This window comes from Cynocephalus volans, chromosome 7 (assembly GCF_027409185.1).
Source record: "Cynocephalus volans isolate mCynVol1 chromosome 7, mCynVol1.pri, whole genome shotgun sequence".
NCBI classification, from domain to species: Eukaryota; Metazoa; Chordata; class Mammalia; order Dermoptera; family Cynocephalidae; genus Cynocephalus; species Cynocephalus volans.
Window position 1 is genome coordinate 90,711,577 of NC_084466.1, and position 284,004 is coordinate 90,995,580.

A 284,004-nucleotide genomic window follows, 5' to 3' on the forward strand; every position below is an offset into this window, starting at 1 on the left:
AGACACCTGAGACTGGAGCAGCCAGGGCTCCAAGGACATCTCTCACTTTCTGTGTGGTCTCCCCATGTGGTCCTTCCACACGCGAACATTGCACAAGTTAGCAAGCTGGACTTCACACATGTGGCTGGAGGTGGACAGATCTATAAAAAACATTCGCATTTCTCCATTTCATGCAAACTTGACCTTCTCCTGACAGTAACCCTTACTTCTAGTTTAGAGCACTCCCACTGCTCCCAGCTCTGAACTGCATTGCAAAGCATCTCTTCCATTAACCTGACAATGGCGATGAATGGCGTCCTGCCCGGATCATGTCACTGTGATGCCTTGGTTTCTGCCCAGATGATAGAGCTGGTGGGGAGACATCTCAGTTTGAACACACACACACACACACACACACACACACACACACACACTCACACACTCACACACTCACACACACACACTCACACACATTCTTACACACACTCTCACACACACACACACACACACACACACTAGACCTTTATCATGTCTGACCTTTCAGAATTCTCCTCCTTCCTAACAATAATCTGCCTTCATTTGGAGGAAATCTTTCTTCCTCTATGTCTTCTGTCTTCCTGGATCAATGTTTCCAGCTGCCTGAGCCCTACTGTGTAAGCCAGGGGTCTTCAAACTTTTTCTTAAAGGACCAGATAGTTGTTTTGAGCCCGGAGTCTACAAGTCCTCAGGTGGACCCCAGGCAACTTGCCCCTCTTTTGGGGTGGGACAGTATAGCTGGGAGAAGGGATGGCTGGCAGTAGCCCTGCCCAGGTCCATCTCTGTCTCCCAGCCCTTTCATGAATCTGTCCTGTGCCTGTCCATGCAGCAGCTGTACCTGAGGCTTAGACCAACCAAACAAGGGGATGCATTTGTCAGACTGTTTTGCAATGGCTGAAGCAGTGCCTGGCAGAGACCCAGGTCAAATGATCTTAGAGAAAAGGGGACCCACTGGCCCGTGTAACTGAGGAAGACATAAGTGTGCCTGGGAAGTGCTAGAACCAGGGTCTCTGTGCTACCAGTTCTCTCTATCACTCACTCTTCTCTCTGCTCTTCGTGTGGCAGCCCTGTGGCCTCCTGCTGCAGGCTTCCTTCTCCACATGACCTGAGACCCCTGGCCTAGTGATTGTGGACTTGAGGGTAGGGTTGTGCCAGCTGCCACAGGACTGTGTGGCAGAAACTGGCTGCAGTAGGTTGCAATTGTCTGCCCTGCAATTTTCCTCCCTCTGTTCACACCTCTTCACAGTGTAAGGTTGAAGCTCCCCCATCAAGAGGTGGAGTCTATGTCCCAATGCCTTGGATCTGGGCTGGGCTTGGGACTTGTTTCAGCCAATGCAATGAGGTAGAAGTGACACTGCAGCACCAGTTCGGAGCTTTAGGAAGCCTGGTGCACTTCATTTCTCAGAACCTGCCGCCACCACTTGAATAAACCCAGGCTGGCCTGATGGATACCGAGAGACATATTGCTGGTTACCCCATCACTCCCATTGACTACAAGCCAACTACCAAACATGTGAGTGGGGAATACCAGTGCAACCCACCTGCTGACTGCAGACGTGTGTGAGGCCAACTGAGGTTGGCTTAGCCTGGCCCGGATCAGTAGGACTGCTCACTCGACCCACAGACTCAGAGGCAAATGTAAACGGATAAATGGTTGTTTTAGCTCATTAATAATAAATAGTTGTTTGTTATGCAGCAAAACCTAACTGGCAGACTCGCTAGATGTTCATCAGTCCACAGGAGCTGGCACAACTCTGTCCTCTACCCCACAATGACTGGTCCAGGGAGTGGGTACCTGCTCGACCAGTCGGAATCCTTCCCTGGGATTTTCTCTTCTTTCTAGGCACAAAGCTAGACTACAGTGCCCTGGATCTTTGCCTTCTCTCTGAATTCCTTCTGTGGTACCTTTGCACTTAGGTGTAGCCATGTGATTGAGCTCTAGCTAACAAAATGTGGCCTGGCCCATCAACTCACTCCCTATGGGTGTCTTTCTCTGCATCCACATCTGCCAGCTGGATGCAGAGAATTTCAGGATATAGAGGAGGGCAGAGCTACAAGATGAGAAGAACCTGAGTCCATGAGCTACTGCGCAGATAGGACCCAGCCAGGGACACCCACATTGAGCAGTGACAGGAGCACTGTGTTGAGTCATGGACAGCTCAGCGTTAGCAGCACAGCACAGCTCACATAGCAGAGAGGGGCAGAGCGATTCCCAAAAGGAAGGCAGTCCTATTCTCAGAGGAAGGGAGGGGTGCTGGGCAGGCAGGACATAAATGTCCACTCCAGAAGCCAGGAGCCACCTCGAGTGTCAGGCTGCAAAACCAACTCAAAAAGAGAGTCTGGGGACCGCCAAGGGCAGTGCCTGCAGTCTCTGCTGCCTCGCGGGCTTTCCTGCTCTTGGGAGGACACTAGGTCCTGGACGCTGAGCAGCAGTAACAGGAAGAGAAGGCTCAATCAGAAAATTCATAAAAAGGAAAAGGGAAATCGAGCAGTTTGGAGGGAAGGGAAGAAGTCAAGGACAAAAATGGAGGCTAGAAACAGACCATCAAGAGCAGGGAAAGAGTGCAGAGAGCAGACCAGGCTTCAAACCACTTAAGCCAGCATGTGGCCCTAGGTCAGAAGTCAGGGACTGGCCACCATTAAGGCAGATGCAGCCCACATCTGTGCTTTCTTTGAGCCACACAGTGTCTGTGCATATTTTTGTTTGCTTGTTTGCAGCATTTTGTTTAAAAATGCGGATTTCTAGGTTCCCTTGGAAAATAGAAAATCTAGGATCAGCTGGGCCTGCATTCCTACCTAGCAATGAACTCCTAGAGAAGCAGCTGCCCCTTGGGCACAGCCCATGCTCTCTAGTTGTCCACAGGCTCCACCTCTCCCATCTGTCTACCCAACATTGATGCCCTTGTAGCTTTCGGTTCTGTTTCATTATAGCAGAGAGATAATTTTTTGTATACATGTGTGGTGGGCAGAATAATGGCCTCACAAAGATGTCCACACCCTAATCCCTGGAGCCTGGGAATATGTTATGGCACATGGCTGAGGACAATTAAGGTTGCAGATGGAATTGTTTGCTAATCAGCTGACTTTAAAATGAGGAGATTATCTTGGTCATGTGTAATCACAAGAGTCCTTAAATGTGGAAGAGGGAGGCAGAAGAGTCAGCATGAGAGTGAGGAGATGTGAGAGACTCCACCAGTCATTGCCGGCTTTGAAGTAGGAAGGGGCCATGAGCCAAGGATTGCAGCCAGCCCTGAGAAGCTGGAAAAGGCGAGAAAGTGGATTATCTCCTGGAGCCTCCAGAAAGGAACACGGTGCTGCTGATACCTTGAGTTTTAGCCCAGTGAAACCCATTTTGGACTTCTGACCTTCGGAAATATAAGATAATAAATTCATGTTGTTTTATGCCATTAAGTTTGTGTCTTATTTTATTTTATTATCATGTCTCTTATCAAAATGAACAGTAAACCAAGAAGGTGATGTCTTTTGGGAAAAAGGAGAGAAAGCATATGTCTTCCTGAAAACGAGAATATTTCTGTTTCTGTGTACGTGATCTGTGCACAGACTGTATGTGTCACACCTGGCTTCTTTCACTGACTACGTTTCTCTGTCTGGTGCTGTAGACATTTGGGTTTGGAACTTCCTCCTTCAGTGAATTGCTTAACCTCTCTATTCCTCATTTCTCTCTTCTGTAAAATGGTATCTGCCTTGTGGTTTTGTTTTAATGAATAAACAAAATTAAGCAAGTCAAGCAATTCATATAGCACCTCACACGTAGTGAGTGTTCATGGGATGGCCGTGTGATGAGCAGGAGCTAGACGTGGGAGGATGGGAATGCTAGTCGGAATCGGCCAGGCTTTGCTGCAGCGACAGACAGGCTCTCAACATCGCCGGCTTCATGTAACCAAAAAGTCTTTTTTATTCAAGCTGCATTTCCAGCATAGATCAGTGGGAGGCTCAGCTCCACAAATCACCCAGGGACCCAGGCTGACAGCCTCCTTGTCACAATGGCAGGGGAAGGGCCTTATGATGGCCATTGAATGCTTTGGCCCAGAAGGGACACACATTATTTAGCTCACAACTGACTTTCTAGAACTATTCACAGGGGCCCACCTGCAAGGACATGGAGAGGTATAATACTGCCAAGTGCTGGGAAGATTAGGAAAACCAAATATGAGTGAGCGACAGAAATCCCTGCCCCAGTGGATCTGGGGAGAAGGATGGGGCCGAGAGACGAGCTGGGAAGCTGAGAAGTCATGCAGATGAGAACTGACGGTGGCCTTGAATTCTGGCAACAGCATCGGGCATGGAGAGAAGATGGCAGATGGAAGAGGCATTTAGGGAGTCATCAGAACTTCATGGTTAAGGTCATAGGAGGGTCGAGATGCACAGGGAGAGACCGTGATCTGAGAAAAGGGTCCAAGACGGTCACTGAGAGACTGCAAGAAAGAAGAGCTACTGTCTTAGGTAGGGTTCTCTAGAAGTGGAGCCTGAGATGGCGGTTCTTGGGGAGATGGCTTTCGAGGCACAGCTGTTCAGAAACTACCCTGTAAGAGTGAGAGAAGCTTGGAAGAGAGGAACTGTGGCAGGGCTCAGGGAGAGGCAGCCTTTGGCAGGATCACAGAGCAAGGGCATTGGAGCATAAATCCGACCACGGCGTAGACTCTCTTTAAGGCAGGAGGCCGGCATGTCACACTCCGGATTAGTAGTTGTTTGTCATTATTTGTGGGCCTCCCCAAAGAGTGCAATTTCCCAGGCAGGCAGCTCTTGTCACCTCAGAATGGGGACTGTGAGCTGTGAAGAGCCAGCACTTATAGCAGCTGGGGGTGCGTGCATCAGGCAGTGGGGGTGGGGGTGGGGCAGGTTGGCAGAGACCCAGGGTCTACTACAGTTCACCCCTTGCATGGCTCAGATCCACTTGCTTCTCGTATTAAGTGTATTCCATCTGCCTGTTGATAGACATATAATGGCCATTGAGTTAGAGTGTATACTGTGGATAACAGCCCATATCCTTCACCCTTGCAAGGTGTCATCTCCAAGGTGCTACCTCAGCTGCATCTTTCAGAGGCCTTTCTACCCTCAGTAGGCTGGCGGCTTCTGGATGGTGTGACATGTGGTAGGACCAGTGGATCTTGTGATCATGTGCCCTCTGCCACACCGCCCTTGCTGGTCTGCAGTGACGTTGTATGAGAGCCTACGTCAGTGAATTAGACCCTCTGTGAGCCCTCAGATCGTGGGGAAGGCCTAAGGCTCCATCAGAGGGGGACGCAAACCCGTACTGGGAATATGTATCAACCCTGGCCAGAGCACCCCGCTGCCCTTCCCGTGATCGAAGGGGTCCTGCCTAGTAAACTTGCTACCAAGTGGCTCGTTGGTCTTCTCAGGGATGTCGTATCGGGGGCTCAGCTTTCGTTTCTGTTGATGATGGGTTGGACATTCAGCTGTGGTTGTAGATCAGCCTGAGCGAGAGGGAGTCAAGGCTGTTGGGTTATGCATGACCTTGTCATTGTCACCATAATATTCTGCTCATGAGCCCACAATATGCAAGAACTATATGGAGGGTAGGGGGCAAGGACAGAGACTGACTGACATCCACTGGCTGAGTCATCCGGCTTACTTGGTTTAGTGGCTCTTCTTCAATGGATGCTCGCTGGCTCATGTGAAGTGTGGCGCATGCTCTGCTCACTTCTTGTGCACTCCCATAGGCCCACAGGCCTCTTTCCCAGTCTCCTTGTCTCTCCGATAGTCCAGTCTTGCTCTTCCCAGGCCTCTGACCAATAGCTAAGCCATTCATCACTGTCCACAAGTACGTGTGTATTCTTATCTCAGTCCCTTCTCTTGTGATGCAAATGACCAGGTGCACTGTCCCAATCCCTTCCTAGTGGAGTGACTTCCTCTCACCACAGTCTTTGAGGGTCTCCCTTGAGTGGGTTCTAGTGCAGGCTCAGTCCAGCTTTGGCTTGCACCCACATACCAAGTTGACCCATCTGTGAACCAAGCTCAGGAATTTTTCTTCTCTGCAGCTGGTCCTATAAACCCTCTGTGTGGCAATATAAGTATGTGTGCCAATGGAGAGGCATTGGTGCTACAGTCCCCATCCTCAGTCTTGGGGGTCTCACTCATTCCCTGCTAAGGACCTGAGCTCTGAGTAAAGGAGACCTGCCTCAACTGAGAATACAGCCTTTTCTCAAGCTCTGCTGCTCTTGCAATGAAGTCCTCTGGCAGAAGGTCATTCCGTCTGTCCTCTGGCTGCAGTAGGTAAGTGTTTTTCAGTGCTTCCTGCCAAGAAGTTTCCTCTGACTCTCACACTTTAAATCACTGAGTAAGAGATCTGCGACTGTAATTGCCTTTCCTCAATGAACCAGTGACAATTAGCAATAGCCACACAAATCCGCAGTCTTAGTAGTGATTCTTTGCCCCTATCTCTCAGATGCCACAGACATTGCACCACCTGGTGCCGCACCTATGTCACATCTCATTTCACCTCAGGTGACGCACTGCCACCCCATGCCCAGGACATCAATCTCCACCTGCCACAAGTGAGGGGTTCCTCATTGCCATATGGTCAGTGGCTCCCGTTCAGCATCCGACCCTCAGAACCTGCCTCCCAGGCACCTGCTCTCTTACGTCTGGTTCCCCAGGAGCAGAGCCTGAGACAGGCATGCAGATTCCTGTGATTTATTGAGGGAGGGGTCTCAGGAGAAACCTATAAAGGAGGGGTGAGGCAGAACAAGGGAGGGGAGACAGCTGAGTAAGCATATGGCATCAGGTAAAATCTAGCCCTGCCGGACTCACGGGGAGGACTTGGGAGCACTAACTACCCCTCAGCAAAGAGACTGAGCTTTTATTCCTTTTAGGTCAGTTTTTGGCTCTGGCCTGCCTGGCAGGGATGCATGTGTGGGGGTGAGGGGTCAGGTAAACTCCCAGGCAAGGAGGTCCCTGTCTGCTGAGGGTGATTCTCTGGTGAAGGGGGGATGCTGTGGGCTACTGGCAGTCAGCACCCATAGCAGAGGAGGAAGGTGGGCCAGTCGGTAACAGAGGTAATTACGAAGCAGCCCAAGTACATAGTTATTGCAGGAGCCCATGACCAAGGCAAAGAAGGTATGGCCAGAGGGACTCGAGGAGAATAGAAGAACCAAAAGAGGGAATTGTCACAGAACCCAAGAGGAGAGAGTTTCAAGGAAGCAAGGAAGAAACAGCAACTGTCAAGTGCAGCCGTGAGGTCCGGTCTCCGAAAGCAGCGTGGATCTTAGCAACCGAGAGGCCACTGGTGAACTTGCAAGAGAAGAGGTGGGCACAAACCAGGTGTATGATGGGTGACAGAGGAAAGAGAGTGAGCCAGGCTGAGAAGCCTGTGTGAGAAGGAGCAGAGAGTCTGGACGGCGAGGGGTGGAGGTGAGCCCAGGTTAGACCTCTTGATGCCAGGGCCCAAACCTGGGCTAGGGGAGAGGTGGGAGGTGCAGGAAAGGGGCTGGCTGTGGTGAAGTCCCTCACAGAAGAGAAGGGGGTGATGTCAAGACTGGGGGCAGGATGGAGGTGGGCCTGTGGTCAGTGGTGGATGGTTGGTAGGGACCTGCCTGAGGGTTGGAGCAGAGGACAAGGGAGGGTGGGTGGGAGCCATTAAAGGTAGGATGGATGCAATGAGGACTAAGTGAGGCTGGAGATCCCCATGTGTCCTGGCATTAACCTGTGGGGTGGAATGGCTTTCCTCAAGAGCAACCTGTGGCACAGTCAGTGGTCAGAGTGCAGGCAGTTTTAATTTAAGATCTTTAAGACAGAGAGCACCCCTCCAAGGATTAGGAGAGACACACAATGGAAATAAAGATTCTATTAATTCCAGGCCCTGGTGGTGCATGGCATACCAGAGACCCCACACACGTAGGTCAGGGAGTGCGGGCAAGGAGCCAGAGGGACCCATGGGCCAATGCCTCTATTGGGACCAGGGCGTTACCCAAACAGGAGTTTTAACTGGTGGGTTTAAAGCAAGCTGAGAGGTGACTGAGAGGTGACTGAGAGGTGATCACTGTGGCCTAACTGCACAGCCCATGTGCGGTGTGGGGGTCAGCGGGGTGAGTCGAGCAGGCCGTGTGCAGCTGCCCATAGGGAAGCGGTCTAAGGCAGACGTCTGGATCGGCCTCGCTGAGGACATGGGGTGGGGGTGGGGGTTGGGGGAGAAATGAAAACTGAGTCAAGTGTGCCAGCCTGCTTCTGGTATGAGAAAGTCAAATCCACATTTATTTTATTTATTTATTTTTTTCTTTTTCGTGACCGGCACTCAGCCAGTGAGTGCACCGGCCATTCCTATATAGGATCCGAACCCGCGGTGGCAGCGTCACCGCGCTCCCAGCGCCGCACTCTCCCGAGTGCGCCACGGGCTCGGCCCCAAATCCACATTTGGAATGGATGCCGAGGCAATGTAACATAAGCAGTCACTACACTGGCCTCGCAGGGTGGGCTGGGGAAGAACAGAGACCAAGATGTCCCACGAGGTGTGGCCCAGGTGTAGGAAGGCAGCCATCAGGGAAGGCTGAGCTCCGAGCTGCCCTGCACCAGGCCCTCCACTGGACCTTTCTGGTGGCCTTTTCTCATCCCAGGGTTAGGCCCACTGAAGGAAGTGGCCCTTTTCTGGAGGAGCTGGCTGGGGCGTGGCCGGCAGGTCTCCCTTCTGTGCTGTGTGGTAGCCACAGGCCTGCGTACGGCTGTGTTCCTGGTGTCAGGGTCTTGAGCTAAGATGTCAGGAAAGTCTGCTCTTCATCGTGAAGTTAGGGGAGCTCGCTGCCCGCCCTCCCCCTGCCCACTTCCTGCCTTTAAGGCAATGACATTCAAAGTTTATGTTTTTAACCACAACCCGCCAGTAAAAATTGACTTCATGACTCAGCTTGCAAATGTGTGTACAAATGCACACATACCCCCTGCAACAAAAGTTTCTTGATGCAAACCTTCCCCTTGCTTTGTTGGGTATACTTCTGGTGTTTTCTACTTTATTCTCATCTATTTCACTGAGTGCTGGTCACACCCCCACGCTGTCGCTCGAGGGGTCAGGATGAGGGACAGGGAGCTGGTGCTCCCTGCGGGAGGCTCTCCCGAGACTTCCTGACCACCGCCCTCGGGAAGGAGTGTCTGTTCTCAGATAAAAACAGCACCTGGCCTGGCAGTGCTGGCAGAAGGCAGCACCCCAGCTTAGCAGTGATCAGGATTCCAATTTTAGTGTAGATTCCTCTCCCTGTCACCTTCCACCTCCCACCAGAAAGGGAGACTCAAGGTGGCTCCAGGGTGGCCTCCCCTGCTTGCTCCTGCACAGGCACACCCCTCACACCCTCCTGACACACGTCCCACAGCCACTCTGGATATACCAGAGTGGATGTACTGGGGGTGCCTGCCCAGCCCCCAGCCCCGTCTGTGGACAGTACCTGCCCAGGGAGGCCCTGGTGGCCAAACTTGCCACATTTGTTCTCTCCCTCCGGCCCAGTGGTCAGGCCAGGCGGGGGAAGAGTGGCGACTGGCCACTGGGCTCTGCAATCAGATTTGCTTCCCCCAAACTTAAACCGAAGATGCAGGAGGTGCAGGCAGCGTGTGCGGGGCTGGGGCTGTAAGGATGGTAGAGCCGCGGGCTGCGTGGGGCCGCAGCGAGAACGCCCCAGGTAGAAGCGCAGTCACGAAAGCTCCCCTCTGAGGGCAGCGGGGCAGTGTGCTGAGACGCAGACGCGTGCGGCAGCCCCAGGGACAGTGGCTGCCGCTGACGTCCTGCTCTAAGAAGCCTGGCTGTGCTCACACGTCTTCATTCCTGAATGCTTCAAACAGTGCCTGCTGTGGCTTAACAGGAACCCAGAACAGTTCACAAGGAACTACCAGAGACTGGACACTGTGGGTCATCTGGAGTCACATCCCAACTGAGACTCCAGCACCTGGTAAAGACCCAGTCCCCCACCCACCCCCATTCAGCCCCTGGCTGCTGTGCAGTCTACTTGCCCCACGTGCAGGTGCCACTGCTGGGAGCAGAGCCTGCTGGAGACAGGGGTCCCGCCGGAAGCAGGTGAAGGCACAGGGCTCTGAACACTGTCACCTGCCCCCAGGTTCCAGGGCCTCCTGCAGGGATGCCAGGGGCAGAGGCTCTTCCAGCCCAACACCCACAGCACACAACTGTTTGTGTGTGTGCAGGGTGACAGGGCAGGGTGGTGGTTTAAAAACAAAAGCAGAAACACCCAAAGCACTCCTTAATGTCCACAAAATAGCTAATTCGCCAAACCTTCGTTTTTGTCAATTTATTTAGAAAAAAATTAACATGGGCAAATGAGATACCTCAGTGTTACAACAGAGTATAGAAATGTCTAGCAATAGTCAAATAATTTGATCTTTAAATACAAAATAACCACATGGACACCTAATATACAGGTTTCATCTGAATACATATTTATTAGATAAATATTAGAGGTTGTCACATCATCTGACTACATACAGCTTTGCAAGACTAGAAATCACAATGAGTTGTCTGACCAGTTGAAAGTATGAAATGATTGCATCGTGCGTACGATGTACGAAGACGATGACGGTTCCTGTGGGTTACTCAGGCTGCACGTGGGCGTGTGTGCGTGTGCACGTGGATCACCTGCGATCATGATATCAAAAATTATACAAAGTATGAATCTGGTTACAATTTTCTTCTGAAATCCCCATTTCTTTTCATTATTTCCATAGCACCCTAAAAATACACAGGTGGCAGGACTAGTACACTGAAGCTAAATAGTACATGTAGGTAAAATAAAAACAAAACAGAACAAAAATTCCTTTCCACACAGGGTCAGAGTATATTACATGAGTGAGACAAATGTGGGGAACTCACAAACGCTAACAAACAATCTAGTTTTTCCACGTAAGATGGAGTTCCAAGCCTTTTTTTTTTTTTTTTTGTCGTTTCATAAAATAAAAACAATACACATTCCGAGAGAAATGAATGCATCTGGTGACATGTCTCTATTTCTCATTTACATATGTACACATGTCCCTTGAGTTGCTGCTGCTGGCACTACCCTGTCTGGACGGGTCAGGCCCGAGGCCCGTCGGGGGCAGACCTGTAGCTCTCTGTGGGAGGGTTAGGGCTTCCATTAGGGAGAAAGTATTAGAAGTTTCTTAAAGAATAAAATGGCTACAGGGAACATGAGACATGGATAAAGCTTCAAACCAAGAAGACGGGGGTGATTGCCTGTACCTGGCCCTTCCCACCTGCCCGGTGGCTCCCTGTCCGTCTTGTGGAGTGGCAGCAGAGACATGCCTATGGGCTGCGTGGATGCTTGTCACGTAAAAGTGGCTTGGAGGCCTCGTTTTTGCTGAGGTTACTTATGGCTCCAAATAGTCATCTCAAAGGAGCAGGGAAGTTAACTTTCCAGAGCTCAGGACGGCCCCTGCTTAAGGATATTGCCTTTACGTGCATCTGTCACTATGTGGGGCTTGCTCCTGCCCTGGATGCCTTTGTATCGCCCTCACACCCTGGCCTGGCTCCAAAATCACTCTAGAAGGACGTCCCCAGAGTGTGGGCTTCAGGCACCACGGTTCAGGGCCAGCTGGAAGGAAAGCTCTTTGAACTTGCTGGTGGAGGCTTGCTTGGGAGGGAACCCAGGAAACCAGCCTCAGGTACTGAGCCCAGAGATGGCTGGGGGAGGATCCTGGGCCGCAGGGAGCATCGAGACCCCATGTATTAGAAAGCTGTGTGTAGCCTGTGAGCAGAGTCTGGGCACTCCCTGATAAGAACCACAGTAGATCCCAGGCCTTTCTGGGCAAAATATCATGGCAGGAAGCAGGAACTCCTAAGGAAGGCATCGTAAGTCTGTCTGGAGCTAAACGTTCCCAGATGGTCCGACACAGAGCGTGGCCGCCTGCGAGGCAACAGGCACTGTGTGAGGACAGCTCACATGCTACCTGGCATTGTCTTGTCACCCCCAGCCGACTGGGGGACGGCTCTACAGTGAGCTGCCTGGTCTTCCAACTTCCAGTACAGCCACCCATACAGTTTGTCCCTTCATCTGTACAAATAGCCCTGGTTGCTTTTTTTTGTTTTTGTTTTTTAAAAAAAAGGATTCGGTCTTTGTTGTTGAGTCAAGGTATTTTAAAAACACCAGCAAAGGCTATAACCAGGTCATGAAAATGTTGAATATTATCAAAGACGATACTAAAATATTCACAAAGATATTTACAAAAGCGATTCATTAAAATAATTGATTTGCATACTGAACAACACACTGTTCGCAAAAAACTTGACAACAGGACAAAGGAAAAAAAAGGGTGGGGAGGAATGGCAGCTTTCCTACAGAAAACCTTGTGCCATCTGGTACAATGGCTGGAAGTCAACAGCAGGGGCCACCTTTCTGGTAAAATCCACACAGGAGTGCTGGGGACCACCCACCAAAGGGGAGACGGGGAGAGAGACTGCCATAGAGATCACCGATGTGGACGAGAGAGCAGGCCAGGGTGCCGGGCAGCAGCAGGGAAGGGCGCAAAGGACTTAGACGGGACCCAAGTGAGCAGACAACCCAGCATCACCACAGGCCATGCGGCTTAGGGGGGCAGAGATGGGCCTCAAACGAAACAGACGCACAAGCTCCTAGGAAGACCCTGGGGAGCACTAAGCTAGATGGAGTGAAGCAGTGGAGCGGGGCCAGAGGCTGCTTTTGCTTGGGTGAGGCAGGAGTGTGGGAGGAGCTTTTGCTGGTGGGGACCCAGAGGGTAGGGGAGGCAGCCAAAGAAACACCACGTGGTGCCTGCAAGCACGTCCTGGCACGTGTGGTGAAAGCCTGGGTTGCAGCCAGCCGGCACAGCCTTGAGCACAAGGACAGACAGAGACTGGACACATGGCAGCCCTTGGCTCCTGCTGCTGAGCACCCCACCCCCTTCCAAGTGCCCCCTGCCTGTCTGGCTGGACACACAAGAACCAGGACACAGAGGGAAGCGGGTGTCCCATGGAACAGTCTTGGAGAGGCAGAAGGGAGCACGAGGAAGGAACAGACACATGGAGAGAAATGGTTTCCTTGCTGTCCGAGTGCAACGTTCCTTTTCTCCACGTGACTTCATAGCTTTAAATTGTTGTTTAAAAACAGGGAGTGGCTTGGAGCAGCTGTAAGTTGCTGCTCCTGTTCGACTCGGCCCGGCACCCCCTGCCCCTACTGAGGGCACGATCATCTTGGCTGGGCGCACGCTCGTGCTCTTCTCTTGCTGCCGTCAAGGCTGGGCCCTGGTCTGAGCCTGAAGGTTGCAGAGCCATCCGAGGTGTCGTCCTGGCTCTGGGAGGCCCTGACCCCCTCTTTCCACCAGTCTCCCAGAGGGAATGGCATACCCTCTCTCAAACACAGGATCTTGTCCTTTTCCTCTGCTTTCCGAGAGAGCATTAACAGGGTATCTTGGTTTAGAGGTCAAGGGTCAAAATGGCGACCCTTGGACCAAGAGATGTTCTCTCCCAGAGGTTTGTGCTTTTCTGTGGTGGGTGGTGGGCAGGCGGGCTTCACCACCACCAACTGCCACTGCTCCTCCAAGGTTTGGGGCCCACCTGGGTTTGAGGGGGCCCTCTCTCAGGCTCCACAGTCACTTGAAGGAGGCTCTCGGCAGGAGGCAGGGCTACAGTTTAGAAAATGGAAGAACCTTGGGGGCACTGGAAGGCTGTCTGGAATCAACATACGCGGAGGGACCGGGAGCCACCAACAGTGCGTGCCCTCTCACTGGGCCATTCCCCTCAGGAGGGTCGTCTTCAGGGCCTGTTCTGAGCCTGGGCCCAAGCCCAGAGTGCACGAGCGGGACGCAGGCCCCCTCCCTGCCCCCTCTGCTCTGAGAAGGCTGCAGCAGGGGAAGGCTTCCTACCCCCTGAGCCTGGGGTTCCAGGTGAGGGGTGGTCTGAGGGCACAGGCTCCCTGGTGGAAAAGTGTGTGGGGCAGTAGGGCAGGAGGCAGAGTGGGAGGGATGGCCCCGACGGAGGGTGGCGTTCAGTTGTTCTCAAATAGAGACAGGAGGTCATCATTACTATTGCTCGGCAGGTCAGGGGGGTCCAGGTATGAGAGGAGCTCATCAGGATTTGTGAGTTCCGGGAGGAGCTGGAAAAGAAGCATGGGAGTCCAGATGAGGCGTCAGCCAAGAGGCCAGCGCAGGCGACAGATGCATGAGCACACCCCCCACCCTCCCACTTCCGCTCCACCTGCCACCTGGGGTCCTCGCCAGAAGAGGGGAACTAACAGTGTTGAGCGTGGGCCTGCTGGCTGTCCCCAAACACACCCAGACCACACGCCCAGTCTGCAGCCAGCCATGTGCACTTCAAGCCTGGGGGAGTGGCTGAGACTTGAGCTGGACTGACCCTTCTCAGGAAGGGACTTCAGCCCTGCACACAACCAGGGAGGCCTCTTGGTGGGTCAAGGAGCTTCCTCTTGACCAGAGTGTTCCTTTGTCCCCTCAGACACTGCCCGAAGGCTCTGGGGGTCACACCGGCCTCCCAGCAGTGATCACATGGTTTCCCATGAAAGCACAAGGGGGTGGGCTGGTGGAAAGACCAGGTGGTCCTTGGACCTCTCCCAAGAGCTCGCTGCTTCTTGGTGAGCCTGTAGCATCTGGCAGAGGCTACCAAGTGTCCCTTCTCTCTACTGTGACAGATTGGGAGTCTTCCTATCGCTTGGGGCAGCCTCATGAGTCTAAAAGTGTCTCTACTAGCCTGGTCTGGGGAGGAGAGTTGGGTGAGATCCCATCTGCCACGAAGCCTCTGATGCTGCCGGGACAGTGGTGACAGAGTGGGGCTGGGGGTAAGGGACGAGAGCGGCTGGGCACTGGGCGGGCCTCCTCTGGGGAGTCTAGCGCCGAGGGGTGTGGGCCGAGCATAGTCCTTGGCTCCCACAGGCGGGGATGGGCAGGCCACATGTTCTGTGCCATCCAGGCCAGCCCTGTTCATCTGCGCAGTCATTCAGTGTCCTGCTCCGCCATCCAGACCAGTCAGGCCTCGAGGTGGGAGACCCCTACCCCTGAACCTCAGCCCCACTCTGACCTGCTGCCCTCCAGCTGTGACCCGAGGCTGATCCTGCTGTCCCCCACCTTCTGTGTCACCCCACACAGGGGCCTCTCGGAGTAAGCGATGGAGCAAGCAGAAGCAGGGCATGGACAACACATGACAAGAAGACTGGAGACAGACAGACACCCGACAGACAGACAGAGGGGCCCTGGCACTCCAGGTCCCCTGCCCCCAACCCCCACCTCGAGCCAGAGTGTGGCAGACACAGAAACAGCAAGCTCGACATGGGGAAGGGTGGGAAGGGCAGGGACTCTCCAGTGCTGCCTCCAAACCCCTGGCCCCAGGGATCCTAAGAGGGCCTGGGTGGAGGGTGGGAAAGGACTTGGGTACAGGGCTGTGGCTAAGGGTGCTGAGGGCAGGGGCTGGCAGGGTCGAGGAGGGGACCCTCAGTGACAATTCCCCATTGTGGGGCTTCCTGGTTCTGGAGCCAGGAGAAATTGGCTGGGGCCCACCCCCCGCCTCCCCCCAGGGCCTGAGCCCTCAACACCCACCCCTTCTCTGCGGCAAGTCCTGGTGCCAGGCCCAGCCCCAGGCCAAGGCGAGTGGTCACCCCAACTTACATCCAGCGAAGGCTCCGGCATGTCGGACGCTCCCTGCGCTCCGGCCTGACCCTCTAAGGCTGAGGAGGGGTTAAAGGTCAGGTCGCTGTGTGGATGGCTGCTGGGAGCGGCCTGTGGCGGCGGCCGGGGAGGCTGGGAAGGAGGAGGAGGAGGAGCCCCACTGTGATGTAATGGAGGCCCTGACTGGCTGCTGGGGTGTGGTACGTGCAAACCTTGTTGTATGGAGGGATGGGGCTGGTCAGAGCTGCCAGCGTGTGGCATCTGTGGAGGAGGAGAGAGTGGGAGAAAAGAAAGGTGAGGTGACGAGGCACAGCGACGAGATGCCTGGAGAAAATGAAAACCAAACGAAACCAGGGAAATAAACCCCAAACACAGCCGCCCTCTGCAAAGCTGAGTGGTGGTTTGTGCTGGGCAGGAAACGAGAATGTCTTCCCACGAGACTGCCAATCAGGAGGCCATGGAGAGGAAGGCGGGACAGGGGCCTCGGTCCCCACCCCAACAGTGTCACCACGCAGACAACAGCGAGGGCGGCATGGAGAAGCAATGGGCATGTGTCCGGGAGCAGGAGGCGAGGGTGCTGCCGGCAGTGCGGTGCAGGCCCCGAGGGCCGGCGGCGAGAGCAGACACGGACAGACAGCGGCGGCAGGCATACGGCTTGGACCTGGGTCTGCGCCCCCGCGGGAGCCTGGGCAGGGGCAGCACTAGGCACACAGTGCCTCCGACAGCCCCAGGTGTGCAGCGGCCGGGGATGGCACCAGCCCTGCCTGCGGCCCGGGTAGATTCTGCTGACGTCAAGAGGACAGGGTAGGGCGGGCACCTGGGGGCCAGCTGCATTGCAGCACACTTCCTCCTGGCCACCCCAGCCGGTCAGCAGCAGGCCTCCAGCACAGGCCTCCTGGGACACGGGGGACTCCATGTGACAGTGCACTGACTGGGGCCTTGCTGGGGATGGGGAAAGCAGTGCTTCTCTAAGATACACTAGGGGACTCCCATCCCTCAGTGCATATGCACTGAAAGCTGGGCTGTCTGTGGGCAGGTGGGCGAGCGAGATGCAAACATTCCTCTGGCCAGTCTGTTTAATGTCCCAGGCAGGCCCTTCTTTCAGAGTGAAAGGCCTGGGGAATCCTCTGGAGGCCGAGCCCAAGCCCCCACCCCCAGTCTGAGCATCCGTGACAGGCTCCCAGCCCCACTTTCACTGGTGGCGCAGCGGGGAGGTGGTCACTGATGCACCAGGCCACTCAGTCAGAACAGGCAGCATGGTGACCAAATGCTTCCTTGGTCTTTTCAGTCCGCCTCACCCTCACTGCATCTTCTGGGCCTTCGTGAGTTTGGGAATAGCAACCACCCATCCCTGGTCTTCCCCAGATCCCTGGTTCCACCTCCTATTTCTCCTAAACGCTGCTCTCCAGGCCTCGCTGTGGGTGGGCCCCTGCCCACGGTCCAGGCAGCACTTCTTCTTGGGGTGTAGGGCCCCACACCTGTGTGTCCCTAGGCAGCACAGTGCCCTTCCAACCCAGCCCCAAGAAGAGCAGATGACTGCACAAGTGGGGGGCTTGGAACCCTAGGACACCTACATGTGGGTTATAACATGAGGAAGGGGCTGGAGGAAAGACCATCACAACTGTCAATGAGAGGCCAGCTGACGTCTCCTGCCCGTGCCTGGGAACACCTGGTCCACCCCTCTGAATTACCCACGGTGCCCATCCGGGGGGTCACGGAGGGTTCCACACTCCTGTGAACACCCCAGCTCAGGACAGACAGTCCCTGGATCTTCTGATGCAGTTTTCTCCCGCTTGGCCCTGACACAGGCTGGAACATCTCAGGGCCTGGAGGGGGCAGATGCTTTCTGAGCCCCCTGAGACACAGGTGCTCCTGTGTCTGCCAAGGGAGAGTCCTTGGGCACGTTAGTGCCTGGCGGGAGCCCCCCGGCTGGTCCGTGTGCAGGGGAGTCCTCCCCAGCTGCCTCCGGCTGGGCTGCCCACCCCACCTCGCACAGCTGCACTTCTGGGTCCAGTCACCCTCCAGTGAGAGCTCAGAAACAGGGAAGAACAGGGCCATCCAGGAGGCATGTTGGGGGGCTCAGGTGCCTCTGCACAGAACGCAGGCAGCAGGCCTCACAGAAGACAGGAGAAAGCCTGGGTGACAGGAGGAAGTACACGGTGTTCCCACCGCCATTTTCAGTGCTAGTAACTGTGAGGGCTTGGGTGTGTGGTGTGCGTGCGAGTGTGATCTGGGCGTGGGATGCCGAGGTCCTGGGGAGCAGGCCCAAGGAAAGGGAGCCAGGAGAAAAGTCCCGAGAAGTCGGAAGCCCCACGGTGCAGAGTGACTTTTGAAAACTTGGCAAAAGTTCCACAAAGCAGCTATTTCCGACTTGGTATCCAGGGGTCCTGAGGGAAAGTTGCACGTTGCTTCTCACGTTGTGGTTAATATTCTCTTGCTAACAGTCAGGGATGGCTCTGGCCCACAGGGCAGCCCCCCGCCCAGTGGCAGAGCCAATTCCTTGTCAGGTGTATACAATCCAGAGGACCCTTCCTAACAGGCCCACGCAATGGAGGGTGACAGGCCTGGAGGGGTGCCTTCTGGTGTAGGCCCACCCGACCCTGCTGCCAGGCACTGGTGAGACCCCTGGACACTCCCTCTGGTTGGTGTGGCCCAGGAACTGCTGCCAGGGCCTCAGCAACTGTCCCTCCCCCACAAGGTGAGAGACCAGAATGACTGAGGCCTCAGACAAGCCACTTCAGTCCTCAGGCCTCAGTCTCCCCAAAACACCAACTGTTCTTCTTCTGCCCAGGCACTGCCAGAAGGTGTGCCCCATTAGCATGAGGCCCCCGTCTATCTTGTTTACACCTGGCACGAGGCCTGGTCAGAGCTCAGCTCAGGAAATGTTTGCCAAATTGAGCGGAATCACCCAGCACTCACTAGATGAGGACTCTGGGGATGGATGGCCGCCTGCTGCTGTCGCTGTTGGGGTCACAGGAAGGGACAGCCTGTGGACAGCACAGGACACCTTACCTGATAAGAGGCTTTCTAAGCAACACAGTGTATGTTAATAAATGTGAAACAGAACAAGAAGGAATATTTTCAGGATAATTACACTTCCTAGCATTTCTTATTGCAGGAGGTGGAAATACCTGGAAGATTCAGACCCTCAGGGAATAAGTGCCTGCATTTGGGACAAAATTCTAGGTGGCTGGAACCACAATAAGCCAGTGTAAGTATGTAAGTGGAGGGGGGAGGGAGGGAGGGAGGGAGAGAGATGTGTGCATGTGTATACATGTGTGCACGTGTATATGTGTGCACGTGTATGTGTGTGTGCATGTGTGTGCGTGTGCATGTGTATACATGTGTGCACGTGTATATGTGTGCACGTGTATGTGTGTGTGCATGTGTGTGCGTGTGCATGTGTATGCACAGAGTATGTGTTCAGGGAGGAGCCCGAAGCTTCTTCCCCCATCTCCAGAGTATCCGAAGTCCTGGGTCATAGGCTATGACCCAGCCCCTTACTACCTTCTGAGCCCCCAGACCCAATTCTTAGTCCTCCCCTTTGCCTGGGGGGAAGCAGGGTATCCACATCAGAAAGGTCCCAATGGAGAGCTCTCTGCCTCTACCAGGCCCAGACAGAGGCTGGGGAGTGGGTGGGGATAAGTGGAGGACAGGTGGAGGTACTCACAGTTTCCTGCATGGGGTGACTGAGGGGCTTCTCGAGGGCTGCCATGTTGTTGGGCATGTCTGGGGGGTGGGAGAGCTGGGGGGGCCCATGCATGAAGTCGTTCATGGACGTCCCACCTGGGTTTCCGTGGGGGAAGTCAAAGTTGCCATGGCCCTGGTAGTTGTTGCCTGTGGAGGAAATGAGATGGGGAAAGGGGGACGGTCACCCAAAGGGACAGTGGCCACCCCTGGGAGTGGGGAGGGAGTGTATAGAAGCACAAGCCAAGCCCTGTTCCTCTTCGAGGCTGGAGTTGGCTCCTGCAGTCTCAGACTTCCTGCTGCACCGTGGAGCCATGAGGCAGCCTCGTCCTGGGCACCACGCACCCGGGGGCGTGTGCTGCTCGACTGCCACAGAAGAAGGGCAGGGTGGGAGGAAGGAAGGGGTGCACCAGGCTCCTGGTGGGAGGGGGTGAGGACATGGAACAAGGACCAAGCCTGAGCCTTTAACAGGATCTGCTCATCTATTCACCCTCATGACCACATTTCATACCTGGGAAGACACAGGCCCAGAGGGAGTGGTAACAAAGGAAGCTACACCAGTCTCGAGGACACCATTAGAAACCAGCGGTCTGGCCTCTCCAGCCACTGTGCCCCGTACCATGTGGCGATCTGGGAGGCTGGGGCCCATGGCCTGTTGTAGGAGCCTGGCTGGGTGGGCTAACCTCTATGGGCCTCTGATCACCCAGGAGCCCTAGAGACTTAAGATCAGGGATCCTGGCAGGGGAGCTGCCACACTCTTTGTTTGAAGGTGGGGTATTTTCCAGGAACCAAAGGGCAGTAAGGGGTAAGGCTTTGTCTGGGCAGCAGGAAGAGTGAGAACCAGTGACAGTGACCTTGGTGGCCAAAGGCTGGGATTCCAGGTGCCTGGATTCTGTCCCCAGGAGGCCTGGAGGAAGAGCTGAGAACTCCAGGTGGGAGTGTTCTGTTAGTGGCCACAGTAAAACTGGCTGGAGAAGAGCTGGCAGTTGTATACCCACTTCAAATCCAGTGCTTTGGGGATTATTTTTGGGGGGTGTGTTACCTCTTCACCACCCCCCTTCTGCCCGTCGTTAGTTAGCACAGAAATCCTGTGCCCCCGCTAGACCTGTGGCTGCCTCCTCTTCCCCCGTTGGCACCACTCACCTTGGCTGCTGTAGTCACTGGAGTTGGTGCCCCCAGGTGGAGGTGGGAGCGGGTAGGGGGATGGGCCGGGGCCCAGGGCTGCGATCATCTCCATGACATTGGGCATGATCATCTGGCTGGGACTCATGGTCTTGAAACGCTTGGAGGGGATGCCGTCGGGGTCATCCTTAATGTGTAGGTCCGACTTGATGGGCACTGGCCGCCAGCTGCACGTGGGGTCGATGGTGACCTCTTCAAACTCGGAGCTGGGGGAGCAACAGGGCAGAGCTGAGGCTCTGGGGGACCAAGCTTTGGACACGAAAGCCTCTAGCTCAGACAGACACTGAGGTGTCGTTGCTGAGGCCACCTGCCCCCACTGTCAACACTGCACAAGACAGAAAGCCTGGTGGGGATTTTACATCTGTTTGAGATGGGGAGACTGAGGCTTGGAAGAGCAAATGGCTGGGCAGGGGGCAGCTGGCCTCAGGGCCTCCCACCCAGGGAGCAGCAGTGGGGCCCTATCAGCTCCCTGCTCTGGCTGAGTTTCATCCCCTCTGGAGTTTTCATTTGTCCCCAGATCCAGAAGCCCCTGAGGTCAAGTCACAGGAGGTGAGGGGTGTGGGTAAGACCTGCCGGTCTGTGCAGGGGGTTCAGGACTGTGCACATGCTCATCTCTCTCCAATCTAGGCTGCATTCCCACCCCCTCTCCCACCTGCCCCTAGCTGGGGGCCCCACTTACTGTTGGATGGCATTCAGGATCCCCCACATGTACTGATCCACCTCTAGGCCCTCCAGCAGAGCGGTTTTACTGGAAAAGGAGAAGGCAGGCTTGGCCTTTGCTCCTGGACCTCAGGAGGCAGGGGCATAGCCTACCCCTCCCCACTGGGTCAAGGAGATGCTGCCGCAGATGCTGGTGAGTATTAGAGGCACAGGAGAGGGTGCCTCTGACAGCTTCACACAAAAGGTCAGCCAGAGCCCTTGTAATGTGAGCCCCACTGCCGTTTGTGTTCTCTCTTTTGCTTCTAGGGCAGGTGGACATGGCTAGAGCCTGAAGAGCAGGGCCAGAGCATAGCCAAAGGAGCTCCGTCCCTCCACAGTTGGGGGAAAGCCCCTCAGGGGCATCACTCACTTGCACACAGGACACCTCCAGGTCCCTCTCTCACAATTCAGCTGCAGGTATGACTCCAGGTCAAAGCACTGCAGAGGCCAGACACAGACAAATAGACAGACAGGTGAGACCAGGGCTGTCAGAAACCCTTGAGACTTCCCTGTCAAGGAGGGAGACAGGCAGTGGGAGCGAACGGGGATGCGGCTGGGTGGAGCAAAAGCCAAGCTACCTTTCTGCTGCTCACAGCATGAACCAGCCATGTTGCACCCCCAGAATCCCTCACCCACCTCCCCACGCCCCAGATCTATGTCTTCTGAGAAGCCTTCCTGGTCCCCCCCGCTGCTGACTCTCACTGTCTTTGCCCTGCGACAGCGCCTCTCCCTGAGGCCAGGGGCCTGCACTCTGGCCACCCCTTCAGTCCAGCCCAGGCACCGGGGACCAATCAGATAAAGTTTATCAATCTGTGTCAAATAAAGTGACCAGAGTGTCCATTGTGCTCACAACACTCTCTCCTGGAGGGAGGGAGGATCCTGCCCCATGATGAAGTCCTCAGTACCAGCTGTGGGTGACGGGGTGTGCTGAGGGAGCCAGCCCTGGGCCCCTTTACATGCTCATACCCAGGTTCTTGCAGAGGGGCTCCTTGTACCCCTCTTCTCGGAGACCCTCCCTGAGTAGCCTCTACTGGTGAATGTCCCGCAGCCTGGGCTGCCCACATTTTGCACAAGGCTGTCGCAGCCTGCTCGGACTGTGACAATCCTTCCTTCCACAGCCACTTCCTGAGAACCTGCTCCAGGCAAGGCCCTGACACGACAGCAAACCAGGCAAAGGTGCCCCTGTTCCGGGTCCCGAGCCCACTGTGACCATATGTGCAGGACTTCCAGCTGGCATCTGTGACTTATCAGGGCAGAGCCTATCTAAACCCATTTCTGTAGCCCCCTGGAACCCAACCCTGAGCACAGAGAAGATGCTCAAAGGACAGATGATGTCTGAAATGCATGAGTGGGGCCCACTGCTGATCTCATGACGTCCTTTGGGAGGACCATTACATGGGCCCTGTCATCCCCCCTGCCTCTCCCTCGCCATCCCAGCCAGACTCCAGGTGGCTCGTCCTGAAGTGTACTTCCCGGGCCGCTCACCTGGACGTGTTTGCAATCGTGGCCTCGGGCAGGGAGCTGGATGCGCCGGAATGTGATGGGGCATTTCAGAGACACCTTGATAGCCGTCTGCTCCACGCCGTCCTCCCCGTTGAGGGTTGTGTTGCCTGACGAGGCAGCCACACTGCTGAAGTTCCGCTTGACTGTGGGCGGGAGGCACAGGTGGGTGAGGAGGTGGCAGGTCTGCACGAGCTCCCCACTCTCTGGTGCAGCTGGAACTCACCCTGGTTCTCTCCCCAACCCTCACCAAACACTGGGAAGGTCCAAAGTGGAGTGGTCAGACTGCCGGGTGCCCCAGGGCTGCCTAGCACTCTGAAATAGCAGCCTCCTTGTGTGACCCATGTGGCATGCATGTGCCTGAGGAGGTGGCTGCAGCAGCTCCACTATCTGTAGAACAGGCCCCGCCTTCACTAGCAATGGGGGACTTTCTGCAAAGCTCACAGAAACCCAGCCTGGCACATTGTTTTACTGAGTCGGTGAAAGCCCCAGGCGCTTTTGCACTTAATGGACAACCGCCTGGTGGAATTCTAGGGCTCCAGGAGGTAACGTGAAGAAGCACCCTCAAAGGGAAGAAGAGCGGCAGTGTCCCCACATGGTGTTCCCAAGAGATGGCACCCTGGGCATCTCCACCAAAGAAGTGGACTCTAGGCCTAGTCCTTCCCTCTAGAGCTGCTGAGGTGGGCAGGCCAGTCTGGAATCCACCCCCCATAGCTTTCACCCAGTGAAGATGCCCCTTCTCTAAATCTGCCTGTCCTTCAAGGCCTGCCCTGGCCATCACCTCCTCCAGGAAGCACACCTAGACTGTCATAACCATGGCCTTTAGTGTTAACCTGCCTCATGTCCTGTGCTGTTGCTGTATGTGTCTGTCCTGGCTCCTGAGCTGGGCAGCTGGCCCTTCTCCACACAGGGCAGGTCACAGAATTCCCACTTGGTCTTACAGTACCTGGCTCAACTGATATCACAACAGCTCCAGAAGGAGAGCACAAGCCAAGGTGGGGACTGCTCAGGAACACCCAGGGCCCAGTGGCGATAGGCATGGAGCCAAAGGTCAGTACTGGGTGAACAGTGACCACTTCTCAGCCCCAAACTCAGGCAGGGCTGGGGTCTGGCTCTCACTCTGTCCCCAACCCCGACTTACTTTTCGTGATACAGTGCTCTGCGGGCAGGAGGCGCTTCTTGAGGAGGCCTTGCAGCACGGAGCGGACGGACGGCCGGTGCACCAGCTGCAGCACGAAGAGGTGGGACTGCCGAGAGAGAGTGGACCCTCAGTCCCCACCCACAGTCCCCATGCCTACCCCACCTGCAGCCTCCACAGCCCTAGGCTGCCCCCAAGATCCCACAGCGATACCATCCTGGGAGAGGATCCTCCTGGACCTGTGAGAGAGAACCCTAGAGGCCCAGGATGTGTCCTGGGACCTGACATCCAGGGTACCAGGCTGGGGTCACCACTCTGGACAGCTGCCTCTACTCCAGGCTAACAAGGTGGACTTTGACACTGAAACACCTCCTGGATGAGGTTATGGGACACATGGCACCAGGACTGGAGCCCATCTTGCTTCCTAAACCCCCCCCCCACTGCCTCCCATCAAGTGTCCTTTGCCATTCCTGCCGGAGGGCCCATCTCTGGCTTCATTCCTCCAGGAAGCCTTCCAGGACTGCACACCCCAACCTTTCCCCACCAGGCTCCTCCCTCTGACAGCTGTGCAGCCCCACACGGCATCCCTGGTCCTGTGACTCCTATCTCTGTGTGGCCTCAGTGCCCTTATGCTGGCAAGGGCAGGATCTGAATGTTTCATTCTCCTGTGTCCCCTAGAAAGGCCAGCAGAGCACAGCAGGTAATTTATGTCCAGGAAGTTCCTGAGTAAGGCCTGTGTGCTAGCCTGATCTCTGGGGACACAAGAGTGGCTCAGACGTGGTCCCAGAGCAACAAGTCATGGGTTGGAGGGACACACACAAACATACACACAACTCTAAGACAATAGGATCAGGAGTTAACTCCAGGTTTGGTGGAGTTGAATCTGGGGGAGAAGGTGCTGAGATTATAAAAATTTGTGAATGAGGTAAAGGCAGAACACAGCTTTGAGGGACACCAACGGAAGATGGGGAGGAGATGCCCAGCAGGAGGGGCCTGCAGCAGGGGAGTAGAGGTGCATGCACGATGGACGGAGGCTGAGTGTGCGAGGGAAGCAGGCCACGTCTGACCCAGAGCACGGCGGCCTTCAAGGCCACCAGAGTCTGAAGTTCATTCTACGGGCCCTGGCCATGGGGGGTCCTGCAAGTGTGTGGAGGTGTCTTTCTGAAAGATCACTTTGGCAGCTGTGGGGATGGGAGACGGTGACCCAAGGACAAGGCTGAGTAGCAGAGAGGGGCCGAGTATCTCATGCTCCTACGATGTGCCTGTTTGTGTCCTGTGCTGTCCTGCCACCTGCAGAGTGGGCAGACGGCCCTGGGCCCCCAACCCACTCACGCAGCAGCAGGCTGTGACGGTGATCTGGATGGTGTTGCGGCCCGGCTGGCACACGTGCTTCAGGTGCAGGGGCTTGTGTGAGGTCTTGTTGTCGCCGCGCTCGATGGTGAGGGGCGTGGCGTTCACGCTGACCTGCACCGAGGCCGGCCAGTTGGTGTTCATCTGCCTGTCCTCATGGTGGTAGCACTTGAACTGCAGCTCCAGGTCAGACCTGGAGAGGGGCCAGGGTGGGGCTCAGGTAGGCTCTGCGAGGGGGCCTGCCCGTGGTCTCAGTGACCCTGAGCCAGAATGCGTACCTCGAAAGGCACCCCACTGAGTCCTTCAGGACCCCATCACTGGCCACGACTGTTCCCCCAGATCACTGAGTTTTCCTCTCACCCTGGATATCCCCCTTCTCATACAGCAATCAAAACCCATCCCAGCATTCCCGGAGCTCCGGCTACATCCCCCTGGTTTCCCTCCCTGTAAGGTGATGCCCGTTCCCCCAGGACACAGAAGGAGGGAGAGAAGAACACAAATTCGACCAGTTGCAAGGCTGGTTATGCCCATCTCCAGACCCCTGCAGGGAGCACCCCTCCGGGGCCAGGGCTGTTTCTGGCTCAACCCCACCCAAGGTGGGCCCTAGGGATGCAGCACTGACGGAGTTGCAGGAGCCCCACAATGACCGTGCATTCGTGACAACCAAGCAGGGAGCAGGAGCCTCCCAGGCGAGGGAACTCACAGCTAAGAAGTGGGGAGAGGGAGCAGATCCCCAGTCCAGGCAGGCTGCACAGGGGTCTGTCCCTATGTGGGAGTCTTGGCCCTCCTGCATGAGTGTCCCAGTTCCCGTGTCCTGAACATCCACACCAGCTGTCTCTGGCAGCCTCACTACGGCCTTCCCAGCATGGCAAGGGGAGTGTGGGGAGTGTGTGTGTGTGTGTGTGTGTGTGTGTGTGTGTGTGCGCGCCCACCCAGCACAGAGACCCATCTGTGTGTGAGTGTGTGTGTGTGTGTGTGTGCGCCCACCCAGCACAGAGACCCATCTGTGTGAGTGTGTGTGTGTGTGTGCCCACCCAGCACAGAGACCCATCTGTGAGTGTGTGTGTGTGTGTGTGTGTGCCCACCCAGCACAGAGACCCATCTGTGTGTGTGTGCGTGTGTACCCACCCAGCACAGAGACCATCTGTGTGTGTGTGTGTGTGTGTGTGTACCCACCCAGCAGAGACCCATCTGTGTGTGTGTGTGTGTACCCACCTAGCACAGAGACCATCTGTGTGTGTGTGTGTGTGTGTACCCACCCAGCAGAGACCATCTGTGTGTGTGTGTGTACCCACCCAGCAGAGACCCATCTGTGTGTGTGTGTATGTGTGTGTACCCACCCAGCACAGAGACCCATCTGTGTATGTGTGTGTGTGTGTGTGTGTACCCAGCCAGCACAGAGACCATCTGTGTGTGTGTGTGTGTGTGTACCCACCCAGCAGAGACCCATCTGTGTGTGTGTGTGTGTGTGTGTACCCACCCAGCACAGAGACCCATCTGTGTGTGTGTGTGTGTGTGTGTGTGTGTGTGTGTACCCACCCAGCACAGAGACCCATCTGTGTGTGTGTGTGTGTGTGTGTGTATGTGTGTGTGTGTGTGTGTATGTGTGTGTGTGTGTGTACCCACCCAGCACAGAGACCCATCTGTGTGTGTGTGCCCACCCAGCACAGAGACCCATCTCCTGACCTCAAGATATTCACTGGGCAGCCGAGAGGGCTCAGTCACAGGCACGGTGAGACAGTGTGTACCTTGCGTGAGGGTGACGGATTGAGGGGTGGAGATACCGTGGTTTGGTTCTACATCCAAGACCCAGGCCCACGTCTCAGCTCTGCCCCTTGCTAGCTGTGAGAACTCACACAAGATAGCTCATTTCTCTGGCCTCAGTTTCCTCAACTATCAAAGGGGAAGGCACTGCCCACTGCACACAGACCTTGTGTGAAAGGTGCTGAGCACAGGGCCTGGCCCAGCCTGGACCTCCTGACCCTGCACCTAAGTGCATCCCTGTGTTTGAGCAGCAGCCCCCCAGTGGGCAGCCCCTGCAATCCGCAGGCCTTGAGAGCCTGCCTGACCCAGCCCTGCCTTCCGCACCAGCCTCAACTCCTGCATTCCCGGCTCTGGCCACACGAGCTACATTCAAATTCCTGGCTGCTGCTCCCCCTTGCCAACTCAGAGACACCCTCCTTGTCAGCCTTTGGTCTGAGCTGGCCACCTTTTCCTCTGGGAAGTCTCCCAACACTCTATGAGGACGGTGGTGAGAGACAGCTGCTCCCTGCCCTTGGGCCACTTGCTGTGGCTGCTTGTCCATTTCATGCCCGTGGTTCCCAGTGACATCCCCAGGGCCTTACACAGGGCAAGGCCCAAGCAATGACACCAAAAGGTGAAGGCGGCAAGAAACGCTGCTACCGCCTATCCAAGGCCACGCCCGGGCCCAGGGCCACAGCCAGGCGCCTTCTTCACCCCACGTGGACCGGCGCGCTCCTTGACACTCACCTCCACATCAGCGTCTGGTGAACCGTGGGTCGCAGGTGAAACACGTGGTTGCTGACAGCCAGGTTGTGCTCTAGGCGGAATGGCTCCAGCACCACACCGTCCCGCACGGGGAACGTGAGCCGCAGCTCGTCGCTGTGGTTGGCTGGGGCAGGGAAAGGAGCCTGTAAGCCACGTGCCCCTGGCCACGACAGGCACACACAAGTGGGGCTCCGGGGCCTTGGGAGGGGCACGCTCAGAGGAACACAGAAGCGGGCTGTGCGCGAGGGCACAGCAGGGCCCACCCCAGCCACGCCGCCCCTCTTCTCCAGCCGCCTCCCTGCTCTGGTGGCCCCAGGTTCTGCCTCCATCTTTCCATAGCAGGGAGGCAGGCGGTGAGGGCGGCTGTGGGCAGCTCAGCCCCCACCTCCAACATCCCTCTGGGTGGGGCTTACCTGCTCCCAAGCCCTCCTGTCCTTTCCACACGCCCACCCACAAAGGCACCCTGACTTCCAAGCCCCCTGCTTCGGGCCCGAGGGGGCCTCGGGGTGCAGCTGCCGGAGGAGGAGGGAGAGAGGGCCCTCACCTGGGGGTGGCGGCAGAGTGCTCATATTTGGTTTGATGTCAGGCGGGAAGGGTGGCTTGACGTCTTGGCTGGGAGATAGGTAAGGGGGGATGCTGCTCCCAGGGGTCATGGGAGGTGTGGGATTCCCTGGAACAGGTGAGTGAGGGTAATTTGCCACAGGAACCGGCCTGGGAGGCTGCAGTGAAAGACAAACAACACATAGGTTATGAGGTCACAGGGATGGAAGGGATATGGCTGTGGACATACACCTGGCTTTCCCTAGGGTCCTAGGGCTATGCCCCCCACTCCAAGGGAGGAGAACCTCCCCTAGGGAACCCCTCCCTCCCACAGGCCTCTGTCCCCCACGGAAGACGGGTGGTCCTGGGAAGGGCCTCCCCACCTTTCATCTGAGTCTCGACCGCTGAGCTCTCCAGTTTCAGGTGGATGCAGAATCCTCCACCCATTTGACAAATGGGGACATTGAGGCTCAGGGTGGTGGGGCATGTCTAATACCACCCCGGGAGGAGAGCAGAGGTGCGAACAAGCCCACACCTCCTGCTGCCCAGCCAGGCAGGCTTCCCATAGTATGACTCCAGCCCATCCAGATGAGTCAGGGCCTGCAGGGTCAGGGGCCCAGGTTCCCCAGGACGCCCCCTGCCCTGCCCTGTCCTCGCCTTGATTTATTTCAGGACTAGCCAGGCCCACATTTTCCCCTGGTTCAATACCCAGAGAGATGGATTCTCAGTCCTGGCCACCTCTGTGCCTCAGAGCAGATGACCAGGAAAGGCACCCCACCCATGGCCCCCACTAATGCCCAGAGAGGCTGGGGCAGGAACAGTGAGGACCCTTAGATTCAACGACTGCTTGTGGGCAGAATTCCCAAAATTAAAATCAGAACATACCCTAGTGACGTTTCCTTGGCTGTAGTTACTGTAGCTGCTTCCCGAGAAGGTGTTATTTTGTCCATTAAACTGTTCTGGCTGTTGAAACAAGATAAACTATGCTATGAGTGGAAGGCGGGAAAGCTCTGAGCAGCCCCCACTCCATCCTGATAGTCCGGTCTGCCAGGAGGCCAGCGGTTCGAGAGAGACTCCTCCGGTGCTGGGCAGGGAGTGGACAGGCAGAGCTGGACACTCCTTGGGGACAGCGATTTGTTTTTCTCTGCCCATAGCTATTAGTTTAGCAAAAGAGTTTACAGAAACAGTAACACCTAGTGCACTGAAGTTGGAGCAAAAATAGTCAACCCACATGGAAGACGGTCATATAAGCTGGCATGGTTCTTTGGCAAATAAATGTAAAATAGCGAAGGGTCTTCACTCCTGAGAATTATAAAATAATCCCAAAGATGGAAAAGGCCATAAACCTGAAGATATTCATCATAGTATTATTTCAAAAATGAAAAATCAGAAACAACCCAAATATCTATCAGAGAAGGAACAATAAAACAAGGCGAGGGTGTCTCAGTGGAACACCAGGCAGCCATCAAAAGTGACAACCACGGGGACTCTGTAGCAATAAGTAACATGCTTATGATTTCATGTCAAGTAAAAGGAACAGATTCAAAGTTACAGCTGTAACAACGATTCTGTAACATGTTGTAACATGTATGATTTCATACATGCCCACCCACATGTAGAGACAATGTTCAGAATGAAATGTTAATATAGTCAGGGTGTGTGCTTTTCCTTTAACAAATGTATTTCCTTTATTATCTTGTGTGTGCCATAAATAAGAAAAAGAGAAAGAAACCATCATCCAAGCCCCATGAGAATAGGAGACAAGGAAAGCCAATCTCACTTTCTGGTCCCTTAGCTGTGACTACAGGGAACATCCGGAAATCTCCATCTCCTTGGTGGGTTAGAGGTGTGACATGGTAAGGAGGGAAGGGGCCCGAAGGGGTGGTGTGGGCACCCGAGGGTGTGTCTCACCTTGTAATACTGTCCCATGTTGACCGTGGGTGGTGGGTACTGCCCGGTGCTCGGCTGGCTTGGCATCCTTTGCCCGGGGTAGTTGGGAGAGGTGAGTGGCCTCGGGGGATTGGGGGTGGGGTACTGGCCTGGCTGGGTGGGGAACTGGCTGTTTGGTCCATATTGCTGGTTTCCATAGTTGGGCTGTGGTGCCAGAGAACAAACAGGGGAAAGGTTGTCAATGTCACTTAGCCAAGCCACTCACCTGAATGCCAGGACTGGGCCCACCATTACTTTACCCCTTCTGTTTTCCACTCATAAAATGCCCTCCCCACCTGTGAAGGGGAGAGGTTGAACCAGATGATGTCTGAGGTCCCTTGTTGCCCAGACATCCAGGGATATGACACTCTGCCTGAACAGTTCACATCCACCTCCCCCCAAAGCTCTTCTCCCTGGAGCACCTGCCCTCTGAACTCCAGGGATACTTTCAGAGCATCTCATTCATGCCAGCTTGAGGGGGACCAATTCTAAAGCCTCCCTCTGTGTCTCTCCTAGTGCTTGGTTCAGAGCCGTGTTCTCCAGTGTGACTGGAGAATGCAGACAACAGGATGCACTTCTAGAAAGGTGAGCCCCCTGCATTCTGAGGCTGAATCTGGGTGGCACTGTACCTGAACCTCACACTGAGCAGAATGCACTCCCAGTGATCAGTTCCAGGCCACTGACAACATGCCACCTGTGCAGAAGTCGGGAGAACCAGGTCTGTGAGGGGACAAGACAAGGCAATCCCTCCTGGGAGAGGCAATTTAGAGAGAAGAGGAGACATCTCCACCCTCCAACCACCTTTCCCATCTAGAAAATCAGATATCCAAACACGACGTCCTGTGGAGTCAGTGGCTTCGTGTTCTCTGTTGAGACGCCCTGTCTAAGTGTCTCTCTTGTCCTCTAGGCCCAGATGTCCAGCTGGTGGTTGTGCCCCCAGACCTGGCAAAGGGCAGGCCCTTAATACTTGCTCACCCAATGAATGAAGGGCCTGGGTGTAAGCATCAGGGTGTGTCAGTGTCAAAGACCTTTCTACACCTCCCACTGCTGTGATACAAGGCTGCCCTGAGGCTCCCATCCCCTGAGGCATCCCATCCCCCATCAGGCCAAGAAAGAGTCCTGTACAGGACCAGGGGACCTGACTCCAGCCCCACCCTAAGGTTCTAGCAACTTAAACACTGCAGGAGCCTGCCACAGCGAGGTGGAGGCCAGTCTTCCCAGACAGGGTCAGGCCACGCAGGTGGGGACCACCCAGTGTCACAATCCAGCATCAGGCACTTTGTAGCTGGGGAGCAGTGGTGTTCTATGAAGAGGATGATTAATTTAGCAAAAAACGGAGGGCCTTTTGTGGGCTCTCTTATGGCAGGCAAGCAGGGCAGGGGAGGTGGGGTACGACACTAGTGCAGGTAGGTGCAGGTTGCTGCTAATGACCAGGAATCCTGCTGCAGCTGTACCCCTGATGGCCTCCTTGGTGCCGGCAGCCCCAAGGCCCTCTTTGAGCACAGAGGGTGCTGAGAAGAGGACTCAGTAACTGTGGGGGGCTGTGTGCTGGGAGTGAGGCCAGCAGTTTGAGGTCCCCCCTGAGGACAGCCAGGACCTGGGGAACCAAGGCTTGACTCAGCCTCCTGGATGTTTGAGGAAGCCCTTGATCTCCCTCTGTCCCCTCCTGGACTCAGGCCTGTGCTAGGATGGATGACGAGGGGAACTGCACAGACCTTCAAGGAACTTAAGGTTTTTAGGACCTAAACCCACTGTAAGCCCAAGCTGAAGGCCACAGTTCTGAGACCAGATAGGAGGAGGAAGCTGTTCTGAGAACAAGTGCGCAAGCAGGGAGCTGGGGGCCCCACGCTCAGGAAGGGGTTTAGTCCGTGTGAGCAGTCAAGGCAGGCTTCGCGAGGGGTGTCTGCTGGGTCAGGATTCTGGGGAACTTGCGTCTTGTGCGGGTGAACTGAATCCTTACACAGGTACCAGTTGGGCCAGTTCTGCCAACTTGTTTTCTGAGTGCTCAATGGAGCCCTGTGACGCCTCCTCCAGGAAGTCTGCCTTCTCTGACTACACATTGAGTTCCATACAGCCTGCTGAGCCTCGCTCCTTGCGGGCAGGAGGTGTGGGTTTTACTTCCCTAACTCTTCCCAACACCGCGGCTGAGCTGGCTGGGCAGCCCAAGAGGCGGTGCTACTCATGACACAGTGACTGGCCGTTCATGGAGAGGAGCCTGAAGAAACACGCGGCCTGCCTCCGGGCCATGTCCCCCTGCCGTGCACAGCCTTTATGTATTTAAAGCATTTTGTCTCAGCACTCACTCTTAGAGGAAAGTTCAGGAAGCCTTCACGTAGGCATGAGGCACCAAACCCAAGGAGGTTTAGTTCCTTACCCAAAGTCACCCCGTTAGCACCTGAGCCAGGACGGAGGGGAACAGTAACAGTGGCTACTGCTCTCTAAGTGGATCTACTTGCCGGCCCGGGCGAAGCACGTCCCGTCCATCCCTCATGCACGTCCCCTAGGCAGCCCTAGGAGGTGGACTGGATTGTCACTGCCATTCTCAAGTGAAAAACTGAGACTCAGGGAGGTGGCATGACTTGCTTGGCCATCCAGCTGGGGACCGGCAGCACCAGGGCTCAAACCTGGAAGCACGCCTCCCGAGGCCCTGCCTTTGGGTACAGGTCTCCAGAGGCCAAGCCACACCCTTCCCAAGGCTCTGCCCACTACCTGAGCCTTCAAGCCCAGTCGTCAGCTGTCGCCCTGCCCACCCCGTCACACTGCTGTCACACTCACCTCTCCAGGGTAGGGCCTCTTTATGCTCTGAATGGGAAGGGACTGGGGCCGGGGGCCCGGGTAGGTCTGCTGGGGCATCCGCTGCCCGTGTGTGCCGAAGGGGCTGATGCCGGGCGGCCGGGGCTGGCTCATGCCCATGGGCGGGCCACTCATCCCCGAGGGCGTCATGCCAGCCGCCATGCTTGCAGGGTTCATGCCGGCCCCCATGGAGGCAGGCCCCCGCGGCCCGGGCTGGTTCATGAACTGGCTGTTATACGCCTGGGTGGGACCCATCTGGAAAGAGGAACAGACCTTCAACAGGAGAAGAAGAAAAAAAAAGAATAAAATGCCACATGCATTGAAAGTGCAGGGAAGGAAGGGTGGGGGAGGTGGGGGGCATATTCCTGTGGGGGTGAGGCTGGTGACAGGCCCCAAGGGACTGCTGTCCTCTGGGACTCACTGCTGCCCTCTGCAGGCCACACAGGAAAGATGCAGCTGGGGGTGTTATGGGGGTGGGTGGGGCAGTCACTCCGATGCACAGGCAGCATTTCCAGGAAGGCAGGCAGGGACAGGGGAGAGAGTGCAGGAACAAAGGGGAGGGGCACAGGAGGGTGGAGGTGGATGAGGATGGAGGCGGGAGCCCGAGGGAGGCGGAAGCCCCTTTCCCGGAAGCCCTGGTCCTGGCAATGGAGACACTCGCTCCATCCACAAAGTCTGACTAGATCCCAGATTCCACTTCTGCACAACCGCCCCGCAGTCCCCACCTCCACGCTTCCTGCCCTGCATTCCTCTGGGGCTCCCCCATCCCCCACACTCCACCCCATCCTTCTGAAGGTCAGGGGAGCAGTGCTGGGGCCTGGGCAGAACCCACAGATGGGTTGACTAGACCACTGGCCTCAGAAAGCATCTGGGGACAGACTGGTAATAAGCCTATTTTTAGACAATAAGGCCACTCTTTGGGGGTTCCAGAGAGCAATATGGAACCTCCTTCCTCATATGCAGGCACACATGAGCCACCAACCCACGCAGAACAAACACAAGCTCTCAAACAGCCTTCTGACACCCCCACATCCTAACACATACCCCTCCACGCGCACCCTGACACCATCAGCTGCCCCAGCACACACAGGCCCACGAGCACCAAGACCCCAACTCTCATTTCCAGAGTCGTCTGCCTGGCTGGGTGAGGCTGGACCAGGACAAGTGGGACTCTTACCGGTCCATACTGGTTTATATCCTTGTTCTGCGTCTCCTGCAAGGCTGCCACAGTGGCTGTGGCTGTGGCTGTGGCTGTGGCTGCTGCCGCCGCCACTGCAGCTGCTGCGGCAGCGGCTGCCGGCTGAGTGAAGTCAGCAGGTGGCCTGGTGTGCGGAGGGATGCCCATGCCTGCGGGAGCATTAGGACCGCCAGGGTAACTGCAGGGGAGAGAAGGATGGAAGAGTGAGATATTGCCTGAATCCAAAGAGGAACCCATGATAACCCTCAGACTGGGGGTGGGGAGAGAACGGGGCTGGGCCCAGGCCGTCCCTGCCCTTGGCTCAGAAGTGGGTGACGCACCTAGGCTCAGAGCCCAGAGGGGACAAGGGCCTCCTAGGGTTGGCAGCCATTGATGCCCTACCACGCTGCCGTGTCCTGCAGCCCTTGCTGGGTGGCGTTGTACCCTCATGGCTGCAGCTTCAGGTGTGTCTGACACCTGCATGATACCAGCAGGCCGTAATGCTCTGCCAACCCTGGGCCGGAAACCCAGCAGGGCTGCAGTCAGTCCTAGGAGCTGGGGAGAGGTGAGGCCAAGGTGGGGGTCTTGGACAGGGCAGGGCAGCAAGAAGAGGATGGGCACCTCTGCTTGTCTGCATCTGTCCCACGCATGTCTCCAGAGTTTCCTCCTGACCTGAGGAACTCCCAGTCTCTGTACAGTCTGCCTCCGTGAGTCAGCAAGGCAGAGCGGATTTTCCTGGACACCTCGCATAGCTGCTCTTAATTCTCCCAGCCCAGCTCTCTCACCATCTTCCAATTTAGAAAGATACGAGGCAGAGAAGGATCGTTCTGAGGTTAGGAGCGTAGGCCTTCTGCTGCAGTGTCTGATCTACAGGCCAGCCCGAGGACCAGGGATGACTGCGCCCCTTCCATTGACGGGGCAGCCAAGGACAAGACAAGTGGCAGTTCGCCCGCGCTTCTCAGGCCAGGGGTTTACACCGGACCCTCCCACCTGGATGGGGAGCCCCACTCACCTGGCCCCGAAGCCCCCGCTGCCGGGGTAGTTGGGCCGGCCATACATATTCTGCTGGATGTAGGGCTGAGCGGGGCCGGCCTTGGCCGAGAACTGCTGCTGCTGCCCAGCGAACTGCGGGGAGCTGAGGCCGGGGTTGCTGGTGGTCATGCCCGAGGCCATGGGGTTGCCGCCTGGATTCATGGGGTTGCTGGCATTGGCCATAGGGTTCCCGAGGACCTGTGCACAGAGAGAGGGGTTGTCACCCCAGCCAGTACCCCAGGGGCGTGAAGAGGAAGAGGGAGAAAAAGGGAGGGAGGAGGGAGAATGAAACAGGAGAGGACAGCAAAGCAGGAGGAAAAATGGGGTGTCACTAACTGTCCCCAGAGAACACAAACGACTAGAAGGGGGTGGGCCTGGGGAGCAGGTGGTGCAGGGATGAGAGCTTCAGCACTGGGATGGGATGAGGGGAGGGTACAACCGAGGCTCACAAGGCCAGCTCCTGTGGTCCCGAGGGCCTGGGCAGCTCCGTGGGAGGGAGCTGAGACTGGTCCTGCACCAGGTGGCAGGTGGGGATCACACAGGACTGCTCAGCCTCCTGCCCCACTAAGGGGCCTGGATGCCCTGAGGGTGGGCCACTCACAGGCCCTGAGCTGCTGCTTTGGGAGGGCCAAGAGAAGCCCAACTTGCTAGCTCTGGAGGCAGCAGGATACTGGCCAAGGGCCCCTGTGGCCTGAGACCAGAGGGAAGCCAAAGTGTCCCTTCAAGGCGGCAACCAGTCCCGAGCCTTTCACGTCACCACAGCCAAGGCTGGCAGGGGTCAAGAGAACCTCCATGGGGACAGAGGAGGAGTAAAGCAAAGAGGAGAGAGGAAGGAACAGGAGTGGGAGGCAGCTTGACTAGGGGGTTTTGCTGGGGGTTTGTCACAAGCTCAAGGCACAACATTTTGCTGAAATCTAACCCAGGCATCCAGGGTCAAAGACCCCATACTTTGGAGCCCTGAGGACAGTAACACACAGGAAGTGCTCCTGCTTATCCAACCTTGCCATTTGTCAGATGAAAGCCATTCCCCCAAAAGCCCTACGATGGAAGCAGTCCACAGGGGCCCAGATGCTGCCCTCCTAAGGTGGGTGTGGTCCCTTTCTGGATGGAGATGTGTCCACAATCAGGTGTGCCCTGAAAACTGGTCTTCCCAGCTGGGAAGATCCTGGCAGGAGGGCTGGTGTGTCATGGTGACCTGAGGGCCCCAAGGGTTGAGGGATGCTCCTGTCTGAAAGGAGCTGGAGGTAGGATAGTCTCTTACCTGGCTCTGGGATGTGTTGGTCACTCCCCAAACCGTGGTGACCACGGAGAGGGAGCCGGGAGGCTGGTTGGTGTTCTGCTGCCAAGGGACAGAGTCATAGGGGAACGACCCATCACTGTAGAGGGAGACAGACGGAGACCCTCAGGGGCTGGGGCAATAGGCTCAGACGGAGCTGCTACCACCACCCCAGACCACACTGCCGCAGCTCCCAACCAGCCCTAGGTGACCCTCATCCCAGTCAGGCCTGGACTCCAGGGGCCTGTCATGGTGCCCAATGCAGAATGGGTGGGCCTTGCACAGTGACAGGATGTGGAGAAGTGACCACCTCTCCGAACACCGCTGGGGGCCACCCCCACGGCCATCAGTCTCACCTTAGCCCAAAGTCCACAGGCCATGCAATGGAGGAAGTGGCGTGACCTGAGGCTCCACCTAAGCTCCTGTGCTCTGGCTCCAAGTGGCCTTCCCAGAAGAGCCTGGGGCCCCCCACACCACCTTCCCCTTGGAACTGCCCGGTCCCCTCAGTGAAGGCTGCAAGGGCCCGAGTCTGAGGGTCTCAGCTCATCCCCCTGCCTCCTGAGCCCTCATAGTGGGTTGGCTGCCCAGCTCGGCTGACTTGGCCTTTGAAACACACCCCTCCTTCCCGACCCTAGACAACAGACAACACGGGCAGAGGCCTACCTGCTGGGCACTGAGCTCATCTCAAACACCTAAGACACTCAACACAGTCAAAGGCCTTCTGTGGCTTCCAGTGTTTACAAGGCGAAGTCCAAAGTCACATTCAAGAATGATTTACCCCTTGGCTGATCCCACTCTACCCTGCACCCTGCTTCGGCCGACCTCTCTCAGAGCTGCCCCCTGCATGTCCACTTCTTCCCCACCCACCGCTGCCGCGTCTCCCATCCCCTTGGTAGGCCCAGCAATACCTGCCTGATCTGAGCCCCCCACACCAGAAGCAAGGACTTTGCCTTCGGCCCCTAGGTCTACAGCGAATGTTCAATATGGCCTTCCTAGTGATTGCCCAGGTCCAGCAGATTCTGGGGACAGGGGCAGGCGGGGTCACAGCATGAAGACGTGCCAGGGACCAGGAGTGCGGGCTGAGGCTGTCTCTCCCCCAAAGCCTGCACAGGCTCTCCAGTACTAGCAAGGGTCACAAAACCCCAGATGTGGACCTTAGAAGAGTGGAAAAGCAGAGCACCCACATCTGGGGCACCACCTCTACCCTGGGGCATCTCCGTGGGGGGTGAGGCCTGCAGTGCAGAGCTGTCTGGTACTCCGTGTGTGCGCATGTGTTTGGGGAAGGAGCTCTGAAGGTGGGTGGGAGGTAGGAAGGCACCTCAGGCCTCTGCATGGGAGTCTGCAGAAGGTGAAGGAGAACCTGTGCCCCAGCCAAGAGGCCAGCCCAGCCCTCGAGGCCCAGGCAAGTGGGGTGGAGGTGCTGGGGAGGCACTGACGTAGGGAGTCCAGCCGGGCCTGCAGGCAGGGAGCCAGGGGGGCTGCATCTCGTGCCCTCCACTTGCACAGTGGGGTCCTGAGCAGTGCTGGTCAAGTCGAATGGGCTCCTGCAGATGGACCAGCCTGCAGGGCAGGGCTGTGTTCCAGCCACTCACACTTGCCTCCCCGCCTGCAACCCCCTCCCTTCGATTTCTCTCTGCCCAGTGGCCTCTTGCTTCCTCCCTGTTGCTCAGACATCACCTCGTTGGAGGGGCTCGTTCCCCCTCCTGGAATGAGAGCAACTCCCACCTCACGCTCCCTCTCCCTCTTACCCGGGCTTTTGAATTTTTTTCATAACATCCCACCTCTGTCATAACTATAGATTTATTTGATTATTATCCAACAGCCACTAGCACGGAAGCTCCGTGAGAGCAGGGACTTTTGTTTTGTTCAAGCCTCCGACTCAGTACCTAGGAGTGTGCCATACCCATTGTGAACGTGAGGGACTGTGTGGCTTGCAAATGTCCTAGCACCCTGGCCAGGTCCTGAAAGGGAGCCCCTCCACTCCAGGAAGCACCAGCCTTCCTGCAGCAAGTCACACTGCACTTTCTAGGCCAAAGGGACCGAGTCCTAGGGGTTTCTGGCCTTCCCCTCCATGGAGTCCCAGAGCAACTCAGCCTCACTCTGTTCCAGGCTGGGTGGCTGTCACCCCAGGTACAGGTCAGGACCCGCCCTCACTTGCTCAGGGCCCTGGTGCAAGTTCCTGGACTCAGTCTCCTCATTTATAGAATGGGTGTAAGAATGACACCCTGCTCTACTCTGTGTTTTCCAACTGCAAGTCACAGAACATGAGGGGGTGATGACATTGAACCAGCACGAGGGGAAAAAGAGGCAGCAAAATATAATCAAATGTGTACACACAGGAAGGGTATTATTCCTTGAACTTACATCTTGGTTTTATATACAAACATACGTGTGCAGGGCTGGCCTGTGGCTCACCCGGGAGAGTGTGGTGCTGATAACACCAAGGCCATGGGTTCAGATCCCATGTAGGGATGGCCAGTTCGCTCACTGGGTGAGCGTGGTGCTGACAACACCAAGTCAAGGGTTAAGATCCCCTTACCGAGAAAAGTTTGCCCTGGGCCATGGTGTAATATGCATATTTACATATCTACTGTGGGTCTCAGTCAAATAAGTTTGAATGCAGGCCTGGGTAGCCCAAGTCTGATGAGGCTCAAAGAAGAGAATGCAGTCAGAAAGGCTCTGTCGACCGGAGAGGGCCAGAATGCAGCACCACTCATGACTTCTGGGGAAAAGAGTAGGACTAGAGCTTGGAGGAGAAGGCTGCACTCAGGCTCTGGGCTGGCAGACAGACTCTGCACCTGAGCTGGCTGAATGGGGACTGGGAGCCCAGAGATATGGGGTGAGCGGGGTAGGAAATGCAAGAAAGTAGGCAAGGTGCCTGCTCCTCAGGGGTCCTGAGGTCCTGGGGTCCAGGGCTGTCACCCAGAGTCTCACAGGAAGGCCCTGTAGGCTCCGGTTTTGAAAAACAACGAGAACCGTGGACACCTGCTCTCCCACAAGGCTCCCTCCCATCCTGGTGTGCTGGGTGAACACAGGATCCCCCAGCAGCTTAAAGCACAAGCTGGAGTCTGTCCTCCCTCCCCAGAACGCCTGCCCAAGTTCCCACCAGCCCTCCAGGCTGACATCCGGTTTAGAACAGGTTCCTGTCCTTTTAGAATGTGCCCAGACAGGCTCAGGAAGTAAAGCCCCCTGGGATTCCCCGGAGCCCAGCAGGGCCCCGCCTGAGCCCAGGGAGCCAGCAGCTGCTGTCTCACCGGGGACAGCGCACAGGCCCCCAGACAAGTTCCCACTGCCCTGCACCTCGTGCGTGGGCCTCGTGTGTGGAAACCAGCTCCTTCCTGTTTTGCGCCCTCCACCCCAAACTTGGTGAGAAGCAAAGTTAACCAGCTTTCCCAAACTGGGCATCCTGCCGTCTGGCTGGAAGGCTGGCTGCCTCACAGCAAAGGTGCACACCCGGCACACACGGGCCCGCGGGGACACATACGTGCACGCGCTCACGGAGCCCGGTGCTATGCCGCGGCACACGCTGGGGAAGAGACAGGCACAGCACGCGGTGGCCTCGGGACCAGCGTGCCTCCACACGCACCTGCCGGAGAAGCAGGAGTGGCAGCCGCACCGACGCGGCTGACTCATCCCGTTCTGGGGGACATGGCTCTTGCTGGTTGTCGCAGTGGAGGCTCTCACCCCTGCAGGCCCACCACAGCAGACAGCCTTGCTGACGCGACGTCTCTGCCTGGACTCAGACACCCCCGCCAGAGGGCTGCCTGGTCCCTGTCCCCGAGGATCAAGGACAAGCCAAGCTCCTGGGTTGCTACCAGGGAGGCAGGGCCTGAATGGAATGAGAGGGGGACCTGGGGTGACCTGTGGGGGGGTCTTGACATACCTTCCCCCACTGACAAGCACTATTTAACTTGCAGACATGCTCAGACCAGGTCAGAGGTACTTGGCATTTCTTAGTAATTTTGTCCTACTCTGTACACCCCTAATCCAGCATGGCCAGGTCTCATGCTACAAGTTGCCCCCGCCACAGCCCTTTCCAGCCAAAACTACCCCAACAATCCTGTTCCACCCAGAGGCAGCAGAGCCTAAAGCCGTTTGGAATTTCAGCAGCGTTTTGCCTGCCAAGCACTTCCTAACACAGAGGCAGCTGCCTTCTCATCTCCGTGTCTCTTCTCAGCCTGGGATGCTCTGTCGCACCCTGAAAATGCCATTTATTCTTTCCAGGCTCCTCCAAAGATCACCTCCTCCAAGAAGCTCTGGTACATCAGCCTGAGCTGCACTGGCTCCTTACACTCCTGGGGCACGAGTGAGAGCCCTCTTGCCTTTTCCCATCTGCCCCAGTAGCCATCGCCCCAAGTTCACAGGCTCCCTGTGCCTGGCATGAAGTCTTCACACACCGATAGGGCTCAGGAAGCCTTAGCCAAACAAAAAAAGTGCCAAAGAGAAACACCACCTCCCTGTGCTCACTGTTGATGCTGAGAACGAATGAATGTGTCCATTTGTTAAGCCTGACTGCTGACCACCTAGTATGCCTGTGACCATGCAGGCTGGTACTGGGGTCCAGGAAGTGAGACAGAGGTCCCGGCTCTCCAGGGAGAGGGTCAGAGAAGGAAGCAGTGACCCGCTGCTCAGTCCCATTATGCCTCAGCGTCTTCATCTCAAATGGGATGATTACAGCCCCTTCCTCAGGAGGCTGCCGTGAGGATTAAGTGTAAGTGCCTAACACGTGTGCAGCACAAAGAACAGGGGCCAGCACACCTTGGGCACCCTAGAACCTCTGGCTGCTGTTATTGTTATGATTTACCAAGTGTTGGGCCAGCCCGTGGCTCACTCGGGAGAGTGCGGTGCTGAGAACACCAAGGCCACGGGTTTGGATCCCATATACGGATGGCCGGTTCGCTCACTGGCTGAGCGTAGTGCTCACAACACCAAGTCAAGGGTTAAGATCCCCTTACCGGTCATCTTTTAAAAAAAAAAAAAAAAAAAAATGATTTACCAAGTGCCTTCTGGATGCAAAGAATCATGTGAATTTGCTTGCACCTAAGAACTCATTTAATCTCATTAAGTGGATTCAACAGGCGCATTTCTTAAGAGCAGAGGCTCACAGGGTAGCAGAGCCAGTCAAGGGTAAGGCCACCAGGTCACCTGACCACACTGGGCACACCATCTCAGGGAACTTATGGTGCAGTAAGGCAGAGCTCCCCATATAGAGACAGTGAGAGCACAAGGGCACATGTACTACTAGAGTGACCTAGAAGTCCACAAGAGTGCCACGAAGGGGGTTCGCAGGGAAGTTGCCTTTGGGAAGTCACCCAGCATGAAGGGACAGAGGAGATGTAACATTGGGCTTCAAAGGTCAGCTGCAGAGAAAATCCAAATAGTGCCTCAGGAAAAAAATTTCTTTATATACCAAATCACCTGCTTTAGCCTGAACTGGGTATGTTGGCAAGATTCAGGGACTCTGACTAAATATTTTTGAGGCTAATATTCAAATGAATGAGGGAAGCCTTGCAGGAGAGGTTGCCTATGTGGGCTCTGGAGTTGGGCTCTTTGGGGTCGAAGCCTGGTTCTGCCACTGCCAATATCTGTGACCTTTGATATGTTTTTCTAAGTCAGCCTCAAATTCCTCATCTGTAAAGTGGGACTAACACTCTTGTAGGAGGAAACATGAGAATACAAGTAATGCTTAGCACATGCTTGGTAGGGAGACCCTGCTCAACTGTACTTATACCTCTCTTGCCAATTTTCCAGCCCAGCCACCACATGGTACCAGTATGTACTTGACACAATGAAGGTGCTTATAAGTTTTGCAAATATGCTACCAATGGGAGGGACTGTTATCACTCCTGCCTGCCAACTAGAAGGAACGTGCTTCCCAAGCCTCTGAGGCTTCCTTAGCGTTCTTCTGCCTTCCCTTCTCTCGCTAGTGAACTCCTACCAGCACTTCAAAGCCCAGTCTGCATACTCCCTTTTATGACTCTCCTAGGCAGAAGCCAGGGCATCTTCCTCTGTCCCCTCAACACTTTCATATATTCTATAGAGGGCTCTTCATGCGGTTTCAGCAGATGGTTTACATGTCTGAGAACCAGCTCCACAGACACTGAAGGAGGTTTGCTGCATGAGAGAAAATGAGCAGGCCTGGGATGAGAAAGTGATGATTCCTGGCTCCTGGGCACCCCTGTGGCAGCAGCATCTACACAGACATTCCTGGAAGGAAGAGGTGGGGAGGGCTGGGCTCTCTCTTCCCTTGCACTTGTAACAGCCGCTTTATTTGGAAGAAATAACCAATTCTCATTAAGGGTATTGTCAGACCCTAATTAATTTCCCTGATCTGGCTATACTGATCCTGTCTCTGTGCAAAGCTGTAGTGTTACCACTAATGAAACGCCAAGCCGGTGAGGAGCTGGAGCTCCCACCCTCTTTAATTTAGGGAACCATTAACAGCGTTCTCCATCATCACAATTACTGGGGCCTCCTTCCTTCCTTCCCTGCGGTGAAACTTAGAGAGAAACTTGTCCAGCTAACTGCATGTTAGAGGGTGTTATAATTTTTCAATAGGAAGGAGGAAAGAAGAAAGATCCTTGCATCTTTGCAATCTGGAACTAATGGAGCAGGGATTTATGGGTCTTTCAATTCTCCCTTTCGCTGCTTTTTTTTCCCTTTCTTTCTTTATTTTCTGGGGGCAAGAAGGGCCTACTACAAACTGCACTTTTGTACAGCTATGCAAAAAAGAGCTAAAAATGACAGCTGTGAAGATGACGTGAAGTGAGCAAGGATTGGAGAGGCCTGGGGGTCACTTCTGATGGGCCCCTTCTTGTGGTTGGCCATGAGTGAGCACAACAGTCTGATGGCACCAGCTGAGGGTTGGGGAAATAACCATAGGTCCGTGGGGCTCCCTGTGTGCCAGGCATGGCGACAAACACGTAAGCCCTGCCACAGCTGTTAGTCCCCTTCTTGAGGAGAAAACTAAGGCACAGAGAGGTTAAGTCGCTGCACAAAAGTCACTCAGCTGGAAGATAGCAGAGCCGAAACTTGGGTTCTGGCAGCCTGGATCCCGGGCCTGTGCCCCATCTGCTACACCTGGGGGACACTAGGGAATCCCTCCTGCCCAGGAACATTTCCTCTGGGGGCTGCAAATCTTGCACCCAGAAGAGGAAGGGTGGCACCCCTCGATCTGGAGTCTTTCCCAGTTCTAGCCAGCTTTGATTGTAGTCAAATTAACAGCATAAACAAGATTTATTAGGCTCTTAATTACCTTTGTTACACTGATTTGTATACGGACAATGTGCTAATCACAAATTGCTTTTTTAAGCACTCATTAAAAATCTGGGAAAAGAAGGCAGAAATACTTAGCTGGCATCAAGTCCAGGTCACTACAGGGACCTGGAAAGTGTTCCACTGATCGGCCCCTGGCCTGGGACCTCACCAGGCCTCCCTGCTCTTGTGTGGTTTTCTGGACACCTTCTGTAAGTACAGAGGACGGCACTGCTTATGGCCAGGGGTGAGGACAAAACATGGTGTGAGTGTAAAGGCTTTGACAAACTGTGGATAATCACTGCTTTACCAGTTACCCTCAGAAACAGCAGTGGGCTATGATAGCCTGACCCTTCTCTGACATCCTGCTCCTGGTACTGAGCATCATTACGTCCCCATTGGCAGGGAACCACCATGGGGCTCAGCGAGGTCACAGGCCTTGTTTGGAGGCACAGCCCTGGATGGAAGAACTCAGGCTCCGACTCGCAGCCTCATGCTGTGGCACCAAACCTCCCTGGCCCGCAGTGGGCGTGACTGATGTCCAAGCTACAGAAATGCTGACCAGGATGGATTCAAACAGCTTCCTAACTGAAAATTCTCGACTTTCTCTTCCATTTTCTTTCCTTCTGGTTCGGGGAATTACATTAGGGACTTAAAAGATGATGGAGCCCACTGGAGTTTCCCTGGAAATGAGGGATTTCTCCCTTGGAGAAATTCAGGAAGATTGCAAGGAGAGACCAGCTAACTTATAATCATTCAGCTACACTGTGTCCTTGGAACAGCCCTGGGTGTAGGGAAGGGACATAGACACCGACCCTCCTTCAACCTATGATGCTTCTTTCGGGTCTCAACTGTCCCACTATAAAAATGGGAAACTGGGTAAACTATGGGTCAGAACGGGGGATGACCCTCTTCCAAAAAGACCCTCCAGATCGGGTTAACAACCAGACACCACCTCACTGATCTCGAAAAGCAGCAGGGTGGACACCAGAGCACTGTGCATTGTTTAACGCCCCCCTGTGCCCCTTATTGGCTGTGTTCTTGGGCAAGTCACTTTCCCACTCTGGACCTTTTCCCTCACAGTTCTGCCATTCCCAGTGCAGGGAACGTGGTACTACCCAGAAAGCCCGCCACCTCACTGTGCTCTTGGTGGCGGGGCCTCGTTCCATGCAACTGATCGGTTGTCCACCTATACTTAGAAAGTCTTCCAGCTCACACAGCTCGCCCTTTTCTGACAGACCACCTAAGGCCCAAAGAATAAATGCCAGACTGGCTTTCAAGCCTCAGACCACCTGCTTGGCATTCACTCATTTTCTGGCTCTACAGGGAGCTGACCCATGGCAGTGGCAGACGTAGGAGGGCACTGGCTGCTGACCAGTGGCTCTTTGGGCCACAGCATTTCTTAGGAAAGCCAGTTTGAACTCACAGAACACACATGCCCACTCTTAACCTAAGTCCTTCAGGGTCAAGATCCCTCCTCCTCTGGGCAGCCTCCCCATCCTCCTCCTTCTGAACCCCACAGCGCGGTGACCTGTCAGCTAACCCTAACACTGCCTTGTCTTATTTCCCCAACTAGTTGGATTCAGCTCCTGGGGCACAGACAACCCTCATTGCTGCTCAACCTTAGGACCGAACAATCCTGTGCCTTCGCTCAACTCAGCGAAGACCTGGCAAAGGGCTGCCTGTGGTCCAGATCAGTGGTGCTCAGTGGCTCGAATGATCTCGGTCAAGCAGGTCTGCAGCAGGTCTCTAGTGGGGAGCCGCAGGGCTCTGGCCTGTCATCAGCAACAACTTTACTGAAATGGTTTGGAAGACAGAAGACTGGGAAGAGCATAACCAGGGGGATGATGGGAGGCAGGACAATTCTGGAGGGATGGATGGCTGGGCCAGAATTAATGAGCTCAAATTTCATAAAGGCAACTGCAAAGTATGTCACTTAAGTTAAATTCAGCTACAGCCTGTGCTCGGCGGCTGGGTTCAGGTGAAGATGACCTGAGGCTTTCAGCTGAACCAAGAGTAAAGGGTGGAAGGCAGGAGGAGGCAGGTTTTGCCTCCAGTGCAGTGGTACTCAACTAAGAATGACACCCCTGAAACCCCTCCCCAAAAGGTGAGGGTGCTTTTGCTGCTACAATGTTTGGTGGGGTGAGGGCAGTCATTTAAAGAACAGAGTGGGCAGAGACCAAGATTCTACATGCCCTGCAAAGTCCTGCACCATGAAAGGTTATCCTGTGCAAATGCCAAGCCCCCTGAGAAACATGCCACAAAAGGGAGGCATGTGAAGCTGTCAGCCACCAGACCCAGGGTCCAGGGAGGTAGTAACCCTGGGAGGTGGTGGGTTTGCTGTGGCACACAGTGCTTCTGACCGAGGCAGGCAACCACATGTCAGGGGCAATCCTGCCCAGGCAGGGCACTGGACTTGATGAGTGCTAAGGTCCTTTCTGGTTCCAAGAGTCAACAAGCCTTTAATTCAATTTATACAGCGTGGTTGACACCCATGTTCCCGGCAGTGCCTTGGTGTGACTTGGGTCTGCCTGCAGCGTGCTCTGGACTGCGGGCCCCTCAGTCAGGCTGGATAATGAGAGCTGAGCTCTGACTACAAATGCCTCTCCTGGTCATTAGCGAGGACACGCACAGGGAGGCCAGACAGCATGACAGGCCCTGCTGTTCCAGGGTCAGCCTGCTGAGCACTTGGAGAGAGCATCCCCAGCTCAGCAAGGGACTCGCGAGATAATTAACTGAGGGAATTGCCAGTCCTGACCACATGCTCCTCCTGAGGCTGGCACAGGGCAGACTGGCCGATGTCTTGGTATCTGGCTGTCCCCAGCAAGCCCAGTCCTTCCTGTACCCCTGGGCTTCTGGAGGACCTAGCCCAGCCTCACTGGCTCCAGCTTCAGTTGGAGGTGGGACCACCAGCCCTGTGGCCCTCATGAGATCCTGTCAGCCACTAGGTTCCCTAGGTTTGCCAAGACCCTGCTCAGGAAAGAGAGAAGGCCCCGAGTTTGGGATTTCTTTTTCTTTTTCTTTTTTCTTTAAAAGATGACCGGTTAGGGGATCTTAACCCTTGGCTTGGTGTTGTCAGCACCACTCTCAGCCAGTGAGCGAACCGGCCATCCCTCTATAGGATCCGAACCCGTGGCCTTAGTGTTATCAGCACCACACTCTCCCGAGTGAGCCACGGGCTGGCCGGCCGAGTTCAGGATTTCTAACTTTCCACCAGAAGCCTAGAACCTGACATAGAAACAGCTCCCCACCAAATGGACAAAGCCGTCAGGTTGCATAAACCCGGTGCTGTCAACATGTTTAGATGGGGAAGAAACAGTGTTCACCATGAGGATTTAAAAACAACTGCATTTTAGAAAATGTAATATCCTTATGGCTGCTTAGAGGCCTCCACCCCAGTTCTCCCACCTCAGGGGCGCTTCCCAGGAGATATGAGGGCCCACGGAGTGGCTGCTCAGTGCCCACCCAAGCAGCCCCGACCTGCCCCCTGGAGGCATGTGCCCACTCACCTGTGCGACAGAGTGGGTTTCATGGAGCTCATGGAGTTGAGGGGGGGCTGCATGGGGAGTTTCCCAGGGGGGTCGTTCTGGCGGCTCTTCTGATGTCGGAGCAGCAGCAGGCGGCCGAGCTCCTCACACCAGGAGGACAGCAGGGCTGCAACGAGAAGGGCACGGTCAGTGGGCGCCTCGGACACCGCGCCCTGCCACACTCGGCCCCCACCTCACCCTCCCTGGACTGGACGCTACTGATGCCGGCTTTGCTCCCCAGATCACGCAGTGCCGGGACACTCACTAAGCCTCCTCAACAGGCCTCACTGTTCTCAACTGTGAAATGGGCAAACACTCCCAAAAGAGAACTCTAAAGATCTTGCTGTTAAGAGTAGGTCAGAGGAGGGCCACTTTTAACGGCCATCACGCTAAGGAGTCGCAGCCAAGAGGAGAGCGTCAGGACAATGAAGGGATGGCAGGGATGGTGTCAAGGGGAGACCAGAGGGCAAGGGGGGCCTAACACAGACCCTGTGCCAGGGTGAGATGAGAAACTGCCAGCTGCCCCCAGACTTCTCAGTGAAGCCCACCCCTCGCCCTTTGAACAGTTAGCTCAACGTGGCTTCTCCCTGTGGTGAGGGTCACACCCACAGCTGGACCCTGGACAGCTGGGCACAAATACTTGGAAAGACAAACAATTTCCAGAGCAGAAGGGGTCTGGCGTGGTGGGGACGAAGCCAGAGACTGCCAGGGGCACCAAACGCAGGAGCAGGTGACAGCTGTCCACACCTAGACTCAGAGAGCCTCAGACCAACCGAGTGCTGGGAGAAGAGCCCTTTTATTTTATCCTTCACTGTCCCAATGTGGGCACCAGCGCCCAAAAGCACCCTCAAGGTCAGTGTGTCTCGACCTGGGCTCCAGGCTGGCCAGTCCTTCCAAAGTGCATGACAGAGCTGAGGTTTGGGGGTGAGTCAGGAAGGCTGGGCTCAGTTACCACCTTGCTGTGTGACTCTGAGGAGCTCACGGACCCTCTGTGGGCTTCAGTTTGCTTGCAGGTGATGAGGGGTAATGACTCTTGCCCTGCCTTCCTCCTGGGCTGTGGGGAGGGGTGGATGGGAGAACTGTGGAGACTGTGCAGCAGCACCAAAGTGACCACACCACAGCCAGCATCCCACTCCTGCTGTGACCACTGCAGCCTCACTGCTCTGGAAGGAGCCAACCCAGTCACAGTGGCAAGACCTGTTCAGCCACTGACTGGATGCAAAGCCCACCACTTCATTTCAAGGGTCCCCCTATGGACACAGCACAGCATGCTTCTGCATCCTTTCTTGCATCTACCCTGCACAATCCAGGACACTAGTTGTTATTATTCCCATTCTACAGACGAGCAGACTGATGCTCAGGCAGGTGAAGTCACTCGCTCACAGTAACCACAGCCTGAGAGTGGCAGAAACGAAGACAGTGCTCTTGCCCCTGGCCCCATGCTCTGGTGATGGAGCCTGAGGCTGGCCCAGAAGGTGGGGGAGGAGATGAACCGTAAGTGACCATGGTCTCCCAGCCCCTCTGACCTCTTCTGAGTCACCCCCTTCATCACGTTTGGCGGGCACTGTGGGAAGATGCCCAGATGCTGAACGTCAGCCCAAAGCCCCAAGGGGTCATGCATGACTACTGGATATATTTGCTTGGCTCATGTGGGGCACAAAGATGCCCAACCAAGGAGGCAAGCAGGGCTGTCACCCCCAAGAGGGCACCTGTTTCTCCCTCCAGGAGGGAGCCAGTGGATGGGCTGAGTCTTGAAAGGTGCATCTTGCCCCTCTCTGTGGAGTCACCCTGCCACACCCATAATGGGAAGAGGGTGTGGGAGAGTAGTGGCCCTCCCTTCGCATGTGTCTGCCCAGACACTGGCAAACACCCTGCAGTGGGTGCCCAGCATATATCTGCTGTGGCTGGAGGGCAGCAGCCTATTCCGAGAGGCTGGAACAAACAGAAATGAGTTTCCAGATCACTCCACTCTTCTCCCAGGCCCCTAGTTACTGCTTCTTGTGCGGGGGAACTGGGCATCTGGAAACTCATTTGCATGCCAGGCACGAGGCCCGCGGATTGCAGTGACGGAGGGATGGCTTGGCTGCCAGCACAAAGGACAGCCGCAGATGGTGCTGCCTGCTGCCCGCCCTTCCTCTCCTCTCCCCTCCCCTCCCAGCCCTAGCTCCTCTGGGGGCCGGCTGTGCAGTGCAGCAGGGTGGGGGCACCACGGGGATGGGATTTGGGGCTTTCCTCCAATGTCATGGGCCACCCCTGCTCGGCCAAGGACAGCCCTCGCTTTCCTACCACTAGTGGAGTGGTTCTCTGTGAAGGGAATAAGAGAAGGCCGGCTGCGTGGTGGGCCTACCTGTGGGCGTGGTGTGTGCTGAGCAGGTATAACATGTGCATTAGGCATCAGGCAGTCAGGACACAGATGCCTGGAAGGCCACATTGCCACCACTAAGAGGGAAGGCGGAGAGGCACAGAGGCCTGAGCAGCCACTTAGCCCTGGCTCAGCCCCTTGCACGGATGTGGTGCATCTTATCGTGGGCATCTCATCACGGTGCAGACCAGCCCTAGTTGTTCTGAAGCACACGCCGGTTCATGACAACATAATGGAATCTGCAGCCAAAAATGGAGTCTGGCCGCTGTCAGGACCAGGAGGCCGACGGGGACAGACGGAGGCAGGCGGGGATTATGGAAGGACAGACAGTGACACCAGCTGGGTGGTGTCTGCGTGTGCCTGGATCGTGGCCATCACACACTGGCCAAGCTGGGAAGGCCTGCCTGCTCTGATCAGGCGTCCTCCTGCACGCCTCTTTGACCCGCATGCCTTTGGCCTGTGTACTCACTGGGTGGAGCATAAGCAGTCCCAGGATGGGGTAAGAGGGACGGGAAGGCCTGGAATGGTGTGTGCAGAGTGCACCTGGCAATGGGAGGGCAGTTTCAGACCCAACCTGGGCCCTCCTCTGCAGCAGGCAGGGTCAGGAGTGCCCCTTCACAGCCTGGGCAGCCAACGAGGCCAGCCTGCTCTCTGTCCTTTAAGCCCCACTCACTGGGGGTAACAAGGCTGGTCCCAAAGCCCCCATTTTGCACAGAGAACTCCAATTTTCAGATAAAAACAGCAGCTAGGATCCCGTGTTTCCTTCCCCCTTTACAAAGCTCAGCTCCCTTGGCCTCAGGACAGCCTTGGGGAGTGCATGTGTCTCTTTCCTAGACAGAGGACAGTCGGCCTTCCACCTGCTGCTCCTGTGGCAGCAGCTCTGTGTACGCTTCACTTGCACAGCTGTCATCAAGTGCCTTTCAGACCCACGGCCACCCTCTGCGGGGCTGGGCATTCTGACTCCTGGCTCTGTTGCTTCTTTCCTTACAGAACTCATACTTCTTCAAGGCTCGTCTCTAACGATGCTTCCTTCAGGATGCCTTCCCAGTCCCCTGACAAAAGTATTGACAAAGCCCACCAGGGCGCCAGTGCCTGCACCACACCCAGGAAAGGCGGGAGATGGCGGACAGGCTGTGACCCAAGGATGTTATGGCTTAGGCGGCAAGAATACAGGCTGCCCACGGCTGCCCATCTGAAACAGAAATGGGAACGAGCGAACGCCGGGTGAGGATCAGGGGACACAGGATGCAGGTCTGAGGGAGGGCACTGAGGAATAGCCACATTTCCAACATTTGCTCCCCGAGATCCTTCCAGCAACTCCCGCTGCAGCCAGCAGCAGCCACACTGTCCTTCAGGGAAAAGAAAAATGAAACCAGATGTAAGGGAGAGGCAGGCCTGGAGTGAAGTACCCTGGATGGTTTAGTCCTGGCCTGCCCCAGACATGCCCTCCCTGGGGGCAATGACAGGCCCTGTATTTGCCTCTGTACCTGCAGCTCCCAGCAGAACAGAGGCCCAGGACGGTTAGCCTAACCACATGGGAGGAGACAGAAGGCAGAAGCTGCATGGCCCTTATATGGGAAGTGCCTGGTGCCAGGGAGGGAGGAAGGAGCTGTATGTTCCAGACCAGCAAGTGGCCAGCCTTTGTTAGCTGACGACGCTGCGGTCCGGTCTGGGTGGAGGGGAGGCAGAGGCTGGGTTGGGAGTTGGAGCACCAGAGGGAGCAGACGCGCTCACCTGGGCACACGGGACTCGGGCTTGAGGAGGAGCAGAAACCAGAGGCAGCCACGGTGGCCAATGGGAAGAAGGCGTTCCCGGGAGCCGAGCAGGGGAAGTCTGCACAGGGAAGGCCTGGGATGCTCATTCCCAGTAGCATCTGGGAATCAGGAGGGGATAAGAGCAGCGGTGGAGGCACGGAGGGAGGCTGGAGAGGGAAGAAAGGCAGCCTGGAGTAGGGCGCGGAGGCATGGACGCGAGGGCCGAGCAGGAATTATCAGACGTGCTGCAGGCTGGGGCAGCCCCGCGCAAAATGAAACAAATCCGTGTGTGCGCGCGCGCGCGTGCGTGCATGTGCATGCGCGTGTGTGTGCGTGTTTGTGGGCATGCGTGTGTGTAGTGTGAAGGGGGACAAGCTTCTGAGACCGAGGGATGGGGCAGGACTCCGAGGTACCCAGGGATGGGGGAAGAGGCCTGAGAGGCAGAAGCGGCGGCATGTTGAGCCTCTAGGCCTCTCACCTTCAAACCACGCCCGGGGGAGGTGGGGTAGGAAAAGTCGGGCACAGTGAGGCGGTGGTCCCACTCCCCCACGGGGAAGGCAGGGAACGGGAGTGGGGGGCCTCAGCCTGCAGTCAGGGGCAGGAGAGCCAGCCCTGCCTCCCCTCCTCTCCCTAACACGGTCCAAACTCCTGTTCCCTCATCGGCCTGAATCCCCGGGAGCAGCCCAAGCCACCTCAGGAGGCCGGGCCCCAACTCTGCCCCGCCCTGGCCACTGCGTCGGGATTATCTTTGCAGTCTGCTCCCTTTGCTCCTAGCCTACTCCAATCCAATCACCTTCTGCAGCTTTGCTGGTTCTCCCTGAATCAGGACAAGAGTCCTGTCATTTCTCTCAGTCTCCAAACCTGCCTCCTGCCAACCAGCCTCTGCAAGGCAGTCAGGGGAATTTTTCCACAAATGCATTCTGATCACCTCTTTCCAACCTGTGTCCCCAGAGGCTGCGCAGGGACTAGGAGACAGTAGATGCTCAGTGGATGCAGATACGAGCAGAGAGCGGGGCTACCCAGGCTAATGATGATGTGTTCTGCAGTGAGAGCAAGAGCCCCACAGACATGATGGGATTGGAGGGGCTCACTTCTGCAACCCTGGCACCCAGCACGGCGTTCAGTGCATGCTGAGCAGCCCACACACAACTAACAGATAGACGTGAGTCACAGCTAGAAAGAACCCAGTGTGCAGAGGATGGAGAGAAGGGCAGGCCTGTGTTCTGGCACCCTGCGGTTTCTAACCCCGCCAGCAGCTCACCATTCCTCGGGGCTGGAACCCAGCTTCAGCAGCAATAGCCCTGAATGAAATCCCTCCAGGGATGTATTCAGAGATGAGTGCTGTCATCGCATAAAACCTACAACTGAGGCAGGAAACACCTGTTTTATAACATGCACAGGCACACCAGTGATGGGGGATAAAAGGCAAGCAGTGTACAGAAACTACAGTGCTGTACTTCGGCTGCCAGCCACGGCCCCGGTTTCCTGCTCATGGGATGGTGTTGGTGCTAACATGTCTGTCCACATCTCGCCCAGGGCTCCTCCTCCTGGGCCTGGGACACACCCTCCTACCCTCTGACCTTCCTCTTTCATCTCCCAAACACAGGTCTGGGACATTGCTGGGAAGCTGGGGGGCCAGAGGCAGTGCAGTCTCCTGCCTGTGTCTAAGGACCACGGGTTCCAGACCTCAGACCTGTGCACAGAAAGGAGTGGTGAGGCCCAGGAGGGGAGGAAGAATGGGGTAGGACATGGCAGGTTGTGATGACAGGACTGGGCTAGTCTCTTCATCTCATCTGTGAAATGGGGGAACAGTAAGAGGAACCTTGCCTGCTCACAGGCCTGTGTGAGGAGCCCCATCATAAAAGCTGAGCTTTGTAAGCACAGTGAGTCTTGTGCCAGAGAGTTCCAACCGGAAACCAGGAAGCAGTAAAATGATGACTGCCTCCTGCCTCCAGGTGGCAGAGTGGCTAAGAACACAGGTTCTGGAGCTAGGCTGCCTGGGTTCAAATCCCAGCTCAGCCACATAGCAGCTGTGTGACCTTGGGCAAGTCATTTAAGCTCTCTGTGCTTCGGTTTTCTCTTTTGTAAGATGGAGATAACAAATATCACCTACCTCCTAAGTTATCATGAGAATTAAGCTGATACACACAAAGTGCTATACAATGCCTGGCATATAGAAAGTATCACATGAGAATAAACCGATAGCTTTTGTTGTGTACATGGTCCCTAAGGATTAAGAGGCTTCCCTGTGTCCCCAGCTACATACTGTATAACATTGCTCAATACAGTTTCTTTCATATGTCTCCAAGACGGTCACACAAATGCCCAGCCTTGCACTGTCCCGTTCACACTGGATGCTCCCTGGGACAGATAGTGTCGCTCCCTAGTACCCACCTGTGCCCATACCCAGTGTTTTCCCTGCCTGACATTCTGCATCAGGCAGACCGTAGGCCCCCTCGGAGCTCACCCCGACAGACAGCACTGGCTTCTGACTTGGCTCTCAGGCCCAGCAGCACCAGGCAGCCTGTTTGGGTACAAGGCTGCATTGGTCCCTGCAGGCACCCTCACCACTCTGGGCCCACACAAGTCAGTCCCTTCCTGCTATGAGCCCACCAGCAGTGGGAGGGGGGACCAGAGCCAGGATTCCTGTCCTTACTGCTCTGTTGGCAGCAGGAAGGGGTGGTCTGACCTGTGACCCCTGGGAGGAGAGCCATCCACAGAACTGCTGCCCTGCCTTGGGTCTGCAGCACAGAGCCAGCTTCCTGTCCTCCTCTGCAGGCTACCACTGCTGGGGTGCCCCCAGAAATGGAAAAAGGGCCCCTTCCCTGCCTGCTGGGTTGTCTCCTCCCAGGAAGAAACAGTGCAGGAAGCTCATGACCACAGGTCTGCAACTTGGGGCTCTTGGTCTGGGAGTCAGCAACTGCTCAGTCCCAGGAGACCAGGCATCAGCTCTAATGAGGCCACCTGCACTGGTGGTGCAGCCTTGGGGTCATGTGTGTGACTGTAAAACAGGGTGACCATTTTGGCCCTGCTCACATTACTATGGATGATGAGGACCTAGTAGGATTGCAAGGGCACATGGACAGCTTGGCACCCTGTGCTTCAGTAGAGCCTCGCAAAGCCGCAGGGAGGGGCTGGCCAGGATGAGACGGTCCATACTCTACGAAGAGAAAATCAAGGCCTAAGAGGGGGTGATTTGAGCACAATCACTCCATAGGACGGTGGCCCTGCTGCTAGCACAGGATGGCTTCCCCTTCATGCCCACAAGACTGTGACATCACATCCGAGAACAAGATACGGCTCTGTACCTCCCACCCACCTCCCACTTCTATGACTTGGAGCCACTTCTGCTTCTTGCCCCAGGTCTGCTACGAACTCCACATGTGACCTCAGGCAACTTCCTTCCCTCTCCGGGCCCTGCATGTAAAGAGAGGCTGGGCACGGCTCTCTGAAGTCTGTGGCCCCGCATCTGTCTTGGCCTTGCAGTGTGGTCATGCCTCTCAGGGCCCAGGCCAGCCTTGACCTTGCCATGGCACGACCCCTTCCTAATCTTGATGGTGCCATGGGAGGAGCTGTTCATCCTCACATCTGGAGTGGATATCTCCAACCCCCAAGTGTGGGTTAGAGATGGAAGGGGCTCCAGAGAGCTCATCTTGCTCAGATACTCCATATATCAAGGCCCCGAACCCAGAGAAGCAGGTGGATTTGCTGAGGCCAGACAGCTGGTGTGTGCAGGACCCAGGAGATGGGGTCAAGGGGGACGGGCAGGCAGGTGAGGAGCACTCTGCAGCTCCAACTGCTGGGGCTGCTGAGGAGCTAGGGCTTCTCTTTGGTTACAAGAAACGTCATTCCTGGCGGGTTGTGGTTTGGACTTTGGTGGCCCTGACAACTGAGCCCTGGAACCTAAAACCAGAGATATTTTTCTCAGGTGAAAATCTCACTGTCCTGCATGAGGGCCATATTGTTACCCTCCTGCCATCAGCAGCACGCTGTCCTGAGTCTCAGCTGCCTCTGGTTTTTCCAGGTGATGTGCACCTTTTTCTCCCTGCTCTGTCATCTCCATGACTGTCTGGGTAAGAAAGGCAAAACAAGGAGTAATGGTCTGCTGGCCCCTTGGCTGTGATGGATGACCCCGTCCATCTCTGCCAGGCTCCTGACCTTGCGTACACTCAGGCCCCTCTGGCCAGGGACGTGCGCGGAAGCTCTCGGCTGCCCTGCCCAGCCCTACCTGCTTCTGGTGCTGGGCAGGCCCTGCAGTGCAGCCTGGCCTGAGAGAGGGCCTCTGAGTGTCCCTCCCTCGCTCCCTCCCGGAACACTCCACGCGTGCTCCCACCCCCTCTCCCCAAGGGCTGCCCAGTTGGCAGGAGCTGGGAGTATCCGGCACATGGTACACGAACTTGCCCTGGGAACTGAACTCTGGAGGACCTCAGAGCCGGCAGGCCTGTTTCCCTAACCGGTTTGGCCGCTCCTCACCCAGAGGAGGCTGGGCCAGCTGAGCAGGACGAACGGACCCCTGCTCGGACGGACCCCGAGGGGATGCCAGAAGAGATGCCAGACTGCTTGAAGCTCTCTGTGGACGTCAGGAAAATCCCAGTTTGGAAAATTCCCTGCCCACCTCACTATCTGGGCCTTCCTGCATACCTCAGGGCCCAAGAAAAAGACACCCCAAAACAGCTCATGAGGGTATTTTCCTCAGAGAATGCCCCTTGCTTCTTGGTGGTGCCCCAATAAACATGCCTGCAGAGGCCCCTTGGTCCTGCCAGCCCAAGGCGTGGGCCTGGGTAGGGGCCGCCACTACGTACTGTGGTCCTGTGAGGGGATGGTTCACACTTCCTTTGTCCCCCCGACCCTGACAGGCCCCCCAAGGCTGGGGTAGTCACAGCCCCCATCTTAGAGAAGCTGGGTAACCTACCTCAGGGCACACCTGAGTGTGTGGCAGGCCAGGACCAAGGCTGGCTTTTCTCATTCTCCCCCAGGGAGAGACACTGGCTGGCAGTGGGGCAAGGGTGGGGGAGTTCTAGACCACCTCGGTGGGAAGTTAGGCAGCAGAAACAGCAAAGCAAGAGCGCTGCAGAGAGCAGCGGTGCCCTGAGCTGTCCCACAATGGGCTGAGGCCAGGAAGCTCTCTGCACTCACCCCTCGTATTCTGGGAATTCATGGGTTCCCCCTGACACCAAGGGTACACTGGTGTTCGTGGGAGGGGGGTGCTGAGAGCCAAGAGTCTCTCTACCTCCATCTCACCCTAAGGAGTGCCCCAGCAGGGCAGAGGAGAACCCCAAGGCCCAGGGCAGCAGAGGGGATGCGGTGGCCCACGCAGGAGGTGAGGATGCTCTCCCTGAGCTGGCCCGGTGCATCTGCAAGGTGAGAACAGAGCCATGCCTGCCGAGCCTGGAGCCCTTCCCCCTGGAACCACTGAGCCCGCATGCTGGCCTCGTTCCAGTAGGAGCCACCCTGAGAATCTGTTTTCCATTCTGCACGTACGGTTTCTCCTCAGGGCTAAACACCATTGCCTGGTGCTTGCTCTCAGGGAGCTGGAGGGGTAAGGAGGGGTTACGGGAATCGATTTCTTCCCTGGGTAATTTACTCTTCTGAGGCTTCCCAGCTGGGTGTACGCAGTTTGTGCCCTCCCCCTCCCAGCACAAGCAGCAGAAGTTGGAGTGAGGTTGGGTCCTTCCTAGGGTCAAATGGACCCCCAGGTCTAAACATAACAACCGTCGGCCTTCACTGATTGCAAGATACCATGAGTTTGGGCACAAAAGGCCTTGCTGTGCACTCCCTCGATATAACCTGTGCCCTGTGTCCAATCCCAGGCCCTTGGCTCTTCAGGAGCCAGCAGCCAGTGACAATCCCCCAGGATCCCCAAATGGTGGTTTCATTGCACCAAGCCTGGGCTCATGAAACCAGACTGGAGACTCAGTCCTGAGACTAAGTCCTGGGCAGGTGCCAATTCCAGAGCATCTTTGTTTCTACAAAGAAAACACCTGGAAAGCTTCCCAGACCTAAGGAGTGACTAAGGAGTTGTGTGCATGGTGACAAGGGGCAGGAGAGGGATTGGGGTGGGCAGTGCTTTGCTGGGTGATCTGCACCCTTGACTGCTGACTTTGGGTTCAGGTCATGCGCTGCTCTTTGAGAAAGAGCACTCAGGAAAAGCCTGCTGACGGGACCCCACCCTCTCCTGCCTCCACCATTCAGAATCCTCAGCCCAGCCACCCTTCTCTGCTCCCCCTGGCTGGGTGACCTGGTTAACCTGCAAGAACCTCAGGTTCCTTCCTGGTGCAAGAAACACAGAGGGTTTCTTCCTCTGACCCTGAGCTAGTGAGCCTGAGGTCTAAACCGCAGAGGCCTGAGCCACACACAAGGCAGGTGGACCTTAGAGGTGGCTGGCACAGAGCCCAGCTCTGAGCATTCTGGAAATCACACAGGATGCAGCCACCTGAGGGAAGCCTGGCACTGTCTCTGCCACTCCGCGGGCAGCAGGCAGAGGTATATTTAGACACTGCTCCTGACCGGACGCTGTGGGAGACGACCACCTTCAGATGGACTTTCTATCCAAGACCGTGGTGCAGGGTTTTCTCTCTTATCCACTCACCCAGGCGAGAGCTGATCGCCTGCACAGTTCATGTTTCTATGTCCTGACTTCCTAATTGGTTGCTCCATTCCTTCTCTGAGAAATCCCGAGTGTGGATGCTTGACGGAGCCCTGGAAATTACCCGTGCCTGGCTGTTACTTCCTCTCCGGGTGCCCAGCAGGGGTTGGCAAGTGCATGACCCAGCTGCCCGCCCGAAACACCAGCCTGGCCTCCATTCAGCCCACTGGGCCCTCCTTCTGAACTACAGGGGTCCCCGATGCATTTTTGAGAATATTTGTTATTCTTTTAGCACACCATCCAAAGGAAGCCTGACATAGAGACTCTGAATTTATGGAACATGGTGGAGAGAGGGCGGTGAGACAGGAAATGAGAGAGGATTTTTAAATACCCAGTTGCCTTATTGCAATGAAAATAAGAATGGTTTATAAGAAGTCCATTTACATCTAGTGCTTCCTGGCCTCACCTGTTGCCCAGAGAGCAACACACCTGGGTGATGTCTGGATCCTGAGTGGTGAGGTCCCAGGACAGGATGGAACCACCTGGATGTCCAGGCCACAGGTTCTCAATCTTGCCCATGCATCAGAATCATCTGTAAGACTTGTTAAACCGGGCCGAGCCCGTGGCGCACTCGGGAGAGTGCGGCTCTGGGAGCGCGGCGGATCCTATATAGGAATGGCCGGTGCACTCACTGGCTGAGTACCGGTCACGAAAAAGACAACAACAAAAAAAAGACTTGTTAAACCACAGGAGTGCTAGGCCCCACTCCCAGTGGGGTTTCTGATTCAGTGGGTCTCGGGTGGAGCCAAAGATCCTGCATTTCTAACCAGTTGCCAGGCGATACCGATACTGATGCTGCTGGTCTGGGAACCCCACTTTGAGAACCACTGTTCCAGACCAGGGGGTGCATGGGCTCAGTCACTGCATAAATGTATCAGGAATGGAATCATTCCTCTTCCTCTCTTCTGGGTTCAGAATGCAAGCAAGCTCTCAGGCCCAGAAGACCCGTGGGCTTGGCAAATGTCCTGACACTGCTGCTGACCTCCCCTGATCTCTGTATCCCAGGCCCTGGAGGCGTGACCCTGGAAAGAACACTGGGTAGGGAGTCGGAAGTGGGTGGAGCCCTTAGGCAAGACCATGGCAGGTGTGTGCACCTCAGTTTCTTCACCTGCACACGTACACCCATCTCACCTAGTTGCTCTAAAGGTGTACCAGGATAACCTTGACAGTGGCTATGGAGACCATGATTCGGGCCAGGCACCACTCTGAGCACTTTGCACACAGGGTCTAATTAAATCTTCCACTCTGTGAGGTAACACTATCTCCTTCCCCCCATGGCAGCTCTCAGCTGCACCACTTGCAGGTGTGTTAGCTGTGTGCCCTCCGTCCTCCTGCCCTGGGGCCTCCTCGCAGAGTGGCTGCAAGGACTGAGTTAGGTCCTGCAGGGCTCAGCATCAGGCTGCGGACAGACAGCAGCCGGGGCCATCTGCAGTTCAGGCCAGGCTCCCTGATTCTCTTCCAGAGCAGCTGGGGGAGGGAGCCATCATTTGTTTAGGCCTCTGCAGTGTTTAATCACCACGCAGCTCTCCCTTCCTTCTCCCCCTCCAATGCCTGCTCTCTCCCTGCAGCTCTCTGCCTTTTGCCTTCTGCCTCTCATGGAGGCTATGAAAAATTAACACAGCACAGGAGCAAGAGAAAGAAATGCCGGGGCAGGGAGGGGTGTTGGAGCAGAGTGACCAGCTGGCCGGAGCCTGGGAGGGCACCGAGGGGCCAGCCCAGTAATACAACTGACCACCTAGCAGAACTACAGGGTCACGGGGGGGCAGCTGGGTTGCAGAGTCTAGACCCTCCTAGGTCTCGAGCCCCTGGAGAATGTAAGGACAGGAATATATTCTCTCCCTCTGCCCTGAAAAGAGCAAGGTCATGCAGGGACATGTCCTGGGAAGGTCAACTGCAGGCCAGGCAGAAACTTGACACATCCCTTTTCTCCATTCATTTTCCTGACAATCCTGTGAAGGGACATCACTACCCCCATTTTATAGAAGGAAACTGGAGCTCAGAGAAGTTAAGGACCTGCCCAAGGACAACCAGCGAAAACAGCAGAGTAGGATCTATTTATTTATAATCAATAAAATTACCTTTCCTTTACACAAACCCATTCTCCCTATAAAGCTAATATTTCAGATAGAGGCCACAGGAAGGATCATGGCCCATGTCCACCAGCCTCCACAATCTTCCCATTACATATGATTTCACCTCCTTGTTTCATTTAACTTTGAAATGTTATTTTGAAGAGACAATGTGTGCATGTAACTAGAAATATACAACACAGAAAAAAGGAATGCACTGAAAACTACAGTATCCTGGAGCCCAACCTTGTCCCCTAAGTTCCTCTCACCGGGGGGACAGCTGCTGATGGCTCTCGGTTTTTCCTTCCAGTGTTATTCTATGACTGACACACATCAGGGCCTTTGCAGCCTCTGCTGGAAGGTCTTCGCCCTGGACACCCTCTTGACCTCACTCAGCGAGGGCCCCCACCTTGCAGTTTATGAGTTGCAATACCTTCTGCCTCTAGACCCCCTCTATTTCCCCTCCTGCTTCATCATTTTCCAGAGCACTTAGTACCTTCTACTTTTAAAAATCTTATTATCTGACTCCCCACACTGGAACAAACAAACGCTCTTCCAGCACCGGGGAGTCTGTGCACCATGTTCCCTGCCACATCCTCAGGGCCTAAGACAATGCCTGGCACATGGGCACCAAGTGGTACTGATGGAAGGCAGGGGTGCAGCATGCAAGGAGAGAGCCCACCCTCTGACACAAAGCGTGGCACAGGGTCTGTGCTATCCTCGAATACACCATCTCTCCTGGAGGACAGGACTGTGCCTGTCCTAACTCTTGTCTCTTCAAGGACCCAGCCTGGTCTGAGGCACATAGCAGATGCTTGCAGCTTGGAATGACCAGACTGAAAACTTGACCCCTACCTCACACCACAGACCAAAAAAAAGGGGGTGGGTGCTAAACAATACACTGTCTAGAAGGTGATATAGGAGATGTCTATCTCCATGATCTTGGAGTTGGGGAATATTCTCAAGGAAGACAAACATGCACCAACCATAAGAGAAAGTTAATAAGTTGTCCTACAGTACAATGAAGAACTTCTGGAAAATACTTCTTTAAGAGAGTAAAGAGGCTAGCTCAGGGTGAGGGGAGAGCTGCCCGAGACTGAACCCACACAGTGCACGCTGAGGCCCAGGTTGCAGAGCTCTGGGGAGTCAGGCTTCCCAAGACTGTGCAGCTACCCAGGGAAGCTTCTCAGGAGAGGCAGAAGGTGATCCCGTCCCACACCACCTCCTCCTCCTCTATGAAAACACCGAGACTTAAGACAGACGGAAGAGCCTCAGCCCTCCTTCCCTGCCCCACCGGAGATAACCAAGCAAGAAAAAACAAATTAAAGAGCCAGGAGCCTGGCAGGGCCTTGGGAAGTTTGGCTCGACAGGGCGACAGCATTTAACAAAGCTCACACCATCCATCACTTGGGCCCAGTCGTTTAGATACTGGGCATTTGATTAAACTAATATGGGCGGCTGGGGGAGGCATGGCTGGGCGCTTCCTACCCTCGCGTACAAATTAGACACTCACACACAATCCGATTACCTTGACTGCCACATTTATCTCGGGATAGGGGCCATCCATCACTCCTCAGCAGCTGGCTATGCCCTCCCCACATTAACTCCATCAGGAGGGGAGTCAAGTTCGCCCCAAGTTTCGGCAGGCAGTGTTCACTCAGTCATTCATTCCGTCAGCCACTCTACAAATACTCGACCCAAGTGCCCACCTGGGGGCAGGCCTTGGGCTGGGCACTGGGGTGTAGAGAAAACAGTCCTTGCATTCTGAGAGCTCATAGAAGGCTCCAGAAAGGGGAGGTACCTGGGGTGGGCAGTGAAGGAGAGCCCTGAGTGTTGACACTGGGAACAGGCAGCTGACGGGCCCAGGTTTGTGTGCCCGCTCTGCCTCACCCAGCTGAGACCCTATGTGTGACATGTCACTGACCCAGTTTTCAATGTCACACCTGTGAAATGGGATGATCCTATAGTGCAGCGCTGGCCAACAGAATTCCTGCAATGGTGGAAATGTCCTAGATCCGTGCTGCTCCAAACAGGAGCTGAGGGCCACATGCAGCTGTGGAGCACTTGACACCTGCTAGTGCAACTGAAAAGCTGAGTTTAAATCTCATTTAACTTTAATTCATTAAAGCAACATGTAAATTGCCATGTGGGGCTCCTGGCTCCCGTGCTGGGTGGCAGAGACAACAGCGGTTGCTACATTTTCAGGGTTGCTGTGAAGACTAACAAGGCATCTTTAAAATGCCCAGTGCAAAGTTCGGCATGTGACAAATGCTCAGCCAAGGCTAGGTCCCTTCCTTCTGGATTCTGAGACCTAGAACTACAGCAGCTATTATCTGAAGAGCTCTGAGCTGATAACAGTCACCTTGGCAGTCTCTCAAGAGGCACGGAGACGTCTTGCTTAAAAGAAAAAGCAGCTGCGGCTTAGGGGTAAAGATGGCACAAACCAGAGAGTGGCAGACACAGAAACTGAGTCCAGGTCTTTGTGGCTTTGAACAGTACACCTGGCTCCCCAGGAGACAGACAGACAGCATGAGCAAAGGCTTGGGGAGGGGGGCAAGCGGAGGGCAGGTGTGCTGGGCAGTGGCCTCCTCCCTGACCACCACCACGGTCTGTGCAGGCCACTGCCACCAGCGTCTCCTACAGATCAGTCTCCTTTCACCACCAGTGCTGAGGGGGGGTGCCAGGCACAGAGTCATGCCAGAGCCAGGCCCGCCCGGCCTGCCCAAGCCCCTCAGGCCAAGCCCAGGGCAACACTGAGGCACCTCAGAGCTCAGGACAGAGCTGAAGCAGCTGACTTCTAGAATTTCTGGTTCTAAACACACCAACTCCAGCTGGGACTCCACCCTGAGGCTTCTTCAGAGTGACAGGGCAGCCTAAGAGGGGGCCTCAGTGACGCCAGGACCAGTGACAGAGTGCAGGGACATCACACTTCCTTCTGCTTCCCATATGCCAGTTAACACAGGCTTGGAAGTCTGGCAGACAGGAGTTCAAACGAGCTTCTGTCATCAGGAATGTGGGGGCTCTGGGGGGTCTAGTTCCCACTTTGGCTTGGAGTCCTCTCGCCAGGGACACAAATGTCCTCTTATGGGGCTGCAGCGGGATGAGAAGAGCTGACATTTGAACAGAAAAGGTGTTAAAAGAGCCAGTGCTCACTTGCTGGGGCTCGTTTAAATTACAGGCATTGTCAGAGGTCTCAGGGCAGGTTGGAGACCAGGTGAGACCCCAGTCTGCCTTGCAAGAGTCTGGGAGCCTGGAGAGATGGCATCTAGAAATAAGCACTAAAAAAGTAGGAGCCTGAAGACCCCACTCCTGATGGGCTGTGTGACCTGGAGTAAGCCACGTCACACTTTATTTTTATTTTTTATTTTTTTTGTCGTTTTTTCGTGACCGGCACTCAGCCAGTGAGTGCACCGGTCAGTCCTATATAGGATTCGAACCCGCGGCGGGAGCGTCGCCGCGCTGCCAGCGCAGCACTCTACCAAGTGCGCCACGGGCTCGGCCCAGCCACGTCACACTTTAGCTGAGTCTCCTTTTTTTAAAATAAAAAACTGGAATAGAATCACAGGTATGCGCTAACACTTCTGTGAGGATCACACAGGTCATCCTGGATTTGCACGCATGTGACAGAATCTAAATGTGCTAATAACCACCCTGGAGAGAAATCACCTTCCAGAGCAAGATGTGCCCCTGCACGAGTCCAGTCTTCAGACACTCAGGGGCGTCCTGCTGGCAGAAGACGTCTCGTAAAACCACAGGCTAGAAAGGAGCAGACCTTGTGAGCCCTCTCAGAATTTGCTACGGTGGCAGCAGCAGGCTCCCTCGCAGGCATGGCTAACCTGGCCCACCTGGCCAGGCACAGGAAGGATGCGGGGGACACACTACAGCTGTCAGAGGGAGTGGGCTGCCCTGGATGGAATGTGGGAGGATCCTGGCCAGAGACCACCAACAGAGCTGGGAGATGGAGAGGGAAGACCAAGGGTGGGTGCCAGGCCAGAAGAACCTAGAGGGAGGGGGCGGCCTGGAAGAGCCAGAAGTGAGATGGGAGTTGGGAGGGGGGAGACCAGGGAGCTGAGGAGTCTCTTTAGCACACTCCCTCCACCAGATTCACCTTTCTGCTGTCGCAGTTCAAAGGCAGACTTAGCCACTCACACATTAGTATAAACGAGTTTACAACAAGCTGTGCCAAGCCGGGCGAGGAGCAGTGATTGAAGGGACAAGAATGGGGCGGGGAAGGTGGCAGGGAGCTCTTCCTAGCAAGCCACCACCTCAAAAACCAAGCACAACTCCCCAGAGCTCCCCAGTGGGGGCCCTCTGCTGCCAGGACCACCAGCATTTCCCCCACCCCTCCCCAAAATGCCAACACTCCTTTGTTGCCACTTAAACCAATTTGGGGGTAATTCTGCAGGCAATTGTCTTCCGATTTACAATGCGGCTCTGTGATTGCATCCAGGCTGATGGTTCAGGCTGTAATTGTATGGTAATCACTTCTGTTTATGGTCCATGCGGAAATCACTATTGTTTTCCAGCAGGCTTGTTAAATCAAAAAAGTGCAGGGGTGGGGAGGGAGGGTTTATTTTTGTGAGTTGGAGCCCGGGAAAATGAAATTAGGCAGAGCAGCCCAATGCAGGAGGTGGTAGCAGAGAACACAGAGACAGAGACTGGCAGGGAGACAGACAGAGATGGAGATGTGCAAGGCACAAGTGGGGAGGCACAGAGAATGAGCAGGGAGAGACACCAGGAGGGGACAGGAATGGCCAAGCTCAGGACAGAAATGGTCAGAAATGCAGATGCACACAGAGGTGTGGGGACAGACCCCACTCCTCACACACACACAGAGAAGCCAAGATAGTTACATTAGGGGGACCTCCCCTGACGTACCTGCACCAACACTTCACATCAGCTGCTCTTACCCATGCCTACAGAGAGGTGGGGACAGCCCAGGTGCCCAGTGGCAGGCCAGGCACTAGCTACCCCTTAGGGATGGGGCCCCCTACCTTCTCCATCTGGGATCTGCCTGCTTTCTCCTTGCCCCTGCCCCGAGGTCACCTATCTGCTGCCTGGAAACAAGGTGGCAGATGGCACTGGGGGGCTCAGGTGGCAGGAGCAAGGCAGTGTTTCGAGCAGAGCTGCTGCTGCTGGGAATGAGAGCTGCCCACCTGGCAGATAGAAACCCGAACTCCCTGAGGCTTCAGGGAGCAGGCCTGGGCTGGGCGGAGGGCAATGCCTTCCAGAACAGGGGCACTCCACAGCAGCAGAGGACTGAGCCAGGCTAGGCTGGAGGGCACAGCCCCGCGGGGCCAGCAGGCACCAGCTGTCGTGGGCAGCTCAGACAGACCTCTGGGCTGCAGGCTAAGCTTGGCTGCAAGGCATGTGTTTTCAGCTCCACGCCCTCCTTCCCCAGCAAGAGCATTAGGCGGCGTGTTGGAAACTAGACTGTGGCGAAAAATATCAGGTGTTTGGTTTCCAAAGCCAACAAGGCCAACGTCCCTCGCCTCTGCCAGCTCTCCCTGCGTTGCCTGCCCCCTTCTCTCCTCCACCTGTCTAAACTGCTCTTCCTCTCCCGGGAAGACTTCCACCCCCAAATAGGCCATGTCACCAAATGTCACGCTGACCACGACACAGGACTTGGCCACCATCGGACCTAGCTCGAGGTGTGACCCTGGCTCTAACGAGCACGGTGACTCTGGAAGGTTGCTTTGGCTTTCTGAGCCTCAGTTTCCTCAGCAGTGAATGGGAACAAGCAAGGTGAATACCCAGTTAGAGCAAGAGCAACCTTCCGCAGCCTCCCCACCAGATCCAGCCTGGCACAAGGGCCATCCTGACCCAATTATGTGGCTTCCCTCAAACCCAGAGCGTCCTGATCCTACTTTTGTGCCCTGCGCAGTGTTGTCCCCAAAGGCAGCCAAGGCCCTAAGTTGGTGGGTGACGATCTCAGCCCACCCTGGAAATGGAAGAGAGGACCGTCCCCAGTACCCCCCGGGGCCCTCCTGGGGTTCAGGTCCTGAATTTGCCCCAGAGTGGCCCTCAAACAGGCCACCCCAGCTGTGCTGGGTGCTGAACTAGGGCGCCCCTGGCTGCCTAATTAGGGGCTCAGCAGCATGCCAGGAAACGTCTGGAAAATCTTAGAAGTGGAACAATCACTACTAATTGGACTTCTAGGATTCAGCTTAACAAAACAGACTTCTTCTCCCCCAGGGACTTTGTTTCTGAAGTGTATACAAACAAGTGATAGTTATTCAACATTAAAAACAAAGTTGGCTAAAAATGAGAATTTAGGCTACAATTAAGTCTTCTAAAGGGAAAGAGCAAACCCAAGGGTGGGGTGCATATGTGTAAGTGTGTGCATGTGCATGTGTGCGCAGGCCGTGCATCCACACAGGGCACGCCGTGTGCTAAGCAGGTGGATATCTTTTGGGGTCACGGTCTCATCCTTCCTCTGCTCAGGAGCCAAGGTGAGCTTGGAGAGCTGGCGCAGAATGCCGAATCTCAGCTGGAAGAGGCCAGGCCCAGCTTGAAAGGAAACAGGCCACCTAGGGAGCCCGCTGTTCCCTGCCCACATGGCTGGGCCCAAGAGACTGGGCTGTGAGGACTGAGAGACCCAGCCTTCCCTGAATCCTTTAATCCTGGTGCTAAGCAGGACAGGAATCAACAAGCCCATTTTTCCTATGAGGAAAGTAGGGGTCCTTACAGGTAAGTGACTTCTTGTCATCAAGAGTGGAACAAAGTAGCCTTCTGACTCTCAGTGCTCTGCTATAAAAACTTTCTTTGCAGGTAGCTTTGAAAATATCTTCAGAATTCATCTCTGCCACCCCTGTGACAGGCAAGAGGAAACTGTGGATACCAGGGCAGACTTCTCTGACAGGTCACGAATACCCTTTCCTGAAGGTCTGGGAGGCCCACAGTCCTCTTCCTGAGGATGGGACAGGCCATCTGGGCCCCTTCCAGCAAGCCTTCCGGCTCCTCTCCCAGCCCTGCATGGTACAGTGCGAAAGGCTGTTGCACCAGATGCCCTTACCATCTCTGGGGACAGAACATACTTAGAAATGTCCAGGCCTGCACTCCCATGACAGTGGGCTGAGGGCCTGCCTGCATTAGGAAAGGACAGGATGGGCCACTACCCGCCTCGCCCTGGCATGATGATAGCAAGTAGCATTTATGAAACGTGTCCTCTATGCTGCTATTACCATCCCTGTTTCTGAACTGGGAGGCTGAGGCACTGCAGAGCTTCAGTAACTTGCCCAAGGCCACACAGCTGGTAGGTGGAAAGGCTGGCTGCACACAGCCTGGCCCCATCTCTCCCTCCACAGCCAGGCCTGGCCCTGGCAGGGAAAAATTGTGTGGGTACCTTTATGCCCCAAAGGGATCAGGGTGTATTAACTCTTACACACATATACCACCTGGCTCCCCATGTCACAGACATGCTCCCAACACCCCGTGTGTTCCTAAGTCTGCACAAACCTGAAGAACACCGTCCTACACCCTCATCCAACAATCATGCAGCATGTAAACACCCCCCACGTGGACACACACATGTTCAGCTGCACGTGTACGCGACACATGCACACAGATGCAAAAACCCATGCGACATTTGCAAGTGTCCCATCTTATATTTCTCTTCACCAACACACATCCCTGCAAAAGGCTCACCCCACTTCACCCCCAGAAGCATGTCGGCCCTCACATCCAGAGCCTTCCAGCCCTGACAATTCTGGGAACTTAAGCTCCCGGAGCGCAGTGGCTGCACCTCTTTTCACCCTCCCCACAGTGCCTGACCCACAGCCAGCTCTTCTATTATTGGCATGCACGTTTTACTCACCTGGATGCTCAGCATACAAACTTGAACAAGCCATAGCCCTGAACTTGAAGAAATGCGATATTCCTGCACAAACTCAGGACTATACTGAGTGCAGTAGTAATGGCGCAGTGTACCTGGTGAGGAGCGCATGCACCCAGGGTCTCAACAGGGTGCCTGCACACACTCACACCCTGAGTGGGCAGGACACTTGGTGGCTCTTGTTACAACAGGCCTGTGCATGAGGGTGTCCCCACTTTACAGAAGAGGCAGCTGAGTGTGCTGATAGGGGGCAGAGGGAAACCTCAAGCTCAAGAAACCCCAGGGCAGAAACCTCCATCCCAGAGGAGAAAGATCTTATCCAGGTCATTGATGTATTTCATGGAGAAGGTACAATACTGTGCAAAGCTCTGGGAGGATTATCGGCCCCTGTTCAGCTTGATGCTGGGGAGGCTTAATTCCAAGCAGGGTGGGTGGGTTGTGGGGGATGGCTCGCTGGGAGGTGCCAGGTCAAGAGAGAGGTCAGCGGCATGGTGTTCCCTCCACCCCCAGCAGGAGACTGCCTGCTGCCCACTTGTGCAGGTTGAAGGCAGGGGCACGCAGGGGCAAAGTACCCGCTTCAAGGGTTGAAGTCGGCCTGGACAAAGCAGCCAGAGCCTGTGCTCACGAAGGAAGCAAGGGCTTGGTCCTTGCTCCTGCCCAGGCCTGATGCTGACCTCTGACCGCCTCCCCCCAAGTGCCTCCCCAAAGGCACAAGAGACCCAGCGTAAAGGCTGCCCTGCATCCAGGAAGGTGGGGTGGGGGCTGTCTCTGCTTTGGGTGTTGTCACCCTGAGCCCTCAGGACAATGGTTCTGTCCTCCCTCCAGGGCATCCCCAGGACTGGCCAGGAGCTTTTGGGGCCTGTCTTGGCAAATAAAAAGCAGAGACACACCTGAGTGTTACACGGCTGTCCTCGAAGCCCTGCAGAGAAGCCACAAGCTTTTTCTCAGCAAACAGAGTGAGCCCTGAGCTCCTGGCCAGAGCTTCAGGGGCCCCAGGAGGGAAGCAGTGGGACTGCTCCAAGATTTCTCAGGCTCTCAGGTGGTGGGCATTCTGCACGTTCCACCAGTTCAGGGCTTGTGCTGGAGTAAAGGCACCTCCACACAGACGCGTGGGAGGAGCGTGCGACGGACAATTAAGAGGCCTCCAAGCAGGAAAGCAGGAGGACGCCCGTGCCCTCAGAACAACAGGCCTCGCATAAACACGAGAGCAGCAAAGACAGCTAATGTTTGCTCAGGGCTGATGAGGTCTCAGCGCTGTGTTCAAGGCTTCAGCTGGAATATGCTCTTTAATCCTCCCTCAGCCATGTGAGATGGGTACTATTCTCCCATTCTACAGATGGAAAACTGAGGGTTAGAGGTCCCAGTGCATGGAGGGAAAAGGAGAGGAAGGGGAGAGATGCTGGGGAGCAAGGCTCAGGAGAGGACCTCTGAGGGGTGAGGGTCTCTAGCCTAAAGGGGGAGTCACAGAAGGGGTACACCCTCCCCACTTGGAACTCACTCCCATCTTGAATCCACGCCCACTGGAGGGGAATCCTCTCCCAGAATGCCCAGGCCTCACTTCAACCTCTGCCCACAGTGACAAATCCCTAGGAATCCCCTTTCCCCGGCCTCCCAGCCACCTCTGTACTCTCCCTGTGTAGTTCTGTTCCCTGGGATGGGGATGCCACCTTGCTCCCCAAAGTCAGGCTTGAGTGCTGCACCCTGCTCAGTGCCAAGCACACAGTGGGGTGTGAGAGGAACCAGCGCACAGCTCCTGGGACCCTCCCCCAGCTCCTAGAATGTCCTTTCAAAGAGGGGCTTTCCTGGTACCTTTGGGCCTGGACCCACGGTCCTTACCCTGCAAGCCTACCTTCTTTAGGACTGCCAGGGCCCCAAGAACCACCTCAACATGGCTTGGATCACAGACTCTCTGTTCAGAAATCTGGGGGCTCAAGATCTGGGAGCCCCACATGATCCAGGGGCTAACAGACTCTGACAAACTATGGGTGGACCTCAGTTCTTGTGCAAATCACCAAAGGACTTCAGGTATCCAGAGCATAGACTCCCAGCTCTTTCTCCAAGAGGGAAGTGAAAGTGGGTGTGGTATGCCAGACCACGTGTATGCAGACCACGTATACTTCCTGCAGACCGAGGGCGTGCACTGGGACCTTCCAAAAGGCTGTCAGCAGAGACAGCCCTGAAGCTTCTCACTGGGACAAACAAATGACAACCATGCTTGTGCCCCTCTCTCCCCTGGCCTTCTCAGGCTCTCCTGTTACAGTGGTTGTACAGGAAGGACAAACCCTGGATGGCCCTACCCTCCACAGGTCACAGCAAGGTCTCTGGTCAGAACACACAGTGCAAGCACAGGCAGGAGCATCTTATAGGCAAGGGATCGAGGCCCAGAGACAAGGGAGCTTGAGGTGGAGCTGGGTCAAGAGAGAACCCGTTCTCTCAGGCTCCAGAACTCGAGAAGAACCAAAAGCCCCCTAGTTTTGGAGCTAAACGTCTGCTGCAAGGGAATAAAGTCAACCTGACAGTAGTGAAAGCTGCCACTCATTGAGCAATTACTCTTTGACAGACACTGAGCTAAGTGCTTTTCAGCCTCATCTCGTTTACTCCCCCTGCAAACCCTGCCAGGCAGGTAGCTCTATCTTATTGATTATGAAATGGAGGCTTAGAGAAGTTGAGTGATTTACCCAAAGTCACCCAGTAAACGACAGATGTGGGTTTCATAATTACTCTCTGACACTGTCTTGGGAAGGATGTTGGGTGGCCCCATCTTAAGATCCATAGGGGGCTGAGGCAAGTAGGTACTGCTGGGCCCTGTGCACGGTGGGCAGAGATAGGAGCAGCCCATAGATCCTGTCTCCTGACAGTACCATAAACAACAGAACTACTAGGGCCCTTGGGGACCCTCAGGTGCAGCACTATCCAACAGAGCTCTCTGCCACAATGGAAATGTTCAATTGCCACACTGTCTAATATGGTAGCCACTAGCCCCATGGGGCTACTGAGCACTTGAAATGTGGCTATTGTGCCTGAGGAACTGAAAGTTTAATTTTACTTAATTTTAACTAACATACATTTAAATAGCCACATATGGCCAGTGGCTGCCATATTGAACAGCACAGTAAATCCACTGCTGCTCCTTAAGGGTTGAGACCTCAAGAAGTGGGGGACTCCTGTACATCACAGCCAGCTTGGGAAGCCAGAGCTGGGCCAAGAACTCGGGCCTCTCAATTCCTTCCTGGGTGACTGCTTTTGTCACCACCTACCTATGCTCTGGGCTGGTCATTTACCAGACATTCATCGAGCTCCCAGCACTGACGCAACTCCTGGATGGCCTGTCCCTCAGCTCACAATCTAGTAGGGCTGACACCCAAATAGACCAGTGACTGCATAAAACATACTGACACACAGTTGAGGATCTGGACATGCAAAGGAAGTTAAGGACAGCCGAGAGACAGTGTCTGTGTGTGCTGAGAGCAGGGGACAAAGCAAGGCCTCCTGGGCAGTGGCATTTGAACGGGGCCCAGAAGCAGCAGAATTGAAGATACAGAAAGAAGGGTTCCTTAGGCTTATTTTTTCCTTCCTCTCTGAAACATGTCCCCCACTTTTCACAGTCCTCCCTCCCACACACAGACCCTGTTAAGTTTTCTCTGTTCACCATGAATCCACCAATCAGATTATACACTCTTGGGAGGCAGAGAAGGTGTCATCAGCCGTGGCAGGCTCCGACCGAAGGGACAGGGATTAAATTCTGGGGCACAGGGAGGATGTGACGTCAAACTCAGGAAGCCCAGAGGCTGTCCCCTCTCACCTGTACCCTCCAGTGCCAGCTCCAGGGAAATGTCCATATTGACTTAAAACCTCATGAACCTGGCTGTAACCCATCGAGAGACTGGGGACAGACTCCACAAACAGGACTGATTTTTTTTTTCCAGGAGAGAGCAAAGGGCTGTCTCAGGGAGGTCTGGACAAGTTCCATCAAGTTCCCGGAGCTCCTCAGAAGGCAGAGGCGGCTGTCCTCGCCCCCCACCATGGGCAACCGCAAAACAGGAACCCTGCAACAAGATGAGGCTTTCCATTGCGTCAGCAGAGGCAGGGACATTCCTGCAGCAGCATGCCGACCTCACACTGCTTCCCCACTTCCACGCACGGATTCTTGCCTGCAGCTCAGCAGCAGCTCTGCTCCTGGATGCCGGAGGAGTCCCACTGAGTTTGAAATCTGTGTGGCTCCAAAGCCTTCAACGGCTCCCCGCTCTCCTGGGATGAAATCTGTGCTCCTGGCTGGTTTAAAGAGTGGCCTCACTTGACCTCTTTTTGGGCTTCTGCTCACTTCTGCTGCTTCACCTGCAGGGACATCCTCCCTTCTCCTCAAGTGCCACACCTCTCCTGGCCTCCAAGCCTTTGAGGTGACACCTGACATTCACTCCCCTTCTTGCCCAAGACCCAAATCCTACCCATTTCCAAAATCCAGTTCTACTCGGGAAGAACTTCTGACTGCTCCAGTCCAGAAACCATCATTTCCCTCTCTTCCTTCTGCAGCAATTTGGGTACCCTAATATTTCCCATTGCACCCCCAGATGCTAGTGGCGGCACCCAAAGGCAAGGACCAACCTTTCTCACCTTTGTCCCCCCCACCACTCCCACACACCCTGCTAGCACAGGACTAGCAGCTGAAATCCTGGAGTGGAGTCTACCTTTTAGAGATGAGACAGAGCAACGTCCTCATACAGAGATGAGAACACTCAGGCCCCCAGAGGGGAAGTGACTTGCCAAAGGTCACACACTAATTTGGCACCAGACCGCAAACAGTATCACGTGAGGACTAGGCCCGAACAGTGTCAGAACAATCAGGGGCTCTACAAAGCCAGAGCCAAATCACAGAGTTCTGGCCCCAGCCCAGAACTACCCAACCTCCAAGGTGATTTGGGAGCTGGAGCCTCAGGGGACGATGGTGTCTAAGCTAAATCATCTGGTTCTTCATTCACCACACATGCACGAGGTGCCCACTACTGCTCTAGGCTGGGCACCTGTAAGGCCTGGTCTCACCCCTTGCTGGGAGGGGGCAGTAGGAGAACTCAGCAGGGTCGTTGCAGAAGCTCGAAGAAGCCCCTGGAGCTGTCTCCAAGCAGAAGTCAGGGCCATGGCTGGGGCTACTGAGGGAGGACAAAGGGCAGGAGGGCAACGGGGTGCCCAACCTGCCCATCCCAGCCCAGGGGTCCTCACAGCCGACTGCTCTGGGCAGTGAGGAACAAGGCCTGGCTCTTGGAAGGGCACACAGTCCACCAGACTCTTAGGGACATCCCCAGGGCAGCTCACCCTGGCTCCAGAAACAGACACAGGCAGCAGGGACCTGGTCAGGGCTGTCCCCACCCCATTTCCTCACTCAAGAGGACTGGAATCCTGGGAGTGTTGCCAAAGGTCCTCTCATCCCTCAAACTCCCCTGAATGGGCCTTGAAGACCCCCTTTTCAGGTGAGCTGCGGTCCCTGCAGGCTGCAGTGAGGCTGGTTGCTGGGGGAGGTGGGCACCTCAGGACACAGGGAGGAAGCCACAGACAAAAACTCAACCTCACTTCAGGGTTGGGGCAGGAAACTGAAGAAGCCATGGATGGTGGGAGGGCATTAGCTCCAGCCCAGGCCTTCCCTGCTGTGTGAGCCTAGAGCAGGAAGTGCCCGACTCTCTGGGCAGTGGGCTGGCTGTCCTTCCTCTCCTGTGGTTACTGTCCCAGGAGCTCCCCAAGAAGCTGGAAATGCTTTTCAGGGTGGGGGCCTTGTTTTTTCCTGAGCAGGCTCCCCACTGAGGCTGCTGCTTCTTGCCAGGCCCTGGGAGAGTTTCCTCACACAGCTGAGGTTTCTGGGGGAAGCCAGGGCAAGTGTGGCCCAGCTGATGCCCATGACATGAGGGGTAGCAGGCCTTGGCAGTGGGGAGCAAGGGGCACTTGGTACCAGCCAAATGCCCAGAGAGCCTTCTCCCCTTTGGCTTGGGCCTGCACTCCCCTCTCTGGAGGTTCCTTCCCTGTGGAGGAGTCAGCCTCTCCCGAGGGACCAGAGCCACATCTATCAAGGTAAACACTTCCCTTTCCCAGAGAGCCTCTCACTCTCCCTCCAGCTTTGCCAGCACAGAATTCTCTGTTCCTGAGGACTGAGGCCGAGCTGGCTCTCCCACCCAATCGATGGATGACTTCACAGAGACTGATGCCTACCTGCACCAAGACCATCCTCAGGGAGGTCTGAGGCTGCTACTGGGACTGCTGCCCACCTATACTCCCTGGCTGACCTCTGCTGGATGGCACAGCACTAGCTGAGGGGTCAGAGACCTGGGACCCACACCATTCCTTCGCTGGGTGACCTCGGGCAAAACTGACCCTTGGCTTTCTCCTGTGTTAAATAGCAGCACCTGGCTGGTCTATACTTCCCTCCCAGGGAGGCTGCCATACAACCAAATGCTAAGAAAATGGAAGGCCCTTTATGTACTCACCCTGCAGTGTTACACCAGGGGGCTCTGGGCTAGTGTCCACACCTCTCTAGACCATCCTTCAAGGCCAGAGCTGTCCAATGGAACTTTCTGCTATTGTGGAAATGTTCTATAATCTGAGCTGCCCCATACGATAGCCACTAGCCTCATGTGGCTATTAAGCATTTGAAGTGTGGCTAGTGCCAATGAGCATCTGAACTTCTACTAGCAATTAATTTAAGTGTATAAACAGCACGGTGGTTGCCATGCTGGATGTCCTAGACCTAGCTCCACCATTCCTTACACCCCAAGAAAGCGCCCTTCAGGAAGCCCCCGACTGGACTTTGGTTGAACACTGCGGGAGCACCTCTCTCAATGTGACTGGCTGACTCCAGACTAGGTACTCATCTAGTGTTCCCAGGGGCTGAGCATGGGCTGGGTGCTTAGTAGGTGTTCAACCGATGTGGACTTAGATCCAGAAGTGCTCTTTCAATCCTCCTGCCACCTCCCCGTTCCAACAGGGAAATAGCACCTGACCAGCTTCCCACTCATGCAGTCACTGGGTGCTCACCACCTGCCAGGCACCATGGTTGGCACTGGGGTATATGGGGATGAGTAACTTACAGCCCCTGCCTTCAAACAACTCGCTTATAGTCAAGGCCTTGCTCCAGCAGGAGCTACTGCCTGGCTTCCTTCAACCCTTATTGGATGCGGGGGAAGGGAGGGGGTTGGGTCTCAGGCACCTCAGTTTTCCCATCTGAAACTAGGGTTCATGAGAGGCAAGAGGGAGAGCTGACGGGCTTTGGTGACGGGAGAGCTGAACAGGGGAGTGGAAACAGCATCATGAAGCAAGTCTCAAAGTCTGTGCTGGCTGCTGCTTCCGGTAAAGACCCAGATTCTCACCAAAGCATCGCTGTTTGGTGGTTTCTCACTAAGGAAGTCCAGGTTAAAAATAGCTCAGAAGGGGACTTGAATTCCAGCTAGTTGGAGGGTAGTCACTGCCTGGCTAATACACAGAAAGGGGAAACAGCCTTATTAGCAGCCGTGTGATGCTCAAGATTCACCCCCGCCCCCTACCTGCCATGGGACAGGGCCTTTCACTCTGTAGTGGATGGCAGATGAGCTTAATGCCCAGAACCCCAGAACTGGAGGAGCCCGAGTCTGACACCCACCTACTGAGTTCAGGGTGGCATGGTCTTGCTTACTACAACTCACTTCCCAGCCTGACTTCTGGCCCACCCCGGGGTCCCATCTCAAGGACGAGCTGTTAAGCACTCTGGTGTGTGAGCAGCTCCTTGCCACCTGCTGCACAACACCTCCCTGCTGGAAGAACCACCAGCTGTGCCCAGTGCCCACCTGCCAGTCCAGCCTGATGGTCCAGCACAGGGACCTGGGCCCCATTGTAAGAACGACAGCCTCCTGAAGCCCAAATATGGAGGTGCCGCCTGACCTCTCCTGTCTCCCCCACAGCTGGCTTCCTGTTAGACCCAAGAATTAGGAGTTAGCTGATGCCCAGGGTGCCACCGTTTGTAAGACACTAACATCAAAACCACATGTTGGGGACCTAGCGCAGCCAGACTCCCCTTAGCCCTTGGCGCTCTGAGAAACCCTCTCTTCAAAGCCTTGTAGAAGATCCTGGTGGCAGGCTCCTCCAGAAAGGCCCCTTCCTGCCCTCTAGTGCAAACCCATCTCTCTCCTCCTCCAGCCGGCTCCCCAGCAGACACTTGTCAGAAGTCTATTCTACACCCACCACCTCTGCAAAGGGCGCCCTGCCGCAATGGTGGCATCACCAGTGCCCACAGGGGTCTCTGGGCGCTTTCAGCATCTGGGCTGCATTCTGACAAAGGAACAGATTGAAGTTAAGGACCCTCAGTCGCTCAAGGCTTCCTGGCTGTAGGGACCGATTGAGGACGGAGTCTTGTAAAATGCCTGCTGGAGAGCCAACACTTCACCCTTGGGTAGAGGGCGTGGGGAGCCTCCTGTCCCCGGCCCCAAGGAGAAATGAAGGCCCCTCTGTGGGCGCACAAAACGGGCCCAGTACACGCCGGTGCCACTCTCGCGACCAAGCCTCCGGCTGACACCATGCAGCACACGGCGCTTCCCACAATGCACCGGCCTCCTCTGTCACACACAGGCACGCACAGTCGCCCCCGCGCCGGAGGGAGCCTGGGCCCAGCCCGCCGGCGCCTGGGCGCCGATCCCTCCAGCCCCGCGCTTACCTACAAGTTGAGCCGGCCGCGGTCCCGCCCTAGCGCCCGCGGGGGGCTGGGGCCCGGCCGCCGGCCGCCGTGGCGGGCGATTCTGGACAGGGTTCAGCTGGCGCCGAACAAAGGCTGCGCGCAGGCAGCGGGCGCCGCCTGCATCCCCGCTCCGCGCCCGGTCGGCGGCGGCGGCGGCGGCGGCGCGGGGCCCGGGCGGCTCCGGCGCCCGTTCGCTCCGCGCTGCCCGCTCCGAGGGCGCTCCGGCTCCCGCGCTCCCGCTCGCTGCTGCCCGCCACCGCCGCCGCCGCCGCCGTCCGGCTACCGCACCGCACACATCAATTATTCATCGCCCGTCTCCAGCTTCCCGGGCGAAGCCAATCACAGGCGGAGGCTCCACTAATGGGGCCGCCGCCGCCGAGGAGACAGCCAGCCGCGCGCCCGGGCGCAAGCGACAGCCCTCCAGGGACGGGGATGGGCCGGGGGCGCGCCGCGGCGGGGGGCGGGGGCGGGGAGGGGGGAGGAGGCGCGCGGAGGAAGATGAAAGGCGAGCAGACCTGCCTCCGCGTCTCGGGGGAGCCCCGCTCGCGCGCCCTCCCCGCCCCCGCCCCCGCCCGCCGCCGCACTCACTCGCGCGCAGACCGTCCGCCCAGCCGCTTGGCTGCGAGGGAGCGCGAGCGAGTCTGAATCGAGTGTGAATGGAGGCAGCTCCCGGCTCAAACTTGCACGCAGGGTGGTGCCGGCGCACGCCGCCGCCGAGCGAAAGCACGACCCACAGCGGCTCTCCAGCCTCGGGGCGGGGGCGGGGCGGGGACCGGGCCCCCTTCCCTCCCCCGCCACGGCAGTTCATTGGAAGCGACACTTGTGCGAGTGGGGCTCCCGGATCGCTGTCGCCCGAGGGGGCCGCCGGGAAGGCGCTGCTGGTGGAGCACTTCGGGTGTCTCCCGCCCCCAGCGAACCCTCCCGAGTGGTCGTGCAAACTGAGGTCCGAGGCGGGGTGGGGTGGGGGCCGGAGCGGGGCTGGAGGCGGCCTCGACGTGGGGAAGAAGGGGCGGGCAGGGCCGGGGACCTCCAGATTCAACCTCGGTTTAAAGGATGTTCGGAACGGAGAAGGTAGGCGGCCTGGCCTCTTACTTCCCCGTCACAGGGCCCCTGACACCCCCGGGATTCCCCGAGCGCGGGGCCCAGGCCTGGCTGAGCGCGCGCACGTACAGCCCCGGCTCCCCGACTTCGGGGAGTTCCTGTGCCCAGGAGCAGGCGGCGGGAGGGAAGCTGGGGGCGGCTGTGCGCGCGGCCCTGCTCCGCCCCGGGAGCTGCTGCCTTCCTGACACTGCATCCTGTGCTGGCCGCGGCCTCTTCCTTCCAGCCTGTCTGTCGCAAGGGCTCCAGGCTTAGAGCCCCGCTGCCTACCTCCTGGAAGCCCACCCGCTGCCCTACCCCAAGGGGCCTGCGCCCCTCCCTCTCTCGTGGGCACGTTCCATCACCCCCTAGGAGACACCGTATTTTATAGCCCTCTCCCCCAGTCCCACCCACCTGCCAGTAAAAGTTGCTTGAATGGTGGCCTAACTGCTCCCAACAATTACGAATGTAAGCGAGGCCCCATCATTCACCCCCCAAAGAAAGGCAGCCAGGACCGTTGTAAAAATCTCCTCTGTCTTGGACTGCCATGCACTCTCCACGCCAACACTGACCACTTCTGACCTCATCCCCCTTTCCAGTCCGAGCCCCTGGCTGGCCCCTAAACCTTCCTGTCTGTCCTGCTGCCCGCCCTGGAAGTGGCTGAGACAAATCACTTATCTAGAAATTATGTTCTTGCTCCTTGTTTGACATAAATCGTTAGCAGGCTCTAAACCCACCCACTGCCACTTGAAATATCACTTTCGGAGATGGCATTTGGAAATGCAGTTGTCATGGGCTTTCCCTCCAAGGAGCTGGTTAAACAGATTAATTCATACTTCATAACTTGCTGCCTTCTGGACAAGAACTAGCTTCCTGCACGATAGATTAATTGGCATCCCCTTCCTGCGAGACCAACCCAGGGGCAACCAGGGGAAAAAGGACTTCCCTCCCACTCTAGACAAATTCCAGGCTTGGCACAGTCCCGCCTCCTTTTGGGTTCTGGCTTCTTTGGGGACAGTCACTTATTCACTGAGACATTCGATGGGGTCCTGCCCTCCCAAGTAACACCACAGGGGTTTGGGACCTCAAGAGGCCGGGTGAAGACTCGCTCATCTTTACCTCTGCAAATCCCCCAGACAATGGACTTACTCCAAAGCCTACTGCTCAGCCAGGGACACCCAGAAGACAGATGGGAAATGACAATTTGGCCCATGTTGCAGAAGAAAACACTGAGACAGATGTCTCTAAAACCTGGTTTCTACTGTTAATCCGGTTTTAACACAATGTCAGGGTGTGAACCTTGATTATCCAGAATCAAACCAGCTAAGACTTCAAATAACCAGACCCTCGCCCCTCCATTCTCCCCTCCCAGAAGTTCTGTGCAATGGTAGATCACAATGTCAACCTGACCCTTAGTGCCTTCTGAGTCACCAAAGACCCAAACGTTTGGGACTTCCAGTTTCATTCCTAAAATATCCTGTATGTGTTGGTGGCACGTCCCAGGAAACTTTCATAAGACAGCCCCACCAGTCTCTCAGGGACCTACTCTGGCAGAAGCCACAGGGTGGAAACAGAGAAGAGAATTAGTAATGCTTATTCAGGCTCCTGAGGCCTGGGACTACTGGCTTTAGACTTTCCCCAGGTAAACCCAGCCCCCCCCCCCCCAAAGTAAATACGCTTCATTAGCAGATTTATATAATTAGGAAAACAAATTGTTTTCAAGCATCCATTCACCAGCCAGCACAGGAGGCCTCCTGGCCGAAGCCATGGTTTTCACATGCTAATTTCAAGGCCTGCTCATCCCCTATTCAAGCCCCTCTCTGGCCCACTTGGTTAGCAAGCTCTTTTTAGTACTACACGCCTAGAATCTACAGAAATACAGGCACTCCAACCAGTCCCTGCCTCAGAAGGGCTTATCCACACTTGCTCCAAGTTCCAACTCCACTTCTCCAACTTCCAAAGGTTTGCTCAAAAGCCTGGGGCCCGGAGCAGCCGCTCCACCCCCTTGATAAGGATCTACAGCAAAGAGGCAGCAGACAAAGGCGCGCTCCACCTCAGCAGCTCGCAGGCACTCGGATGAGTGACCTCGGCAAGGGGGACACAGCCCCAGGGGAATGACTTGGGAGGGAGAAGAAAGGAAAAGGAGAGGGCGAGCTGCAGCCCCCATGCTGTGGCTCCTTGATGAATGCCCGTGAATGCTCGGGAGGCCTGATGCAGGGATCAATAGCGGGTGGCTTTTCTTGCGGGTGTTTGAACTCCTCCTGCCATGGGCCCTGGCGAGGAGGAGCTGCCAATAAATCACGGCGCTGCAGTGGGGAAGGCTGGGGAAGGCGGCGGCAGCTCGCTCCAGAGAGCCTGGGAGGGAAGACGCTGCAGCCAGCTGAGGGAGCCTGTCGTGCGGAACCCACCTCTGCAGGACCAACCGGGCTATGGAGGAGGGGCCGCTAAGGCCAAGCTTGGGGGGCAGCAGGGCCCTCCTCCAGGGCTCTCCATTCGTCTACAGAGGGATGGGCCTCCTGAATCCTGTCCCAGCCTAGGTCAGTAAGGAGAAAAAGAATGAAGCCATCTAAGACGTAGGTCACCCAAGGGTCAAAAGTGGCTCTGGACTGGATTGCCTCTGGTGTAAGGCTTTGTGTAGTGGGACGCCTGGGGGCCAAGAGGCTACCTAGAAGGAAGGATCTGCATACAAAAGCCAAGCTCCTCCAACTAGGGAGGGACAGCACAATGAACCCAGAGGTGGCTCTTCTGGGTGCTGGGTTCTGAGCTGTAGAGCTCAGTCTTCTTCACAAAGGGCTTGCTGATTCAGCAGGTGTGAACAAGGATCCTGATGACTCCTTGAAGATGTCACCCATGCGGGCTCAAGCAGTACGACGGAGGGTGAGGTTGACAGGGAGGCCCCAGGCAGGTGTCCACGTGACAGGCATGAGCTCAGGCCCTGGGAGCTGCCTGGGCTCTCCACCTGCAAATACCTGCTCCTTCTCAGGATGTAAGGAAGGGAGCGCAGGGCTCAGAATGGGCACTCAACAGCCCAGTGCACTGGGGGAACTAGCCGCATGGCATCTGTCACATGGGCCACTAAGTCGCCCAAGGGAGTCTCAAACTGCAGCACTGGGCATGAGTCAACTCGGGGGACTGCCTTCTAGAGACCCCTCTCCTGGGGCTGCTGCTCATCTCGGAGGGGTCAGGGCACAAACTCCCATGTTGCCTGATGACACTATTCCCTCTGCCCCCTCTCTGTTCCTCTTCACCCGGGTCAACCTCCTCAAGTCTTCACTCAAAGTCTTGGAAGTGGAAGGCGCAGCTGAGGTCCAGCTCCTGGCCAACATAGGCATCCCCACCAGACCTTGGAACTCTACCCACACGGGGGACACAGAGCTGGGGCCCATGCTGCATCAGCCTCTCCTCTCCTGGTTACTGAGTGCTTGCTGGTTGCCAGGCACGGCTGCAGGCACTTTCCAAGTATTAACACACACAATCCTCACCAGCAGCCTTCTCTGATAAGGGGTGGTTATTATTTCCACTGTACAGAGGGTAGCAGAGGCAACTTGCTGAAGGATTTAACTTACTTGGCAATCTGGCTTCAAAGTCTGCACTGATTACCATTTCAGTATATTCCCATGGTGGGACTCCAAGATCTAGAGAAGGAGGGTGACCATCCAGAACTCGTGTTTCCCCAACTGTTTTCTATTCTTTTTAGCACACCACATCACATATACTGAAATAGTTTCATTGTGTGTTTCTTTTTGTTTAAAAACACTTAAAACAATTTTTTTTTTTTTTTTTGGCAGCTGGCCAGTATTGGGATCTGAATGAACCCTTGACCTTGATGTTATAACACCACACTAACCAACTTAGTTAACCGGCCAGCCCTGTGTGTTTCTTTTTAAAGTCTAGCATCTGAGCATTTGTAAGCATTCACTTGACATTTTGAGTTGGCCAAGGCTCTGCCTGAGTAGGGGGACTGGGGGCATGGTGTAGAATGAGACCTCTGTGCCGCTCAATCTCCTGCCACGGCACCCTACTCCCCTTCATGGATTTATCCCCCACTGGGGCCGCTCATCCCAGATCCAGGCTGCATTCCCAAAAGTCTTCATTTGGCTTCTGCACAAATCCTATGATCATTTCATTTTGAAAACAATACCAATCCCTGCCCCACACCTTCACTCGGCACCTCCGAGTAGCCCTATAATTGTGAAATTATTGAGGATCCAGGAAAGCCTCTTTCTAGGCTGAAGGAGAAGAGAGGATTGGGGGGAGGGTACCAGTGAACCAGACACAAAATAGTCATTCAGGCTGTTTCAGTCTTTGGAAGTCACCTGTCCCTCTACCAGCTCAGCTGGGAAGGAGGCCACAGCCCAGCCTGTATGCTATTGGGACACCTCTGCAACTTCTCAGCCCCCAATCAGGGTGCCTTGTGGGCAGAGAGGCTGGAAGGCAGGGGCTGCAGCTGCCCCCCGGGACTGGAGATAGGAAGGAACTGGCCGTCCTTCCCCGGCTGACTGAGGGTCTGTGGAGAGAGGGGATGCACCTGGATTTGGAGGCTGAGGCTCAGGAAACAAGTACTAACTGGTGGTGGCCCAGGACAAGCCAATTAGGCTTTCTAAGCCTCAGCCTTCTCCTTTGTAAAATGGAGGTAAGACCAACTAACACCAGGTCCTAGGGAAGACCAAAGGAGATAACATCACTAAATCTAGATAGGTTGAGAAGCCACGGTGTTATGGGGTCAACAGTGTCCCCCCAAAGGTGGTGAAGCCCTAACCCCTAGTACCTGTGAAATGTAACCTTATTTGGAAACAGAGCCTTTGCAGATGATCAAGTTAAGATGAGGTCATTCAGCTGGTCTCTCATCCGATATGACTAGCATCCTTATAAAAAGGGGAACAGACAGAGACTGACATGCACACAAGGAGAAAGACTGGAGTACTTGTGCTGCCACAAGCCAAGGACCTACAGAAGCTAGGAGAGAGGCCTGGAGGAGATCCTTCCCCAGGCCCTTCAGAGGGAGCTTGGCCCTACCGGCACCTTGATCTCGGTCTTCTGGTCTCTAGAACAGCAAGACAGTAAATATCTATTGTTTAAGTCACCTGATTTGTGGTACCTTGTTATTGGTAGCCCTAGCACACTAATACACAGATGATCCTGTTAAAACCGAAGTCATAGCACATCATTCCTCTGCTTTAAACCCTTCTTCCAGTTGCTCTGGCTCAGTCGGGGTAAAAACTCAAGCCCTTATGACCCACGAGACCTCACGTGACATGGCCCCCGTCATCCCTCTGACCTCACTCTCTTCTAGTCCCCCTTGGTTTACTCTGCTACAGCCTCGCTTTGCTACAAATGCACCCAATGCACCAGAGGCTTTGCTGGGAATGCTCTTCTCCAGGTAACCCTCGCTCAGTCCCCACCTCCTGCAGGCCCCCCTCAGGTGAAACCTGCCCAGGGAAGCCTTCCTCAGCCATGCGGTCCAAAACTGCAGCCCCTTCTGACCTGACACCTCTTTCCTGACTTAGCTTTCTCCTTAGTATTTATGATTGGTGTATTTCAATTATTAATCTGGCTTAACGCTGTCTTAGTCACTACAAGGCAAACCCAATGACAACTGGGACTTTTGTCTGCTTTGTACATGTTATAGTGACAGTATCTAAAATAAGCCAGGCAGATGCTTGATAAATATTTGCTAAAAGAATGAAACAAGGACCAGCTGCCTGGGTGAATGAGTGAATCCAAGAATGAATGAATGGATGGACAGTAAATAATCACAACTCCAAGGGTCTGTGGTAGCCCTGCTGCCCCTTCCTTTCTGCCTGGAGACCAGGTCCCCAACCCGCTGCTTGGAAGAACATGGGTTGTTTCTCAGAGGGAGGCAGCTTGTTCAGACAGGAAGCTCTGGCTGGCTAACAAAGGGGCTGCCGGAGGTGGTGGGGAGCACGCCACCCAGGCCTCTAATGAATCTCTTCCCAATGATTTCTGGAGTTGCCTTTGAAAGGAAGGGACAGCAAAAGCAGCTCGAATGTCAGTGCCTCAGCAGTCCTAGGGTTTTATTGCTTCTCCCAGGATGCAGCTTTGACAGGGGGCTTCCGGAAGGCCCCAGGGTTGGACTGACATAAGCTCCCTGCAGTTGGAAATGCAATTTCCCTTCCTACTGGAGCTGTCTGTCTGCCTGGCTGCGCTGCTCACCTCCCCGTCTGGGCTGGGGCAGCTGAATTCTACTCCTGGTGCTTCCCAGACAGCCTCACAAGGCAGCCAGGAGGATGTTGTCCACTTCGTAGAGGAAGAAAGTGAGGCTCAGGTAGGCAAAGGGTTTGTGGCCACACATGCACTCTGGCCCAGTCTGCTCCACCAAACATCTGACTCAGTATGCCCCCAAACCTTCTGTGGCCTATTAAGTCCAGGCGCTTTCCAGACAGAGCCAATACTTGCCCATGTGGAATCACCAACTCACTCAGCAGGGGAGTAAAGAGGTCCTTATTGCACCTTTCAAGTGAGTAAACTGAGGTTCTGAGAGGGGGTGAGGGCCGAGCCAGGACTAGAACTCAGGACACTCCTTTCTCATTCCAGGGCCCCAACTTATCTCTCTCAGTGCTGTGTTCCTGCCACGGCAGTATCAAGGTCATGCTCTCCAAACTGCATGCTAGGCAGGCGCGAGGCTTCCTCTTCCAAAGTGCTCTTGCTCACCCACTCCCTCTTTTTCCTGGCACAGTGGGGGATCTGGAGTGTGAACTGGTGGGATTCGAATAGGGAAGATCTGCCCACTCTGTTCCTCCTGCTCACAGGGAGGTTGGGGACCTGACTCTGGTCCTTTCCTCCTCATCCACTGTGGGAGTCACAAATATCAAGAGGATGGATGGGGCCATCGGATTTGGGCTCAAAAGGAGAAAGATGTTTCTGATAGTTGGGGCTTCCCAGGGCTGGCACTGAGCCCCTTGTCACCCGAGAATGGAAGCCGAGGGCGGACAGCAGCAGAGGAGATCCCACGCTGGTGGGCTTGTGGCCTCCCCCCTTCCTGGTTCTGGGTGCTGGGATAGGTCAGAGAGGAGAGGTGGTGGAGAAGCATGCCCAAGCAACTCGGTGTGTTCTGGGCGGCCAGAGAGCAATCTGATGAACCCCCCGAGCCCAGGAAAGCCTGCCAGGAATCCTTCCTCAGCTGGTGCTGCCTCCCTTCCCTCCTTTCCTGACCGTGCTATGTGAGAGGAGGTTCTCCAGGTGCCTGCTCCCTCCCAGCCCCTTGTCCCTGGCCCACAGCAGTCCAGGGGATACAGCGGCTTCCTTCACTTCCCAGTGTGATCCCAGATGTCCCCCACCTCCGGGGGCTCTGGACATGAGCAGACAGGCCACGTAGGAATGTGTCTGGGGAAAATCCAACCGTGGCCGCCAAGGCAGGGCAAGGAGTAGGAGGCCTGATGTTGAAATCAGGATCTGCAGAGCTGAGCTTGGCACAACAGAATGCTCCTTGGCCCGGGAGGCCAAGTCCCCAGTTGAGACAGATGCTGCCTGAAGAGAGAGGTGGGGGTTTGCTGTGTGACCAGATGCAAGTCACTGTCCCTCTCTGGGCCCCAGCTTCCCCACCCAGAGAGACATCTAGTGCAGATGCTGTACCTCTGTTTGCTGCTGGGGGTACCAGCCTCCCCAGATCTGGCTGGGTAAGCCCCATGAAGAAGTGTCGCTATTGAGCTGATCCCTACTGATTCCCTGTAAAGGCTGGAGTGGGTCAACATAGATGGGCCAGGAAAGAGGCCTACGATAGACATAATTCTGTTAAGGCAAAGAAGCTGGTTCTGTTCTGGTATATTTATTTGCAGCTTATCCATAAATGCATAATTTTTGGTAGACTATAAGCTCCATAAAGGCAGGGATTTTGTCTGTTTTGTTCACTGCCATATCACTGGTAGTTTTGTATCTGGCACACAGTAGGTGATCAATAAATATTTGTTGAATGACTAGTGGATATTCACCAAGTTATTATCCCATGGTGGTGGGATTTCAGCTATTCTTTACTTTCCTTATAATTTTCTGTATTCCTTGATTGTCCTATAAGTAGTATAGATTACTTTTGTGATTAGAAGAAAAACCCCATAAAACCACTTTCATTTTGGAATTCAATAAATCCAAAGTTAAAACTGTTTCCTCCTGAAAGTTGCCGCGTACCATCTTCAGAACCAGTAACGCAAGAGTCAAGCATAAAACAACCCCATGTCACCAGTGCAGCTCCCGAGGCCCAGCCCGTAGGTGGCCCAGGGCAGGGCACCGGCATTGCTGGAGAGTCACCGTCTATTCTTCTCCCTCCACACATGGCATAGTTCCGCCCCAGCAGACTCCTGTCCCAGCAACCGCACTGCACCTGCCTCCAAACTGTCTTCTTTGCCTCTAGCCCCCAAGTCCCTCCTTTACCTGCTGAGGATTTCTTTCTTTTTTTTTTTTGGTGGCTGGCTGGTACAGGGATCCTAACTCTTTGACTCTGGTGTTATAACACCGTGCTCTAACCAACTGAGTCAACCAGCCAGCCATACCTGCTGAGGCTTTTCTAGAAAGTAAATCTGACCACATCACTCTAAAGGTCTAAAACCTTCTGTGGCCCCCCAGACCTGTCAGGATCAAGTTCAAGTTCAAACTTCTTAGATTGGCATTCAAGGCCTTGAATCATGTGGTCCCTGGAAGTGTCATGCCTGGTCTCCAGGAGGACCTTTTTGCTGCATTTGGCCTGGTTTGCTTTTGTCTGATGCCTCTGGCAAGTCCTTTCAAGAAATATATAAACCTGGTTTGGCCAACTTCACTGGAGGCACTGCTCTCCCCAAAGACTCACATGCCAATCAAAGTGTTGGGCAACAGCTGGGTGCCAGCCTGCAGCTGAGAGGAGACACTGCTACAAATCCAGGGGTGGCAGCAAAGCTGAACCTCCCACCCACACACCCACTCACCAGTCTTTGGGTTTTTCTAGAAAGATGAAGAGCCAGGACTCCCCTGATGAATTTGAAAAGGAGGGCAAGCCCCGGCCAGTAGCCTGGGTTGGGGCTCTCAAGGAGGAAAAAAAAATCAGCCCTGAGCATCTCAGCCCTGAGGATGCTATGGCTTGGGGCTGCTATGGTCTGAATGCTTTTGTCTCTCCAAAATGTATGTGTTGAAATCTAATTCCCAACGTGATGGTATTAAGAGGTGGGGCCTCTGGGAGGCCATTAGGTCATGAGAGCCCCACCCTCATGGATAGGATTAGTGTCCTTATAGAAGAGGCCTGAGGGAGCCCTTCTTCTCCTTCTGCTGTGTGAGAGTGAGCAACAGGCCCTCATAAGATAGTGCACCTGTTGGTGCCTTGATCTTGCCTCCAGAACTATAAGCAATAAATTTCTGTTGTTTATAAATTGCCCAGTCTAATGTATTTTGTTATAGCAGCCCAAGGGGACTTAGCCAGGGGCCAAGCAACACTGCCTCTCCCCTGCCTCAGTTTCCCCACGTATACTGCAGGCAGTGTTCTAGGATGCATGGTAGGAAGGCACAGCCTTGGGAACCAGCCAGTGCTCCTGCTGCTTCCCCGCGGAAAGGGGAGCCCACACCCCCCTCTTGGGCCCCAGACAGACCTGGGAGTGTGGCGTGTAATTGAATTTGGCCTAATTACCTAATTGCACTGAGGAACAACCAGTACCGACAGAGGCCTCAGTGGCGGGGGTGGTTGGGAGCCAGGAGCCAGGAGGCAGCCTCCAGATTCCCCAGGCATTCCTGGAACCAGCACTAGGCACCAGCACCTTCATACCCCTTAACCTCTCAGATGCTTGGAAACCCAGGGGCAGGTGGCACTGTTCCCATTCTACCGATGAGAAAACCGAGGGTGAGAGTGACTTATCTTACACAGGGACACCAAGTCAGAAGTAGAGAATTTGAACCTACATTCCCTCTGCATCTGGGCCTTTGCACATGCTCTTGGCCCTGCCTGCAATGCCCTTTTCTGTCCTCCTCTCTGGGCAGCTTTGTCCTTTTCCTCCAGAAAGCCTTCCCTGAGCTCCTGGCCTCGAGGCCCTCTCCACTGTCTGTCCTAGAAGCAATACAATGATGATTACATCTTTGAGGAGTGTTTCTTACAAGTCCATCTTCCCCATCAAGCTTCGAGCTCCTGGAGGGCAAAGACCATGTCCCCCTTACTCGCACTATGTCCAGGCGCCCAGCACATACATAGTGATGCTTGATAAATGCTTGCTGAATGAAAGGGACACAGTGATGCTTGATAAATGCTTGCTGAATGAATGGCTGCACAACTACGGACTCTGAGTTCTGGGTCTCCAGACACTGCTGGTTTACTGCCATTGTTGACCTGGGGCTTGGAGGTGGGTACCTCATCCACAAGAGGTTTTGTACCTCACTCAGGCTATGCCAGGTGTCCCTAGGGGTCAAAGGGGGCTGGAGTGATGCCACAGGACAGACATCTCCTGTCTTTGCTTTACTGACCTCCTTGCTGGGAGGACTCCTTGCAAGGTCCTGAGCTGGGGTCTTTAGATACAAGAGCTCACCATCAGGAGGTGAAGGGACGGCCCACGGTCAACAGCTTGCAAAGAGAGTCAAAACCGCCTGAGTCTAGGACCTGGCCTCACTGCCCCTCACCCTGCTATGGTCGAATGTCAAAGTGACTAACGAGGCTGACTTACAAAGAGACAAGTGTTTTAATCCACAGAAAATCAGTTGAACAGTGGAACTTCAGGTCCGGTGAAATGAGGCAGGCTGGAGACGATCAGACCCCTCCACAAAGGCAGTGCTGCTGTGGGGCCGCCTCCTGGCCTCCATACACCTGGGCCCTGGTCAGGTGTCCTGCTTCCTGGGAGGCAGTCTGACCTGGTGCGCACATGTGCTGGGCCTGGTCTGAATTCCAGCCCTACCACTTGCCCGTTGGGTGGCCTTGAGCAAGTAATTAACCTCTCTGAGCTTCCGTTTCTTCTTAATATATTCATAAAGATGAAAGGAGAGGATGTATGTGCAGTATTTTGCCCAGCGTCTAGAACATGGTAAGGACTCAATATTAACTCCTTAATCGATCAGTAGGTGTAGTAGGAGAATAATCATAGTATTCAAAGTAATAGGATAGTGCTATTAAGAGCAGTAGCAAAAGTAGAAATAGCAGCTGTATGGCAGTAACAGTCCTAGTATTACTAGTAGCAAAGGAAAGAGCATTAGTGATAAGTTTGTATCCTGCTGCCCGGCCCCTGGTTTGATGACGGCTGCTGGGAAGACTGTACCCCCTCTCTGCCAGGCTCTTCTCAGACAAAAACAGGGGGTTGGGCCAGGTGATCCTGAAAAGCCCTCTGCACTCTGACATTCAAGTCAGAGAGTAATAGTAACAGTAATACAATACTACTACTGATACTTACTTACACTGAAGACTTATTACATACCTTGTGATCTCCAAAAAGGCACTGTCCTGGGCCGGCCTGGCTCACTCGGGAGAGTGCGGTGCTGATAACACCAAGGCCACGGGTTCGGATCCCATATAGGGATGGCCGGTTTGCTCACTGGCTGAGCGTGGTGCTGACAACACCAAGCCAAGGGTTAAGATCCCCTTACCGGTCATCTTTAAAAAAAAAAAAAAAAGGCACTGTCCTGCTTCCCCTTTCCTGTCTAACATACAGTATCTTTCTCCCATCCCAGCCTTCTTCCTCCCATGAGAGATTTTTTTCTGGGGGGCAGGGGTAGTATCCACCCACTTGTTCTGTCTCAGCCACTAGGATGTGGCAAACGAATACAGAGTTTTCACTACATGCAGGGCACAGCTTTCCCCTATATCATGCCATTTAATCCTCAACACAGCAATCCTGGGAGGGAGGTATGCTTAGCCCCATTTCTCGATGCCACAGCTAAGGATCAGAAAGGTTAGGCCAGTTCCCTAAAGCCACACAGCTCAAAAGCAGAAGAGCAGGAGGCAAACCTAGGGTGTCCAACCTCTATGAGATTCTATTCCTCACATCAGTCGTGGATTCATCTGTCCCTACCTTGTTCCTCAAATGATTTAAGTCCAATGCCTCCACCAGCCACCCAAAAGCCAGCCCTCAGCCACACTGAACCGGTCAGCACAGGGTCTTACATAAGAGGTGGCTGACAAAATTAAAAACACCAGATTTCTCACCAAATCAGAAGCTTTGGCAGTTCTGAGCATGTGTCGGGAATGGCCTCAGGTGGCTCCCTGCACAGCAGCTGCCCCGTTGGGCACTCTGAACCCCTAGACCCACGTCCGAATCTCCAGCCATCCAGACATGTGCGTCTGATGCCAAGCTAAGGTGGCCCTTGCCATCCAAGGAGGAGGCCTGGGACCAGAACCCTGAAAGCTAGCCTTGGCCCAACCAGGGCATCAGTGCCCTCAGAGGAGACCTGGACCAGGACCCCCGTGCCCTCTTTCTTTAGAAGCGCAGTGCCTTTTCCTCCTCTTTTGTGTTTCTCCTCCCACAGTTCTCTTTCCATGTGAGGTGGGAGGAGAACCTGACAGAAGCCTTATCCCCAAGGGGTGGGCACTTGAAGAGCCCTGGAGATCATGGATGCGCCCGCGCTTCCATACGATTCCACAACCAGCGTACAACCAGGTGCACGGGGCTTCTCCACCGCACTTTCTCAGCTTCCCCACGGAGTTCAACAGTGCACCAATTTCCCACGGTCTGTGCAGGGGGAGGGTGAGTTCCTATTTCCTCTCTTCCGAGCCCTGTTTGCACAGACGTGGGCCCTGCACAGGCCCCTCGACCCCCAGCCTCCCCGCAGACACTTAATTGGGAGGAAGTGATTTTAAACATCTGGGGTGCACATCCGAGAGTGGGCTCAAGACCACACGGAGCCTGGAGGAAATGGGAATATGCAATTATGTCACTTCCTCAGTGGAAGTGCTCGGGAGGGCAGAGACGAACAACAGCAGGCATTTCTGGGAGCACGGCCCCCAGGACAGTGAGTCTGCAGACAGCAGTCATGGGGCCTGGAGCAGGAGCCTGCAGGTTGCTCCTGGGCAGAGCTGAGCAGCAGCCAGTGGGACCAGTGGTGCATGGAGCTGCAGTCCCATGGGGAAAAGGGACAGACAAAGGAAATGAAGGAGAGCAGGAAGGGGAGAGAGGGAGAGAAGGAGAAAGGAGACAGGAACAGAGTGGAAGACAGGAAGGGGGAAGTGAGAAAGAGGAAGAGACAGAAAGAGACAGAAGGACAGAGAAGCAGAGAACACTTTTTACCCAGCTCAGAAAGAGGCCTCAGGCTTCCAGAAAATGGAGCCTCCCCCTGGCAACCTACCTAGGAGGGCAGCATCCCCCCACGGAGTACACCAATCCAGTTCTGATCTTGGCCCAGCCCTCCCCAGCTGTATGACCCTGGGCATAGAACTTAATGTCTCCAAGCCTCACTTTCCTCACCTGGAAAAGGGGTGCAGGAGCTCTCTGCTGTGGGCTGTTGTGAGAGTCAGGGGCTCACCTATGCAAAGTGATGGCAGATGGCTATTCCTGAACTGTCTTCATTGCTCCAAACCAGTCTAGGAAACTTCCTGCTGGAAGTGGCTGGCTCCAGGGGCCTCACACTCTCCCCTCTCAGCTTCCCCACCCTTCGATGGGATGCAGGTCTCTTGACACTGTTTTTTTCCTAAGGATGTCCCTGCCCAGTCTGGGTCTCTGAGCTCCTTGAGGGTACAGACAATCTCTAGGGTTACCTAAGTGCCAATCACTAAGTCTGCAGATAATAGGTACCCGTGCACTTATGTTGAATTTAGGGGTGAATTTAGCTTATCCTTCACACTGAGTTTCTGCTGTCATAATAATTATGTGGCTGTTTGAAATGCAGACTCCTAATTTTTCCCCCCAGTAATTCCTGTTTCCTGCCAGAGACAATAGTATCTCTTCATCCCAAACAGGTGAGACTGGGTCCTTTGGAATTCCCTACAGGAGTCCAGCCCCAGGCAATACTTCCCACCTGGCCAGCCCCAACAAGCCAGGAAATGTTCCTAGGAACATAATGAAGCATCTGTTAATAACTATTCAAGGAAAGCCACTGGCCAGAGTTCCTAAGCTCTGGGTTCTCTTTGGGCCCAGCTGGCTCTGCTTCCTTCCAGCCACCTGCCCGGCCACCACCCTGTCCCCAGTGAGGGGAATTACCACCTTGCAGAGCTTCCACTGCAAAACACAAACACCTGGTTGCCTGGGCAGCACCTTGCCAGGGTGACGCGATCCAGATTGTCCCTTGAGAGACAGCTGGGTTGCCACAGAAACAGAATTGCTGCTACTGCAGCCAGGAGACCTGGATTCTAGATCTGTTGGACCCAAAGCTTAGAGAAGTGAAGTGATTTGCATAAAGTCACACAGAATATAGGTTTCAGAGCTTGGACTGCAAAGCAGTACTTAATAATCAAAACTGTTATGGACAGAGCCCTTATGAGATGACAGCTTGTTTCGTATACTTTGTACCCATCATTTCATGAGAGGCTGGGAGACAAGGCCAGAGTCACCTATAGTATGGAAGTGGTGGAGCTGGGCCCAGACCATGTCAGCCTGATCCTGAAGCCTGAGCTTGGACCCCCTGCCCTAGGCTGCCCCCAACTCTGGTTTCCAGCTCTAGGTTCTACATGCCTTGAGACCAGCCCTATCCCAAGAGCTAGTTGGACATGACTGGAGGGACCCTGCAAGAGTGGAGGTGAGGAGGGCCTGCCCTCCCATCCCAAGTCCTGGGCAGCCCACGTAGGGCGAGGGCAGGGGTCTGTTGGCCAGGGCGTTCCTCCCTGTCACTGTGTGCCAAATGGGCCCTGGGGACAGGCTCCCTGCTACTCAACATCCATGGAGCTGTGAGTGTTGAATGAGCTCTAAGATGGGAAGGGGTTTAACCTACCAGCAAGTGACAAATCACTGTCAAACACTTAATACCTCCACCTGCGGGCAGTTCAGGTGATCTTGACAGGTCTCTTGAACCATTATTATGTCTTCCCAAGACTTCATTTCAACCTGTTCATAGAGAGCAGGGGGCAGCTGATGTCTTTGGGGTCAGATATTCTTGTTTGAATCACAATTCTGGCTCTTTTTAGCCACGGAACCCTGGTCAAATTACTTAGTCTTTCTAAACCTCAGTTTCCTCATAAAGTGGGGTAGATGTCAGTATCATCATGTGGGGTAAGTGAGTTTGTGGATGCTCAATATAGTGCCTAGTACAGAGAAAATGCTGAGCAATGTTTGCTGTGTCATGACTGAAAGGGGCTGGTAATCAGATTTTTTTCCTAATCCAGATGCCCTTCCCCGACCTGCCCTTGCCCTGGATGCCTTACAGGCAAGACTGATGATAACCAAACCATCGTTAATTCCTGTCTGTCTGTCTAACCGAGAAGGTATTTACAAGGTTGTGGCTTGCAATGCATGCTCGAAAAGTTCCATAACCAACTCACCTGCTTTCTGCCAAGTCCCTGCTCCATTTCACTCTCACACCCTTGAATCCCCTGAAATCCCTCATCTGGGGGAGAGAATGTTAAGCTCCATCTTAAAACCAAAGCTCTGGCTTCCTTAATCCTCTTACCTGGCTCTTTCCTCTGCAGAATTAATTGCTGCCAATGGCTTTATTAACTCCTCGGGCAGCCACAGCATCCTCAGGGCACCCTGGGGCGGTGGGGGCAGGGATTGTTTCGGCAGGACCTCTGTCCTGGATGTACCTTTCGGTGGGTGGCTGGAGGCAGATGCAGGAAGGCTCAGAAAGCCAATATTGCCTGCATGGTGACAACTGTGATGCCTATAGGGCAAGAACCCTGTGGCCCTGACTCTCCAGGGAGGCTGTTCCAGCTCCTCAGGGGCACCATCGGGTGCCTGGAAACCTGCAGAGAAGAAGGGGTGGCCTGGCCAGACCTCTGGTCTCACTTTTGCTCCAGTGCTCAGAGCCTCAGAATCTCCCTTAAAATGGGAATAAGCCTGCCTTGAGGATTCACAGGGCTGGACATGGAAGGCCGGGTAAAGGCTGTGCTGTGTGAGATGAGATCACTGCCGTCTCTCGCCCACAGAATGGGAGCATTCGCTTATTTCAACCCATGAGAGCTGGGCCTGAGTGCGTTGCATTTATGTGTTTGCAGGAGCTGTGCTGAGCGTGGGACAGGCCTGGCATAAGAAGCTAATCATTCCTTGCCCTTAAAATTCCTGTTTAGTATTTTTTATTTTGAGAGCCATTGCACACCCTTGACCTCATTATTCTACCTGTATCTGTGAAGACAGAGAAACGGCACAGAAGCACTGGACGGCAGAAGAAATCGATGCTGGGCGGGGCACAGCCTCCCCCGAAGTCCCCATCAGGACCGTCTCATGGACGAGAGCATCCTCAAGTGTGGACTAGGTGACATAGCCCTCAAGATGGCCTAGGTGGTCATGGGTCCCAGTCAGAAAAGCACATCAGCTGTCTTCTCATTGTTGGGATGTTGTTATTTCTAAGAGGAGAGCCTCACTGTGCTGGTGATCAGTCTTTAACCATTTCTTAAACCCCCTCACCTCCCTTTTTAACTGGCAGAGAACTGGCCCAGGCTCTAGTCATTGCCACTGAGAAGTCCCCTGGAGCTAAACTCAGAGACAGGACATGGTCTCTGTTGTCTTTATTTTGACAGTGTGTGTTAATCTGGCAAGGGAGACTGGTCTGTCAGTTATAGTAGCGATATAGAACTTCCTTTTAAAATTCCCATGTCAAAGTCAAAATAAGTGAGTAAAAATATTAAGAATCACAACATGAGCAGGACTGGAATAGGGCAGGGATGACGAGGGTGGGGTGCTGCAGACCGAAATCTGGAAAGCGTCATGCGTGACAGGCACTGTGGTCCCTCACCTGCACACCCTCGGCTGGCTGTGTCCACCACGACTCTGCAAGCCGTTTTTAGCCCTTGAGCTAGGTTGAGGCTAAGTCGAGTGCTGGAGGGGCCTGTCCACCCCCACCCCAACTCCAAGCAGCCCTCAGCTACTAACGGCTGAGAGATGGTGGATAAATACCTGCTCCTCCTCACCTCTCAGGCAGACAAGTGGCACATTCCATGCTGTCTGCCAGAGTTCCCCAGCAGGACTGAGCCCCAGGTGCCCACAGCAGGTGACCTGCTTAATAACAGTTTTCATTGCCTTCCTTCCCCTTCTCATTTTCCCACTTCTCTATCAGTGTTTTCTGGGATCCTCCTAAAGAAATGACTTGCACTGGAGTCTTCACTGTAGGGTCTGCAGCTGCCTGGCCTTCCCCTGCCATATGCCTCATCAACCTCCCCACTTTGCAGACCCCTATCCCAGTCAGGTGGCCAGGGACATGGATTCCCAGCTAGGGCTCTAGACTGGGGCTGCTGAGGGTCCAAGTAAGAGAAGCAGGCCCATTTTGAGAGGGTTCTGCACCGCCTGTTGAGGTCCCCCCAGACACTTCCCCCAGCACCGCAGGCTGACACCCTGGTCCTTTGGCACTGGCTGGGCCTCAGGGAGCCCTGTCCTTGCACACCCTGGCTCTGCGGGGGCCTGGTGATGAGCTAATCCCGAAGATGAGAGGGAGACAGGAAGAGTGGCCTCCTGACAAGCAGAGGCCTGTCCCCTGGGGCTCTTGGGGAATGAGAGAGGGCTGTGCCAGGGAAACTGCTGAGCCAGACAGGAGACAAGGGCTCTCTATTCTCACCCACCCCTGCCAACTCCAAGCAAACTCTGAAGAAACCCAAAGTAACTATCACTACTTCTGCTTAAAAACAGACCGCATGGCCCCTGAGGAAAACGTGGGAAATGAAAGTGTCACACATGCACCCCAATCCAGATAGACCCATTATTTTATAAGTTGACATTTTGGTACATTCCCTTATGTTTTCTGTGCCTAAGTACATGTACATTTTGTTTTTGAACCCCTTTGAGATCATACGGAATATACCATTTTGTCACCCTTCTAAAAAATTAATGTTATATTGTAAGCATAGTAATGATTTTTAGGAGACCTCATTTTTAAAGACCAGAGTGGACACTGAAATACTCAACTGCTTTTCCTGGGGCTAGGAGCTGTTTCCACATCTGTCCTCTCTCATTCTTGGTGTGGCACTGCCCCTCCCCACTGTCCACTCCTGGCACCCAAGGGACCATCACAACCGCCCCTCCCCCAATTCCTTAGCCTGGGAACACTGTGTCCACAAACCCTGTCATGTGGGCTCCTCCCAATGTCCCTTTGCTCCAAGAGCAGAGTGGGGCCAGCTCACTCAGGGTCACTCAGAAGAGGGGCGGTGCCCTGTGCTCCAGATCTGGCTGTCCTGGCAGCAACTCCTGCTTCCAGCACTGGAAACCATGTGACCCGGGTCTGTCTCTTCTCTCATAGCCTCAGTTTCCTCCCCCATAAATGGGCATGCTGATAAGAGCCCCAGTGGCCTCTCCCACAGCAGTGAATTGGCAGGAGGCAAGTGTATGAACCGGTTTTGTCCACTCAGCAGTTGTTTCCCAGGGGCCTGGTGATGAAATCCAGAGCCCTTTCTAGGGGGACCAGACCCGAAGCAGTGGAGACGCCCCAGCAGGAGGAAGGAAGCCAAGTCCCTCCCACACACCCACCTCTGCTGAGCTCAGATGTGATGGTTGGTGCTGGTGTCCAGAAGGAAGTCTGTCCTGGCCTTGAAAAGGTGCCCCAGCCTGCGGGCGGCCTGGTATTTCAAGGGCAAGGGCCTGCCTGTCTGCCTGCTGTCTCTGGGGGAGCTGGCAGCCATTAACAAATCCCCTGCAATTTGCACCCACCAATCCTGCCTGCTCACTGGGCAGCCTTGAGCCGTTTTTCCACGCAGAGCTGCTCACAGCTTTGTCTTAGAGAGACAGCTCTGACAGGGTGTCCCTGAATGATGCCATTTGTCCTCCCTTGTGAGGGAGGACGACTGCATGCTCTGGGGTGGGTAGAGGCAGGAGGTGTGGAGAGAAGCCATGGGGGAGGCGTGAAGGTAGAGAGATAAACCAGGCACCGAGAGACCAGGAATGTCCCATCACCATGGGGGTCTGAGAGCCCCCCATTCAGCCAGGCGGAGGTAAAGGGTTGCTTTCAAAGACAGCGGGGAAACTGGTTTTTGACCTGCCCTCCCCTGGCTTAAGGAGTCCTGGGTAGAAGAGGTGAAAGTCACTAGCGGACCTCTGGCACTGGTATCCCATCCCAATTCTCTAACAATGGTGGCACAGTCACTCCAGGGTCCCCGGGGTCAGGGTTTTTCTCTGAGCCCTGGGGCTGCAGCACAAGTTGCTGTAGAAGGCCCCTGGGATTGAGAGCTCCAGTGAAGGACCTGGCCTCTCCCAGGCCCCTCCTTCATGGACCACAGACCACAGAAAGGGAGGGGCAAGGCAGGGACCCCCTCTCACTCCTGATATTCACCTCCTAGGCTGGCTGGGGCCCCAGGCCATGTCTCAGTCCCCCTCCTGTGATCTGCTGACATCCCCCAGGGCTGTCGGCTCCTCTGGGTGCTGTCAGCACATCAAGGAAACCAGACCAAGCAGATGTTTGGGGACACAAAGCAAGCTATTCACTTTGCCTGGGTTTCTACTCCTGGTCCTGGGGCTCAGGCTGCTGCGTTGGGATATGAGGGTGTGCTTAGAACAGAGGTCAGAATCGTATATACGTCCACAGGACCTGGCTGGTTTCCAACTGTGGGAAATGCACCGGGTGTAAGACAGTAGGGAGGGAAGGGACTGGGCAGGGGCAGAGCACAGCACTCCTACCAGTGACAGCCACCACCTAGTCAGTGGTGGGGGTGCAGGTCCAAGGTTCCCATTCAGTCTGACCGCCTATGTCTGCAGACCACAACCAGCCCCACAGGTGACCAGTCTGTGCGCTCTGACTGATGGCCAACCTGCACGCATCCCTAAGGAAAGCTGGTCTCTTCCTCGGTGTTTCAGGGGCTGCCCCTTCCAGCCCTGACCTCTCCCAGAGTACTATGGTCTCTTCTCCAAATGCCCGCTGGTTGTCTCTGTCAGGATACCCCTGGGATGCCCCTGGTGCTCCCCATACCTGCTGCCCTCTCTGCGTTTTGACTCTGCCAATAACAGAGGATGAGAGCCCAGAGCCGTTACCGCCCTGCCTCAGGGAGACAGGACGTGGGCTAGGAAAGGCACCCAGGGCTCTCCTCTGGACTCTGCCTCTGCCTCCTGTGACTTGGGCTAGGTCCTCCCCTTCTCTGGGCCCTGGGTTTCCCGTCCCCCCCTTTCTTCTGACATCCCCTATTCTACTATTTGAACAAGCAGTTGGCTGCTCACAGGGGTCAGCTGAGGCGACAGACTTATTCAAGCATGGACAGTCGCTGAGGCCTGCAGAGGGCTCTTGGGAACCTGGGACATGGCGACTGTCTGGTGCTGGGCGCCCACGTAGCCAGCAGGCGTGGGACGCTCGGTGCCGTGGAGGCTGACATTTCAGCACCGGCTGCCAAGTCGCTGAGGGCTGGCACGCGGTGGCGGTGGGGGCGGGGAGGACAGGGAGGCAGCAAGGTGCCGCCCGGCAGGTGACCTACCGCCCCGCCCCCCAGGAACCTTCCGGCTGCATGCGCGCGCTGCTCCGCGTGCGCGCACAGAGGCTAAACGCTGCGCCAGAACAAAGGGCTGGGGGCTGGGTACCCAGGGGCCCACGTGGAGCCGCCTGCCTGGCTGCTCGCTGCAGCATCTGGCTGCGCTCGCCTCCGTGCGTGCTCTCCCCGCTGTCCCCAGCCCCGCACACACATGCAGCACACACGCCGCCGCCCTGCGCTGCCCCGGGCCTGAGCGTCTGTCCCACAGCCTCCAACACGCGCGCACAGCCGGCTCACCGCCAGCCCTCCTGACAAAGCACCTCTCCTGGCGCTGCATGATCTCATCTCTCCGGCCTCCTCAGCCCCAGCCTGGCCTCCCGACAAGAGAGACAGGCGCCGCGGTGGGGGTGGCGAGAAGCAGGGAGACACAGACAGATGGACAGACAGTCACACGGAGACACAGAGGCAGCCCCCACTACAGTCGCCCCAGTCATGCGCACACAACATACACACACATAAAGACTGCACACACACAGACAGACACAGCCACACACACCGCACATGCACACATAGCCACACACACATAAACACCACACACATACACAGCCACACACAGTATACACAGAGACACAAAGTCACACACCACGCGTGCACACAGAGCAACACACACAGGCATGCACATACATGCACACACACATGCGCTCGTGCACACATACATATACACGCAGCCACGTACACACCACGCAGAGAGAAAGTCTGAGCTACAGAGAAACCCAGAAGGACAGAGAAGGCAACAGGAAGCAAGAGATGGACAAGGGCAGAGGGAAGGGGGGAAAGAGATACAGTTCATCCAGACACCAGAGATCCTGGGAGAGAAAGGAGAGGGAAAAACTGCACAGGCAGGGGGAACACAGACTCACGGAAAGCCAGGAGGGTGGAGAGGCAGCCCTGAGGACAGGGCGTGTTCTAGGACTGCAGGGCCTCTCTGGGAGAGGGCTGGGCGCCCGGCTATGGCCACCCCTGCGTGTGCATACCTGAGGCCACCAGGACCCTTGCGGCTGCGCCCAGGGGCAGGGTTACTGTGTCCCCACCCCCCCCAGCCCAGGGGAGAGAGACTGGCGGGAAACAACCTTGCTGGGGTCAGAGCCATGTTGGGGAAGGGACAGACAGACAGAAGCAGAGACGGAAGGCTGGAAAGTAATAATCACTTGGCAGCTGCTGTGTGTCGGGGATTAGCTGGGCCCCTCCGTCACTCCCATGACTGGGGAATCTCATTTAGCCCTCGCAGGCGGCCTGTTAGTAGGCGTGTACGCCTCTTCACAGACAAGGCCATAGCTCCAGGGCTGGCCCCGTAGCCTCCTCTGGAACTTAGGGTCACTACTCTGCTCCCCACGACTTCCACCCCTCTCATGGCCCAAAATAAAACCGGTAGCTGAAGTCTCCTCCCTCAGACTGGCCCCCTGCCTTTTCAGAAGACAAGCCAAGATGGCTTGGGACCCTGAAAGCCATGAGGCCTGTCCTGCTCAAGGGGCGACCTGTGAAAGATGCTTACTCACATCTGTCAGCACTGACAAGGGCTTGACTCCTAATAAGGGAATCCATGTGGTGGCCCAGCCACAGACACTGCTGTGCCTCAGTGTTCTCAGCCACAGAATGGGTATACTGAGAACTCATCTCAGGGGTCTGGGGAGCATCAAGTGACTTTATGTACACAATGCATGGGAAAGCGGGCTATAAAGTGTAAAGAGCTTTGCACAACTGCTGATGCAGATGGTGGAAAGAATAAATCCCCTGTTTCCAGAGAAAAAGGGATGCTGGAAGTGCAACTCAGAGGAGTACGGTTCCGTGCTAGAGAGACCTGAGCAAAGCACAGGGCTCTCCCCAATGGGGTGGCTTCCTAGACTCTGGGACAGGAGAACAGAGGTCTCCTAAATCTAGGTCCCTAATCAGCCCCTGAGTCAGCTGCGGCAGCTGGGGTGGAGTAGGCACAGCCCGAGGCCTCGAATCAGGAGGCTGTGAGGTCAAGTTCCAGCTCTGTCATTTATGAGCTGCGTGACCCCAGGCAAGTCACAGGATCTCTCTGAGCATCAATTTCTTTATCTATAAATGTAAGTAATACTGTGTCTCACAAAGCTAAGTGTTGCAGCAGAATATAGGAGAACATCTAGCAGGAGCCAGCAGGGGGCAGGGGCTTAAGGGACCCTGGCGGGGGTGGGGTGGGGGACGAGGCTGCACAGGGACCTGTACCTCTCCTCCTCCTGTGCAGAGCAGCTGGGGCATGTGGGACAGGCCATTCTGTTTCCTTCTACCCCTCTGGCCATGTTTTCTCTCCATTCCACTCCACTCTTGACTTCCTGGTCCAGCCATCATCATCCTCACCCCAACCTCCCTAGTGATCTGCCAAAACCGGCCCCTGCATTCACGCTGGCCTTCTGTGCAATCCGTTCTGTATCTGGCACAGACTTCACAAAATGTCCCGTTACTCTTAGGACAAAGACCACAACCTTCAAATCAGGCCCTGCATGTCCTGTTTGGCTGACTTCTCTAGCTTCACCCTGGCCACGTCTCCCCTACCTCTGCACTCCAGGACCATGGCCCTTCTCTTAGTTCTAAGAAAAAGCCATCTCCCCTCCCACCCAAGGACCTTCGCACACGCTGCTCCCTTTTCCTGTGAAGAAGCTCTTCCTCTTTTTCTTCACCTACTCAACCCTTACCCAACCTTCAAGTCAAGGAAGCCTCCCCATCCCAGAGTGGTCTGCCCCCACCAACACTCCCATGGCAGCCTTGACCTTTTTCTCCATGGCACTTATCACAGCTGGAACTTACACATTTGTGTGTGGACACACACACATAATCCTGTAATTATTTATTCTTTTTTTTTTTTGTCTTTTTCGTGACTGGCACTCAGCCAGTGAGTGCACCGGCCATTCCTATATAGGATCCGAACTCGCGGCGGGAGTGTTGCTGCGCTCCCAGTGCCGCACTCTCCCGAGTGCGCCACGGGCTCGGCCCAATCCTTTAATTATTTGATCGATGTTTTCCCTCCCTCTAGACCAGGGGTCAGGAAACTGTAGGCTATCACTTATTTTCCTAAATACAGTTTTACTGGAACTATCCACACACACTTGCTATGTATCATCTATGGCTGCTTTCGTAGCACCCGTGAGGCCTAAAACTCTTAACCATATGGCTCTTTACCAAAAAAGTTTGCTGATCCCTGTTTTCAACTGTGAGTTTCTCAAGGCAGGAGAAACTCCCTGTCTGTTTTGCTCCCCTTCCTAACCTCGGCCCTGGCCAAGTACCTGCACAGGACAGACGCTCGAGAGATACAGGTTTCTTTGATAAGTCACAATTTTTACCTTGTCAAGATTGTATTGACTTATTATTAAAACTGCAGATTCCATCAGGAATAGATGTCCCTGGTGAGATTCCAAGAGCATTTTCTTGCAAGTGGTTTAAAACAATAGTGATATTATCTCAGCACAGGCTGGCATTGGCTAATGAGACCTTCACACATCTTTTTATAAGTGAAGCACAGTCCATGTACATGGATTATAAACATATACGTAAGGGAGCGTAAACCAGCATGCAAGAGATTACGGGTTGAGCTGATTTATAGAAACGCATTGGGAAATGTCCTTTAAATGTTTTTATGAAGGCTATTTCCAGATACACTCCAAAGCACTCATTGACAAATTCAGTGAAAATGTCTGTTTTATTGTTATACAGAGGAAATAACTTTTTTTTTCCTTTTTCAACTACTTGTTCTGAATCAATAAAGGTTAACAACAACCAGACACTGTGCTAGGAACGTTACACATTTCTAGAACTTATCATGACCTCTACAAGGCAGATTTCATTATCATTCCTGCCTTCCAGAGGAGATAAACTGAGGCTCAGAGACTGCTCGCTGAGCAAGTGACAGGGCTAGACTGCACAGGTCAGTCTGTCTTAAAGCTTGCGTGGCACTTGCTGCTTAAGCCAAGGTAATGAGGACCACGGCAAATGTAGAACAGTATCTTTAATGTGCTAAAGCCCTCACAGAGTGCTGCTTAGCATGTCCCGTGACCTCTGCTTGATGTGGGGCCTCCTGGCATCGCATATGATTGTGATGACAAAGCTGCAGTGGAAAACACTATGCAGAGGAGGCTTTTAGGGACCCTAAATGCACTCAGTCACCTTTAATTTTGTGTTTTATTTTAAAAAATTTTTTGAATGAATGAATACAGAAGAGTGTAAGGGTTAAGAATGCCGACTGTGGAGTACAGGTCTGGATTTAAATCCCAGATCTGTGACCTTGGCAAATCTCTTCAGCTTCTCTGAGCCTCAGCTTCCTCACCTGTAAAATGGGGATAATCAAAGTGCTTATGCCAAGGGGCTCTCGTGGTGATGGAATGAGACGATGCATGTCCTGCCTTTAGCACAGTGGCTGCTGTTGGGGTGTGGCATGCCTTGCACACTCACCGGCCCTGAGGTGCCCCCTGAGGCAAGTTGGCTCCCTAGGAGGGACACAGGGACAAGCCCACCCATGGGCTCCAGAGCCTGGTGGATGAGCTTCTCCTCCTCAGAGGCTCACCCCACACCTAGATGAACCAACGTACCCAGCCTACAGGGGTACGTTGATTTAAAATCCTGCCCCTCTCCCTACCTCCTGATGACATCTGTGGAACCCCCAACAGACACCTACCGGCAGACTTTGGAGTGAACTTGTCCCGGTTTGCAGCGCACACAGCCAGCAGTCTGTAGCCGAGGTCCAGGTCGAACCCTTGTTGGGCTGCCACCCGACTGACCACCTGACAGCAAGAGGGGAGGAAGAGCAGGAGTGAGTCACTGCCCGCACAAGGCCTCAGAGCCCAGAGGGGATGGATGTGCCCATTTTACAGGAGAAGCAGATGAGGCAGGCAGGCTAAGACAGGTCCCCAAGATCAGGCAGAGCTGGGACTCCGCTGTGCCTCATTCAGTCACTTGCTCAGCAAATACTGATAAGCACCTCTTCTGTGCCAGGCCCTGAGATCCTGGCCCCTGCCCTGGGGGATATCCAGTCTGCTGGTGAGCCCAACTCCAAAGCCACAGGCCCTACCACTTTCAAGGGCTCAAATTTGGCCACATTCTAGAAGTGTCTGGGGGTGCCATACCACCTTCTTTAGGATGGCCCAGGCCAGGCTCTTTCCACCACCAACTTCCAATCTACCAAACAGGTCCAGGGCCCCCAGGATTCTCCAACACCCAGCATCCCTCTCCTGACCCTTCCTGAGCTCCTGCACCCACCACTGTGGGGTGCTCACCACCCCTGACTACTCCCACAGCAGCGGCATCATGTGGGGGCCTGTTAAAAATGTGGACTCTCAGACCCAGCCCCACGCCTCTTGAGTCAGCATCTGCACCTAACAAGCAGCACTGGTTTAGGACAGGCTGCTTCCTGCAGAGCTTCAGGTCAGGCTGCCCCGGACAGGGCGGACAGTCCCAATGCTGTTCAGTGCCTGGCTCCATGTCAAGCACCCTGCAGCCCCTCTAACCTTAGCCTAGAAACTGGAAGGCTCTCATGCTCAGCTTGGCTGGGAGCACAGGGAGCTCCCGTAAGAGCGGAGGTGCGTTTGGTCCCACCCATCTCCTGTGAATCTTAGAGGCGGGGCTGGAAAGGTGGGAGGTGGGACACTGAGAGGGCCATCAGTCCCCTTGGGGGCAGTGTGGGAGTGGGGTGCTCTGCGGGCCCCTCAAATGGCTTTGCAGGCTCACGCCCATCTGGCTTCACGCTTTCCCTACCCATTCCCAGGTGTCCTGCGACTGCCAGACCTGCTCCCTCCCACCCGCCTTCCTCATTAACAGCAGGAAAATGAGGTTTCCTTATTAAGAAGGAAGGACCTTGGAAGATGGAGTCATTTTAGAAAGCAGCTGGGGTGGCTATGGCTGAGTGGGAAAGGGAGAGCTCCCAGATGTGGGCTCATGCTTCTGAGAAAGGGAGTCTTAGTCGTCAAGCCCCCGGGGACACCTGCTCCAAAGCGCTCAGAGGGCCTCAGGCTGTCGTGGGGCTTGGCCTGGCCCCTGGATCTAGAATAGTTCCTCATTATCTGTTCTGTATCTTTGGCATTTGTTACAGGGGCTATTGGGCTAGAAAGGGTGGGAGAACCACTCATGGAGTCCAACCTCCTCATGTCCAACATGTGGACGCTGGAGGTGCAGACAGCGTTGCTTGCTGCGTCAGGGAGGAGTCACAGAGTCCCCCTCCACAGGACCATCAGGGGTCTCTTGGAATGGTTCCCCCAGCCCCTGGGAACTCTCTGTGCAGGGCCGATGTCAGCCAGCCAGGGAGCAAAAATGCCGTTGTCAGGTTAGGATGCTTGCTCAGCTTCTCTGCTGCAAACAGAATCCCTGACACAGAAATCCTCCCCTCCCCATGCCTCTTTCCCACGGGCTCTATGCCCCTGTGCATGTCTGAGTCTCGGGCCCACCTCAGGGCAGGGGCATCCTTAGTGTCTCGTCTCACTGTCCAAGTAGAAAAACCAAGGTCACCTAACTCTAAGACCTACTGTTGGATATTTTAAGTCTGCAGACACTCTCTGGAGAGCGAGGAGGAAGGTTCTGCACTGGAGGGGCTCCTGCAGCTCAGGTGTTGACTCTGGTTCCCTCCCTCTTTGGTAGGAGAGCTTTGGGGTGGATGCAGTGAGCACAGACAGGTTGTTTGGACAGGTGCAGCAGTGAGACGGCTGTTTGTGAGAAACATCAGTGCCATGAGTAGCATAATGAGAATGCTGGCTCCCAGGTGCAAGGGCTAAGTAAATGCTTTGTATGCAACAAAGTGCCAGATCAGTGTCACAGCAGCTCCTCCAGGTGGGTATTAGTATGTCTGTTTTCAGATGAGGAAACTGAGGATGAGTAACAGCCCAAAGCCTATCAGTGACAGAGCCAGGATGCAATCCCAGGCAGTCTGCCTTCTTTTATGAGAGGACCTCTTTTTCAGCCTACCGAGTGTTAAGGTCACAACTCCAAACCTGCAAGGCCTTGGGTTCAGGGCAGGAAAGCAAAGATCCCCGTGTTTAGCCAATACTGGCTAATCCCATTGCTCTGGTGTGAAACAAAATTCTAGCTAAATTGAGCAAGAGCGCCTGGTGCTGTGTGAAGGCTGCAGGGGCCAAGCAGTTGGAGGGGCAGGGAGTATCTGCTTGTCACCAAGTCCCCTGAGCCGTGGGGTTCAGAAGGGTCACTGGCTCCAACAGCTTCCTTTCACTGATGAGGAAGCAGAGGTCCAGAGAGGGCAGAACCTTGCTCAAGCTCACACAGCACAGTCGTGGCAGAATGAGCTAAGCTGGACTCTGATCCTAGAATGCCTCGTGTGCTGCCATACTCTGGCTTCCTCTGGCTCAGTGCGAGGACCTCCCAGAAATCCCGGTGAGGTGGGGTCTGACTGGCACTGGTAGGGAGGGTGGGCTTGGCTGAGCAGCTTGTGTTTTGGAGAGGCCTGCTCCCACTCCAGTGGGCATGGTACCGTCTATGAAGGTCCCATGGGGTGTGAAGACCCATCCCCGATAAAAGCCAGAGGTGAGGGCTGCAGCGCTGCTGCCCTCTGCTGGCTGCCCAGGCCCCGCCAGCTCAGCCCAGCCCTGAGGGTGCTCCTAAGGCCGTCCCTCTGCTGGGCCTGGCTGGCAAACACCTATCCCTGGAGCCAGGGGGACCTGATCCAGTCCTCATGCCACAGAGAGGGAAACTGAAGTCCAGAGACAAGGTGGGAGACTTGCTTGAGGTCACGTGGCAAGTTATGTTAGTCCCATAGAGGCAGCGTGTTGACCTGAAACGCGGGCAGGTTATCTGGGGGATGCTGGAGAAGGCCTATCTGCTCCCAGGAGGGCGCTGGACCTCTGACATCCTTTGAGGAATGAGGGGAGCTGGAGGCACACTGCACCTGTGCTCCAATCCTGCTCCATCCCATCCTATGAAACCTAAGGCAAGTTACTGAACCTCTCTGAGCCTTGGGTTCCTCTTCTGTACAGGGGTTGAGGACGTCCCGCCTCTCCAGGGTTGTGTGTCATGGGCTTTGAGTGTTCCGCTTGTCCCAAGTCTATCTCCATGGCACAGCCCTCATTTCCCACTGTGCTCCCACACTCAACACTGGGGTGGGCAAACACTCATGGCTGCTGCTGCTGCTGCTGCCCTGAAATCAGGCATGAGACTGGGTTCTGGTTCTGCCACTGACTAGCTCTTCCACCTCACTCAAGTGACTTAACCTCTCTGGGCCTCAGTTTCTTCATCTGTGAAATGGGTATAAAATGCCCTCCTTGCCAGGATGACAGACCAGGATCAGGCAGCAGTGGACGTTTAATGAATGCTGTTTGTGAATGCACCCCCATGGCTTAGGCAGTGACGGTGCTGAGGCTGTGAGGAATTCCTCACTGCACAGGGTGGGGGGGTTGCTGATGACCAACTGGGTTTTGCTTCCCTCTCTGACTCCCTCTCAAGGCCAGCTTCCTGTCCTGTGCTCCAGCCACTTGAGCTTTCTTTCTATTCCTTGAGCATGTTCTACCTCAGGGAAGGAAGAAGGAGCGAGTCTAGAGAGGCCCGACCCCCAAAGGGGGCTCAGCCCTGCTTCTAGAGGAGGGGTGGGAGTGAGCCTCTTTCTCAGCCAGGAAGAACCTGGTTCTGAAGAGGAAGTGGTGGCCCAAGGCTGACACCCCGCCCCTGGGAGGGCCCTCTAGCACCTGAAATCACAGAGTGTGAATGGGCGGGTGGAGCACGAGCCTGCCAGGAGCCCAAAGCGCTCTTCACCCCCAGGGGCCAGCCCAGGGGCCAGAGCCTCTCACTACAATTGTGCCTGAGCTGCTTAGAAGCCCTTATGGTAAAAATGTGTCCATTTGCTGCCCAAGGTTAAGTGGTTTTTAATTTATATCCTCAAAGTAAGCCGGATCCAGAGGAATTTGCTCCCAGAGGTCACCCAGGGAATCGTAGCAATCTGGAACACTCAGGCTGGCACCTCCATGGAGAGGAGTGCGTGTGGGTGTGCGTGTGGGTATGTGTTGGGGTGGGGGTCAGATACCTTGCCTGGCCTAGGTCCCTAGGGATCTTTGACCGCTGCCATCCCATCCACCCGTGGGGCAGGGCTGGGGTAAAGGATGTCCCAGGGGAGGGGAGGAATGGCAACAGGGCCCAGGGGGCTCCTGAGAGGTACCAGCTTGGGGCTAAGGTAGGCTGCTGCTCCCTCTCTCAGTTGCCTTATTTATAAAGTAGGCGTGGTGACCACTTCCCTGCCCACCTTGAAGGGTCTTCATAGGGATCCAAGGAGACAGTGACCAGGAAAATACCTTAGGCATCAAGAGGGTCTTCTATGCCACCGCCCTGTAGTCCCTTCCTGCCACTGGCTCTCCTGAGCTCTAAGGGACAATCAAGCTCGGGTCTCTGCAGCTGTGGCGGGTGGGTCACGGGCCCCTTCCTGGCTAAGCAGCAGGCTGGCGCCTATCTTAAGCTGGAGTGCAGCGAGAAGGGGCCCAGGAAAGCTGGTTCTGTGGCTCTGCCCACACAGTGTCCCCTGCCTGGACAGCCATGGCCTCCTCTCTGTCCAGTCCTATCCCACAGGGTCCTCCCCGGGCTCCCTCCTCCAGGAAGCCCTTGATAATCCCTCCATCCTGCCCTCCAAGGATGTTCCCCTTCAGAGTTCCCGTCCCCACATAAATCCATAAGCTGTTACTCTCCTGCTTACAACCACCCTTCAAATAATGTCCAAACTCCTCTTGCTTGCCGGCAGGCCCTGTGCTGGCTGCTTTCTGCCTCCTTCTTCCGCTTCATCTCATACCCCTCCCGGTCCTGCACACTGGCCACCAGGGCCTTTGCTCTGCTCCCTGATCAAAGCCTCAAACAGATCAAGCCGCAAACCTTTGTACTAGCAGTTCCCTCTGCCCGGAACACCTTTCCCTGTCACCCTGCCAAGGAGGCCACATCCTCAGGAGACTCTTCCTGGCTCTCTCCCCATCACCCCCTCTCCCAGGGTGCTGGTGTGTCTCCTCATTTATTCCTTTACATTTTTATTGTTGGCCTCCCCCACTGGAAGGTAAGCTCCTGGAGAGCAGTCTGTTGTGTTCACCATGTTCCCTTCAGTGCCCAGCACAGGGCTGGCCCATTGCACGGACTCAGTGATGTTTGTTGAATGGATGGATGAATGACAGGGCTGAGGCTGGGCCAGCTACTGGTATCCATACAGGCTGGCCAGGGCCATTGTCTGATTCAGTTTTGAGTCCCTACATCCCAGGCAGGACCAGGCTTAGGGCTGTGTGCTGGGGATCATGGCAGCCTGTCTGGCCATGCGTTGTGCACAGACCCTACCTCCTCCTTCCCCTACGGCTGCTGGCAGCTGGGGTGGGAGCGAAGGGGACTCTGGCAACATCTGTCCCTGCTGTGAGGTTTAGCCTGACCCAAGATCCCTGCAAAGAGGATTAAGGGAGGTGGGGGAGGGAGAGGGAGACGGTGGGCTGAAGGATGCAGAAGACGGGGCAGTGCAGGTGGCCCCGAGGGAGCCAGATGGTGTGGGCTTCTGACAAACACAGGAGCCCTGGGTGGGTCTTGGCTGTATCCCTGCCCAGCATCTCAAATGGCTAAAAATCTCCTCTAGAGGCAGACAGGTCTTGCTTGAGTCCCAGGCCTACCTCTAAGGCTGTGTGACCTCGGGAAGTCAGTTACAGCAAGCCTCAGTTTCCTCCTTTATAAAATGGGGAAGGTCGCAGGACCAACCTCACCGATTCAGGGAGATGCCATCTACAGTGGCCAGCTCAGAACAGGTGCTTGGTAATGATGGTCCATGTCACTATTTCCTCTGCTCCAGGACAGGGCCACGCTGGGCCTTTTATCTCTCTCCTTTCTGGAGCTTCTCAGGAAACATGGTGCCCTTGGACTATGCCCACTGTTTTGCCCAGCCAGGCATCCTTCTTAGTCTTTTGTCTTCAAGCCTCGGGGTAGGCAGGCTCCCCAGCAATCCGATTACCCACATTACCTCCAAGGCTGACTCGGCTCTGTGAGCAGCTGCCCCGACAGGCCACCAAAGTGCCCTCACACTTACAGATACAGGCCACATGGCCAGGGACATCCACCAGCTGTGAGCCAGTCCCATGTGGCAAGCTCCTTAGCCTGGGAAATCATGCCACAAGCTCTGGGCCTGGCCTCTGCCTGGCTTGGACCCTAGACCTTCACCCAGTTCTCCGGGTTCTCCTGGACGTCTGGGCCTTTGCACATGCTGCTCCTTGTGCCTAGAGCGCTCTTGCTGTCCTCAGCAGCTGGGCAAACTCCTGCACCTGTGTAAGTGGCTCCTTTCTCAGTTCTCTGTGACCCGCCCCACCTTCCAGGCAGTTAAGGATTCCCTCCTCTGCGCTGCCTTCACCCCGTACACAATTTTCTTGGTCATCTCTTGCCATACCTGCCTCCCCCATTAAAGAGGAAATCCAGCTTGATAAAGTCTTATTCATCTTTGGTTTCCCAGGACTTAGCAGAGGGGACCATGCGTGATAAATGAGGGATCAATCAGTGTTTATTTGGCTAGGGGGATGGATGTAATAGGGCTCAATAAGTGCTTACATGAATGGATAAATGGACAGATGCCTATAAAAAGAGCCCAGTGAGTGTTTGCTAAATGAAGGAATGAATGACTGGGTAAAAGGATGGCTGAAGACCCTTCCAGAGTCTCTCTGCTTTGCTTATTCTGGAATGCTGACCCTTAAAGTGAGCCCCGTGTCTTTCTCATCAAGTGTGGGGGACCCACGTAATCCACGGGAACCCTGTCTCTCCATCAGACCCAGGTCTCCGAAGCGGTGTATACGTCAGGGGCATGCACTGCTTGGCCAGCCCCTCCAGCACTGGGGTCTTCCCAGCTCTCACCCTCCCTTAGCTGGTGGCCTCCCCGATACCTGGACCTGCTTGCTAGCCCCCGCCACCCAGTGGGTGCGGACTCACTGTCAAACAGCCCATCAGGCTCTGCTCGAAGGGCCGCTGGAAGGCTCGCGGGTCTCCACACCAGTCCAGCAGCTCTGTGGCGGCATTGTGGAAGTTGGCGGGATTCTGTAAGTGCTGTGGGAAAGGAAAAGGAGGCAGCTTGAGGCTCCAGGATGAGGCCAGTATGGGTATTGTGTCAGGGTCTGGGGTGGGGAAGACCCCAGGATCACCGGGGAGGAGACTCACAGAAAGGGGCACAGGGGCGGGCAGGGTCAGTGGCTTTCTCAAACTCTCTCTCATCCACCTGCCTGCGGTGTCCACCCCACCCCATCCCCGGCAGGACGGAGATTAGTAGCCCCATTGCAAAGACAGGAAAACCAAAGTCCAGAAAAGGCCAGTGACATTAGATATTAAAGTGCTTTCTGGATGCTGGTTGGGGGTGGGGAGGTGAAGGCTGCAGGGCTCCGGAGGGTGGCATCTGGCTGTCACACTTGGGGTGTGGCTCTCCCTGATCCAGGACAGTCTGGCTCCGGAGATTCCATCCTGATTAACCCCCATTTCCCAACTACCAAAGCCCAGGTCTGACTCCCACCAGCTCTGGCTCCAGAGCAAGCTCTGCCACAGCCCAACAGGGTTGAGGGCAAGGGGAAGCTACACCCAGCTGGGAAGTGGGTGAAGCCCACGGTGCCCGGGTATTGTCATGCCATGGTCTGTGCTTGTGGCTCACTGCCCCAGTAACCCAGGCCCACATTTACTGGGCATTGTCTGCCTCAGCTCAAGGGCTGCCAGCATCGTTGAGAAGGGTTGGGGTCTGACCTCAGGGCCCTCCCAGTCAGGGAGTCTGAGTCAACAGAGACTGAATTCTGGGGTAAGGGTGTCCAGGCCTCCAGGTGCTGCTTTAGGCCCATGCCATGGGGCTGACATGGTGGGAGGGCGGCTCCCACGGCCTCTCTTCTTTCTCCAACACTCATCCGTGTGTTCCCAGGCCCTTTGAGTATGGCCCTGAGTCTGGGAGATAAATGACTTGGCCAGGGGGACGAAGCAGGTTAGGGGCAGAGCGGGGATCCTGGGGGGGGGCTTTGGCCCAGTGGTAGGTATGACTGACTGCGTCCCCCAGGGAGATCCCTAGAGGGTGTCCACAGCAGGGAGGGTGGCACCTCTGGAGGTCCCTGTTGCCTTGGTGGTGGGAGAGACAGCAGAACAGGAGCTGCTATTGGGCATCGCTCCAACCCACCCTGCGGCGTGAGTCTGTCTCAGCGCTGCGGGGAGTGTCGCGGGTGGTCCGGAGCTGCAGGTCTCAGAATTGGGAGGAAAGCAGGGTGTGCTGTGGGAGCCCCGCGGGGCAGGTTCCTGGGGTCACACTCTGCCTTCACCTCCTGCTAGCCTCTGAGCTAGGGTGGTGCCCTCACCTCTCCAAGCTTCAGTTGCCCCATCTGTAAATGCGGACGACAGACCACAGCTTGTCAGTGGGAACGTTTGGTTCTTTCGCTTAGGGTTCCGTGACGGTTGCATGTGGTTCATGCAAGGCAAGGTTTAAAAATGGATGGAAGAAAGTGAAATGAGTCAGAATATCCTCCTTCCACGGAAGCAAAGGGAGAGGAAGACAGGAAGGAAAGAGAGAGGGCAAGCAGGCAGCAACAGAGCCCTCTGTTATGGGGCAGGCGAGGATTAAACAAAATGAGGCTTCTATAGCCCTGGCATGGCGCCTGGTGCGTGGGGCTGCCCTTGGCCCGACTCTGTCTCCCAAAGGCTCCTCTGACAGAAGAACTGTCTGCAGCAGCTCTCGGCCCGGCTCTTTCTGCAAAGGCAGCGCTCCCTGTGCTTGGACTGTGCAAGACAGGAGGGACTTCTCCGTATAGAAACATGCCCTTTGAGAGAGAGCAGCGGGTCCTCACCCCTGCCTCCCTGCCCTCACTCTACAGTGTGCCCCTCAGAGGCCATAGGTGGGATCTGGGCTCCACGTGGAGAGCCAGGCAAATCAGCTTGTCCTGCCCTGCTAACCGAATTGTTCCATTTATTTACGTGATGTCACACCCAATTAGCAGGGTCAGCAGTCACCGTGTGCTGCTCTCAGAGCTGCCTGCCCCCAGTCAGCCACAGCACCCCGCTTTGGGGCTCTGCGTTCTGGAGAAGCCTCTGAGGTCAGTCCAGGGACCCAGCCTTGTTCTGGCACCTGCGCACACAGCCTCCATATCTTGCCAGCAGCCTCAGGGATCCTCTGCCCACACCTCGTTCAGCTCGCATGGCCTTTAGTTGTGTTTGCTTCACACTGGTGGAGAAAATGTCAGGCATTTCCTTGACTGGCTGATGTGTAGCAGCTCTATGGCCTGGGCCAAGTCCCCTCCCTTCTCTGTGCCTTTGTTGCCTGTCTCAACCATGAGGTGGCCAAAGTGCCCAGGGAGAGTGATTCAATGAAAAGTGTAGGACAGACCTGGTCCAAACCCTGTTTCAGTCACCAAATCATGCAGTCCTGAGGACATTACTGAGCTTCAGATCCCTCATCTGTAAAGTGGGGTGGTGACAACTTGCTGGGCTACTCTAAAGTTTAGAAACGTAAGGAATCTATTACAGAGTAGTGCCTGGGTAAAGACTGCTATTTCTATTTATGCTAGAGCCTCTATGGTTCCTTGTTTCTCTCACGAGCTTCTTGAGAGTAGAAACAGCCTCTTGTTCACCTCTGGAACCCTAAAGACTGGCACAAGGCTGGGCCCTCATAGGAAATGGTAGGTGAGCAGTTAACAGTCCAAAGGATGGTCCACTTGCTGTGCAGACCAGCAACTGGCCACTTCAGAATGGGTCCCCAGTGGCACATGGAGGGGGCAGGGCTGGGTGGGGTGAGCTTGGTTGACCTGTGATGGTCTGGGGACAGGAGCACGTATTTGAATCATAGCCAGAGGCCTGCCTGGTTGTGACTGTCACTGGACACTAATATCCTGTCCCCACCAGAAAGCCTGCCCATCTTCACGACTCCTCAGAAGATCTGGGCTGTATCCAATGGCTGCTGAGTCTGTTGGGGTAGGGGGAAGGCACACCAATGCCCAGACCAGGGACCGGCGACCCTTCAAATGATTAACTCGTCTTCTTATCAATCCTTCTGTCCACTAGTTCATCTGTGAATCAAATGATAGATTCGTTCGTCCATCCATCCATCCTTCTATCCAAAACGAGCCCATCCATCCATCCATGTACACATCTGCCCACCCACCCATTCATCCATTCACTATTTTGTCCATCCCTCATCCATCCATTCATTCATCTACCGATGGACCCATTCATCCAGAAGTTAATTTATCCGTCCATCCACCCATCCATTCATCTATCCATCCATTGTCTCTACACAACCACCCATGCACGTGTCCATCTATCCCTTTATGTATCCATCTATCAGTCCCTCCTCCCCCTGCATCCACCTAAAACCCTTGGGCCCCACCCTGGGCTGGGCACCAGGTTAGACTCTGCTGACTTAGAGACGACTATGGCACATCACTGCCCCCAAAGAACTCAGCCGGGTGGGAGACCTGACAGATGCCCCAAAGATCCTACAGCTCAAGGAAGAAAGCAGATTGGGTGAAGTAGCTGGGGACTCACAAAGCACCCGAGCTAAGAAACAGGGGTGCAGATGCTCAGAAAGGCGCCTGGGGCTCGGGGGGCCTCCTGAGCAGGAATGAGCTGATCGGCAGGGCTCTCCACATGGAGGCCAGATGTGCCTGTGACCTCTGTGTGGGGCATACTGTAGAGAGAACACTGGTTCGCCCAGTACGTGAGGCTGAGAGGGGGGAAAGACTGCTGAGCTAGAGGCCCGGAGGGAAGATGAGCAGCAGGGTGCTTGCGGGTGACGAACACCAGCATTGGCTAGGACCAGCATGGGTGGCGGAGGGAAGGCTATGCCGGAGAGGTGAGGCAGGGCCGAGAGTCCAGAGCCCTGAGTCTCTGATGGGAGCCACAGCCCCCACCAGCCCCAGGTTCACACAGCCGACACATCCATCACCGTCAGCACATGCAGACAGGCTTGCCTTTCTCTTCTGATTAGGTTACGGGATGCCTGAGAATCAACAGTCCTCTGGGGCAGCTGTGGAGCAGACAGACGTCAGTGCTGAGCTGTGTCTGACCAGAGGTGCGGGGGGGACATGGGGATGCAGGGAGCAGCGGACAGCTCAGGGGTATTGGGACAGCCTGCTCACACTCACAGATGCACTGCTGCCTGGCCCAAATGCACAGTCCTCTGTGTGTGCGTGCGTGCGTGTGCAGGGGCAGGCTGTGGGAGGGCAGTGAGCCTCCAGCACTCACGGGCTGTGTGTGCATTAATTACGATGCCCATTTTACAGATGAAGCAAGGTGAAGCGACACTTAAGGTCACCTAGCTTGTACGGGGACTCTGGTTCACTGACTTGTGAACCTAAGCTGCGTGTGCCATGCTGTGAGAGGCTGCTCCGGGGCGGACTCTGCCCATGCTGGGGCTGGGGGAGTAAAGGGCACCCTGACTCCTGGTGCTGCAGAGCTGGATGCAGGAGGAGAGTCAAGCTGAGAGCAGGTCTCAAGAGGAGCCATGCGCCTGGCAGACGTAGGGGCTCATGAATGGGGGGCATGACTGTACTGGAGGTGGGGGTCACTGCCACCTGAGCCACAAGCGGGAGACACTGGGTCGGGGCAGAGCTGGGAGCCACCCCTGCAGAGCACCCAAGAGAAGGAGGGGAGGTCAGGGGAAGAGGGAGGCGCACCGGCTGGCTTCTATCCTGGGACCGTGAGCAGAGGAGTGTAATTAGTCTTTGAGAGCTGCTCAGGCTGGGTTCAACCTGTAACAAGTCTTCCTCAATTTCCTCTCCTCAGACCCTGCACGGGCTTCTGAGATGGCTCTGCTTGATGCTAATGAGAGGACACACATTCCTCATTCCCATGGAATAGCCTCAACTCCATTGGGCAGGCACCTTGGGGAGGCTCCATTTGGGCCCCTTGCTCTGAGGGAGAAAAGCCTGGGTTGGGTGGTGGCTGTGAACCCTGCCCGGCCACAGTCCTGAAGCCACAGTCCTTGCTGATTACCTGAGCTTTCTGCTAAGCCTGCCTAAGCCAGGGGCCCAAGTTCCAGCACTAGCCTTCTCATCACTGGTCATTGAAATACTGAGGACGACAGCCACTGCCACCGTTAGCCGACCATCCGCATGTGCCAGGGTCGGGCTATGTGTGTCACCCATGATATCCTCACAGCATTCTACAAGGCAGGCCTTATTGTCTGTGTTTGACATGTGGGGAAACTGAGGCTCAGAGAAATGAAGTGACTAGTCTGAGATCCCTCATGGGTATACAGAAGAGAGAGGACTTGGGTCCAGGTCTGTCTGATACCAAAGCCCATGCCCCTCCCACCACACCTGCTCCTTCCTGACACTCCCAGGTATGTGCAAGGGAGCTGTGGCTGGGCTGCGGGGAGGCTGAGCCCCAGCGTGAGCACACCACCCTGGCCACCGCTGGGGGTGCCCCCACGAAGGGTTCCCCACCTCCCAGCAATCCCCACGGGGGCTTGGTGTGAGCAATGGCGGGATGGGGGACTCACCACCCTCTGGGATGAGGTCCTCCCAGCACCAGTGGGGCCAAGTTCTGAACTGTGTGATTTCAGCCTGCTCCCTTCACCTTTCTGTGCCTCAGTTTCCTTTCTCATAAAATGATCTAACTTCCCAGGGACTTTTCTTCTCTTGTGGCTTTTTTCACAGAAGAGGGAGCTTACGGCTGGGAAGAGATGTGGTGGGAAGGGGACCGCAGTGTTAGGCACCTCACTGCATCCTCACAACAACCCAGAGCACACAAACAGAGCACAGAGAGGGCATGACACTGGTGCAAAGTCACACAGCTGGGAAGGGAGGGGCAGGGCAGGGCAGGGCAGGGCTGGCATTCAAACACAGGTGTGTGTGGTTCCTAGGTTTGCTGGTCCAGGCCAGCATGCCAACACTAGTCTCCCTAGGTGGGTGGTCAGGGAGCCCCAGGCAGCCCACCATGACCTCCATCCAGCACGTGCCATATGCCATGTGCATCACAGGCCAGCGCCCCTACTGCTCTGCCCACCTCGTCTGCCCTGTCTCGCTGGCTGTGCCAGGCCAGATGGGGAGGAGAGTGCACCCAGCCGTACACTCACCTGCTTGATGCACTGCAGGCGGTCATTGGTCTGCTGGATGTGCCTGTCCATAGAATTCATTCTGGCCGTTTCGCTGGGTTCTACCCGAGAGCCATGAACGTTGTCCAGCCTGTGAAGAGAAAAGAGAGAGGGTGTCAGTGTGATCACGCCAGGCCTGCTGACCTCGCACCAGCATCCCAGCCACCTCCCAGCCCCAGCACTGGCAGGTTCCAGGGCCCTTTGCTAGGCCCTGTGGGGCCATGGTGGGGAGGCACGGCTAGAGCGTCCCAATGGGCTGAGGGCACGAGGTGCTCCTGGGCGGTCTCCATGTGTGGCTCGAAGGGACGCTGGGCTGGCATGCCTGTGGGGACAAGAGACTGCACATGCAGGTGCACGCATTTCTGTACACGTGTGTGTGTTGGGGGAGCAGCAACCCCATCCCTGGATTCCTGGTCCAGGGCTTAGCCTGCTCGATGTGGCCGCATGTGCATGTGCGTGCAGGTCCTTCCCAGATGAAGATCTTCACTGCATGTGTGCTGTGAGCGCAGCTCTCCGGTCATGAGTACCTCCTGCCATCCCCAAATCCCTCCTACTTGAGAATTCTTCACATTTTACAAGCCACTCGCAACTCTATTTTTTCACTCTACCTTCCTGGGAAAAGAGGGTATGAATTAGCACCACACCCAGATAAGGAAATTGAGGCAGAGAGGAAGGGAGTTACCCAGCGTGGGGCAGTGAGCCAGTGTCAGAGCCCATACCAGGAACCAGGGCTCCTGACTGCTAGCCCATGGCAGCTTCTATCACATAGGGCTGGGCAGTCAGGGTACGTGAGTGTCCTGGGCACTAGGCTTACTTGGCTTACCCTTCCTGAGTTGGGGGAGGGGATCAGGAACATTAACATGGGTGCAGCTTCCTTCACGGTGGTGGAGCTCAGTGAAGGCGGCTCCCTCAGCTCCAGAAGCCCCATGGGTCCCCAGGTCCCACCAAGGAGGCCACAACAGCAATGGCAGAGAGAGGAGACTGTACAGCTCTCGTCCACCCACTGCTCAGGGGTCCAGGTCCTTGGGTCAAAGCAGAAGTCTGCCATCTGCCAGCTCAGCGTGCCCTCCCATATCCAGTGGATATTTCAGGTTGCAGACACAAGGGTCAGATGCAGGGTGCTGGGCAGGAGGCCCACGGTCCCTGGCTTTCTCTGCTATCCTGCCACACTGCTCCCCAAGGCCCTTCATCTGTAGCCATGTCACCAAAAGTCCCATTTACCAGGCACTTTCCGTGTGCTGGGCACCTGTATTCTGTCCTTTACTCTTCATGCCCACTCTGTAAGGCTAGGAATATCTCCATCTTACAGATGAGGAAACTGAGGTCCCGAGGCCTGCCAGTGCCCATGGCTTGCAGGAGCGTGGGCTGTCTGCCTGCCTGTCTGCTTCCTGTGCCTTGGCTCTCTGTCTCCAGCATTAGCACCCTTGGCCTGGTCCAGCCTGGGGAAGAAAGCCCCGTTCCTCCTCCAGGGAGCTCTTTTGAGGCAAATGTTACTGTGTCATTTGTGTTTGAAAAGGTAATTCATTTGCTTGGTTCGAAAATCAGAAAGTCCACAAGGGTATCCAGTGAAAACCCTGGCCCTTTCCCAGCACCCAGGTGCCCTTCCTAGGAGACTGGGAGCCATCAGTCCTCTTCCAGAGAGTATCATTGGCCAGAAGCAAGTATCTACCCGTAACCCCCTTGCCACTTTCCCTTTTTTTAAAACACAAAATGACAGCATTCCATGCACACTATCTACATGCTTTTATCCTCTTAATTTATATCTCAAAGTTTGTTCCACATCAAAACACAGAGCTTTTCACTTTTTAATGGCTGCACAGTACTCATGGCACAGATGAAGCATTTATCCAGCTAACACCTGAATGTCCACGCCTGCCAGGAGCCGCTCTGAGGCCGGAGCCCCTCCACGCGTGGGGCTCTCACTCCGGCCTGAAGCGATGGAGCCTGAAGCTACTTCCACATTTTTATCATTGCAAACAGTGCTGCAGGAGTAACCCTTTATGCTGGCACCATACATGTGTGAATTAATCTAGAGAATATACTCTTAGAAATGGAGTTGCTGGGTCATTTGGGCATTTGTACTTTTGATAAGTGCTTTCAGGAACTCTCTAGCAAGAAGGTAAAAGTGGGGGTTATGCCGCATATTTATCTCACCCACCCTCACTCTGCTGACAATCCCCCACTCACCCCACCCGCTGCCCACCACACACTTACACACCCTGACATCCAACTTCTCCATCCATCACTTATCTAGCTGCCTGTCCATCTATCTGTCCGTCCATCCACCCAAACATCTTTCATCTCCACTTGTCCATCCATGCAAGCTTCCACTCACCCAGGAACTACTTTTTAATTACTATACTGGATCCTATGCTGGATCTAAGGGGCATTCAGAGATTAAAATGAAATCATTTTCGTGTATTCAGGGAACTCTTGGCCTGTATCCAATCCAGGTAACCTATCAGGTGACTATTTGTTGAGCTTCTCCTATGAGTCAGGTGCCAGTCCAGGCACTGGTCACAGATAGATAATGTTATTATAACACCACTTTACGGATGATGAAGCTGAGGCTCGGAGGTTATAGTTGGGCAGGTAGGAGCCAGCTCCAGAATCCTGGCTTTCCCATTACAAACCAAACTGGTGAACAGGTACTGGGGAGGAGCCGGGGTACAGGTGTTTATGTGGGGGTCGGGGGCTGGAAGCGGTGAGGGTGCAGCTCCCTTTGCTACCCCTGTAGGTCCCCAAGCATGGGCTAAATTCCTCCTGCTGAGTTTTCTGCACAGAGCCTCAGCCAGGGCTCACATGACAAAGTTCCTGGGACAAGGGAAAAACTGCAGTGGGGGAAGCAGGACACGGGAGGGCCCAGAGCAGGAGCAAGCCAGTGCCGTCTTTGGGAAGGCCACCTTTGCTCCTGGTGCCAGACCCCATCTGAGCTGAAGGGACCCTGGCGGTCTCCCAAGCACATGGTACACAGGGGGCTGTGAAAGCCCAGGCCCCACCCTGGGCATGGATGGGCACTGGCCGCCAGGGTTTCAATAGATTGCAGTTTTCACAGTCAGCTGCGACAGGGAGGCTGAGCCAAACGCTTTAAACAAAGGCCTGGGTCAACTCAGCTCCTGGTTGGGAGAGCCTGGGGGAAAGTACAAAGAAGCCCCAGGCCTTCATCCCCCTGTCCACAGGCCACAGCCAACCAGGACAAAGGGCCCGTGGTGGCCTAAGTGGCCGGCAGGGGGCATTGTTGACAAACCTCAGTGCCAAGGGGGCCAGAAACTTGCACGTGGAAGTTCTTGGTGTTTTCTCTGGCTCTCTTTCGTCTCCTTCACTCCAGTGGACACCTGGGTGTTCACACCAGGAGGGCGTGGAGCAGCCCTCTCTGGTTTCTAGGTCTTGGTTTCCTATTTGTAGAACAGGATGTTGCAGAGAGGGGACTAGGTGGTCTCATAAGGCTCCACCTCTAAGAAGGAACTTTCCAGGATGGCCAGGGCCAGAGCCCCAGCAGAGACTTGATAAATGTTTGGTGAATGACTGACAGATAGTTTCTGGAGTCTGTGAGTGTTCAGCCCACCCAGGGAGGCCCCAAGCAGGCACCAAGAGCCCAGACCCACCCAGCCAGTGACCTTGGGGCTCAGAAACTCTTCTCAGCTGAGCCATGGCTGGGTGGGGGCCAGGTCTCACTTTAGGAAATAAACAACAAAGTGGGGAGATAGGACTGTCCAAGTTCAGGCTGGTCTCTCTGCAGCTCACGGGTAATCCTGTCCATAGGCCAGTGGTGGGACTGAACTGGCTTCTGGATTCAAAGACTCCCAGAACATCAATGACCAAAGGTGCTTTGAGATCCACCACCTGCCCTAACACTTCAGCTGGTTTTATTTTGGGGAACCTGAGGCCCATAAGTGGTTTGTTCAAGGTCAAATAGCATGTCTGGGCTGGGTCCAGATCCCAGGAAGCTTTTCTCTCAGGATGGGGCTCCATTTCATAGAAACCAAGAAGTGAATGGATGGGCTTGGGACACTGAGACCCGGAGGGTGGGGAGTGGCTGGCAGGGGAAACAGCACGTTCTATCAAAGGGACAAAGGGACAAACCATGTGTTCTGTGTTTCTTAACGCAAACAAGAACAAATGTTGGGCTGATTAAGGAGATACCCACAGGTGAGGTGACATTTTTAAACTGCTAGATCAGTGGTGGACAATTGGAGTTATTCAAATCAGGAATGGATGGGACTGGAGGCGCCAGTCTGCACAGTAAAAGGGTCAAGGCCTCAAAAGCTAAGGGTCACAGGCATGCAGAAGCAAGGGGGGCTGAGGGCGGCACGAGGGAGGCAGCTTGTTGAAGGGGTGGGCTGGGATCTCTCATTCACTCTGCACCTGCTATGTTCAGGCACCAGGCTGTTTTCTTGATTTTTAAAAGGCTCAGAGAGGTGAAGAGGTCACCCAGCCCGGAAGCTGCTGGGCTGAGATTTGAACCCTCTGCCTTTATAACTGTTACTGTCTGGTTCTTTTCACTGCTCCGAGACCAGTGTCAGAGCCTCCTGGCAGTCCCCATCTCATGCTGTAGCTGGGCCCAAAGAGACATCCTCCTTGTTCCACCTGACCTGTCCAAACCCAGTCACTTGCTTCCAAGGCCATCAGGCTGGCCGGCGCTGGGAAGTGGCGAGTACTTGGTGGCCGGCAGAGGTCGCCCTCTGCCGTGGGAGCGCAGCTCGGGCTAGGCTGCTGCCTCTGCCTCCAGGTGCCTGGACTCCTTTAAGCCTTTACAAGTCACTACAAATCCTCCGTGGCAGCAGCTCCAGTGCCTGGTGAGGCCCAGGCTCCCTCCCTTACAACAGATCACTTTCGCCCTGGCTCTGGGTTGCACCAACAGCCTCAGACCTTCCTGCTGCTGGTCTGCCTCTGAATGGGGGATGGGCTCAGACAGGTGACCCCCACTCCGGCTCTGGAACCCAGCCATCTCTTCTGGTCTGGGCAGCCAAGAGCCTATCAGTGATGCAAAGCCAGTCGGCCTGGGGGCCTAAGAAGTGGGAAACGCTGCTCTGCCACCCTCCTGCTGCATGAATGGCCGAAAAGCTGGGCCTCAGTTTCCCAACTGTAAAACAAAGTGTTGGGCTAGGTGGCCTTTGGCAGCCCATCAAACTCCAGCATCTTAGGATTTCTTTATCAGGAGCTCCAGCTATTTGGAAAACTCCATCTCGACAACAGTAGAATGCTTGACTTTGAAACTGCAAAGCCTGTCCCCAGGCAGCTCTGTGGGGATGCTGTAGGCCCAGGAAACTCTGGGAGAGCCATTCCTCCAGGGTAGTCCAAGGCCACAATGCTGCCCCTTTCAGAGCTACGCATTTTGCCTTGCTCCTTATGCTCTGCTGGGCTTAGCAGCACGTATGGAAGTTTTTGGGTGATGACATTGATTGTCCGGGTCTCCCAGACTCCTGGGGAGGTCTTGCAGAGCCAGGCTTCCATTTACACTTCTCACCACCTAGCACAGCGTGGGCCAAGTTCACCCTTGGCAGTGCCGAGCACCAAAGATGCACTCAAGAAAAGTTAGCTGCTATTATGCACACAGGGCTGCTCAAAGAATAGAATGTTGAGAGCTGAAAGGGCCAGGGGACATCCTGTGCCCTCATGTGGCAGGGTGGAAGGCAAAGGTCGAGAGATGGAGAGGGCAGAGCTAGGCTGGAACCCTCAGGCTGTTCTAAGAAGAGCCCTGGACTGTCTCTGGGCTGCCAAGGCAGCTGGGAGAGAACACTTCTCCTGATCTGAAAGGTTGGGGGAGGCAGATGGTCCTGGGTGGGCTCCTCTCTGGACATGGAGGTGGGGTGCTTTTAGCTGCCCCATGGGAATGTGGAGCCCTGCAGGCAGCTCCTCAGGGTGGCAGATCAACCTAACAGTCAACTGCACCAACACAAGTGTGTTTTATTTCTCACTTTTGAGACCTCACTACTTAATTGGTACACTTGATGCACATGTACCCAGGAGAGAGGCATGTGTGTGCACAGGCACATCCATCCATGCCCCTTTGCATGCTTCTGTGCAGGTACGTGCACACAGGGGATGCTGGCCCAGATGCACTTGTGCACACACATCTCATGACAGCTTGCACAGGCAAGTGGCGGGTCCCCAGGGAGCTGTGTGAGCAGCGGTGTGCAGCAGTGATTCAATCACCACGCACATCTGCAGCTTAGGTCCCCTGGGGCGAGCAGTGCTGGCAGCAGGGGTGGGAGGGCTCTACCTATAGCCTGAGAGCAAAGGCTGTGCTCCAAGCACTGCCATGGCCAGTGAGCTGGGGACCTGCCTGCTGATCCACCTGGCGGGACAGCCTGGGGGTCCAGGGGACCCATCTTGGCTAGCCCCTTCACCAGCCTCAGATTCCAAGAGGGACAGATGTCAAAGGCCCTCGCTCAGTAGTGATATGTCATGCCGCATGTGCCAGCATCAGTCTGGGTCCTTCTCAGCCTGGTCCCTACCTCTCATTGTTCCAGCTGCATCCCATGCCCCCCACATGGGGCTACTCCCTGCCTCCTAGAGTGTGCTCTGAAGACCGCACCTCCATGTCTTTGCCTCTGACTGTCCCTCAGCCCAGAATACCCCATCCCAACCCATCCATTATGGCCTGGCTCAACCATCACCCTCTTTCTTGGGTTCCCCTAGCAGAGCTGCTCTCTTCCATGCCTATCCCCTCAGTGTCCCTATCACGCACCTTGTCTTGGCAGCACTAGACCAGGAGTATGTCTGCATCCGTCTCCCCCATCAGCTGGGTGTCTTCCAGTTACAGACCCCTGGAGCCTCGCCCAGGGCTTGGTACCCAGCAGGTGCTCATTAGCTGGATGCACAGATGGGCAGATGCACAGCCATCGTCGGGTGTACACGTGACCCAGCGTGGCTGGTGAGAGCTGAAAACCTGGTGACCCAGCCCTAATCAGAGGATGTTGGGACTCAGAGAGATGTCGGTCACGCAATCCAGGGTTCCCAAAGAGTGATGCATGTAGCACGGGTGGAACAAGGATGACTTTGGGTCATGGGCAAAGCGTTTACATTTTCATAGTGAAGTTTTTGGATAAGGACAGTGATCACTGGTGAGTTCATGAATATTACTATTTAGGATGCAGTTAAATTAGGTAGCAATGGCAGAACTAAGTGGATTAGAGAAACATTTTAAATGTAGTAGGATGGGATGAAAGTGATCGAGGTTAGGGAAGCACTGACATAGTCTGACACCTCCTCATCTTAAAGGAAAAGAGCAAAAGCTCAGAGAGGTGCAGTAGCTGCCTGTGGTCACCAGCGGGTGGGTCTCCACTCCCAATCCTCGGCAGCCTGCCTGCACCAGCCTGGAAGCAGAGGAGGAAGGTGGCAGTGAAGCACAACGGTTGGAGTAGAGCGACTTTGTGCCCTACCCCAGGAAAGTCAGGAAGAAGGGCAGAGGGACACGAGACAAGGGGAGAGGGATGGAAGAGGCAGCTCTGGGCAGTTGCCTGGGACCAGATGCTTCCAACTCTTGGCAGGGCAGCTGTGGCAGGCCTTTGCACAGGGTGGGGCCCCTAGTAGGGGTGGTCCTGAGAGCCAGCCCTTCCTGGCTGTGAGGTTGTGAGAGGCCACTTCACCTCCCTGAGCCTGTGTCCTCATCTGTCAAACAGGAAGGGATGTCTCCCTTCCCCACTGTGCTGGGGAACTGAGTAAGTGAGGTCACTTAGGGGACAGTGTTCCAAAAACCAGAATTCTGGATTTGGACCACAGCTCTTCAGAAGCCATCCCTCCTTCCTAAACCCAGGCAGTGCTCCCATGTCAAGGCTTGACCAGGCTCTGCACCACCTGGCCACAGAGTTCAGAGGCTATGGCTTGGCACTTGAGGCTTCCAGAAGGTTGGACCCCACTTCTCTCCATGACCTAATCTCCCAACACACACCCTAGTCCACAGAAACACCCACTGTCGATGCTGGTTGATGGGACAACATAACATAGCCTTGGCATTTCAGAGTGGAGGTTTTGTGAGGGTCAGTACCACACTGCTATGCCTGACAACCTGTCCTGGAACACAAAAATTAATCCAGAGGGAGTGATGGCTTATAGGGGAAAATACTCATCAATGTGGCCCTGACAAAAGAGCCAGCCCACTGTCCTGATTTGCACTGGGCTGGGAATCCCAGCTGCATTTGGGTTAGCCTTGTCCCTCAGGGCACAGGATGCCTTAGCAGGCCCAGGCCATGCCCTTGAGGCCAAACCCTCCTGCCATCCTCTGGCCAAACTCCAAATCCCTGACCTTGCAATGAACTTCCTCTGACAGCTTCTCTTGCCCAAAGGCAAAGGAGGGGTGGATTCAACCCTGGACAAGGACTTTTGGGCTTTCTCTCATTCCCAAGGCTATGCTCCTAATTTTTGTTTCCTCAGAGTGGAAAGAGAAACTGAACAACTATTGAACCTATATGTGCCAGACACTAAGTTCTCTATATGTCATCTCACTTAAGCCTTGGAACTCTACTGTGATGTTTCAATTATTATTGCTGTACTAGAGACAAAGAAACTGAAGCTCAGAGAGGTCCAATGACTTGCTCAAGGTCTCGCTACCAAGAAGTGACTGTACCAGGATTTGAACCCAGGTCTGATCACAAAGCCCATGCTTTTCTTTTCTTTTCTTTTTTTTTTTTTTAAAAGATGACCGGTAAGGGGATCTTAACCCTTGATTTGGTGTTAGCTCACCCAATGAGCTAACCGGCCATCCCTATATGGGATCCGAACCCAAGGCCTTGGTGTTGTCAGCACCACACTCTCCCGAGTGAGCCACGGGCCGGCCCAAGCCCATGCTTTTCTGCATCACATTCTCCCTGGGAATGTGACAGGCTTCCTCAACTGGACACTGCCTTCCCTGGACCCACCTGCCCTGGGTGTGAGGAGGTGACTACCATTGCCATGGAATGCTGAGAATGGTGCAGAGATAAGAAGTCACAGGCCTGCCTGATTCTGGGCCAGCTGAAGCTGGGCCCAGGACACAAGCCTCTTCTCAGGACAGCAGTGCTCAAGCAGGGACCCTGACCTGGCTTTGTCTTAATGCACTTGCATGCAATTCCAAAGGCTGAAATGCCATAAAGTGGGGCAGATGGAGGTGAGAACCTTTACCCAAGGGTCCTTGGAAGACATGAGGAGGAATGTGACTGGATATGGAGGTAGGGCTCCCTGACCACAAGCCTTCTGGGCCTCTCTGTTCTAGGAACAAGGAAGGTATTCTTCACTGTCCCCTCCTTACCCACAGCTCCCTAAGACTCTAAATCCACCCACCTGGCATTCTGTAGGAACTCAAAACATGGGCAGGGCCAACAGCATGCCCCTGGGAGAGCCAGACAGAACCAGACGAACCCTTAAGGACCACCTGGCACAGGGATGCTGAGGCTGTGCTTTGCCCCCTGGTGTGGGTGCCACCTCCACCTCCTGTACCCACAGCAGGCATGGCTAATCAATTAGTCACCACACTTTTCCCACTGAGTCCAGACATGTCCAGCCATTCTTAACCACCTGGTACCAACACATGAGATGAAGACTTGTAGGCAGCCCACCTTTGACAGGAGAGTGAACAGAGGCCCAGAGAGGGGAGGCTTAGTCTGAGGCCACCAGGCAGATGTGCATGTAGACTTCCCCATTCCTGACTTGTGCTATTTCCCCTAAACTGAGAGTCAGAACCAGGCTCTTTTCTGGCTGAGAGTCCCATAGAGGGGTGACCCAGCCATGTTCAAGCAACCCTATATCACAGTCTCACAGTAGCCTGTGGACAAGTATTATTCCATTACACAGATGAGAACATTGAGGCTTGGAGTGATTTCTACCCAGTCACACAGGGAGGTGTGGCAGACCCTGTGCAGTAGCTGCTCCTCCCAACCGTGTGCTTTTATTTCACTAACTCTGTGTGCTTACCCCTTTAGTCGGCTGCTACTTGTGGTCGGTAATCTTTAAAAAATATATTTTTAAAAATTAAAAAATTAGGAAAACAGAAGAATCAGAAGGCAGACATTTATTTGAGCTAAAAGTGGTAGAAAGAACCCAAAACAACAAACAATTCTCATGGCTTAGATCTGGAGATCTCCTCAGGCCTATCCTAATATTTACAGATAAGGAAACTGAGGCCAAAGCAATGGTGAGTGGGGTTGAGGAGAGAGCCTTGAAGGTCCCACTGTGGGTCCCACACCCAGGCCTCAGGGGCCCCAGCTGCCCTCTGCTCTCTCAGCTCCTAAATGCATCCAGGCGCCCCCCTTGCAGATGCCTGCACAGGCCAGGCTTGTGGTCAGTGTGCAGACAGCTCAGACAAGGCCCGCCCCAGGGAGCTTCCAGATGCCTCAGGGGTGGGGGTGGGGCAGGCCAGGGTGCCTGTGCCAAGTCCAATGGGAACAGGGGCTCGGCTCTCACTGGGAAGCATCTATGGTTTCCACTGCAGAAGTCCTGTGCAGTCCCCACAGCTCTGGGCAGAGACTGTCAACAATCCCTAGATCAGAGAGTCCCAGCTGGACTGAGGCTAGTATACTGACCCTCTCCTCAGAAAGACCACAGTGTGGGGGGTGGCAGTCAGCTGGTTCTGGTCCCATCATGCTGCCTGGGGGTCTCTGGGTGTGAGGCTACTCAGGGGACTGAGCCAGCCCCACATGAGACCAGGAGTAGGAGCCCTTATCCCTGCAACCCTTCGGGGACAAGTTGGGCACCCCACAGGCAACCTAAAGACACACTTCCTGACTGCCGGCTGATGGCAACAGACACAAAAATGCACTCCAAAGCCGTGTGGTGACGTGACACCCTAACTGTGCAGGGTGCTCCGCAGTTCACAAAGTGCTTTCGTGTCGTCACCTCACTAGCTGGCCCTTGTATCACCCTGTCTTAGGTGGGCTGTGAGTCTTTGCAGCTCAGGGCACCAGGACGCCTGGGCTCTAGTCCTGGCTCTGCCACAAGCTGGCTTCTGTGCCCTGCAGCACCATGCTGCCCTCAGCATGCCTCAGGTCCTCACCTGCACACTAGAAGCAGTAACGACAGCACCAGCTTCATAGGCTGCTGTGCTCCACAGTGAGTTAGTGACTGTGGAACAGCCCAGCCCTGAGTGCTGAGCCCTGAGCGCTGAGCCCTGGCTCTAGACAGGGGCCAGGAGAGCTTTGTCATCTCCATCACAGGCAGGAGGAAGCTGGGGCCGCACAGGTGCTTGCCTGGGGGAGTTAAATCACTCAATTTAGAAAACAATGAAAGGGGCCCTGCTACGGACGGAGAGGTGGGGGCAAGGTGCTGCCCCCCGCCAGGCACCTCCAGGAACCACCCGGGAGCTCAGTAGAATGCCTCGGAGAATGTGGGTGACTGAGGCTGAGGGGCAGGAGGGGCCCATGCCTGCCGGCCAGAATGTCAGGTTGAGGCACTAGAGAGACTCTGTTCTAGTGGCAAAGGCCAGCCACAGAAAGTTCCAGAGGGAAGGAGGGATAGTGTAGGAGCTGTGGGACATGTGAGCTCCTCTGGGGCAGTGGCCTGGATGCCCATGTGAAATCTGTCTGGGCGGACAGTGTCTCTAATGGAGGCAGCAGACTAGAGAGGAGCCACTGCCATATTCTGGGCAAAAGGAGAACGGTGGCTGGGACACCCCAGACGGTGCTGCCCGAGATCGCTCCTCAGAAGCCAGGTCCCCCGAGGTGCTTTCTGAACAAAGGATTCCCTGGTCAGATAAGCTGGGGAAAGCTATGTATCCTATCCTCCTCTGGGAGATTGCTAGAGCACACGTGCACGTGAAGGGCCTTAAAAATCCTGGCTTTTCCCAAAGTTACGGCATCACAAAACACCTTTTTTTCACTAAGCACATTTTAAAATCCCATAGAACTAGTTTTCCCCAGAACTTGTTTTCGAGAAATGTCCCCCTAAGGGGAGTGGCCGCAGGGTGGAGGGCTGGACGAGAGGCAGGCAGAATGAAGGAAGGCAGGCAGCTGGGAGGCTGGGGAGCGGTGCCCAGGGTGGCGCATGAGGGACATTCCCAGCTCCCAGCTGGGCCTTGGCCACAAAGGTGTGGCCACAAACCAAAGTGTCCATGGGAGGAGAAGCCACAGAAAGGTCTGAATCCTGACTCAGAATCCAGTACCACGTTCAGCTTCATGAAGGCCACGAGCGCCTCAGATACACCCAACCAGCCGGGAGCCTGCCTGAACGCCCCTACAGCTCCTCTCTCCAGCGAGACTGGCCCAGATCAGGCGAGGGGCCCAGGGCACTTCCTGGAAGGGCAAAGGTCAGAGGTGTAGGGTCACATGAGCTGCCTGAGATGGACATTAGGTTGGCTGGGGAGGCTGAACCTCTCTTGCTCCACCCAAGCAATGGCCTCTGCTGCCAGGCACACAGGAGCCAGGGTGCGAGGAGGCCCAGGTGGCCCAGCCAGCCAGGACTGTCTCCCTGATGCCGTGCGGGTGGGTAGCCCTTCCGCAGCCACTCCACAATCTCCATTTATAATTATGAATGCTAATGAGAACAGTAGAGGTATCATTCATTATCTAGGCTATGTCAGGCACCCTCTCTGGCATTTTATGTGAATTACCTTTATAACAATATAGCCAAAGGACGAATGATCAGTACCATCGACAGATGGGAAAACTAAGGCTGAAAATAATTAAGGAACCTGCCCAAGGTCAGAAAATGGCAAAGCTGGGGGCCGGCTGGTTAGCTCAGTTGGTTAGAGTACAGTGCTGATAACACCAAGTTAAACTGCTCGGATCTTCAAGCCGACTAGCTGCCAAAAAAAAAAAAAAAAAAGAAAAGAAAATGGTAAAGCTGGGATTTGCACACAGGTCTGTCAGATGTCAAAGCCCAGCTTTGGCGCGGCAGACAGCCCGGCTCCTGGCTGTCCTCAAGGAGGCACTTAGGTTCATTCATTCTCCAGGCACTGCTCTATGTCAGCTCTGTACCGGCTGTGCCCAGCCCAGGTGAGACACATGGACAAGAGGTGGCTCCAGTCTAGGGGGCTGACTGAGATGTCATAGCTTCTCTCTGCACCTCCCCAAACCTCTGAGGATGGGAGGGGCACCCAGCACTTAGTGAGCACTCACTGCATCAGCCCCCTCCATGTCCACCTGCCACCTAGTTCTCACTGCAACCCAATGAGGTGGGTAATCCCTGCTTGGACCCTACAGAGGAGGAACTTGAGGCCCAGAGAGGTTACATGACTTGCCCAAGGTCACACAGCTGGGCAGTGAGGTTGCTAGGACCAGAACCCGGGCTAATCACGCAGCATCCACCTGGCTTGATGTAGGGCTAGAGCTGGTGCAGGGGAGGGATTCTGGCCTGGCCCAGGCCCATGCTGCGCTCAGACCCTCGACTCTCTGGCCTTGGTGATATAGGGGCTGGGCGAGATGATTTCTAAGGCATCTTCTAGCTTTAACACTCTGGCAAGAGGCTGGGGGAAGAAAGATTAAACAAAAATAGTAAGATGACATCTCCAACTTCCAGAAGCCTAAAATCAGGTGAAGGCAGAAAAGAAGCACCAAGCCACCTGCTGGCAGTTTCCACTGCAAGGCTAGACCGCGGAGACCCTGGGCCAGGCTGGGGCACCCCACAGGCTTCCTGGAGGGGGAGGGCGGAGCCAGGCCCCAAGGCTGGGTGTTTGGACCCCAGCAGGGGCAGTGAGGCTGGGCAGAGGGCCAAATGTGGGGGTGGGCAGGGAAGGCCTGTCTTATTTGGGAAATAAAACTACATGCCCAGTGCCCTTTTGACCAGGCCTAGCCAGTCAGCCCAGCGGGCTGGCATGAGGGTCTTTCTTAAGAAAGAAGGTATTGGGCCGAGCCCGTGGCGCACTCAGGAGAGTGCGGCACTGGGAGCGCAGCGACGCTTCCGCTGCGGGTTCGGATCCTATATAGGACTGGCTGGTGCACTTGCTGGCTGAGTGCCGGTCACGAAAGAGACAAAAAAAAAAAAAAAAAAAGAAAGAAAGAAGGTATTGAAATGAAGTAGGACTCACAATTCATCTGCTTTTTAAATTAACTCTTTGCCGCCTTAAGTGATTCCCTGCTTATGCTTATTCTTTTGAAAATTCCATAGTGCTCTTTCTGACCTGTGATTTACTATTGCCGTACATCTCTATAAGCAGTGTTTTAGCTTAAGTGGCAGTTGCATATTAATTACAAAGTTAATTATGTGCTGTGTAATCATGCTGTAATTCATTAGTTTACTCTACACTCTGAGAGCCTCATGCTAATAGCGAGATCTGACAGGGTTTCAGGAATCAACAAGAAAGATCTGTTGGAAATCTAGAATGGGGCTGAAAAGGACTTGAGAGCCCACCAAGAGACTTCTTCGGGACCCATCTGCTCTCCCCGTAGCCAGATCTTTGTGAATCTTGAGGCTATTCTCAGGGACAGAGTGCAGGACCCACCGCTGCCCAGGGCTCCTAACAGGCACAGCTCCCAGAGCACATGCCACCTGCAACCCTGAGTCTGCAGAGGCCAGTGGAAATCCCAGCTGGGTCTTATTCTTTCCCCCATGGAAGTGCAGGGACAGGAACAGAATTTGTTTAAAATTACTTATGCAACAAAGAGTCACTTCTGGGTGAAAAATTAACTGCTCAGATCACCAAAACAAAGTGGCCCTGGAAGCACAGACCATGATGTGGACCAGGAAGGGGCCTGGAGAGGATTCGAGTCCCAGGCAGTTGTTCAGATCAGGAGACCCCAGGCCAAAAGGGGGAGGGGTGTGTCTAGGATTTGGACCAAGGTCTCTTCATATCCTTTCTCTCCTCTACTGTATCTTCAAAAACATCCAGGCACCCCAAAATGAACACTGGCCACGTTTCTCTCTCCCTTCTTTCCTGTTTGGTTTTGTCTCCTAAAAGTAACCCATGTGGTCATCGGGCCTGGCTGTGCATCCATATTCTACTCCTTGGACAATCTTGAAACCTTGGTAAGATCCAGGTTCATATCTGTGAAACAGGTGGGTGAAATCTCCCTGCTTCCTTGCACAGGCTCAGATGATGGACAGGAACAGATGAAGACACTGCCCATACCCTGACTGATCTAAGGTTATTCCAGGGGATTCTTTTCTAAAACCATCTCTTCTAAAGCCCAGGGTTGCCAGCCACAGAAGAATCATCCATGGCCCTCCAATGGCATTTAACAGTCTACACGAGGCTGGCAGGTTAGCTCAGTTGGTTAGAGCGTGGTGTATAACATCAAGGTCAAGGGTTCGAACCCCTGTACCGGCCAGTGCCAAAAAAAACCCCCCAAAACAAAAAACAAACAAAAATAAAAGTCAACGTGAGTAAGGACAGGTATCCTCCCCAAACCTGCCCCTCTCCCACAATTCTGCAAATCTATGGATCGAATTTTAAGCCTTTGTTGCTGGAGGGGTGTGACCTACCCCGGACACAGCAATCTGGTGGCTGAGACCCTCCTCTTTCCAAATATAAAACTGCTTGTTTTATTTTTGCTGACAGCTGAAGGAAAAAAAAAAAAAAAAAAAAAGATGTGAAAGTCCTTTCCCTTCTGGCTCCAGTCCAGTCAACAAGAGGAGAGAAGGACCTGGGGCCCCAGCTGGCATGGGAGGAAGATAAATAAGAAAAAACAAAACATGTCCTTCTGCTATAGTGGGACGTTTTAAAAAGAGGTGAAAAGCACAAGGTCAGGGGCAGATTCCATTTTCTATAATTTCAGCAGGTTTAAGGAGGAGGCAGGATGCTGCCGATTCAACAGTTTCAGGGGGAATCAGTTTTGGAGGGAACTCATTTGTGGGGGGAGAGGGGGCGTCTTAACAGCCAAAGCACTGTGGTTTCCTTTCCAGGGAACACACTTGTTTCCCTGGCAACAGAGAAGTCCAGCCTCCAAAGTTCTGATGGGAGACCAAAGCTTGGCCTGGGATGCTCCTAGCAATTATCCACGGCCAAGGCTTCACCGTCCTGCTCGCCTGGGCAGTGATCTGGGGAGGAGAGGTGCAAAAATGTTGGCTCTGCAAAAATATGGGAACTGGTCCCCTTCTCTCCCCCTCTGCACTTGTGCAAGCAGCTACTCATCCCCAGATTCATTGCTTTCTAGGGCTTTATGGCTGAGCAGGTAAAAATGCCAGAAATGGCTTGGAAGTAAGCCTGCATTTGACAGCACCCAAGGACTCTGAGGAGGCAGCAAGGGCTCTGGGGTGGGCAGTGATGGAGCAGCAAGAGGTCTGGGCTTCATGCACAGCACACTTCAGCCCTCATGTGACTGGCCCGGGGGAACTGGGTCAGAACAGAGCGGGTCGGAATTCTAAAGTCATCTCCCTCCATCCTCACTCACTCACGCAGCTCCAGAGTCGCCTCCTAGATTTACAGCCCATCTTCCCGGAGAGATATATTGAAACATCTGGCCTGGGAGGATGCAGTCCGTGCACCAGGTGTGGGAGGGAAGAAGCGGGTGAGCAAGAGTCAGAGAGAGGAGAGGAGGCAGAGATAGGCCAGTGATCACATCTGCAGAGCACTTACCTGCTGCCACTGGGAGGTGGGCTAAGTGCTCAACAGACATTATCTCATTTAACCTGCTCTCTGGCTGCCAGGAGAGGCAGGCATAATTACACCTCACTGGAGGGAACTGAGGGGTTAAGTGACCTGCCCAAGGCCACCTAGTAAGTGCATGGCACAGCTGTGAGTCACACGTGCCCGTCTCCAAGGGAAGCCTGTTTTCATGGTTCCCACGCTGCACGCATCAGGAGAGGGGCGGAAGGAGAATCGGGGTAGAGAGAGACAATCTGGCTGGCGGTTTCTTACCCTGGTGGTGAAAGGGAGTCTGAGGTTCCTGTAACTCTCCCCTGCACTCCGCACCCTGGAGCCTCCCCTTCTCTTCTAAACACTCTCCATACTGCCCTTCCCCAGGAAGACGGGCTACAGAGCAGAGCCACCTGCAGGCTCTCAACGAGAGGCCCCAGTCCCCATACCGCACCTCGAGTGAGATACAACACCAGGCCTTACATTGCGTCCTTTATAAGCTTCATCTCCTTTAAGCCCAGAACAACCCTGTGAAGACGGTGGTAATAGTCCGTTTTACAGATGAAGGACTGGAGGCTCACAGGGGGGCAGCAATATGGCCAAGTTCACACAGCCAGCAAGGGGCAGAGCTGGGATTCAAGCCCTGATCTGACACCAAAACCCAAGTACACTCTTTTTTTTTTTTTTTTTTTTTAAAGATAATGTTTCTTTTTTTTTTTTTTCGTGACCGGCACTCAGCCAGCGAGTGCACCGGTCATTCCTATATAGGATCCGAACCCACGGCGGGAGCGTCGCCGCGCTCCCAGCGCAGCACTCTACCGAGTGCGCCACGGGCTCGGCCCCCCAAGTACACTCTTGACTGATGATGTGATGACAGCCCAGCCTTCCTGCACTCTTACCGTATGTGCTCTGTGCTGTTTTAAGCACTCTACACTCTTCAACTTATTTTATTCTCTCAACTATCCTATGAAGTACATGCTATATATAATTAAGCCCCTTTCACAGATGGGGAAATGGAGGCACAGAGCTGCATAAGCAACATGGCCAAGGGCACAAAGCTTGTAAGCTGCAGGGCCAAGGTGTGAACCTAGCCAGACAGACTCCGGAGCTCGCACTTGTTATTCGTATGATGAGCTGTTTCTCCAACCTCTGGGATACCTTACCTCCCAACATTGAGTCCTTGATTCTGGATGGTTCTGAGACCCCGTTAGAGAAGGCAGCAGTTGGTGGCCTGGGTTTTTCTCCTCATAGAGCTTAGCTCCCTGGAGAACTCCTGCTCCAGGAAGGACCTGGACTGTGTCTCTGTGTGCGTGTGTGCAAGCACACATGTATGCGTGTGTGTGTATGTGTGAGTCTCAGGCCTGTGCTGCATCTAGGATGTGTGTGCAGCTGATTTATAATCCTCAGAGAAAACAGAATTGCAAATTTCACCCACAAATCTTCCTTATTGTGGTACTTGCGGCAGGCGGACATGTCATGAATTCCCAAGAACATGCAGGCCTCCCTCAGGCTTGGCTCCCTCCTGCTCTCTGCCCCTTAGGGCCTGAACAGGACCAAGGGTTGACTCTGTGAGGTCCTTCTGGCTGCCAACAGTCCAGCCAGCTCACCTCAGGAGTGGTTGCCCCCAACAACCCACCTCCCAGCCTGGGGAGGGGGTGCCCATCAGGCACAGTTGTTGGTCCGTCCTGGCTAGTCCCACCACACTGACTGCCCTGTCTGCCCCTCAGGGCTCAGATGGCAGAGGGCAGGGCCCTGTGACACCTGCAGAACTGAGAAGGAGGAGAGAGGTCATGTGCCTTGGACCTGGATCTGATTCTAGAGCTTGTGCTCAAAACAACCCACCGTGTTCTCTCCAGTCCTGGGCTCCTCAAATCCTTCAGCCCCATAGGGGTTCTGTCCCTATCCCTCGCACACAGATCCTCACCCCGTTTTCTGCAGGGGGTTTTGGGTCTGATAGGGGTCCCCACATGGGTGTTTAACTCCATCCTGATTTTCATAGATGTGAACCCCTAGGAGATATTTCTGGCTCCCACACACCCAGAGCCCATGCTGCCTCTCTCTGAGAGTCCTGCTCACACTGTCTCCTCCAAACCTAGCTCCAGGGGTAATGTGAAAGCAGCACAGAAAGGGACACATGCTCTCTCCCCCTAAACTTTGCCCACAGAGCTTTCCCCAGCAGCAGGCTCTCTCAGAGGGAGGTCTGTGATGTCCCAGTCAATTCCCCTGCTGCCCCCACTCCTACAGGGAGGGGATGGGTGAGGGTGGGCAAGAAGGAGGAGGCCACATTGAGCAGCAGTTGGGGGCAGGGGTAGGTCCCAGTTTTGGCTCTGCCCTAACCTGTGGTGTGACCCAGGCCAGTCCCCCAACCTCTCTGAGTAGTTTTTTTAATCCGGAAAATAGGCTGGGCTTGCACCCAGGATTGCAGGGAGCATTAAATCACATGAGTACGAGAGAGCCCTTGACCCTCAGGAGAGGCGCATAAATCCACATACATGTGCACACACATGTACATGCAAATGAAGACATAAAGGTATGCATGCACACACGCACACGAGCACACATGCACACGCACACACAGAGTTCTAGTAACGTCGGGTTACAGGGATCCCCATCCCAGCCCAAAGAGCACCAGGCACCAGCCCGCCCTTCCTGTGAGGTGTCTCTCTCTGGCCTGGCACCAGGGTGAGTCCCAGCTCCTCCTCCTCCAACTCAGACTCTCTCAGCCCCAAACCTGTAATCCCCAGCAAGGAAAATGACAGCCTTGCCCAGCCTCTGTCCTCAGCTGGCCGGTGGGGAGCTGGGCGGTGGCTGTGGTGGTGGTTGGGAGGCGGGACTGGGATACACAGCCGCCGAGTCAGGAGAGGTCAACGGCGGGGACAAATGCCATGCGGACTGTGGGCAGAAGATGAATAAGACAGAAGTGGGGGGAGGGCAGGCTCAAGGCCCCAGGGCTGGCCTGAGGCCAGCCTTCTGCAGGACAAGGCCCCAGAGGGTCAGCAGAGGTCGTGACCCTAGAGCCACAAGCAGAGGGAAGGAGCTCTTCTAGCGAGGCTGAAGGGCAGGTCTGAGACCCTGAGGCAGGCTGGCCAGGCTCCCAGGGCAGCAAGCCAAGAGCGGCCCCCAGTTTTGGGTTTGAGAAGCTATAAGCACACAGATTCCTGGGCCCTGTCCCAGCCTCCCTGGGAGAGCCGAGGAATCTGCATTTTAGAATAAGCCTCTGGGAACTAACCGGTTGCAGCTGGCTGCTTGGGAATGTCTGGATGGCCTCTGTCCCAGGGCGGTGCTGAGGGTTTCTCCTGCCTCTGCTGCCTCTGCCTCAGCACCCACCTCCACCTGGCAGGAGGGCACAGCTACAACAGTGCCACCGACACCCCAACCACATCTGCCCAGCCACTCACCACCTGTCTGCTCAGAAGCATAGCCTGTTTGTGGGCAGGGCCACAGGATTAGCCCCATTTACTAAGGCTCAGAGAGGAGAGTGTTGACCTGGCTGGGCCCCTGAGCCCCTCCCAGGCCCCTCTGTACCAAGAAGGGCCCTCAAGGAGCTCAAACCCGCTCCCTTCCAAACCTGCTCTGGCAGAGAAACTGTCACCAGCCCCTAGAGGAGCTGGGCTCTCAATCCAGGGCCATGTGGACTCAGTCCATCTCAGTGGGGACCAAAGGCTCAGCCTCCTTGGAGAGGGACATCCCACATGGGGCCAGGATGCCCTGACTCACCCTGGCCTTGGACAAGTCACTTCCCTCTTGGTTTCCTCATCTAAAAGGAACAGTGGGAGGAGGCTGGATTTAGGGATGTGCGGGGAGGGAATGGAACCGGGAAGTGAGCAGGTGGAAATGGAGAAGTTCAGCAAGTGGGCTGAACCAGGAAGCCGGGGCTGGAGTCAAGATTGAAATTGGAGTTGGGGTCATCAGCATGGGCTTCTCTGACTGGCCCTGTCTGAAAGGAAAGTCTCTTGTGGGCACTGGACCCTTGACCCCTCCTTGGCAGTTACCCCCAGTGTCTGTGGGTCACATAGAGGGACCAACTGAGGCTGCCCACTCACAGGGAGGTTCAGTGTTTGCTTGGGGCACTCCCAAGGGCATGCTTGGGCTCCCATACACAGGGAAGCTGGGTGGAAGGAGGGGGTGCAGCCAGCCTCCCTGGGACCAGTGTGAGCACAGGGGTGGCAGGGCCTGGGCCTCCCTGGGGGTGCTCCTCTCAAACTTAAGCCCTAGGGTGCAGCTCATGGGGAAGAGGAAGCTGGCAGCATCCAGGCCCAGGGAAGAGAAGAGCCCATCGGGGCATCAGGGCACCTGGCTCTGGCCAGGGTCGGAGTCCTGGAGATAGCCCAGTTCAGGCCTGGAGCCAAGGACAGCTGCCTGGTACCTCCTCGCACAGGCTGAGCTGGGGCTGCCTGCCATCACTCCTGCAGCCACCATCACACCTATTGACCTGGTGGATACTTGGAGGCCCAGCCTCTTTTAGGAGGGTTATGCTGGAGAACAAGGTCACTAGATGACCCTGGTCACCAGCATGCTCAGGTGTGCACAACCTGGCACCCTTGGGCATTTCCTCAGTCTATGCCCTCAAGAGGTCAGTGGAGCCCCAGGGCTGGCCTCTGCTGAGGCGCAGGCCCCTTGCCCCTCTCCTGGCTCCCACCTGTCCCCCCTTCCCTCACTCTCTCCATCTGTCTCCTTGACCTCCAGGATGGTGTGAGGCATGAGTCTGCCTGCACCGCTCCAGGAGGAGACAGACAGGCAGCAGGACAGGTGGACGGGGCAGGTCAGTGGAGGAGGGGGCCCACCTGCTAAGTCCCTGTCTGCTTCTCTCTGGCCAAGGACAGTGATCTGAAGCCAGGGACCCCCAAGAGAGGGCGAGGGGCACGAATGACAACTGTTCTCAGCCTGTCTGCCTAGCAAGCCTGCTCACCTGCTGCCTGGTACCCGCTGCCTCGGCCTCGCCAGCCCCTTCCCTGCCCCCTCACAGGCCTGAGATGGCTGTTGTCATGGCAACCCTGCTCATTCAATCCAGGGATAATGAAGCCAATGTGTTTTTCATTTCCATGAGCTGGAGTGCAGAGCAGAGCAGGGAGAGGCGGGCTGGAGAGCGACAGCATGTGGGGGCTGACCAGCACAGGGACAGACGGCAAGGGGGAGAGACCTGGAGCCACCAAGCTCTCAGCCCACCATTGTAGGCATGTGGCTGGGCAATGCCAGCTAGAATGGTAGGCCTCTCTGCCCACACTCTGACTAGAAGAGGCAGCTTGGAGCCACAGAGAGTGGTGGCGGTGCTGGAGCCAGACAAAACGGGGCTCCGTTTATAGCCGTGTGACCTTGGGCTAGTTACTTCACTTCTCTGATCTCACTTCAGTAGAACCAAGTTCACCAAGCTCCTATTGGGTGCTATCTGAGTGTCTGGACTTCTACAGGAGTCTAGACAGGACCTAGACTCTCCCCAGACCTCCAGGAGCCCACAGGTGAGTGGAAGAAGAAGTTTGTACAGGACGTATTTCTCAGCTGTAAAACTGAGGCCAGTACCTCTCAGCTGTTGCTACCACTAACAGTAACTCTTCGAGTTAGCTTTTGAGAGCTGGCACACACAGTAGGCCTCTTGTAAGTGTCAGCCTCCCTCCTCTCCTCCTGGACACCTGGCCTGCAGCACAGAGACGGCAGATGTTTCAGACACTTCCATGTGTGAGTCGGCATCACAGCTGCCCTGGCTCCTCTCCGTCCTCTGTTCCCTTAGAGGTGAAACCAAGACCTGAGCAGGGCTGGGCTGGGCAGAGGACAGGGCTCCACGGCAGCCCAGACCAGAGAGCAGGGCTGTTGGGAGACCCACGGCCCACAGTCGCCATACCCAGCACCTCCCCCAGCCCCTCTCCAAGGGTAGGAAGCCAAAAGCACTCACGCAGAAAACCCTGGCCTGTCTCTTCCCCAATAATTCAATCACCTTGGAGGCCAGTGGCCCTCTCTCCTGGCTAGGCTGACAGATTGGAGGGGGAGGGAAAGGAAGCATGGGGGAGGAGGGGGTGGGGGCAGGGAAGCCGACATGGAAAAATCAGAGCAGAGCTTGAAAAATGAAGAAATAAACCTGCCAGGAGGGAGACAGCTTCAATCCGTCCTCCATAAAGCTGTCTTAGGGCCACCAAGGACGTTGGCAGGGTGGAGGGGGCCAGAGATGGCACCTCCTGGGACCCCCGCTCCCCCCTCCTAGCTGGGCTACATCCCTGGCCTGGAGAGGGATCAGGAGGAGGGGGGCTGGGTGGGCTTGCAGGCTAAAAGGGGCAGGAGCGTGGGAGGGACAGCTGTGCGGAGAGCAGGGCCTCTTGAGAACTTGACTCACCAATACCTGCACACAGTAGGCACTCAATGTCTGCTTTGGGCCGACTAGTGAAGGAATACAGCGCTGTGTCTGCAGGCAGCCACAAGCAGGGCTCTTGGAGCAGGCTGATTAGCTGTCATGAGGACCCAAATGGAGCCCATTCGCCCATTTCACAGACAGGAAGACAGGCCAGACAGGCCCAGAGTCACACGGCAAACCTGAACTGCTTGAATTCTCCAGCATGGGGGGCCAGGCCAAGCCACCATGACTGCAGGGTTGGGGCATCTCTCCACAGTGTCCCCAACAGCACCCCACGAACCCAGCCCACTTATGAATCACATTTTCCAAGAACACTGAGTGACCTTGAAACCTGCTCATGACATAAGTCCAAAAGAGAAGGAAAGAAAATTATAAAGGACCAGAAAGAAATACACCAAAATGTTGACTGGAATGACCTCTGGGTGGGATGATTATGGGCAGTTTTATTTTTCTTCCTTCACTTTTCTGTGATTTCCAGACTTTCTACAACAAGCCCGCATTACTTTTACAGTAAGGAAAAAAGCACATTGTTAAAGTTTAAAATAAATAAGTCACTTTCACTAAATGCTACTTGAGCTAGATTCCCCATTTATAGGACAAAATCAAAGACACTTTTGCTGAATTAGGCAGCGGCTTCACTTAGGCACACATGCCCACACACGAGAGCCTCCCTCTGTGGCCTGCAGGCCCTGTGAGGATGCTCCAGGGCAGGAAGGAGGGGACCGGGTCTGCCCTCATTTTGCTGTGTGACTTTGGGCAAGTCCTGTCCCTCTCTGTGCACTGAGTTCTCTCCCTCCCTTCTCACCTCACGGGATGGGTTCAAGGACTAATGGGTCTGAGCATACCTGAATTAAACTTGTAAAACTTCATGAATTGGGGGCACAGGGCTTTTGCAATTAGAGGACACTGTCTGAGGCAGAGGGGCAGCTGAGGTGCCTCTAAAGACAGGACAGGCCAGTGCAGGGAGGAGGAGCCTGGCCTGAGCAGCTCCAGGAGGCATGGGGCCAGTTTTCATCCCCTGTTTACAGTGGAAACACAGACTTGAAAAGGTTTTACTTTTCCACTGTTTTTGTGGCAGTGCTGTGGGGAGCAGGGCTTCCTGAGAGCAAGGCCAGCTTTCCAAGGCCACACTGAGTCCAGCCCCGCACTGGCCTCCAACAGGAAACATCATGTTTTCAATTTACAAGTCCCTGCCAGGCGCTGCGAGCAGGCCCACACTCCACTGGCTTGGCTGTGTGGGGAGAGCAATTCCAGGCCCTGCTGCACTTTGGAACTTGCAGCAAGCTGCATGGGGCTCCAGGACCCAGAGGGACCTCATGAGATCCCTAAGATAACTTGCTCCTAGACTTGCTCCCGGACAGCTCGAGCCACGGGTACCTGAAACAGTTTATACTACTTTGTTAGCAGCTGATGCACCCGAGACTTGCCTCCACAGCTCCAATCCTTGGCCTTCTGTCTCCCACATCAGCCAGACATATCCCCTTACTGGACAGATGAGGAAACTGAGGCCCACAGAGAAAACAGACGTCCCAATGCCATCAGATTACTGGTGAACAAAGAACAGCCTCAATTCAGATTGGCAGATTCTCAACAGGGTCCCCTGGCAAAGTGGGACTGTTCCACCCCACACCGATGATGATGATGACAAGTGACCTCCACTGGTGGGTCTCTTCTGTCTCTCGTTTTTCACTCTCTCAGTGTGTACATGCATGTGTACACACTGTGTGTGTGTGTGTCTCTCCCCTGTTCTCCACCTGCCTCACATACACACACACATCCATGCACATGCCCACACACAGTCCCTGTCCCGCTGTAGGCTGGGCTCAGGTTTCTCCCCACTCCTGAGGGCACGGCCTGGCTCCCTGAGGCTGGCCATCAGGAAGGCAGCATGTGCCTGGAATCCAGAGTGCCCACTTGCTGGCAATCAGGTACTGTGATCTCACTGAAACCACAGAACAAGACTGTGAGCTGTCTCTGTCCTTCACATCTTACAGATGAGGAAATTGAGGCCCAGAGGAGTTAAGAAACCTCTCTAGAGTCAGACAGGTGGTAATCATGGAGCTGGGAGTCTGCACTGCAAAGCTGCCCTCTCCAGTCCTGCCTGGTGCTGCTCTTGGGTCTGCTGCTTACTGTTCGGAACTACCATAGCAGTCCTATCAAGCACGTCTTGCCAGCTCCACCCATGTCCAGGTCCTCCTGGGAAATACCCGGTAAACTGAGCAATGCTTGCAGCAGGGCATGCATTCAGTGTGCACTAAATGCCTTGTGCTACCTACGGGCAGGAGGCTGGGTTCTGGCACACAGGGCTGACTCCTCACTGCCCTGGGCCTCAGGGTCCCAGCTGCACAATCGGTGAGGGGGACTGGGCTGGGCGGTCAAGAAGGCCTGGGAGCTCCAAGATCTATGCTCTCTTCTCCCCTGCTAGATTGTCAGCTCCATGATGCAGGGACCTGGTCCCCTGCTCACTGAGAAATCCCAAACCCTCTGAAGTGTGCTAGTACACAGTAGGTGCTAAATAAACATCTGCTAAATGATGGAGGGGTGGTGGTTGGCTGCCAGGCTCTGCTCACATTGTGGGTCTGGAGAGGCCTGGGAGCTCTTCCTACTAATCAAGTATTTATGACATTTCTAGGGAGAGAGGAGACACATCCCCGCCCCTTGGGCTTCCAGACCTTGTGCAGTCGGCATGGCTGCCCCATCCCATCACGTCCCTGTGTCTTCCAGCACCAGCCCCATCTGTTCAGTGCCCTCCCTGTGCCCTGTTTCTCACTTTCTGGGACTCTCTGAGCTTCAGCACCAGACAAAGGGCACATTTTCAGGAATCATAATCCCTTGTTTGTCTTTTTCACAAACTGTCCTCTCTCTGCCTCTTCCCATGCAGGGCATTCTGGCTCACAAATAGGAGCCACTTTCCAGGCCAGGTGATGGCCAGGCTCATCCTGTGGTCTAGGCTGGGGGTCCACTACAGTTGCAGCTAGAGCCTGTGCAGCACAAGAGAACACCCAGGCTGCCAGCGAGCGGGCACTCTGGACTCCAGGCACAGGCTGCCTTCCTGCTGGCCGGCTGCAGGGAGCCAGGCTGCACCCTCAGAGTGGGGAGGAACCCAAGCCCAGCCCACAGAGGGGCGGGACCGTGTGTGTGTGTGTGTGTGTGTGTGTGTGTGTGTGTGTGTGTGTGTGTAAGGCAGGTGGAAAAGGGGGGAGGGACACACACGTACAGTGTGTACACATGCATGCACATATCTGGAGAGGGAAAACGAGGGACAGAAGAGACCCATTAAGGAAGAAGGCACAGACTAGAGAAGTTTCCAGGGACAAACCAGCACCCAGATGGAGTCAGAAACAGGGACAGAGACAGAGACCATCCGTAGCAAGGGTGCCTGGTCCTGTGAGCACAGTTGCCCTGGGCAAGACAGACACAGCTAAGAGAGACTCAGAGCCAGGCAGACAAATGAGTGAACAAAAGAGACGCAGAGACTGGGGGACGGTTGTGAGAGGAGGCTGCACACACACGGGGACAGGCAGGAGAGGCTGGCAGGCAGATGGAATGACCCAGAAGCACAAAGGCAGAGGATGTGGCAGCCCCACGCCCAGGCAGACTTCTCTGGGTTTCTTTTGGATCACGAGTTAGGGCTGCTGTCACCAGAGGTCTCCCTGCCTGTCTGGGGGCTACAACATCAACATCTAGGAACAAGAGAGATGGGCTGCGGAGTCCTCAGAGGCCCCACTGCCTCCTGCGAGGACCCCTAGCTGTGCAGCTACAAGGGCGGCTGAGGGCTCCCAGGTGGCACACACTGACCCTGCTCCTTCTGTCCTGCTCCAGCCCATGGCCTCACTTATGCTCAGAGGAGAGGCTGGGGAGGAAGGTCAGAGACACGCAGTGGGAGAAAAAAATCCTGCAGGGAGCGGGAGCTGCCACACCCTTTTCTGCAGTGACCCTGGGCCTCTTTGGACAAGCGCCTTTCCATCTCTGGGCCTCAGTTTCCCCCTTTGCAGAGGAGATGGGACCGTTGGATCCTCTGATCCTCCAGCCTCTGACATCCTGTGCCTCCAGAACTTTACATTTAGCTGGCATCTTGTGTGCTAAATGTTTCCCGTGTGCTCCTCTCCTTACCATCTCACCCCACCCCCATTTCTGGATGAACATTCTGAACTCTTTTAAGCCCCACACCAACTGGGCTTGGGTTTTAAATGCCAGACTTGCAAAAGGACATCTCAATGACAAAGGAGATTCCCAACATGAGCATCCGTTCCCTGCTAGCACCCAGGGGAGCGGAGTCACTGTCCTGACCGCATTCGGCCTCTGTGCTCAGAGACACTGGGTTTCAACAAAAGCTGAGTGAGAAATGACACATCAAAACTGCCACTGGCTCCCCACGGCCCATCACATGGAGCTGCCGTCCACTGGCAGGGCCTCGTCACACACGCTCCTCTTCCTCTCCCTCTGGAGCCAACAGCTGGGTGCTTGGGGACCCAGCTGCCTTAGTTTTTGATCATGCTGTTCTGTCTAGTTCATTGTGGCCTTTTCCTGCCCCTCCCAGTGGGAGCTGTGTGTCCCAGGAGTCCCCATAGTTGACACCACCTTGGCTGAGAAAGCTGTCACAGTTGCTGAGAAGGGCTATGGGACATGACCTGACACGGGCAGGCCTGGCTTATGTTTGGTGGGAGCAAACTGCTCTGGCCGCTTCAGCAATTCCAGCTGATCTGGGGAATGCACCTGCGGTGTGCCTGAACGTCCAGGCACCCGGTGAGGAGGCCCTGTTCTCCTTATGATCTGAGTATGAGAGAGAACCCCAGGGAGGTACAGACCAGATCCAGCAGAGACAAAACTCTGATATGCCCTGAAGAAGCCTCCTCTGACCTTCCTTGTTAGCAGGGGTCTCTGCCTCTGCATAGCTCAGAGCAGGTGGCTCTGGGCCTTGGGTCTGGCTGAGGGCTCAGGCCTGAAAGTCAGATGGGGTTTGGTTCAAATTCTGACCACAACTCCCAGTGGCTGTGTGACCATGGCCATGTTACTTAACTTCTCTGTTCCTCAGTTTACTCATTGTCAAAACAGGCCTCTATGAAGATTAAATTAGACAAGTAAAGTAAAGTAAAGTAGTTGGGGCAAGTGCTAATTAACACAACTGCCACTAAAACTCCCCAACATATAACACACACTCTCATACACACGTTCTCTCACATACAAGGCAGCATAACATAGTGATTGACAGCAAAGACTGGGTCTTAAATCCAGGCTGGGTGGTCTTGGGCAAGTCACTTGCTCTCTCAAGGTATATTCTTAAAATTCTTAAAATTCCTCCTTATTACTCTCCAGGGGAATCCTCTCCCACCCCCAAAGAAGCAGCAGTTTGTCCTCTGGGGCCTAAGGTGATAAGTGGGACACCAGGCTTCCCTCTGACCCTTTGGTCCTTATCTGCACCACAGCCACTATGCTACTGTCACCTTCCAGGCAGCTCCTCGGCCCAGAGCCCTCTCTAGTGGAGCCGAGCAGGCCCCGCATGACCCAGGCCCAGGGGAGCCCAGCCCCAGCCCTGGGGGAGGAAGCCTGATGTCTCGGGTCAGCTCATTCCTGGTGCAGAGCCGACAGATTTGGAAAAATCATATTGTACTGAGATTAAGCGCCTTTAATTCCCATTGAATCCCCATCTGACTCACAGCCTCCTCCCCTGGCTGGCCCCACAGTCATTACTTAAACACCTGAATTACCAAACTGCCGGGCACCAAAGGCGGGGAGGTAATTTACTTCTGTTACAAAAGACTGATTCCGGGGAATGGCCGTCCCTAACTGCCGGGCGCTCAGCCTTCCAGCGGAGCCGGAAGTTACAGGAGACGCCTGTGCGCAAAGATCCATAATGGAGACTTCAAGTGATTTTTCGGAGAGTTTCTGTCCTTCTTTGTGTCCAAAAAGACGCTACTGGGGCCCCTGTATGTTTGCAGTGAGGGGTGGGTAGCACAGCGTGGAGTTCAGGGTCAGAGGACACAAGTTGCTATCTTGGTCCTGCCACTTGGAGACGCTGGCTGTTTTCCTATCTACTCTCTGTCTCAGTTTCCTACTGGTCCCCACCACATAGGGTACTGTCAGGATGGAGAGAGACAATACACTGGGTGCTGACATTGTTATTATTATCACTGTTATCCTAATTATTACCATCTAAGGGGCCTGTGGTTTGTCTGCTCTCTGCCTTCCAGTGACAGGCAATGGGCAGTCATTTTCCCCTCCTGTCCTCCAAGCTCCATGACGGGAGGAGCTGTCTGGGGCATGTGCCTGGAGCACCTGCACCCACCATGGCCCTGCTCAGTCAGGTGCCAGCTGTGTCTTTAAGAGGGTGATGCGATGGCTCAGAGGATGTTCCCAGCAGGCACCAGGAGCCCTGCGTTCTGAGGCATGAGGCTGACCTGCTCTTGGTTCTGCCCACTGCCACTAAGGCCTCACGCCCTGTCTCCTTGTTCCTGCTGCGTCCTGCCCTGGGTTCTCAGTTGCTCTACAGATAGCTGAGTGTACGCTGTGTACCCTTCATTCAGTCATCATTTATTGAGTGCCTACTACACGCTGTTCATTCCTACAGCACTTAACGATCAGCTGCTTGGTGCTGGTCATCCACTTAATAGGCATATGGTCTAGGATGCACCAGGCCAGAGGCCAGGGCTGCCTCAACAACACAGCTCCATCCTCACTCTGTCCAGGAGAGAGCCATGCTCTGGTACAAACACCATCACCTGCTCCCACCCCTAACCCTACCTGAAATCCTTCAAATGCTCTGAGTATCAATCTGCTCCACTCGGCTTCCTAGGAAGCTCTTGGTCCCCAAGGACCTCTTTTGATCTCAACATGTCTCCAGCCCCTGGCTACTACATATCACTAATTCAGTTCCTGTATGTGGCCTGCACTGTGACCTAGACCATGAACTCCCTGAAGGCTAGCACAGGTCATCTCCTTCCTTGTCTCCTCCAAGAGCTAAGCACAGACCCACACAAACAGTAGGTGCTTACTAAAAACTGCTGCCTTACCCACTGCAGATGGAGAGTGCAGGGGGAGGGACAGACGTGTGCAAAGGCTTGGAGATGGGTCCTGTACCAGTCACTAGGTGTGAACTCAGGACCGGCTGGGGCTCCTGGCCCAGGAGGAAACAGAGCCACCCACCCTGGCGCCACACCCAAGGCTGGCTGTGCAAGCAGGATGCCAGTGGTCAGAGGCCCTGACATCATCCCAGGTGAGGGAGAAGGCTCTGCAGTGAATAATTCCTTCTCTGTCACTTGCCAGGGCCCAGCCGCCTCAAACGAGGTCTCATTAAGACAGGGTCAGCTTTTTCACTTCTGCTTATTAACTTGTCTGTGCCCCAGTGAGTGGAAAATGGAAGGGAGTGAGGGAGTGTGAGAGCCTTTTCGTTTCTGGAGCTCACTGCCCTTTGCGTGATGTTCCTGGAAACCTTCCATGGGGGCTTCCCTGGCTGGGGTGGGAGGACCCAGGGGCCAGGAGGGGCTGTTGATTTAGGCTGACAGTGTGCATCAAAGAAGTGACAAGTGTCCAGGAGCAGGTGGCCCCTTGAACCTGTCCTGAGATGGTCCTGTCTTTTCCCAAGGGGCTACAGAGAATGGTTTAGGATTTCAGCTTGATAGGGCTGCCCTTCCCAGATGGACTGCCCAGGAAGAGGCACAGTGGATGGCATGACATAGCCCAGAGACCAGACTGTGAGCCAAGAGGTGTGTACAGTTCTCCCCTCTGTCTCCTTGGGTGACCCGGCAAGGCATGTCCCACACTGAGCCTCAGTTTCCCCATCTGTAACAAGAAAGGCCTCTGCAGGGCCATCCTTCAGTTCTCACACTGCAGGCTTCCATTTGTGTTAATAAAACTCCAAGGCCCCTCAGAGGAGCCAGACCACCCCATTCCACCCCAGCCAGCTCCAGGTTAGTTAGTAGTCCACCTCAGCTTGCAGAAAAGATCTCAGATCCAAGAGGACTCGGCAGATGCCTGCTGACTCAGGGGCCTCCTGGAAGGCCCAAGGGAATGGCCACTAAATGACACGTCACACCCAGGAAACAGCTTCTCTGGGGCTCTGGGGCTGGCAGGCAGCTGCTGAGCCAAATGTGTGGCCAGAGGGAATGGGGCTGAAACACACAGATGTGCCCCAGAGGGTCTGGCAGAGAGGAAATCAGGGGATGTCCATCTGATTATCATGAGGTTTTAAGAGCAGGAAGAGTCCTTACAGGTCATATAAACCCTAATTTATTAGTGCAAAACCTGAGGCACAGAGAGGGTGAGGCCTTGCCCACGTTCACCTAGTGGGGTCAGGATGTCGTCCAGGGCCCTGCCTTTAGGCCAGCTCTCCTTTGCAGGGGGCATCTGTTAAAAATTCAGAGGCCTGGTCCCAATTCCAGAACCATAGAATCAGACTCCAGGAGAGGGGCCCGAGAATCTGCATTTAATTAGGTACCCCAAGTGTGTGCTGCCATGCTTGGGAGGTGTTGTGTTTCCATGTGGAGGTGTCATCCTGGAAGTTCCTACTCAAAAGTTCAAGAGAGGACCTGGGGGTCCTGTCTCCCTGGGGAGGGAAGTGTCTGGGAACCAGAGCTAATGGATGCCAACATCAAGCAGGCCCCCCTGTGTGAGGGCGGGTGGCATCTCCTGGGGGAAGGGGCTTACTGTTCACAGGGGGGACTAGTGCTGTGCGGCTACTGCCGTGGCTCATCCTTCCTGGTGGGTGGGCTGCTGCCCTCTTTACAGACGAGGAAACAGAGGGGAGTCAAAGATGGAATCACTGGTCCAGACTCACCTGGCTGACAGGTGGCCGAGCAGGAATTTGAACTCAGAGCTGTCTGCCCCTAAAAGCTATGCTTTAACCACATGCCATACTGTATCCTTTGTCAGGCTGACTGTACAGGAGTCAAACTGTGAGTGGGAGTTCTCCAAGCAGCAGCCGGAGGAGCCACCAGCAGTCATGAGATGACCTTTATCAGCCTCTTGGAGCTGTGACTGGGATAGGCTAAGCCAGCTGAAGGAGGCAAGTGTGTTCTTTGTGATTCTGCCACACATAGAGAGAAATGTTCCAGGTTATTTACAGTTTCCAGTTCATCAAAGTCCCCCTGGCTCAATCCTTGGCCACCCTGAAGCTAGAGGCAGGAGGCAGCTGGGAGCCCCTGAGATGGTGGGGCACGGGGGCTGCCTCCCCATGGGGGTAGCTGTGGTGGGGGTCTGGGGAGGGACAGGGCCCACAGAGGGTTTTCAGGGGCTCCCCAGGGAGGGCTGTCTCCTGCTAGACCATCCCACCAACCAGAGGGTGGGCCAGACGGAGATGGCACCACGGGAGCATTCCACGGAGGTTACGAAGCAGAGAGGCTCCCACGGGCTCCAAAAGAGGCCCCCAAAGATGCCTCAGGGAAGCGGTAGAGGGTCCCAAATAGCTGTGAGGCAAGATGTGCTGTTTCCCAAACCAGAACCAAGCAAGGTAAGAAGCGCTTAGAGGGAGAGAGAGACAGACGAGAGGGAAGAGCCTCCAGAGCTCGGAGAGCACAGACTTTCCGCTCTCTATGGACCAGTCAGCTCCCAGGGGGCTCTGGAAGATTCTCTGGGGCACAGCTCACCCAGCAGCCAGGGTGGACAGACTCCTGTGGGAAGACACGGAGGTCATTGTCTCTTCCCTCCCACACTGGCCATGGCCCAGGACTGAGAAACCTGTCAAGTGGACCTGATGCTGGGGCGCAGGGACCAAGAGGCCAACGGTGTGCCACGCAGCACACGACAGTATTTCTCAGAGCCTGCACACAGCGTTGGAATGCCTCTTGACACCACGCACCAGGCACAGAAAGAACTGGCGTACTAGATGAAACCTGGTTGCCATCCCTACAGGAAGCTGAGGCACACGGGCTGGGTGCCTGTGGCTCACTGCTGTCCTTCAGCACTGGAGCACCAGGAACTGTGCAGGGGAGGTGGTTCAGAGCCTGCCCTGAGCCTGCAAGGAGCGTACAGTCCAGTGGGGGAGACAGCAGATGGCTGGCTTGGAGGAGTAGACAGGAAAGGCCATGGGGAACATGCGGCTGCAGGAGGGGGGTGCATCTCCTTGGGCTGGGGTAAGGGGGGCTTTAGCTCAGTACACAAGCTCTGCAGCCCCTGGCTGGCAGGAGGAGATGGGTCCCTTGGAGGGAGCTCCTCCGTGGGCAGGGGCCCCAGCCACATTGGCCACAGAGGACGCATGGAGGGAGACGAGCCCAGCACCTGAACGTTCTGTGACAGCTGCCACGCTGCCTAGGCAGAGGCAGACTGTAAATGGAGCGTGCAGCCAAGTGCAGCCGGAGGGAGCCTGCGGGTAACAAAGAGGAAAATCGGCTCTGGAGGGTGGAGGGCTCTGGAGGGGCTCTTCTGCTGCCAGCCTGGCTCCCAAGAAACACCTGTCCCTGGAGAAGTCCTCCAGGCTGGCAGTGGCAGGGCCAGGCTCCGGGGAGGCAACTCCCTTCTTCCCCCTCACACTCTTGGAGTGAGCACCCTCCACCCCCCCGGGAAACCCGGGTTAACAGGGACACGTACTTTGGGCACCTCTGCAATTCACACTGTCCTGGCTGAAGCGGGAGGTAGTGAAGGGCAGAGGTGTCCTTTCCTGGAGGGGCTCGCTGTCAGGAAGCTGGGAGGGACAAGGGCGGGACTGGCCCACATGCAGCACAGATTGTGACAGCTGCCTTGTCTGGGGCTGTTTAGGGATGATGTAGGGGCAGCCCCAGAGCACTGGGACCCACTGCAGGTGATGGAGGGGAATGCAACGCTTCACTTCGTCTTTCCTCTATGCACGTGGAGGTTAAATCACCTGGTTCCAGCCATGGTCCTGCCTCCCTCAAACTGTCTTTATACACAGCACAGTGAGCCTTGGTTCCTTATTTTGTACTGCAGGACAGTGGCAGCCTTGCCTACAGAGAGAGCACATGCTCTGCAAACTCTCATCTGCAAAATTTCCTTCCTCAGGCCTAAGTTTCCTCACCTGCAAAGTGAGGAGACTGGACTCTCCAAGTCTGTGCTGTCCAGCCCGGTAGTCAGGAACCTCTGGGCACTGCACAGCGGAGGTCACAATGGGGTGTGCGTGTTAAACACACAGCAGGTTTCAAAGGCTTAGTATGAAAAAGGATGTAAGACATCTGTCTGTGTACCCAATAGATTATCATTCCAATATGTAATCGATAAAAAATAATGTGGCGGCCAGTCTGATGAGCACTTTAAAGAGCAGGAAGAGCATAAAGGAAAAGGTTTAGAGTTTAGGAGGGAGTGCAGAGAGGAGAGGCTTGGGGCCTCTGAGCAGCAAGGCCATGGGCGTAGAGGGACAGAAGCCGTGTTCCACCTCTTGGAGGAAGCATGGTTTGAGGAAGACTCCAGAAGGATTGAGCCACCAGGCAACAAGGGAGGAGGACCCTCGAGGTGGGAGGAGCTGCAGGAGCAAAGGTGCAGAGTGGGAAGGTGTGACAGGGCGGGGAGTGGAGCTGCAGCCTAGGACTCTGGCAGAAGGCTGGGGTGCGATGTGGTTGGAGTCAGATGGTGGCAGCTCCCGATGCCAGGCTGAGTCGGCTGGGCACATAGCAGGCACTTCCAGGAAGACTGGCTGACCAGGAATGGGGACTGAGGGAGCTCTCCCGAGGGCGTCCAGGTGAGTGGTGGGGCTTCTGGCCCACTTCACAGGCTACTGAGACCCTCCCAGCCTGCAGTTCTCCAGGAGCCCACCCACCAGCTCCCTCTCCTCTAGGAAGAGGATGATTTATTTATTCATGAACATACACACGCTGCAGCCAGCTCCTGCACACCTCACTTCAAATTATCACAGGAATTTCATTAATGCTGGAGGGAGATGCCAGGTTTCTCCCTGTTGATGGGTACAGACCCCCTCTTGTTCCCCTGTTCTTGTCTGTAGACAGAGGCCCTCATGCAAGGGACAGTGTGCGGCAGCCACAGGGCTGGGCTCTCAGCCTGCACTCCCTGAGCCAGGACATCTTCCTCCATCCTGAGTGTTTGGCATGGCATGTCAGTGGGGAGGGGATGGTGCCAGCCCCCACCACCTGGCCATACATAGGGCGCAGCCTCCAAGCAGCTGGGTGTGAGGGACCCAGCCTCAGGCATCTCCAAGGAGCAGGGCAGGAGAGAGAGGTGCATTGGCCAGAGTGGCATAAACATGGCAAAGGGTGGCAGGCTGGGCACCCAGGAGGTCTCGGATCTGCTGAACTCTCGTGGTAACACGGAGCAGACATGTTGCTGGGATGCTTGGCAAGAGGTGGCTCTGAGGGAAAGGAATACGCAGGTGAGGAGGTCCCAGGGCTTGGGAAGACCCTGCAGGGAGAGGGCTGCAAGTGTGAGAGAGCCGCAGAGAGCCAGAGACAAAGACAGTTATGGGAGAGGCTGAGAGACAGAGAACCACCGCCCGTCCCCGTCAGGAGAGAGCCCAGATGTGCACTCACAGCTGGGTTTGGAGGCCAAGGCAAGAAGAAGGAAAGAAACGACTGGGGCCAAGTCAGGCTGGGCTGCTCAGAGGACTCCCCCAGCAGACCCGGCCTGCCCAGCGGCACTGCCCACCCAGAGACCCAGGGGCTATGAGTCTGTGGCAGGAGGCATGGCATCCAAAGCCATGTCCTTCCACAACTTGGGGTGCCATCAGGACTCCCAGCCGGAGGAGGGGAGGTCAGAGCTCTTGAGCCAGGATTTGCCCCACTCTGGGGTCCCTCAGGAGCCCCTTTGTCCTCATGCTGCCTCTCAGTTTGCTCCACTATGGTCAGCAGGGCACTGGCGCCCACCTGGCCAGGCTGAATGTGGAGCCAGTATGAGGATCTTGATGGGGAACTGTATTTGGAGGGTCTTGACACACATGGTGGGGGGCTGTCTCTGCATCTGCTGCCCTCTCCTGAAGGACCCCATCCCAAACCCCAGGGACACATCAGGAGCTGCAGAGGTTACATCAGATGTTACCAGCAGATCAGGCCTAGGCCTGAAGCCCCCATCTCCCAGACATGGGTTCTCTACTCCCCTACATCCCCCTACCCAACCCACCGCCTGTCCCACCCAGCCTCAGCCCCAGCCCACACTGGTGGATCTCTCCCCAACCTCTGCAGGCTCAGAAGCAGTGGCACCCCACATGGGCAACCCTCCTCCAGCCGTCCCCTGGGACCCTCTGGGAATGGGCTTCAGAGGGCACAGGCTTACCTCCCGGCCAGTCCAGCCTTCCTAGTTTCCCCCTGGAGAGGCCACATGCTCTCTCCCAGATTCAGGGATGCCCAAGCTCCCCAATGCACTGCCTGAGTGCCCTGTGCAGCTCCAACCCAGCTCGCACACTTTTAGTGATGAGGAACTCACTAACTCCCTAGGAGGCAGCTTTAAAAACAAAAAAACAAGAATTCCAGACAGCGCAGACTCTTGGAAAGTTAAACTTGAGGATGTCAGGGAGACAGCACAGTGGCCACTGAGGGCCCCTGAGCTCTCCTGACCAGAGTCTGCTGGGCAAGACTGTCCTTTCATTGTTCGTTTGGAAAGTGTCAGAACTGGTGCATCACCCTGGCTGTCATTCCAGATTATAAGAGAGCTAGAGAAATGATGTGCTGTTGCCAGTGCCACCTCCGTCACTGACGACAGTAACTGGCACCCAAAACAATCACTTACTTACTCACTCAATAGAAGAAATACCAGCGGGGCATCTACTGTGGGCCAGGCACTAGGACGTGGGCAGGGAGAGTCACTTTAACACTCTTCTCTGGTCTGACATCTGCCCCTCACCCAGTTTACAGGTGGCAAAGCTGAGTCAGAAAGAGGCAGCCACTTCTCAAGGTCACACAGGCAGCTGCCGGTGGACAGCAGAGCCTCCTGCCACTGCTGCGGGAGCTGCCAACCTGTCAACCTGGAGGAAAAGGAAGAGGCCGTGCCCGCCACCCACCCCCGTCTCCAGGACACCGAGGTATTGATTACCACCTTTGCCTTGGAGCGCTTTTCCTTTCTTTTTCCACCAAGGCTTTCTGTTCCTCACTTTTTTTTTTGAAGAATAAACTCGAAGCCACTCCTATGATTAATTACCAGCTGCCTAATGCGCCGCCACTGGCAATTTCTGGAAAGGGAATGAATTACCTTGAAATACATCTGAAAAGAGAACCCACTGTGAAGGAGAATTTCAAAGGTTACCTGACAATTAGCAGCAGGTTCCCCTAACCTTATCGGGTTGCGGGCAGGCCCCGCCAGGGAGGGGCAGACTGCCAGCCTCGGGGACCACCCACTCTCTGGCTCCTGGGAGCAGCCAGAGTGGAGGGCTGGGCGAAGGCTGCAAGGCAGAAATTCAGGCAGTTTCCTGAGCTTAGAACCCCTGGGGCTCTAAGGCATCCTATGATGCTTAATTCCTGTGGACCTCAGTTCAAATCCCCCCTCAACCGCTTACAGCTCTGTGGGTTTCTTGACCACACTGAGCCTCTGGAGAATGAGGCGTTAAACAAACCTCCTCGAGGGACTCTTGTGGGGAGAAATATGTATTTAAGGAGCACAGCGCCTGGCATAAAGCAGATGCTCACATAGCTGTAATATTTGAAAACGCTCGTGGCTTCCAAGCATTCTCGTAACAGCCCTGTCAGCAATGAGAAAACAGATTCACGCAGAATTGAAGGGACTGGCCCAAGGTCATGCAGCTGATAAGCAGGGGCCGGGATTTCCTGCAGCAGCAAGGGACATCAAGCTGGCTCCCGGTTCCAGAGCCCGACAGAGGCTGGCCCGGTCCTGCCACGGGGCCTCCTGGGAGCACCAGGGCTGCAGGAGAGAAGCTGTGGACAGCAGCAGGATGATGGGCTGACCTCCGTGCCAGGACACAGGCCCCACTGATCTGGGTCAGCTCCAGCATCAGGGCACTTTGGGACAAAGAGCCCCTGCCCAAGTAAGCATTTTTGTGAAGGCCTCTCACCTCTGGGTTGAGAGCTGCAGAGTAAATAGGGATTACACAGGTCCCCCTCTGGCAGGGCCGAGGTGCTGGGGCCCCGCCTTGAGCTCAGCCTCAGGACCCGCTGGCCCCAGCCATTCTCAGGAGCTCCCAGAGGGGCTCAACTGCCCTCACCAGTCCGGGTGACTAGTGTGTGTTCATCCCGGCATTGGTGCGTCCTCAGGGGGAAGGGGATGATGGAAACTGAAGCGTGTGGGAGAAGGGAGACCCTAACACCTTTGAGAAAAATGGCTGACATGTCCTAAGTGCTCGCCATGTGTCAAGTGTGCGGTCCTTGCCAACGCTGGGGGCAGGCGCTGCCATCCAACCTCCATTTGACAGATGGGTAAACCGAGGCACAGAGCAACCACACAAGGTCATAGCGGACAAGTGTTAGAGTCAGGATTTGAACCCAGGCGGTCTGACCTCAGAGCCCAGGGTGCATCCACCATAACGTGTTTCTGGGAGATGGGTGGTGGGCGGCTGTGGTCCCCATTTCAGCAAACAAGCCTCTCTGCTCCCCCAGGACTCCTTCTGCGTGGCTGCTGCATTTCTCGGTGCAGGGGACTCATACTCCATGGGGTTCAGAGTGGTGCAGGCAGGGCTGCTGTGCCAAGGCTGGGGATGCCAGACCTGCTCCCTCCCCAGGCACGTCCCCACCCTTTGCCCTAGCAGCCACTCTAGAGAAAGGCAAGGCCAGAGAGGCCCCCAGGTGCCAGGTATAGGGAGGGCCCATTCGGGTATGATGAGGTCCCAGCAGAGGTGGCCCAATCCCGCCCTGAGGGCTGAAGCCTGACTCAGAGGTGTCATGTGCTGGGGCTAGTGCCCTGTCCCCGGTGAGGACACACCTGCCTTCCCCACATGTCTGGGCCCAGCTCTGTGCACTTACCTCAGTGATCCGTGAGCCACCAGTGACCCACGTGCCTGTCAGCAGCCCGTGGCCCTCCACTTCACTCCAGCTCCATACTCCTGCAATGAGAAGGGGGTGCTCAGCGGGCCCACCCTTAGCAGGGACCCTGGCACTGACCACGCTGCCACAGCCTAACAACGCCTGCGGGAAAGTCTACAGCCAGCAGAACCGCGTCATCCCCATCTGACAGATGGACATCCAAAGGGGCATGACAGTGTGCTCAGGCATAAACAGGCCCCCAACACCCTCCGTCTGCCAGGTGCTGGCTATGTGACTATGGATGTGATCCCAGCCTCTCTGGGTTTCAGTTTCCTCAGGTGTCAAAAGGGAGTCACAATGTCTCTCTCAAGGTTGCGGGAGGAACAAAGGAGGTGTGACAAGGGCACTTGGCATTCACTCATTCACTCAACAAACATTTAATGAGCACCCTGGCTATGAGAGTGGTCCCTGGCCTTGCGGGGACTCAGACAATGAGCAAAGAATCAAACAATACAAAATTAAAACTGATGCCAGCCAGAAAGAAGGAGTACAGGGGCTACACAGCAGAGACTCAAGGTTCAGGGTGGCCAAGATGCAGGGAACAGCATTCCAGGCAGAGCGAACAGTATAGGTGGAGACTCCAAGACGGGAAAAAAGCCTGGTCTGAGGGAGGACTTGCGAATGGGTGATGCGGCTGGGCAGCTGGGGAACATGACCCTAGTATTAGTTTGGGAAGATCTCCATGGCTGCTGAGGGTGAGGGCTTGGAAGAGGCAGGACGGGGCAGGGAGACCAGTGGGGAGGCTGCCCCAGGGTCCATTCCAGGGGCAGTGGTGCTTGGGGCAAGGCAGAAGTGGCAGGACCTGTGGGTGCACTGGGCATGGTGGGGCATGATTATCCTCGTCAGGTGGGGTCCGGGTGGCCCATCTCCTCAATGGGCCACCAACATACGCCCTGCCCCCTGCTCAACTGTCAAAGCCCCATGGGAATCCAGGAGGATCAGCCCCCTTGGCCAGGCTGGTGGGTTTCTCTGGAGTCCCAGCTTGTAGGCTGAGAGTTACAGAGTCCCAATTCCAGTCCCAGCTGTGAAGGCATCTTGCTGTGTGGCTATGAGCAACCACTATGCCTCTCTGCGCCTGTGTGCCCTCATCTAAGAAACAGGAAGGAAGAGGGCCAAGCACCTCTCAAAACAAGTCCTGTGGCTCTACCAGTGCCCACGCCTCATGAAGCATTTCCACACACGCCAGGGGCCCAGGCCCCACCCCACTGCAGCAGGCAGGGGCTCCCAGGGAGAAGGGATCACCATGCTTCAATCAGAGGCCCTAAGGCCTCCTGTTTACGATAGGGCTCAGCAATAAAAAATGACCTGGTTCAAATCCTGGTTTTACCCTATAACCAAGTGTGTGGCTTGGACATGTCTCTTAAACCTCTTTCTGCCTCAGTTTCTTCAACTATGGGAGGGGATATAGGAGTAGTGAGGGAGCTCCCTCAAAAAGCCAGACAGGTATAAGGTAATGCACACGAGGGCCAGACATACCAGGAGCTCTTCTGCATGTTGGCCGAGGCATGAATTATCTTGCAGGGGCCAGCTTTGGGATCTCTGGGATGCTGGGTCCCTAAGCCCCAAGCTCCGTAAGCCAGGCCCAATATCCCTACCCCATCCACAGGGAAAGGGAATGTCTCCACATCTTGACCCTTTGGCTCTGGCAGCCCCCAACTCTGCTCATCTCAGGAACACAAACAGACCTTGGGTTCACTGATCCCCAACTCTCCCAGTTCACAGAAAAGGAAACTGAGGCCCAGAGAGGGTGGCGTCTGCCCTCATCCCAGGGTCATGCAGCAAGTCAGTGGTCGGGCAGAACTGAAATCAACCTCCTGCCTCCCCTTCACCTCCAGCTCAGGCCTTTCCCAAAGGCAAGCCGGCCAGCAGAGCTGCTGACAAAGAGAAAATAATTATTTTGGCAGCTGAGACAGAAGCCAGAGCCGGAAAGCCCTCACTCACTCAGTGAGCATCGTCCAAGCCCCAAGGAACGACGTCCGCCTACCCTGCCTCTCAGACGTGCTGCGGCTCACACACATGCCTCACTGCCCCAGCCCTGCCAGCCCCCCCAGCCCCTCTGTGTTAAGCTTATGCAAATAGGCCATCTGAGACCAGAGAGGGTAAGGGACCTGTCCAAGGTCACATAGCGATAACTGGGGGCACCAGGATTCAAACAGAGGCCCTGGTCGAGGACTGTGAGCCTGCATTGGACTGCCCACCTGGGAAAGAGTGTAGGAAGCTGGCCTCTACTGAGTCCATACTGTGGTTATGCTGTGAGGTAGAAACCAGCATCCCCGATTTACACGCAAAGCCCAGAGAGGTTCTCTAACTTCCAAAGGTCTCATGGCTAATGAGGAACTAATAAGAACACACTGGGATGTGAAGAAGCAGTCTGCGCCCACTCACACTCTGCCCACTACAGGGCAGCCAGCCAGGGAGCCCAGACCCTGCCCAGCCCTGGGAGCTGCTCAGCAGCCCTGCTCAGAGCCAGATGGCACTAGGCACCCAGGCTTCCCTGCCACCATGCTGGGCACCCCTCACACAGAGGCAATATCACGCAGCCCCTGCTCCCAGCCCTGCTGGTTGCCCTCAGCTGAGGCTCACTGCCTGTGTGGGCTTGGCCACCTGGTAAGATCAGGGAGAGGAGAAGGCGGGAGATGCGGTGTGGCTCTGGCTGCTCTCAGCCGGGCCTGACCACTAGGATAAACAACGTGGATCTGAAGGGTATGGTTCTCTTCTCAAAAGGCCCTTGGTGCCACAGAGGGGGTGGAGCCTGGATCTCGGGGCCAGTGGTGGGCTTTGGGCAATGAAGGCCTACCCAATCTCCCCATGGGATGGGTACTCAATGTCCAGAAGGCCCTTCTGGGCACTCTCAGCTCAGCACTCGCACTCCTGGGTGGGGCTCATGAGACCCTGACGGCAGGGCAGCTTCCAACTGTGAGGTCAGATGGGCTACACAGACTGCAGCAAGCTTTCACTCTCCCCATGTGTCTGAGGGTCCACGGGCAGGGCAGGGCAGGGCAGCACAGATGCCCATTTTGCAGAACAGGACACTGAGGCTCCTAGGGAGAATAGGGCTGCTGGAGATGTCACAGCTGGAGAGTGACAAGGCTGGGTCTTGGACAAGGCAGAGGTCACTTGGGGGTGGGAACTGTCCCAGACCCAAAATAGGTTCCCCCAACTACACCCACCTTCCCATCCCCACCTCCTCCAGGAATCCCCTGGGAGGATATGGGTGTGGACTTGGGTGGAGGCACCTGGCCAAGCTGATTTGGAGTTGTGTTTGGCCCAGAGAGAGGCGGGGTCGACTCAGGATTCCTAGAAGGCAGAGATGTCCAAGACACAGGGTGTCCAGGATGAAGGGTGCTGTGCAGGCTCTGTGCTTGTGGCTCTAGGCTGCGGCCAAGTGGCTGGTTATTCTCCACAGCTGCTAAGGGTCGGGAGGCCACATTCTGGGCTGAAGCCTGGCCCTCATCTTAGTGGTGAGATCAGAGGGCAAGGGTGGATAGAGCTGGGTTTGAATCTCTGCTTTGCCGTTTACTGCTGGGTGACCTAGAGCAAAAACTGGGCCTTTCTGAGCCCCCATCTCCTCTGGAAACAGGGACTAACTGCCCTCTGGCTACTCACCCACTAGGTAGCTGGAGGAATTCCAGGCCGATCTAACAGAGCTGGATGTTGGCTGGAGCACAGACCTAGCCATAGACCACTGGGGGAGGGGAGGCTCCCGTGCCAGGCCTCAGCTCCTCAGTCATCACTGATCACACTTTGTGTCCTCGTGGCTAAGAGGGCTTGAGGAGACATGGGGTGTGTAGACACAGGGGCCCTGGAGGAAGAGCTCAGCTCACAGTGACTATTAACATTTGGTGGAGAAGGTAATTGCTCAAGGTCGTAAGTGGCCCAGTGGGGACTGGTCATTGTCACGTGGGTGCCCACCCACACCTGGTCCAACCTGCTGCTCCTCTGGCTGAACCGACCTGAACCGGCTCTGGCCACGGTGACCCTCGGTGCCTGAGATGGACTGGGCAGCCACTCCTACTCCCATTTTACAGATGGGCCACATAGCCTGCAGGTCCCGCGACAAGGGCTAGGGCTGGGGGCCCCTTCTTGGGCCTCGCACAGACTCTTTGGGATGATAGGGGTTTCCTTACTTCAGAGACCCACCCGGGCATGTATCCCCTTACATGACCCCAGGGACAGGCCTCGTCCTCCCCTGGCGGGACAGTGCTGGCTCCAGAAGCAAGGCAAATATTTACCCCGATGGTTATCCAAACTGGGCTGGCTGCCCCGCCTCCTGCATTCCTGGAATACATGTTCCCTGACCTCACCAAGCTGGGGGTGGGGATCCAGACCCAGGGGAAGAGCCAGAACCAAGCTCCTGGGCTTAGGGGGAGGTGAGGGGGACAGGGCAGCTTCAAAACGCCCCTCTGGCCACTCACCCACTAGGGGAGGCTCCAGGCTGCTCTTGTAGAGCTGGATGTTGGCCGGAGCATGGATGGAACATGGACCCCAGACCACTGTGCGAGGGGTTTGGACTGCCCCAGTGTGGTGTGGTGGGGCTGGGGGCTATGTGACGCCACCTCTGAGCCTGAGGTTCAGGGTTCTGTCACCAGGCCTCAGCTCCTCACACTAGGGGCTGATCTCTCTCTCTCTCTCTCTCTCTCTCTCTCTCTCACACACACACACGCACGCACGCACGCACGCACGCACGCACCTTTTGCCTGCAGAGTGGGCTACTCAGCCTGTCACAAACATGGCAGATGCTCCCACCTGCTAGGCCCCTCCTCGACAACTCCAGTGGCTCTCACCGCCTCACTCCCTCCTGAGCACAATCCTGTCCCCAGGGAGCTGTAAGGTCCCACTTTACAGACGATGAAACTGCCCAGCAGAGACCAGAGGTCAGGCAGCTGAAAGTGGCAGAACGTGAGCTGTCTCACCCAAACTGCCCTTTTAGCAGCTCTGCAGCACTTCCTTTTGGAACCCTGTCCAACCTTCCATGCCCCAAGGACCACCTCCTCCATGCTGCCTTCCCTGATAGTCCCCCCAAGTGATCTTTCCCCTCCCCGAACTTCCAGAACATTCTGACGGTGTTTCTTTCTTTCTCCTTGCATAATTAAAATTGGGTGCCCGGTTATCTCTTTAGCTGTGAGGCCCACATGGGCAGAGACCTCCTCATTCCAGGCCAGCGGAATCAGCCCAGGGATGTGGGCAGCCCTGAGTGCTCAGGGGAGGACTGAACATCCTCTGAAATTTCTCACCAATGAGCAGTAACTACAGCTGCCTCAAGGAACAGAAGAGAAAGACAGACTTAGCAAGCTGGTAGTTGAGGTCTCGGGGAGCTCCTGGGCAGGGCTGCCTGAGAATCGCAAGGTAGTCGTGGTTCGATAATCCTGTCTCCGCTTCCTTTGAGAATGCTGCCACCTGCTCTGACGGGCTGCCCACGCCCAGCCCGGGGACACCCAGCCTGCCCCTCTGCAGGCCCCTCTCTCCCTCGCCTTCCTCTCTCCTGCGTAGAACCCTCGCAAGCAGCTGGGGGTAGCAGACTGGCAGCGTTTGGCTGAGCTGCTGGGAGGCGGGAATGCCAGGCCAGGGAAGTGGAGGTTGGGCAAGTCTGCATCCAGGGGAGATGTGGCCAAGCCTGCTGCTGGGCCCTCAGGGATGCCTCCATGTGCGGAAAGCTCCAGCAGCCAGGGGACACCCAGCGCAAACCTGGGGCCACATCTGGCACCATGGGGGGACCAAAGCGTGGGTGCTAGAAAGGGTGGGGCTCTCAGAGCTACCCCTTCCCACCTACCTAACATCTCTGTGACTTGGTTCGCTCATTTTTGCCATTTCTGGTGGCGGGTTGATACAGGAATAGAACCCTGGACCTCGGTGTTATTAGCACCATGCTCTAACTAACAGTGAACTGGCTGGCCCTTCTCATTTTTTAAATGGTGGCTATAAACCCACTTCTAGGAGTTGTCTGTCCATTCCATTCACTTATTCATTCCTTTCTTTCATCAACCAGTGACAGTGGCCACTGTCTGCCAGAGGAGGAAAAGAAGAGGAAGGAAAGAGTAGGGGTGGGGAGCGGTGGGAGGGGCAGGGCCACCACCTGCCCAGCCTCCATGCTTCCCAAGGGTGTTTGCACACTGTCTAACGTGAGGCAGAGAAGACACGGGAGATGGATAATTCCAGTGGACAGAGTACTGTAGGGCGTGCCCAGCTCAGCCTGGGAGCAAAGTGGGGGGTCAGGGACATCATCCCCTTGGGCAGAGTCTTTTGGACAGCAGAGTGCCCTCCTGGGCAAAGGCCCTCAGGCTGGGCAGGGGAAGAGCTTTGGGTGGAGAGAGCTGTAGGTGGCATCAGTGAGCAGAGGCAGCTGCGTTCACATGGCAGGGGTACCTGCAAGGACATCTCTAGGGTCCCTCAGAGGCTTCACTTACACCCCCCATCCCTAGCCAATCCTGATTTGCTGTCTTCAAGTCTCCCAGAGATCCCTGCCAGAGACAGAAAGCCCTCACTCACTCAGTGAGTAACGTCCCAGGCCCAGGGAAGGGCATCCGCCCATCCTGCCTCTCAGACACGCTCTGGCTCATGGTACAGACACATGTGTCTTGCTCAGTCCCCTGCCCAAGTCACCCTAGCCACTTGGTGTTGGGTTTGGGCAAAGAGACAACTGAGACCAGAGAGAGGAAGAAACCCATCAAAGGTCACACAGCGTTAAGTGGGGGCACCAGAATTTGAACTCAGGCCCTAGTTGGGGACTGACTCCCCTCTCCTGTGGGTCTGCCTCAGATCCCCACCTGGGAAAGAGGGAGCAACAGGAAGGCTCACCTCCTCCCAAAAGCTGTCCCTGACTGCCCCAGCCAACACCTACCTCCTAACAACCAGAGGTCCTTGGCTCTGACACGTGGCCACTTACACCAGAGGAAGAGGGAAGGGTCTCTCTTCTCCCCAGGTGATCAAATGAACAATTTCTCCTTTAATCAAGGGACAAGGGCACAGCATGAACTGATGGCACACAGTGGGGCTCTAGGTTCTGACACACCAGATTTGGGGCCTCAGCAATACCTCTTACTGAGGCTGTCTGATGCTGGGCAAGGAAATTGGACTCTCTGGACCTCAGTTTCCTCATCTGTAAAATGGGGATAATAAGAGTCCCTACTCTCTCTGAGTCACTGAAGAACTTAAGATTATTCCCATACTGCACCTGCACAGGAAATGCTCAGTAAATCATCATCATCGCTGGCTCAGGTTCACTGCCAAGTGCAGCTTGGGGTCCTGCCCGAGGTGGAGGCACTGGACCCATATCACAGAGACAAAGACCCAGGGCTCTGGGAGGATGCCTTCTGCCATTAGGCCCTTTCCAGACTAACTCAGGAATAGGCTCAGTGGGTCTGGGTCCCAGAAACGGGCTTTATTAGAGCTACCTGTTCCCAAGGGAGGGGTCCCCACCTCCCTTTCCATAGGAGCAGCCAAAGGTGCTGAGCACCCTCCAGGTGCAAACTCTGTGCCAGGTGCTCCCGTCCACGCCCACCACTTCATCAGGCCACACGGGGGTGGGCACAGTCTCCCTACAGAGGCCAGAGTTTTGCTCAGAGGAGCACCTGGCTGACGTGGCCAAACCAGGGCCCCTGGAACCTACCAGGGCATTTGCCACTCCCAATGCCCAGGATCTAAACTGAATTTTCTGCCAGGGGCCCCTTCCTAGGTGTTTCATATCTTAACCTCTCTGCCCACTCTGCTTAGAGTGGCCTGCCACCTGCCACCTGGCCCTGCACTGCTCATCTGAGGATTGCCATGGAGCAGCCCTATCCCCACTCCTGGAATGCCCCCAATCCCATATGCCCTGCAGCATTAACAGGGCCTGGTAGAGGCTCTCAGAAGAGTCCTTGGAGGTCCTCGAGAGCCTTGAGTCCAAGCCTGCCACCTTACAAAGAAAGGGACACCAGCCCAGAGAGGGATGTGGATAGCCCACGCCGGAACTAGAACCCAGGCCAACTCTGGTGCTGAAGGTCACAATGAGGAGCAAGAGGTCCAATCCTGGCCCACAAGCCAGTCACTTGTCCCTCTGAGTCTCAGCTTCCTCATCTGGGGCTAATGCCAGCGCAAGGATTAGATGAGCTGACGTCACCCCCATGGTTGGTGCAGGAGGGTCGAGAGGCTGAAGGGCACAGGCACTGCTGATGGCACATGCAAGCAGCCACACACCGAGTGTCCCCAATAACCCTCTCCCTGGGCCAAGGGCCAGCCCCCTGGCGGTCATGCTCCCCAAACAGGCATCCCTCTGGGATTCTGACCACACGTGGGCCAGGCCAGTCTGAAGTGATGGCTGAGACCCAGATTTACAAATGCCGGACAAAGGAAAGCACTGTTCGTGCTAGCAGGAGGTGGTGGGTCTCAGCATGGGCTCCAACGTCACCCAGGCCTGGATGAAATCCTGGCTCTGCTGCACACAAGCCACATGGCCTTAGCCAAGTCCTTGAGCTCCCCCCCCCCAATTCAGTTTCCTCAGTGGTGTAATGGGGAGGGAGAAGGTTTAACCAGATGACAAGTGGCCCTCAGAAGAGCCCAGGCAGCAGAAACTCTGCTATTCAGAGCAAAGTCAGTTCCCCTCCACCGCCCCCAGGTGGCCAGTCGTGGTCTGCAGGGGGGCTGCTAGAAGGCCAGGGAAGAGAAAGAATTACAGGATTTGTTGACCCTCACACTTCACTGTCCAGCCTGTCCCAAGATACTCTCAAGGAAGCTCGACTTTCCCCACTGGGACCTTGTTTACACGGAGGCCGAGCAGGAGGAGCAGTGCCTGCTGGGAGCACTCCATGAGATGGAGAGTGTGGTCAGGCCCAGCAATGGGCTTTGAGGATGGCCCCTGCTCTGTTCCTTGTACCAACAGCCCTGGTCAGTCCTGCCTTCCTGGGCAACTCTGGTGCCAGCCTGTTTGAGCCCCAGCTGGGCAAGCCCCAGGGCCCACCCAGGAGGCACTAAGGACCTCCGCAGGAATTCCCCAGCTGCGGAGCCAGGACATCCCCTCTTCTCCCTTGAATATAGGGTCTCCCTTGTTCTTTCAGCAAGAGGGGCTCTCTCAGCCCAGCAACTCGGTGGGATTCCCAGGGCAGCCACCCCTTGCCTGCCCACCAATCCTTGGAACTGACAGAACCCGCCCTGTGGGGCCTAAAAGGAGGGGCAAGGCCAGCCCCCATGTTGGGGGTCCTCTCTCTGTAGCCACAGCTCCTAGCACTGGGAGTTTTAAGGTAGAGGAGCCTGGTATGTCTGCTGGACAGGTGAGTGAGCAGAGATGGCAGGAGCGGTATGACCCTGACTTGGATCAGAAGATGTGGCAGCTTCCCATGTGCCTAACAGGCCCAAGTCTAACAGACACTGCTTACATACATTAACCCATCTACTCCCCACAGTGATTCTATAAGGTGGGCAATGTTATCCCCATCTCACAGATGAGGAAACTGAGGCCCAGAGGCATGAAGTCACTGGCCCAATGTCAGAAAGCAGCAGAGCTGGATTCAGTGTAGGCTCGGGCCTGCAGAATCTGTGCGCTGGTCTAAGTGCTGCCTGGGGATCCCAGGGAGGTGGAGCAGGCAGCCCATCAGAGGCCATCAGACCAGGGGTTCCCAGCCTAGCTGCAGGTCCCACCCCTGGGATCCTGGGGTGCGTTATCTTGCAAAGCCACCTGCCTGTGGCCAGCCCAACCCTCACTCTTCAATTGGGGAAGCTGCCTCAGGGAGCGAGGGAGGGAGGAGGAAGGTCACCCTTCCTGCTGGGGGAGCCTGGTGGGTTTTGAGCTCCAAGACCAGAGAGCACCGTCACCCCAGTGGAGCAGCCCATGGGCCCGGCTGTGGGCGGGAGAGATGAGGCAGACAGGCTCGGGGAGACAGCCCAGCATGCAGCAGCCTGATGACACACAGACCCAGCAATTCCTGACTCATGGCTACCCATCCTGTGACTCCACCCACCACCAAAGCCCCCACCCTGGCTTGTGCCCCACAGCCCACAGCAGCCTCCAGAGTCCCTACTTAGGATCAGAAAGCCACAGAGGGAGGAAGGAGCAGTGGGGCTCCACCCAGGGCTAAGTGGGAAACCCAGACAGCGCCAGGCCGGTGGGAGGTAAGGGGCATGGGGCCACTGTTAGCACTGACCCCTCTGAAGACTGTCTGCCCAGCCCCAGCCTTGAGGACAAGCACCCAGTCCACAGGAGGGATGCTAAGGCCCGTGGAGCCCAGCTGGTGCTGACACCCACTGGGCCAACTCTCTCCGCCACGTGATGCCTCCTGAATCAGGGCCCCACACTGGATGAGCAGGCCAGGCTTCCTGCTGCCCGGCCCTCTCCCCGTGAATTCATCACTCCTCTGTCTGGGGACTTCCTGTGGCTCCCCACTGCCTCCAAGGTCCACTTCTAAGTTGACGTGTAACTCTTCTCTAAACATGTCTGGACCTTCCTACCTCTGCAACCTTGTCTGAGCCAATCCCGCCGCCAGGAATGCTCCTGGTCCCCACGGTCCCCATGTAGGGGGTCAGGTATCGTGTTCCCAAATCTCAAGGACTCCTTACAGCACCCTATGACACTGTCTCTGAAAGGCCTATTTGACAGATGCAGACACTGAGGCCACTGGTGTCGGAGCTGTCACCACACCATGCAGAGGGACATGGCTGCTCAGGCGTAGGGTCTTGCCTATTGCTGACAAGTTTTCAGCTGGTCGATGAGCTCAAGGTGGCCCCCTAGTTTGTCTTAACCCATCCAGTGTCATGACTTGGGTCCACTCACCTTGGTGTTCTGGCCCTCTCCTTGGCCCCCTTTGGGACACAGCTGACACCTTGAGCTGCTACCCCTGATACTGAGCTGGGCTGGAGCTAGAGCCACCCAGCTTGGGGAAATGGGTCACCGGTCATAGATCAGCAACCAGGAGGGAGAAGGAGGACGGATTGGGAGGGCAGCAGGAGGACATGCCCCTCAGTAAGGCCCCCTCCCTGGCTTCTGGCCCACAGGCTCACTAACTTGTCTGAGCAGAGCAGAGAGACCCAGGCCTGCTGCACTTCCCTGCTCCTGGGAGACAGGAGAAAGAAGGGCTCCTTCCCAGACAGGCAGGGATGCAAGAGGGGGTTATGGGTAGTCACCCCAAGCCTGGCTGCCCTCATAGGGCATAAAGTCATTCCACCCCAAACCCTTAATCCCATGGGATACTCACAGCTGGGCAGAGACTCTACGTCTCCCTTTCTTTCTACAGATGAGGCCCAGAGTGGTTGAGTGGCTTGTCCTAAAGCACCAGCAAGCTGGTGGTGGATCCTGGACCAAGAGCCTGGCCTCTGGGTGCCGAGGCCTAGCCCCTCTATGAGGTTTCTCTTGCCAGGCCCCTTCGAGGTCACTGAGCCTATCTAGGAGGAGATAAGTCAGCAGCTCGTGTGAGGAGAGGGATGGGTGTGGGCCCAGTGCTTCCACCCATGGGAGGCTCTGGGAGGGGGTCAGGGCAGGTCAGAGGCAGAGCAGCCGAGAGCCCAAGTTCGGGCTTCCTTTCTCCAGAGAGCACAAGTCCTGGCGGCAGCTCCCACGGGAACCAGGAGAAGCGTCAGCCATGGGAAATGTGGGGTGGGGCAAAGGTGGTGGCTGGGTAGGGCTTCCTGTGGGATGGGCAGGTGGCCACTCACTGAGACCAAGTGACCTGTGTGGCTGCAGCCCTGGGGCCAGGCCAGGGTTGGGTTTTGCCTCATCCCTGGCTCTGGCCCAGGCCACCCCAAGTCCCATCCTCCAGGTCCGCCCTGGCTTCCTGTCCCACTGGCCCCACCCAGCCCAGGGGAAAGGGAGGGCCTGGAGAGGCCTCCTCAGAAGCGCCAGTGTTTTCTGGGAGTGGGCAGGCTACCCTAGCATGCTTGGTGGCCTTTGGCTTCTGCCCCTAGTCCTCCAGACATTTGTTTTCCAGTGTGAAGCCTTGACAAGAACACCACCGGGTTTTCTCCCCAGGAGCACACGGCTTCAGACACAGCTGAACAGGGCTGCAGGAAGTGGCTCTACTGAGCGGGGGTCACTGCCTCCCTCACTCTGGGTAGATGGGCAGCGTCACTTCAGAGAGGTCACGCCCACGAGACCGGGATGAGGGAGAAGTGAAGCAAGGCTGATTTCAGGCCTTAAGGGCAGAATGTCCTGGTGGTCAAAGACGAGGGACAGTGGGGCACCTCCTGCAGAAGGGTGGCATTCCCACCAGGCAACGCAGCCCCCACACCAGGGACAATGTGATGTCAGACCACAGGCACAGTACCCAGACTAGAGCCCCTTGCCCCACCCTGCTCTGCATGCCTGAGCCCTTACAGTTGTCAGTCGTCTGGGTGGCAGGGGAGCTCAGCCCAGGGCTGCGGGGCCACCCATGGCCTCCAGGTGAACCCAACCCATTCCCTGTGGCCCCAGGAGCTGGGGACTCGTCCGTCCACGCATGGAGATATGGGGTGAGTGGAGAGGTTGGTGGCCTGACCCAGTGAGAGGGAGAGATTTGAACAGAGGCCCTCAGCCCCCACCCCTACCCCGTCCTGGTTTCCCAGGGCACAGGCTATGGGAGGCAGCTGACCCCCGGGTCTCTATCCAGGCTGCTCTGCAAACAGGCAACTCAGAAAGCAAACAGGCCAGAGGGTGAGGAGGACTCTTCTGGGCCACCATGGATGAGGGCTGCTCACAGCTTGGCATTAGGGAGGAACACAGAAGCAAGGTGGTTTTGGCCTAAATGGGGCTGGGCCTTGCCTGAGATTATCCCAGGAACAGGGACAGAGCTGGGATCCAGGTCTCCTGCTGCACCACCGGCAGCCCAGGGGCCTCCCCATGAAGAAGCACCCACGGCAGTCCCTCCTGGCCCCAGGGGCTCCTGGATGGTGGGAGGTGGGTTTGCTCAGCTTGGGCAGGAACTGACTTTAGCCACACCCTGCCAGTCAGCGCAGGACACTGTTGACTTGTCCAGATTACCCCAATCAAACAGGTCACGACAGGACCATCTGTGGGCCCAGGTTGATGCTCTGCCTGAGGGAGGGTAGCCTAGGAGGGACTCAAGCAGAGGACGCCAAAGTCCTGAGGTCTGTGGCCCTAAGGCAAGTGGCGCGGAAAACAGAAGTCAGACTTCAGTCTGGTGGGAGGCCAGGGCACAAGTTACCAGGAGGAGTTACAAGACGCCATGGGGCAGTAGTAAACCTCTCAGGGTGTACACAAGCTGAGGCTGGGGACACACAGGCCTGGCCAGCACTCTGGCACTGTGGCCCAGGAGTTTATAACCACCCCTGCCTGGAGTCTGCATTCAGTCGTGGGTGGCAGGGTGGCTGGCCTGTGTCACTCTCTCAGCCACTGGCCACCTACCTCCATCCCTTTTCTGGATAGGAGCTTTCTTGGCCTTGAGCTCACCAGCCAGCAGGACTCTTCCAGATTGAATACCTTCAAATCCTATCACAACAGAGACAAGGTCTGGCAGTGCTGTGTGTGGCCCTCCCTGATGCCAGGTCCCTGGAACCCTCCTCTCGGGCACCTGGTGAGCTCTGCCATCAGCCCATCCTGGGGAGGTAGGCCTGAGCTTCACCTGATCCCCCCAATAGCTGCCTCTCTCCAGGGCCTTACCTTGGTCTGCGTGCCCATCCACCCTGGGTGCTGCTTGATGCCAGCTTGGCTGTGAGCATCTTCAGGGCCAGGGATGTCTCTTTTACTGAGCACAGGCCCAGCACAGACTTGGCACCCAGGAAACGTTTGTCAGAGGAAGGAGAGGTCAGCGGCAGTGAGGAGGGGGACACACAGACACATGAATGCAGGTGGGCTCTCGGCAGCATGGTCCCAGAAAGCCACCACAGTCCTCCTCCTGCTGGCCCAGGGGGACTGTGCCACTTATGGCAGGACACACCGTGCAGGCCAGTAAATCTCAATGAAGGTCAAGGGAGGTCCCGCTCAGGGTGATTCTAGAACTGCCATTTCCCCTGGCGCTCTGCTGCCCAGGTGGGCTGGGACAAGGCCCTCAGATATCTGGGCCCAGGGCATCTGTCCTCTGGCCACCTGCACGCATCAGCTCTAGAAGCCCTGGCTCTAGCTCCAACCTTCCTGGAGAAAGGGGACCCTCTCCCCAGCTGGAAACACCTGCTCGGTCCACGAGGGCCTCAGCAGCATCTCTCTTCTCCTGTAGACCGCTTCCCTGATGTTGGGGTTTTATCTGCCTGGAGTGACAGTGGGATGGGATGTGGTCACCTCTTGACAAGACTACACTGTCTCTGCAATGAAAGGTGATACTGCCCATCCAACAGGAAGAAAATGTATCACAGATGTCGGGGTTCGATGGAGGTTCTGAAAAGTCTGCCTCTGCCCAGCCCAGGTCCTGGCACACAGTAGGTGCTTAACACACATCTGCTGAATTAACCAGTGGCTAGATGGATGCACATGGGAGGACCTGACTTCCACTCTCCTGCCCAGGATACCAGTGCCCGGCAGCATACTCCAGGGGTCAGGACAGACATGGCATCCACACGGGCCCTTCTCTGTGGTCAGGACTCTCCTGTTTTGAGCTCCTCCTGGCCCAGAGGATGCCCACCATTTCTATTTCAGGGCTGGGAGGGTCCTCCATAATCAAGCCCAGTGCCTTATCTTGACAGATGGGGTGGGGGGAGGTCAGAGGTCCAGGAAGGGCAGAGGAACAGAGCAGGACCATTCCCCAGGCCTGCCCATGTCAAATACAGAGGCCCAAGAACTCCAGGACCTGGCTCAGGGCTCCCTGCTGCCTGTGGTGATCCCCACTTCCACTGCCTGTACCAGTATGGCCCTCTCTCTTGGCTCCATGTCACAGCCTCCTGGCTGCAGTCAGCCTGAACTGCTTACTTAGACAAATAGGGAAAGACAGTGTTCATGTGATGGCTAAGGTTTCCTTGACCGGGGACACACACATGCGCGCGCGCGTGCGCGCACACACACGCACACACACACACACACACACACACACACACACACACACGCAGAGTCACTCGGGTGGGTCAGGTGGTCATGCGGCCCAGCAGGACAGAGGCTGGGCTGGCTCAGGTTTCTGCATTTCTGAAGGACGAGTGACTGGGCTGCCTTTCTTCACCCAGAAGAATGCCCTCTCCAAACACTTGTTTTCTGCTTCCTGGACGTGCCAGGGACACGCCGGATGGGAAGCCAAGAGGAGTGGGGGAGGTGGGGAGAAGGGGTGGAGCGTGCCCAGCCACGGCCCTGCTCTGTCTGCTGCTTTCCTTCCGCCCTCCCCACCTAGAGGGCAGAGGCCTGCTGGGAAACTGGCTGCCCAGCCACTCCCTGACAGCAGGGAGCATCCCAGAGCCCAGCGCTGGGGCTGGACAAGTGGCGAGCAGAGGCTCCGGGGGAGTCCCACACCTGAGTCAAGGGCAGGGCTGTCAATGTGTGCACTGGAGCAGCGGTTTTGCAGCTCGACTGCATGGCATGACCCTGGGGGCGCCTAGGGCACGAGGAAGGGGTGGCAGAAGGGGATGTCTGGTCCAACTCAGCAGGAGCGGCTCTGCCTTTGTTCCGTTGCTTGGGCAAAGCCTTCAGGACTAGTGCAGTGTTGGGGGTCTATGCCTCAGACATTCCCCCAGAGTGGCAGCCCTGTCCTCGTGGCCTCAAAACTGACCCACTAAGAGAGACCACATCTCTTGACAGGCTGAGCCAAAACCCCGCTCCTGGTGGAACTGACACCATTCTGTTGCTGCCCCTATGCCACCGGCTCTGTGGAGGGTCTGCAGCCAGCTCCCATCCTGCCCTGGCCTCAGGCCTGACCTCCAAGACCTCAGCAGCACAGAAACCCGCTGCAGAGGTATCTCAGGAAGGCCACAAAAGAATGTGGCCGAGAGTTCCCGAATAAAAGCCAACTCCAGCCTGGCCCCCCAGCTAAGCCCTTCACACACTTATCTCACTAAATTTCACAAGAACCCTATGAGGTAGGAAACGCTATCACCCCACTGACAGATGAGGAAACTGAAGCACAGAAATAAATGTTAACTAACCCCAAAGTCACACAGGTAATAAGGGGTGGATTTGAACCCACAGACTCCAACTCTAGAGTCCACGTTTCTCACCAACTCCCCACTCCACCGTCCTAGAGGCCGTGCCCCTCTGCTGGGCCAGACTTGTCCTCTACAAGGCTCCTGCCCACGGCCAGGCCCTGATTTCTCTAGGGGTGCACTACCTTGGGGGACCCAGCTTCCTGACCCCCACCTGATCAGCGCCACCTCTCATCCTCTGTCCCTCCCAGGCGCTCAAGGAACAGCCCCTGAACTCTGCTTTGTGGAGGGCCCTGGGGTGGAGGGGAGGGAGAGGAGCAGGCATTGGGGGAAGAGCAAGAAGGACACCTGGGGGAAGGAGATTATGGGGGGGACCCAAACAAGAACAGGGAGAGTGAGAGACCAGGGTGGGGTGGGGGACACAGAGGAAACCCAGAAGGGGGGGGGAGGACAAGAGCCGGGAGGAGTAGGAAGAGAGGAAGATGGCAGAGTCCACGGAGGGGAAGACAGCAGGAGGGACGGAGACAACACAGAAAGGACGAGGAAATGGAAGGGGAGAGATGGAGGCTGGGGAGGAGGTGGGACATGAGCTGCAGAGAAGCAGGGCGGGACGCAGACGCCCCGGAGCCAAGCGGAAAGACAGAAAGGCAAGCAGCAGGTCAGGGAGGGAGAGGGCCTTGGAAAACAGACAGACGGACGGAAAGCAAACCCGCCCACCAAACGTTAAATACCGAACAGGAGATGACAAATCAAATGGGAATTACTGCGGTAAAAACATAATTAGAAACTTGATTGAAGTGAAGCAGAATTTACATAACACTGCAAATTAACTTTACACGGAAACTATTCACTGGGAAGGCAATGAAAAGGCATTTCATTAGTAATCTATATTTAAACAATAGGCACAATGGAGGCTTCTGATGAGGAACTTGGTGCCTTCAACCGGAGGAGTGTCAAAGGCTGCTGGAACACGGCAGGGGCACACGCAGAACTGGGCAGGGTCCAGGCGGGACCCCTGCACCTGCTCCTAGGGTGGAAGGGAGCAACACACCACACCAGGTGGGATTCTGGTGCCCGTTCTGCCCTTGACCTGCTGTGTGGCCCTGGGCAAGTGTCTCACCTTCCCAGAGCCTCAGTTTCCTCACCTACAAAATAGGGATGTTGGAGAGGCAGTTTATAAGTCTGGATATTCCAGGAGAGCCCGGGAGATGGTAGAAGGCAGTGGTAGGAGCGTGGGCTGGGAGCTGGGCAGGCCCAGTTCAAAGCTCCTCCCTGCCATGCAGTAGCTGTGACATCGTGCACACTTTCTTCTCTCTAGCCCTGGTTTACCTGTCTGTTCAACGGAGGTAAGTCCAGTCCCGCTAATGTCACCAAAGCACTGGAAGGATTTAAGGAGAGAATGGGTGGAGACTGGCTTAAAGAAAGTGAGCCTAAAGGCACAGGATTACTCGTCCCATCTGCCCGGCACACTAATTAGATTACCTGCAGCCTCCTGCCACCAGCCTGCATGGAACCACACATCACCAGAGTGGCTTCCACTGGCTCCCCTGATCCCTGATGCAGAGTCCCTGGGGCATATCTCCTGACACTTTCCCAAGGGAAAGGGGGTCAGCAAGTCCCTGCCCGGTTCCAACCCGTTCTCAGCACGGAGAAGTCTCACGTCCCAGTGACATCGGACTGTGTTCACTCCCACAGACGGGCTGTGCTCTGCTCCCGCGGCTCCCTTGGCCGGGACGCACACTTTCCTTTCCAGCCCCCGTTGCACCTTGCACGCCCTGTTGAGCACCAGCCCAGCCTCAGGACTTGTTCACAGGCAGCTGCTCCTCTGTGCAAGCTACCCTGACCGGGCATGGCTGGGCATCTGCAGGACTCACTGATACCCTGGCAGCTGCTGGCTCTTTACCTGTCTCCCACTATCCCACCTGGACTGCAAGCTCTTAGAGCGTGGGGACCCTCCATTGTCATTTCTGCACACCTCACTCTGAGCCTTGTGCTTGGCACAATGCAGTTGTTTAGCTAATGCTGGTTGACATTAGAGTGGTTAAGAGAGACTTCCTGGAGGAGGTGAGACTGGAGCCGACCCTGAGGAGGGGAGAGGGTCCGATCTCAGATAGAGGAGAGGGACAGCTAAGAAACTCTTGGTTTTTCCCCTCGGTCTCTGGGTTCCCCGTCCCATGCACTGCCAGCACAGGGCAGCTGCAGCCCCCAGTCATACTTCTGGCGGGTGGCAGAGCTGGATCTAAGCCAGGCTCAGGCTCCTGAGCACCAAAGGGCCGTGTCCAGGAGCTGAGTGAGAGAGGGCAGGCTGAGAGCCCCTGGGAGGCAGGGGCCACACCAGCTCCCCAGGGTGCCACCCAGCCTGCGTCCTGACCCTGAGAAGCACTGCTGATGTTTGTGTGGAGCCTGAGAGAGGACAGAGACAGAGACAGGGATGAAGTGAGGAAGAGGCGCAGCGAGGAACCACACAGACGCACACACAAGTCCTCGTCAAAGGCTCAGAGCTCCTCTCCCCCATGAGCGGGCAGCTCTGACACTCACTCACAGCCTAGGAAGTTTTGAGCTTCTTTGAAGGTAAAGGATCCACGGGGTGCTTAGGAATTCAATAGGGGCTGTTGGGTGCCCTTCCCTCTGTGGGCACCTTGACCTGGTGCTTTCAGACAAATGCTCCAGGCAAGGGGGAGGTCCCATGGGCCCAAGAGCCCCAGCGGGGAGGTAGAAGGTCAGGAGTGCTAGGTGAAGCTTCTCACAAGAAAGTGCAAAAGTAGACAGACATCAGCACAAGAGGCTCAGAGCTGAGGCCAGGCAGTGCCGGCCAGGGTGACAGGGAGGGCCTGGACATGGGCTCATCCGCAGCCCAGCCAGACACCCACGGGCCCTTGCCTCTGTGGCTGAGCGTGGGGAGGAGGAAGCTCTGGTGCCTCTTCCCCCCCACCACCTCTCTCAAAATACGGCTCATTTATGGAGGCCTCTGAGCCTTTGTGTATGCTGGTCCCTCTGCCTGCAGTGCCCTTTCCCCACTATGCCCAGCAAATTCTCCCCTGTGCATTCGGAGCCTGCTCCCTCTGTCCTCCTCCTACCTCCCTGGCTGCACCTTCTCGGCCTCTTTTACTTTCCCCTTCCCATCCTCCCTCCCTCTCCGGGCTGGATGCTGCGTGACTCAGACTCGGCTCTCTGATCCTCTTTATCTCCACGCACTCCCAGTGATCTCATCAGCCTCATGGCTTGCAACACCATCTAGACACGACAACTCCCAAATTTATCTCTCCAGTCGGGACCTCTCTCTGCCTTCCAGACTCACACATCCAGCTGCCCACTCAACCTTTCCACTTGGATGTCTCAAAGGCATCCCAAACTTAACACGTCTAGAACAGGGCTCCTCGGCTCCGTTCAGCCCTCCCTGGCCATCACCCCTGGCTGAGTAAACGACCACCTCCCTTCTGCCACTGGCTCCGTCCCAAACCCAAGAGCCTTCCTCGACTGTCCCAGTCTTTTTTAATCCTCCACTTCTAATCCAGCAGCAAGCCTTCCTGCTGCATCTTTGAAATATATTCAGACTTCAATGGCTTCTCACCTCTTTCCTGTACCACCTCGTCCAAGCCACCACCATTTCTACCTGGATCGGGCAGTAGCCTGTTCCATGCTTCCCACCTAACTGAGTGGGTCCCCCACCATCTCCCTCATTTCACCCCTACCCCTCATTTCACACCAGCCACACCGGCTTCCCTGCTACTTTCTTGAACATGCCAAGCACACCCCTGCTCACTCCCTGGCTGTATTCAGGTCTCTGTTCACACGCAAACCATCCCTTACCAAAGAACACCTTACTCCATACTGTAGACCTTGTGCCCTTGCCTGGCTTAATTTCTCTTCTTAAAACTTAAGAACTTGTCAGTGACTTTACCTGAAATATTATGCATTCACTGTTTAGGTATTTATTGTCCATGTCTCCTCATGAGAATATAAGTGTCATGAGGGCAGGGAGTTTCGTGTGTTTTATTTCCTGCTGTATCTCCAAAACTTCAAGAGTTCCCAACACAGTGACTTACTTAATAAACGTGTGCGGAATAACAGGTGAGCAATGCTGCTTCCTCTTCCCTGAATGCCTACCTGCAGAATCAGCACACAGCTCTTCCTCCCTTCTCCTGTGTAGAAACGGACACTACACCAGCCTTGAGCATTGCCCTTATGGAATGAGTCTGGCTCCATAGCACACGATGCCCTCTGAGGGCAGGGCTGAATCTGTTCCATCTTCTAACCCAGCTCCCAGTGCAGGCCTGGCCTGATGCATGATGAGTGAATCAGGCCAGAGCTGAGTGAATTAAAGAGTAAAAGGATGGTTAGATGAACAGGCGGATGGAGAGATGAGTGGATGGACGGATGAAGGGGGAAGCAGGTGTGTGGAAGATTGGAGAGGTAGATGGATGGGTGGGAAGATGGATGGATAGATAAATGGGTGGTGGGTGGGAGGGTGGATGGATGGTCCCACCTTGCACACACGATGAAGAGTTGCAGGTGCCTGAGCTCAACAGCAGGACTTCTCTGGAGAGCATGGGTCAGACTAGAGAAGTGTAGTACGAGTGTAGATGCTGATATGCTAAATAGTATAAAGGTGAGCTGCACTGGTGTGGCCAGGGCTAGCTTTGTGATTCCTGGCAGACCCTTTAACTTCTCTGTGCCTTGGTCTCATGGTCTGAAAATACAGATAATAATTCTTGCCCAGAGCTGCCAGAGAAACCACTTTGGAGTTTCAAATGCTGCCACAAAGGAGACCACAGCCACATCTCCAGCAAAACACACCTCTGGCTAGGTCTGCCTTAGAAAATCCCCTCAAGTGCCACCTGGCCCTGCTGACCCTGTGCCCTTGTAATGCTACATTATAAGCTGGGACGCCTGCCTACACCCCGCAGAGTACAACCTGAGCCAGGCTGCTAACATGGCTTAACTCCGAATAGTCATCAGAACTAACCAATTCACAGAACCCTTGAGAATTGGAGTAAGTGGAGGGCCTGAGGCCACCACCCATTTTACAGATGAACAAACTGGAGCCCAGCAGCATTTGGTGGTGGTACAGGCACCACACAAGGAGTTACAGGGAAGCCCGGCAGCTCAGGTCAAGAAGGGCTGGGAGAAGGGACTGACAACCCTGATCCAGCTCTGATCCAGCCCCGCCACTTCCCGGCCACCTGACCTTGCCCCTTCCCAGGTTTTGGGCAAAGGCGGTGGCATGGCCTGGGCACCAGGGCATGGAGGTTCGGTGTTACCTTCCGGGTCTGGCAGCTCGGAGATGGGTGGCGGTTCCTCTCCTCACACCCCTTCCAGCATTGGTCTGATGCCGGCAGGCCTCCTCCTCTTCCTCCTGGGTACACATGGGGAGAGATGGACGTGTGAGCAGCCAAGGCACAGACAGTTCCCACCTCTCTCCCCACCACCAGGCTAATCTCGGTGGCCTCTCGGGCCACTTAAGCACGCCCCGGGATGCCTGATTTATCAGAACTGGCTGTGTCGTCCCCGCCCAGCCACACTCCAAGGAGCAGGCCAGCTCCTCCTAGTGGGATTTAAAATATATATATAAGTTTTGTTTCTTCTGGGGCTTGGGGACTCTGTGTTGTTGTCTTTCTCTTCTCGGTGAGAAAGCCATCACCTTCCTGTGCGGCCCCCAGGCAGGGTGACAGGGAGAAGCTGTCAGTGGTATTTTTAGCCAGGCATACAAAGCCCTTGCCGTGGTCTCTTCTCTGCACCGTGCCTGGCTTCGGCCGGCTGGCAGCCACTTCCAAAGCCACTCTCTGACCCCAGCCTGAATTCTTTCCTCATGATGAGCTGCTCACCAGATCTCTGACCCACGCTTGGAGCCGTTTGATGCGCGCACCTTCTGGGGAAGGCCGGTCCGCTCCTGCCTTTCCCCTCCTGGCCCAGAAACAGAGCTTAAAGCAGAGGAGAGCCCTGCTCATGATTTAGTTTGTCTTCCCCAAACTTCAGGTCTTCTCATATACCCTTCAGGGTTCTTGGCCAGAGCTGAGTCCTGCCTGCATGATGACTTAATTAATATTTATTTGACTTAAACTCACTTTTTTTTTTAGCTCTAATAAATCTGGCCTTGTCCAAAGTAATCAGATCCATGAAATAACTGGTTTGATATGCTAGTTATGTATTTCTAGTACACCTTAATAAATATATAACTAGTGAGACAACATATTTTGGGAGGTACTGTCTGGTTCTAGAATCTTGTCACAGACTACCAGAGTGACGTGGGCTAAGCTCACCTCTCAGAACACAGGGGGAGAGAGAGGCATGGAGGAGGGGTGGTTGCTGACAGGGCCCAGGAATCAGTCAGCAATCAGGCCACAGCAGGTAAGGAGATCAAAGTCATGTGTGCTGGGAGACTTTAGTACTGTCCTCTCTTTCCAGCACTGGGCAAGGCCATTCTCAGCTCCACACTTGAACTCTGCTGTGGGAATCTCGGCAGACGTGTATGGGGCCTCAAGCATGGGGTGACAGGCCGCACTGAGGCTCAGGGTCCAGAATGACATCTCTTCCCAGCATTCACTGAGCCTTGGTCACCTCTGCCCCTCCCCTCTGGCTCTCCCTGGGCTGGAGTTGGTCAGCAGGAGCTAGAAGTACAATCCCCTCTCTAGGTAGACTTGGAAGCACAGAACATGTCCCTGAGCCCCACAGCCTGCACTCCTAGTCCTCTAATCCTGTGGTGTCCTGGGGCGGCTCCTAGGCCTCTCCGGGCCTTGGTCTCCCCGTGTGTGCCTTGAGGGGCAGGCCTTGATGATCCTGGAGGCCTCACAGCTCTCGGGCCTCACTAACCCTCTCTGTCCTCTCCTGCTCTGCCCGCAGGTTGGAGACCCCAGCTGGGCCCTGGTCCCATGCCCGGGTTGCCTGCCCCTCCCGCTGAGAACAGGATGTGGGTGTCAGGAGGTGAAGGAGAGTGTGGGGGTCGGGTGGGGAGTGGCCTCGGGATGGGACTTCCTGAAGCCAGATCGGTTTACCACAGTCAGTTGGGCCCAGGACCGCACAGCTGTGAGTTATAAATGTCCCTGTCAGAGCCTGGGTTGAGAGGCCCTGCTGCCAGCGGAGGCACTGGAGCCCACAGCACCCACCCTGAGGCCTCCCCAGCAAGGGCCTGTCCTCCCAAAGGCCCTCTCCGAGTGTCCAGCCCTCATGATCACTGGGCTTTCTACTCTTCTCTCTGAGAGGCCTGACACGACGAGGTCTAACCTGCCTTGTCCTGACCATTCCTCATCCTTCCAGGTGTGAATCTTGTGGTTCCAGCTACCCCGAGAGCTCCCAGAGGGCAGGGACCATCCTGGCCTCCACCCAGCACTGAGCACGGGGCTGGGCACACAACCAGCCACCCCTGCAGGAGCAACTGTTCCAACTCAGCAACCTGCTTCCCACCGCTCCAAGGCCTGTCCACTGGGGCATACGTGGGGCAGGGGGCTAGAGGGAGGCGAGAGGGTCCCAGCCTGCAGCACAGAGGCATTCAGCCCACAGTGAGTGGGGGCAGCAGGGCTGGGCACCAGGCCTCCAGGCACAGTGTCCTGTACACCCACGGGAGCCTTCTTCTAGAGACCTTCCCCTCCCTGAGGGTCCAGTTCTCCCTGTCTGGCCCGCTCTGGTTCTCTCGGTCTGGGGTGTGAGGTGTGGATAGCTGCTCAGGGTGAGACTGCACAAAACACAGCTGTCCACAGAGTGAAAAGCACACAGCTGTCCTCCTCCTGGGACTACCGAGGCACCACACACAGCTCAGGACAGGGTCAGAGAAATACCATAACGGTCACAGGAATGATCAGGAGAGGCTCAGGTTTGCAAGGCCTGAAGCTTATACAATTTTGGAGGCCCTTTTAAAAAGAATGTATAAAATTATAAATATACATTTATCATCAGAAAATAAATCACAGCAAATTCCTAAAGCCTTAGGGATTCTGGCCCCTTTCTCATGAGGCACCTTTAAACAACTTCCTAAAAATGCTCCTGACTACAACCTGCTGCTGCTCCCTGTCTAGAACACTCTGTAGCTCCCAGCAACTCCCAGCCTCCCTCGGGCTGTGCAGGGGAGGAGCCTGGAAGCTTCAGCTTCATGAGCTTCCAACTAAGTCCCCTTCTCTCTATAGTAATGGTGATGAAATTGATGACCAGAATGACAATAATACATACATAACATGAAAGGGCCTTTATAACCTCACCGCAACGCCTGAGGCAGGTCATGTACCCATTTGAACAGATGAAGAAATAGACAAGAGCTGAAGAAAGCAGGCCAAGGCCACACAGCCAGGACAGGAACCCAGACAGCCTGGCAGTGGGGCCGTTGCCAGCCTCACCACTTCTCTCTGCTCCCTCTCCTGAGGGGCCAGGACAGTTTTCCCTGCCTGAGAGGCTCCAACAGCAGCAGCAATCAAGGGCCAATGCTAAGTTAGCCCCCTTCTGACAAAATCATTCACTCATTCCACACAAGCGCACTGAGCATTCAGCTCCAAGATCTCGGCACCTGCTTGCCTCCCCCTGCTGAGGGCATGCTGGGTCCTCTCCATGGGCAGAGGTGGGCACCACCTCGACCTTTTGGGGCTGGTCCCAGAGATGGGTAAGACCTGCCCCAAAGAGCCCCAAGTAAGGTGGGGAGGGGAGGTTTGTTGAAGGTCACACAGCATATTTTCCAACTCCCTCATTTTACAGATAAGAAAAGGTGGCTTGGAGAGAACCAACTTCCTGAGGGCTACCCAGCGAGCGATACCCCCTGCGAGGTCTAAGGATGGTCTTCAGGAGGGTGGGGCAGGTCCCTGCAGCCGCGGGTGGCTGAGGCCGGTGCTGGCAGAGCAGGCTGGCCAGGCGAGAGGGAGGAGGCAGGTGCCTTTTGGCCTCCTTGGAGCACAGCCTTTGTTTTCTCTCTTTGTTTCCATCTGCCTGGGCGCCTGCGGCCTTCCAGGCTTCCCCTGATTGTGTACAAGGCAATAAAAAGGCTGATGAGCAGGAGATCTCTGGTGGCAGTGGAGTTGCCTTGCACAGACACCGTGGCAGCAGGTGGGTGGCCGATGGGGGCCCCAGCCCGGAACTGGGCTCGCCACCAGCTGCACTGGGTCCCCCTCAGAGGGGCACTTTGCAAGATGTTCTCACAATCCCTTCAGCACAGCCATTCCTCATTTCACAGAAGAGGAGACTGAGGCTCCAAGAGGCAGCAGCCAGGACTCCAGAGCCTCCAGGATTTCCATCGGGTCACACTGACCCTGACCCTGAAATCTCTGGCCTCCTGACAACACCTGGCCTTGTCAAAGCCATTCTCCCTTTACATGGAGATGTGCCATCTTCAGACTGGCCAGGAAGAAAGAGAAAAGACGGTCAGTCTGATTCTCACCAACCAACACCTGGGAGCCAGGCACACCAGTGGGTCCCCGTGAAGTGACTCATCCATAACTGGTCACTCAGCGAGAGATGGGGCAGAGTCCGACTTCCTGGCCTCCCTGAAATAGCCCATTTAAACTGCCTCTGGGAAGGCAAATGACTCCTCTTTTGTGGGCTAATTCTTACCAACTGCTGGGCTGGGGAGAGAAAGGCATGATCCAGGGACTGACCAAGGCTGCCCCGGGTTACCTGCCTGGCCTTCTGACCTGGTATTCTCAGAACCCCCTCTAGTGGGTCCCCAACTTCAGTTATTAGATACTGTAAGCCACATCTGTGTTCGACATTATTTATGTAGCATTATTTAAATCATTTGGAACCAATCACTTTATTTTTTGTTAGCCTCATCTGGAGCAATATTATCTGTGAAATCATGGGTTTGATGTATTCATTATACGTTTTTTCTAATTCACACGAAAATAAGTCTGTAATATTAAAATTTGAAATTCAGACACTCACGTGTCCTGGTAGCCCCCAGTGTGCAAGGCCTAGCCTGGGGAAGGCTCTGTCTAGGCTGGGAGAGAGAGCCTCAGTAGTGCAGTCAGGGGCTGGGGAAGAGAGCCCCTGGACAGGGATGTGGGAGTAGGTGGATGTTTCCAGACGGGCACACAGAGGGTTTAGTTTGGGCTGTGGGCTCAGACGAGGCTACCCCTTTCCTCTGGGCTGGAGTTTGGTCCAGACAGCTTTTCAGCAGCAGATAAAGCCACCTCCTTGCAAATTCCCCCTGACAATAGCATGATACAGTGAGATGAGCACTGAAGTGGGAGTCCAGATACCTGGAATAGAGAGGTCTGTCTCTGCCACTGTCTTGCTGGGGGTGCTACTCCTCCCTGGGCCTCAGTTTCTCCATCTATACAGAAACAGCGGGTAAACCAGAGGTTTCTCCCAGATCAATAAGTTAAGACTACAGCACCCCGAATCTCGGTGGTGTCTGGCGCTCCTGATGACCCCTGGCCTCAGACAGGCCCCTAACCACCCATGTGGACCTCCCTTGACCCCTTCCTCCACACCTGATTGGGGGCCTCGGGTAGTGTCTGGGGTGCAAAGGGGAGACAGGGCCATCCTGTGTACAGCTATAAAATTAGATAATCAGCTAATCACCAGCAAATTAGCATCCCATCTTTACATAGAACAAATATAGTATTTACGTAAAAGTTGTTAGGAGTTTCTCTCTTTTTAATTAGCAGAAATAAATGCAAAATGAATGGTAATTAGGCAGCTGATGGATTCCGTAGTACAATTATGCCTGCAGCAGTGCCCCAGTCCTCAAACACTGCGTGCTCTGAGGAATCAGAGGAGCCTATTTATATAATTTATTTATAAAACAAAGTTAACAGGAACAGAGGGGAAAGGCCTGGGCACTGCTGGGGGAGGGGTCTTGGCTGCAGGGGCAGGGCCCTGCGAGGAGAGTGAGCTTCCAGGCAATGGGAGGGAGGGGGGCTGCTTAGCGATGAGCTGTGCAAATGTACCACCAAGGCCCCCATGTGTTATTTCAGGCCTGGCATGTGTTGCTGGGAACGTCTCCCTGGCAGGAAGTAGGCTGGCATGCTGTGAGGGCTAGGAGCAGCTGCTCTTGCACCCTCGGCTGTCCCTTTCCCTCCCCTGGTCCCCACCTTTCCCTACTTTGCTGGCCCTGTGCCTTCACTGAGTAGTTCCTTGTGTTGCACCCTAAGGTGCAGACAGAAAAGGAATATTCTTCCTTTCCTCCAAGAACTCCAGGGAAAGCAGATCCAGGAATAAGGCACTCAAACACAGTGGGAGTAAGTTTCAGACCAGTGGAGCACCCAGTGCTATGTCAGTACAGAGGCAGAAGCCCAGAGATGAAGAGATGTGAGCTGGGTTTTGAAGGATGCATAGGAGTTTTCTGAGAAGGTGGGAAGTAGCAAAAGGACCTGCCCGTGAAAAGGCAGGAAGGTGGGAAACAGCATCGTGTGACTGCAGGAAAGAGTGCCCCTGGGGTGTGGAGGCTAAAGTGAGCAGGGTCTTTGGATGCCTGGCTAAGGATTTGGACTTGATCCTAGAAGCAATGGAAAGGTCTGAATGGAGAGAGTGGGGGCAGACCCTTCCCACTCACAGTTCTTTTCTTAGCTTCTCCTCCCCCACCACCAGAGCCAGAGAGAGGGCCATGTTGACAGGCCATTAGAGGCAGCTGGTCCAGCTCAGCAGAGCAAGCATGGAGCAGGAGGCTAACCTGATTACAAGGACAGGAGGTCTGTCTGCGGGGGATGGAGGGGGGAGAATGACTGCTCTGAGAGCGAAGGGAAGGGGGGCAGGCTGGGCCACTCTCGGGTCTCCTGAGTGAATGGCCTGTCTACCTAGAACAGAGTCCTCTGCCCTGCCCCCCAACCCAGGCTGCTGGGGGAGGCCTCGCCAAGCCCGGGGTGGGGGGAGGGGCGGCAGAGGCAGCACTGCCTGAAGAGGCCTCCTGCCCTCCTGCCAGACTGAGACTCCAGCTCCAGCACTGCCTGTGCTGTGACCCTGAGGAGTGTCTCCCAACTCTGAGCCACACACTCTTGTCTCCAAAACAAAGGCTGGAAGTGGAATTGGGAGAGGCAGCAAATTTGGCCCTCAGCCCCCTCCCACATAGTTTTGTGGTCATGGGGTCATCAAAACTTTTAGGAATTTAGGTGGGAAAGGCACACTCCAGTTTGCCACAGTCCCCGCCACTCTCTCCTGTCTACCCCAGCCCAATTCACAGGCTTGTGGGTATGCTGCAGGCAGCTGAGTTGAGAACCTTGAATGATGACCAACTAGACCCTTCCAGCGGACAGCCTGTGACCTGGGCTCAGGCAGACAGAAAGCCCAGGGTCGACGAAGAGACAGCAAAAAGTTTGGTAGTCAGAGTGGCTTCCCTGTCATTTATCACCCTTGTAGGAGGTGAGAGGGAGGCCTCTGCTATATTCAGGGCGTGCATCAACTTGGCCTTTGGGGACAAGCAGCCCTTCCCTCCCTCCACTGACTGCCCTGACTCAGTCTGCCAGCCTCTAAATTGGGAACAATAGTACCTGCCCACCCAAGCCCAGAGATAATTAGGAAGCTCAGAAAAGCCCATGCACATGGCAGTGATCTAAAGTCAAGGCCCTGGGTAGTAGTTTAACCGTGACTTTGAACACTGCAGGTTCTGAAGGATTTCACAAAGGGAAGTTTTGCACTTCCTAGCATGGACAGCTCTCAAACCTCCGGAATCTTCCTTTAAAAAACAGTACTCAAACGACTTCCAACCCGGCAGCCCTGGCAAGGTCTGGAAACGGTGCCTGAGCTGTTATCTGCCGTCACTCTCAGGAACATGCTCTGGACTTGTAAAGGAAGACAAAGATCACACCGCACTGCTTCTCTGCTCTGTAAGTTGCGCTCCTGCCTTTGGCCACAATCAATAAAAATCCACTGTGATTGTTTCACCAGAACAGGAGCCGGGCCCCTTGTGATGACATTCCACCCTTGGCAGGCACTGAGGGTCTCCCTTTATCACAGGACCTCAGCCCCAACTGCAGGCGGCAGCTGAGTGTGGGGTGGGGGTGGGGTCGTGAATGGGGGGTCACCTCAAGGGGGAAGCAAAGGGGGCCGTGCAGAGCAGCTCTAAGTGCCTCTCCAAAGACAAGCCCAGTGCTATTCATCAACTGGTTTTCAGGGCTGTGAGAAATCAATGGCATTTGTGCTGCAAACTCATCATTAGGACAGGAAAAACTCTGCAATGGAATTGATTTGTTTAAATATAATAACAATTTAACAGAGAACCATGGGGGCGGGGAAAGGAGCGAGACAAACAAAAACGTGGCATGACAGCTCAGAACAGGGAGACGAACCAGCCTTGAGAAACCTGCCAAACGTGGCTGCCAGACCCCGGCATGGCCCCCGTCACCAAGGAGGCCAGCGTGGGCATGTGCCATCACCTAGAGAGAGGAGGCTCAGGCCTGGTCACGGAAATGCCCTCAGCAGCCTGTGCATGGGCCCAGAGGCCTGGCAGGTCACTGCTGTATTGTCCTTGGAAGTGGCTTTGCTTGGTGAATGTTGGTTCAACCCAACAGGCATCCCGTGGGGATGGAGTGGATAAGGCAGCAACATGAGGCCAGGAGGGCTGGGCTTCCCAGGGTCTTAGGAGATGTGGGAGGGGAGTGCTGGTGCAGGACGAAGGACAAAGGGGACAGTTGGGGGCAGAAATGGAGGGTCGCTTCAAAGAACCAGGAAGAACCCATTTGGAAGATGGTCTTCGTCTCATGGATATGGTACCCACCTGCCCTGCTGATAACTAATGGGAACTGACTTTATCAATCCTTAAAATGTCATAAGACGCTGCCAACACTTTAAATGTGTCACTTCATTGAATCTCGCATCCTGTGAAGAAGGAAGTTTTATGACCCACATTTCACAAATGATATCACTGAGGCTCAGAGAGGGTAAGTGACTACCAAGGTCATATAGCTAGTAAGTGATGGGGCTGGGATCAGACCCGCAAGCCTGTGCACCAACCACTACACATCCTGCCATCATCAGGGCATGGCCTCTGGGTGAGCTGGGGACACAAATAGTTCCTGCTCTCTGAGAGCTGGGCATGAGATGCACTGGGTGATTTCACAGTGGCAGCTCAAGAGGGAGTGTTTGAGAAGGGGATGGCGTGGGACATGCATTGAGGCGGTATCCTAGTCCCAGGCTCCACTGTGGGCTCAGCCCTGCACTAGCTGAGAACAGAGCTTGGCTTGGCACTCAGGGTGTCCCCATGCCCCCCTAAAATCTTGGAGTATGGGGGTGGGAGGCACAGATAGGCTGAAGTCCTTGGGGAAGGCCTAGTAACTCTGGACAGCCTCACTGAGCCAGGAGGGGCCTTCGCATCAGCCTTGGAATTTGGACTTCATTCCTGGTGACAATGGGAGGCCAGAGAGGACAGCGGAGGGCTGGGAAGGGTTCGGTGGTTTAGAGGCAGGAAGATGGTGAGGCTTGATTGCCAGCAGGAGTAGGAGGGTGAGGGGTGCACAGACACAAAGATGGTTAAGTGGGTTGATTCGACGGCTGGATGTGGGGGTATGGGAGAGGGAGGTGTCAAAGTTGACCCAGGCATCTCCTCCAGCCCTCTGGGGGCTTGGATGTCCAGCCTCACTGAAACGGCAGCAGCCTGCATCAATAAGAATTGACCCAGGACCCCAGGGAGCACTGAGCCCCTCCCCTCCTTCTCCTGGGGGAGGGCACTGAGAGCCAGCAGGCCGCCACCAACTCCACTCTGTCCCCCTGCTGACCTTTTTCCTTTGTCAGCAGTGCAGTACATCAATGCATCGGAAGGGCCAGTGCACTCTCCCCTGCCAGCCATGCTGGGGCTGGGGCAGAGGCTCACTCTGCCCTCCCTCTTTTAAGGAAGAGGTTTCCAGTGTGTCTCTAGAAAGCTGGGAGCAGACTGTCAAAGCCCTTGGTGCAAATGGGGGAGACTGAGGCCTGGTGAGGAGCAGTCCAGGGTCCAGCAGCTAACTGAAGGCATGGGGAGCCCACCAGGCATGAGCCATACCCCTCCGGCTGGCAGAGGGGAGGAAGGGAAGGAGCTGGGGGCAGAAGACTAGAGCCAGGCCTTGGGCAAGGACGAGCAAGGATCTGGCTAGGAGAGGGGCCTACCAGATGTGGGAAGGGGCCAAGCCCAGACCACACCAGCAAGCCCCTGAGCTAACAAGGGGAGTGGGCTTAGGAATGGCGCTGGTGGATTCATACAAGGCTAGCGTGTTTAACACCCCCGTATGCCCGGAAGTGAGAGGTTTCTGAGATGCAGAACTTGCAATGCTGAAACAGGGACAGTCCCAGGCAAACCCAATGGTTAGTCACCCTAGCAGGGCTAATTCTGAATTCCGGTTTTCAGTTCTACCACTTTCAGGCTGTGTGTGACTTCTCTGGGCCTCAGTTTCCTCCTTTGGAACTTAGAGCTTACACCTTGTGTATGGTTGTCGGGAGGGTTGAATCAATAACATATGTAAAGTGCTTAGCATCTGACATAACATCTGACACTAACCATTCAACAAACGGCAGGTGGCTGCTGTTATTACTCCCAACTGCTACTAGTCTTACTACTGCGAGTACCAGCCAAGATGCACCAAGTACTTACCCTGTATCAGACACTCTTCTAAGTCCTGTATATACGCTGCTAATTTAATCCTTACAATACTTATGAGGCAGGGACCACTATCATCCCCATTTTCAGATGAGGAAATCGAGCTGTGGAGGGGCTCAGCCATTGCCCATGCTCTCACAGCGGACAAGTACAGAGCCTAGAAAACCACTTTTATTTCCACTAGTCTGACCCCCAAGCCAGGGGTATGTAGGCCAATGTCAACATGCTTCTGCTCACACTGACCTAGGGCAAGAACTAGCCAAACACACAGGCTGGGCAGGCACGGCAGCTGCTCGAGGTGCACAGGGAATGGGCAAGAGAGAGGAAAGCCCCCAGGTGCACACACACCTCCTCCTGGCTCTGGGGCTCAGCTCTCCACTGGGAATTTTTTGCACCTTGCCTCAACTCATTCTTGCAACAACACTACAAGGTCAGATTATGATGCCCATTTCAGAGATGAGAATATAGAGGCTCATGTATATACCAAGTCTGCACAACCAGATTTAGATGTGTCCAGCTCCAAAGTCTGGCTCTTCTCAGTTGCTGGTTGAACAAGAAGAGTGAGGGCAGGAGGCCCCACTGTGTGCATGCCTGGGCCAGGCATGGTGCAGGATGGGAGGTGAGCACCAGATAACTCCAAGTAGGAGACAAGGGGCACAGCCCCCTCTCTTACAGCCTAGGTAGCCCAGGAGAAAGTCTGGCAGCTCAAGGAAGGGGCCCAAGTCCCCAGGAGAGGGCGGCCAACCTGGACAGGTACTGCACCCAGGAAGAAAAGGGGAAGGGAGGTCAGGGTTCAGGCAGGGGCCCATGGCCCTGATACCTGGGAGGTCTGCCTTGCAGAGACCCTCTTCAGACTCAGAAGCTAAGCATGCAATGCCACTCCTGACTCCTGTTCCAACCCCTGGAAAGTCCTCAGCACAAGACACTGCATGCTTGCAAAGCAATTAGCTTCCAGCACCCAGGAAAAAGGTCGCTAAGCCGGGCAGACAGGTGCTGACTGGGCAGGGTCCCTGGGAAGCTGGGCCTGGTTATTTTTAGCATCTCTATTCAAGAGGGATGAGGCCTTCCTTCCCACCAGGTAAATGTCAGTGCCACTGGCAGACCCAGCCAATTAAAGCACTGGAACCAAGGAGAAAAGACAGTGAATTAGGGCCTCTGGCCTCCTGCTCACCCCCCAGCAGCTCTGGTCAATGACCTCCTCCCCTGACTCATCTGCCTCATGACCCTCAGCAGGGAACACTGGCTTGGTCCAAAAAGGGTCCTGACCAGGGTCCTAGATCTTGGGTTAGAGTCCTGGCTTGGCTGTATGTTCCTGGCCAAGTCTCATGCCTTCTCCTCTGTAACTCTAGTTACTCCCTCTGCAAAACGGGACTCCCTAAGCCCACCTGATACGATGAGGATGACAGCAGTCTGGGGTTATGAAGAGGCTTTGAGATAAGGGAGGTTCGCCACCCTCTACTGTGAGGTGGCTGCTGTATTATTCTAGAAAAGAATATTGGGTTTCCCAAGCAGGAACCTGGGCCAGCCCCAAGCTGACAAGGCCTGAGCTGACTGCTGTGCAAACTTCTGGAGGGGCTTTGTGCAATCCCAGTGACTCGGAGTCCAAGGAGCCTGTGCCTGCTGCTCTGCTGATAGGAGAGAGGTGAGGGTGAGGCCACTGCAGGTCAGCAGAGGCTCAACAAACACAAACTGAGCTGAGCCCAGGGCTGCAGGGAGGGCCCACCTGCAGAGGGCACTGGGTACCCACCACGCATGCAGCAGATTGCAGGCCTGGCACCAGCAAGAGAAGCTCAGAAAGGCACCTCCTCTGCGTCAGGGTCTGAGCCAGCCACAGCCTTGTAGAGGACCATCCCCCCACCCCCACCCCCCACCTGCAGCCAGAGGGAAGGAGGCGGAAGGGGGAAGGAGGCAGTCAGTCACAGGAAGGAGAGGGGAAGCCCGTCTTTCAGTCCAGTCCCCAAACCCTCAGCTCTGGAGGTCCATCCTGGGAGCCAGCTCCTTAGCCCATAGGTGGATCTGCCCCAGGGGCTAATCCCCTGTCCTCTCAGGCTAGTCCAGCTGGCAAACCCAGCGAATCTTAGGACAACTCTCACCAGCCAGAAAGAAGCTCTGGGTCCAGCAGCAGCTTCCTCACCAGCAGCCCACCAACACCCAGGGAGCCCTGTCCTGCCCTCAGCCTAGAATCCCAGCACTAGCTTCTCCCTGGTGCACAGCTATCCACTGAGGCACTGCCCGCTGTAGCTCCCAGTGCCTCAAGCTCAGTGGAGATCTGAGGGAAACTGAGGCACAAAAGTGGGGCAGTGACCTGCTCAGGAACATTTAGCAAGTTAGAAGCAAAGTACAAACTTCTTCTTCTGTCATCTGGCCTCCAGGGGGCATCCCAAACCTCATTTCTTCCACTGCCCAGTCTCAGCCCTCCACGGGCCCCACTGATCTGCCCCCCAATGCGCCTGGCTTGGGGCCTTGGCCCAGCTATTCCCTTTGCTCAGGATACTTTCAGTTCAGGTTGCAGAATGGTTCATTCTTCAGGGCTCAGCTGTAGCTCCACCTCCTCCAGGAAGCCCTTCCTGACCCTCAAGTCCCTCTGAGCCCCTAGACCCTTGCCCTAGGTACCCTGATGCTGCCTTGTGGCCAGTGGCCCCCCAGACTGCAGGCTGGCGGGTCACTCCACTGTCACTTGGTGAAGGGGGCTGAGGAGGGAAACAGGTGGCCCTGATTTCCTGAGTCCACTTTCCTTCTTCACCCCCTTGCGCCTTGTCAGCTCTCAAATCGGGCCCTGGCTCCACGGTATTGTCTCAGCCCCTGACCACTGGACCTGCAACCCCAGGCCTCACGGGGCTATCTGGTAGGCAGATGGGAGGAGAAGCCCTCATGGGAGCAGGCTGCAGCAGGAGGCGGAGACTGCAGGAGGTGGAATGGAGCCAGGTCTGAGGGCGTCTTGTGCAATCCTCAGTCCCAGGTCCGGGGGACCACCATCCCTCCCCAGAATGCCCTACCCCTGCTCTCTGTGCTCCCAGACTCTTGGGAGTCAGCCTGCCCTTCTGCAAACACAATGCTCCTATCACCACGGCTACTGATCTCCGCCCCTGCCAGCTTCTACACCCGCCACGCAGCCAAAGCAGTTTAGGGCGGCAGCGTGCCCAGTTGAAAGCCTGGAGCCCCACACTGTGTTACTCTGGGGTGTACCCTCCCATCTCTGGGCTTGTTTTCCCATCTATGCCATGAGGGGGGGAGGGCCAAATGATTTCTAAAGGCCAATCCTCCCCCCATGAGAGGCTGCAGGCTTGTTATGGGTCCAATGGAGACGCCGCCCCTGCAGCCCCACCCACTGCCTGCTGCCTCGCTGTGAGGTCACTGAGGCTTTGGACACAGGGACCCAGGACATGGGCAAGGCTGTCCTCCACCCCAAGTGTGTGGCTTGGGTGTGTGGCTCATGGACCAAAGGGAGACACACTCTGGAGCTCAGGGAGAGTGCGGTGAACTAACCTCAACAGGAGGAGAAAGTCCCCGCAGTAAGTAGCAGCCACAGGACTCTCAGAGAGCCAGAGGAAGACCCAGGCCCACCCCCTTGGTAAGGATGCCGCCTGGCTGAGCTGCCCGCCGGCCAGCTGTTCCTGTCATGATGATGCTGTGCGTCCCTGGGCTGGTCTCTGGGGTCTCTGATCCCACCATGTCAGTAAGCAACACCTACCCCAAACTCCTGAGCTGAGGTCATGCCCATGGGTGGGTGTGGAGGGGTGTGCAGATGGTGGCGGCAGAGGGTGGCACCTGATTCCATCCTAGACAGCTTCATCTTGCAGCAATTGGGAAGACTGGCTCTTCCCTCCTGTTAAAGAGCTCCAGCCCCCGGCCCAAGAGAGGTGCCTAGGTTGCTGAAGAGGAACTGGTGGAGCCCAGAGGTGTGGCCAACTGCAGCAGACAAGCCCCCGGCCTGCTCTTCCTGCTGACATAGTCTCTGGATGAGCTGACTCTCAGCCTGGACCACCCCTGCTCACCCTTGACCCAGTGTGTAGGCTGAGACCAGCCCTCTTGGTTTTCACGGAGGAGCTGTCACTGCTCCACAGTCCCTTTTGGCTCCCCACTCCCTGCAGGATCAAGGTCAAACTCTGTGGCCTAGACTTCAAGGCCCTTGGGAGCTGCCTTCACTCCTGCTTCCAGCTGCAGCTAAATGAATCCTCCTCTCCAGCTGGACTATCCTGACTCACCCCCCACCACAAGTCATGCGGAGACCCCAGGAAGACCCTGTGCCTCTACTCCTCTGTGTAGAAATACAGCTTGCCTTCCCCCTTCTCCAGAGAGTCCACCCTGGATGCCTCCTCCAGCATCAGGGAAGACCCGCTCCTTGTGGCTCCTACTGCCTTCACCTGCCTTGCCCTTGCTGGGCACTCACCTGGCAACTCTGCACTACAGACCTCTACCCGGACCTTGGGCTGTGCTCACCTGGCTCTTCAGATGTGATTCATTTTTTGGATGCCAGTGCCTAGCATGTTGCTAGAGTCCAAGGAAGTGTTCCACACCCCCTGGCTGATGGGGTAAATGCATCACCCAGAAAACACACAAGTACCTATGAGAGGCAGTTTGATGTCATGGGGAAAACACATATTACGGTGTCAGATAAAACAGGGCTGAATCTCAGTTCCACCAATAACTCTGTGAACCTGAGTAAGTTTCTTAACCTCTCTGTGCTTCAAGTTTCCTCAGCTGCACAGCAGGACAATCCCAGCTTAACTGGGTTGTTGGTGCCTTTGAAGACTGCAGTTTGTGACCCCCAATCCATCCCAATCTTTTGGTTTTACAGACCAATAAACAGCTGCTCAGAGAGGGGCAGTGACTTGTTCAAGGTCACACAGCAAGTCTATGATGAGACTGAGGCTTGGTGAGACTGAGGCTTGAATGAAAGTCCTGCTCAGAGGGCTTACCAGGACAGCAGCCTTGCCCTGCTGACTCAGAGGGGTGTCCCATCTTGGGCAGGAATGAGCCATGGGCGGCAGACTATTTCTAGCCCCAGGCTAGGATAGGGGTTGCAGGGTCAGGGCAGGCTGCAAAGGCTGGGGGGTGGAGGGGCCTAGGCTGCAGGCAACAAATTCCAAGCAGAGGAGGGGGTGAAGGTGTGTGTGCATTCTCAGCTGGTGCCGGAGAGTGACGAGCACACCATATGCAGACCCTGGAATCCCAGCTCTGTGTGACCACAGGCTGGGCCACAGCCAGGCCCACTGTGAGCTGGGCTTGACATTCGAGGTCTTTGCAGCCAGCCGGGAAGTCTGCTGGCTGACAGCTGAAGGTGTGCATGCTGGCATCATGAGCCACACGCCAGAGGCTGCAGGGGCTGGCAAGGGCGAAGGTGTGGCCGTCACCCCAGGTATCTGCCCAAATCCAGCCCAACCCCAATCCCTGCTCTCCCCCTACATTTTTTCTTAAATGACCAGCAACTCTGCCTCTCCTCAGTAAAGCCCTCCCGTGTGCCCGGCCCTGGGGCCGGCCCCATCCCTCTCCTCCATGTGCAGCCCCATCGATCCACACGCTGTAGAGTGCTAGCCACAGCTGGGCACTGCTGTGTGGATTTACACAGCCTACTTCACTGGGCTCCTCACACCTCAGTGAGGCAGGCTCTACTGTTCTCCCTACTGTAGAGATGAGGAAATGGGACAGAGAGGCTGAGTCACTAATCTCAAGCCACAAAGAAAGAAGTGGCAGAGCTGGAAATCCCCAAAGCCTAATCACAGTGGTGTCCTGTACATCCACCCACCAAGAGTGTCTTGAGTGCCTTTCGTATGGGACAGTTTTTCCTGCCCCTCATGTGACAGCATCTCATCTGTGTCCAGCCCTCACTGGCTGTTACAACCCAAGCCAGCTCGGGCCTTCTCATCTCTGCCTGATGTGGGACTTGCCCATGCTTCAGAGCCACACACACCTGGCTCCGGTCCTCCTGGCTGTGTGAACTGGGCCATCGCACCCTCAGGGAAGAGTAGGTTGAGGTCCTGCCTACTCTAGCTGGTCAGATCTCCAGGATCCACTGGGCACTCTTCAGCAAGCCAGTCACCGCTCCTGGACCAGGGGCTGGAGCTCTTTACCAGGAGGGGAGAGCCATATCCCAGAATGCTGCAAGATGAAGCTGTCTAGGGTGCGGCCCAGGTGCCACCCTCTGCTGCCACTGTATATATCTCTGCCTGCTGTTGGCCTGACCTCAGCTCAGGAGCTTGGGGTGGGTGTTGCACCTCAGAGTCTGTTTTACTATCCAGCAAATGGGAACGGGGCCTTTCAAGGACTCTCTCAAGAGTCTGATGGCGTGTGAAGGAGCTTTGCACACTGGAGAGAACTCTACAGTGCAAGAGTTCATTGCAGCTACTGGAGGGGTCACAGAGCAAAGGTCAGGAGGCAGGGTCTCGGGTCGGAGAAAGCTCCATGGCATCTGACCTGCAGGAGTGAGTTTGCCAAACAGAGATGGATGGGTGGGCAAGGAGCAGTTCAGTCAGAGGGCACTGTAGGTAAAACACAGAGCAGACTCCCTCTACCCCCCACTGCCCAGCCTGGTGGATTTGGAAAAGCACAAAAAACCAGGCCACCAGGTATGCAGGGACAGGGCTGGAAGGTAAACAGGAGCAGGTCAGGGAGCCTGAATACCACTATCTGATGGAAGGGGCTGCAATCCCACCCTAACGGAAGCCTCTGTCCCAGACTGCTTGGGACAAGCTGGATGTTGCCCCTGCAGAGCTTCCTGGTGCAGGGAGGAGGGCACCACCACTCCCATGGGCAGACGAGGCTCACAGAGGTGAAGGGGGTTTGCCCAAGGTCACCAGGCCAGTAAGTAACTGGTGGAGCCTACACATGAACTTGGTTCTTTGTACTTAATCCTATGATTGCTGCACTTATGCTGGGCAGGGCTAGCTTCATGGGCAGTTGCACAGGGCCCCAAGCTTAGAAGGACCCTACTGTACTGTTGCCATCTTGAAATCCTTAATAATCTGGGAACAATGGACTGCACATTTTCGTTTTGCACTGGGCCCTGCAAATTCTGTATCGGTCCTGATTCTAGGAGATTCTGATGGGCACTGTTGGGTACAGGTGTGAAGGCTGTGCATGAACTTTGACTTCTCTGGGACTTTGCTGGAACTGGCCCTCTGCTTGGTCTTCCTATTTCCTCCACATCAACCCAGTACATGTCTCCTCTTTTTCAAAGGCCCAGCTTAAATGTCACCTCCTGGAGATCCTTCCCCGTTTTCCTTCTCCAACACTGACCCTACCTCTCTGTGCTGTGGTCCCCCACCCGACATTTCAGCAGGTTAAAGAGCCTGCTGCTAAAGTGCCAGCAGGTTAAAGTGCCTCCCTGCCCCCAGGCCGAGGGCTCCTCCAGGTCTCTTGGGTACCCCAGAACTTCTTGCTGGCCAAGTTTGCAAAGGACAATCCTAAGGACACTTTACAAAGGGGTTTCAAAGAGGTAGTTACTAGATCATGCTAGATAGCAGGCCCCAGAGAACAACCCACCTTTTTATTTCAAGAAAATGGCAACATGCCTGGGCATACTGGGCCAGGACTAAAAGCCCGGATAATCCCAGCAGCCGCCTTGGGAACTCTCTCCAACATGGAGGGGTCCTGCTGGGAAGGAGGGAGGGGAAGGAAGAGAAAGTCTTGAATGTGGGGGTACAGTGTGGATAATAAGCACCCAATTCTGGTTCTGCCACTTCCTGGCCATGGCGCTATCCTCTCTGAGCCTCGGTGTCCTCATCTGCAAAGTAGGCATGAGATGACCTACCCCTGAAGAGAGGTCACTGGGGAAAAGAGCATAAACTCTGGCACCCAGCGGCCTGGATCTGAAGCCTAGCTCCAACACCTATGAGCAGGGGTCCTTGAAAACCTCACCTACCCCTCACTGTGCCTCAGTTTCCTCATCTGGAAACTGTTCAGTAAGGCTCCCTCTCAGGCTTCTTGCGGGGATTTATAGAGCTCATGCAGGCAATGTGACAGGGACTCTAACATGGTTGGTGTACCAGAGATGGGCACCACAGACCCCTAACACCCTGGGAGTCAACAAGCGATGTGCAGATGGGGAGGGCCCAGGGGTGATACAGACCCCATTACCTGGGAGAAGGCCCATGATTCAGAGGGTGCACAGGCCCCAGGAAGCCAGGATGGAGTCTCCAGGGGATGAGGAACACAAATAGAGCCCCACAGATATCCCATGGCAATACCCACAGCACCCCACTCCACCCATAACCTCTTTTCTTCAAATGATAATAACAGCTCCAATTGGCTGAAACCCTGAAGAGTGCCAGAAACTGTTCTTTCTCACCAGCCTGCATGGGTGGTTTCCAATCCTCAAGACCACCCTATGGGAGGCAAGTGGTGACTGCTCCTGTTTCCAGATGAGGAAGCCAAGGTCCAGAGTGAATAGGGCTTGTTCACGGTCAGTCACATGGCTGGCCCTCAAACCCTGACAGTCACTCTCCCCAACATACACACAAACAGAGCTATGGCTCTGCCTTGGCCCGAGCTGCCCAATGCCCCAGGAGCTTCTGGAAGCTTTTGTAGGTGAGAAGATGTCAACTCCTGAACTGTTCCTTCTCCTTGGTAAACATCTCTCCTGTGTACGCATGTGCGCGCTGCCCTGTGTGTATGTGTGAATGCTGTGAGCTTGTGCCTATGTATCTGTATGCAGTGCAAAAACACGTTTGTGAATGTGTGTCTATGAGCATGTATGTGCATGCAAGTGCATCTGTGTGCACATGTGTGGCAGGTGAGAGTAATGTCTGTGTATATACGTATGTGAGAGAGCATATATTTGTATGTCTGTGTATGTATCTGTGCACACACAACCATTTATGTATGTTATTCGTGCATGCGCATCTGTGTATCCTTGGCATGCATGGGCGTGTTTGCAAGCACACAGTTATGAGCACCACATATGTCTGTGTACATGAGCATGCGTGTACAGGTGTGTGTGTGCACAGCTCTGAGTGTGGGTTGAGAGAGTTCTCAGGGTCCATACGTGAGGGTGCTTGTATGTCTCTATACTCTAAATGAGAATATCAGGCCCAAGTGTAACTATAATGCCACACAAGTCGTCTTCTTCCTTATGAAAATCTCAGCCCTCTCAGAGACATTCTGGGCCACAATCTGCTCCACCTCCTCCAGGGAGCCTTCCTCGAGCTTAAGCTCCCCAACCCCACTCAGAATTCCAACATCAACCCCCACCCCACATCAGGGTAGCTTTCCTAACCTTGAGCCCTACCACCAGCCAGTTACAAATCCTGCCAACGTCCCTTCCTCAGTCTCTTGTGATTCTCACTCTGGACCTAGCTGAGGCTCTCTGACCTCTCTCCGGGCCTGTGGGACAGCTTCCAGCCAGGGCCCTTCTGATGGCCTTTCCAACGCAGCCACAGGGACCTGGCTAAAGCACACTTTCGATAGCACTGCCTGACTTAGGACAGGGACAACTGTTCCAGCCCGGCCACCTGCCCTCCTCTGAGAGGAGAGGCCAAGGAAGAAGTGAAAACTGAGAAATAAGCCCCTTCCCTTCCAGCTCTCCAGGAGCCTAAAGTAGCATCACCTGCTCTGGGTGGCCCCACGTCCACAGATCATGGCCCCATTGGGGCCAGCCCATCCTGCTTACCTGCCGAGGCCTTTGCCGACCCAGACCAGGATTCAAGGCTGCTGAGAGTCAGGGGAGAGGAGGCTGCGGGGTGGGGGACGGCGTTGGTCCTAGCAGCTCTATTATATCAGAGCACAGCCGCTGCAAATCCTGCAGGTGAGAGGAGAGGGACAGTGAGCTCCAAGCCCTGACCCTGCGGACAGCCCCCTAACCCCTTCGCCTGCCTGCCCAGGCCCCTCTGGCCATCTCCTGGAAAGCCGAGCTGGCCCACCAAACTGGAGCTACCCTAGAAACAGAATGATGCCCTCCCATAAAGGCACAGCTCCTCAGCTTCATATTGGAGCCCCCAGGGGCCTCATACCACAGCAGCAGCCACGCACATCAGCTCCCAGCCTCCCAGTCCCCCAGCCGTGGCACATGCTGGGTGCCCTGCTCAGGGCTCTTTTCCCCACTTCTCTGTCTTTCGAAGCCCCACTGGCTTTCAAGACTCTGCTCAAATGCTTCTGTGGAGCCCCCTCTGACCTGCCCCTCCTTTCTTTGCTCATTTCCCCAATGGTGACTGTGTCTCCTTCGGCTTTCTACAGACCAGTCTCCCCCTCTGGGCAGAGCTTCTCAACATCAGAATGAGGTCTAGTTTATCTCTTTCTCCTCTGAGCTTGTTAGTAAGGGCCACAGGGACTGCTTGATGGATGGATGAATGAATGAATGAATGAATGAATGACAAATGAAGGTGTTCATGGCACAAACTGAACGAAATGGGCCAACTGTCACGTGCTCTGAAATCAGGAAGCCTGCTGAGATCCCCAAGGCCTTCCCGTGTCCTTCCCGCTATCAGAGTCTAGAATATGGGGGTCAGTCGGTGAAAGGAAAGAGGCTTGGTGAGGTTGATACTTTTCTCTGCCATTTTACAAATGAGGAACCAGCGTTCGCAGACACTTGGCTTCCCTGACGGGGGGCGGGGGGGCGCCAGGTTGGCCACAGAAGGCAGCTTCTAGGTAAGGGCAAGAAGGCAATGGAGGCCCCTGGGCGTGGGAAAGTGCAGCGGGAAAGATCACAGAACAAAGCCATCTGGGCTGATGGCCCTGCTTCCCATAGCCTGGAGGCTTGAGGCTCGAGGAGGTTGGCAGAGGGGACACCACAGGGAGCCCCTTCCAGTGTCTCCACTGCTGCCCAGGGCCAGAGATGCCCTGCAGCCCATCTTCAGCTTGGGGGCCTTTCTGACACCCACTCTGGGCCTCCCAAAGACTGCAGGTAAGGCATACACTCCTACCAATACTGTGGAGAAGTTTGAAAGCATCTCCCACCCTATGGCCTGCACCCTGACCCAGCAACTCCACTTCCACAGAAATGTGTGCAGAGACTTTGCAGCTCTTTCTATCAAGAAGTGGAGTCTGGGCTGTTTTGATCAATAAGATTTGGTGAAGTGACCTTCGTGAGTTATGGAGACGAGGCCTCAAGAAGTCCTGCCATTTTCTGGCCTTGGCGGGCACCATGGGAAGAAGCCAGTCTCTCTTACTGGAGAGTGGAGGAGCACTGAGGCTGCCCAGGCAGCAGCCAGCACCTGCCGACCTCCAGGCGACTGCAGCCACGTGAGTCCAGGGGAAACCAGGAGGGGGCCCACCCCACCAAACCACACAACTGTGAGATTTAATATGTAGTGGTTGTTTTGTGCCACTAATTTTTAGAGTGGTTTGCTGCGCAGCAATAGAGAATTGCTAACAGGCTGCCAGAAGTTAGGATAGTTGTCATGCTTGATGGGGAGCAGTGACTGGAAGGCACATGGGGGTTTCCAGGGGATCTGGAATGTTCTGTTTCTTGATCTGCATGGTGATTACACAAGCTTTTTCATTTGAGCTGATTTGTCAAGCTACACACGTAGGATGTGCACGCTTTTCTGCATGGATGTAATATTTCATTCGATAGGAGCTAAAAACAAATCCTGCTGTGGCTCCTGCCCAGGCATCCCAGGGCCAGCCCATCCCCTGCCCCACTGGTCCCACCTCACTCCTCTCTGCACACCCAGAGTGCTGCCTCTGCATACCTCTGCATCTGGCCTGGAGGCACCTCCTCCTGAAAGCCTTCCCTGACTGCCCCATGCCTTGCCCAGGTGCTCATATGCACACGGCTCTGAGTGGGGTCTTCTTGGGGATGGGCTTAAGTCATTCTCTTCTGCCTCCACAGCTCATGGAGTTCTCAAGCAGAGGCCCTGTCAGGGTTAGGAGGCACCCCACTTCCTCTTCCCCCAGGGTCCAGACCCCTGCAGACACGCTGTGAGGATCAAAGCAGACTTTAGGGGATGAGAATGGGTGACTGGCAATCACAAGACGGGTCACATGGCTGCACTAGACAGGTCAATACTCCTCTAGGGGCCCAGGCTACCGTCACACAGAGAGAGGGTTGGGCTGAATTTGGGGGGGCAAAGAGGGTCTACAGAATGGGGGGACTTACAGGGTTCCCCATTTTGCAGTAGACAACATCCATGAACTGTGTACCACTCCTCTCCTCTTATCTATTAAAATCAAATTGCAAGACCATACAACGCGACACCCTCTGCCAAAACAATGCAAACTGCCAGGAAGAGCACAGGAGGAGCTGCGATGCCAGCTGGGGGCATCAGCTCTGCTGAAACCCTCCAGTGTACTGACTGGTCTCTGTCAGCACCCCCTCCCGCACAGCCCTCAGCTCCGTCCTAAACGGATGTGTGACTTCTGAGGAGCCCCCTCTGGCCTCAGTTCCCCGCCCACTGTCATCTAAGAGATCTGGCTCTTATTCAACAATCTCTGATAAGTCACAGTTTTCTCTCCTGCATGAGGACTAAGTCCCCAATAGGCCAAGGTGGTTCTGAGGCCCAACCTCTCTTTCTGCTTTCCCCAGGGTCCCCACGGTGCTAGTGATGGTGCCTGCCAGCAGGAAGCTGGTGTGGCCACTTCAGTCCACATGGGCAAGCTACAGCTCCTGTCACCAGCCTGCCCCCTGCCTCAGGCACCCTTCACTAAGAAAGGAAACTCCCTGCCCAACAGAGAGGCACAGACAAGCCAGAGTGTGGCCAGGCTGGGAGAGGGGAGGACACCACATCCAAGGAGAGGCAGTCTGTCCTGTCGTAGAGGTAACTCCATGCACACAAGGGCAGCTGGGCAGGTCACAGCCTAACTTCAGAAGGAACTCTGGAATGGAGCATGCCTTCCACAAGTGGGTCTGCTGTCTTGCGACGTGATGAGTGCCCCGTCCCCGGAGGCCTGCCAGCAGCAGAAGCGGCTGTGTGGTGCTGTGGGTGCTGTAGCATCAAAACAGAGTATTTCCCAAACTCCTGTGATGATAAGAATCACCTGGGCTGATTGTTAAACCCACGGCTTCCCAGGCCTCTCCCCTGAGAAGGAAAGTCTGTCGGTCTGGAATGCAGCCCAGAAATTTAAAGTCCTCCCAGGTGATCCTTTACATCTGGAAAGTTTAGGGGAGCACTGGCAGATGACCTTCCAGGTCCCTCTGGGCCCAGAGATGAGTGATTCTGCCTCCCCCACTCCACACCACCCATATCCCATCTGGAGGACTCCGCCTGGGCAGCAGCCTCACTGCATCGCTAAATAAAAATGATTTAAAAGCTTCAGAAGGGGGCAAAGATGTCAGGGGGAGGGGGGATTCTCAGAGATGGTGATACAGTAGCACCTCCTTCCTAGCCCCCCAACCCCCCCAGAGCCACCCACAAAAGCTCAGCATTTGTGGGGGGGGCAAGCTGACAGCTGTTCAGCTGCTGCTCAGTGAGGCCCCGGAAAAGCAATTATCCTGCTCTTAGCAGAAAGGCACTGGCTTTTACCCGCCCCTCCCTCCCTCCCACCTCCACACACGCGCACACACACGCACACGCACACACACACACACACACGCACACACACAGGCACGCACGCGCTCTCTCTCTCTCTGTCTCTCTCTCTCAGATGCTGTGCTGACTCTGGGTCCACCTCCCCCCGCCCCAGCCTCCAGATTTCTCTGACTCGCTCACCCTCCACCCTCAGAGCACATTTCCAACACTTAAATCATTTAGCCCGCTAAACCGGAGACGGCAAAATGGGTGCTATTTCTTAAAAACATACAGAGAGAGTATTAAATTATTGATAGCCATTAAACAGGGGGAAAAAATTAAACAGCTCTCAGCTCTTATCAATCATTCATGCAGTTTCCACTGGGGTGTTTTCTGGAGAGTGATCACTCAGGCAACCCAGGGAGCTGGCTTCTGCCAGCAAGGAAGGCAGTCGCTGGATGGAAGCAGGGAGCAGGCTGCCCCAGCCCCAGCCACACCCTGCAGAGGCGGGCAGGGGCAGGGGGCAGGGACAGGGAGGTCAGCCTCTCCACTGCAAACTCCCGCCTCCCCGCTCTGCCACATCAATAACAAAGGGAGACTCCAACGCCACCTTCAGGAACCCCCTTAATTAAATCCAGCCTGCTTTTATTGAGTGTCTATTATATATCAGGCCTGCAGGATGCACAACTAAACAAGCCTCGAGGCACTCATATGCGTTAATGGGGGAGCCCTTTGCAGAACAATGTGATTATACTACATTGTGATAGGAGCCATAGTGGAGGTTGACCGAGAGGTGGCTCAGAAGGAAAGGGGACAGACTCAGCTGGAGGAGACTTCACCACAGAAAGAGTTCTTTGATAAATTCTTGGATGGGGAGCAGAAAATTGCCCAGAGGACACGTTGGGAAGGGCATACTAGGAAGGGGACAGCCCAGGCAAGGGCATACCTGTACCATGCATGTCTGAGTGCCCATCCTGCCAAGGCAGCTGTGCTCGTCTGGAATGGCAGCTCCTGGCCATGAGGGATGGGGGACTTGGGCATGGTAAGTGGAGCCTGGAGCAGGCTGTAATCTCGGCCTGTCCTCCAGACACTGGTCAAATCCAGGCCAGGCCAGGTGAGGGACACATGGGGCCAGCATCCCCCCCACAGTGGGGATGGGTAGGAGGTTGGGGTTCACCCCAGTTGCTTAGGGCAGCAGCACCTCCACCCCTGCATGGCAGATCCATTTCCTGGCTCTGACTCAGGACACCTAAGCCAGTGTGACGCAGGCCACGGCGGCTGCAGGGCCAGCATGCCGCTGGTCTCTCAGTCACAGACAGGCCTGGCGGTGCTGCCCTCAGGAGACAGGCTCCCCACTGCCACTGAGCCGTGCCAAGGACTCAGGCATCAGGGCTGTGGGAGCCAGTGGACACTTGATACTGCCCCACCTCACCACTTGGGGATCAGCCACAACCAGGGGCCACTTGAGGCTCCGAAGCCAGCCGGCTGCTGCGGGGAACAAAGAAGCTAGGCTCATCTCTGCCTTCTCCCTGCCCCAGTCCCTGCTCGCCAGTGCACCCTGTGGGTCTGTTCTCAACGCCTTTCAGAAGCTCTCAGTTGCTGGCTTGGTAAGAAGCCCAAGCCAGGAGCCTGAGCCGGGAGGAGGCCCTGCCAAGTGTTGATAGCACCCTCGCCAGAGAAAGCTGCTGTCACAGGGAAACAGTCTGGGGAGAGTGGTTGTTTACGCCTGGGACTGTCAAGAAATAATCAGAAGAAATTAAATTTGTAAAGTTGTGAAAGATACAAAGGAACCCCCCTGCCCAAACTCCCAGACATTTCAACCTGGAGGAGCAGGCTGCTGTTTCGCTTGATTCTGGAAAAACATCCTTAGATCTGCAGGTGTGGGTGGGTGGGAGGACCTGTGTGCAGCCAGTCAGGATCGGGAGATGGGCCCTGAGTTCTGCCATTGATCTTCCCTTCTCTGGGCCTCAGTCTGCTGGTGACAGGCAGACATTTGGGCTCTGTAAGGCCACTGTGAACTTATGGGACAGGGATGCCTCCAGGCTGTCTGTCCTCAGAGCCTGCCAGGAACACAGAGTTCCTGAAACCTACCCCAACACCTCCACCACGCTCACCAGAGGACTTGAATGAGTGGGGTCTCAAGTCATCAGCCACCCCCTGCCTCCGCACAGACCTGTGCTCACGCCAACTGCACACAGCTCTACTTGGTCCCTGTGGCTCCTCTCCTCCCCTGGATGACTACACGTGACCCCTGCCCCCAGTGCAGCCTCCACGCGGGTGCAGGGCCCTGTGCAGGCACAGAGCAGGCTGTCAGGGAATGTCTGCTGACCAGCAGAATCAAGATGCGAATGGGCAAACACACCTGTTCCTGCTCAGATACCAGCCCTGACTCCCCCCGCCAGCATCTTCAGTTCCTCCAGGTCCTTCCCTTGTGAGTTGTGCCCATGCTTCTAGAAGCAGCTCACACCCTCTACACTCCAGCCATACCACAATTACTCAGTGTCCCCTGGACTTTCACGCCCCAGGGCCTGTGCATATGCCTCTGCTTTCTCTGCCCAGCCAAGTCCTGCTCTGGGACAAGCTCTGGGTCCCACTCTGTAACTGCTTTAAGACTACATACAAAACTAGACTGATTCTGCTCACATCTGTTCTGAAATAATTGGGGGCACCATGAACGGGGTTCCTCTCATCGGCACTTGGCAGATGGGGTCAGAGAGGGCCTCTAGCTGCACTACACTCATGCCAACCACCCCAGCCCCTGCCTGCAGCCCAGAACCAGTTCTTCCTAATGGCTGACCTGCATCGCTCCTGTCGTAATTTTAAAAACCATTCCCTGGATAGTGGGTGAGATGTTCTCAGCCAAGTGTAAATGAGATTGTATTCTTGGAGCTCCCTGAGCCGAGGAAAGGGGCAGGCTTGGGAATTTCCAGGCAAAGGCCAACAGCAATTGGCCACAAATGAATCATTAACTCTCGAGTAGAGAGCTCTGGGTGGCTGGTGCCAAGGTCTCAGGCTCTGGCCTGTGTGAGCCACTTGGCCTCTCTTGGCTCAGGCCTGAGGGTGACCCCCCCCCACTGGCCATCTGCTTCACCCCACAGCCACTGGTCATCAAGAGCTGACGCCAGCTGGGCCAGAGTAGCCCAGATGTCTTATGGGAGAGGGTATGCCCAGGAACAACTCCAAACCCTTGCCCACACACTTCTGTCCTCCTGGAATGCCATCTCTTCTAGCAGGCTAAATCCTCTTTGTCCTTGAAGGCCTGGCTCCAGCCTGGCCTGACTCCTCTCTTGCCTGCCCACCTGGGCTCACCTTGGCCCCACAATCTGAGCCTCTGTAGCCCCAGCAGTGTCTACCAGCTGTCTTTTCCCTGCCCTGGCCTGGGTGCCAGGGGCTCATTTTCTTCAGTGAAGCCCCTGCCAGGATGGGGACTGCGCATCCTCTTCTGGACCCCAGAAGCTAGCACAAAGCTGGGCACAGATTGGGGAGCCCCCACGTGATGGGGATTGCTCATGGGCTTCATCTGCTGCCAGCAGGAGAAAGTATCTGGGCTGGTGGCCAGCTAGGGGGCAGTGCGGTCTGCAGTCCTCACCTGGCTCAGGTAAGACATCACGGTCCCCTCTGGGCCTCTTTTCAGGGCCTCAGGGCCAGCTGTGGTGTAGCTGCCATCTGGTCTGAAAGAGATAGGGGTACAACTAACCACTGGCTTCCCACCAGGAGCTGGGTGGCTGCGGGGGGCACAGCACCTTGATTCCCAAGAGCCAGTTCTTTTGCAGGCAGCCAGGATCGATACCACTGCCTCCTTCCCCAGGGGCCATCCTGTGGGCTGGGACTGCCAGTTTTGCCACAGCCCCTCTAAGCCGCCCTGAAGAAGGGCCTGGATTCTTCTTGGGTGGGACTGATGAACATGAAGCCTGGAACATGTTTCCTAATGTGACATCAATACATCATTCACCATGGACTCACCTGTGTGCCCTACGCTGGTAATCATAATAAGAAATAGCCACTGATCTGAGCGGTTGTTTTGGGTCAAGCTCTGTGCTAAGCACACACATTTCTCCTGATCCTTCCACCATACCACGAGGTAAACGCTATTATTAAAATGCCAGCTTGAAAGAGGAGGACTCCAAGGTTCACAGAGATTTGGGTGAAAGTAAAGATGAGGTCACCTGCCTAAGCCCCAGGGTCAGAGTGTGGCAGCACGGAGACTCAGACACAGGCCTCTGATCAGGGCCCAGCACATAAGCCCCAAGTGCCCCGCACCCCTCGTTTCCTGTGTTCAGAGCTGCCACAAATGCTGTGGGAACTACCTTGCACCCTTTGCTGCGCCCTTTTTCCATCTGATCCTCATAACAGCCCCTGAGGTGGCCAGCAAGGGTCATTATCACCATTTTACAGATGGGGAAAACTGAGGCCTCATAGGGGAAGGAACTCAACACGTCTAGCAGTTTAGTCCTCATGGTAACCCCATGAGAGGATGTTGTTAAAATCATTTTGCATGAAAAAAGTGAATTGCATAGTAGTGTATATTGAATTACCCTCAAAAATAAATAAGTAACATAAAACTATTTTGCAGGTGGGAAAACACTGAAGATGGGTGAGATAGGAGGAGGTGCCCAGGGCCGCACACACTGGTGACAGAGCCTAGGTTTGTGCTCTGATCTGCCTTACTCTTAACTGGGCTTTTCCTGTGACATGGGGCTGTCCCCGAGGCCTGGTACAGAGTAAGTGCAGGCTCACGAGCATGATGGGGAGAAATGGAGGGTGGCTCAGGAGCGTCTCCTGAGGGCCTGGGGGCAGTGCTGACATTCTCCTCCCAGCCTCTCCTCTCCTGTGTCACCCTCTGGGGTGGGGTAGAGATACTCTGAGGATGGACAAGGCCACTTCCCCACTTCCTGCAGGATGTGTGGGCTGGGGCGCACTCCACTCATTTACAATTGGAGAGAGTCTTATCAATGAGCCTAACGACTAGGTTGGGGCATGCCAGCCATGCCAGGCCTGCGAGTGTGTGTGTGTATCCATGTGTATGTGTGTGTATGCACGTGTGTGGGCATGTGAGTGTGGATGGCACCCATGGAGGAAAATACAGGATGAGGTGGTGGCTGCATGCCCACACACATGTGCCCACAGGCAGCACACAGGCACATGTCGCATCACGTCCCTGACATAGACACATGCACACACACATACTCACACAGAGGTGTGCACACAGTAAACAGACATCCACCCTGCACAGCCACTGGCTGATGGACACAGAGAGAGGCTTCCTAGAGGACACGGGCACACAGATGCCTGTAGAGTGCAGGCAAGCACATGCATGTGTATCTGTGTTCATCTGCACCTGGGCCAAGAGCAGCACACATGCATATGTGGGGCTAACACAGCTATGGGCCGCTTCACGGGGATGTGGACAGCCTCTGATGAACACAGAGCACATGGTCCCATGCGTACCCACCCGGAGAGCACATGTATGCAGCATGCACAGGGGCCCTGGAGGTGGCCGGGCTGCGAGAGTGGGCAAGGGGAGCAGATGGCCCACAGCCACCTGCAGAACTGCATGAGGAGCCCCTGGCTGCCACTGTGCTGATGTAGCCAGGCCTGTCCAAAACAGCCCCACAAATCAGGTAGTTGCCTGCTGCAAGTGTATAAGTCATCGTCCCTGGGCTGCAGCACTTAGAACGAAGGAGCAGCCAGCATCAGGCCCTGGTCCACCTTCTGTATGTGGGACAGGAGGGAGGGCAGCTGGTATTTGGCATTCCTTCCACCCAAGACCACTTCCCCACCCTCACTCACAGACCCCTGTCCTGCTAGCCCACTAGGCCCCACGCCCTCTGGCCTTTCTTCCCCAGTCTAGCTTTCTTCCTCCACCCTCAGCCCAAGATTCCCGAGTGCACCCCCAGCCTGAGCACTGCCTCCCGCCCCAGAGCTGAAAGCTTTGCAAAGTGACCAGCCCCCTAGGACCTAGGTGCATGGGGGTGGGGGTGGTGGACAATCCATTTCTGGACAAGAACTGCAGCCTATCACCAGACTTGGGATCTGAGCCTGGGATCCACAACCAGCTCCACCTCAGGTGAGTCACCTTTTTTTCCTGGCCTCACTTCCCCTGTCTGTAAAGTGGGGATCGGAACGGGACCTCCAGGGCTGCTCATCCCGAGGGTCTGCTGCATGGGCAGAGATCCTCTGGGATGCTGATTAATTATGACTATTAATAATACAACCATCTATATCTTGTGGTGGAGCGAGGATGATTAAAACTGGGCCCCGTGCCCCAGCAGGAGGAGAAATGGGTGTCCGGGTGGGCTGAGGGTGTCATCACCCACCTGAAAGCAGGTCCGTGCTGACTGTGTGTGGGGAGGGGCCGTTTACACTGCACAGACAGATGCGGAGAGGAGAGACAGACAGGCGGGCAAACAGACAGACGTGAGAGCCAGCTCATCAGATGACAAATGGCAATTACCCCTGCACCAAGGTTCTTGGCAGGACTCTTGTGCTTGCCCCTGGGACAAACCAACCTGGCCCCCACCCCACAGTGGAGCCCAGAAGCCACGGTGTGAGGGGGTTCAAGGGGAGTCTTGGGTGCTGCTATCTGTCAGGGCTGGGTCAACCCCCACTGAATCGGGGCCACACCATTTTGTGCCTCTGTATGCTCAGGTCCCCCTGCCTGGCGCCCTCCCTGCTCCGACAAGCCCACTCCAAGCAGCCTCTCTCGATAGGATGAGCCTTTTGGGACGCCTCCTCTCATAGTGGGACCAATAGTTGCTGTCCCTCCTCTCACCACCCTGTGGGGCCTGGTACATGCTTGACCTGGCCTGTCCCTATGAATGCTGTTTCTCGGTGTACACATCCACCTCCCACCTCGCAGTCACTAGACTGAGCTGCTCGTCGACCCACCTCTGAAGTTCTGCCTGATGATGGAGTGAATGACACCAGCAGACCCTCCAGAATCCTCACCCTGAGCCAGGACCTGTTAACCCAGTAATCCTCCCAATAGCCCCACATGGTATTTATGCCCATTTTATTGATGAGGAAACTGAGGCACTGAGAGATGAACTAACTTGCCAAAAATCACACGGCCATAAAGCAGCTGAAATGCAAATCAGGACGTTAGACTACAGAGGTCTTATGCACTAGGCTAAAAAAATGCCGAATGAATGAAGTTAGTTTACACACCAGGATGCAGGAAATCTTTTGAACTATCTTTGTGAGTGGAAGCTGAAGTGGTCAGGAGATGCGTATCATGCATTCAGTCCAGGTCTCTGCATTAACCAGCTCTGTGGCCTCAACCAAGTCACTTGCCAACTCTGGGCCTCAATTTCCTCATCTGTAAAATGGGGTAAATGGGGTGGTCCCACCCATTGGACAGATATGAAGGCCACGGCAGAGTGAGTGCCTGGGAAATTCTGAAAGGATGTGATCATGATGGCTGCATACACGGCAGCCAGGATTTCCAACCAGAGCCCAAAGTCCTGCCAGAGTGGGACACTCAAGAACAATCAATGAGGGATCTGAAGCCAGGATTGTCCTAGAAAATCTGGGGCACTCGGCCACCTGAACAATGCCTGTAAGTGAAGTAGTATTACATGGGCCACTGCAAAGCAGGGCCTGAGGCACCTCCCAAATCTCCATCCATCTGTGTCCCTCTGTGGGTTCTACCTGGTAACACGACAATCATTCCTGGGTCTGGTCAACACACTTTCTGGGCACCTACCCTGTGTCCAGCCCTGATGGGGAAAGAGGCATGGAAGCACTTGAACTTCCTCAGCATAAGGGCTGGGTGCTGACCCTCCAGGGTCTGTGACATGGTTAGGGGACATCCCCCTGCATGATGGGCAAGGGCCACCCAAGGAGCATCTGCTAAGTTCCAACAGGAGCTTCGGGGCTCAATCACCCACTGATTACCATGTCCGACACTGGTGGTGCAATGGGGGCAGGAGCCAGCTACAGGCTTGGAGGAGCTTCTGAGTGACAAGTCAAAGCACATGCACCACCAAGCTTCCTTCCAACACTTGTGGCAGGCATCACCAGTATGTCCCTACACGCTCTTACAGAGCTGCAACGTGGCCTCAGAATTACTTTTCTGTACAGCACTCCAGGCTGTCACTCCCAGAGTATAAAACAAAACCTCCAGGACTGGACATCTCTGTTAGTGGAGCAACTTCTAAACTCTGCTGGGGTTGGCCACACCTGGCAGAGGTAAGCCCCAGGAGACAGCAGTTGGCTGGTGCCAAGCTTGGACCCTCGGTTTGGGAACGCCAAAGGACAGGCATCGAGGGCCCAGAGAGGGGGGTCTGGTTTTGCCACAGGATCTCTGGGTCTTGGCCAAAACTCCCCAGGAGAGCTGTTCCCTTGGGCTGGACCCCGGAAGAGGGATTCCTGCAGCCGCTCTGTGTTATGGAGGGTGGTGGTGAGCTCTGGCTATCAGGCAGTAGGAAGACAATTCATCGGAATGTATTCTGGCAGCCCTCCCCATCCACTCCCAGCGTGAGTGACAGAAATCGGTGAGCACCAGGGAAAAAGGCAGCCCGAAAAGTCTGCACAGAGCCTCACACCCTAACCACTCTCCTGGGTTTTGTCATTCCCTCCTGCCATCTAGACTGCCACTAGCTTAATATTTTTCTGGAAATCAATTCACAACTTTTGCTTAAATACATTTATTTTTTAAAACTTCGTAGTGTTACCTTAAATACAAAGTGAGCTTCACCCACCACGAACAGACATTAAACAGAAAAACAAACACGAGGAGAATGCACAATGGCACGCTTTGCTGCCTGCTGGAGGCTCTGAGCCTGCACTGGCTCTCTCGGTTGAAAAGGGATACCAGCAAGTGTCCAAGTCACTGGAGGCTGTCCAGCCAGGGGGCTGGAGGGGACTGGTGCCAAATGGTTTTTCTCAGTCCTGAGAAGCACCTGGTCCACCACGGAGGAGCACAAGCCCAGCTCAGTGATATTCTTAGGATCCAGGAGGTGGCAGGTAACAGATGTCTGATACACAGACGAGGAAACGCGTGAGGTCACACAGCAGTGAGTGCTCAAGCCAGGCTTCCAACTAGGTCTCCTGACTAAGCACAAGTTCTCTCCTCTCTGCCGCCGCTGCCTTTTCTATGCCACGCGAAGTCACTTAGGCAAAGCAGTCACGCTGACCCACCGTTAGCATGGTAACGGCTCTTACACCTGAGGTTAACAACTGTGATTTAAGAGGTTATTTGTCTTAATTTTCAGGAATCAGTTTCTCAGGGAGGAGATAACTAACACATCGGGCTCAGGAAGCTAGTCTTTTTAGAAAATATTTATAGCGTTTGAAGACAGTTTGGTGGCAATTGGATATAGCATCTGCTATTTTCTTCACTTTCCACCACAGCTCGAAAACCCATAGCAGTTAAAACACACACGCGCGCACCCCACAACAACACAACAGCAGCAACCACATTAATGCTGATTGGAAATCAAACCTCATCACTGCTTTGAGACGTAGAACATGAAACTGGCATGATTTCAGAGAGCTCCTTGCTGCCTCTGGTTAAGACCCCAGTGTGCCTCTCCTAAAAATACCTACCTAAGGCTGATGCTCAGAAAGCTGTGGCCGGTGGGGCAGTTCCCAAGGCCATGGTGAGGTGCACAGCCTCCAGAGTTAGGTTTGGCAAAACTCCCAGGTCTCTCACAAGAATCCCCAAAAGCAAAAGAGCCCTCCCCTGAAATTGGGGTTCCAGCTACAAACTGAAGAACAGGGAGAGAAGGCAACCACTGGAAATCAAAGACATTGTATGAGCAAGAGCTGAGCTGCCCACTCTCCCTAGACTATCTCAGTAGTTACTCATCTCCGTGAGATAAGTGATTTATTACCCCCATTTTGCAGATGGCAAAACTGAGGCTTTAACAGGCCAAGAGATTTCCCTGAGAGCACAACTGCTTATATGCTAAGCTGGTCCCTCTGGCCCCGACAGGCAGTGTGGCCTTCCCACCTCACTTGCAGCGACCATCCTTCACGTGGCCTCTCTACCACCCCATGCTGCTTCCCAGGGCCCTGAAAGGCACCTCTACTGCTAGCCTCCAGGCTGTCACCACACCATGACCCGCTCAATACCAAACCCCTGTAATCAAATTGCCGGGTCTCACTTGGGGACCCCAAGGACCTTCCTGCTCCATCCTGGGGTCCCAGGTGGGAATTCTGAGGCCCAGAGATGGGAGGAGACATATTCAAGGTCATAACTCTGGCTGGTGACAAAACAAGGGGAATCAGGTGTGCTGAGAAAAATCCCAAAATGTGTTGTTACTCCCTTTGTCCTTTGCACCCCAGTCTAGGTGCAGGAGGGGCTATTGCCTTGCAATAAGAAGTTAATCCAGCTGAGAACAAGGGTTGGTAGCGACACCCAGGGCCTGGTCCAGCCGACAACACATGGTGCTCCAGCATCCCACGGCAGGACACCTTCCGACCCATCCAGGTCCAGCCCTTTTGGGCAGAGCCATCTACCCTTCTTCCCCGAGGCTGTAGGCCCTGACCACCCCCACCTACCCCCGCGTCTTAGCCAAGGGACCAGAAAGCCCTCACCCATGATCCCTGGGACAGAACCCCAGGGCAGGCCCTGGGGAAGCCCATGCCCCCACAGCCTGGCTGGAGCTGGCAGAAGGCCCCTGGAGCAGGGCCTGGCATGGGCTTCCCCTCTCCACTGGAATGTCAACAGACACTGCAAACCTGGGTGTCCAGGATGGCATCGCTCCTCGCCCTCTCTGCCCCAGATCCTATTCTTCTGCTCTTTCTGGATCAACTGCCCTCTCCACCCTGCCAACCCAGGCAAGGAACACAGAAGCCAAGAAACCATCCTGGTTTCTGATGCTCTCCCTCAGCCAAGCCATCTGTCACCTCCACGGCGGACCCTCCCTGTGTGCTCATCTGCCCCCTTCTCACCAGCTCCTGTTCCTGGATGAGGGCAACAGCCCCACGCTGGCCTCCCACTCAGACTTCCCTCCTGCTCATTCTTGGCTTTTCCTGTTTACAGCCACTCCTTCCCCGCATCCACAGGGCCCACCTCACTGTGCGCACTGGCTGCTCCCCCTCCGTCTCCCTATAATGGTTTCCCTGCCGTCCTTAGGCACGAAGCCTATCCCTGCCCCAGGGCCTTTGCAACTGTTCTTCCATGGCTGGCTCTGTCTTATTTGAGTTTCTCAAGGGGTCCTTCCTGACTGCCATTGCAAACACACGTGCTCCCTCCCCCACCCCAGTCACTCCATGACATATCACTCAATATTATTCATGTATTGCATGTACTACAAGCTGATTATTGTTTATGCATGTGCTCATTCTGTCCCTCGGTGCTCCCTGTCCACCCATGCCCAGGGTCAGGACCTTGTCAGGCTGGTTCCCTGCTTTACATACAGTAGTTAGAACGGTGGCTGGCACAAAACTGATGCTCAGTGTTTGTTGAATGAAAAAGTGAGTGAACATTCACAATCCTGTGAGCTTCCCCCGCTCCCACCGCCAGCCAGGTTGGGAATGATCCCACTTCAAGGATGAGGGCACTGAGGCACTGAGAGGTGCAGCGCATGCCTGGGAACACACAACGGTGGAGCAGCAGCACAGGCCTCCCGACCCCAGCCCTAACCTCCAGCCAGGACTATAAGGATTAAGGAATAAGAACCCATGGAAGATTCATGAAATTGTGTGGCTCCAGTATTTCTCTTGCAACTGGAAATGTCACCTCTCTGAAAACCACATCCTGTCCCTGTGAGCTGGTCTCAGCCTTAGCTCCCGGCCCTGGGCAGCCTCCCTGAGACATCCCCCCACGCCCACCCAGGTCCTTCTCTTAACGGGGCCTAGAATTCACCAGCCCGGCCCTGAGGCTGACGGAGGGGAGGGCAGGGGGGCACAGGGGCCTCCTCTCCTGGGTGGGGCAGGAGGAGGGGGCTGAGCCAAATTCGGGTCACGCTGCTGCACCCACAGCCCTCTGAGGGCTAAAAATAACCATGTTTACACTCTTCCACAGCTGGGATTTCTGCCTCTCTGTCAGAGGGGTTTGGGGACTTAACTTCAATCCACGTCCCCCGCTGCACACCTTCTGTTCAGATCAGGCGAGTGACTGGCTGAGGATTGCCCAGTCCAACACAGGCAGTACCAGGGCTTTCTGGGTTTGTTTCCTTGGGTTGTTCTTAGGTGGAGGGAGGTTTGGAAAAGCCGAGAAAGCTTGTGATTCCCCTTGGGAAGAGCTCCTTCTGAGAGACAGCTCCTCCTCCCGTGGGCCAGAGACGTGGCTGCAGCAGGAGTTACAGAGAAGGTGGCCTGATCCTGAGCCACATGAAAGCCCAGCCAGTTCATTCCAAAGCTTCGGGGGCCACGATGCCAGGGGAGGCTGGCAGCCAGTCAGAGGCCCAACTCTGTGTGACCTGGGGCAGGCCACTCGCCCCAGAGTCCTCAGCTACCTCCCTGTGTTGTGGCAACTGACAGCCAGGAATTGACAGCTGCTCCTCACATCACATCCTCAGTGTGGGGTGGGGAGCTGACGGTGCATTCTCAGCGTGTGTTTGTGTGTGTGTTGGGGGAATGTGTGAGAAACAGTGCCAGCCCCCAGGCCCCATGGTTGTCTTCATGCCAGATGACAGGGAACACCTGCCAGGACAGCCATCACCTGGCCACCACCTCCCTCCCCTCCTTCCCCTAGTTCATCCAGATGGACTTTAACACTGAGGGGCAGGTGTCAGTCACCTGCCTAGAAACTACCCCTCCCTCTGAACAAACAGGCCCTCCCTTGACCCCACAGCTCCTGTGAATGTGGCCACACGCCAGTAAGAAACATGCAGAGGGCTGGCATGTCACTCAGTCATCCTCCTTGGGCAGGCAGCACCCAGCCAGCACTGACCTTCCTCCACCCAAACATCTACTGGGTCGAGGACCTCAGGCCTCCCAGGACCCAGCAGCCCCTGGCCTTTCTTCTGACTTGGGAGTCTTGCTGGCATGCTGCCCCTAGACAGGAACAAAGTCCAAGGCTGCTGGCTTGGCGCCAAGAGACCTGCCCCTCTGACAACCTCCCCTGGCACTCTGAGCCTTTGAAGGTGCTGTTTCCTCTGCCGTGGAGGCCCTTTCTCCCTCACTTCCCAGCCTGGGGATTTCCCACTCATTCTGGAAGACTGATTCAGTTGCTCCTTCCCCAGCAGAGTGAGCTTAGCCCTTTGCTGGTGTTGTGCACCCCACTCCATCAGACTGTCCGTAGCTCCCCCACCACCAAGACCTTGCCCTCTTCACCCCTACCGCACAGGAAGGGCACACGCAACTGTGTGCTGAATGACCCCTCAAGGGAAGAGCTCTGTCCTCCTTGCTCTGGCCAAGTCCACACCCCGCAGCCCCTCCGCAGACCCCTTCAAGATCCCGCCGTCTGCAATCAGGTCCACCCTTTTCTTTCAGAGGCTCCTGTCCTCTTGGGACCCCTAGAAGGCCCAATCTCTGTGCTCCTCATCAAACCTGCAGTTCTCAGCCAGGTTTCTAAATGCACCTGCCCAGCTATGCTGCAGGGAGCCCAGCATCTGCACAGTGAACAAGTGCCCAGGGGTTCTGTGTGCAGAAGCCCTGAGGGCCAAGGGCATACCTTACGTCACTTAGAATTTACCTTCTTTGGATTCCATAGCACCCAGTGCCCCCAGCGACCCCCATCCACCCATCACCCAGCCACTTGATACCTTTGGCACTGCTGTGCCCCTTCTCCTGTGCCCAGGCTCCTGCCAGTGGTGGGTCTCATGCCCTTTCTCCTGGACCGCAGCAGGGCTCACAGGACCCTTATGAGAACATCCTCCATGCAGCCACTACAGTGATTGTTCTACAAATCAGAGCTGGGGACATCATTCCTCACCCCAAATCTTTTTTGGCTGCCCCTGCATCAAGGATAAACTCCAAGGCATAGATGGCATTCAAGGCCCTCTGGGATGTGATCAGGCCCCGCAGAGCTCCTTGGCTTTGCCTCCCACCCACCCACCCATCCCTGGTGCCCTCCCCTGCCCCCTTTCTGCTGAGCATTCCCTGACTCAGCCTTTGGGCTGCAGCACAAAGGTCACCTCCTCTGGGAGGCCCTCCAGGAATGCCCTTCCCTTGGGGACCCCCTCAGTAGGGCCCTTACCCATGGCCACCAGGTCCTCATGCTGCAGGAAGTACCTGGCCTGTCTTGTTCCCTAGCATCAGGGGGTGTGGCCCACTATACTCCAAATCACAAGGACCCCATTCTGGTGATAAGGCAAGTGATATTCAGAGGGGCTAGAGATTCGTTCAGGTCATAGAAGCATAGTGATGGGACCCACACTGGGTAGGACCAAGTCAGCAGTGTGCTCCTGCCTGCCTCCATGACCAGCCTGCTGCTTCTAGTGCACCTGCAGCTTCTCTCAGCAACTCACTCAGCCCCTGTTCCCATGGGGACCATGGGGCTTATGACGGGTGATTCTCCCCAGGCCCATCGCCTGGGAAATACAGAACCAGCCATCTTCCCACAACCCAAGACAAGTGCCAGCGTCCCAGGCTGGGCACCCGGAGGGCCCGATAGGGTCACAGAGGCTCAGGGAGAAACAGAGGGAGGGATCCTGGGCCACCTTTCCCTGCCGGCAGTGCAGCGCACACCCCAGTCTAACAAGATCATTCCTCTTTCCTGAGGCCCCAGGGGGCTTCGTAACCCACCTTTCTTCAAAAGCAAACACAGACACAGAACCAGCCAGGAGTCAATCCTGGCTTCTGTGGAGCCGTGGGGAAGGGAGGAGCAACTTAGAGGCACCCTGGGGGAGGACCAGGGGTGCCCTTGTCTAGATGGGGCTGCAGGGGACCCCCAGGAGCACTGGCCTCCCAACAGGGGCACACTGGACTCTCAGACCCTCATGGTGGGAGCCCAGCAGGTCTGCCAGAGCCAAGGCTGTGTCAGAATGTGTCTCCCACATACACCCCCCAAGCCGAGTTCTCTACAACCTAGGGGGCCTCCCACCCTGCTCTAGTTTCTAGAGGTTATGGCTCTGGACTGGGTTTCAAGGAGAGGGTTTGGGACTTGCTAGCTCTCAAGGCCCACTCCATACTAGGGTGTGGCCAGGAACATTCGAGCCCTAACCCACCTCTGGGGCTGCCTAACCTCCTCCACGTGACGAGGCACCAGAGGCCCACCATGCCCGACTCCAGCCTCATCAGCAGCTTAGAGGCCAGGATTTGGGGCCACCTGGGTTCAAATCCCAGCTCTGCTTCTGGCCGGCTGTACGGGTTGGACGCCCTACTTTACCTCTCTGAATCTCCTTTGTATGGCTCTCAGACTACTGGCGGCTCAACTGAGATAATGTCACAAAAGTAATGCCAATATTTAGCAGGTGCTTGCAGGTACTGTTCTCAGCCTCTGTGCGAGTATTAATTCATGTATGCTCACAAGAGCCCTCCGAGGTAGGTGGTCCTGCTAGTACCATCCCCGTTTTACAGCAGAGAAAACTGAGGCACAGAGCAGTTGGGTCACTTCCTCATGGTTGCCCAGCTCAGAAGAGCGGAGCTAGGATTCAGGACCCAGCAGTCTGTCTCCAGAGCACATGCACGACCACCAAGCTACACTGCCTCTCCCATGCCCTGGGGCTTAGCCTGGTCAAACCCCTCATAAACTCCAGGGTCTGTCAGGCTCCCGAGCCTGGGCCCACATGGCTCCCCCTCTCTAATAGGCCCTTGTCCCTAGTCAGCCCAGCAGACACTCCACTCCAGCTCAGACACTCCTTCCATTTTCCTCTGACCCTTGACCCTTAGATAGAAATTACCATCTGACCCCCCCCCCACATGCACCCCAAGCCCTAGGCTTCCATCAAGGGCCCTGGAGCCCCGAGGGTAGGGCCCAGCTGTCTTGAACCCAGCAGGGACTCAATCATTGCTTGTGGAGTGGCTGAGTGATCTGTGGGGTCAGGTCCAAGGCCCCTGGCTGTGCCCGTCCACGTCCACCTGAGAAGCTCTTGGTAATGGGGCCTCACGTAGGTTTCCAGGCCAGATGCTGAGGCCCCTCAGTAGCTCCTCTTCCTCACACTATGGAGAGGAGGGTCATTTAGCATCCGACCAGCCCACAGAGGTGCCATGAAGACCACATGTGTAGTGAGCACAAAAGCCCAAAGTGACAGAAATTGATAAAAACTTCACCGCACTGCTGACACCCCATATATCAAAGGTCCCAAATCTCATTCTCTGCTTGCCTCCAATTTCTATCAGAGCTTGCCAGCTGCACATTTATTGAGAAGTTTGTGATCTGACAGGCACTGTATTACCAACATTAATGATGCATCAGTCTCTAGAATTACTAGGGAAACAGTCCAATTGATTTTATTATTATCTCGAGTTCTTCACATTTCATTCCAGGCAGCATACTACCAGAGTTTTGAGCAAGGACCAAAGTAAATAAAGGTTGCAGAGCCAAGGCTGACCCCAGGTGGGAGAACCTGGGCTCCTCTGGGGACTCTTGGCAACAGCCTTTGTACCCTGAGCCTCCTCCACCCTGCGTGACGGCAGAAGGGCCATTGAACATCAGGCAGGATTCGGCAGCAGGAGAGCCAGGTGGTGGACACAGCAGAGCTAGCTTGGGCCAGGCCTCCCATTCATGCTGCAAAGATGGAGGCGGCTGGTGGGAGGCAGGAATGGCCAGTGATGTCACCTGTCATGTGGCTCTTGGCTGGGGCAGGAAGCCAGGCCATGTGTGACCCACCAGCAGATATGGGCCATGTGCACATCTGGGCGCACAGCAGCGCAGGCTGTGCTGGCTCTCGGGGGCAGGTGCAGCTGAAAGATGTGTGTGGTGGTCACCTCCTCTCCAGCCTCTTAGCCCCTTGCCCACTGTCCCCAGCCTCTCGGGACTCCTTTCAGTCTCTAAACCTTTGCACATGCTGTGCACTCTGCCTACATGCTCCCCCCCGCATCACCCCATGGTCCTCTCTGAAAAGCTCCCTGTCTAAAGGCCCCTCATGCCCATTTCTTGGTATATTCTACCCAGCATCTTCTCTGTTTCTTTTTTAGCACTTGTCATAATTCATAAAGGTGCCATTGATTGGTTTGTTTACCTGTTTCCTCCTGTTGGCTCCCCGCAGACAGGGTCTTATCTGTTCTGGTCACTGTCCTCTCCCCAGAGCCTAGCAAGGTGCTGGCACCTAGCAGGCCCCCACACCCATGCCTGAGAGTAGGCAGGGACTGAATGAGCACGTTTCTATCAATCCCTTCAGGCAGCATTTGGGGTCAAGCAAAGGGCCAGTTGTTTCAGAGCTGATTTACTGTTCCTGACCTGACCTCCACCCGCTAGAGGTTCTGTGAAGCCCTCTCACTGGCTGCTGGTACAAATGTCTGTCCGTCGGGACTCACCCCTGCTTCTCTCCTCCAACCCATCCTCCACACTCAGCTTACTCCAGGAAAAGCAGGAGGAGCAGGGCTTTGGGAAATGAGGGCTTGAGGTCAGGCCAGGAACCAGGTTCAAATCCCAGCCCCACCGCTTAGGCAAAGCACATAACTGCACTGAGTTCTGCTCAATTACCTCCCCTACAAATGGGGGTAAGAGGTCTGCGGTCCCACCTGTCTCATGGGACCTGCAGGTTCAGTAACCAAGGAGACCTATCACCCCACGCAGTACACATATAAGACACAATTAGTGGTTCAATCTGACCACCAGGACTGAGAACCAGGGGCTCCAGGCAACTCTGAGATGTGTGTCGAGAAAGGCTCATGACAGTGAAGACTGGCCTCTGAGGAGAAGAGACCCACTGCACCCTGAAGATGAACCGGGCACCACACGTGCTGGGGGTCCGGGCAGCAGCTCTGGGTGAGCAGGTACCAGGCCCTCCTTCTCCTGGCAGAATGCTGGGCGCATTCCAGGCACAAGGCATCTGCACTGAGAACAATCAGATAAAAAAGACAAGACCATGTTCACCTCCCCAGAGAGGCCAGGTGAGAACTGGCTGAGTTAGGCCGAGTGGGATCAGCTTTGAACAAGGGTTACCGCTGGGAGCCTTGGGGGAAAGAAACGGGCCTCACCAGGGCCATCTTCTAACTGTTAGTATTATGGTTAGTAATGTCATTTACTACTATCTGGAATTAAATCAGGAGACTATTTGACTTAATAGATAGTGTTCTGAATGAAGATAGATTTTTTTTCTTGAAATAAATATTACAGACATAATTTATTTATGAGCATTCCCCATGCGGCCAGATCTATGCTCAGCACTAACCATACATTATTATATTTTGTTCTCTTAACAACCCCGATTGTCCCTACTTGATACCCACAAAAATTGAGGTACTGAGGGTGGAAACCCAAGGTCTGAAGTCCCACAGGTGAAATATGTGGCATGTGAATCCAGGCTGGCCTGAGAGCTGAAGCCTCTGCACCCTGAGGGTCTCAAGCCTCTCGCCAGCATCCAGCCCCACTACTTTCTGAAGACAGGCCCAGAGTGGCCTTGGACTTGTCCAAAATCACACTGTTGCCCCAAGGCAGGGCAGGGACGATGGATATATCTACTGTTGACTTCAGGTCATTTCATTCTCAAAACCACCTGTGGAGTAAGTAGTACTGATTTCATGGCCAAGGAATCTAAGTCTCCAGACAGAGAAAGAACCTGCTAGTGCAGTGCCTGGTAACCACTGTGCCACTGGCCCTGACTCCAAGAGCTGGCTCCAGTGCTCCCTTTGGGTTGCAAGGAGAGCAGAGGCTGCCTGGCCCCAGCACTCGTGGCTTTTGAGTTGCCTGTCACCACTGGCAGGCTCTGCACCTGGCACTCAATGCCAGCAGCCTCGGCAAACAGGCTCAGCTGCAGCTGGACTCACCTGGCTGTCCATGCCCGGGAAGCCAGGTTGGAGGACGGGTTCCGTGGCATTTCCAGTAGCAGGGTTCTCTTACTCAATTAGGCCCTTTCTGTCCAAAGGGCAGCTGTGACGTGCACAACGGGTCTGTGGTGTCAATAGGAGCCCAGCATTGTATGGCTGGGGACACACAATGCCCTCAGTCAACTGTTTATTTATAAATCCACCCAGCGCTCACCGCAGCCTTTACACTCAGCTCTTTCCCAAAATGCAAATTGCTTCTTCCTGTAAGTCAAACCAGCTTGTTCAAGCTGATAAAAATCATCCCAAAAGGGCTCTTTTATCTCCCCAACACAGAAAGTCCTCTGCACCCATACCTCCTAGAAAGAAAAAGTTGTCTTCACACTGCTTCATGGGGGTTGGCCCAGGGAGGGGCCCTGAAGAGGCACCCAGGGGCATGGGAGGAATCCATGGAGGGCCGTGGGAGAGAAGGCTCTGAACTCCAAGAGCTGCATTCAAATCCTACCTCCAATGCATTCTAGCTTTGCAGCCTTAATCACTCTGAGCCCCATACCGTTCGCGCACGTGTGTAAAATGGTGATACAAAGTTCCTCCCTCTTGGGGTTCTCTGGAGAATGAAATGAGGTAATGCACTAAACTGCCTGGCACAGGGCACAGAACCTAGTAAGTCTCCTGAATGTGATGGTGGTGGTGGTGGTTAACAGTAATAACATAACTGTAATTCCTATCGGAAGCCTGGACTTGCCACCCATTCACTCTCTTACTGGGTGGCTTCAGGACAGTCCCTTTTGCTCTGAGCTTCAGTTTCCCCCACTGTTCAGTGAGCTTCTAGAAGCCTCCCTCCTATTGGCTGGTAGCTCAGCCCCTTGACAGACTGCATCCTTTCCAAACAGCTTTGGGGGTGTTGTTTCCAGTATTCTGTCTCCTCATTTTCTCAAGGGCTCTTTTATCAGAAAAACAAAATCTGTTACGAAAGAAAAAACAACCCATCTTCTAGAAAAGCGAGCTACCTGACACCCCTCTGGCAGCTGCTTTGCAGATTTCAAACAGCCACAGCATCATTTCAAGGCACATGCCTTATGCATGGCTTGCTGGGGGATACCAGGGTTTGTCACCAACTAGACTAATAAGGGGCCTCCAGGGAGTGGGCAGGAAGTGCGGGTGAATGCAAAATGGCCCTAAAAGTCGCCCGAGACCAAGGGGTGGACACCAGAACCTCTTGGCCAAGGTTCCAAGGCTTATAAGGAGGCGTCGTGATGCTGTCGTGACAACCAGGCTTGCCGGGTGATGTGGGGCCCTAACCACTGCCAAGCCTTCGTCTCTTAGCCAAGGTGCACGCAGCACAACTTCATCATGAGCCAGGGAGGCAGGGGCTCTCAGAATGGACCCACTTATGGAAGAGAAAGCCGAGGTCCAGAAGAGGGAGGCGACGGCGCATGGTCACATGTCTTGCTGGTATGAAACCCAGATCCCCCCAGATGCCTCCAATTGGGAGAGCTGAAGGAGGCCAGCAGCCACAAAATGGCCATGTCACACTATGGCCACCAATTTTCCAAAATGGGATGAAATCCGACAATGTCAGCTCACAAAGAAGTTCCCCTCCCTGGGCCTTGTTTACTCCTCGCAGTAGCCGGGCAGACAGGCTGGCGGGGTTTGTGGGGTCTGCCCATTCTGCAGGATGAGGATGGAGGCTCAGGCCATGTCACTCCACAAGGAGCAGACCTCCAGACCCTCCTCACACCACACCCCACCGCCTCCTCCTCCTCCCAGGCAGCGTGGAGGGGCGGGCTGGAGGACTGGCCAGCCCCCTAGGCCCCACCCCCACTGGGCCTCCCACCCAGCACAGGGATGCTGCTTGGTCCTGAAGCACACCTGAGGGACTCCACTCACCTGGGTAATTACCAGGGCTCCAGTCTCCTTCTCCAACCCACAGGCTCCCTGCCGCCAGATTAATCTCCTAAAACACTGCTCTGTCCTGCACAGCTCCCTGCTCAACTCCCCCAATCCTTCACACACCTGCCCCTCCCCCACCTCTAGGATGAATGTCCCCCCAACCTTGGCCTTCCCTCTGGGGTCCCAGCCTTCCCTGGAGATGTGGCCACTGTACTCCCCTCAAGTCCATGGGCACAGGCTGAGCTGCTGCCCCCAACCACCACCCCCAACACCGCACGCACACCTCCCTCCCTTTGTTTATGCCCTTCCAGCTCCCAGAAGTGCCTTTCTTCCCCTTCCTCCTTGCCTTTTTCTAGCTAAAGCCTCTCCATCCTCAACACTGCCCTTAAATGCCAACTCTCCAGGAGGCCCTCGCAGACCACTCTAGCCCATTCCCATCTCTCATTCCTTGGAACTTCTGAGCTGATTTCTCTGGAGCTTTCAGTACCTATCTTTCCTATTCTGCTGAGTAGCCAAGGCTCAGTTTCCAACTTAGACTATGAAACTCCTTGAGGTCAGAGTCTCAGGATTTTTGTTTGGCCATCCTTCCATTCAAGAAATATCACCTTGGCCTGTGCCCTTATGGTCTCTGCGCTAGAGGATACGGGAGATAAGGCTCTGGCCTTCTAGAAGAAGCTCAAATCTAGAATTGGGCAAATAAACAGGTAGCTGCTGCCCTGCATGTAGGGACTGTGATGGAGAAAGCAGAGAGGGACTTGGGAAGGAATGTCCGGGTTCTCCATCCGGGAGTCCGCCCCACACCAAGCACAGTGCCCTACCCTAAGGAGATGCTCCAACAGGTCTCCTGAGGACTGAAATTGGGGTGAGTGATTAATCTGTCAGGGTTCAAGACACAGGAGGTCGCAGTGGGCAGTGGCGGAGGCAGGCTGGGTGAATGCTGGCCTCCAAGGTGGGGCCTCTGTTGAGAGACAGGCAGGAGGCAGCACTGGAACCCAGCTGTGAGAAGGAAGCCCTTGGCCTGGTGGCAAGATATCAGGCCGAGGCAGACTTGGCCATGCAGGGCTGGGCCGTCGGGCCCCTGGGCACGTGCATCCCTAGCACCCCATGAGCCTCCGCACCCAAAAAGTGTGTCAGCCTTGTGGGTGGCACCGTTTTGTTTTCTTTCCTCCTGAGCAAGCCTCTCCAGATGGACCAGTAAGAGGAAATGCTCTGCTGCACATGGCTGGCCCTAGGGTACCAGCCCGGCCACTCTCCACAACTCCGAACATCTCAACGAATGGTTTCATTGTTCTCCCATCCCAAAGCCCTCTCTGGAAAAGGGCACAGATTTCTGGAGAAATAAATAAATGAGATCCTGCAATGCTAGTGTGGCGCCTCCAACCACACTCCACCTCTTACCTGCTCCCTGTTACCCCAGCGTATGCTGCAGGCCCACTGTGGCCCCCAGCCCACACCCTGGGAGGGGATAGAAGGTCTTTCTCCCCTCCAAGCTCTTCTTCTCTTCTAAACTGGAGCTCCCCGTGTGTCTTGAGCAATCTTGCCACAGACACTGGGGGCCTCCAGGTCCCCATGGGTGATTAGAAAAACCCGTCCAATGCCAATGCCCCACGCTACGATACTTTCAGCAACCCCCCCTCCCCCCCACTGATTCAGGGGCATGAGACAAAATTTGAGCGTCCCAGGCCGGCTCTGGACCTGCGAGTCCCTACCTCTCCTGGGCTTGTTTTCCCACCTGTAAAATGGGGCAGCTAAACTCAATAGCAGCAAGCTGTCTCCCAGGTGTCCACTTGCATTCTAACCGACCATGCCTTAAGAAACAGTGCAGGGGTGTGTCCAGAGCAGCATCAGGCCTTCAGAAGGCAGGTGGGAGGAAGAGGGCAGGAGAAGAGAGAGGTGGGGTTGTCCATAGCTGCAGAAGCCTTCAAAGCTGGTAAAAGGCTTAGTCCTGCATAATGATTTGCAAAGTGACAAGCAAAATAGATTTACCATGACGGCCTGAAAGGAGAACCACAGAAATAAAATTACACTCTAGCTCATCCCATCTCTCTGCCACCTGTCCCCTCCCTTCTGAAAACCAGGAGCTCCTAAGGGCACACGTGGACATATGCGAATGGGTTAAAAAGGAGCAGGTGGCCCAGGGGGTGGAAGAGGGACAAGGAAGGGGCAAGGCTGGCCTCTGCCCTGGGAAGGGCCAGCTGGGCCCCTGGTCCAGGTATGGCCAGTAGAGGGGATGATCTCAGCATTCCTCCAAGCCAGGGGATTATCCCCATTTTACAGGGGAAGACATGCCCGCTGACACCTTCAGGGAGCACGCAGCAGGCATCCCAAGTGCCTGCTGGGCCTAGCACCCCCAATGTCTACCTGACTCCCGTCTGATCCAACAGAGCAATCCTAGGGCTCCTCCCAGTTTTCAGGGCCCAGGGAGAGAAGTCTACTTCATCCCCCAGGAATGAGGCAGGGACTCCAACAACACTGGACCAAAACCAAAGAAGAAAACAGAAAAAGCGAAGTTCATCTCGTAGAAGGGAAGTGAGCTGGGTGAACAGGTAGCACCCCACTTTGTCAATGCCATCACCCCTCCATCTGTGTTGGCACAAGTGCCAGGGGCTATGATTTCCCTCCAGCTGAGTGGGGAGAGAATGATCCCACGTGCCGGTACCTGGCCGTGAGCCCCAGAGAAGCTCTCCTCCATGGCAAGGACATCCGCCAGCTGCCCTGGGCTCTGAAGCCGCCTGCCCACCTCGCGCAGTGTGGCACTGGCCCAGGTACCTGAACAGGGCTCTCCTGTCAGAGGGTCAGAGGCGGGCAGCCATGCCCATCGTGTTACTCATTCGCACTGAAAGACATGGACTGAAAAAGAAAAATCGAGATATGGCCTCGTGCTCACCCCTCTGTGCTACAGCTTCCTCCTCTGTAGAATGGGGCCAACACCACCCACTTCAGAGGGCTGTTGTGACAGTCTCAAGACCCCAAAGTACTTTGCCTGGTGCACAATGGGTATTCCCAAAGATGTGAGCTTCGCCTCAGGCGAGTGTGGACTGAAATGCGCTGGCAGTGGGGACAGGTAAATGGAAGCTCTGGTCTCAGATCTGGCTTATTAGCAAATGCACCTGCTCATGGCTCACCCTCCCCAGGACCCAGGGAGATCCCAGCACTACAGCAGAGAGAAGTATCAGAGATGGGAGGGACAGCAGTCAGAAGATGGTCCAGGGACCCCCAAACCTCCTGCAGGCAAGGTCTGTGGAAGCTCCCAAGTGTCCCTCCCTGTCACCCTCTCACTGACAACTGGTAACTCCCAGCTTGGCGAAATGCTGTCCCGAACCTTTAACTGATACAGCTGCACAGAGACGTGCCTAGGCAGGCCTGAACACCGTGTTTACCCAACAGAAGGGTGTCCTCCCTCCCACCCTCTCCCTGCACTGTGGCAAGCTGGAGCCCATTTGCCCGCAGACTCGCCTAGTGCGTAGGCTGTGGTACGAGGCCCCAGCCCCTGGCCCTGCCCAGGAGTCTTGCCCAAGAGGCTCTGCGGCCTGGCCCAGGCTGCTGTTGCTGAGCCAATTCTCCCAGGAAGCCAAGCCTGGGCGGGCGGCAGTGCAGGCACAGCTGACTCACAGGTGTCCTCAGGACCCGGCAGCTTTGCACAAAACAACCCGGCCCAGGAGGTACTCCTGAGAGCCCGGCATGGACCAGCCGGACCTCTGGCTTTAACCGGTGAAGATGAGGGCGAAAGAAGGGGTCAAGGGGCCAGACCAAGCACATAGGGCAGCTGTGACTCTGGGGACTGAGGTTATTCAATTCTTTCTCAAGCCAAGTGTGCAAGTCATTTCCAAGGCACCCACCTAGTGTGCAAATATATATATTCCAAACCACAAAACCTAACAGCTCTGCGTAAAGGGCAGCTGTCATTTATTATTCACCTACGCAGGGAGCATTTGGGAATGTTTGCTAGATGCCAAGCCTGGTGCTGGGTGTTGGGAAGTCAGAGCCTGCCTTGGCTGAGTAACCCGAAGGTAGCTGTGATCCTGCCAGATGAGCGCTGCACTAATGGACAGAAAACAGTGCCTGGGGAACTAGGACAAGGGGTGTTCCAACCCATGGGACCTTGCTGGTGCACAAAAACAAGCTGAGGCTTGAGCAGGGCTTTGCAGGATGCCTAGGAGTTCACCAGGCAGATAGAGCGAGGGGAACAGAATGCACAAAGCATACAAAGTGAAAATTCAGCTGGGGCCAGAGAACAAAGGAACCTGAACACCAGGCTGTAGGTAGTGAGAGCCATGAAGGAGTTTTAAGTAGAGTGGAGGAGGTGACAGGATTAGGGGTGCCTTTTATTAAGGCCCACACTGGTGGCCAAGTGGAGGAAGGACAGGAAAGGGGAAGCTGGAGGTAGACACCCCGGAGAGAAGGCTGCTGCATGGAGGGTAGAGAGGGGGCGTGGCTTTGGAAACATCTGGAAGGTGGAGTCTGGAAGTGTACGTTCCCTGACTATGGACTCCCACAAGCCTCACTCTGGGCAGGGCAGTGGGGACATGGAAACCCAGTGTCATGGGTTGCAGTCCTGGGGAGGAATCAAGGTGACTTCTAAGTTCCAGCTGGGGCACGTGGGGCAAAGGCGGCCCCACTCCTCGTCCTTGGCTCCCCTTCTTCAAAACACTACCGTCATCTGCCAGAAAATTATTTAGTAAATGTATGATCTGTGGGGACTCCAATGTGAGTGCCATACCTGAGCTGTGCAGTGAGCAACATGCACTGTCACACACAGCCATCCCAGGGGACACGGTGCCACTGAGCGAGCAATGGGAAGACGGAGGTTGGAGGCCTGGGGTTCGGGCAAGTAGAAAAGGCAGATAAAAGTTACTACACCAAGAGGTTAAAAACCCTTCACAAAGCAAAGAACAGCCAGAGCAATGTGTTTACTAACCCTCCCTGCTATCTTGGCATGAGAAATCTAAATAAAAGGAGAGGTGGAATTATTTACCATATGGAATCTGAAAGAGGAAGAGTAGCTGCTCAGATGAGATAAATAAAGGAGATGCAAACATGCAAGTCAGAAAACATCGTTTTTGAAAGACAAGGACTGGCTAAAGGTATAGAAAACCAGTCCTGGCATTATGACTTCCCAGAAGGTAGATTTTTTTTTTTCAGAGATCCTATATGCTGAGCAAAACTCCAGCAGGCAAACATAAGTGAGAAACCCATGTGCTGAGAAAATGGGGCTTTCTGGTCAACTGAAGTATCTGGATGGCTGAGAACTTTCATTCAATCATTCCATAATCCATCCAGCTTTACTGAGCACCTCGTCTGGGGACTGTCTGGGGATACAGGAATAAGATCCAGCTGGTACCTCATGGAGGGGACAGTCTTCTGGGGGACAAGGTAGAGGGTAGGGGAGCCCAGAGGGGAAGGTAATGACAGAATTGAGGTTGGCCAGGTAAGGAGGGGCAGGGAGACAAGTTCCGTCACTGTCCACACTATGAAGTGCTAACCCCATCAACAGCAGCAAGGCAAGGTTGTTTAGCAAAAGTGAGAACTTTGCAAGTAAATGTGAGATGCACAACATTAAATCTTGGGGGTCTGCTGTAGGCAGCCTCGCCTACCCTGGAGGCGAAAATGCTCAGCTAGTCTTCCAAAAGAGTCCCAGCTGGAGGGGGCCTCCATGCACAGATGGGAAAACTGAGGGCAGAGTGAGCAAGGGGCTTGTCCAGGTCAGGAAGCTGACCCGTGGTGGAGCTGAGAAATGGGTCTCCTGACCCCACCAGGACCCTTCCAGTGCTCGGTGCTGCCCTAGGGGTTTTATTTGGCCAACACTAGAAACACAGGGAGCAGAGGTTGGCAGGGAAGTCACATCCTGATGGCTTCTCAGGTCCCTGGCCACTGGGCATGGATCAGAAACAGAGGGAGAAGCATTCTCATACACAGAATAAGATTCTCGTTCTTAAAAATTTGGGCTTCAGGGCCGAGCCCGTGGCGCACTCGGGAGAGTGCGGTGCTGGGAGCGTGGCAACGCTCCCGCCGCTGGTTCGGATCCTATCTAGGAATGGCCGGTGCACTCACTGGCTGAGTGCCGGTCACGAAAAAGACAAAATAAATAAATAAATAAAAATAAAAAATAAAAAGCAGCTTCTGGTTAAAAAAAAAAAGAAAAAAAATTTGGGCTTCATTTCCCAAAAAAGAGGCTTACAGGACAGTGTTTCAGGCAGGAGCCTGGGTTTGCCTGCTGCTGGCATTCCTAATAGGTGTGTTCACTGGGCTCTAGACACACAAACTGCCTTCCTCAGCTTCCCCTCCCGGTGGCCCTGGAGGCAGGCACCCTCTGCCCACTTCACAGATGAGCAAGCTGGCCCAGAGAGCCAAGACGGCCTCTCCTCCCAGGTCACTCTCTTTCAGTGTCTGGTGGGGAAGGCCAGCCGACTCCTAAGCAATGAGCAGGGGTCAGGGTGGCATGCTAGGCAGGCTGAGGCCTCTGCCCACTCTGCCCAATGGCAAGTGCAAATGGCAGGGAGGGACTCATTTTGGATCCTGGCCCTGATCTAGGCATCGTGGACCTTGGCCTCACCAGTTTGGAGAGGCCATATGTGAGTCCTTCATGGCCTGCGGTGAGCCCACAAAACCAGTGTGCCCAGATGGTGCAGGGCTGCAGAAGAGGGTGTCAGCAGCCAGGCTACAGTCTTATGCTTGGCTAACTCTTGGCTTCTGAGCAATGAAGCGGAAAAAGGAGAGACACAGCGAGACCGCGCTGCCCACCCACTCAGCCCTACTACTGTGGGCAGTGGGCAGCCTCTGGGGCCACCCCAGGACCTGCCAGCTCTCAGAGAGTAGGCCAGTGTCTACATGGCACAGCATCAGAATGCAGAGCGGGCAGTGTCCGGCACAGGCAAGGGCCACCCCAACAAATACTGGCTCTAGCCACCTTCAAGGTGAGGGAAGGAGATCTGGGGATGGTGCAGGTTCAGACCAGAGAAAGCTGGCCTGGCTGCTCCCCACCAGCCTATCCTGCTGTCACCCTAGAAAGTGGGACTTCCCTCTTTGAGCCTCTGCAAGTCACAAGAATCCCAGTTTAGTTATCAAGGGCCAGCCTGGCCACTGAAACTCTGGGATTCTGGAGCTGCTTGGTTCAGGCAGGTATCTTCTTAGAGGACAGAGATGAACAAAATGGGGAAATTGAGACCCAAAGAGGGCAAAGAACCTGCCTATGGTCATGTGGCAGGATTGGAGGCACAGGGATATGGAATGTTAGAGCAGAACCAAGTAATCACAATGCCCTTATCTTCTTGATGGGTAAACTGAGGCTCAAGGATGGGAAAGAGCCTGCCTAAAGTGACTTTGAATTAATAAGAACCCCAAGATGGTCACCCTGGGTTGATCCCGTGGGGCCAAGATAGAACTGCCCTCTTTGACCCCAACCTCAAGTTCAGGAAGTTGCAACACTTCCTTGTTTCCATAGTTACCAGCTACTGCTCCAGGAATACACTGAAATGTTTTTGTTCCCTCCTCTGTAGCGGCCCTGGGCCAGGCTGTGAGGATACAGAGCGGAAAGAGGGGGTGTGAAGGGAGGCATAGAACCAGTCCCAGCCCCAGTGCAGGATGACCCCAGGCAGTGGATTGTGGGAGGGAGAGGAGTAGGAAAATTTTCGGTGCAGAAGAAATCCCCAGTGTCTGAGAGTGTCGGGGGAGAGAGTTCAGAGGTGGCAGCTTTGGAGCTGGGCTCTTACGGATGGGTAGGAGTTCACCAGACCAAATTGTGGGGGTGGGGAGCTTGCATACACAAGGGCTCCAGAGCTGGAGGGTGACCTGCATGTTAGAAAACTAAAGGAGAGGACATGGAAGTGTAGGGGATGAACGGAAGAGAATCCACTGGAGGAGACCAGAGGCAGAACGTCCAAACTGCAAGTGTAGACTAGATGAACACACTTCACTACGTCTCTTTCTGTCCAACTGTTAAGTGGGCACCTCATGACAGAGGAGCTTGTGGCACGAAAGGTGACAGGAATAAAAGGAACAGGGCTCAGACTGCCAGGACCCAGAGACTTGGGCCAGCTCTCCAGTCCCAACCTCCTCTGCCTACTTTATGGAGGTGGACAAGCATTCCCAGTGGGCTTCTGGGCATAGCCTCCATCAACCGCCAATATACATCCAGGAGCTGACCTTGTCCCAGTCCTTCTACAGACCACTCTGCTCCAGGTCACTAGCATCCTCTCCTGGGTTACTATAAAATCTGCCAAGACGGTCTTTTTGTCGCCATCCTTGTCCCCTAAAGTCTGTTCTCTGCTCACCAGCCAAAGGGATTTTCTTAGAGGGCACATTGGATAGTCCTGGTCCTTTACCTGAAACCCTTCAGTGGCTTCCAAATCACTGAGCATGAAGTCAGAAGCCCATCCTGTGCTCAGTAAGGCCCTCTGTGGCTTGGCCCCCGAGTACCTTGCTGACTCTCCCTCCTGTCTCCCTCCTTCCCTTACTCTAACCAGCTACGCTGGCCTCCCTGACCTTCCTAGAGCGTGCCAAGCATGCGCCTGCCACAGGGCCTTTACTCCTCCCTCTGCCTACAGAGCTCTTCTCCCAAATGTTCACAGTTCACTACCCTACCTCCCTGGGGTATCTACTCAAATGCAACCTCTTCAGAGGAGCCTTCCTGGACCACCACATCTAAAGAAGCCCCATCCCCTACCCTTCTCTCTATAACACCTTATCCTGACTTATTTTTCTTCACCGCACTTATCATAACTCAGCATGATGTCATACATTAAATCACTGGCTTATTGACTGCCTCACCTTAGAATGTAAGCAGGGCCTCTGTCAAGTTCACCACTGTATCCCCAGGGCCTGGAATAGTGCCTGGCACGTAGTAGGTGCTCAACAAACTTGATGAATGAATAAGTGAATCGACCTTTCTTGGGAAGCTGGGTAAGGGGGAGGGGGCACAGAAGGATCCTGGGGCACTGCTCTCCCCAGGGGCAGAGTGCTGGGGCTCGAGACCAGCCAGGAAACCTCATTCACTGGCTGGCACTAACCAGGACCTACCAACAGGAAACACGTGCTTCCCTCCTAGTGCATGGCTTCCCAGACCTAGAAGGGAAGGAGGGCCTGGCCTGGGGGTCTGGAGGAGCCCTGAGGGAAAGGCAGCAGTGGCTGCCCTGCCAGTTGTCCCTCATTCCACGTACACTAGGTCTGGGCAGGCCAAGGACAGCCTCAGGGATCGGAGGGTGGAAGCAGAGGGTGGCCAGACTGGCTAGGATGACTTAGTATCCTGCTGGCTCTGCAGCTGGATTCCTTCCCACTATGGGCCTCAGTTCCCTAATCTGGGACATGGGGACAAGAATGGGATTAAATAAGCCAGTTTCCCAAGGCCCTTCAGCTCCACCATTCTGGGCATTTTGGGGTCTTCAGGGCCCTAGAAAGGGTCACATCAGGATGGAACTAGGGCCACAAATTCAAGCCATGGTCTAGGCCGGGCAACTCCTGTGGTCAGTTGGGCCAGACAACCAGGCGAGAAGTCTCGGGTGGGCTCCTGGGGACTCTGCTTTCTCCCAAGGTGACAGCTGGCAGAATGCAGGGCAGCCCTCGGTGAGCTGGGAAGTGAAGAGAAGTGAAGCCACACACAGGGTACAGGCTGGAGGAGCCAGCTGTCTCTCAGATGCCACAGTGACGCCTGCTGCCCCCAGGCCCAGCAGAAGCCCAGCAGCTTTGTGAGATGAGGACTGTAAGGCCCAGGCAAGGCAGGCGCCATTGCCACAGCCACAGAGGGGCCTCTCTCTGTGCCTCACTCCAGCAAAGAGTTTCTGTGGGGTCACAAGGTGGGGGCCAGGCACTGGATGGATGGTCAGGATGCCTGGGTTTTAGTTCCAGCTCTGCCAAGGACTTGCCATGTGGCCTTGTCCCTTCTGGGGTCAGACTCAGCAGCTAAATGAAGGGGTTGGCCTGGATGATCTCCAAGGCCTTTCTGCACTGACATTATCACCGTAGCACATGGTAATAAAACATTTCACCCCGAAACGGTACCGGCCCTCCCATCTGCCGTGCACACAGCCCCTAGCAATTCTGGCGGTAGGAGGCAGTGCCCCCTGCTGAGGCCCAGGTCTCTGGGGCCTGAGAACGCTTATACAGGACACTGACAGAGTGGCAGGGAGTAGGGCTGTGCAAAGAGGGGCACAGGCAGAGAATCAGGTGGAGGCAGCCTGGCAGGAGGCAGTACTCACAGCCCTGGGCTGCCTCCCAGCAAGGGGCTCCAGTTCCTGTAGCAGGTGAGTACGGCAGGAGAGGCCAGGAGCACAGACCACCTTCTCAGACCACTCACCATGTTGGACCCTGCTTGATGAGCAGATGCCAGGCTACTTCCTTCCCCTGAGGCCCAATGAGCCACTGCTGGGCCCTCCTCAGCCTACTTCTATGTCTCATGACCTGGGCTAGGTTATTTCCAGGTCAGGCCTGAGATCTCCAAACTGCCCAGGCTTTTACCAGTGGCAGAGGTAATAAGGACACCCAGGGAATATAAGAAGGCCACCTCCTCCAGGAAGCCCACTCTGCTCACTCCAGCCCTGGACTCAGGATCCTGATGTACAGAATGAAAGGGAATTCCCGAGAACCGGATTCACCATATTCTACATGGTCCTGAGGTGAGGAACCAGGGGAGTGGTATCCTTCCAGGCTCTATAGAATGTGAAACTTCCTAGCCAGAGGGAGCTGCTGGGAAGCAAAGAAAGGGTATAAGTCGCCTGCATGACGGACATCAGATGAGGTGGCCACCAAGATCCCTTGTGGTCTGGGGAATCAAAGGTCCCAGAAATACCAGAAATAGTGTCTGGTGGGGTAGATCACGTTGCCCAGGCACCTCTGGGGAGCTTTCTAGGAGGGAGGCCATCCACAAGGCAGAAAGCCCCAAGAATTCTAGGGCCCACAAGGATTCCACCCCCCAAAGCAGGCCCATTCCTTCTGCCTCAGGGGATCAGCCCTGCAGATGAAGCACAAGCAAAACTGCAGGTGTCAACCCAGGCAGGTGGGAGGAATCAAGGTTGGTCCTTTTGTAGGAGATAAATCACTAAATCATCCCCAGGCTGCCTCTCCCCACTGATGGCAGGACACCCCTAGCTAAGGGGTGTCATAACTAATCCATACCAGCAAGGCATTCTGAAGACACAGAGCACTCCTCTGCATGAAAATGCCAGTGGGTTCCCCAGCCCAGGATGAGAAAACATTAACTTGGGCAGGATAAACAGGCAAGGCAGCCAGCAGGGTTGAAATTGGCCTCCTGACCCAGTGGAGGTTAGCCCTAAACCAGTCCTGCCCAGCCTTCCTAGAACAGGGAGTGGGCAGGAACTTCCTCTCTTGCCCCTAATCCCCAGCTCTTTCTGGGGACACTGAATCACATCTCACGGAGAGACAAGATGGGATGGTTTCACAGCGAGGTCAGCTGGTGCGGAAGGCCACACCTGCCTGCCATTTGCCCACTATCCCCTTGGGCCACCCCAGCCCCTATGCCAGGTCTCATGTCCCAGAGGCCTACCACCGTTAGTGACCTTGGTCAAGTCCCTTCCCCTTCTTGGGCCCCAGTTTCCTCACCAGTGAAGTGTCAAGCTGGATTGGAAGCAGGGATTGTAAACACAACTGTTGTTGTGGCTGGAGAAGTCACGCAACTGAGGTGGAGTGGAAGGGTTTATGGCAGGAAGGGGAGGAGCAACACGACACTTCCATTCCACTCAAGGGCCAGGGATTTTAGATGCATGGCCACAGTTCTCACACTGCTTTCCGGTGTCCATGTTGTCTTAAGGATCTGAATAAAGCTGTGGGCCATATCTCCAGAAAAATGCATATGTGCAAAAGTGTGCACACAGCCTCGGGGGGCTCACAGCCCCTGCAGGCTGGGTGCATGGCCCTGCCAGCTTTGGCAGCCAGCAAATCTTTCAGGCCCATCTATAGGGACACAGCAGAGGTCCCACCCTTCTGCCGAGTTGGCCTTGCTTTCGGAACTGCCCAACCACAAACAGATTTGTGGTCTAGTAACAAAAAATGTAAAGAAAAGGAGGCCAGCAAAAGTGACAGAGACCTGCATGCTCAAGGGACCGGGGGGGGGGGGAATTAGATGGAATTGCCAAGAAAGCAGGCTGGGGGCAGGATTTCTGTCCCCGTGGATACTGTCCCCATCTTCCCCCTGTGAGAGACCCCCCTGGGAAGGTGGATCTTCAGGCAAACCATCCACTGGACCCAGCTGTAGATACCAGAGCTGGAAGGAACCATTTAAGCCCAGCATTTCCCAAATGTTCCACTGGTATGTCCATTAGTTACTTCACATAAAAAAGGGGGTGGGAGGAGAATCGTATGGGTTTGGGAAATACCAAGACTTCCCTTGCAGGCAAAGAGGGTTCACAGTTTCCCAGGAGAGGGGACTGTGCTCTGCTGCCTTCCTTTTATAGGCTGGTGTTTCTAAGAACTCACTTTGGGAAACCCTGATGTGGTCTCAGCTCATGATTTTCAGATGAGGAGACTGAGGCTCAGAGGGTCTGTTGTGCTTCACAGCGATCTGCACCACAGTGTATAGTTGACAAGGCCTGGACCCTCCCTGGTCTTCTCTTCACACAAGAAGAGTCTGAAAGTGAGGCATTATTATCACCAGCTCCGTTTACAGGTGAGAAAACTGAAGTCTTCTGGCAGGAACCCAGAGGAAATCTCCACCTTTCAAACACCTCTCCAAAGGGAACAGGCTTCCCCGGAAGGTTGAATTAAAATGCAGTTGGGTTATTACTGGGGGCCCCTCAGAGATGGCAGGCCAGCCCTTCATGCCACAAAGCAGAGAGACTGTGGCTGATGGATCAGGAAGCCTGCATCCCAGCCCGGCTCTGGTTGGTTCTGAGGCACCGTGTGACTTTGGTCAATCCACCTCTTCCCTTTGAGCTGCCTCATCTGTAAGTGGAAGGTAAGGCAACGGGAGCGATGGTCATGACAATGACTAAGACTACTGTTTCTTGAGCACTTACTAGGCACCAGGCACTTTGTGTGCTCCGTCTTCTCAACCTATGGGAAGGCAGCATGTTAGTTGCTATTGCTCTGTTCATCGGTCTGTTCTACAGATATGGAGACCAAGGTCGGAGAAGCTAAACCTAACTTGCCCAAAGTCACAGAGCTCACAAAGGATAGAGCTGGGAGTAGAACCCAGGCAGTGTGAGAAGAGCCTGAAACAAACTAGTTGCCTAATAAATGCTGGCTAGTCTGGTATTTGTGGTAGACCTTTGAGAAGTTGTTTTAAGGATGTAAAGAGCAGGAGCAGCAAAGCATGGCACAGGTGGGAAACTCCGCCTTTCCCCCCAGAGACCACACAGCCCTTCTCAGTGAGATTCCTGGTGCAGGGAGCCACCTTGCTGTATGACCTGCGGCAAGTCCCTTCCCCTCTCTGGGGTTTGGGTTTCCCCACCTGCAAAACCAAATGTTTGGACAGAGACCCTCAAATGGCCCTTCCCACTTGCAAACGCCCAAAAAAGGATTTCAGGACTCTTCTCCAGGGGTCTTAATGCTCCGTCTGTCCCCCAGCCATGTTGCTGGCTGCTTGGTGTGTGTGCAGTGCTTCCCAGCTATGGTCAAGGTCCAGCGGGGAGCAGAGCTGGCAGTCTGGGCGGGAGACCTGCAAACAGGACAAGGTCCGGGCACCTGGCAACTCCTCCTTCACCCAGAGCCCAGCTGGCTCTTCCTCAGGTGTTCTCACCTGAGCCTGATGCAGGTGACTCCTGGGGCACAGCAAGAAGGCTCCCTCTTTGCCTCCCCATCCACAAGGAAGTGACAGCAGGAACAAGCCAGCAGGCCATAAACCCTGCAAAGGAAGGCTGGGTGGGGGTGGGGGACAGGCAGAGGAAGCCACCCGTCCTCTTGGCCTAAACAGGCCTTGGCAGGTGAGAAACCCTATGGTCTCTCTAGAAGGTTTCTGTTTTACTTCCCTTGAATCTACAAGGTGATCAACCCTTAAAGACACATGCTGCTGGGTTGGGGCTCTAATGCCAACCCAGGAGTGTGCTATCCTCTCCTAGCTGCAGAGAATCTGGGGGTACCACTGAAAACGTCCCAGCCTTAGTCCTTGCTCTGAGAGCTCAGAAGCAACCCCTGCCCTCCCCAGGTTCAGCTGGGCCTCCTGAGTCAGAGCTGGAACAGCATTTATTTATGAACTCTGAAGGGTGGCTAAGGTGGCCGTGCAGGGTCAGCAGTATGTGCTCAATAAATGTTTAATGAACTAATGGGCTGGGAGAGATGGGGTTCCGGGCCGCCTCTGCCACCCATTTGCCGCTGACCTTGGATGAAGCCAATCGTTTCTTTCCATGGTTCAGTTTCCCAGGATAGAAAAGGAAAACCCAGATTAGGCAACTCAATCAGCTCCCCTAATTATACACTACATGCTTAGGGGCACAAAACCCAGGGCCAGGGAGGTTCAGAAGCAGAGGGATCTTTCCAGACATCTCTACCTGCTGCTCCAGAGCTAAGAGTAGGACAGGATGGGACTGCTGGATGGGAAGCTGCAGGGGTTCTGCAGGGGGCATGCCATCCCACTCCTCTACCTCCCCGACCCCGAGTGCCAGTCCCTGTGGCGGATGACCAGAGCTGTTGGGAATGAGAATAGGGTAGCTGAGGGGAGAGGATGGGGAGTGGGTGCACTTTCAATTTAAGCTGGACACCAAAAAAGAGTTTTGGAAGAAAGTGCCATTGAAAGTACAAAAAGACTGTATTTTTAACACCCTCCCCCAGCCCTCATCCGTATAGCTTGGCCATTTCCTGATCTGCATTAAAGTGGACCCTGGGAGAGGGCATCTGGGGAAGACCAGTGGGGGACGAGGAAGAGGGGGGTGAGGTGGGCCTGAGCCCTCCATAGAAGCCATGGTCAGCAGGGCTAGGACAGGTCACTGCCAACTGGGGAGAAATGAAGCTCGTCAACCACTATCTCTGGGGTAGACTTCTCTAGACGGCTCACTAGCCCCTGGGGATTCCAGAGCTGCCCTGAATTCTCCAGGGACAAAGTCAGACCACAAGTCCCTAACACTGCTACTACCAGCCATTGAGGCCCTGGGCCAGTCCCTATATCTCTGTGGGCCTCAGTTTCCCCATCTGTACAGTGAAGGGTTTGAGCTGGATGATCTCAAAAAGCCAGGTCTGCTCCAGCAGTCTGTGATGCTGAGATTCTACAGAAAAACACAACACCCACCGCCACGCAGACCCTGGAGACCTAGGAAGGCAGTCCCCAGTCCCTAGCCGGCTGTCTAGGGCTGGGACTGGGGCAGAGCAGAGTCCCTACACAGTCTGTCCTCAACAGCCTGCCACGGCCAAAACCTTTAAGTGGTTACAATTACAGCTGGGCTAACAGGATTAGGGGAGCATTGAAATCTAAGAAATCTAATTAGCTCAGACACCCCGGCCTCCCCCAGCACAATCCTGCAGTAACCCCGGCAGCCGGGCCTGACAGGAGGGACCGGGGCCCTCCTGGGCTATAGTTATTACCTGCACAGGTGTGCCAGGCTGGGCCAGGCTTCCTGGGGAAGTGCCAGCTCAACCCGCCTGGCTGCTCCCTGCCCTGAACCACACCAGCTGCAGCCTTGTCCTAGAGTGGCACTCAGCTGAGCTCCAGAAAACCAGGTGCAGGTCACAGGGGGCAGAAGGAGCCCAAGGGCCCACACAGGGCAGCCACCCCACACAGCGTGGATACTGACTCAGCCAGAGGAGGGAAGGTTGAGTCAACGTCTATATCTATAGAAACCATAGCAGCACAGGGAAGAGCCTTGGGCTGCACAAGGACCCTTTTTCAAGAGACAGAAATGGAGATGGAGCCGATGCCCCCCCCCCACGCATGCACACACACATGTGACCCGGACCATCATGGCTCAGAGCAAGCTCTAGCTGTAAGACACTGTGCCAAAAGAAAGGGGCACAGCTGCTTGGGGCGTGGACTGTGTGCTAAACAGAGGTGGGAGGGGACAGGTGAGGCCCATCTGTGACCCTTGCTGGGAACAGCCCCTCCTTAACCTCAATTCCCCATTCTTGGGGTCCATACTGACTTCTGCACGGTGTCCCAGACTGGTTGGTGCTCTCACTGTTTGATCTCTCTGAACCTCAGTTTTCTTCTCTGTTAAATGGGGGTTATTCCAAATAGTAGCTGGCTTACACTGTTGCTACCGGGGTTAAACCAAGTTGGAAGATGTGTCTAAATTCACCAAGTGCCACACAAAGGAGAGGGGCTGTGGTTATTACTGTCATCATGCACCCTGTGGCAGGCAGCCAGATGGTGGTGGTTAATTATTTATTTGGACTGATCTTGCTGCCCTTACTGGACTGTACGCTCCTCAGGAACAGGAACTGTCTTACTCAATTCTGGATGTCTCACAGGCCGCAGTCTTCACACTGCAGACTCTCAATAAACATCTACGGCATCAGTGCTGGGCCCCGGCCCCGATCCCACCCCTCAATATGCATCCCCTTCCTTCTGATGTCCACTCCAAGGAGAGAATGTGCCAAGAGGCAAACCTGGCACACAAGGCAGATGACAGTGAGCTCCTCAAGCAGACCCTTCCCCAACCCCCACAGGTTGCTCCCAATAACAACTGGAAGCAGCTGTTTCAAGGGTGACCCCATACCCCATGTCCAAAATGGCCTTCCTCAACACTGGTTTCGAAAATGTTCATTCAGGAAAGAACGAGTCTGTGGTCAGGAGGGCCCCAGCATCTCAAGCCCAAAATGAGGGTCAGAAGCATAGGTTTCCAAAAGACATGCAGCAGAGCATGCTAACCCTCACAGCTGTCCACTGCAGATGAGCACATTGTCATGGGGAACATGCAAGCCAGGGCTGGACAACCAGCTGCCAGGGAGATAGACTGGGATGGGAGAGCAGCTTCTGAAAAATGCTTCTAGCATCTCCAATCTAACATCTTTGTGTTCTATTCATTCTGCACCCAGAGCCTGCCAGGCCTTCAGGGAACACATGCACAGGGCTCTTGTGCCCAAATCTGCCTCATTTTTCCAGTAAGCAAGTGGGATGGAAGGGGTTCTGCCCTTGGACCCATTTTACAGATCAGGAGACTGAGGCCCAGCAGAGTAAAACTACTGGCCCAAAGCAGCCAGTGAGCTACAGCCGCTTGACACCTTCCTCCTCTTCCCCATCTCTTCAGGTAATGGGAAGACCCCCAAAATCATGATGGGTTTCTGGACTCTCCCATGATCCCCCCAAGCCCGGGACTGGTTTTTTCAGCTTCCTTTCATCCTCCCTGAGGGTAGGACCCAACCTCAGCATCACCCCTGGAACCCAGGCAACTGCTGCCTCCCCCATCCTCAGGGACTCTTAAGGACAAAGAGCTCCCCCTCAGAGGGCATGGTCAGAGGCCACTGTATCCTGCTGAGGGGTCACAGCAGTCACCAGGCAAGGCTGCAGCAGCGTCCAGGGTGACTACGGCAGCTCAGCCTTTGTTATCCACACAAAACCTAAGGAACCTCATAAAGATGAGGCAGCGATAGGAGCTAGGCGAGGGCCCTCGGGAGCAAAGTTATGAATGAAAATGTATGGGGCCCAGTCACGACCTGGCAGGCCTTGCTTCCTGGTTCCATAACAGAGTGCCCACAGAACCTTCCAGAAATTAACTTGTTGGTGCCCAAATTTCTTACAGCAACGTCTCACCCTGAGGCAAGGGTCATGGCCACTCATTGGACCTTGGCCAAGACCACAGAACTCAGTATCCGTGGATTTATCCGCGAGCACTCCTGTGACAAAACTCTCAGGAGAAGTCAGTCTTTCTTCCTTATCCACCCCCACCCCCTGTCCATTAGGAAAAAAGTGAAGTTTGCAGCTCTTCTCAGCTAGATTCTTCCTCTGCAATTTTTTGGAATGAGTCAACTGTGGACACCTGTGCCATGTTGGGGCATATCTATTGGGGCCAGGGACAGAGACAATGTTGTGTTATTATATCTAGGGAAGTGAGAGAGAAAGAGAGGGAGAGTGTGTGTGTGTGTGTGAGAGAGAGAGAAACTGTGGTTCTGTGGCCAAACCGAACAGTTTTTGGACCTTTCTTCACTTTGCTCCTGGCTATATGAGGATGAAGGACCCTCCTCCCCTCTTTCTTTGAGGGAAAGGGACATTTTGTCCCCACAAAGAAGCCAGCAACCCTTTTCTGCATAGACAAGGTATTTATTCAAAGTTTCCCCAAAGTCTAGCAATTTCTTATCCTAACTCTTCAAAATAAGCCATACTCCGAATGCCTCAAAAGCCCAATCCAATTCTTGAAAAGCCCCTACTGCTCCCTCTCCCAGCGTGCCTCCCTGCCCCCAGTCACTGCCACCAACTCTCAGAAGTCTAAACTTGTGCGATTTACATGTGAAAACAGCGTTTCATAACCTCGTGACTTAAGACGGGATGCTTCTGTCCTTTTGGAAAAAACAAAACCCAACCGAAATCATAAAACTGAAAAAAACATCATCTCCCTCCAAAAGCGTTCCCTCGGCCCCAAAGTCACACGTGCTCTGTGGCAGATAGCGCTTTCAATGTGTCTTTTGTTTGATGCTGGTGTTTCGACATCCTCAACTCGAAGAGGGAAAGGTCAGCACAAAGCTCTGGGGTATTCATAAACCCACCCAGCCTCTGCACTGGGGCGGGGAGCAGCGAGCAGTAAGGGGCCAAGGATTCCCCCCACTCTGATCCCCTCAAAAAGCAGCAGGAACAGAAAGCTAGGGGCTTGCTCCCTCATCTAAACTTCCCTGATAGCTTACAATCAACTTTCATACTCCCAGGACCATACAAACGCCAGTGAAGGCAAGTTGGAATTCACTGCCAGCCAAGCTGCCCGATTCTCCAAGCCACAGCGCCTGCCTCTTTATCTGTACCTTCAAAAACACAATAAGCAAACCCAGGCACCTCTGGGAACAGCCTCTGGCTCCTGCCCTGTGCAGCCAGCCTGTCCTCACACCCACGAGGGTGGAGGAGACTGCCCCGGTTAACCCTCTGGTCTACCAGGCCCAGTGCCCTGGTTGCAGCAGGGATACAAACTGTTGCTCAAGAAAATCCTTTAGAAAACCCTTGGCACCAGGAGGCAGCTCCGAACGGCTCTGCACGGCGCCAAGCCAGGGCTTCCATAGGCACTGTCCACTGCCCTGTTCAATACTGGGGGCTGGGCCCTACCCTCCCATGCCCTAGGCTGTCCTCCCAGGGGGCTCCAAATGTCCACGGCAGAGCAGAGAAGAGGGAAAGGCTGGCCGAGCAGTGCCCTCACCCCGCCAGCCCAGCCGCCAGCTTCTTGGAGGACCTCTAAGAGAACATTTGTTTGGGCTGCCAAGTTAAATCTTCCTCCCTCATGTCAGGGCATTGGAAAAGCAGTCAGGGGCGAGGAGAAGGGGGGAGAGCGAGCGGGGGAAGGAGCAGCGGGAGGGCGGTGGGGGGAGGCAGGCGGGCTCGAGCCCCAGTTACCCGGGCTCTGCCGGCCCAGGAAGCTTGCGGCTCCCGGGGCAGGCGCAGCCGGGGCTCCGGGGCAGGGATCGGGCCGCCAGGCCTCCCGGCTCAGGCGCGGGGTGCCAGGTGTCCTCGGTCCCCGCCCGGGCGAGGCCCCCAATCTGTGCCCCGCTGGAACGGCGAGGTGGGAAGGAAGGCAGAGAAGGAAAAAGTTTACGGCAGATAGAAGGGTAGGGCAGGGCGGCCCTGCCGACGGGCTGTCCCCGGGGAGGGGTGGGGGGTCCGGGCGGCCGCCCTGGCGCGCTCCCGCCCGGCTTGTTTACATTCCTGGAGTGTCTTTTAAACCCGGGGCTGAGGCCGGCTCCCGGCCTTCTCCGGCGGCTCCGGGGCAGTCTCCCGTGAAAATCTGCTGGCGCACAATGGCCGGGAAGGCGGCCGCCCCTCGCCCGCGCCCCCACCGTTCCGGGGCGGGGAGCCTGCCCTCCGTACGCGCCCTCTCCCCGCCCGGTCGGCTTCCTGGACAGATGTCCCCGGCGAGGGGGCGACGCGAGCCCGCTGCCCGCGCTCCAGACGCCGAGGCCGCGCTCTCCACTGTTTTCTCCCCAGCCCAGACGTCAGGAATGTGAAACAAGCTTGCAGAGCCCGTCCACCCCCCCCCAGCCCAGGCCCGGACCCCCAACCTCCGCCCCGGCCGGCTTCCCACTCCCCCGAGGCCAGCGCCGCCGGAGACGGAGAGGAAGAAAGAACACGGGGAAATTACTTTCGTATTTGCAACGCGCGCGCGCGCACACACCCGCACATCTTCCCTCCGGACTGCCCTCCCGGCCGGGGACTGGCTTGAACGCGCCTCGGGCTTCCAAAGCCCTGCTGGAAGCCCCGCACACACCCCTCTGCGTTCTCCGCTTGTACCGCGCGCCGCGTTTCCCCGGGCAATTCCCGCACAAACAACTTAACCGCGCGCGCCCCCACCTCGCATGTGCAAAAGTGTGGGTTTTCGCTGGAAATTCAGATGCACAACTTAACACCACGACCCTCAGCCGCCCTGAAATCTGGCGCCTTCCCCGGCGGTTCTCGTACACACACAGGCGCACAACTTCGCATCTCCCCAAAGGAGGCGAAGGAGACCTAGGCGGCCCTTCTCCGGTCCTACCCTCCCTCCACCGAATCCGGGTCCTGCCCGGCCCCCGGGTGTACATGACCGAAAGCTGGAGGCGCGCGGGCAGGAGGACACCGGGTCCACGCGCGCACAACCGCACTCACGCCCCGCACACCCGACGAACCCCAGCCCACGCGCGCAGCCCGAGCCGGCTCCCCGCAGCCGGGCTCTCGCCGGCTGCCTGGGCCTCCGCCCCCGGCCGCCAAGGGGAGCGCAGCGGAGCCCGAGCTGCCGGCCGCTCGCCCCGCTTTCCCGGCCCGGGCGGACCCTTTAAGGGAAAAGCCCTAGCACCCAGCACCCCACACTCGCACCCCGAGGTCCACGAGGAGCGGGAGGAAGCCCCGGGGTCAGCGGGCGCCTGGCTCTGGTCCCAAACTTACCCGGCGCTGCGAGCGCCGCTGCCGCCGCTGGAGGACGCGCCGCCGCCACCACCGGGTAGGGCCGGCTGGGGTCGGGAGGAGCGCAGCGAGGGCGCCGAGGTCCGCTCGGCTCCGCTGCGGCTCCTGCTCCGGCGCCGGCCGGGGCTGGGGTCAGCGCGCTGCGCCGGCGCCGCTCGCTCGCTCTGCCGCCCGATCGCTGCTCGCCCGCCCGCCGCCGGCCGCTCGCTCTCCCGGGCGCCCGCCGCCGCCGCTCGCTTTTTTAATGTCCACAGACAGTGAAAAGGAACTCGGCGTTAGGGGGTGAGTAAGTGAATCAACTCGCCCGGAGCCGAGCAAGTTGAAGTGTCAGATTACATTGGCTATTCTATTTCCAAAGGGCCCCGCGCCGCCGGCCGCCCGCAAAAGCCGGCGCGGAAGAGCGGCCGGAGCGGAGCGCCGCGCCGCGCCGCCGCCGTCGCCAGAGCCCTGCTTGTCCGGCTTGGCTCGCGCCCTGGGCGCTCTCGCCGCGCGCTCTTTTCCCCTTTCCCTTTCTCCTCCCCTCGTCCTCTCCCTCGTCTTTGCGTTCCCTTCTCCTCTCTTTCTTCCCGGCTCCGCTTCATCGCCCCCCAGGCCGCTTGTTCACTAACCTCCCTCTTCTTCCTCCTCCCTCCGCTACTCCCCAGCCCCCCCAGCCCCCGCCCCCGCCCCCGCCCCCGCCCCCGCCCCCGCCCCCGCCCCCGCCCCCGCCCCAGTAAGTTTGACGAAGGGGAGAAATGCTGAGCCTAGGGACCACATTGGGGAGGAAGCCAAATCATCCAGCTCACCCGAGTGCCACCCCCACCCCCCGATCTCGCACGCCCCCACCTGGAGTGCACTCGGGGCCGCGGGCGCTGTCTGGTACCCTAATGGGGGTGAGCGAGTTGCTAACGAGATCTCCAAAGCCTTACCCTGGAGGAGACTTTGGGATTGTTCCCTCACCACCACCTCCAAGAGCGACGTTGGGAGCGGGTGGGAGCACGGTCCACCTGACGGCTGCAGAGGTGCGGGGATGCGGTGCGCACCGTCTGTCCCCAGTACCCCGCGCAGTCCAGAGACGCTTGGATTCCCCGAAGCCCCGCCGGGAGCGCCCGGGGCGCCGTGCGCGCAGGCGGGGTGGGAGTAGCGAGAGCTGGGCTCAGCCCCCTTCCCCCCCGGTGGGCACTGCCTCGGGGGTGGCACTCAGAAGGCGCAGTTGGACGCGCCCACCTTCGGGGTTCTCCTCGAAGACCTAGGCTGGAGAGCATCCAAGCGCGCGCCCACTCTGGCTCGCGTCCACTGCCTCTCACACGGAAACTCCTACACAAACGGCACTCACATTTGGCCCATCTTCAGCATTGCAAACACGCCCCCCACACAAACGCGCCCACACACTCACTGACACTTTCCCTCACAGATATGCCCGTGTACACGGCCACAGCACACACACTCACACGGACACGCAGTTGCGCACACACACACATCGCTGTGCACAGCCCCACATACACTCAAAAAACAAAACACGAAACGGTCCCCTGTGAACTAAATCCTCACGTTCACGTACACGCACACGCCCCCCTTCTTCCACCATACCCCTTCCTCGAAGCCCCCCACCCCTGATTCGCGGCACCCCCCGTCTCAATCATAATCAGCGCCCGCGAAGCCCCAGTTGGACACGCGCGCGCACGCAAACACTCCCCTCCCCGGGCAGGCGGGGGAGGCTTCGGCCCGGAGCCCGCTTCGGATTCCAGGTGTGGTGGAGACTCCTCGCTCCGCGTTTTGCAGGCTGCCGCGGTGTCGGAGGCGAGGCGAGGAAGGGAGCTGGAATAACAAAGGCAAGTTGGGCAGAGCGCAAGGGGGCGCAGCCCCGGCCGGGCCGCGGGGGGAGCCCTGCACGGCCGGGGCATTGGAGGATGCAGGGATGCAGGGTCGCGGGCGCGAGGAGCCAGAGGTGGGAGCGAGGGTGGGGGGCGAGGGGCGGGCCCGCGGCGTGACGTCAGAGAACAATGACACCGCCGGGGGCGGGCACCGGCGGGCCGCCCGGGTGGGGGTCTCCCCGGAGGCCTGGGGCGGGCGGAAGACGTCCTGGCCCGGCCGGGGCCGCTGCCTGATTGACCAGGCTCGCATGGGAGCGTGGACGTGCCACGCAGACTCGCAGGTCGCCTGGGTCTCATGAGCGGTGATCAGTGCAGACCCCAGGCCCACACGGGGAGCAGGCCGGAGTTCTCCCCCCACCACAGACCCCCATTTTAGAGCATCCTTCAGAGGGCTTGAACTCCTTTAGGGCTGGAGAGATCACTCTTTCCACCACCGAGGGAGAGGAGGCAAAATGCATTTGCCAGCTTTGAATTCATCCTCAAGGCTCCGCTAGTCTGACAGCCGGTGAACTCAACCTGAGATTCCTGCGGGTTCAGGTCCACAGCGGTGGGGGCAGGGGGTACCGGGAGCCTGTTTGATTTTCCCAGGGGAGATTCTGCCTCCGTCTGCCATTGGGCGCAATGGAAGGCACTCCATTTGGGCCACAGTTTTCCAACCTGTCACATGGACAGGGACTGTTATCTCCGCTGCTGAGCGCCCCCCCCCCCACAGGTGGCAGCTCAGTACCCCTGGGGAGGCATGAAAGCACTTCCAGACATCCAAGGACACCAGCGAGGAATGGTCCCAGCACATTCCTGTGGGAGGTAGCCCCTCCTTCTCAGCCTGTGGGTGGCCCAAGTTCACAGGGGGTGGGGGGTGGGGGCAGCCTGAGAAACCCCTGAAGGACTGATCCAGGCCTGGAAGGTGGGAATTCAGCTTATGGAATGCTGGCTGGAGCCACAGCTGTCCCACCCCAAGCAATCCACAACATTTCAACTGCCAGAAAGCCACTCCCAACCCCAGGTCCCAAACCCCAGGACAGAGTTTCTGAGTGCTGAAGGGCTTGGGATGCAGGGATTCAGCCCCAGCCGACAACTGGACCAGTTCCTGTTGCCTCCACGACTACCAAGATCAAGGATGCTCAGCTCTCTCAGTGTTTCTGCCCAAATCCTTCAGCAAGTAACCAGGGCTGTCCACCTCCAGGAAGTGGAAGATGCAGGTGACCTTGGGGGTGACCACTCACGCTGTTCAGAAGCCTCCCACCCACACCCCCAGCCAGTATTTACATCTGGAAACCAGGAGGTGGCTGTAACATGGATCAGGGGTCATTTCCGCCCTCCCCAGCTGTGCAAGAGCGGCAGCAATTCTCAGGAATCCCTCCTGAGTCTGCCCAGGCTCTCCTGGGGACCTTGGCCTCCAGTCCTTGGGACTCTGAAGCCCTTGTTATCTCCATTCATCTTCCAGGGAGATAACTGGGCAGGTTGGATCTCTCTGGGGTTTTGGAAAAGGCTATGACTTATTTAGTGCCTAGTGTGTGCTGAGGGCCTCATAGGGACCAGTTTATTGAATTCTCACATTGCCTTGAGTTAGTTGCTGTTACCGTCCCCTCCTCAGAGGAAACTGAGCTGTGAATGACTTGCAGGGTCGGTGGGGATGGAACTGAGGCCCTCATTAACAAAGTTTCCTGCTGGACCCTCAGCCCCAGCTCTGCATCCTTGTCTGTAGACTCTATGTTTCACCCTAAGCAAGTTGCTTTCCCTCTCTGGGCCTCTGTAAACCCAGGGTGAGGTCTCATGGTGGCAATCAGGACTTGCTGGGGATTATGTGTCCTGAGCTCCCACCCTCTAAACCTCAGGCTCTCTGGGCCTAGAGGTCTGGGGGCATGGCAGAGAGGAAAGTGCCATCACTTCCCAGCCACTGAGAGGTGGAAGATGCATTCTGCTCCACCAGTGCAGGCCCATAAATCACCTGGCTCCAGAGGCAGCTTGGGAGCCCATTAGGGGGGCGTGGGTGCGTGGGGCCATCCTGCGGGTACTGATGCAGGGCCTGGCTTGCACCCACCTTCAGAGCAAACTCGAGGGCTGTTAATTTCCCTGCCCTACAGGTGCCATCAACAAAGCAAGGGAGAAGGCCGTTGCTTAGGCCTGAGCCCAGGTTTCAGGAAGTCTGGGAGCCCGGAGGAAGGCGGTGGTAAGAGGCTTGAGGTCCCTGGGGGATGCCGAGGACCTGTGCAAGGTGCGGTGAGTGTGGCATTCTGGGCCAGAGGGCCCTCAGTAGGCTTGGAGGGGGCAGGTATGGTGGGGGGTGCAGGGGGATTCCTACCTCTCCAGGAGCTGCCTTCTCTGTCTGCATGCTGCCCCCTCACTGCTCATAAGGGAGCCAACCAGGGGACATCTAAATTGGGACTAAAGAGGTGGGAGGAAAGTCACATTTGTTAGGTGCTTACTGAGTGCCACGCACTTTGGAAACATTCTCTCCTTCCATCCTCTCCACAAGCCAGGTGTCATTCCCCACTTAGGGAAGATGCTCAGAGGGTTTAGTGACCTCCTCAGGATCTCACAGCTCCTGAGTGTGTAGGACCAGGCCTGGGCTCCAGATCTGGGCTGTGCCTTGGGGTTGAGAATGTAGACTTGCTCTTATCTCACTGCTACGCTGTGGTGAGGACAAGGTGACTTTGCAGGTACTTTGGGGTGAAGTAGAGACACTTACCCACCTGCCAGCGAATGCTGGGGCCCCTTCCACGGCAGTGGGGTAACGGGGTGCACATTTAGTCTTCACCCTTTAGTGTATCTCAGAAGCATTTGGGCCCTGGCCAGCTCTGAGCCCTGTGCCTCCAGGGGGTGAGTGGTGGGGTCCAGCAGAAAGCAAGGTGTCCTTCAGCTCACTGGGCTCCCCTGCTCTGCCTCCTCCATATGTTCTGATTGGATTGCTCCTCCATTCTCTGAGCCCACACCTCTTATCACTTTCCATCAAGGAGTCTTGTGAGTCAAGACAGTCCAACCATCACCCCTCCTTCTGATGGGGACCCTGAGAGCAGAGTGCCAGCCTGCCTCAGGAGCTGGGACACCTGTGTGCCCAGCCCACCACTGCCTGGCTTGCTGTATGGCTTGAGCACATCACCCTCACTCTGTGCCTCTGTTTCCCCATCTGCTGAGTGAGTGTGGGATGCACAGATGCTATCCTATGGCACTTTTGCCTCTGATTGTCCTGTGACTCTGTAGGTCTGAGCCTTCCACCATTGGACTGAGCTACAATTCACTTAGGGTTTGAGGGGGGTCCTGTTTTGGGGAGCACCCCCATAGGGGCCCCTGTGGTGGGATAGGGACAGGCAAACATATGTACGTGGAGGGAGTTGTTTAGGATTATGACTCTCTAGAACTGTGAATAGGTAACAATCCTAACATCTCCCTCTCACCCTCTGAGCCTCACAGTGGCCCTTTTATGGGTAACTAAACTGAGCCCCAAAGGGAAGTGGTGGCTTTCCCAGGGCCATATCACTGGGAAGTGCCAGAGATGGAACAAGAGCCAGGTCTGCTCATCCGGCTCCTCTCCCCCGTAGCAGTGCTCCTCCAAGTACACCCAGCACTGAGGGGGACATCTGGGACAAGCGAGCAGAGGATGACCACACCACGTCCTCCTTCCTGACAGACCCTGCACCCTGAGCGGATAGAAGATCTCAGATCCTCCACATCTACCTTCCTCGCTTGGATGTGCTGTCTTCGGCTTCCAGGCTCAGACCCCCTCCGCCCTGCTCTTGCCATGGAGCCGTGCCAGGTGGCTCCTGGAGTCGCCAGCATTATATGCAAACTCTGGCCTCCATGCTTTGCTAGTGCTCTTCCTGCCTCCTGGGTCACGCCCCTCCTAACCTTCAAGGACACATCTACAGCCACCCACTCAGAAGCCTACCCTGATGCCTCCAGTAGATGTGCTGTCCGCCTTATCTCAACCTCATGCTGCTGTCCCTCCTCCAGTGTCAGCAGCATCATAGCAATTACTGGTTAAGTCCTCACTCTATGCCAGGCACTGAGTAGCTCACATACATCAACTCCTCGGATCCACATCTGAGGTGAGTATCCGAATTAGGTCCTCTGTTTTACAGATGAGAAAACTGAGGCACAGGGTTTCATTTCCCAGTGTGGCACCTCACAGGTTGGGGAGGTTATTTGGTGCACACCCATCACCCCCTCCAGGCTGCAGATCATTGGATGGCCCACTGGTACATCCCATCACCCAGTGCAGCACCTGAGGGGCTGACAGGTGGTCAACTGCAGTGGGAGGTGTAGGGGCACAACCTGCAGGGGCTGACAGCTTCTCAGGCACGACTGCCCATGCCAAATGCCACTCTAAGAGTCTGCAGGAAGGAAAAGAGTCAGCATTAGCTGGGGGCCTGGAAGGCAACTCTGGTGAGGGCTATAGGGAAACAGACCAGAGCAGGGCAGGGACCTGTCCAAGGTCACACAACAAGTGTGGGACAGCAGCAGGACTGAGACCCAGGGCTCCTGGTATGACGTGCCTTCTTGCACCTTGCAGCCGGCTGTGGGGCTTTGGCAACGGTGCTCTTTTTCAAGGACACACAGTCCCAGATGCCTCGACGATGCTGAGCTGTTCAATGAATGGCTTTGGTCCTTCTCCCCCCGTATTAAAATTAAAAAAAAAAAAAGAAAAAAGAAAAGAAAAGAAGACGACGAAGAAAGAAAGAAATCCAGGCATTGTTCCTGACTGCAGCTGGTGCCAACCAGAATCCCGCCGAACAGAATGGAGCTGAGAGCCCGGCCGCCCAGGGGCCTGGCTGCTGACACAGGGCCTTTCTGTTCTGCTTTCCACTGGGGGCCCAGGCTGACGGTGCAGCCCCTCCACGGACACCCTCTCCACCTGCCTCCCTGGCCTCGGCTCTGAGCGTCCTGCTGCCTTCACCCCTTTTGCAAAAATCAGATGCCACTTGGAAGGGCCAGAGGAGCACCAGTACCTCCAGTTTTCCTTTCTCATCCACCCACAACCTGGGGTGAGCTGGGTCTTCCTGCCTGCCCGCCTTTCCCCCGACCCTACCAGGAGCCAGGAGTGGATGCTTGTCTGGGAGAGTTACATAAATCCCTCCTCCATGGAATCATTTGAAACACTGGTTTGATTCCAGGACGCATCAGGATTTTCCACCCCACCCCCACCTGACTTGGCAGGTGCTAGTCCTCAGCTCACACATTAAGGCCATTTGCAGTAGTGAAGGCCTTGGTGGGGAAGGCGGGTGGGACACAGGACACAATAATCAGCTTTGCAGACACAAAAATGCTCTTAAAGTTATTGGCTTGCCTTCTCCCTTTGGTCTTAGGAGGAAAAGGATTCCCCAAATTCTCCCTTGCCATCTTCGTTTCACCCTCTGCTCTCTGCCTCTTTTGTGAACTCTGGTCCTTTGACCCCTGTCGTGCACCTGGACTCCCTCTCCCCAGGCCATGAGCTGGACTAACCAAGATTATGCCAGGCATCACTCCTAAGAAAGCAACATCCTGGCCACTGTCCAGTGTCCACCAAAAACCCTTGGGTTGGCCGGGCCGCCAGAGCCGGCTTTCAAGCTTCCTCCCTCCTCCTCGGGGTACAGCACTTTAGAGTTTGTTAAAAGCAAGTGATGTCTCATGTGAGTGCCACAGCAGCCTCAAGAGGCAGACAGGTTGCACAACCCACTTTGGAGAGGAATAAACCGAGGGTCCAAGAGGCCTACTGGCTTGTCCAAGGTCACACAGGAGGGGGCACAGTTGGGATTTGAATTCTGGTCTCTTGATTCCATATCACTAAGGAAGAGTAGGTACCCAGGTGGTGATGGTCTCAGAGGATGGTATTCCCAGCCCCCCAAATGTCTCCAGGAGACAGGATCTCAGACACATTGATTCATTCAACAAATATTTATTGAATACTTGTTTTATGTGTCAGGCACAAAACTAGGCACTGGATATCTAACAGTGAGCAAAACAGATTTAGTCCATGCTACCACAGAGCTGATATTCTGGTGGAGGAAACAGACACCAAACAAACTTTCTCCTCATTCTCATGCTCTAGAAGGAGCCCTGGGCTGAGAAGCTGGAGAATCGGGTTAGTTGCCCCTAACTAGCTGTGTGACATGGGTTTTCCACCGGTGAAATCTGCAAGTATGTGGCTCCTCACACGCTTTCTCAGGTCCCTGCCCTACTCCCAACCTTTGGGTCAAGTGGTTAATGATTTCCTGGCATGAATAATTCCCCTGATTTAGTTTACCTTAAACCCAACTTTTCATAGGCTCTCAGAGCCAGAAAGGGGCTTCTGAGGTCATCTGATCTGAGCCCCTCACTGAGCAAGAACTCCTTCTCCGTATCCCTCCCAGGAGGTGACTGTCTGCTTTCACCCTTCTCACGGAGCAGCCCTCTGTCCAGTGGTGTGCTGGCAAATGTTTAACTGCTGACTCTCCAAAGTGGGAAAAACCTGATTCGCAGTATTGGCCATTTTCCGTGTATAAATATTCCCACCGTTCCCAATTTCAAACTGCCGACTTACCATCAATCAGCTCACACGAGTCCTGAAAGTTTAAGCCAGCACTTGTGAACCTGTACAAGTGGTCTCCAACACACCACTGCCCCTGCCCCACAGAGAAGCCTGGCCCAGCTTTCCTTGCTGGGAACTTCCTTTTGGTACCGAGCAAGACATCCGATTGTTGGGAACTCCAGCCTGAAAGTCCCGAGCTACTTCTCTGGGGTGTTGCAGGACAAGAGGGACCCCATGAAGCCCTTCAGAGAAGTGGAGGCAGCTCCCTGTGAGAGAGGAAAGTTCCTGGGCCAAGTGGGGTCAGGGTATATCCACACTCCCTCTCTGCCTTTCTCTCTCCCTCCTTTCCTCCCTGCCTTCCTTTCACAGATACTTACTGGGCCCCTATGACATGTCAGGCATGGTGCCAGGTACTGTGGGTACCGCGACCCATGTCTTAGCTCACGCTGAGCCCTCCCACTCTGCCTGTCCGCCTTTGAGGCTGAACTCAGATGCCACCCACTCTCCTAAAGACGCCTGTCCTGACCTCCACCCCTTCCCCTCCCACAGCAGGCGGGCTCCTTCCCTCCCGGAGACTTTATCGCCCCTGCTTGGCACTTATCACTTTCTACCTTGGATTGCAGCTATTTGTGTACACAGCTTATCTCCCTGCCAGACTGAGAGGCAGCATGGGCTTGCTGAAAGAGCATGGACTTTGGAGCCTCACAACCTGGCCCTCAATCCTAGTCCTGTGATTTAGGGCTATGAGCCCTTGGGGAGCTCACACCACCTTTGGGAGCCTCAGTTTCCTTATCTGTAAAGCGGGGCTGGTGATAATTACTTCCAAGGTGGTTTTGAACAAGAAATGGGACTAGAAATGTAAACCACCTTTCCTGTTTCTCAACTCCCATCCTCTTAGGGACAGAGATTGTGTCCAATACCTCTTTGTAGTCTCCTGGTAATAACAATAACAGTAACAACATTAACAAAAATGGCAAACACTTATATAGCGATACCATGTGTAGGGCATTGCTCTGAGAATTTACGTATGTTAGCTTGTTTTGTTCTCAATCTAAGTGGCACTGGAACTTATTATTTCCATTATTAGTTGAGCAATCTGAGGCACAGAGAGGTTAAATAACAAGCTCAAGGTCACATGGCTAATGAGTGGGAGAGTTGAGATTTGAATCCAAGAAAATCTGCTCCAGAGCCTTAGCTGCTGAACATTATGTTATGTGGCCACAGTACAAGGGCTCATGGGAGCTTATGGAGTGGTGTGGGGGTGTGTGTGTCCATGGTGCACCCGAGCCTTTGGACATGCTGCCCTGATCTGTGGGGTGGGGGGTGAGATGATACAGAGATGCCCCTGGTCTGCCCTTTAGGGCCTTACAACAGGTGAAGTGGTTACTGCTGAAGAGAGGAATATTTCCAGGTCCCTGGGGGGCAGGGGACTGAGAGGCCACTAATGGATAAGGCAATCAGAGGAGGCTTCATGGAAGAGGTGGCATGTGCAGTGGGCCTTGGCAAGTAAGGAGTGGACCAGGATGGACAAGGCAGAGGGAACAGCAGGAGCAAAAGTATAGAGGTGGGAGAGGTACATTAGTGGTTGATCTAGGTGTCAGGCTAGACATTTTTATGTGTTCTAGTGGGGGTGGGGGATGGAGCAGAGACCATCAACATGAGGAAGGGCAAGTTAACTTGCCCAGTCTGTGTTTCAGGACTGGCTGAGTGGATTGTTTCAGAGGCTCTGAAAGCCAGTGTAGACCCAGAGGAGTTGACAGCCAGCTGTGCAGCTCTAGGGGCCAGACTGGTGTTTTGCTTCTCTGTAAAGCACTCTGAGATTCCAGAGTCCTGGATTCCTGAATTCAGCTCTGTTGCTCACATCCCACTGTTTCTCTGAGCCTCAGTTTCTCCATCTGCAGAATGGGCATGAAGAGTGAACTTGTGAGCCAGCTGAAGGATGAAAAGGGTTGTAGGGAGGATGTGCCTGACACTCCTGGGGCAGGAAGTGGGTTGGAGGTAACTTGGGGCGAGGGGAGGGGTGGTGTGGGAGGAGCCCCATGTGCACAGCCAGTGAGTGCCAGGTCTGCCAAGTTGGTCCACGTTGTGCCTCATGATTCCTCCGGCACCATATGCTCTGTTTTCCGGGCACTGCCAAAGGCCACCAGGCTCTGCTGGCTTTAAGCAATCTTCCTTCCAGGCTTCTGAAGGACAATTCTGAGCTGTACCCTGTTGCTCTGGCCAACCCATTCAGCCTGACCATGCCCCCTTCAGAAAGCACTAATTGTACTAAGGAATCCTTAGAGAACATTCATCATGTGACAGGGGCTATTTTAAATGCTTCTCTCAAATTAATTAATGTAATCTTCACATCTACACTTTGAGTACCCTCATTTCAAATAAGAAAACAGAGGTATGGTGAGGTTAAGCCAGGTGGTCCCACTGAGGTTCCATGGCAGGGAAGGTGATGCCTGCATGATGGGGACAGCCCAGGGAGCCTGGAAGGAGGGCATGAAAGATGGTCGTCTGGACCCCCTCCTAGTCGTTTCTCTATGGGAAATATTACTGTTCCGAATCCCACTGAACTTTGCCCTTCTGCTCACTTAAAAATTCTCGAGTAGCTCCAGGACCACAATCTATATTCCTTCTATCCAAACGTGACCGTATGTCCACACATACAACACCAGGGTCTCCCAGGCTCTCACAGGGACACACAAGCTCCCACTCATGCACACTCACTCTAAGATCCACAGACACACACACATGTACAGGCACCGTACCCACCCTGCCACAGATACACAGAGCACGCATGGGCTTTGGGACTCAGGGGTACATACACTCACACCCAAGCACCCACATGCCCCAAATGACAGACAGACACATGCACACACACAGAGGCTCCAATGTACCCAAAATGACATGGTAGGGTCTGTGGACTCACATTGCATCCCCTTGGCCCCAGGTCCAGGATCCATTCTCTGCAAATGTCCCTCCAGCCCAGGCATTCTCATTTGGATATGTTCAAGCCGATGGCTCCAGAATGTGTGCACAGTGGATCCGCTTTGTACTGTAGGTCCCACCTAGATCATGCCCCTTTCCTGAGTCCTTTTGTAAGAATCAGGCCTCAGGTGTGTGGTACCGGCTTGGGAGTAGAAGGTGACCCTTCCCCCAATCCAGGCAGGCTCCCTGGGCTGCGGAAGGAACCACAGGAAGAGGAGAGTGAATTAATCCTGGCCTCCCCTTCTCCAGGCTCACTATGATGCTAATTCACTTTGCCTTTGATCCCCGCTCGCCCAGCCCTGGCCCCTAACTCTGAGAGAGAGCAGGCAGTGGGCCTGGCCTGAGATTAGGGCTGCCCCGGGTGAGGCACCTAGCATATCCCTCCATGAGGCAGATTGAGGTTTCGCCCCTGGGGAGGAGTCTTGGGAATTACAGCCCTGGTTACTGACCTGCATTTGCAACACACTCTTCTGTGCCAGAATCTTCTCAATCTCTCTTTTTCTGACTGACCCTCTCATCTCCATGGGGGGCTCTGATTTTCCCATTTTGCTCAGGAGCATAGGGAGGGCCAGGGGGAAAGGACTTCAGGGGCTTCTGGCCTGAGTGAGTGGTGGAGCCAGGTTAGGCGCACAAATCCTCCAACCTCCAATCCTTCCCTTTTTCCACTGAGGGTCTCTGTTCCAGTAATGTGTTTTGAACCAACATTTATGGAACATTCACTACATGCCAGGGACTGTGCCTTAGCGTCCATCCTCTCATGCAAGCCTCACAGCAACTCTTTACCATCCCACTTTACAGCTGGGGAAACTGCTCTGTGTAACTGTGGGGTGAGTGGCGAAGTCTGACCAAACCCAGGACGTGGAAAACCAGAGTCCCTCCCTGCACAGAGGGGACACTGAGACCCAGAAGGGAAGTGCCATGCCCAAGCCCACACAGAAAGCTGGCTGGTCATTCATCCCCTGATGGAGTTTGGATGTGTTGTCCCCTCCAAAACCCATGTGGAAATTTGATCTCCAATGTGGCAGTGTTGGAAACTGATTGAGTCATGGGGACGGATCCCTCATGAATGGATTAATGCTCTCCCTGGGGGAGGTGGGAGTAATGAGTGAGTTCTCGCTCTATTAGTTCCCGCGAGAGCTCCTTGCTTAAAAAGACCTTGACACCTTCTCTCTCTCTCTTGCATCTCTCTTGCTTCCTCTCGCCATGTGATCTGCTTGTACCCACCGGCTGCTGCCACTTTTCGCCATGAGTAGAAGCAGCCTGAGGCCCGTGTCAGGTGCAGCTGTCCCAGAATTGTGAGCCAAATAAACCTCTTTCCTTTATAAGTTACCCAGTCTCAGGTATTTCTGTTATAGCAACACAAAATGGACTAAAACATCCCCTACTTCACTACCAACACCTGGCCTTGTTCCAGAAATGAATGGAGTCCTCTCTGGACCCAGCGGAGCTGGGACAAGAGCCCGGGGCCCCCACATTACCCCAGAGCAGGGGATGGGCATCTATGAAGATACCAAGCTCAGGTAATCACACAGGGCATCACAGCCATCTGGGCTTTGGAACAGCCCTGTAAACTTGGGCATAAACACAATTAAGGTTTCTGTTACATTGTATTTCATACATATAAAAGACTATTTCTAAGCTGTGAAACAAATTACAATGAATGCTCATGACTGCTCTACTTAAGAGCTAGAGTGCCATGCCTGGTGGGGAAGCCCCGCCCGTCCCAGTGGCCCCTGCTTCCGGGGAGGGAGCCACTACCCAGATTTTGTTAATTACTCCCCCGAGCTAACTGCACTTTTGAGACATCGAATTATGTTCTGCATTCACAGGGGAAGTGCCTTCTTTAAAGAGAAAGAGGGGTGCCCCTTCCCTCCAGTGTAGTGCAGTGCCCCCCGATTCGCACCCTCACTCCAGTGAGCACTCTCAAAGAGGACACTTCTTCCTGGTGCAGCCAGCAGGAGCAGGGTGGGTGCCCTGGCTTTCCCTGCACAGGGCATGCTGCCATGTGTTTGTATAAGCTGTTCTCTCCACCTGGAAAGCCCTTCCAACCTAGACATTCAGAGGAAACCAGCTCCTTCTTCAACTCCAAGGTTCATTTTGGGGGGGGCCTTCTCTGTGATCCCTTCCCTCACCCCCAACAGATTTGGCTCTGCCCCCTCTGCCCTGTCAAAGTCCTTGGGTATCCCTCTATCAGCACTTATATCAGGACAGACATGCTAGTAGCTAAAAAGAACAGTCTTTATCCCCAGATGCCATGTGCATCTGGGTGTCAGACCTGGAGCACATGCTCCTAGAGTGACCACGATAGAATCTGAGTGCAGGTGATGGTAGATGGACATCCCCATGTAATGTAACCCCATGGGCCTGACCTCCTCCAAGGTCCTAGCCCGTTTACTCCAAGACCTGTCTGGACTGGGGATTTGGAGGCAAGTTGAGGAGAGACTGCCTGGGGCTTGGGTTGCTGTTTAACAATCTGCTGTGTTAACGTGTGAGTGCAACACATATGTGCCTGCAGATAGGTATAGTTGCAGGAGTGCAGACTTTCACACGTGCTTACATACATGTGTGCACACGTGGTGCCAAGTCCATTTGCCCTGTGGAGCATGCAGGGGCACTTCCTTCTCCTGCTTTCAACTCCCCCTCCTGGCTAGGCCTGTCTTCTCTCTCAGCATCGCACAGTGCACATATATGGAGTGCCTGCTGTGTGCAAGACCTGAGGGGTTGGGGCACAGCAGTGTGCAGGGAAGCTGGCCCCTGAGGAGACAGGAATGACTGAGGACTCACACACCATCTTCCTTTCCTGGTGTCCCTACATACTAGCCCTAACAGCCAGGTGCCACTGCCTCCACTTCCTAGATGAGGACCCTGCTGAGTGGACAGTGGGGACAAGGCAATGAGACCAGCAGCCCTGTGGCCAGTGCTCAATTCTCCATCCTGAGTGCCAGATGGTACAAGGCCTACAAGAACCCCCTACTTCCAAGGGAAAACTGGCACTGGGGGGGCCTCCTGGAGTCATCTCCTCCAGTCTCTTTTTCCCTTCACAGCAACTGTATTTTTGGGGGGACATTTCCCTGAACGTCCTGCGGGAGGGCACCATAGCTGGTAGCATCACAGGGATTAACAGCAGCTCCCAGCTGAGTTAGACTGGGTGGTATGGAACTGCACCACCAAATATCCAAACTGGGGAGCAGGTGACCCCTCCCCCCAACACACATGCACGCACACATGAGCACGTACACCCAGAGAGGCAATGGGAGTTGCCCAAGGGCTCATAGAGTCGAGCCGGCCCTCTGCCGCCCAGCCCCAGTTATCTACTTTAAGTCAAAAGGAGACCTACGGCTGCCAGCTTTCCTGCCTCCCCCCCGCCACCCTAATCTGAGAATCAGGACCTGGTGGTTGAGGGAGATGGTTTTAGGCACGATTAGGTGTTCCCTTCTGGGCCACCATTGGTCTACCCTTCAGGTGGCAGGGTGATGTGGTTTATTAGCCAGCGTGAACATGGGACCAGAGGATCCCTGTCTTTCCTAGCCCTGCACCCTGCCCCAGCACCCAAATGCAACCTGGAAGACTCTGAGTGAAGGCATCTTACTGTGATGAGGATGGCATGGTGGCTTGGCAGTTGGGATCTTTGGCTATGGACTCTGACAGCCCCAGGTAGAACCCAGGATTCCTTGCTTCTAGCTGTGGGGTGTGGGCAGCTACCCTCTTGCTTCCCTCCTTGAAGCTTGGCCCTGACCTGTACTGAGAGGATGAACGTGCTCACTTCATGGTGTCAGCAGGCCCAGGCCAGGGTCTGGGAAATGGCAATTGGGGTGTCAGTGCTTGTTCTTGCAAGTGCCATGCATGACTGAGCCATGGTGTGTCAGACTACCTGGGCCTGCCTCATGGGACTGGGAGAGAGAGCTCGAGTTTCAGTCCTGCTGTTGCCTCACCTGCTGGGTGGCCTGGGGCATGTCAGTGGCCCCCTCTGGCCACGACACCCTCAGTCCCGAAGGAGCGGCACAATCCCAGGGTCATGTGAGACAATAATGACCAATTAGACCTTAGAATGGCCTTGCAAATCACAAGGCTTGTGCCCCTTTGGGGGATGCTGAAGGGAAGAAACAGGTACCTGCTGACTCTTGGTGTGTCCCTGTCCTTGTGTGCCCAGACACAGCATTCTGGCCTCCCCACAGAGGGGAAAGATGTGTTTGTTTGGGGACCTTCTCCCGAGCCCTGCACCTGCTCTCCCTGCCAGGCCCCAAAGCTGCCAGGTTGGAGAGCTCCCTCTCAGGGAGTCTGAGGTCCCTTTGAAGCTGGGAAGTTTGTACTGGAGGGGCAAAGGCAGCCTGGATTCAAAGCATCTCTCCTGGCCCTTAATTACCCTTCTTCACCCATAGGTAGAATTTCCACTCAAAGAGCTAAAGAAAAGTGCCCGCGTTGCCGCCCGGGACTGGGTTTTCCTGCCGCCTTTGTGTAGCAGCCGCCAGCGTGGCGGTGGCACACAGCTCGGGTTTCTGATTTTAATGATTTCCTGAATTCATTCCGTTTCCTACCTCGGGGAAAGGAGGAGAGGTGATCCTCTTGGAAATTCACGTAATTGCTTTTATTTGATTTTTATTAAAATGCATTCAGGAATAATGCGATTGCCCCCTTATTACGTTGTTCATCAATCTGGCATGGGGAATGAGCTAGAAAGAGCAGCGTGCGCGGGAGCTGGGTGTGCGGTGGGGAGTGGGCTCGGCTATCCCTGGGGGAGTCACAGCCCATCTCTGAGCCCCCTGCTGCTCCCTCTGCATGGCAGTCTGGAAGAATGCAAGGTGGCAGTGAGTGCGGAATGCTGAGAGAGCTTTCCAGATGCCAACACACCCCTCCTCCGCCCGCCTCTGAGATCCGTGGCAGTGCGACCTCCTAGCAACCCTCCGTGACCCCATTCTACCCTCTGCACTCCCAGTTGCCTGCACTTTGATGTAGCCTGTTTACTGGTCTCACTATCTTCAGGCTCAAGGTCCTCAGTGTAATTTCTCATGGCCCACCTAATCATGCCACTACCCTGACCAGAAACCTTGGTGGCTTCCAAAGGGCCCTGCCTTGCCAGGGGCTTTTGCTTTGGGTTCTTTTGCATGCGGTGAAAAGAACCCAGACCTCCAGGGCAGGCCTGGTTCCAGTCCTTGACCCACTTTACATAGTGGGATACTAGGCAAGTCGCTTTACCCCTCTCAGTCTCAGTTTATTGATTAAAGTAATGGAACACCAAGAGCTTCCATAGGGTCAGTGACAAAACAGAGGGAACGGGCGGTATATGCAGGCAGTATATAGCTCATAAGGCACATCTGTGTGTGGGTGGAATCCTGTCATGTGACCCTGCCCAGCAGCAGGCTGAGGGTGCTCAGCAGATGTTTGGGGAGAGAGCAAAGGCAGTTGCAGCCCTGGCCCCTGCAGAGGCCACGGACTGGCTGAGGTGGCCACTGTGACAGTGACAGTTTTACTTCTAGCACTCCTGTCTCCATGTTGCAGTTGCCAGAAGAGGGTCAGAAACGTGATTGCTGGGCCTCTTGGAAGCGCCTCACCTCCCTGAGCTCACCTCCTGCTCCAGAGCGCCCAAGGCGTGTCTTTCTACCTTTGTAATATTTTGAAATATATATTTGGTCTTCTTCCCCATTTCCTGGCATACACCTCCTAAAATCCATGGAATTTCCAAAGGGATAATTGTCTTTTTTGCATGCTACTGAGTTGACTGATGACTGGCTACTCCTAGGTAGCTTCAGGATGGGGGCTGGTCACTGGAAAGACCAAGGCAGGCTTAGAGGGTGGGGACATTCAGCCCCACCACCAATATCCAGGGAGAGGAGAGGGGCTAAATGTTCAGCTGACCATCAATGGCCAAGGATTTAACCAATCATGCTTATGAGACCTCTATAAAAATCCCAAAAGACTGGGTTTGCAGAGCTTCTGGGTAGCTGAACACATCGAGGTTCCTGGAGGGTGGCATGTCCAGAGAGGAAGCTCCATGTGCTTTCCAGACCTTGCCCTGTGCATCTCTTCATCTGGCTGTTTATTTGTATCCTTCAAAATATCCTTTGTAATAAACCAATAAATGTAAGTAAGTGTTTCCCTGAGGTCTGTGAGCTGCTCTAGCAAGTTAATTGAACCCGAGGAGGGGAATGTGAGAACCGTGGTTTATGGCCAGCTGGTCAGAAGCACAGGTGAAACAACCAGGGGCTTGTGAACAGCACTGGATGTGGGTTCAGTCTTGTGGGACTGAGCCCTCAATCTGTGTGTCCACCGCAGAACTGTCCGCTTGCTTGCTGGTGGGGACAAGTCCCCACACAACCCTCCTTTAGCAGATGAAGTAATTGTGTGTCCTGGAGACAAGGCCTCTCGCGCACACACAAGTAGGCTGCGCTGGTGACCCCCTGCCACAATAAAGTTGTCAGTGACATGGTTTGAAGGAGTGAGCTTTAGCAGGCGGGCAGTACCAGCGGGAGCCACCCTGTACACTCAGGTGCGGGGATGCCCCATGGATGTCCAGGGCAGCCCCTCTCCACTAGGTCACCCTCCCTAGGATGGTCTGTCCCTGTTGGGGTGGGCTGCCCAGAGAGTCAGGAAAGCATGAGAGGCATAGGCATCCACCATGAGAGCTCCCCTTGGGGGCCTTTAATTTCTGTGAAAAGCTGTCTTCACTTGAAAAACAAAACAAAGCTTGTTTTTTGAGTTTTCCTTTTTATGTGTTTGTCTTGATGTAAATTGTTTGGCAGTGGACACAGCTTGGGGAATTCAGGGAAAAGAGACAGTAGATTTAGAAGTTCACCTGTGGGGCCCTCAGGGCCGTTTGGGGCCCTACCACCTACCCGAGCACTCAGTACAGGTCTTGGTGACCTGTTTTCTCCACCATCTGGCCTCCCAGCCTCCACCTAAGCTGTTACTTCCACTGGAGCACCTGGCCCCTGCTCCAGCACCTCTATCTACTTCCCTTCCAGGTCCTGTTCACACTGCCTGCCTGTCCCTGAGGCAGCCTGGAATCACCAGGAAAGGTTTATGTCTGGTTTCCAGTCAGGCTGTAAGTCTGTCCAAGAGGGCAGGCCCAGTCCTCAGACGTGGGGAGAGCTGTGCAGTGAGCCAGGAAAGATCAGAGGAAATCTCAGCCTAGAGGGTAAGCGGTGGCCAGCGGGGGTGTCCTGGACACAGGACTTTCTATCTGAGCTGGAACACTCATGGTCACTCTAGCCAAAGCCACTTGCTCAGGGTTGCACAGTGAGCTGACAACCCTGAACCTCCACATTCCCAGCCCAGCACCACGTCCTAATGCTGTCACCATAGATGGTCAACACTCTGGGGGACGCTGAGGTCCAGAGGGGCAGAGGTTGGCCCAAGCCATGGGTAGTCGCTACAGAGTGGGACAAAAGGAAGCACCAACTTTGAAGCATCTGGCCACTTCCCTCGTCCAGACCTATGACCTCTCTCAGAAGAACCCAAGGTTGGGGACAGAGCACAGAGCAGGGCAGGCACCCTGGAAACGGCCTGAGTGCAGCTCAGGCCCCCACCCCCAGCTCAGCGGTTGGAGGGGCTGAGCCTCCCTCAGTGCCAGCGCCCCAGCCTCCCCACGCTTGCCCCTGGCCCAGAGGGAACGGGCTTCCTTATCAGATCTTTGTTCTGTTTCTCTCCTCTCACTGCCTCTGCGGGTCCCGCCCCCACCCGCGGTGGCCCTTTCCTCTCTGAAGCGATGCTCCTTTTCCTGTCACCAACACTTGCAACACACAGAGATGTTTGTTTCTGTTGCTTTAAAAAAGTTTCCTTTCGGCCAGCAGGGTGAGGGGTGGTTTGCTGGGCTTGAAGCTGGGGCCATGGTGGATCTGGGGTCGGCAGAGGCTGCACCCACAACTGTGCAAATGCAGGGGACATGGAATTAACACCTCTGTGTGCCTGCTCCAGGCTGGGCTTGGTAGTGCCCACTGACCATTCATGCTCCTGCAGAAACTCGTGAGGTCAGGGGTTTTACTACCCATTTTGCACAGAAGGCAGCTGAGATGCAGCTGAGGGAGCTGGGGCCAAGCCTCTGGGTTCTCAGTCTGTGCTCTGCCAATAGTATGGTGCTGTCTTCAAAGCCTTTCAACCTCCTCCTTCCTTCCTTGCCATTTTCCCTACTCACACAAGGGCCAAGCATTCCCCAGCCATGGAATGCAGCTTCCTGAAAACTTCTATCCTGAGCCTTGGTCCCTTCCATGGATAGGTCATGAACAGCTGCTAGATTCAAATTTCAAGTTTTCCTGCTTTGTGACCTTGGACAAGTCACTCAGCCTCTCTGAGCATCAGATGGCAGAAATACCAAATGAGAAATATGGAGAAGTCCCCAAGAGCCAATGGACTCTGGAGGCTGTGAAGCAGGGGCTGGGGTCCCAATGCTTAACAAGGGCCTCAGGAAGTTTCTATCATCAGCCAGGTTGGGGAAACTGGTGATGGGAACTGTTGAAGGGGGGTTAGCAAGGGAGTGCTGTGAGGGAGACCATGTTCCACAAGCATCCTGTAGGCTGCAGAGGGAAGGAGGATAAAGGTAGAGGCTGGCAGGCCATCGAAGGGGACATTAACTTCCTTTTCAGAAAAATAAGGTGACCCACCTCCCACCAGGAGCAAGAATCATGGAGGCTGGAGGTCCCATTTGGCCTGCGCCAGGCTTCTGCTCAGGACAGAGTCCCCGGCCCTTGGCTTCCTCCAGCAGCCAGGAGTGGGGCAGGGCAGTCTGGCTCTTCCCCAAGCCCAGGGCAGCCTGGCGTCCCTGAGGAGTGCAGGTAAGAGCAGGCCACTCTGAGAACTGCGGTTTCCATTCCTCACAGGCCTCCATCCACTGGGCTTTTCCAGGCTCTTGTTTCTGGCCCCCAGCACCCTGAGCCCACCCCTCCAGCCTCTCCCCTGTTGCGTCCTGTCTGGACTCACCCCACCACATTTCCAGCTTCTCTCACATCTGGACCCTGGAGGGCATGAACACAAGAGGGGAGCTCAGGATTTCAGGGAACTCGGGGGGCCACCTCCTTCTGTGATGGAAGCGTCTTTTTGGTAAAGTGAATAATTCCTCTGATGTGTCTCTCTGATGTGTCACAGTCGTTCTTAGAGATGAATGGTCCTCCGTGACCTGTGTTGGCCTCCCCTGGGAATAGCCCACAGTAGTAGTTGAAGAGGCTGGGAAATAAGAGGAATCTTTAGTGTTCCTCATTTTCCCAAGTTTACTGATGGAGAGTGGGACTAGCTTGTTCTCACAAAGGTTCTTTACTGGTGGGGGAAAGAGGGTTTGCGTCTCACAGTTCACTCTGTGGCCACTGTACCCATTTCACAGATAGGCAAACTAAGGCCAGGGGTGAGAGCCCAGGTTTTCTTACTCAGTTTCTGGCCAGGGAGAGTCTCTTGCTGCTCCTTATCAGCTCTTCTGCTCCTGTGATTCCTGGCTCCTTTGAGGCCCACATGCTCAGCACTGGTAATAGAAATACTTCTCCAGTGAGCCTCTGAGGCAAGGGAAGATGCCCTGGGCATCCTGCCTTGCTGTGTGTCCTTCTTCAAGGTTCTTACCCTCTCTGGGCCTCTCCTTCCTCTCTTGCAGTGCAGAGGGATTGCGAGGACCAGAGGATTTGGGCTCAAGGGATTGGAAGCCCCTTCTGTGGGCCAGCATCGGGCAGGCACCTTCCCTGTGGCTGTCATTCTGTCATCACAGTGGCCTTGCCATCAGACATAGAGCTGGGCTGCTTGCACCTACTACTACCCACCCACCCTTGGAGGAGGTTTGGTGCAGGAGGATTTTTACAGATATTAATACTGATATTTCCCGGCTGGCCAGGCTTTGTATTTCTTTACCTCGGCAGTTTGGGGGCGATAGCAGAAAGTGCTCCAAGTCCAGGGCTCCTGAGTAAAAAGAGGCATCAACTTTGAGGAGTGAGGTCCTGAGGGAGCCTCTGAGGGCTGGGAGTGGAGGCAGACTCAGAAGGAAGTCAGATAACAGAGTGCTCAAGACCTGCTCAGAGACCCCGGCCTGGGTGTGACCAGACCTCAGCCATGCCAGGAGGCCAGTCCTTCTCTCACCTCTAACCTCCGCTGGGTAAAGTAGGACACCACAGGACATCAGGGGCTACAAAATCTTGGACCACAAGAGCCACAGTGATGGCCAAGACAGAGTGCAGATTGAAGACCCTGGCCCTACCTCTGGGCCCTGTGGAGTCTCCCACTTTTCTGAGTAAGGCCGAGGAGTGAAAGCCCAAATTCAGTTTCTTGAAAGAAAAATCAAGAATGTGATGTTTCTTACACATATAAATGTTGGTATAGCAGCCTGCATGTCCTTGACAAGCCCTCTACCAGTGTCCCATGGAGAGCTGGGAAGAGGTGCAACCTCCCGAGGCCCACCCACCACTTCCCATCTGATCTTCCTCAAACTCAGGCCAATCACTTTTTGAGAGGGGAGGAGAGGGGCTGGGGAGGACTTCTTTTCCCCACCTGCCTGGAGACTCCCATGTTTGGTGAGGGGGACCTAGGAGGACTGAGTGCTGGAGGAAATAGGAATATCAGCCGGGCTCCTGGTCAGACGTGCTATCCGCTGGGCCAGGAGACAGGATTCTCACCCTGGCTGACTTGCCGTGCGACCTTGGCCAACTGGCCCAGCACTTTTCGGCTTCAGTTTTCTTTACTAAATGCGATGGTCACATGAAGAGGAAGAATAGTCAGCATTTCTGGAACACTTACCCACGTGGCGGGCACTGAGCGGGGCTCTTTACTTCTGTTAGCTCACTTAACCCGCAACTGCCTGGCGGGGGAGGCTCAGTACGACGCCCCCTGTACAGGGAGACTGGGGTGTGCAGCCGGCTGTCTGACTGGATCCTGGAGCTGTGTGGAATGAAAGCAGATGTGTAGGTGAAAGGGTTTCTGAAATGGTAATCATGACAATCACAATCGCTAGCATTTGTAGTGGACTACAGCCATGCACAATATAAGAACCACCTCATTTAATCCCTATAACAAACCTGCCAGGAGACCTGCTTATTATGTCTACTTTACAGAGAGGGAAACTGAGGCCAGTTGAGGCACTTGGACAAGGCCATCCAGCTGTCTGGTCAGGAGGCAGGGTTGGAGTCCAGGCAGTCTGACTTCAAAGCTTGTAAGAAATTAATGAGAGTAAATCTCCTGGCACACAGGAGATGGTATACAGTAGTGCTCAATAAATAATTGCTGATTGAATGAAAGAAAAAAACCTACGAAGGTCTTCAAGTCCTGCGGTCCCAGCCTTGTTGTCTCCCTGGGCTGCCTCCACTAGGGCAGGAGGAAAAGGCAGCCCCGGGAACCCATGAGGACAGCTTCGAATGCTACCGGAACACCTCACAGGATCTCCAGGCTCCACCCTACCTCCTCCCAACCCTTTCCCACCCCAGCACTACATTTCTTCTTCCAACCATTCCTTTTTTCATAAAGTCAGCCTTATTGAGGAACAATTTACAAAATGTACCCATTTTAATTGCACGGTTCAATGGGTTTTGACAGATGTGTACAGTGGTCTAAACACTGCCACAGTCAAGATCGAGCACATTTTAGCCATCCCTCAAAATTTCATCATGCCCCTTCCCGGTCAATCCCTCTCCCTGCCCCCACCCAGGCAAGTTTTGATTTCATTGACATCACTGTAGATTAGTTTTCCATGTTCTAGAGCTTCATGTAAATGGGATTGAACAGTATGTACTCTTTTGTGTAGATCCATATATTTTGTACCATGTGCAAGCAGTCTGGCCCTTCCTGTTCCCGAGTAGTATTTCAGTGAATGGACTGACCACAGTTTGTTTTTCCTTTCACCAACTGATATACATTAGGTTGGTTCCAGTTTTAGGATTTATGAATAAAGCTGCTATGAACATTCATGTGCAAATCTTTTTTTTTTTTTTAAGATGACCGGTAAGGGGATCTCAACCCTTGACTTGGTGTTGTCAGCACCACGCTCAGCCAGTGAGCAAACCGGCCATCCCTATATAGGGATCCAAACCCGTGGCCTTGGTGTTATCAGCACCACACTCTCCTGAGTGAGCCACAGGCTGGCCCCCATGTGCAAATCTTTAAGTGAACACGTTTTCATTCTTCTTGGGTCAATGCTTAAAAGTAGAATTGTTGGGTTGTATAGTCAGTATATGTTTTACTTTATAAGAAACTGCCTGATTTTTTTCCAAAGTGTTTGTACCATTTTAGCTGCCTGCAGTGTATCAGAGTTCCACTTGTCCCACTTCCTTGTCAGCACTTGGTATTGTCAGTCTTTACTTTGAGCAGTTCTGGTATGTAATGGTAACTCCTTGCTGTTTTAACTTTCAATTCTGTGATGACTAGTGATGTTGAAGATGTCAAACCTTTTCTTATGTGTATGTATCTTCTCTGATATGCATCTATTTAGATCTTTTGCCAATTTCGTTGGGTAGTTTGCTTTCTTATTATTGAGTTGTAAGAATTCTTTGCATATATTCTCGACACAAGTCCTTTGACAGACCTATGCATTGTGAGTATTTTCCCAGTCTGTGGCTTGCCTTTTCACTTAATGGTATCTTGTGAAGAGCAAAATCCAATTGATCAGTTTTTGCTTGTTTGGTTAGTGCTTTCTAAGACTTATCTAAGGAATCTTTGTCTAATAACAAGGTTGCAAAGAGTTTCCCCTAAGTTTTCTTCTAGATGTTTTATAATTTTAGCTTTTTATGTTTGGATATATGGTCCATTTTGAGTTTATTTCTGTGAATGGTGTGAGGTAGAGTTGAGTGAGTATAGATATCCGTTTGTTTTACCACCATACTTATTACTGTTTTTGATTGTTGCTTTTGTTCCCAGTTTTGTATTCCACTCTTTTCCTGCCTTTTGTGGTTATAATTAAGCATTTTATATGATTTCATTTCCTCTTCTTTCTTAGCATATCAATTATACTTTTTTTTTTTTTTTTTTTTTTACTATTTTTAGCGGTTGCCCTACTGTTTGCAATGTGCATTTACAACTAAGCCAACTCCATTTTCAACTAATATTCATTTAATACATTGCTGCTATTATTTTGAACAACTGATATCTATTATATCAATTAAGAATAAGAAAAATAAAAAGCTTTATTTTATCTTTATTTATTTCTTCTCTGATGTTCTTCCCTTCTTTATGTAGATCCAAGTTTCTGACCTGTATCATTTTCCTTCTTTCTGAAGAATTTCTTTTAACATTTCTTGCAAGGCAGGTCTACTGGCAGCCAATTCCCTCAATTTTTGTTTGTCTGAGAAAGTCCTATATCTCCTTTACTTTTGAAGGATATATGGCAGCATGTAGAATTATAGGTTGAATTGCAGGTTGTTGATTTTTTTCTCTCTCAGCATTTTAAATATTTCACTCCACTCTCTTTTTGCATGAATGGTTTCTGAGAAGGCCGATGTAACTCTTACCCTTGCTCTTCCATAGATAAGGGTGTTTTTTCCCCTCTCTTCTGACTTCTTTCAAGATTTTTCTTTAATTTTCTGCAGCTTGAATATGACGTGTCTAGGGGTAGTTCCTTGGAACTTATTCTACTTGCTGTTCTCTGAGCTTCCTGGATCTGTGTTTTAGTGTCTGACCTTAATTTTAGGAAACTGTCATCATTATTGCTTCAAATATTTCTTCCATTCCTTTCTTTGTTTTCCTTCTGCCATTTCCATTGCATACATATTACACATTTTGTAGTCCTGCAGTTCTTGGATGTTCTGTTTCATTTGTTTCATTCTTTTTTCTCTTTGCTTTCCAGTTTTGGAAGCTTCTATGGTCAGACTCTCAAGCTCATGCTTCTTTCCTCAGCTGTGTCCAGCCTATGAACGAGCCCATCGAAGACAGTCTTCATGTCTGTTAAAAGTGTTTTTGATTTCTAGCATTTCTTTTTCATTCTTTATTAGAATTTCCATTTTTCTGCTTATATTACCCATCTGTTCTTGCATGTTGTCTACTTTTTCGATTAGAGCTCTTAGCTTATTCATCATAGTGGTTTTAAATTTCTGGTCTGTTAATTTCAATATCCCTGCCGTAGCTGAGTCTGGTGCTGATGCTTGCTTTGTCTCTTCATACTGTTTCTTTTTTTCTTTTTCTTTTTGCTTTTTGGTATGGCTTATACGTTTTTTGTTGAAAGCAGAACCTGGTGTGAAAGTACTGGGTAAAGGTAACCTGGTGCTGATTCCTGTGGAGGTTCTTGCTCATGGGTTTCTGTTCTAGTAAGTTGTGATTCTCTGACCCAGCTGTCTGTCTCTCTAATTTTGGGGGCAGCAGATTGCCTCATGACTTCAATTCTCTGGTGGATCTAAGAAGAGTTATTGATTTTCAGTTTGTTCAGATTTTTTCTGATTATGAAAACAGGAGTGACAACTTCCAACTCCTTACAAGCTGGAATGGAAACTGGAAGTCTGATATCCCTTTGTTTTAACACTTTTTCTTAAATATCATCCTTTGCTCACTGAATAACCATGCAACTTTTGTAAAAAATCAATTGCATTGGTGTGTGGGCTTATTTGGTACTTTATTCTGTTCCACTGATCCATAAATCTTTTCTTATACCAATGCCACACTCGTAGATGTATATTAAGTCTTGATATCAAGCAGCGTTAAGTTTTCCATATTTGCTCTTTTAAACAATTGTTTTGGGTATTCTACGAGGCCATTTTCATTTTCATATAAATTTTAGAATCAGCTTGTCAATTTCTATTTTTAAAAAAGTCTGCTAGGATTTTTTATTGGTTTGTAGTTTTCTTGTAATATATTTTTCTGGTGCTGGTATCAGGGTAATTTTGGCCTTGTGAAAGAAGGTGGGAAGTATTTCCTTCTCCTCCATGGTTTGAAAGAGTATGTGTTTGATTGGTATTATTTCTTAAATGTCTGATAAAATTCATGATGAAGACATATGGGCCTGGAGTTTCCTTTGCAGGAAGGTTTTATGAATTAAATTTCTGTGATAGATACGAAGTAATTTATATTTTGTTTTTATCATGTCACTTTTGGCAATTTGTGTTTTTCAAAGAATGTGTCTACTTTATTTATGCCAAAGTTATTATCTTAAAGTTGTTTATAATATTCTTTTATTATCCTTTTAACATCTGTGGTGATGGACCCACTTTGAATCTTGATATTGATAATTTTTCTTTTATTTCTTTTATCTTGTGCAGTCTAGCTACAAATTCATTGATTTTTATTGATCTTTTAAAAAATATAAATTATTGGTTTCATTGAGTTTCTTTAGTGTATGTTCATTTCTTAGTTCATTGATTTCTACTCTTTATTATTTCCTTCCTTCTACTTACTTTCATTTTAATTTGGTCTTTTTTCAAACTTCCTTAGGTGAGTCAATGGTGTGTTGGGAGTTCCCAGGACCATCTTCAGGCTCAATGATTTTCCAGGAGTTCTTACAGGACTCAGCATATAGTCGTACTCATTGTTAAGTTTTATTCCAGCAAAAGATGCAAAGCAAAATTGCAAAGGGAAAAGACACACAGGGTGAAGTTTGAAGGAAACCAGACACAAGCTTCCAAGAGTCTGTTCCCATTGGAGTCAAACAGGATGTGCTTATTTCCCCCAGCAAGGAGTTCTGACAAAGTGTGAAATGCTGCCAACCAGGGAAGTACATTAGAGACTCCATGCCCAGGGCTTTTATTGAGGGCTCACCATGTAGGCACTCTCTGTGTGGCATATACCAAGATTCCAGGCTCCCAGAAGGAATGCAGTTTTTAGCATAAATCATCCTGTTTACACAAACTGTTTAGATACAGTGAGCTACTTTTATCAAGGAAATAATGAGAACCCTCCTGAAATCCAAGTTCCTGGATGCCAACCAAGGGCCAACCTTGTAAGCAAGCCTTTCTGAGGATAGCAGTCTGAGGCCTATTGTATTAAATCTCTCCGTACAAATGTTTTAAAACTTTCATTTTGTCTAATATAAACATTTAAAGCTATACATTTTCCTCCAGCCACTTCAGCTCCTTCTCACAAATATTGATATATTGTGTTTTTAATTTTTTGTTTAGTTCAAAATATTTTATCATTTCCCCTGTGATTTCTGTTGCCCTGTCTTCAAGTTTATAGATGTTTTTGTCTGCAATGTGTTATCTGCTATTAATTCCTTCCTGTGAAATTTCTCTTTCATATATAAAATATATGTATTTTTCTGCTCTGGAAGTTTTGTTGTATCTTTTTTATGCCTTTCATTCTCTCTTCATCATGTTCATGTTCTCTTTTTAAATCCTTGAATATTTTTATAATAACTGTTTTAATGTATTTGTCTGCCAGTTGTATAATATCTGTCATCCAGGTCTGTTTCTATTGAATTATTTTTCTTCCAGTTGTGGGTTATGTTTTCTATGTTCTTGTATATCTGGTAGTTTTTGTTTGGATGCTGGACATTGTGATAGCATATTGCCCAGTGTTTGGATTTTTCTGTCTTCCTTTAAAGAGTGTTAAAGATATTGTTTTGAACAGCAGTTAGTTTATGTGTGGATCGGGTCACTCCTTGTGAGGCTCATTTTTGAGCTTTTAGTTGATCAAAGACCCTTTTCTGTCTGGTTGGAACTCAGTGTCTTCCAGCTCCATGGCAGCTCTTCAGCTCATAGCTCCTGGTAGTCGTTTTTTGCTCTGATAGTTGCTTTTTGCCTGGCTTCATTGAGTCTCACCCTAGGCATGCATGCACAGCTTACAATTCTTGAGCCAAAGGCTCAGGAGGACCCCTGTGCAGATTTCTGGGGCTCATTCTCTGCCTAGCTTTCTCCTCTCTGCTCTGCCCACAACTTCCAGCAGCCTCAGCCTCCCTGGACTCCAATCTTTGTTTCATCAGCTCAGTGAGACTGGTGTGCTCTGCTCGAATTCTTTCCTGTGTTCAGTGGTCTGGAACATGTCTCCAGTCAGAAAATGGAGACGATCATAGAGCTCACCTCATCTTTTTTGCTTCTCTTCTATCACTGACCTGTGCTTCTGAGTGAAATAGGTGTTTTACATTAATTCATTTTTATTTTGGTGGTAGGCCTAGTCTGATTACCAGTTACTCTGGCATGGTATGAGTGGACATCCCTGGCTATCCCTTTTGGACTCCCAGTTCAATGTTTGCAGTGAGGAAGAGGCAAGTTGGAGGGCATCTGAGGAGAAGGGGCTGCATAGGGGAAGGTTGTGTGTTCAAGGCATGTTCAAGGATGGTGAATGTGATGTGTGTGCAGGGAAGGTCAGAAGTGAGCCAGAGGGCTAGGCAGGGATGTTTTTGCAAAGGACCTTGAATGGCAGTCAAGGAGAGGCACATTGTCCTGAAGAGCTTGAGGAGGTTATAACTAGTAATCATTATCATAACTGTAATGACAATAACAAGTAACTGATTTATTTTCATGTATCAGGTGCTACTGTAAACTTTTTCCATGGGTTATCTCATTTACTCTTCCCACCAGTTCACGGGTGACAATAATGTTACTAGGAATTAGCATGTGCCATGTGTTTTTCTAAGCACTTTACATAGTTATCTCATTTAATCCTCACAATAATACTATGTGCTAGGGGCTACAATTATGCCTCTTTTACAGATAAGGAAACTGAGGCACAGAGAAGATAAATGACTTGTAGTCACACAAAGAATAAGTAGCAATTAGGGCTGGTTTTCTTTTCTTCCCAAATACTCTTTTAACATTGTTGTAGTAATGTCCTTACAATAAAAAAGAGTTGCCTTTGGGCCATCCAGGTGTCCATGGTGCTCTGTTACCTGCAGACACTGTGTTAGTGCATGTGGCTGTGGCAACGGGTGGACATGGTGTGCCCCACAGCCAAGAGGTATGTAGGATGGTTTAAAACATGTCCTCACATTCTTTGACACTCTTTCCATCAAAAGGTGAACTTGAATTCTCCATCCCTTTAATGTGGGCTGGCTTTAGTGACTCGCTTCCAATGAATAGAAGGTGGCAGAGGTGATACTGAATGATTTCTGAGGCTAGTTTTAAGAAGGCAACTCAGCTCCCACCTGACTCTTCCTCTTGTGACACCTAACCGGGGACCCCTGACCTGCTTTCTGTCCCTTTAGTTTTGCCCTTTTCTAGAGTGTCATGTAAATGGGATCATCCGGTGTGTGGTCTTATGTCTGCTTCTTTTACTGAACATATTTGTTTAGAGATTCACGCAAGCTGCTGTGTGTATCAGCAGTTTGGTCCTTTTTATTTCTGGATGGTATTGTTCATCCATTCATTTTTCATTTGTTTGTCCATCTGAGGGCTGGACACATGACGATTGCTCAATAAATGGGTGCTGAGAGGCTGCACGGGCAAAAGTGAGACTGCTCTACAAATCTGTTGAGGCCAGGCTTTGATGGGGATTGGAGGAGGTGCGGTGGTGACGTTTATCATTCATTAGTTCACAGATATTTGTTGAATTCCTACTCTGTGCCATGTGCTGTGCTAGGTCATAATAAGTGGCTCCTGCCTCCCCAGAGCGGACTGTTCAGCTGAGAAGACAAAGAACTCAGCAAGAAGCTAGCATCGAGGAGACAAGTGCTGGAGGAATGAAAACCAGGGCTGGGTGGGGTGGGGGACAGGCAGGCAGGGTGAGGCTGCAGGAGGTAGAGAGCAGGCAGCCACTTGAGGATGGCAGCGGGCCAGATAAGCCTCCCCCGGGGAAGTCAAGGCCTGCAGGAGGTGGTGTCTGCTGGGCCGTGGAGCGGGGAAGAGTGTCCTGGCAGAAGGAACAGTGGAGCAAAGGTGCGTGTGTGCGCACACAGCAGATGAGAGGAACCATCTCAGTGTGAATGTGCGGAATGGTCAGATCAGGGAGCGGGAGAGGGGGTCCCAGGACAGATATGGAGGGTCCTTAAGTCACATTGACGAGTTTGGCTTTCATTCTAGAGTTGTTGGGGATCCACTGAAGGACTTCATGTTGGAAAGCTAAGTAGGGCTTTGCTTCCAAGTGGAGGAAGGACTGAGTGCAGGCATGAGTCCGTTTTTGTGTTGCTGTAATGATACCTGAGATTGGGTAGTTTATTTTAAAAAAGAGGTTTACTTGGCTCACGATTATGGGACAGCTGCATCTGGTGCCGACCTCAGGCTGCTTCCACTTATGGCCGAAAGTGGCAGGGTAGCTGGAATATGCAAAGACATCACATGGCAAGAGAGGAAGCAAGAATGGGAGGAGAGATGCCAGGCTCCTTCCAACCATCTTCTCTCCTGAGGGATCCGCCCCCATGACACAAACACCTTCCACTAGGTCCCACCTCCCAACACTGCCACACCGGCGATGGGATTTCAACATGAGTTTTGGAGGGACACACAGGTCCAAACTATAGCAGTGTATAAGTGTAAGTAGGAGCCAGTGGGGGGGGTGTTTCAAGTATTCCAGAACAGGAATGGGGGTGCCCTGGGAAAGCGTAACAGCAATGGCAACAATGGGTTTTAGACCAACTTAGAGGTCAACTCAGCAGGATCTGGTGACTGATTTTATGTGGGGTGAGGGACAGAATGAAATAAGATGATCCCAGACTTGGGACTCGGGCAACTGAAGAGATGGTGGTGCCAACCCCTGGAAGAGGAGCCAGTAGGGAGGGGCAGGGGGGAAAGAGATGGTGAGTGCATGCGGGAATCATGGAGGTTAACGTGTCTGCAAGAGGTTCCAATGGGAAGTCTGGGAGGCATGTGGACATTTGGCCTGGAGAGGAAACCTGCGCTGGACACCCAGATTTGGGAGGCACTGGCATGTCAGATGGATGAGCTCTCCTGGAATTGAGTGGAGAAGGCAGAGGGCAGAGGCTCAGGACAGAGGTCAGAGGAACGCCAGGATTTTAAGAAGAAGGGAAGGGACAAGACGGGAGGAAATGGCATGGAGGAGAGGTGAGGCCCACGAGGATGTGTTGAGGAGCCACAGCGGGGTGGGGAGAGTGTTGAAAGCAGAAGGAAGTAGGCTGCACAGGGCTAAAGTCAGACCATTTGCAGGACTCCAGGATGGCTAGTCCCTGGTGACCTTAGAGATGACCCTCTTTAAGGAGTGGCAGAAGGGGAGACAGTTTGGAGACACTGCTCTCTCTCTTGTTTGGTTGCGAACAGAGGGGGTGAGCTAAAGCTGGAGCTGACGAGGGACACAGGAGGCTTTAGAGGAGAGAGTTTTGGGTGTGTTTAAGGGCTGACACAAAGCAGCCAGTAGACAGGGCTGTTCCAGTTAACTATTGCTGTGTGACACCCAAAACCTAGGGCCTTAAGATGACAACCATTCATTATCTCTCACGATCCTTGGATTAACTGGGCTCAGCAGGCTGTGGCTGCAGTCTGCTGTGAGTTTGACCAGGGCACCAAGGCGGCTCACTCGCATGGCTGCTGGCTGATGCTGGCCACGGGCAGGAGCTCGGCTGGGGCTGTGGTGGTTCTCTTCCCTGTGACCTTTCACCTTGGGTGGGCATCTCACAGCATAACAGCTGGCTTCCAAGAGGGAGTATTTCAAGTGCTCTAAAGCCAAAGCTGAGGATTTCTTTATACCCAGTCTTGGAAATTACAGAGTCACTGCCATCACATGCGATAGGTCACAGCGAGTCCCAGGCCAGCCCCGATTCAAGGAGTTGGGGAATAGACTCCATTTCTTGGTGGGGGGAGCTGCCAAGCATTTGGACAGTCTTTAACGTAACACAGAGAGAATGACCCTAGGAGAGAATAATTGATGGATTCACTGAGAGGGCAGGGAGCCCAGGGCACATATGGTAGGGACTGGCTTTAGAGAGAAGGGTTTGGAAGGGGGTTCCAGAAGGATAGGGTCATCTTGTGTTTCATTAAGTAGATCTGAGCAGCCCAACCAACCACAAGGTTCCTGGTTGTATAGGCCACTTCAAACTTTCCCCTCCCTTTGCAGGAGAGAGCCTCTAATAACACATTTTATTGAGTGCTAATATGTGGCCTTAATCGATTCTCCTAATGACCCTGTGAGGTCAATGTTGTGATGCCCATTTTATAAGTGAAGCAACTGAGGCTCAGCAAGTCTCTCTCTCTGTTTCTCTCTCTGAGTTTGTGGGAATGTCGGTGTTGATTGTCTGCATATAAAACATGTTTTCTCTCTGCTCTCTGAGGAGCAGGAAGATATGATAATAACTCTTTAAAGGAGGGAGCCTATAGTGGGTGAAAATTTCATTCCACCTCCAGGACAGGGGAGTCAGGATGTGGGGGAACCTTCAGGCTCTGACAGCTGTGCCAGAGATCTGGGGTTCCCGGATTGTGAAGTTCAAGGTTCTCAGGGCCAGAGGATGCAGAGGAAGGAAGAGATGCTTAGTTGCAGAAGCCATGGATTGGTGGCCACCATTCTTACAACTCTGATCATGCAATTGTGATATTAATAAAAATAATTTATGTCATGTGACTGCTTTTTAACTAGCTGCTTTCAAGACTTAAGACCAGGATTATGAAAGGCATGCATTTATAAATTATTAGCCCAGAGCTCATAAGCACATATACTTTGGGGAACACTTTGGTAGCACTTTAAATTAATTTATTGTCATTCATTCCAGCTGTCTGTGATGTAAACCTTCAGCTATAAATTTGTACCATCATCTGACACACCATTAACTAAGGTGCTGCCCGAGCCAGAGCACATAATAAAACATTCAGATACAATTTCTGTAGGGACAGACGTCTCTCCTCTCCTCTCCTGCTAATGACAAGCAACATGGAGAAAAGGCAGATGCTTGAGAGTTGTGTTGGCAAAGGAATCAGGGTGGGTAACACCCACTCTGCCCCATGGCCTGCCATGGAGCTCCTGGGGTTTCACCCCATTGTACAGACAGGGCATCAGAGATCCAGAGAAGCCTGAGTTTTTTTAAGGCCACACGGGCAGGTGAAACCATGATCTCCACCCTACGCCCATGTCTCCTTGGTAGGGAGACTTGAGCCTGTGCTCCTGAGAACTTTGGCCTGAGTGTGTGTGACCCCGGGAACTCAGAAGAAAACTTGGAGCAGGAAGTAAGGCTTCTTTGAGAAGAGTTTCTGGTGAGGCAATCAGAAAAGAATTCTGGGGAATGCTGGGGAACGAGAGGAAAAGAGTGGAGGAGGACTAATTCCGTGATCACTGCCTTTAAATATCAGACAGGCGCGGAGTGGCTTGTTTGGCGTGCCCAGGAGGATGTAGCTGATGCATTGGAAAGCGGTCTTGGGGGGACAGTTTTCGATCCCATGAGGAGGGGTGTGGTAACAGTGGGAGCTGGCTGAGGTTGGGGGGAGCTCCCAGTCACTGGGGGAATGCAACGGGAAGGCTTTGGAGTACATGGAATGGTGCATTAGTTTCCTATAGCTGCTGTAACAAATGACCACAGAAGGGGGGATGTGAAGCAACACGAACTTACTGTCTTACAATTATGGAGGTCACCACTCCACATGTGTCTCAGTGGAGTCAAATCAAGGTGTCCCTTCTGGAGACTCTGAAGGAGAGTCTGATGCTTTGCCTTTTCCAGCTTCTAGAGGCTGCCTGTGTTCCTTGACTCATGGCCCCTTTTTTGTCTTTGAAGCCAGTGACGTCAGGCCGAGTCCCCTCTTGCTGCCACCTCTTTGGTCCTTGCTCTTGTGCCTCTGTTTTGCTCTTTAGGCACCTTGTGATTCCACGGAGCTCACGTGACCGGGATCATCTCGTCATCTCCAAGTCAGCTGGTTAGCAGCCTTAACTCCATCTGCAGCCTAGTTCTCCTGTCCGTGCACCCCGACATCCTGCTAGGGTCCCGGGACCGAGACATGCACATCTTTGGGGAGGGCTATCATTCTCCTAGTACGAGTGGGGAGTGAGGCCTCAGAGGTTTCTGTCACACAGAGAGATTCTCTGATCTGGAACCAGAGGTGGACATTTCCACGGTTTCTCCTAAGCAAGGTGAGGTACAAGGAAAGGATGAAGAAGGGAGAGGAAAAAGCAGAAAGACAGTGGGGAGAGGAGGCAGGGCTCGGGGGCGGGATAGGAGGAGGGAGAACGGGGCAGGAGGAAAAGCAGCCGACGAAAGAGGAGGAGGAAGGAAGGTTGAATTACGTCTGACACCAGACGTCTTCAGCTCCTACACTCCCTGCGAGGTCGCGCTAAGACCAGGAGACCTGAGCCCAATCCTGTTCTTGCTGCCAACCAGCTGTGTGACCTGATGCCAGTCTGCTGCCCGCTCTCGCTGGCTTCAGTTACTCCAGTGTAAAATGAGGTCCCACTGGCTCTCTGGCCCTGGTCTCTCCGAATTACTGGTATAGAGTAGGCCACTGGTATTGAGGGAGGCCTTAGGGGATGCCACACTGGGGACAGGCCATGATGATGAGAATGTTCCCGAGGGGCTGCCTGGCAGCATGGGAGCAGCACCCTCCCCAGGGGCTGCTCATCGCTGCTCCCTGAAGGGAGGACTGTGGATCCCAGAATGTCTCTGGGCTCCGGAGGCTTCATTCTGGGAGCTGCAGGTACATGCCCAGACTGTGAACGGCTGTGAGTTTGCTGCCGTCTGCCTGAGATAGGGTCGAGGGTCCCCCACTGCCACCCGCACACAACAGCCTTCTGTTCTCATCTGGAAGCCTTAACCATCCTGGGGCTCCGTCCTGGGGTTTTGTTGCAGCCTGGAAGAGATTGGATGTTAGGGCAGGGGCTCCATCTTTCTAAAATCTGATCTCTCCACCTCCCTCGTTTCTCTCAAATTCTGCGGATGAGGTCCTGAGCTTGGATAGCACAGAACTTACCCACGGGACTGTTAATGGGGCAGCACGACGATCACTCCAAACCACTCGGTGGCACAGTGTCCAGCACATAACAGAAAATTCATGGGGGGGGGGGATGGCCTTCCTCCTAGCTCTGTCCCTGGACTTGCTGTGTTCATTCATTCTCAAATGCACCCCCCTCCTGACATCTGTCAGGGACCCGGGCCGAAATAACTACAGGTCAGAGCTCATGGCCTCTCCTCAGGTGACTGGGCCTTTGGGGTTGATGTTGTCACCCCATCTGTCCTGCTGGCCTGGAGGGGGCCCTCAGAGGCTATGTGGGCTGTGATGTCCCTGAGACAGGGCTTGCGTCTGATTGGCCTCCGGGGCTCCAGGAGGCACCCCAGCAATTTCCCTAGCATGCTGGGCTGGGTGTTAGAATGAATGGATGTGGGAAGGCAGGCTGAATGAGTGAACGCTCAGCTGGCTGTTCATGCTCTCAGCAGCTGTCGCTCAGCTGGCATGGGGGGAGGTGGGACCACCCAGCCCTGTGCCCCAGGGGCTCACTGTGTGGCTTCTGCCCTGTGTGTGTTACCATGGTCGGGGTGTGGACCACTGGCCTCAGGGAAGGAGAGTGAAGGCTTGGGGTGGGGCTTCTGTGGCCTGTGACCTCTGAGGTCAGCCCCTGAACTGGCGGCACCCCCTCTGCCCTGGTACTAGCATCTCCTCTTATCTCTGGCCAGACTTTGAAGAGCCAAGAGCCAGTTCTGTTAATCAATTATCTGCTGTCTGCGCTGAGAGCAGGGCTGCCTAGCCAGATAAAGCCCCAGGGGAGGGGAGGGGACCAGGAGACAGGCAGGGTGCGTAAGGGGAGCCCTCCCCCCTTGCCGAGCGTGCACTGCCACAGTCACGCACACCTCTGGGCACATCTTTGGGCACATGCATCACCTCTGCCACCTGTGCGTACAGCCTTGCATCCTCTCGTGCACACAAATCCACAACCACACCTGGATCCCTCCAGCAGCACATCCCCTACATACAGTCCCCCAACAGCTACACTGTCACATGCACCCTGCCTAGACACACTCTCTCCCAACATGTGCCCACACTGCCTGTTCCCCACCTACCTGCCCACCTGCACGTACCCCTTCCATGCCTTGACACTCACACACCTCCACACACCTGTGCACACACACATTCACACACACACAGGCCTTGCCCGCACCCATGCTGAAGGCTTCCTTTCGGGTCCCCAAGGTGGGAGTGGTGGCAGTGTGGATGGCCTCATGAAGTTTCTGGGGACAGATGGACCATTATCTGGGGCCGGTTGGTTTGGTCTGAACTTTTGGCCGTGGAATCAGGAGACCTGGATTCGAGGTAGAGTTCTAGATTTACTGACCCTGTGGGGTCCTGGATGAGTCCCTTTCCCGATTCAGACCTGTTTCCTCAAATGCAAGACGGGAACAATGCCAGCCCCAGTGGGGGTTTCTGGGAGACCCAGTCAGATACCATCGTGGACGTGCCAAGTCTTCGCGGACTCAGAGGGGGTCCGTCTGTATTGATACTGCTCTGTTTGTTGCCATCACTGCTGATTGGCCCCTCTGAAGTCCTGGGAAGCCACACCCATGGGCTTATGACCAGGAAAGCCACTCAGTCCTGGTAACCTCAGTGACCCCTACCATGCACCAAGTCACTTGAACCCTTCCGGGGTCCGATTTCTTACCCAGGCAAGAGACACCGTGGTGCCCTCAGTCCCTCCAGGGAGGCCCTAACTGCCACCTCGGTCCATGCCATGCCTCCCCCACCAAAATTTTGGTACAAATTGGGTTTCTAGTGCATCTCCCTCCCTGAGATTCTTTTGCCAACAAGAAGTGTGGCAACTCGAGGGTGACATCACCGTACGTGGGGCCAGGAGGGCTCGAGGAGCCATAAGCAGCTCGGCAGGCCAGGGGTGGCTGGGGCCGAGGTGGGGGTTGGCAGTGGGAGTGCGTGTGTCATGTGGAAGTGTGGAGTTGTATATGACTGTGGGGTGTCTGTGTGGGTGCAGAGGAGTTGGTGGGGATCCGGGAGCGTGTGCATGTGTGTGTGTGTGTGTGTGCATGTGCATGTGTGGTGGGTAGGCCTGTGTAATAGGGATGCAGACTGTGTGGCTGTGTGACTATGCAGGGTGCACGAGTGTCGGTGCCATCTGTGAGTCTGAGGACTGTGGGTGTGAACATTTATTTGGGTGTCTGAGAGTGGCTATGCAGTGTGTGTGCATGTACGGGGAAGTGTGCCTGACCTTGCGAGTGTGTTGTGTGTGGGTTGTGGTGGTGCTTCTGTGGTCTCTGGGATGTGAGTGTGGAAGCTCAGTGTGTGTGTGTGTGTGTGGTGTGTCTGTGAGTCTGGGCATGGGTTTGTTATATGTCTGTCAGTGTGAATGTGTTTGTGTTGTATGTGGTGTGTCTGTGTGTGTGTGTCTGGACTGTGTGTGGCAGGTCTGTCAGGGTGGGAATGTGGTGTGTGGCATGCCTGTGTCTGTTTGTATTGTGTGTGTGTATGTGTATGTGTGTGGTGTGAGTCTGTGTGTGTCTGGACTGCGTGTGGCAGGCCCATCTGTCAGGGTGGGCGTGTGGTGTGTGACGTGTTTGTGTGTGTTTGTATTGTGTGTGTGTGCGTGTGTGAGTCTGTGTGTGTCTGGACTGCATGGGGCAGGTCTGTCTGTCGCGGTGGGCTGGGGTGTCTGGGGAGGCTGTGGTGCGGGTGTGTGGTGTGGGTTCTGTGTCGGCGTGTGCGTGTGAGTGCAGCGTGCAGTGAGAGTGCGGGGGTGGTGCGGTGTGGTGGGGGAGAGGCGGGCAGGCAGGCGGCCAGGGCGCTTCCCCTGCACGGTGGCTGGGCTGACAGCCGGGCAGAGAAGAAAACTAGACGTCAGGGAAATCAGTCAGAGACAAATCGATTCCCTTTAGAGGTGAGAAAAAGCAGATGCTGCGGCTGCTGGTGGCCTGTTAGGCTCCAAGCCACATCCCTCCCAGCCCTCCCCCACTCCTCTGCACTGCCAACGCCCCCTGCCTTTGTTAGGGGCCCTGCTGTGGGGCCTGCCGTCTGGCTGCCTCCCCAGCCCAGCCTGCGCAGGGGTGCCCGCTGCACAGAGCCTGTGCTGGGCACGTGTGTGTGTGTGCCTGTGTGCATGTGCATGCGTGTGTGTATGTGTGATTGGGAGGTGCAGACCTTGTTGTGGGCCTCACTCAATGACAGAGCCCCCCAAGGACTTCAGAGACAATTGGTCACCAACTGGCGCAGGGACCCCAGGGAGCTGGAGGCAGCATGCATGATGAGCTGTCCTTGGGTGGGGCTGGTCCTTCATCTGCTTTCCATGGACATGTCAGGCCCCAGGCTCCGGCAGCATTGCCATTTTTGTACCCTAGTGAGGGGGGTGTCTGTTCTCAGATGCCACCCCCTGCCAGGCTGGCCCAGATCAGCCTGTGGAGCCTCAGACCCTCATGCGGGCCAAAGATCTGCCTTGTGGCCTCACCCTGCAGTGGAGCTTTGGGGGCTCGGGCTCTGGAAGCTGCTGCTGCAGGGTGGGGCAGGGGGGAACCCTGACCCCTGCCTGGATCTTGCTGACACCTCAGTGGTCAGGTTACTGTTCCACCCTGACTCCAGGCCCTCCTCTCTGCCACCCCCTTTTCAATTGGGTTGCAATACCCAAGATGAATCAGGAAACGAGGGTTAAGCCTGTGTTTGCCCAGACAAAGTGACTCTTCTGTACAAAGGTGTCGCATGCAGGCTCTTACTGGTAGGCAAAGACCATTTGAGACAAAGATATGGATGCTTGGGTCACTCGGTTTATTAAATACACACACATACACACACAATATTAATCCTTTACCTACTTCTTATTTAAACTAAATGATCCCTTGAGGGCACACTACACATGACTCCTATTTTTTTATCCTGCTAGGAACAGGTTAGGGATCTTACATCTCCGGTGCAAGGTCCTTTCCTGACTCACACCCGCCAGGAACTGGATACATCCGATGGAGCACGATTGATGGTCCTTGAGAATGTGGCTCGAGAGTGTCGTACACTTGGGTCCCTTCTTGAACTCCCAGAGGAAACAGCACCTCATCGACAGCACTGTCCTGCAATCCAGCAGCTCAATGAGTGCAGCAATTTGGGGCTTTTGCCTCTGTTCCTTGTACTCTGCTCAAGATCTGTCATGGTCAGTTAAGTCCTTATCACAGAGTTACAGCTGAGTCCTCCCAAGGTCAGATGGTAATGTCTCAAAAGGATGTGATTGGTTAAGGCCCAGGGCATTCACGTCATGTGGGCCTGTCCTGCCTAGGTCTGTCAAGTTCATGACGTAAGTTCTCTAACCAAAGTCCCTCCATGACACTCTAATATAAAAACACTTTTTTAGCACTCCCAACAGCAGGGCTGCTTCCAGAGCATCTCCTACCCAGCTCAGTAACTGAGTGTTTGCTCCAGGCCGGGTGCTAGATCCGGCAGCGAGCAGCCTGGGCCTGCCTTCACGGAACCTTGCATCTAGATGGGAGACACACTGTGACTCCAGCTGGGACTGAGAAGTATAGGGTGGAAGAGTGTTGGAAGGGTCTCCACGTCAGACCTGGCCTCCTCCCCACCCAGACTTCTGGCCCTCTCTTCTCCGGGGGCCTGCAGGTGGCCAGCTTCGGCTCAAGCTGCTCCTTCTGCAGGTAGTGCCTCTGCTTGCCCTCCGAGCTCTTCCCCGGGGAGCTCTCCCTGAGAAGCCACCACCTCTTCTCCATACTCCACCCTGCCTAGGATGGTGGCTCTGCCAGGCCTGAGTTTCCATCTTTCTTCCTTTTCAGGACAGCCGGGCTTTGTCTATCATGGATGCCCTGCTATTTAAGCATAAAGTATTTGCTGCTGGAGCTGCTCTGCTGAGTAGTTGGTAGAAGTGGCCGTTCCTGGGGCTTGGTTTCTGCAATGCCCATACCAACAGAGACTCCCTGCCTTCGCCTCTGCTCAAGAAGACCCTCGAGACCCTGCTCTCAGCTCCTCACTATCAGGCACGTCCCAGTATGTCTACTTGCCTGAGCTGGTCACACTCTGGAATCTGGAACTTGCACTGAGAGACCTGTGCTCCCAGTCCTGGCTGTGTGTCCCTAGACAGGCACTAAAGCTCTCTGAGACTTGCTTCCTCCTCTGCTAAGGGGACGAGGATCCAAGCCTTGCTTACCCCAGAGGAACTCAGAGCAGGTGGTGGGTATGAGAGCGCTGGGAGTACCAGCTGTGTTTTGGTTACTGGTGTTCGGAGGGGGATGGCTCATGGAACCCTTCTCAACCCCCATCCCTGGCCAGGATTCCCAATGTCCACCCAGATGGGAGAGGCCAAGGATCGATTTACAAACATTGATTGAGCCAATTTGGGGCAAGCCCTGTTGTGGGCATACAGCATTCAGCCTAGTGCCTGGCCCATGGGATGTGTTCAAAGAAACGACAACAGAGAGAATGAATGCTCAGTTGCATGCGTGTGGATGTGGCCGGCTGTCCCATGCCCCCAGGGAGCTTATAGTATCACTGGGATGCGCTGGGTGGGACAGGAGAGCAGGCTCTGATTCCAGCTCTGCTTCTGACCTGCTCCTGGCCTTCCTGTTTACCCCGCGGTAAAATCGAGGGCTCAAGCTCTGTGACCTTGAAGACCATTTCCTGCTGTGATATTAATACCACCACTAATAATAACAGTAGCAGTTGGGGCAATAGCAAGCAGACTAATATTAGCCACACCTGTCGGGGGCATGGCACGTGTCAGGCACTTACACACGGGGTGACGTCAGTCCTCGTGTGCCCTCTGAGCTCCGTGAGCTGCACTCAGCATCCCCACGATGATACTCAGCTACTCCCCCGGAGTCAGGACAGAACTCATGGCTCTTTGGGGGGGGCTCTGAGGATGGCAGGGAACAAAAGTGCTTAGCGGAGCCCAAGTAAAGGAGGGCCAGGGAAAAGAGTCGTATTGTGGAGACCTGGGTGGCTCCAACTGGTAGGCTGCTGGCAGAGCTGGCTGGGAGTGTGGCATGGGACTTCAGGGAGCCAGGGGTCACCCAGGGCAGCAGCAGAAAGTCTCTGCAGCTGCAGACTCTGCATCACCCCCACGTACCTCGGTCTCCCCTGACTTTGCTTCTTTCCCTTCTGTGCCAGCTCCCATACTCCCTTCTTCCTCTCTGCATGTCTGGCCTGGACCTCAGCCCCTGCTACTCTAGCTGTGGCTGCCCTATGGCCCCAGCTCTCCCCTTGGCTTCTCTCCAGGCCCTGTCCCTCCCAGCCTGCCCATTCAAGGTCCACAGCCCTGGTGATCTTTTCACACCCTGCCAGGGCCTATTCCCCCCACCTGCCTCTGGATTGGCTGCCTGTTGGTCAGGTCCCACCTCTCGTCCAATCAGTGGCAGTGGGCAGGGCACTTCCTCCTCAATTCTCAAATGCTGCCTCAGGACCCTGTGATACTAGAAAAAATTGTTGAGGACCCGAAAGAGCTTTTGTTTACGTTAAATATTGTTAAATCTCTGTTGACATTTACCATATCAGAAATTAAAACTGAGAAATTATAAAATATTTATTAATTACTTAAGAGCAACAAGAAAACACCACGACATATTAACATAGGTAATGTATTCTTCATAAAAAATAACCGTCTTCTAAAACAAAGGAACTTAAGCCGAAGAGTGACATCGCTTTACGTCTTTGTAAATCTCTTTAGTGATTCACTTCAGAAAAGACAACTGGGTTCTCCCGCCTGCCTCTGAATTCAATCTGCTGGGAGTCGCACATCATGAAGCCTCTAGAAAATCCCACGGGATGCTTGCAAACGAGAGAAGGTGAAAGATAACCCCTTCTAACTTTGTTGACTCACCTTCTTCCCCCAAAGAACAAGGGTCTGGGGTTGTGCCCGATGCCCCTGTAGGGCCTTCAGGTGGCACCTTGACCCTTTTCAACTTGACAGATGTTGTAGGAACCCAGCAGACAGCCCCAAGGAGGACCTGGCTCCCCAGAACTCGGCAGTCCAGGGTAGGAGCTGCAGGCTGGATCAGTGGAAACTGGGGCCGGGAACAGCTTCCCAGAGGACTCATGAGGTGAAGAAAGCCATGACAGATGAGCGTATCTGGGGAGGCAGGAAGGAGGGAGAGTTTTCCAGGCAGTGGGAATGATTGGGCACATCTTCAAAGTGGGAAAGAGACGCATTGGGCCAAGGCTGGTCGAGACCTTCAGGCCCCAAGCACTGACAAGATCACGGTGCTCGGTCCCACCCCACGTAACTCCAAATAAAGTTTATTTTCCATAGTGACACTAAGCTTCCTCTCATGTTGAAGTTAAAATAGGCTCTTTGTAGTTTCTGGATTGCAAAATTGTGGGTAAGTGCACAGGAGCAGAACTCGGCTTGTCTTTTGGTGCCATGCACTGTGAGTGCCTGAGGCATGGGCTTGCCTCTGTGTCCTCACCTGGAAAGCAGGGAGAATGCCACCCAGCTCTTGCAGTTGGCAGTAGTGAAGGCACCAAGAGATAGGGATGAGGCATCCGGTGCAAAAGTGGGACCAGCCCCAGAGGCGTGCTCATCCTGTCTCCTCCCTTGTTCTGTGCTGGAGGTCAGATCCTGGCTCACAGGAATTGTTCATCAAATATCTGTCAGATGAAAGAATTGATAAATGAACACATCGGTGGTTCAGGTAATGTTGATTCCTTCCCTAGGCAAGTCCTAGTCCAACTATCTTGTTTTACAGATGGGGAAACTAAGACCCAGAGACGGGGAGGGCATGTTTAAGGCCATGCAGCAAGTGAGGGCCTGAGCCGAATCCTGAACTGAGCCTCTGCTCCCATTAGCTATGAGACCGACAGTGAAGAAGACCCTATGGGTGTGTCAGGGAGGGGTTGGGCCCTGCCTTGGGTACATGCATGTGTGTATGTCTCTTCTTCCCAGTGCTTCTTCCTCTTGCTGAAAGGCCTGTAGTGGGTGGGTTGCCTGTCTGGCTGCCTGCACACCTCATCTT

At 54.9% G+C, this 284,004-nt stretch overlaps 1 protein-coding gene across 6 annotated transcripts; it reads right to left on the reverse strand.

Annotated features, from left to right (window-relative positions):
- Window positions 1-10,302: 10,302 nt before the first annotated feature.
- ZMIZ1 (zinc finger MIZ-type containing 1) lies at window positions 10,303-241,232 on the reverse strand. 6 transcript variants are annotated; one of them, XM_063102210.1, is made up of 25 exons: window positions 241,074-241,232; window positions 195,721-195,849; window positions 175,897-175,991; window positions 154,628-154,707; window positions 116,050-116,158; window positions 109,950-110,063; window positions 102,715-102,820; window positions 47,178-47,322; window positions 36,400-36,514; window positions 35,119-35,336; window positions 34,107-34,305; window positions 32,912-33,184; window positions 30,119-30,301; window positions 29,093-29,170; window positions 28,212-28,386; window positions 27,650-27,791; window positions 25,142-25,352; window positions 23,813-23,918; window positions 22,657-22,817; window positions 21,542-21,609; window positions 21,152-21,220; window positions 20,434-20,678; window positions 19,274-19,440; window positions 15,604-15,864; window positions 10,303-14,084 (listed from the first exon to the last, which is right to left on the reverse strand). In XM_063102210.1, the coding sequence occupies exons 5-25, from the start codon at window positions 116,107-116,109 to the stop codon at window positions 13,977-13,979; spliced, it is 3,204 nt and encodes a 1,067-aa protein (XP_062958280.1). In that variant the 5' UTR covers window positions 116,110-116,158; window positions 154,628-154,707; window positions 175,897-175,991; window positions 195,721-195,849; window positions 241,074-241,232; the 3' UTR covers window positions 10,303-13,976. The 6 variants fall into 6 exon arrangements, with proteins under 6 accessions (XP_062958280.1, XP_062958277.1, XP_062958279.1 ...); XM_063102207.1 differs by having other exon boundaries at window positions 32,912-33,202; XM_063102209.1 differs by lacking the exon at window positions 154,628-154,707 and having other exon boundaries at window positions 32,912-33,202.
- Window positions 241,233-284,004: the final 42,772 nt, after the last annotated feature.

What these genes read in the sequence shown, in the direction of transcription:
- ZMIZ1 (XM_063102209.1), bottom strand. Translation starts at nt 116,109, where the DNA reads ATGAATTCTATGGACAGGCACATCCAGCAGACCAATGACCGCCTGCAG. An exon ending in GTTCACTCCAAAGTCTGCCG is followed by an intron (nt 47,323 to 102,714) that starts GTAGGTGTCTGT and finishes TTCTCGTTGCAG; the next exon opens with CCCTGCTGTCCTCCTGGTGT. An exon ending in ACGATTGCAAACACGTCCAG is followed by an intron (nt 21,610 to 22,656) that starts GTGAGCGGCCCG and finishes TGGCCTCTGCAG; the next exon opens with TGCTTTGACCTGGAGTCATA.